This window comes from Phodopus roborovskii, unplaced genomic scaffold, assembly GCF_943737965.1.
Source record: "Phodopus roborovskii unplaced genomic scaffold, PHOROB, whole genome shotgun sequence".
In the NCBI taxonomy this organism is placed as follows: Eukaryota; Metazoa; Chordata; class Mammalia; order Rodentia; family Cricetidae; genus Phodopus; species Phodopus roborovskii.
In genome coordinates, this window is record NW_026126418.1 from 25,529,499 (window position 1) to 25,817,856 (window position 288,358).

At 38.3% G+C, this 288,358-nt stretch overlaps 2 protein-coding genes and 1 non-coding gene across 3 annotated transcripts; 1 reads left to right on the forward strand and 2 right to left on the reverse strand.

Annotated features, from left to right (window-relative positions):
* Positions 1 to 26,512: 26,512 nt before the first annotated feature.
* On the forward strand, positions 26,513 to 125,039 carry Cerkl (ceramide kinase like). The gene is given in 19 exon segments (XM_051183838.1): positions 26,513 to 26,848; positions 85,587 to 85,773; positions 92,048 to 92,179; positions 97,613 to 97,743; positions 99,806 to 99,882; positions 104,515 to 104,658; positions 114,390 to 114,463; positions 114,790 to 114,842; positions 115,194 to 115,282; positions 115,358 to 115,417; positions 116,129 to 116,154; positions 116,243 to 116,299; positions 116,302 to 116,356; positions 118,543 to 118,633; positions 124,225 to 124,266; positions 124,268 to 124,318; positions 124,320 to 124,404; positions 124,727 to 124,755; positions 124,971 to 125,039. Coding segments are annotated over 19 exon segments (1,788 nt in total).
* On the reverse strand, positions 110,111 to 110,213 carry LOC127222902 (U6 spliceosomal RNA). The gene has a single exon (XR_007834584.1). It is a non-coding gene; the product is annotated as a U6 spliceosomal RNA (small nuclear RNA).
* Positions 125,040 to 125,048: 9 nt separating the features above from the next.
* Itga4 (integrin subunit alpha 4) lies at positions 125,049 to 197,247 on the reverse strand. Its single transcript, XM_051184385.1, has 29 exons — positions 196,866 to 197,247; positions 196,414 to 196,535; positions 179,228 to 179,334; positions 179,005 to 179,134; positions 175,233 to 175,300; positions 173,880 to 174,009; positions 172,362 to 172,447; positions 171,626 to 171,688; positions 171,400 to 171,537; positions 167,978 to 168,089; positions 166,492 to 166,586; positions 165,256 to 165,346; positions 164,629 to 164,674; positions 163,933 to 164,087; positions 161,257 to 161,411; positions 153,021 to 153,170; positions 151,144 to 151,220; positions 140,266 to 140,416; positions 138,104 to 138,199; positions 137,395 to 137,474; positions 137,020 to 137,109; positions 134,885 to 134,975; positions 133,914 to 134,021; positions 132,290 to 132,415; positions 130,936 to 131,055; positions 128,142 to 128,240; positions 127,645 to 127,764; positions 127,096 to 127,219; positions 125,049 to 127,002 (listed from the first exon to the last, which is right to left on the reverse strand). Exons 1-28 carry the CDS (start codon positions 197,060 to 197,062, stop codon positions 127,130 to 127,132), a joined length of 3,093 nt encoding a protein of 1,030 aa, XP_051040342.1. The 5' UTR covers positions 197,063 to 197,247; the 3' UTR covers positions 125,049 to 127,002; positions 127,096 to 127,129.
* Between the last annotated feature and the right edge of the window lie 91,111 nt (positions 197,248 to 288,358).

The following is a 288,358-nucleotide window of genomic DNA, read 5'->3' on the forward strand; positions in this document are numbered from 1 at the left end:
TTTCTTCCCAAATGGTTTTAAAAGGGTAAAATTGTGCTGAGGAGGATCAACTTTTGGATCTGCTGAGTTAAAAATGTTAAGCACTGGTTGCAAAGTAAAAAGTTGAGATTGTTCTGTGCTTACTCTGTTATCTTGTTTAGGGAGTCTCCACTTCCTCAGACCTAGTTTCTGTTTCATTATTTGGAATACTGGGCTGCAGAGTAAGCTAGACAAACAGCTGTGCTTCTCCTTTACATTTCTTCACCTTTGGGGTAGATTTTTTTTTCCCTGTCTGTGTATTTGTTGATATTTGTTGAAATGGTTGTCAGAGGTTTCTTTTATTTTTAACATGGATTGACTTAGTTATTAGACAGAAAGACACAAACAAATACCTTAGTTTTATTTGTTTACGCATTTACATCATAAAAATACTTGCATATTTTCTTATGTTCTGTTACCTGTACATTTTCCTGAACTAAATAGCTGTCTTTTAAAACAGTACCATAATTTCAAAAATATGTATTTGATATTGTAGGGAAATTAATTAATTGAAAGATATCCAGAAAATGTGTCTTGGAATGACTTCAATAATTTTTCCACAGAAGTGTTTGTACATAAGAATATACTATTTTGGTTCTATTTAGGAAAGTACATTGCTTCCCAGGCTCCTTTGCATTCCTAGTAATTTGAATTTCAATTTCATAAATGCACACACATTCACTTCACAACTTAACTTCTGCCATCGGTAAGTCCACTTAAAAAATTGTTTGGCATTTCTCTTCCCATGAGAAATAACTGACAGCCTGGATTCCTAGGGAACAGCATTTTGGGAGTTGTACCCTAGTTCTACTGTGGTTTTCTGATTACTGTCATTAGAAACTCCATTGTTCCTTCTCTGATTTGGAGGCCTCATGGATGCCCACCTCTCTTCCCAACCATGTCTCCTTTAATCTCCTTCTCATTGGTGATTTAAGGGCTCCAGAAAGCTGACCTCATTTAGCAAGCTGCTCCAGAAAAATGTGAGTAGTGTAATAGACAGGAACAATTAGCCATAGTAATAACATTGCCAATGGGGCTGCATCAAGCTGTGACAGTAGCAGTAAGGGATATTTTAATGTAAAAAAAAAAAAGAGTGTAATTTAAAATACATCATTTACACATGTTCTCCATCAGCCTTCATCATACATAGAAATACATTTAAGTTAGTCCCAATCTTATCCCAAATACAGCTATCTCTTTCCAAGTGAATCAGAGCAGTTCTTTTGGAATCAAGCTGTTGCTTCCCTTAGCCTGGATTCTTCACCCATTCTGACTTTGACAGACATAATGTTGATATTTGAATACTTCCAGCCTCCCAGCATAGGAGAACATGAAGTGAACATTCAGGCCTGATCTGATCTATTAAGCAGCTCGATTTCACCTGTAATTAAAATTAGACATCCCCATGCAAACTAAAAACTGTTGCTATAGGGAACAGACAAACCGAGAATCATGTTTTTAGAATCTCAACATTTAAAACAGAAAGCAAAGAAAGCTAGACTGTAGGTTTCGTTGAAAGTAGAAATGAAAGACAAAGGTTCTGTTTCACTCTTTTTGTTTTTCATTTTGTGTTTATAATTTCACTCTAAGCATCGGGATTCTTTCAGTCAGTTGGGGAGTAACTCACATGCCACCATCTTTTATTCAAAGGCAGGCACAGATGTTCCTTCTGCAGGGGAGGTTTTAATTTATGAAAATGATATTGTTTATGCATGAATGAACTGCATGCACTCTGCATAACGCATAGCACTTCCATCTGATGGGAAAAATACCACCGAACCAGCACCAATGTCAGAAACATATTCTCCACATTTACTCACTTAAATGTTTAATGAATATTTGGAAGGCATTTTCAAATCATAAGGAATCTTTTAAATGATCTCCTTCATTTCTTTTATGAATTGTTAACCATATTTTAAAGACAGTTTTACAGTTTCTACATTTGCTTAATTTTTACATAGAGCTAATAAGAAAACAGTTTGCTCGGTGAAGACATATCAAAAAAGAAAGAGAATGGAAAGATTCTGATAGCTTTGTCCATATTCAGCAAAGCAACATTTCTTAGGTTTTTGCTGTGTGGTATTAGCTACATTACTTGAGTTCTGTGTTGCCTTTGAGCAATTGCTGTTCCTACCATTGAAAATGCTTTTATATTTTTAATGTTAAAGCACCTAAAGAAGTTGTTTCTAGAAGAAGCTAGCATTTGAAGTTGGCAGGTTATTTCATAGTTGAAGGTGAAATTTGGTTAAATAGTTTAGCTAGCATATAATTCCTATTGAATAGGACTACTCCATAGAACTTCAATATCATTTATGTCAATTGCAATTTTATGTAATATGTTGTATTATTTTTATTATTTTTAAACATTAAAATTGCATAAAACTTTTCATGGACGATCACATATTCAGGATAGCCTACTAATTTCTAGATTTATAATGTTACAGTAAAGTAGCATAATAATAAAATTTTAAGTAGTATAATTTATTGATAAAAATACCAGTATGTTTTCACCATTTGAATGTCTATATAAATCCCTACAAAACGGAAACATCTTCTGCAAGATGCCTAAATTCTGTAATTGCTAAAGTGATATATGGATCATTAGCTAACAGTTTGAACCAAGCTGTTTTATTTCTATAATTATACAAGAAATTTAAAGTGAAAATATCTATTAAACAATTAATAAAACCAGGCTTCAAAAGCAGAGTGATTTTGTCCTAATGGGAAATGGAAAATAGCAAAGCTGTTTTTGGAATTAGATTCTTGACTTCATTTTTAAATGCATCCATCACCTCTCATTTCATGAAGATTGTCTCAGTAAAAATTTCAGTTCAAGTAACCATGAAATAAAAGAGCCAATGTAACATCTTGTGAAACACCAGGACTGAGAACTCATGTAATCATTGCAAAGAGGCACTCTGGAGTCAGATGAACAGTGATTTGTATGGTGGCATAACCATTGGCTCCTGGCCAGGCATTATGTTCCAGAGGACACCATTGTCAGGAATCATTCAGCTAGAAATCTGCACTGTATGCTTTCAGAAGTTGAGATCATATGCCTTCCTATGTCAGGAAGAACTCTGTGCTAGCAATTGACTCATGCATTCTCTCCCATATATACTAACACTTAGTTCAATGGCTGATGGAATTAACAGTGTAGTCAAGATAGTAGCATTGACAAGACCACAGTCCCTGGAGAGTTCTGAATAAATTGCTAATTTAAACATGCCTTGAAATTCATAATATTGTATTCATGGCTGACAAAATCTTTAGATACATTACGTGTGGATTTGGCCACCTACATACTATTGTACTATTTACCCAGCTAATTTAGAGATTTTTTTTCAATGTAAAAAGATTGTGACAGTAACCATTTGTATAGAAACCCCCCCCAAGTTTGGAACAATCCAAAGGGATATATCCAATTAGAATAACATTGAGAAAAGAGAGTAAGTACAATTATCTATTGAGAAATTGCTGTCATTGACAGCAAAACTCAAAGCTAACCCTGATGTAGACTTCTTGCTTAATGACAGTACATCAGGAAGATGGCCACCCACATTAGGTTAGTGCTCAACGAATTTTGTTCATTTGTACCTGGTATCAGCAAGGTTGTCATGTGTCGTAAATTACAGATGGGCAATGATAGGAAACTCCCATGTCTAGTATTTGTTTTTGCAGCTTCCTTCTTTTAGGTTCTTATTCAAATATACTTCCTCAAACAGTCCTTTTTTGACATTCATCTAATGTAACCAACACCCAAAGTACTCAATTATATTATGCCTCCCTTTTTTGCTAGAGTTTTGCTCTACCCAGTATTATCTGTTGAGGCAATTCTAGACTACCTATCTCCTTTTACAAACAGTACGCTTTTCAAGAGGAACCCTGTATTTTTCCCTTGCTGCTGTTATCCTGGTGCTTAGAGACCAAGGGGAGCCTTAGTAAATATCAATTGTCTAAAAAAAAACGACTATATATCTGATGCTGAAACCTGTTGTCTGAATCACAGTGTTGTAAATCAATCTGTTGAAAATGGCATATACCACAAACGAGTCTCATTCCCATGACCATTAATTCTATAAAAGAGAACAATTGCAACTAATCTCCTATGATACTGTGTGACACTGAATTTCTTCTTCCCATTAAGAATCAGAATCCTGAGTTAACAGTCCTCTTTTCTTACTTATTGATTGATTCATTCATTTATTTTGACACATTTGGTTCAATATAATTGGACACTTGGACAGAAGAAAGATTAAACTACTATAGACTGTCTCCAGACCAGGATTTTCCTTTCACAAGTTAAATAAGAATTCTCTTGAATTCCTGATACCCCTTTCTCTCCTACTTATCATTCTTTTGGGCATTCCCATTATTCTATATTTAGGGTTGTATAAATTTATACCAAGCTATAATTTCTATCGTAAAATGGTCAGTTTATAAACTTAGCAAATTACTGCTCTTGATGCAGTGTTATCTCTCCAATGATGTCAGTTAAGGTTATAGTGACGTCAATGGATAGGTTTCATAGCATTTAAGGGAACTGTTAATTCCTTTCCACTGGTGTCCTTAACAATCATAGGGCTTGTCTGTTCATAGGAGAGAATTATAGAACTATAATCTCTGCAGGCATGGAGTGCATGACTAAGTAATTTTCACATTCAACAATAAAGAAGATAACAGATCAAAACAGAGTGAAGACAGAATGACTTGGTAACAGCTTCAAGATCATTGGTATCCTGTATGACTAAATATATGACAATAAATAATATTAATACCAATACATATAACTTATAATAAACTATTAATAGTGACATTTACAACATTTCTTTACTAAAGTCATTTCTTGGTAAAAATCTAGGTTACATCTATGCATATTTTTAATGCTAACATGAGAATTTTTGGTTAAAGGACATCTATTTCAATCCATATTGATTCTAAACTATTAATCAAAGAAAGCTTTACTTTCTAATTGACTAATACTACATTTATCTTTACATTTTTATTTGTCTGTCTGCCTATTTATTTACCTCCCTATCTATATTAGTATGAGGAAATGCCATCTTCCCATAGACAATTAGGACATAAGATGAAACTTGAGATGAAGTCACCTTGATTGGGCTGGGCCCCAGGTGCAATCACTAATGTCCTTGGCTAAAGGACAGGAAATACAAATACACAGCACACAGAAGTAACAGCAGGTGAAGATAAAGGCAGAGATCTGAGCAATGCTTTTATGATCTAGGGAACTGGGGACCTTGGACCACTGTTAACAGCTAGAAGATTCTACCTCTGAATCTCTAGGAAGTAAATAACACTACCAGCATCTTCTTTTAGAAGCTGGTAATCTGAACAATGATGCATTGCAATTGTTTAAGATCCTTGATTTGTGGTACTTTGTTATAGTAGCCGTATGAGGCTAAACTATACAGTAAATTCTGCTTCAAACTGGTATTAAATGTAAGTATAGAAAAGTTAAAAATTATCTTAGAAATGTCACAGTGAACTTACAGTCCCATGTATGTCACTATTAGAATATTTTAGTCAGTACCAAGTTTAATTCTTGAATGGGATGGTAAATAGTAGTTATTTAGTAATTACCTAGATTACATAAAAGTTGTAGGAAGTTTCCTTTATATGAGTAAACTTGAACAAATATTTTTATTTAATGGAAGGTGACTTAAAAAAATCCCTGTGCCAGATTTTATATGAAGAATCAAATATCAACTACTATCAAATCTTCATATGAAAATTTTTATTTGTGGGACAGCATGGATTTTACTAAATAAGGTCTCTTCAGAAATTTCACATTTACATAGTTTCACAAACACTCATCTTACACGCAATTTTATAGCTTTGTTTTTGTTTTTTTAATGCTTGTGATCCTAATGAATTTAAATGCCATCACTTTTCCAAGTTTCCTTTATGTTTCAGTGTTATTTGGGGTCTTTAGTCAGTTATTATCTTGGAGCTTGAAAGCTGAATGCTGAGAGAGCTGTGGAGAGCACTGCATTGGATATGTGGCTGTCCTTTTTGCTCTAAACATAAGTTAGGGAGCTGCTGTCCCTATCTCCACTGCTGCCTCCCCTCCAGCTCTCCCTCCTCTACGTGATATTCGCTTAGAAGTCTGGCTGTTCTATACGTCTGGAATTCATGTTTTGTTTTTGGTTTTTGTTTGGCTTATTTTTTGAGTAAGGGTCTCCCTATGTATCCCTGGATGGCTTAGAGCTTACTTGCTGTAAGAGGCACAGAGGTTTTTGTACTCACAGGTAATCACTAGGGGAAACAGGAATGTTAAACACACAGGTTGTCTTTTCAGATGGAGAGATGTGTATAGCCTGTTTTCTGCCCAGAAGGCTGGAAATGGAGATGGTTAATAACTTGGTGACCTTTGAGCTAGATATCTGTATGACCAAGACTACACCAGATCCTCTACCAGGCCCTTAAGGAATCACATGCAGTCAATCTATAGAGCCCATCTTTATGGAAGGTAGCATTTGTACCTTACAAAGAGCTTCAATGCACTCATGTCTCAAGCTTTATTGTGCACTCTTGATTAAGTGAATTAATTATTACCAGGAAACTCTTTTTCCAAATTGTGCTGTGCTTAAATGTGCCTAAAATAAACAGTCTGGTGTCAGACTCTCAAAGTTTGAACCAATACTGGCTACCGAATGATGTTGAACAGGCAGTCTTCTTGTCTCAAATGGGTTGTTATTCTCCTGGCCATACATGTTTTTTGCAGAGACCCCCAAAGCTTTGTAAACCAGGCTTTCCTGGAACCCATAGAGATCTACCTCTCTCTGCCTCCTGAATTCTAGGATTAAGTATGTATACTAACACATTTGTTTTTAGAGTTTGTAGTTCTTTACATCACAATTATATCTAGTTTCCTGCTTACCTATAACACTGAGTGTTGTTTTAAGCCAGTGGAGAAATTTAAAATCAAATCACATCCTAACTCTCCTCCTTCACCCTACTAATGGCTGAAGTTGTTAGATTTTAGGGGGTGAAATGTTGTACAGAAGACTTTACTGGGACTTCTGGTAAAGGGGAAAAAAACCAATGCCAACAGTTATACCAGGGCTTCAGGCAAGCCACATCTGTGCTCTGCCAGTGAACTATATCTTCCTTCCTTTTTATTCTGAGACAAACTTTTACTAAAAGTTGCTCTCACTGGCATTAATTTTATTCTGTAGCCTAGACAGCTCTCAGACTTGTGATTACCTCTACCTCCATAGTAACTGGAGGGTTACAAGGCCTATAAAACCATGCTTGGCTGAAAACCCTCCTTCTCTTTGATTATGATTGCTACATATCTATGCACATGTATGCACAAATTATGAATACAACTTGCTGAGCCCATATTGTTGTTTGTGTTTACATGATTCAGAGCTGATGTTTTTGTGTTGGATGATGACCAATTAGGAGGATTATGGGAGAGACAAATTCTCCCTCTGTCAATAGTTGCCTGTAGTTCTTTGTCTAATGGTGGGACCCTGATATTTCTCCCTATTTTTATGCATTTATCTGCCACTGGAAAAAAATCCACAACAGACTTAGAATTAAAAAGACAATGAGCTTTACATCCTATTTCATGACTCATTATTAAAAGCCCAGGATGAACTACTGAATGACGAAGGGCTATATGAAGAAAAACCAGAGGCCTGTCTTTACAAAATCCAGCAATCCCACTGGAAATTCAAGGCATATGATTCCATCATGGATATTTTGCAGCCAGGCAAATACCAGTGTATTCAATTAACAATCCATGGAGTAGAGCCACACAGCAGGGTTGAGCCAACTCACAGAATCACAAGAAATAATAAATTGTTATTGCTTTAAGTCAAAATGCTTGGAGGTTGTTATTGTTATCCAATAGTAGAAAATACACAACCTGGAGGAAGGAGATCTCCCAGAACTGGTGGTTGCCTCATTAGTTGTTACCTATTTCTGTGGTATTGAGATTTACCAACTTAACAAACCTAGACACATGTGGGAAGACAGAATCTCTCCGGAGGAATGTCCTCCATTAGATTGTCCTGAGAGCATGCCTGTGGGGGCATTTTCTTGATTGTTGATTGATGTGAGTCACCCCACCTCTTAGCAGGTGGTCCTGGGATATATTACCATGGGCAAGATGATCCAGTTGTTAAGTATAAGTTCTTGGTTCTCCATATTCTCTGCTTCAGCTCCTACCTCCAGGTTTCTGTCCTGAGTTCCTGCCTTGGCTTTCTTCAGTGGTGAACTGTGATCAGGAAATGTGAGCCAAATGTATGCTCTCCTCCTCAAGCTGCTCTTAGTCATGGTCTTTACCACAGGGAGAGAAAGAAACCAGGGACAATCTCCAATTTCTTTCTGTATCCTGGCAGCTCTTCTCTCCACCTGAAAACTGAAGACACATTTTCCAGTTTCTCAGAGCACAGCTCTATTGCCGGATATTAATTTGTAGTACTTTCTTCTCAGAGAGAATAGGGAATAAAAAAGAAAGGGGACTATCTCAAGGAAAACCTTCATTTCTCCTCTTCATTCCTTGTTCTTGGGTACTTTTGTGGAGAGCATTTGACACCAGCACCCTAGGAACCATCTGGAGCCTGCAGTGTGGAGTCCTAGCTGCTTTGTGGAGATAGCAAAGTAGAATAATTACAAAGTCTTTTCTCTCTTAATGACATCACATAGGATGAGGCAACACAGCAACATTCTGACTCTGGGCCACTTGATAAATATTATTTTTTACGTGAGAAATACAAACTTATCTTAAAATGTGTGTGCTTTCAGTTGTATAAGTTGTTGGCAGATATCCAAAAGGGTGAGAGCTCGTGAACTAAGATTGAAAGCCACCTTGTTTAGTATGAAATCTGCTGCCTCTGGGTAACAAGCCTAGAAGCAAGCAGCTATTTTCAACAGTGAGAGGGGACACTGGGTTTTTTCTTTTTTCATTTAGTATAGCAAATGAAGAGAGGTTTGCACCTGGTTATATCTAATTTAAGATTCTAAAGAGGGGCATTGTTAACAGTTGCTTGAGATTCTTCAAACTCTCTGCTCAGTGGAAACTGTAATTTATGAGTGTCAGAACCAAGCTTAGAGGGATTTTTCAAACACTTGAGAGAAGTGGAAACAGATCCAGCCCTTCTTCCCACTGTTGCTCGGTGTAACTGCCCACTGAGATGCTGGACATGTGTGAGATGCATCCTAGAATGTAGATGAGGGAATCATTTTCACCAGTGTCAATCTGAGGGCTGAGTGGGAGCCCGGCACATTTAGAAAATGTGATATTCTGACTTGATTGGATTCTAGGATTTGTTCTATTTTGTCTCTGTAATTGTGGTAGGGACATATGGCCCTCTACCTTGTAGGCAGCAGGAACCACAGTGTTAGGGACATTCTGACAAAATGTCCACTCAGCATGAGAAGGAAACATTCCCCATGGTACCTTGACAATGGGCCCATGCAGCATCAGGAGTAACTGAGAGGTGGACATGACCCAAACTGACCTCCAATGCATGTCGATGTGGAAAGAAATACTGACTTCTGTCATGGATCTTTCTATTATGCCTATTCATGAAGCATAGAGTGTTTAGTAAGATCAAAAATGGAAGTGGAACTTAAAATTTAAAGGTAATTTATTGGCATAGTCAACCTAATTATTAAGCATTTCTTATAGCAAAACATTATTGTTATTACATGTGTGCAATGTGTATATATCTGTATATGCATGTGGGCTTGTGTGCATGGGGTGCACATGTGTGGAGGTCAAAGGACAACTTCAGGAGTCAGTTATCACTTCCACCCTGTTGAGACAGAGTTTCTCTTCATTTTGCTGCTATACTACATATTGAAGTCTAGCTGGCCCACAAGCTTCTGGATAATTCTCCTATCACCACAGGATCACCACAGGAGTGCAGGATTACAGGTGTATGTCGTTGCACCTGACTTTTTATGTTTATTCTGGGGATCTGAACTCAGGTCACCAGAGTTGTGTACGCAGCCAACACATTTACACTCTAAACCATCTTTTCCATCCTGAAAACACTATTTTTAAGCACAAGAGACAGTTGCAAAAATAAACAAACTAGGTCACCGAGAGCTGAAGTAGCAAAATGGTAAAAGAATGTGGAGAAAGAAATAAAAATATTTGAAACATGAGCTCCAGCCAATGCCCTTGACTGCCTGCCAGAATGTGAAGGCAAGATCCTATTGCTGGAGACACTACATCTTTGAAGACACAAGATTTAAAGAAACAGAGCTGACATTGACCTGAAATCTCCCCTTTGAGTACTGGCTCTAATAGTATCAGAGTTGCTATGCAAGCTGCCAAGACAAAGAGAAGCAATTGGGTAGTCCTATCTAGCTATAAAGCCTAGGATCCACAACAATGTCTGGACCCGCAATATATCTATAAATGCGTAATAATGGCACTTTTATCCTGGGGATTAACCAACAAATGTCTGGGCCTGCTCAATAGGAGGAAATTCATGCCTATTGCTGTAAACCCAGCTAACTACACCTGCGTGGAGGGAGCCTACTATGGCCAGGCTCCTAAACAAGTATAAATTTTTCTGTTTTCTAAATACTTATCTTTATACTCACAGGTAAGTGCAGCTCTCACCCCTCATCAAAGACCCTTCTTTTTTATAACAGGCAGACACTATTACCAAGATACACAAGTAGTCAAAATGCAGAGACTAGTCAACTGGCTTGGGGGGGGGATACCCAACTGACACATTTGTAATACAACCCCTAAAACTAAGGCTCAGGGAAAACCTTGAAAAGAGGATGGAAAGATTGAAAGGTACAGAAACCCAGTATACACACTGCTAGATACTGTCTGATGTATGTGACGTGAAATATCAATAATCTACTTCTATAAACAACACCTGCATAACAACAGCAGTTGAAATGCCAAGGTGGAAAGGGGAAAGTCACATGATTCCATCCTTAATGAAGTGTTACTGGCGCTCAATGAAGACAAAGGAGGGAAATTGTTTTATTTCAAGGATGGACACCCACATAGGTTGTCAAATCCCAAGTGATCAGCATGCTCACATGATTAAAGTACACGTGTACATACACGTCACAACAATAACTAAAGAAGAGCTCACGAGTCTTGGAAGGAAAGGGAGGCACAGAATGAATGTAAGGGAGGGGTGAAGGGGAGAGTAATGTAGACATATTGCTCACACATGAAGTTCTCAAAAAACCTATTTTCAAAAGTTTGTAAGATAATAATCCTAGTAACTCCATCCATACTGTTCCCTGTTTAAATCTTACTTTTCTGTGATATATTCTCTGAATTCATATTATGAATAACAACAGCTCCCATGAGTGCTGTCAATCAATACTGTTATTTGTAACAAGAAGTGATTGCATTTGTAGATGAGACATGGGTTGACATTTCAATAAATTTACAAATATTCTTTTAAAAAACCCATTTTCAAAAAGTCAATTTCAGTTTTGCACAATAGAAAGCTAAATGAAGAAAATGCCATTGAGTAGGGAGTCAACCTTTGATGAGCCAGACAGATCTGTTCTTTTGAAAGGATGACATGAAGTCAACTGATGTCCCAGGCAAAGCTGTGCCAAGCCAGTGTATGTTACATGTACTGTTTGGTGCATAGGCTCATGTTGGTGTCTTACTGAGCCACAGATGAGTTTTAAAACAATCAACACTAAAATGAATGTGAATGAGTTCTCTAAGGAGATCCATTCTTCTAGAGGAACAAAAGGCAGTTATCCATCCTGATGCACAATTTCAAAATATAGTGAATCAATGGTGAATGCCATAGTGACACAATTTGTTGTACACTTTAGTTTTTTACCTTTTTCCATAAATATGGTTTGCCAGTTCATAATAGTTGTGCCCATGCAATTGTGTTTAGTAGAGCAGAGTATTTATGCTGGTGAATTATATATGTCATTACCATTTGCTATTTAAATAGCCTATGAAATTCTGGCTTCTTTTGTCTAAACTAATGCTCCTTTAACATACAGATAAACATTTAAATTTAAAAATACTTCAAGAATTACACCTCTAGTATTTTGATAATTTACTGTTTTAGACTTTAGGAATTTTGTTCACTGGGATATTAACTTTTGGTGTTTTGTTGTTTGGGATTATAACCCAAGCTGGATTCATACAATACTAATGCATTAAAAACTTGATTTCAAAAGCCTTTCAGGAAGTATCCTGAACATGTCTTTCTTTGCTATGCTTATACATTGGGTATTTGCATCTGGACCATTGACTAGCAAGAGTGCTAATCCAATAGTCATATGGTTGTTTAATATCCAGAAAAATTTGGCTATAGAAGTCTTAGAAGTCTAGCTAGAAGACCATGGAAATCTCTACAATATTATTAAAATATTTTCTGGGTAGCAGCAATGGCTTAGAGATTAAGCACTGATCTTACAGAGAACCTGAGCTTGTTTCCAAGCATCCACGTCAGTGGCTTCCAGTCACTAACAACTCCTGCTCCAGGGGATCTAACATCCTCTCCTGGACTCAAGTGGCACCTGCACTCACACATTCACAAACACACAAAACAAAAAAAACATTAATAACAATATTTCAAGGAGGCCCTTAAATATGTTCTGAAAACAAAATACCCAAGCTTATAGAAGAGGTGAGGCAAACTCCAGGGCCACAGGCCATAAGAACAGCCTGCATAAGTCTGGACTATGTCCCAAAGTGTCAGATGGAGACAGATGACACCATTGCCAACAGAGACACCACAATGGGGCATGGACAAGGAGCTCTTTTGGAGGGGACCAACAGCAATGGCTCTGAACTCCAGCCAGTGAACATTCAATCCTATGCCATTCTCTCAATCTCTCAAAATCTGTTAGTTTCAGAGTTGAAATTTTGCTGACAAAGATCTGAGTACTTTTGCCATCAAACTGACATCAACATAATTATTTGGGTAATAATTTTTTAAAGACTGGTCATTAGAAACAGGTCCTATGTTGCCCCGGAGATCTCATTCCTACCCACCTCCTCCAACTGCACCATCTGTGGTGGTGGTGGTGGTGTGTGTACACAGATGTGTATTTCTCTCTGTGTGTGTGTGTATATTTCTGTGTGTGTGTGTCTACATGTGTACACATATGTATGTGTCTCTGTGTGTTCATATGGACGTGTGTATGCACATGTATGCAAGCATGTGTGTGTCTGCCTGTTTGTGTGTATGCATATATGTGTGCACAGACATATATGTGTATGTCTGTGTGTTGCACATGTGTGCATATGTATATGCTTCTTCTTTTTTTTTCTTTTTTCTTTTTAATTTACATATCAATCCCAGTGCCCTCTCCCTCCCTCACTTCCTCCCTCTTTCCCTCTCTCCCACACACTCATGCCCCCCCCCTTCCCTCCCATGTTACTCTTTTTGTGACTGGGTTACCTCATTCAGGATGGTTTCTTCAAGTGCCATCCACTTGCCTGCGATTTTCAAGATTCCGTTGCTTTTTTTTCCCCATTGTATAAATGTGCCACATCTTCTTTATCCATTCTAGAGCTGAGGAGCATCTAGGATGCTTCCAGGTTCTTGCTATTACAAATAATGCTGCTATGAACACAGTTGAGCACATGTCTTTTGTTGCATGGTTGTGGATCATTTGGGTATATGTAGTAGGATATTCACTTTGTCTCCTTCTGTGGCACTGACCACGCCCATTGGGGGTGGAGCCATGGGCGGAAGTGACCTGTGGAAGGAGGTCGGAGGGGGCCAGGAAAGGCTCTCTCTTTCTGGGGTGACTCGGACAGGAGAGGATCGGGTTGAATTTCCTGGTGTTCATCTGTCTAGGTTGTAAGTTATTTCTCCCTAAATAAACATCTATTCGGCCTATTTGTTTATCCTGATCCTTATTTACCACAATATCTGGTGTCAGAAGCGGGATTTACCTGGGTTTTGCCCCCAGGCGGCAGAAGCCGCCCCCTCCCCCACCTTCCCCAATGGGCAGGGTTTAACTAGGTGGACTCACCACAGCTTTGGGACATTTGCCTCTTCCTTACTGCAAAGGAGATCTTTGCCCCTAAAGCAGACCTGAGAAGGCACTTACCGCTTAACATTTTTTGCCCATTTTGGGATAATAGTCATCGTCTTTGGGTTGGTTTTAGTTATTTGGGATTGGGTGATGCTTACACTCGGGTTTATCTTTTAGACGGGAATAGGGAATGGTTGGTAAAGGTATGGTTTAGATGGGATATAGGTAGATTAGCCTATTAGCCTATTTTCTTGAGAATTTGAGTAAGAATGAGATAGTATTTTACAGCTTACATTGTTGTGTATTCTTATGTGGTAAGCTATGTAAAATTAAGTTTATATTTTGTTATATTGTGTTAAATGTTTCCACTTATAATATTTTATGCACATTATTTTTTTTACCATATTCTATGTATGTATACTTTTCCTGTATTCAAGACATTTTGTATATTGATACAATTTGGGATATTTATCTTGCTGCCCTTTATAGTTCTACCTCTTGTCTTGACACTTATACTCTATCTCTATTTTAGGGATTTACATGTAGGTATATGTAAATAGTTATATTGTTTAAGTATTTGTTCCTGCTTTACTCAGGAAAGTTTTAATCAGTCTTTTTAGCTAAGTTCCCGAGTATTACAGATTATCTTCACTCACATTTCCTGTACCAATGAGATTAGTCAGATATAGATGCTTAATCTTCAATCACTTCATAGACATGCAGAACATGGCATTTAAATGTTTTAATATTAGTACTCCATTGACATGAGACACTGTTGCTCCTGACAGCACCGTGCACTTTCCCGAAAATATGTTGGACACTGTTGTTGCTCCTGCTGGAGTTCAATCTCGCCTCAGCTAATGGCCTGTTGGGCATAGAATTGCCCCCACCTTGACCACTGATTTGGACATGCAGTCCTATGTGCTTGCAGGAGACAAATATAGAAGACTGCTTGACCTTGCCAAGTCAGGGTAAGACAGCCATTCTATTTCCCTGCTGTTGTTGTGGTCTGTCAAGTTCTCTTGGCCTTAGCCAAATCTGGGTGTACCAACGTCACTGTGAGACCTAGGGTGACTGTTCAGGTGGCTTGCTGTTTCTGTCCTTGCTGCACCTTTTGGAAGTTGTCCATCCGCATTTCCTGTCTACTCTAGTATTGTTAATTTCCTTCTCAGGTCTTGATGGGGTTGAAGATTAAACTATCACAACTATTATTCTCTCTTCCTAGTTAGATATATTAGGTACTAGACTTACGTTTTCCAGCTTAGGACAACTCTATTGTAAACTCCATTATGCCCTCACCCTAGGACTAGATATGTAGGTCATTTTGTTCTCGATTTTCCTTTTCTTAGAGCACACTTGTTATTCACTGTTTTGTATATAGTTTTGTATTAAGCCTAAATCTTTTCTTTAGACTAAAAGGGGAATTGTAGTGGGATATTCACTTTGTCTCCTTCTGTGGCACTGACCACGCCCATTGGGGGGGTGGAGCCATGGACGGAAGTGACCTGTGGAAGGAGGTCTGAGGGGGCCAGCAAAGGCTCTCTCTTTCTGGCGTGACTCAGACAGGAGAGGATCGGGTTGAATTTCCTGGTGTTCATCTGTCTAGGTTGTAAGTTATTTCTCCCTAAATAAACATCTATTTGGCCTATTTGTTTATCCTGATCCTTATTTACCGCAATAGGTATATGCCTAAGAGGGTTTTTTTCTGGGTCCTGTGGTAGACTGATTCCCATTTCCCTGAGGAACCACCATACTGATCTCCAAAATCGCTGTACAAATTTGCACTCCCACCAGCAGTGAAGGAGAGTTCACCTTTCTCCACATCCTTTTCAGTTGTCATTGATGTTTCTAATCTTAGCCATTCTGGCAGGAGTAAGATGGTATCTCAAAGTTATTTTGATTTGCATTTCCCTGAAAGCTAAGGATGTTGAGCACTTTCTTAAGTGTCTTTCAGCCTTTTTTGTTTTCCTCTATTGATAGTTCTATCTTCAGTTCTGTACACCAGTTTTTAATAGGGTTACTTGGTGTTTTGTTGACTAGTTTCTTGAGTTCTTTATATATTTTGGAGATCAGTCCTCTGTCAGATGTAGGATTGGTGAAGATCTTTTCCCAGTCTAGGGGCTGCAGATTGGTCTTGTTAACTGTGCCCTTTGCCTTACAAAACTTCTACGTTTGAGGAGGTCTCATTTATTAATTGTTGAACTCAGTGTCTGTGCTACTGGAGTTATGTTCAGGAAGCTGTTTCCTGTACCAATTTGTTCAAAGGTACCTCCCACTTTGTCTTCTATGAGGTTCAGTGTGGCTGGATTTATGTTGAGGTCTTTGATCCATTTGGACTTGAGTTTTGTGCATGGTGATAGACATGGGTCTATCTGCAGTCTTCCACACACCATCATCCAGTTATGCCAGCACCATTTGTTGAAGATGCTTTCCTCCTTCTATTATATACTTTTAGCTGTTTTGTCAAAATATGGTGTTCATAGGTGTATGGGTTAATGTCTGGAGTTTCAGTTCGATGCCATTGGTCCACTTGTCTACTGTTGTGCCAATACCAGGCTGTTTTCAGGACTATAGCTCCATAGTAGAGCTTAAAGTCAGGGATGGTGATGCCTCCTGAAGTTCCTTTATTGCACAGGACTATTTTATCTATCCTGAGTCTTTTGTTTTTCCATAAAACGTTGATTATTATCCTTTCAAGGTCAGAAAAGAATTGTGCTGGGATTTTAGTGCGGATTGCATTGAATCTGGAGATTGCTTTTGGCAAAATTGCCACTTTTATTATGTTTATCCTACTTATCTAAGAGCATGGGAGATCTTTCCATTTTCTGGTATCTTTAATTTCTTTCTTTAAGGACACAAAGTTCTTGCTGTATAGTTCTTTCACTTGTTTGGTAAGAGTTATCCCAAGATACTTTATGTTGTTTGTGGCTATTGTAAAGGGTGATGTTTCTCTGATTTCTTTCTCATTCCCTTTGTCATCTGTATATAGTAGGGCTACTGATTGGGTTTTTTTTTTTTTTTTTAGTTTATGCTGTATCCTGCTAGTTTGATGAAGGTGTTTATCACCTGTAGGAGTTCTAAGGTAGAATTTTTTTGGGTCACTTATGTAAACTATCATATCATCTGTAAATAGTGAAAGGTTGACTTTTCCCTTTCCAATTTGTATCTCCTTGATCTCCTTTTGTTGTCTTATTGCTTTAGCTAGGACTTCAAGTACAATATTGAAGAGATATAGAGAGATGGCAGCATTGTCTTTTTCCTGATTTTAGAGGAATTGCCTTAAATTTCTCTCCATTCTGTTTGATATTGGCTGTTTTTTTTTGCTGTATTAATAAACTTTTATTAAGTTTAGGTATATTCCTGTTGTCCTTGATCTCTCTAAGACCTTTATCATGAAAGGGTATTGAATTTTGTTGACGGCGTTTTTCAGCATCTAGGGAGATGATCATGTGGTTTTTCTTTTTTTATATGCTGGATCATGTTGATAGATTTTGTATGTTAAACCATTCGTGCAACCCAGGGATGAAGCCTACTTGGTCATGTTGGATGATTTCTCTGATGTATTCTTGGATTTGGTTTTCCAGTGTTTTATTGAATATTTTTGCATCAATGTTCATGAGGGATATTAGTCTGTAGTTTCTTTCTTAATTGTGTCTTTGTGTACCTTGGGTACCAAGATGATTGTGGCCTTGTAAAAAGAGTCTGGTAATGGACCTTCTGTTTCTATTGTGTGGAACAATTTGAGGAGTAGTGGTATTAGCTCTTCTTTGAATTTCTGGCACAATTCCGTACTGAAACCATCTCACCCTGGGCTCTCTTTGGTTGGAAGGCTTTTGATGACTGCTTCTATTTCATTAGGGGTTATAGGTCTATTCAAGTTGTTTGTTCTTGACTTAATTTTGGTATGTGATAGTTACTCAGAAATATGTTCATTTTCTTTTTATTTTCACATTTGTGGAGTATGTTTTAAGTTTTAAGAGTATGACCTGAAAATTGTCTGGATTTCCTCAGTGTTCATTGTTATGTCTCCATTTTCATTTCTGATTTTGTTAATTTGCATGTTCTCTCCCTGCTTTTTGGTTAGTTTGGATAAGGGGCTGTCTATCTTGTTGATTTTATCAAAAAACCAACTCTTTGTTGCATTGATTTTTTGTATTATTTTCCTGGTTTCTACTTTGTTGATTTCAGCCCTCAAATTAATTATTTCCTGGTGTCCACTCCTCTGGGGTGAGTTTGCTTCTTTTTGTTCTAAGGCTTTCAGTTGTGCTGTTAATTCTCTATGTGACTATCCTCTGTTTTGTTCATATGGGCACTTAGTGCAATGAACTTCCCTTGTAGCACTGCTTTCAAGGTGTCCCATAAGTTTAGGTATTGTGTGTCCTCATTCTCATTGAATTTCAGGAAGTCTTTAATTTCTTTCTTTATTTCTTCTTTGACTTAGGTATTGTGCAATTGCACATTGTTCAGTTTCTATGAGTTTGTAGGGTTTCTGTGATTTGTGTTGTTGAATTCCAACTTTAAAGCATGGTGGTCTGATAAGATACAGGGTACTATTCCAATTTTTTTGTATTTGTTGATGTTTGTTATGTCACCTAGTATGTGGTTGATTTTAGAGAAGTTTCCCTGTGGAACAGAGAAGAAGGTATATTTTTTTGTGTTTGGATGGAATGTTCTATAGATGTATGTTAAACCCAATGAGACATAACTTTTTTTAGTTCTCTTACTTCTTTGTTAATTTCTGACTGGTGGTCCTGTCTAGAGGTCAGAGTGGGTGTTGAAGTCTCTCCCTATATGTGTGTGAGATCTTATGTGAGCTTTGTATTTTAGTAGTGTTTCTTTTACGAATGTGGGTGCCTTTGTATTTGGGGCATAGATGTTCAGAATTGAGACTTTGTGCTGATGGATTTCTCCTGTGATGAATAGAAAATGATGGTTTTCATCTCTTTTGATTGATTTTGGTTTGAAGTCTATCTTGTTAGATATTAGGATAGCCACACCTGCTTGCTTCTTGGGTAGACTTGATTGGAAGATCTTTTCCCAACCCTTTGCCCTGAGGTACTGTCCATCTTTGAAGCTTAGATATAATTTTTGTATGCAGCAGAAGGATGGATTCTGTGTTCGTATTCATTCTGTTAGCCTGCGTGTTTTTGTAGGTGAGTTAAGACCATTAATGTTGAGGGAAAGTAAGGACCATTGACTGTTAATGTTTGTTTTTTTAGATTTGTTGTTTGTGGTGGTATTGGGAATATATTTGTCCTGCTTTACCCTTGAGTTCTGGTGAAGTGGGATTATCTATTGCCTATGTCTTTGTAAGTGTAGTTGACTTCCTTGGGTTGGATTTTTCCTTCCAGAACATTCTGTAGGCCTGGATTTGTAGATATGTATTGTGATAATCTGGTTTTGTCACTAAATATCTTGTTTTCTCCATCTATAGTGATTGAGAGTTTTGCTGGGTATAGTAGCCTGGGCTGGCATCTGTGGACTCTTAGTACTTGTAGAACATCTACCTAGGACCTTCTGGCCTTGAGAGTTTCCATGGAGAAGTCAGGTATAATTTGGTAAGTCTGCCTTTATATGTTACCTGGCATTTTTCATTCACTCCTCATAATATTCTTTCTTTATTCTGTATGTTAGGTGTTTTGATTGTTATGTGTCAAGTGGTCTTTTTTCTTTGGTCTAGTCTATTTTGTGTTAGGTATACTTCTTGTACTTTCATGTGCATGTCCTTCTTCAGATTGGAAAAGTTTTCTTCAATGATTTTGTTGAATATATGTTTTCTGCACCTTTGAGCTGGGCTTCTTTGCCTTCTTCTATGCCTATTATTCTTAGGTTTGGCCTTTTCAGTGTCCCACATTTCCTACATGTTTTGTGTTAAGCATTTGTTGGATTTAAGATTTTCTCTGGTCGATGAATCTATTTCCTCTAGTTTGTCTTCCGTGTCTGAGATTCTCTCTTCCATCTTTTGTCTTCTGTTGGTTGAGCTTGTGTCTGTAGTTCCTGATCATTTTCCCTGCTTTTCTATTTCCAGCATTCTGTCAGTTTGTGTTTTCTTTATTGTCTCTATTTCAGTTTCCAAGTCTTGAACTCTTTCCTTTACCTTTTTGTTTTTTCTTGACTTTCTTTCTTTAAGAGATTTGTTCATTTCTTCCAATGTTTTCTTTTTTTTTCTTCCATTTCTTTAAGGGCTTTTCTCACATCATCTTTGAGGGCCTCTAACATTTTTATGAAGGTATATTTTAAGTTGTTCTCTTCTGCTTCATCTGCTTTGTGGTATTCAAGTCTAGTTGGTGTAGTGTCCCTAGATTCTGGTGCTGTTATGTTTGTCTTTCTATTGTTAGGGGTTTTCTTGTATTGCAGTCCTCCCATTGCTTCTTCTAGTAGGTGTAGGTGGGGTCTCTCTCTCTCTCTATGGTTCTTCCCTGGTGGGCTTACGTGGGTCAGAAGTTCGATGTCTGTAGCTCTGGGTTTTCTAAGCTCTCTAGGAGGTCTCTCCTCAGGCAGGGCCCAGTGATTGGGGTCAAAGATCAGTCTCTACCAGATGCCCTCCAGCAGGGACTTAGGATGGTCCCAAGGGGATAGTTGGATCTCTGGCCAGGGCCAGGATCTCTGGCAGAGGACAGGCAGTGGGGGTCAGAGATCAGGCAGGAGGAGATTCAAGGTGGTCCCACATGGATAGGAGGGTCTAGTATGCTCAGAGAAGCTCCAGGAACTTCTTGGAAGGTGGCAAGATTGTTGGATCCACCCTCTGTTCCAGTGCTTAAGTAGAACGGTAGGACAGTGGGCAGGGTATGGCACAGGGTTGGGAGGTGGGCAGGCTCTTTGTGTGTGTGGGGTATATCAGAGCACCAGGAGTACTCTAGATGGGGACAGGACAGGGAGGGTGGGGGAAGATTTACAGTCTATCCAGGGAGTTCCTAGTGAAGGGTGTGGAGGGGATTTAACCTGAACTGGTCCCAGACACACCTCTAATAGATGCTCGTTGGTGGGGGTCAAAGTTCCAGCAGGCAGGAACTCAGGATGGTCCCAAAAGGATAGGCAGATCTCTGGCCCGGGCCTAGAACCCCAGCAGAGGACTGGTGGTGGGAGATCAGGGAGGCAGGGATTCATCACATGTTTCCTCTTGAGACAAGTTGAAATCTTCTCAGAAGAAGGGATTCAAGTGAGGAATTGCTTCCATCGTTGGCAGTCTGTAGGGGCATTTTATTGACTGATGTGGGTAGGCCCAGCCCAATATGAGCAGTGCCATCTCTTGACTGCAGTCCTGGGGTGTATAGGAAGTGTAGCTGAATGTGAATATGGTCAGCAAGCCAGGAAGTAGCATCCCTTCATGACTTCAGTTCTTGCCTCCAGGTTTCTCCCTAGATTTTCCACCTACCTGACTTCCCTTCATGGTGGGTTCTAATATGTAAGTGGAAATACGCCCTTTCCTCTCCAAGTTGGTTTGGTCATAGTAGTGGCTTGAATGAGATGTTCCCAGTGAGCCTTGGCCATATGTTTCCCCTGATTAGAGCCTATCTGAGGAAGATTTGGAGGTATGGTCTTGCAGGAAGAAGTGTGTCACTGTGGGCAGGCTATGAGATTTGAAAAGACTGACTCACTTCAAGTTAGCTCTTTCTGCTTCCTGTGTGGTGTTTCAGACATGAGCTCTAAGCTCCCACAGGAACTGTAAGCCCCAAATAAATCCTTTTGTAAGCTTCCCTGGTCATGGTGTTTTATCATATCAGCAGACAGTAACTAATACAGCCATGATGTTTATCACAGTATTAGAAAGCAAATTGGGACATGTGTAAAAGGAGTTCTTAATTGATCAAGACAATAAAACAGTGGAGTCAGATACAGAGGGAAATGCTGAGAGGTCAAGAAAAGGAGCAAGCCACAGCACACCTTACTTCCTAAGAGTCTCACCAGAGAACAATTGCCTGTTTCTTCCTTCTTATGTCCTGTTTCTACCCAGCTACATCACTTCCTGTCTGTCTGTATAGACCTCCAGACCACTATGGTTAGCTAGTGGCAAGCTCCATTTTCTTACCCCCCAGACAGGCTTTATTTGTGCAAGAAATATATTACCACATATCCCTTTTTTGTCTAAAATGTTATAACTAATATGAGAAAAACTATGTATAATAAGTACAATAACTATATACAATATGTATATATGACAGTAATTACATTAACAATGTGTAGTCCATAAGCATATGACAAATTCCAAGAAAATATTCTATTACTTATTCTTTCTAGATGAATTCAAAGTCTTGTACCTAATTTATTTTTCTATTCTAATTTGCATATCAAATTATCTTATGTATTTTAAACCTATTATGCTTAATACAGCTATAGTGAGTTTCTTTACTGATTCTGGTAATCAGAGAAATGAAAACTATACTATTTAGTCTTCAACTCCTTCAGAGACCAAGAAGGAAATAATATTAACTGAGTAAACAAGAATTGCAAGCATATAAATTCCAAAATATGTGAGAAATGAGAGAAACAGCTGGCTGCCTGGACAGTCGCCCAAGATTGCTCTGCAACATTGGGTCATCCATCTTTGGCCTATAGGCCTAGCTTATATAACAGAAATTTCTGTGATCCAGGATAATATGAAGGACTGGATCACCTTGTCTTGGCAAGGTTTGTAGTTTTTAGTGTCCTGTTTGTCCAATTTGGACAGCATACTGTCAGCAGTTCAGGCAAGGCACTTTCTTGCCCAGTGGCTTAACTTTACCACAAAGAACTCAAATTCCATATGGAGTTTCTTCAATGCCCATCATCTTCTCTGACATAGATTGGTGCTGCCAGGAGCAGACATGTCTCATAGTTATAACAAAAGAACCTATGTTATTAAAACATGTTAAATGCCTTATTCTATAGATCTCTGAAATGTTTGAAGATGGTCTGTCTTCCTACTATATCATTTTGACCTTGAAAACATACTTAAAGAGACTACAAATTCGATTGTTGACTAATTACTAAACTACATTTCTTTACTACCCTATATTATTAATAATAATAATTTCAAGGATTAGAAATTTGTATTACATTGTTAAATGAGCTATATAGATACAATACCTTGAGTATTAGAAACATATGTACAGTATTGCAAAATTAATCTCAAATTTGTATCAATATACAACATTTGTATACAATATACAGAAGTCCAATCCAATGTAATCTACTTTTTAAAAGTAGATTCAATAATATACATTTTCATTTCATCATATTTATATTCTCCCTTTATTCTTTTCAGAGTAGACTCAGTAATTACCCTTTTTATATTATCATATCTGGATTCCTCTGTATTTTTTGAAAACAAAAACCTAAATATAATCAATCCCCTTTGTTCAACTTTCTTTCTGATCATAAGCAACAACACATGGATCATTTTTTCATGTTCTGTCCTTCATGGACCTTGAATAAGCCAAGTACCTTGTCTCCCAGGGACTCTCCTGTGCTGTTTATGGTACACTGCGCACTTTTAAGTGGACTGTTGCATAATTGTCTTCCCATTCTACTGTGCATACTTTCAACTAGTCAGTGACATTGCTGACTTCTTCAACATAGAATTTGGCCATCTATCCCTTTTAAGTACACACCCCCTGGGATTTTATCATCTGTGATTATAACGTTCAGGATCATGATTTTGGAGGATTATATACTCTCTGTCTTTTTTTATCATTAGGGGTTTCTTCACTCAGAATTATAACATTCAGGAGTATGTCTTTAGGTCTTATGATTTGTTGGAGCTTATATGTATCACATATGATGACACAATTTATTTTCAGGAACTAAGAGGATAAATTTGTGATACATTAGACTCATTGTTACAAATGATGAAGAAGTTCATTAACCCTTTCAGATACTTACTGAACAATTACTTTATACTATGCTAAATGTTTGGAACTCTGCCATCAAGTAACTCATTTCCTGCTGAAACAAAATGATATCTACTGAGTACTTCTTACACTGCAGTCCTGATACTAAGTGCTTCCTCACTGAGTGAGGAAGCTAGACAGCACATGAAGAAGCAAATATACAAGAGTATATAATAGATAACAATCATTTCTTTAAAGAAAAATAGAGGAGAGTATGGTTGATTAACAACAGCCTACAGCTATGTGAAGCTCAATTCCCAGAGCCTGTGGACACATTATTTTGTATAGCAAAAGTGACCTTGTGGATACAATTGAGCTAAGTATTATCTAGGCATTCTCATGGAATCACACATTTCCTTGTAAGAGGGAGTAGAGAAGGTTCAAAGTCAGAAAAAAAGGGGGATCCATGAATGGGAAAGGGAATATTATGAAACTGTTGTCTTGGAAGAAAGGGTGGAGCCCAGAAACACAGCATAACTATAAAAGCTGGAAGGGTCAAGGAATGAGTACTCACCAAGAAAAATGGGAGGTTTATTGACACCTTGACTTCTTTTTTGGTTTAGACAGAGCTTTGTGTATATCTTGAACTCATTATATGGTCAGAGAAAATCCTGACTTTTGACCTTCATTCCTCTACTTCTCTGGCTGGGGGCTGGGATTACAAGTTTGTTTCATCACACCCAATTTTCATGGTTCTTGTCTTTGTGTATGCAGGTGCACAGATGAGGGCAGACCAATGTGAGTGAGTCATGAGGATGGAATGCACAGGATTTGTAGTGAGTTGAATGGGGGACATGAGACAAAGGATTAAATGTAGTGTGTGGGATTCTGATGACATTCATTGATTTAAAACCTTCCAGGAAGAACATGTTTGTGATAGAAAACAGTGAGTTAGATACATCTCTGAGGTGTACTGGCTAGGTAAACAGGGATGAGATGTAGACAATTGGACCATAATATCTGAAGTTTAGAACAGTTCTGGAGTTGATAATATCACCTCTGGGACTCCAGCCAGTATAGACACATGGTGTGTGTGTGTGTGTGTGTGTGTGTGTGTGTGTGTGTGTGTGTGTGTGTGTATGAGAGAGAGAGATTCTAAGACCTAGGTCTGGAAGCACAGAAATCTTTAGAACTCTTGAAGAAGACATCTCATCAGAAAGAGTAGGAGCATGGACTGTATTATTTCCATCTTCAAGGCAAGTGAAAGCCAATGTTTGCAACTCCAGGCCTGATGGAAGCTTGATAAATGGCCACCTGCCCCTTTGTAAAAGTCCTAAGAAGTAGCCATTGCCTTGGCCTGTTTGCCTTGGCTATCAGAGAGCTTTTAAAATGCCAGGGAGCTTGAATCTGCCTGACAGCTGTGACTACAAGAAGTTAACTCTAGAACTGAACTCTTCCTGAGACAGACACAGCGCTTTCCCACCACTGCCTGCCTGCCAGAGGCTTGGCCACAGCTGGGGTCCTGCTTGGAGGAATAGCTCGGAGGAACAGCTCCCTGGCTGTTATCAGATCAAACCAGAGCTCTTCCTGATTGCCCAAGAAGGCTGAGTATTTGCTTTCTGTGCCTTGGACAGAAGTCCCTGCTTACCTGGCACACTGGAGACTTGTATTTGGAAAAGATTTGGCAACAACAAACAGTTGGAGCTTTGAGCCCAGAGAAACTCCACTGCAGCTCACTCTTCTGACCAGGAAAGAGTATGAATTAATTGGCTGCCTATGAGATGAATGGAATCCTTATGCAATAGTACAGGAGACCCTGATTTTAAATCCTCCTTCAACACCTGACTTCTCCTACCCTGTAACATCTTAAAAAGACCCTGTGAACCCTCCTTTAGCATCTAGACCGCTCTTGCTTTCTGATTGCCATTCTCAGTATTGGCTAAATACTAATCTTACGCAAAGAACTGTGTCTGAAATCTGGATGCCATCCCTTAAGACTGAAATTTAATCTTTTTTAAAATGTGGTAAGGACAACTGGATTAAACAACAACAACACCCCAAAGTAACTCTAATATGCAATACCAGCAGAAAACCTCCCCTACTATCAGGACAAAGCTAAAGGTGAACCTTGAAGCCTCACTGATGAACAACAGCTATGTTTTGCTGAATAAGCTCTGCATTTCTCTCTACAGCACTATCAGACCCAGGCATAGCCAAGGCAGAAGAGGAGGTTTTCTGGAGAAAGGTTCTAAATAGCTCCACCTCAACAGGGGTGTGCTTACCCTTAATATTAACTTTGTAAAGTGTACATTTGTCTAAGCAAACCAGGAGTTTGTGGATACTCCCTAGGCAGGGATACAGGCATCATCATAGTGTTAAAGCAGTTCCTTGGGGAATCTCAGAGGAGACACCTGAGAAGGTGGACAGTCTTCCACATTGAAACTCTTTTGTGTCTCGTGGCCAGCTACTTCAATCACCCAATACGAAGATTCTTAGAGATGTGGAGTTTTTTGTTTATTTTGCTTTTTGTTTATGTTTTGTTTGTTTGTTGATAGTCTTACTATGTAGCTCTGGCTGGCCTGTAACTCAGAAGTCCACCTGCCTCTGCCTCCTGAGTGCTGGGACTAAAGACCTACATATACTTTATTTAACAAGGGACCAGGTGATGCCTCCCAATCCAATTTTGGAAATACTTGCAGCCCATGAACTCCTATGGGGCAGCAAGTCCAGAAAGAGCATTGACAGACCAGAACAGGGTCTGGTCCAGCTGCCCCGCCATCCCACCCCGACTCCCTTCAGGCCCAAGGCACGGTTGCCCTGGCAGCACTGGACACGGCCAGGCCAAGTCTGTAGACACGCTTTCTTCCCAAAGGTCCTCACGAGGGTCCCCAGATTCTCCCAGCGAGCTGCCCGTCATGCTCAGGGGGAAACGTGGGAGCCTGGTGGGCGCCCTGGAGGAGGAGATGCCCTTCAGGTTCCTGCAGCCACCAGAGGTGGAGGCTGAGCGGGTTCTGCTTCAAGGACATCTTCAATATCAGGTGTGTGGCGGGGTGGGGGGAGCTGCGACATGGTGCTGGGCTAGCCTGCCCTGAGGTGGCAGAGCATCCAGCCCCAGCTCCTGGCGGGTGAGGGTGAGTGGCAGCCCTCCATCCCAAGCCCCAGAACCTTCTGTCTGGTTGTAACTGCAAACAAGGAAGTTTCAGTTCACCTTCCAACTGGAACAAGTTTTGAAACCCGATTTTTAATGAATTTCTAAAGAATATTACATCACAGATCTGTGTTTTACTTAAGCTTACCATCTAGTGACTTAAAGTTTTTGATTAGAGAATATGATGCTGCAATTTTCAGTAGAAATATTTCCAGTTGTCTTCAGCTAGAAGAAACTCAGAGAAGAATGGAAGGCAGATTACAGCCTATTTTAACTAGCTAAGTGTTTATAGAGTTAAAAACAGCTGATCCCTCCCGCCCCTGGAGAAAATTTCTTGTGCCACGGTTTGTCACAGAATGGAAAAGTCAATGTTTGAAAGTGTTTTGTCCAAAATTCTAACAAAATGAAACCATGAAGTAAGGAACCAGCATTAGTTGGGAGTGTGAATTCTGCTGAGCGACATATGCAGTGATGTTCACTTAAGCAAAGCTACTTTGGGATTTAAGTAAAATGTTTTCACGTATTTTGAAAACCCAAGATGAAGTATTTTTCCTAAACCTTTGGCTAGGCACTGGGATGTGGAATCTTTTTGTTAGTTTGTAAATCAGCCAGAGTTAGGAGGGAATACAAATGTTTATAATTAGAATTTGGATTAGCCCAGGGAACCAATTTAACCTGCAAGCTGATAGGATACAGACTGTGCAGTGAGACCCCTTGTAGGTCGGTGCTGCAGTGCAAAGGCAAATCATGATGTGAGCAAAGAAATGCAGTAGCGAGTGGTGATTTAGGAAAAATAGGTTTAATTAGCACTGCCGGTAATAGAATTTGAAAAGCTCTCTTGACAGTTTTATTACTCCGAAGTTCGCAAGTGCTGAAATTCTGATAATTTTGCCCTAAGACCCTTTGGTTTTCTTTCCCTTCATTTGAACACACTAGTTGTCTTTGCAATTAACACCTTGTGTTTAAAACACCTTGAGCTTCTAATACTGGACCTTCAGAAGCCTAGTACTTTTATTTGCCGAGCTGCTTAAGAAGCAATTTACTAAATCTATTGCGGTGAAATGTGATGAGAAATGAGTGAAGGGGCTCCAGAGCAGAGGAGTGACTGTACCTGAGCCACCACCCAGAATGTGGTGTTGGGATGTGTGATAGGGGAGGCCATGGCTATTGTTGCTTGGCAAGTATGTGGTGTCCCAAGGCAGACCTGGGTGATGAGGTTTCTGGACATAATTGCATTGTGTATATGAGCTGTAATCAGAGCATTCAATTTTTAAACTTGTGGTATCTTACCAGTTTCATTGATGAAAAATATACTATGTGATCTTCCCCAAACTGTCCATCTTGAGCATGATGAGCGAAGTCACTAATGTAGTTTTTGAAGGCCATCACTGCTGGAGTTATGACTGATGGTCTTTTGGACAGGGTGAGTATGACCATAATGATTGTAGTCCCCTTACTGGGTTGAAGGTGAACTTGCAGTGACAGTTGTGTTATCCTTCTCTGTAGAGGTGAGGCTTATGAGGGTCTACTGATTGAGGTGAGAGCCTTAGACACACCTGCATACAGTTTTGACCTGTTTTCTTTAAATGAAGATATGTATTTAGTTTAGTTATTTAGGTCTTTTGAAGAAAGATATTAACACTGTAAGCAGTTATTCCCTTTGGGCTAAAAGCTTTGGTACTTAGTGCTCAGATGTGTTGCTGAATGTTCTGAAGATGGAACCCAAGGACTAGTGTCTTTGCCTGATCCTAAAGACATGACTCCAAAAGCTGAGACTGTTACCAGCCACTCATTTATCAAATGTGAAGTAAATAATATTTTGTGAGATGATCTAATGAGTCACTGGATGTGGGCCTCATTGTAAAGAATATCAGTGTGTTCAAAAGAAAGCAATCTGCTCTTGATGGAGAAGTTACCATAATGGATCAATTAGGTGTTTAAGTCCCTACTTCCCAAATAACAGGGGTGGTGAACTTAATGGCATTTCATAAGGACTTGCAATATTGTCAGCATTCAATATGTTAAGTGGGGGCCTGGAGTATAGTTCAATGGTAGAGCTGATTGCTAATTGCCTGGGGTACCAAATTCAGTTTCTATAACCTTCTGGAGAGAGGGGAATCCTTCCTTGTGTCTATTAGCCTTGGTGTCTCTTGGCATTCCTTGGCTTGTGGTTCCATACCCCATGTCTTCATATGAACTTGCATTGTCTCCATGTGTTCCCTCCCCATTTTTATAAGGTCAGAGCCACCCTAAATCTAGGACAATCTCTTAGTTAAACTACAATGGCAGACTATTTCCCAATACTGTTTTAATTGAGGTTCCAACAGGATCTGAACTTTGAAGAGACAGTTCATCTCACTAAATTTGTGATGGGAGTTGGAAAGACATTCTAGGCTGAAGAAATGAATTAAGAGCAGAAAATAAAAGGCTGTTGTCTGGGGATAGTAACTGGTAAGAGGCAGTCAAAATTGTAATAAAAGAGTCCCAAATGAAACAGAAGTATGAAGACAAAATATTCAGGTTCAATTTAGTAGAAAATATAAAGTTCCCTCATGTTGTTCTTTAATTTTAAATTGGTTCACAGCATCTCTCTCCCAAATCCTTTCACTGATGATGAGTTCTCCCATCCCCCCCCCCGCCCCGAATCTGCCCACTTTTGAAGTCTCTTCTGTGTTAATGTCTTTGGTTTTTATTCCACTCACGTGTGCCTACCCCTGGCTGTATGTCTCTCAAGGCCATCTTTCAAGTCTATCTCTTTGAGCTCAGGAGGGATTCTGTCTCCTCATTTGTAGACATTAGCCTTCTTTTTCTCTGCTCTTACTTAAGCATAATAAAGTTCTCAGGACTTGTCCTTCCTGACAGCCCATGGACTGGATCCTCAAAGATTTCCTCTCTGTTTCCCTGCCTCCTTCTCACTTTGTCTAATGAGCTTCTAGATAAACAGTGTCACACACCTCCTCCTCTGAGCCACCTCTGACTAATCCCTGAATTCTGCTCTCTTCCTCTTGCTAAAAGTGTTCAGGAAAAGGTTAGAGGTAATTTCTTCAGTCTCACATGGGACTTCATTCTACATACTTGTAAAATTTGATGCTCCCAAGGAGTCTGCTCTGTTGTGACCCTACACATGCTTTCCAGGCAGTGTAGCCTATGAATCTTTCACTTTCTAGTATATACACCCTATATGTACTAACTGCCCCTGTAATGAGTGGTTCTTTGTCCTGGATGGTCCCGCTGCCCTTCAGCCGTAAATGAACACACAAACACTATATTAATTATAAAACTGTTGGCCAGTGACTTGGGCTTCTTATTGGCTAGCTCTGTCTTAATTATTAACCCATTTCTATTAATCTATGTATTTCCACGTAGTCTTGGCTTACTGCAAAATGTCTGGTGCATCCTCTCTTCCTGGGTGCTACATGATGTCTCTGTATGCCTATATTTCCCCAGAATTCTGCTCATCTCCTAGCTCTGCCTATACTTCCTGCCTGGCCAATCAGCCAATCAGTGTTTTATTTATCACCAATAAAAGAAACATATATACAGAAGAACTTCCTCCATCATGCTCCCATAGTCACTTTGTAGATCTCTTTGATATTTAATCAACTGCTATTATTTTGCAGAGCTTCTATATTGGGATAAGGACCACTTAGTTTCAGACATCCACTGGAACATATTTCTGATGGATAATGGGGGATTACTACATTTCTGAAGGTCAGACAAGATGTGAGTCCAAAAATAACAATTGGTACTAGTAATAAAGCAGTGGGGGGTACAATGTTTAGGCCCAAGGGGCAAAGTGAGGGAGCAGGCCTAAGTTTAGAAACCATGTGGATAAAGCCACTATGCAGAATCTATGGCCTTTGCTTTAACCTGACTCATTTCTTCCACCAACCCTAAGGGAAGAAGAGTAAGATTCAATTATGTTGGTTTCCTGTCTGTGTCCAAGGCCAACAGTCCTTAGGCAGAAGTTAGGAGAACACTTGCTGTCATCCACATGTTGTGGCTTCCTGGGCACAGTGCAAGTAAAGAATGATGGTGTCCACGCTGGAGAAAGGAAAACAGTCAGAATATCTGTCTGGTTTACTCTCAGCATCCTGGCAAGCAACAGACACACCAACAACATTTACTGAGTGAACATATTTGTTTGTGACTGATTGCTGGCCTCATGACCTTCATTTTTATCTAGTGTCTTGTACCATGATAAGTATTGCTAAGTATCTACAAGAGGATTATCAACATTCTCCACTTTAAGAATCTTGAAACTCTTAGCCAGGCTCTTAGCACATGACTTTAATCCCAATACTTGGAAGCTGAGGGGCTTGGATGTCTGAATTTAATGTCAGCTTGGGCTACATAGTGAGTTCCAGGATAGCCAGGGTAACTCAGAGAAATCCTGTATCAAAATATAAAAATAAAAGAACCATAAATCTTTATAAAAATGTTCTGAAGTGCATCTCTAATATATAGCAATAAATGGAGTTTCTCTGTGTCCCAGTAGCTACTCCCAAATAACCAGACTAAGTCTTATTATTAATTACAAATGCTTGACCTATAGCTCAGGCTTATTACTAACTTGCACTAACTTGCTCTTACTTCTTAAATAAGTCCATTTTTATTAAACTATATTTGCCATATGGCATTACCTCTCTCATCTAGCACCTCCCGTTTCCTCTGTGTCTCTCTGGCAACTGCTTTGACTCCATCCTTCTTCCCAACATTCTCTCTGCTGCCCAAATCCTGCCTAGCTTTTGGCCAATTAGCTTTTTATTAACATTGAGAACAGCACATTTTCACAGTGTACTGAAGGATTATTCCACAGCATATAGTTCATAAAAGTAAAAGTTTCTTGATCAGAGTGGTAGGTTTGTCTTCTTGGCTTCCACTTTGTCTAATGGGATCAAGTTTGTTTCTTTGAAAATTCCCTGAGTAGGGAATGGGCACACGCACTATCTAACACACTGATATAGCTTGAACTCTCTGGGTCTCCATGATCTACACCTGCCTGACACTGTGTATTTATTTCTCCCTGGGTTCCTCAAATTTCGCCTCCTTGTGATAGGCAAGATGACAATAATGGAGCCCCATAGATTGAGTTTTTCATACGACTTCTGCTCCCAAGACTTAGCTCCTCTACTCTTCTGTCAATGCTTCCATGTTTACACTCATTAAAACTAATGAAGATTCATTATAGTTTCTTCCCATTCCCATTAGGCATTTGGGCTTCACATACTGAAACATGAATAACCATTTTATTCTCCTTAGAGAATAAAATCTTTGTTCTCATTAGAGAATAATAAAATCCTTATTGCACATCTTCAACTTTATATTGTTTCTATTGTTTCCCGATTTCTAATATGAGAATTTTTTTTTTTGGTTGTTGTTGTTTTTGTTTTGTGTCTTTTGTGTTTGTTTGTTTTTGGTTTTTGCTGTGGGTGTCTAGCAGGGAGTTTCTGTTTGCTCAACTTCAGGACCAGGACCCTGGCACTGTCATAAACTATATGAACCATAAGGCATTATTCAGTTCAGAAAATGATTTTTTATTGCTGCAATTGTCCTTAATGATCTTCTGATTAGAACTGTAAATTGTTACTGCCTTACTTGTGGATCTTAGATGGGTATATTCATGCTGATACAAGGTAGTTGACAAGTAGTTGATTGTGACCTAAAAGGGGGCAATATCCTAAAAAAAGAGTGGAATCAGGAGATTTCTGAGACAATATCTATATTTTAGTCACATAAATCTAAGACCTGGTCTCTACCAAGACAACATAGGTCAAGTACAGGGCCCAACATAACATGTTGTTAGTACTTGGTATAAGGTGCCAAGATTCACAGAGAAGGTCAGAAAGATGTGAGCAGTTCAATTGACACTTGCCTGCATATATTTTAACTTTTGCTGAATTTGTTATTTGGCAATTTCATATATGTATAAGATACCTACTAACTAATGTAATCTCATAACTTCTCAAGTCTTTCTCATTACTGTCAACATTCCCTCCTACCCATAATTCAAACATTAAATGTTTGTGGCCCATGGAATTTTCCCAGGATCATTTGTGTGATTATGAGTTTGGCTCTCTCCACCAAAGCTTGATGGGCTCCTCAGTGGCTACACAACTGAAGATGTGATTTTTGCTCCTTCAGAATCCATCAGTACACAGTAGCTCATTATAGAGGGATAGGGCCCTATGGGTAGCTCCTGGATCCATAATGGACTGTTGACTGCCTAGTTTTTTGTTTTGTTTTGTTTTTTTTGTTGTTTGTTTTGATCTAGTGCAAATATCCACAACTTTGAAATTAATGTTTTATACTATGACTGTTAGCCTATGCTATTACTAGCTCAAATGTTTCCATAGTTAATATTTTCAACAGTAATGTTTGCCTATTGCATTGTCTGTCTCAGCCAATGACATACTTCGGTGACCTTGGCCTTGTCAAGTGGAGATCTTTAATTTAGAGTGTTAGATTGGGATAGAAGGTGCAAGACTTTGTACATCCCAAGTACAATGGAGTTTTATTGTCTTGTGTGGTCAGATGTGTCTCTACCTCATAAAACAAACGTGACCGATAAAGAAAGCAAGGAATGGGGTGTTGGGCTAGAGTGCAAGTTCGGTTGTATTTCATTTACAAAGGATGTAATTAGGGACCTCTGTGGCATGTATCAATAGCTCCATTGCTTCTCATGAAGGCAACATGTCTCCTCTGATCCTTCTCATTGCTCTGAAATGAGGGCAGTGTGAAAAGAAAGCATGACATACACCTGTGCAGATATATGAACTTCTAAAATGAAAATTTCATAAAGCAGATTTCACCATTGGCCTGTGAAGGTCACTTACATTTTCATTATAAAAGGTGATTTGTAATGAAATCACAACAAATTCATAATTTACTAAAAATCAACACATTGGAGTTTGAGAATGCATTATTAGAGCCCCTGCATTTCTAGCATCTATGTCCATATATGGTATAGAACATATTTCAGGCATGGGCAAATGCTCTTAAACTCTGGGGTCTGCAAGTGTGTAAGTGACTTAGAGAAATCTGCTAACCCAGCTGAGTGATAATTTACTCACCCACAAAATGAGGGATTTGCATTATAAGGAAGTCTTTAACGATCAGCAGTTCTGATCACTTGTGAAGCTGTAATCTAAAGACTAGAAACCAGGGCATTTTTGTCCAACGAAATAAATCTGAGTAAGTTTTGAATGGCCAGTGGGTTTAGGCTTTTGGTGTGTGTGGAGAAGTTTCTGTATTATGGCAGAAACATAGTACCTGAGTGAATTTCTCATTAGAAGAACCATTTGGGAAACAGGATACTCTTAACCTTCCCCAACACAGGGCATGATGAGAAATGGGCAGGGGCTTCTCCACAGGCCTTGTCTGCTTGTTAGCTGATGCCTCATGATAGACATAGGGACATCACATCACGTCCTAATTTTGTTCCATAATCATGTGGTCTCCCTCAAACTTCCAAGCAGACTCTGTAGTTGTATTAACATGAAAATATTATGTTTCAAACATTTTTATATAAAATGAGAGTTTCAACTTTTAATTATGACTCCCAACTCTATTTTTACACATTCACTGCCTCTGGCACAATCTAAAGTTGTTTTCTTAAAAAAAAAAAATCATTACCACCAAAGCTTTGAGCTTAGCTGAATTAGATCAGTGACCAGTAAAATCCAAGGAAACCAGTCTGCATTACAGAGTCTTGAAAGGATCTCTTGTTACAAGCCAAAGTGATTTTCTCCATCTATAAGTTGATACAAACACATTTATTTACTTACTGGAAATTTAGCAACAAGAAAGGTAATGTAGAAAATGTGAAAATGAGAAAAAGAAATGATTATTTTGAAGACAATGGGAGTTGGTGATTACTTGAGATTTAGCTGAGCAGGGCCTATTCTAAGTATTAATCTGCCTAAGCTGTTTGGGAACAGATGTAAGCGAAACAGATACCCAGAGCTCTGCTGTGTACATCCAAACTGAGACATCTGTCAGAGGGCCGTGTGGTCACAATAATGGAAGCAGGGGCTAACCCCCAAAATGACCTATTCCTCATGTGAATTAGAGAAGCAGTAATTAGGAAGACATGATGCTTTGAGTCGTCACTGCACATTAACAAGAAAATGCCTCAGTGTGGTATGTTTGAAAGCTTTCAAACTTGAAGGCATTTTTAAAAGATAGATATGAAGATCCAACTTTATGCAGTAACTGTATTCTACCTGTCAATAAAGTTTTAAAAAATGCTATTTGCCATGTAAATATTCCCTAAGATTTTGGTTTTTATTATGATAATTGATCTTCATCATAATACAACAAATAACAATATCAACATAGAACAAATATAGAGTGATTTCTCCCTTGTAGGTTTGCGAGTTAGAGCTTGTGGGTTGCTACACTGAGCTGGCTAATACAGGCCCCACCCTCTGCCAGGAGCCATTTGAGCAACAGAGACATGGCTGGTATGTCAAAAGAACAAAATTGGAAGATGGAATTTTAATTTATTTAAGACTAATATATGCAAGAGGCTAGTAGCAACTTCATTGGATAATGCTGTAGAAATGTTCGTTTTTGAGCTAGGGAAATGGCTCAGGAGAGAAATCTTCTGAGGCCCTGGGTTCAAGCCCCACTACTGCTGACAACAAAGGAAAAAGAAAAAAAATTCTTCATTCTTGTATACAGGAAAGTACAGTTTTCAAAATGTTTATCCCAGCGCAGAATAGAGGCAGTCATGCAATTTGAGGGGCCTGTTAACAAGAAATGCAGTTGAGTGCTATGCTGGGTAGGGTGGCACTCAGGAGGCCAAGGCAGGGAAGCTCAAGCACCAGACTAAAATTAGAAGCAAAAACAAACAAAATTAACATTCCTGATCCTGGAAATGCTGAAGTAGCAGCTACTTTAAAAAATTTTGTGTATACACGATGGCTTTTGTTACTTGTGAATGAACTGGCTAGTGATAGTTAAGTGTGTAAAACACATTGTACTATTCACTAAGTCATTGCATCTGTTGTTTGAACTGAAATTTGACGGCTGTCAAGTTGCTACTGAATTGAGATGGTCATTATCCTATTTGACCACTGACCTTGTGAAATTCAGTGTTTGTTCCAAAAGATGAAGAGCCTGTGTGGTACCATCCAAAGACAACACTTTCAAACTTAACTCATTTTGTTCTCCTTTCACACCCCCTTCTCTTCACTCCTGTGGGCCCTTTGGAAATGGGACTGGTACAAAATTGCTCCCAGGGAGAGGGGACATATCTTTCATTGTCCCCTCAGGGACATACAATGAGAGTCAACGAGGGGCTGGGAATGACGAAGGTCAAGAGATTAGAGATACGATCCATATGGCACTGTCCTGAGCTTGAGGTCCTACAGAGGACTGCAGAAGTATACAGATAACAAAGACAGACTCAAAGAACATAGGCAACTGTTGGATTCAGGAGACAGTTGCCTACACTGGGACATTTTTTTACGCATTGCAATTTGACAGAGTAGGTTATAATTCTTAAAGAGGACCAGGAATATAGCAGATATAATTCCTTTAAGTTGTGAGGTCTTACTGTTCAACTGTGCTTGTTACTGCACCAAATATGATTTATTTGTGTCTAGTTGATAACACTTCAGATTACATCGATTATTCAACAGACTATTGCCAAGTTTTAAACACAGCCCCCTCAAAAGCATTTTACATGACTGAATCCCTGGTACAGTTTTAGAATTGTGGGGCTGACACTAGAGTGTTTTGTGCTGAGGGAGTGAGTTATACCTCTTTGTTCATACATACCAAAGAAAAGGAACTCTTGGTAGTTATGATTCTTTCTATAATCCTGTGATTCCCAAAGTTACTGTGTGCAAAAAGAAGATGGGGGAAGAAACGAAGGAGAGGGAATTGCTGGAAACTGGACCTCATGCTAAAGTTTGACATATAAATAAGACTTTAGGGATTCTCAGTGTAAGAAATGACTAAATCTAGAACTAGGCAGGCAAGTATGAAGACAGACAGACAGACAGACACACACACACACGGAATAAATCTTTTTACAGCTTTTTAATTTTACATAATTGGTATAGTGCTATGGACTTACAGTAAGCGCAGAGTAAGTCTAAACTAGCATACCAGCTGGCATCAGGGGATTCCTGTGAATGCTCCAAGATTTTGCATTAGAAACAATATTGTGCAAACTTCTACTACTGCTACACAATGTCATGCTTGGCTGAAAATAGTCAACATACATCAATAGGTATCTGTACCACTAGGTTCTTCTGTGTTAAGTGTTTTATGTTGCTTAACTTTTGCAATAAGACTTTGCAGTCTAAATAGGAACTTTATCCCTAGCACTCTTGGCAATAGATGACTTGCTCCAAGCCTTATTAGTAATGAACTTGATTGGATCCAAAGATTAGCAATATGACCCTCATGCCTGCAATTTCTATTATGCTACCTATTCAGGGATCTAGAACCCTCAGGAGTTGTTGGATCCATATCCCACATAGTGATAGTGAAGACTCAGGGCCCCAATTGCAATCATAAAACCTTTAAGACAAGGTCATATGCCTTCTTTTGACATTTAAGGCAGTTAGTAAGAGAGTTTGCTGTACTTCTCTGTCCATTTGTAATTTCTGAGTAAATGAAAAAAATAAGAATTTTAATATGTTATTTAGCTTTAGTTTGAATAATTTTAATTATATGTATACATGAATGTTTGAATGTATGTTTGTACATGTTAATGAAGGGTCTCTGGAGGTGAGAGGTGTGATATTCCATTGTGTTTATAACACTCACTGCTTCGTTTGGGGTGATATGACTATGCCCAAAGTAGTACCACAGAAGTTCCCAGCCTTCTGTATTGAAGTAGATCCTACACTTCTTAGGCTGGGTGGTTCTTTATGTTACAGAACTGAGCCAGCAGTTAAATACTTTTCAACCAATAGATATGAAGCACCACACTAAAACCTTTGGTAAACGGATTTTTGTTTATATTCTAAACGTAGTGTTGTTGTTGGCTTCAAGAATAATACCATAATATCTATCCTTGGCATTATTCTTGACTAAATAAAGCCATGTTGGGGGGGTCCCTATTAAAACTGAGACACTGCTATGTGGTCTATTCTGCCTTTATAAAAGTTAAAGTAAGGTTGTTGAAATGCCAACTCTGAAAATTCAAAACTTGCATTGCTTTCAACTCACACAAATATCACACCCTGGAAGTGACCTTGTATTATGTTTCTAACTTCATCAGAACCCTGGCCATTACCTCTACTAGTATGCTCTTTTGTCTGCATACACTATTGCAACATAATGCGTTGTGCATTTGATACGGATATTACCACATTGACATAAGGAGCTGCTATTATTTTAGACACCAACTGATTCCACGATAGTGTCAGATTTCTTTAGCATATGCTTATGTTTTTGTACAGATGACCCTAAGTAACATCTGCTAGTTTTGTGGTGGTATCTGCTGTTTCCTTTTTAAGTTTTTCAGTTTTTCAATCACATTTAAATGCAAATAGATAATGTTCCACTATTAGTCTCATTTTATGCTTTATATATTAAGAAATTGAATCAGCATTGTTATCTCATACTTAGGAGAGAAATAGACACTACCTACACATGGTGTTTTAAAAGCCCTTTTCGTGACTGCTTTTTCAACTGTGTCATTGATTGGCCTTTGAAAATAAAAGACGGTCTTTTAATGCATCTTTTAGGATTCCAAATTTTAAACCCCAGATTACCGAACACTTGATACTGTTCTGTAAACCTGACAACACATGTTTAATAGTGACTTGGCTTTGGTTAGCTCATATCTTGTTGAATTGCTAGTGTTTTTTTTAGTGTCCTGGTGATTATGCAAAGTCCGACAAAAGAAATGGAAGTGAAAAGGCTAGAAATTGTTGAATTCTGTCTTAGCAGGCACTGGGGGAGCTTATAGATAACACCGGTAATATAGGTCATTGGCTGTGTGACAGCCTAAGGGCCTCTCTCCTTCAGTCTCCTGGCACCAGCCTTGATGGAGAACAGCAGAAATTAAGAACTTACATTGGCATTTCCTTTCCTGTTTTCCTTTTGTTCTCATTTTACTTTATATTCTCTCTCTTTTTTAAAACACGACATATTACTTTCTTTAATAAAGTTGTTAATCTTTTTGCGGCATTTAAGTGAACCTAGAATATCAAACCCCAAACTGCCTCTAAATAGTAGTGTGTGCCCTTGTTTTTTGCTACAAAATGAATAGACTTTCCTTCTTATTTTATTAGAAGCCATTATTAGTTAACTATGTCACCTACACACTTACCACTAACCCCGAACCTGATACAGCAAACACACATAGCGGTTTCCTTCCTGTTCACAGCATGTGTTGACATGACTGGAACAGTGCCCTCTCATTTCTGCTTATTTCTTTTCTGTGTCAGCCATTGGCCTTCTTCACACTCAGGGTATCAGCAGTGCCATCGTTTACATCTCCACGTTCATTCGTTCACTAGGTAGCCCTGGCTGCCCCTTGGGTGGCTTACATCATTAGAATAACCTTCTGTTCTGCGGCTTGCTACCACTTGGCTGACATCACATTTGTTCTGTCTCTTGTGGCTCAGCCTTGGCTGCTATGGCGTCTGTGTGGCTTCTCATCAAAAACTCATTTTTTTTATTGGGCAGGGGGTGGTTGGACTAGGATCCCTGCAAGAGTTAGTTTCGGTGATAAGACCCAAGTGAAGCTGAGTGCCTAAGTAGCTTTTCATCTAGCCCTGAAATGGGAGAGCCACGGACTGGAGTGTCCCTTGAGAAATAGGGATCTGCTTCAGCCTTCTGTGCCCAACACTCAACCACTTAAGTGGGCTAGGCGGATGAATCCAGAGGGAATATCATTTTCCAAAATTGTGGTTTAGTTTGTCTCCGTGTACAACTGAAGCAAACAGAGTGAGAGACATTCCCCGCTCCCTACGTCATATCTACTTCTCTGAATCGTCTCCTTCACACAAGGCATTTGAGGAGTGAGGAGACCTGGGGACACAATCTGAAAAAGGTTTTCCAGGTGTTGTGTGTAACTAGAGTTGTATTTGCTGTGTAAAATACTACTTAGCTACTTTCAGTGAGTTCTTATTTCCTGCACTTTGGTTAGCTTTTAGCACGGTGAATTTTGTCTGTGCTGTCCATAAGGATGAGGATGGTAGAAAGAAACATATTTCCATTAAGATTGTGTCGTGCCTTGTAGCTACCTTGAGCAGGTGGGCCTGTAATTATTTATTTGATGCTCTTTTAAAAAGCCAATAATACCATGGGAAATAGAAGAATAGCAAAATTAATTTGTTTAAGCATTATTTAGGAAGTCTTGTTTACATGTTCACTAGAGAAACATCAGGTTTCTTCCCTTAAAGGACAAGGCTTTGTTTTGTTTTTAATAAGACACACTCTTCATAATTAAAACAAAATCCTAGTGTTAAGGGATTACTGCTTTAAATAATTGGATTTCTTCTTTTTGTCTCCCTGATCCCTACATATAAGGGGAAAATCTAGTTGTGCCTTAGGATAATAAATATTTCCAAATTAAAGGGTCCTTTAAAGTGCTGAATTTTAATAATACTTTTTAAAGTTTATGGATGATGATATAGGACTAAGTGAGGTCAGAAACTATTTTAAATTTAAAAGCCGAAGACATAAAACTTAGTTAAGAGCAGTGGAGCTGCGGAAACACTTTTTAAATGGCAAAGCACTTATTTAATACTAAATCATCCAAATATATAAAATGTATTCACATGGTTTTATTTAATCCTTTCACCACAACCCTATATTTATTACCTTACTAATATCACAACCCTATATTTATTACCTTACTAATATTTTACATTTTACATATCATATGTCTTACGAGAGTCCTTTATGTCAGACTATGGTTAAAGTTTGAAACTGGAAAGGCTTAGAAAGCTATAGGGAAAATCATAATGTAAATGTCTGACCATGTTGCTTTTAGGGAAGAGTTGCAGAATAAACTCCAGCCTTCTTTATTTTTTGTACATGATGGAGTCTTTCTATGAGATCTGGAATTTGTTTGCATGTGTGCCTTTGAAGGTGGATGCCCTGAAAGTGGGGGGTCATACTTTGCATGAAGCAGAGTGCCTTCTTCATACCTTTCCTTTAGCCCTCAAATCAGGAAAGGATTAAATTTGTGTGTAAAGAAGTATGAGTTAAGAGGGCTGATGTCCCATACTTCTAGGAGGTCACTTTGGGGCTAGGATACCACTCTGCAGATTCGTTTAGAGGCTCAGTGTAGGAGCTCTTGGGTTGGGAAGCTCAGAAGCTCTTCTTCTAGTAGAAGACTAAAAAACAAAACAAAAAAACAATGGAAAAAATCTAGGGCAAGAATATCAAGGACTCAAGTGATTTCAACTTGACCCATTTGGACAGCTCTTTGAGTCCTATCATAAATGTTACTTTCATTTCTTAAACAAGTTCTTAGTGAATTTAGTCTGTGTGTCACTGGACTGTATTGCAGCCCGTGCTATCTTGATGAATTGCTACCTAAATAATTCAGTGGCCTCTCAATATAATTTGAACACTAGAATCAGTAATAAACTAAGATTACTGAAAGTATGTCTTCTTTGGCATTAGCTGCTATTCAGCACTCACACTGGGAGGTAGTGGAAACTAGAGCAAAAGAAAGGATATGATTGAGTTGTGTGGCTGCTCTATTTCAGTATCATGACAAAACAATGGATCACCCAGTGAAGACAATTTAGCAATGTTATAGAATAAGAAATTAATGTGGGAGAAGGTAAGGAAGCAGGGGATGGGGTACTGATCAGGTAGAGCTAACTTAACAAAGGAGCACAGATAGTGTGGCTTACTCACACTTCTAGGCCCAAAAGCCCCAAGGGCCCCAGGGTGGGTTTCTGGTGCAGTGCCTCTCACAGGCTTGGGGACAGCTGCCTTTTCACTATGTCTTTGCATGGCCTTTCCCCTATGTCTGGAGAGAGTGAGAGGGGAGAGAATACATAAGATTGAGAAATCTTGTCTGTGTTGTTCTAAGGACACTCCTTATCCGCTGAGACTCCTTTCAGATTAGCTAATAACTTCACTGCTCCCTCTTCAGATACAGTCCCACTGGGTGGTGGGTGGGAGTTGTGTGAATTCTGGGTCATACAGCCCATAATGGATAAGTCTACTACAAATTAATTAAATCTTATCCAATTCTGCACATAATTTTTACTCCTGTGAGGTGAGGCTTATCTTTTGATTTTAATACAATGGCTAGTGTTCCTTGCTTTAAAAGTACACAAAACAAACAAACAGACAATCAAGAAATAAGCATTGTGAGGGCACCCAAATGAAATAAAATATACTGAAATAATTTGGAAAAGGAGGTTTGATGTTTGTCATTTTAAGCAGTTTTTCTCAGCTCAGACTCCGAGAAACTTGATCTTTCTGGTGAGTCTAAATACAGGTTGAACATAAATCTTTTGGTTGCGCAGACTAGAGGAATGGGAGGGGGAAAGTTGCAGAGTGCTTTTAACAAATGTTGTCATGACTTTACTTGTTCTTGCAAAAGATTAGCAAATTGTGAACTTCAAACTACAATTTGTTTTTAGTAGGATTGGTAATATCAAAACAGCTTACTCTATGATCCCCTGTCATTCATTAGTTGTTTATTTTGAATTTTGGTACCAAAATTAATATTCCCATTTCTCTAAGTCTTAGACATAGGTCTTATGGTTAAATAATTATTTTGAAAGTTGTGAAATTCATGGGCAACCAGATTCTAAACCTAATTCTACATGGGGCTACCAGACTCTATACCTAAATCACTAACCAGCAATGGGGCGAGGGGAGTGACCTAGGTAGAAATTCTGCTTCATTCAGGTGTTAGCAAGCCACATGGGAGCTCAGTGAGAAATCTGACCTACATTTGCAAAGGCAGTGCTGTGCTGTTACCTGAATCCATTGTGTTCAGAGGGTGAAATACTAGAAAAGAGGCTGCCAGTGTTTGTTTTTTTCTAGCTATATTTGATCAGAAGTGATTTCTTATGTCAGATGGCTGGCTTTGGAAGACACCCAAGTGCAAGTTTCCCTTAGATCCCTATATGAAATAATAGGAAAGATGATTCAGAACAAGTCATGATACTAAAAAACAATATGATAGCCATGTCAAAATAGTCTAAATATAGAGATTCAGAGTGCTTAATTATATTTGAAAGTAGTGAAAAGTAACTGTGGCATTTGCTCAAATCTTCTTTTAAATAACTGCTCTGAGTATTAAGTCATTTGCTCCTTTAGCCATTTCCCTTTTAGCACAGACTTAAAACCTCACCCTTATCTTGGCTCTGTGAGGCTCTGGAAATACAAAGCAACAGATGTTATATGCGGAGTAATTATATGTATCCTGGAAACATATCTTTATGAAGCAGGATTTGTTCTTAGGAAAACAAAAATTTGGCAAACAAAGGGCACTACCTTGCTGGTGTCAGCAATAACTACTCAGGCTAGATTATAATAATCCTGTGTAAGCGGTAACTGCACACTACCTGTTTTAGGGAAACAATAAGAGTTCTAAAATACACTAACTTGAGTACACAGCAGCTCAGTAATTCCCACAAAAGGCAGAGAAGAGGCCTCGTAGTTAAGTTTTGTGTTGGGAAAGTCATTTTGACAGCTATTGTTAAGATGTTTCCAGGACACCAAAATCTGAGAGGTTGATGAGGAGGTTTTGGGAACAGTCTATGTGGGTGCTGTCTTTGTATTTTGTTAGTTTTAGGGTGCCCACTGCAAAAGAAGTCTGTTACACTATTGAACTCATCTCTGATCTTTTAGCACCTCAGTAACCCTATACTTGAGTTAGCTTTCAATTATTTGTTCATATAACCAACATTCAATACTGTTGTCTGTAGCATTTGATCCTTTCCTTCTGATTCCTACAGTACACCCTCTTTTTCCTCTCCCATTGAATACAACACAGCTAAGTCAGTGTCACAGAAGAATTGTGTAGATATCATTTTGCAAACTACTATGTGAACCTTCTCTTGGAAGCTGCAAAGTTTCAAAGAGACTAACCAACATTTCAGAAGTTAATTGTATTGGTTTTAGAATCTAAGGCTTAAATATCCGCGTTAGTCCATGGTCATGCTCTGTATATCCCTTTAGCATCAAGATAACCTTAATGAGGAATTGTCTATATTCTTTCTCAGAAATGGTTTTGAAAATAAATGAAACCTCCAGTACAGACATTATTTATACCACAAGGCTATCCTGACATACTTGCACCATGGGTCTTATTTTGTGAATTTTAGATGATCATCCTATATTTTGTTGTTGATAATCATCTTACAGATGGGCCATTACCTGGTTTCAAAAACTTAGCAACCAAGCCTCCCCTGTTGCTGTGGCATAGTTTTCACATGTCTGAGAAGCCATGGTGATGGATACGGTGAATGACACATTTTATGGTTGACATGCTACCTTGTTTAGTGACTCAGTGCTCTGAGCAGTGATTTATGCTGGGGCCTAGTACGACAATGTGGGAATGCCTTCTTCCTTAGCACAGTGTGTATTTTCATAACAAAATCCAGAATTGAGGGGGAAATCCCAAGACCATGAAAGCAGGTAACTGTAAGTAAATTCCAGCTGTGCCACAGGATCATTGGTGTCTGCCCAAAAATTAGCCACCCATCTTGGTTTGGAATAGATGAAGAGCTTCCCAGTGAAACCTTTTAAAATGATTGAATTTAAATCTGTCTTGGTTAAATTTGCTTAGTATGTGTGTATGTATGTATGTATTTAGTAAACTTAACAACAAGCTAAAGTCATTTGAGAAAAGGGAACCTCAATTGGTATGATTTCTTTAAATCTAGATTGGAAAATTCATTGCATTATTCACGCATAAACTCCTTCATCATTTATATAAGCTAGCTGTTATGTAAGTAACAAGTTATGCAAAACACTTAAGAATAGTATGGACTAATAGTATGTCTTTGTAATTTTGAATAGACTTCTCAGACTTAACCTGTTCTGCAACAAAAACTCCACTTCTCCTATAACCTGCAGAGGAGCATTTTTGTGAATTTTGCTACTTCCATAAGCAAGGATTTCATTCTTATAGTTATCTAATCTAAAACCAATTAGAGAATACCCAACTCTAGTACTTTCCTTTTCACTCCACACAACTTTCAGACACTGTGAAGTTTTGTGTCATTGTCATTGCTCATCTTTCTCTAGCCATATTCTTACTGGTGTATTTTCTATGAAGCCACTAGGTGTTACTTTAAAATTGTGCACCAGATTGCATAATTCTTCTGCTCACCAAGGGTAAAATCTCAAGCCCTTAGTATTGTCCACGTACTCCTAGGTCATGTGCCAGCTTCTGACTTTTCAATTGAATGTTATATCTCCTTACCCCTTTCTCACTACGTCTGCTGTATCTTGACTCTTCAAAAATACCCATACTCCCGATGGAGGAATACTCCCTTAACCTAGAGGCAGGAGGGAGGGACTAGTCCCTACTAAAAATGACTTGACAGATTTAGATGACCCCTCCTGGAAGGCATCACCTTACATGTGGAGTGGGGGGGGGGGATGGGATAGGAGGGGGAGTCAGGGAGCATGGGAGGGAGGGAGAGGGAACTGGGATCGATATGTAAAATAAGAAAAATAAATAAATATAAAAAATATACCTGCTCTGTCAAGGAACCCATGAACCTAGCTGTGAAGTAAATTTCAAATACTTGCCATCATGGCATCTAATATAACTGGCCCATGATAGCATCTTATAATAAAGTATTAGTATTTTCAAATGAAACATTAACATTACCCAGTCAAGGCTGAGGAGAAAGATCCAGCCTGTAAAGTGTTTGCAAAATTGAGGATTTCTGCAGTTCTTGTTTCAAGCATCTCTCAATATTTGGTTCATGATGTGTACTTTTTCTCCTAACTCAGTAATTTAAAGTTAGTTTTGAAACAGTAAACTCTAGACCTGAGGACAGAGGCTCAGTCTGTAAAACGCAGGTTGCACAAGTGTGAGGACGTGAATTTTATGCCCAGGACCTATGTAAAAATTATGGGCAAGATGACACATGCTTGTGATCCATGCAATGGGGAAGTAGAGATGAGAGAATCTCTAGAGCCTGGCCCACCAGCCTATCTTACATGGCAAGCATAAGGTTCCAGGGAGAGACTGTATCTCAACAAGGTGGACAGCTCCTGAGGAATGACACCCAAGGTTGTCCTTTGGCCAACACACACATATAAGCATGTACACACACACGCGCACGCACACACACACACACACACACACAAGCACACACTCAACCATATACACACATACATAAGTATCTGTGTTCATACACAAACATGTTCACATTCAATATACATGTATAAACACTAACACAAATCACTTTTCACTTAAATATGATGTTTTGTTGAAGATGGTGTCAGCAGTTTAAAGATAGCTCACCATTATTGCAAACAAGTACTGTTGATTGGTGGTAGTTAAGCAAGTACTTTTTAATAGTAGGAATATCAGAAATACTTAATGGGTTTTATGTTGGTGAATGACTCATGCATTATATCTTCTAGTGCCTTGTAATGTAACCAGTTGAACTCTCTTATTGATCTGTTATTGATTTTACATGTGACTGTAAATCACATCTGAGAGTAATTTAATCCTCACTTGACATTTAACATTCATTTGTATCCCCTACATAAAAAACCTTACTTTCCAAAGATAATAAGTCATCACATGGAAATTTGTCTTATTTCCACTGACAATTCACAGGAGAGATTTAGACATAAACAGCAATCACAATAAAAATCACTCTTCTTTCTCCAGCCAGAAAATTTTTATGTTCTTGTAGAAATTACACTTTTTTCTCTTTTGTCTAGATTCAGGACCATAGTTGGATTTGAACTGCTAATTTGTTTTGAGGACACGTAATAAATTGTTTGTCTTTTATAGTCAGGTGACTTCAGTACTAGCACAGTACTTTTTTCAGAACAACTTAAGCATCCTAATAGGTGGGAGAGTGAAAATCTTATAGTTTTGCTGTATTTTCAAGGATGACTCCTGATCTAATGGCTCTCTTCAAACAGAAGTTCTCCTTTCTTTGCCTGTCTCTCAACGACTAGATAGAGAAGATGCAATTCAATCTACCTGTCTGTCTGTCTGTCTGTTTGTCTATCTATCTATCTATCTATCTATCTATCTATCTATCTATCACCTATCTATCATCAATTTATTTATTTTTGCAATTTTATATCATTATTTCACATTATGGGAGAACATTTTGTTTGAGGTAGATATAAGCAAACATGAGTGTAGTGATTGCAAAAGAAAATAAAACCAAACACTAAGTGGGAAGTTGACTTGCCGATTTTAATGGGAGGTCAATATTTTGAAGCCATTATTTCTGATTGCAATAGCTTATATTTAGCAGAGTTCTTGCTAGTGAAATGAAAGCTGCTTTAGCCACACAGGCACAGGTGGGCATCTTGGTAGCAAGCCCCATGCGGTGTGACACATGGCACAACCCCACATGGGGGAAAGAGCATGCAGCTTGAGCTAGGAGTCATTTTATAGCTACTTTACTCTAGATTTGTGGTTTTCTTTTTTCTTTTCCATAGAAAAGCCATTATCTAAGACAGTTAAATGATATAGCACTTAAAAACTTTAGTGTTTATTAGTATTTGTTTAAAGTAGTCAAGACTTGAGTCTTAGAACCTATTTAGAAAATAGAGCTCCCCCACCTGCCCCTTGCTATCTATATAAATGATATTTTTGACTCTGTCCTTTATAATGTTGGCACCCTGTGCATATTAGATGTAATCAGGGCTGAAAGGAAACTTGAATCCATCTGGAAGCAATAAACTTTTCTAAAAGACTGCACAGTGTTATTTAATCCTGTGACTTCTCACTGTGAGTGAAATTAAGGTTTGATGCAGTTGTGTCACATCGTATTGATATCAAATTTATCTTTCTAAAAAAACTGACAGTAGTATTACAGCCCAGAGGAGAAGATGGCTTGCTGAAACCCTATAAGCCATTTTATGTTCCTCACTTGCTACATAGCCCAGCTAAACATCTACAATATGTGATCTTGAGTACTTGTTTTATTTAAAAAATTTCACATTATCAAGCAGTACTTTCTTGTATCTATAGTGTTATTTTCTTGTGCCGTGTAATAAAAATCATATAAAAGACTTGTAGAAAAAATATTTTAATGTCATTTTTAATGGGTAACACATTGTATATACATGTAGGATTTAGTTAAAAACATCAAACTTATTTTTATCAATAGACTTATTAAATTCTTTAAGTACTTTCAAAGAAAAATCTGACCTCTACTTTTGTCCTGAAATTATTTCTTAAAATGTGATTTTATTTCAAATGTAAAAATAGGGGTAATATGTTTCGTGTAGGTAAGACCCTAGATTATGCCAATTTACTAGCTTAACATATGAAGTTTATTTTAAAGATTTACTAACATATATATTTACCTTATTAAATCATATTTTTTAAAAAAATTTCCTAGATTGAAACCAATTGAAATAGAAAATAATTGAGTTGGTAATTTGACTACATTTGACATATAATTTTTGTGGTTATTTTTCTTCTTTAATGACTGAATCACATTACATTTACTTGACTTTTTTAATGTCAAAAATAAATCAAAACTCAAATACATTTGAAATTGATAAGCTTTTAATTGTAGAAATGAAATAAAAGATATCATGCAAATGCATAACATATCAAAAATAAACATGAACTTTGTCTTGAATATTAAGTTGGATTAAGAAATAACATGATAAGCTATAATCCAATTACTTCTCCCTTGCCATTGTTTCCATAAATCTTAGGCTTGCAAATACTAATCAGATAGTAAATATATATTTATAAATATATTATATGATCGAGGATTATGTGAATTTAATGTTTTCTTTGGGTATTCAATGTATGTGGCTTCTAGAAAACACTTATATCTCTTTATCCTTCCTGTCTTCCACAATCTTAGCTATACAATGTCTCACAGTTTTGCCTCAACATTAGTAAGAGTGGCTCCTAAGAGCAGGTCTCAGAAGCCTGCTTATGCCTCTTTTCTAGCCTTTAGCTCATGGTTAGGACTTCAGCATCTTGCTCTTAGTTGTTTTTAATCCAGTGATGAGCACCATCATTTTGGTTCTAAGTCCTGTCCTCTAGGAAAAAAATAAAACAAATAAAAACTCTCTCTCTCTGACAGTGGGTCTGCTGCCTTTCAATAACAACTCAAATCTGCTTGGGAGGAGACAAGTTGGCTGGAAGTGAATATCTATCTATTCTCATAATTTCATAGGCTTAAATGAGAGTATTAAGGGTGAAACTACATTAAAGGGTTGATAAATCAATTCTCTCAGTGCTTTGAACTAGCAGGACTCTTTGGATAGTGTAAAAGGCTATATGATATCCTCACTGTGAGTTCTGTAAGAGCAAGGGACAACTCACTTGCACTGGTATCACATTGGTTGACAGCAATGCTATAGTTGAAAGTGAAGACAGTATGACTAGCATTGGGGTCTTCCATAAAGAGGGAGGGTGAATTGTCTTGGACCATGGAATGGAAGTGTCTTGGCTAAGTTCCAAGCCCATGTTCAGACCTCCTTCTTCAGAACCCCTTAGAATTTAAAGGTAAAATGTCCACATGGACACATGTGTTTCAACACTTGGTTACCAGGTGTTGACTCTGTTTGGAAGGCTATGAAACTTTTAGGAGGTGAGGTCTAATTGGAGGAAATGGGTCACAGGAGGGCAGTGGGGTTGTAGGATTTATGGTATAGCCCAGCTGGCTTCTGTCCAGATGATCTCTTTACTTCCTGACTGTTGATCTGAAGTAGCCAAAGTGTGGCATAACCCAATGTCTTCCTATCACAATGGCACAAACCCAAGGAACTCTATCCTCAGATGGCTGTCCATCATGTCCAAGTACAAAAATATTAACACTTTTGTATAGAAGAGAAATATCTGTAATATCCTAATGTCCAAATACATGAAACAAAAGAATTAAAATTTTTGTGCTTGCCTTAAACTATTACATTCTAAATTAGCTGTAACTATGACATAAATTTTAAATCATTTGATTAATGTGGAAAACAAGTACAGAATATTAGTGGAATGCTACCAGTAACTTCTGGTGTGTGACTATTGAGTAGTTCTGGATTGTAGAATTCAGAAGGACTCATCACTGAAGGATAGTCCTTGGAATAATGGCCTAATGGGCTTTGAGAGTTGGTTAATGTTTGAAGAGACTAGAGTCAAGAAGGCCTTCTTTTTGCCAAAAAAAAAAAAATGAAGATGCAAAGGTTCAGAGTTGGACATGTGCATAGTGTGATTAGGAGTTGCTGGATTGCTGTGACTATATTTAAAATCAGCATTTATTAGGAGACTGACCTATTTTTTGAAGCACCGAGTAAAGTACAAGGATACAGAAAGCATAGATGAGGATAGGCATGAACATATTAGCAGCATGAGATTTCTTGAGGATCACAGAGAGTCTGTATGACACGCATCTGGTGCAATATCAGTCAACAGAATGTACACCATGATAAACATATATGAACTGATAAGGCCAAAGACTTAGATTGGTTTTGAGATTAGAGTGAAACCATAAATTTCATATCGTCTGTGAGTCTCATTTGTAGAGCCTTCCACCCTTGAATTTATCAGTGTTTCTCTTAAGGATAGAGATGGAAGTGACATAGGAAAGAATACAAACAGACAGGAAGAAAATTAGGTAGGTAATAAATGGTTCCAGCAGAAGTGGCAAGTGTGCCCTTCATGAAGGAATGACAAAGCCTGACCATGTTGAATAAAGTCATGGTATGAATCTGAAATAACTTGAAATGTTGTTATAGTTCATCATATTCTATATATAAAAGAAACCTGTATAATCCAAAAATAACAACAAAAAATGTAGTCATTTGGTATCAAGTAACAAAAGGTAAAAGCATGTTCTTTAGGTTGTGTCTTCTTAATATATATCAAAGGTTATCAATCTGTGATTTGGGACAAAGGTAAATTACTGAAAAACACCAAGAGCTGGTATTTATGTGAGTGAAACCCACTGATTTTTGTTATAAATTAAAGACATTTTAAAATATTAGTTAAAGCCCTGGGGCTATAGCTCAGCAAGCAGTGCAGTGTTTTCCTTACATATAGATTATTAGTCAAAGTGAAAATTCTTGTCTGTAGTCTTGCCAAAAGCAGCTATCTAGCCACTATTGGTTTTGTACCATAAGTATACATGTCAACCTGGGAGACAATAGAGAACTACCATCTTTAATAGGATAGAAATTCTCTTGCATCTGTGCATCCTGTAAATGTAAGCACCTCAAAATGTCTCTTAAGAGTTTGAACCGTTGAGGATGTAAAGGCACTTTTGCGTCAAGTTCACAGTAAACTAATGAAAAGTCAAGAAAATTTAAATACTCTGTGTTGCAGAGATTCAAAGAAAACTGATCTCTCAGAACTCGCCAAGGTATCTGGAACATAAATGCACTCTATATCAAGAAATAGCTTTTGCATAGGAGGTTGTGTTGGATTGGAGTCATAGCATATTTTTTTTTTTTACCAATACTATATTTTCTAATGCCAATTTTGTGATAACTAAATGTAGATTGTCTTTTTAATTATTTCATTTCTTACACTGTGAGCATTGTTCTTAATAAAGAATTGGCATTTTAATCTGTTTTTTAAAACCCAACTAACAGGATAATATTTAAATTTTCTTGACTTTTCCTTTGCTCATTGTGAACTTGGTGCAAAAATGCCTTTGTAGCCTGGAATGTTTGAAATCCTAAGAAACATATTTGAGGTGCTTACACTTTACAGAAACAAATAAATGGAGGAAATCCATAAGTAGGAAAGTTGTCATTAATATTAAATTTGATGTAGTAAAAATGTGAGATTGGTAATGGGTTGGAAATTTCTGTTTTTCTTCCAAAATAAGATGAAATTTTCCTAATTGTTTTGCTAGACAAAAATGCTGGCTCTCTGTATCTCCATTTTGCTATTCGTGTGGGGTTAGGAGTTTGACTATCTCTACTAACAAAGCTTTGCCACATTCTCCGGGAGAGCAATGCATTGAGATGGGTTTCCAGTCAACTACAGGATCGACCCTATTTGTCTAAACCCTAGTTTAACCTGATTATTAACAATTACGTTGTGTTTTCTTCTTACAATTAGAGTGTATTCAAATTTATTGGTCCCTTGCTTCACAGATTTATCTCAGTATGTGGTGCATTCAAACAGAATTTTGTATTTTTAATTAGGGGATTAGATAAGTAATTCTGAAGAGCCAAAAAAAAAAAAAAAAACCCTGTTAGGCGTCACATTGCCTAACCATCTAATACACTGTGTGTGTGTCCAGGGTGTTGTGTGGGAGCCATCTATCCAGGAGGCTGGTTCTTTTAGACAGTTTTTTAAAAAGTGGACATGTGCGGGAACTGTGAGCACAATTAGCACCGGGCAGATAAACCCAGCTTTAATCCTGTTTACGGTCCGCATCAGGCAGATGTGCCAAGATTGATGCAGACAAGCCCTGGGCTTACAGTAATATTTTTAAAAGTGCCACTCACTGTCCTATTTTTGTCAAACCTTTGCTCAATATCCTTAAGTATTATTGGCTTTGCTCCCCTTATTCGCCACTGTAACCCACTTTGAGCAGGTCCTGCTTTGCTCTCATGGTGACAGAGTAACCTGCCAGGAAAGGTTATCTTTATTCCTGTAATTAAATTGGCTCCCCCTCCCCCAAGAAGATACAATAGGAAGTGGGTACTGAATTAAATAAATAGCATGCTATCCAATAGACGCATACTTAAATCCCTTGCAGGAACAGATGGTCCCAGTATCTCTGTAAGTAATGTGAGAGGACAGTTAGTGTTCTGAAGCGACTAGCACCAACCAATACGATCCTAACGAGCCAATAGATTTCAAATAATAAGCCACATGCCACCAAGCAGAGCTGTACTTGGTCTGTGAGATGCTAACATTAGTAGCCTGGAAGTAGTGCCTCTGTAGATCATTTCTGTGTTTGTATCTCCTGATGTCAAATATGAATTATAAATAAAGTTTGATTCCAGAGTTTTCCCCAACAAAGGTACCACTCATCCTGAAGAAGAAAGTAAAGCTGTATCTAAAACACAGACCAAGAAATCAGTGTTGCTGCTGCTGCTTTGAACTCTTCTTTGCAGTCTGGTTGTGTTGAGTTGTTCATGGAAATATGGCTTTCACATTTAATTATGAAAACATTTGCTTTTCTCATGTCAGAAACTGATACTGTCCCAGGAGTGGTCAGGGTGAATCAGCCCAGCCCCTCAGGAGAAAGAGATCCAAGCAGAGTTTTAAGATCCAACGCTTTTGTTCAGCACTTACAATAGCTTCCTTATTTTCAAAAGCCTTGTACTGAATCATTTGCAGAATAAAAGGAATCCAAGGCATTCTTAAAATAATCCTTACAGTGATGCAGACAGGTAGTCAATCTATAGAATCGCAACGTCTTTTTACAACACAGCTTGTTTTCTTTTGTTCTCTTTACTCACGTATGTTATAAATATTTGTATAACCCAAGAGTGTCCCTGAGTGGAGATTGAGGAGAGATAATGACCTAAGATTTTCAGTTTATCCTGTCAGATAATCTCCAGAACCTTTAGCCTTTCCTGAGGCTAGCCCGAGGGCTTTCCATGGGGAATTTAGGGAGACCTTCATTAACCTCAAATCTAGGAGGCTGGTGTTTCATTACCCAGAGCCAGCAGAGGTATTGCTAATAGCTTACAAACTTCAACAAATAAAAAGGTACAGCTAAGCACCATACACTTTGATGATAAAACATTAGGCCAAAGTCTTAAGATAAAAGCATTTCAAGTGCACAGAATTCTAATATGCTCTTTTGGAATCCTTTCTATTTTGAATGCAAAAGTTTAATCTAAGAATGCTTGGGTGAGCTATCCTTTACTTCAGGTGTGTTTATTTTTTATTCTTTCATAATAAATTCTGAAAAACAAGCATGGTATGTACTCCCTCATATATGGATATTAGACATAGAGCAAAGGATTATGAGCCTACAATCCACACCTCCAGAGAAACTAGCTAACAAGGAGGACCCTAAGAGAGACAGGACATGGGGAAAGGGACAACAGCTCCTGAGCAAACTGGGAGCATGGGGGAAGAGGCTGGAGTTAGGAGAAAGAGAAGGGGAGAAGTAAAGGGGGAAGAAGACATGAGGGAGAAGGAAGATTAGGTCAGGGGAAAAATAGAGGAGAGCAAGAAAAGAGATACCTTAATAGAGGGTGTCATTATAGGTTCAAAGAGAAATGTAGCACCAGGGAAAAGTCCAGAGATATAAAGATGGCCACAACTAAGAATCTAAGCAAAAGTGGAGAAGCTACCTTAAATGCTCTTTGTTGATAATGAGATTGATGACTATCTTAAATGCCATCCTAGAACATTTATCCAGTAGCTGATGGAAGTGGAAGCAGACACCCACAGCTAAGCACTGAGCCATACTCCTGGAATACAGTTGTTGAGAGAGACTGGAGATGCTAGAGAAACCCACAGAAACAGATGACCTGATCTAGTGAGAGTACCACAGACCCCAGTCATAAACTGAGGAACGAGCATTAGACTGAACCAAGCCCTCTGAACGTGGGTGTCAGTTAGAAAGCCTGTGCAGTCTATGGGGCTTCTGACAGTGGAACCAGTACTTATCCCTAATGCACAAATGGACCTTGGGAGCCCATTCCTTATGGAGAGATACACTCTCAACTCAGATTTAGGAGGATGGCCTAGGCCCTCCCCCAAATGATGTGACAGACTTTAATGATCCCCCATGGAAGATCTCACCCTCCCTGGGAAATGGGTAGGAGGGTGGGATGAGGGTTGGTAGGGGTCATGGGAGGATGGGAGGGAAAAAAGAAAAAAAAAAGATCTTATCTCTCTTAAATGGTGGCTGATATTATGTATTTTCTGTGGCTATTTCCTGGGTTCTTTCTGAGTTTTATGTAAGTGGGATCAATACCTTGCACCCCCCCCAGGTAAACACACACAGACATACAACTGTAATTTTCTTTTATCACAAGCATTCATTCTTCTTAATGTCAATGTCTTTGTGGATGGGGACACACCAATGACACTTGTTCAATCAAGAGTTACAGAAGGCAGCCATGTTTTCACCTATCATCCTCCAATTGAAGGACACAGCTGTGTCTTCAGATAGCTTCTTTATTATGAGTATTGCTGCAATTAACATTTGGAAATCTTTTGATACATACTCCTGACATCTTCCCCAGCAGCCACCATTTGTGCATCCTCTCCAGCACTGAGACTGCTTCTCTGTAGCTATACCATCACCCATCTTTATTTTTGATCCCATGCCAATATAAAAGGCAGAGTGGTGTCTTTTAAATTTGCATTTCTTTGATTACTAATTAGGTTGAACTTTTTCATGTGTTTGTTGGTCGATTTGCATTCCTCCTTTTGTGGAATGCCTGCTTGAGTCTTCTGTGTACTTTTCCATGAAAGTCTTGCAAACAACTCTCTTTGGCCTTTGCTTTCTTTTTGACTTTTCCTTATGAATCTTTAGGACTTTTAAAATGATTAAATAGTTTTAGGCCAGGTAGCTTGATCTCTCTGCCTGACTGTCTTGGTATACTTGACAGTTCTCAAACTTAAGGTTATATGCATTTCTAATTTAGAAATATTGCTGTAAATTATGAGATAGGTCTTTGTCTCTTCAAATGATTAATAAGTTCTCAAACAATTCTCTTGCACTCATTTCCACTAAGTTTAGATCCCATCATTGTCATGTACACAAACATGTTTCTCTGGGTCCACATGTTTCTGTTTCTAGAACTGAAATTATTGCAATTTTGTAAATTATACCTGCTAGGGCAGGCAATTGTCTTCATTCTTTGTAGAACCCTTTTTCAGCTAATGCAGTTAGTAACTTCTTGCAAATCATTTGAATTGTTCCCTGCTTATCCAAATATAAAAATTGCTATTGAGATTTTGGTTGAAGTTGTATGACAAGTATTCTTTTTTTTTTTTAACTTCAGCAAGATTATGTTTATTAACCAAGGCTACATATTATGTGGCATTTAAGCCAACAGCATGAAATAAGGTCTTTTTAACATATATATATATATATATCCCTACAGTAAGAATACCTACAAAGTTAAAATGAATCTGCTCATTAATCTTATTAGCTGCAGGTTGATATCTCTTTACTATGATCTAGCCTGTTCTTTATTATGCTACTTTGCTCTCTCCCTTTCCCTAATTAGACTGTCAGAAAGTAAACTTTATTCTTTTTTCTTTAAATTAGAAACAATCTTATTTTATATATCAATCCCAGTTCCCTTTCCCTCCCATTTTCCCATGCTCCCCCACCAACCCCCCTCCCATCCCTCTTCTGCTTTATAGAAAGGATGAGGCCTTCTATGGAGGATCATCAAAGTCTGTCCTCTATGTGTCTAGGCTGAGAGAGCATCCCTGTAAGGGGAATGGGCTCCCAATGTCTATTTGTACACTAGGTATAAATGCTGTTCCATTACCAGGGGCCCCATAGACTGCCCAGGCCGCCTAACTGACACCCACGTGCAGTGCAGAGGGCCTGGTTCTGTTCTATGCTGGTTTCCAACTTTATATGCACAGCTTGGATAAATATTCTTGAAGTGAGTTTGTAGACATGCAAGATATGAAAGCTTGGAACTTAATGATCTCCATTTACTTAGGTTTTCTTTTAGTAAATCTTGAATGGTTTTCCTCCTTCATTCAGCATCAATTGTTGCTAAGTTCAAACTATAATATGCTAATTTTTCCTATTATGTCCTCTTGGATATAAATGTATTCGTCTCTATTTTTTTCAGTAGGCCTAATAATGAAGTTGATTCTTTGGAATCTTACTAATGCATTGTGCTGTAGCCTATAGCTAAAGTTTGAGTTCTCCTTCTCCCTTCATCACCTAGTCTGTCTTTTCTCTTACTTCCTAAGCAGTTAGCCAGAAGGTCGGGATAATCGTGAGTAGCAAAGGTGATAATAGGTATTTCCTTTAAAATAGCTTTGTTTTAATTTCCCAAACAGTACATGCAGATACATATTAGCCTGCAGAAATGAAAGTTATGCAAGGTCATTTGATTTTTTTTTTTTTTTTTTTAGTGTTAAAATCCATCCTGAGACTAGTAGTTTGAAAAGTGTGTACTAGAGAAAAGTCCACCTAAGTGAGGAAGGTTATTTGATGAGTAGTATAGAAAAGTGTGAATGACTCACTTGTAAGGCACTTGGGTCAAACAGGTTCACTCTATTGATCAGTTTGTGTGGTGACTGTCATAATACGGTGGTCTTACTTTCTATGATACATAATGTCTGAATGCTCAGAGAAAAGGCCAGGGAAGTGATACTGTGAGTGTGTTGATTCTTAAGTTGTTGAAAGATTAGAGCACTAGATTGCAGCCAGTCCTGAAACCTGAGCCATCTAAGAGTGACAGGTTTGAAAAATGGCCTTTGGGTTTGCCTGTTCCTCCTGCTACCTAATCATGGAGAAAGGAATTTTCTTCTCCTTCTTCTACTTCATCTTTTCCTCCTCCTTCTCCTTTTCCTCTGCCTTCTCCTTTTCCTCCTCCTCCCACACCTCCTCTTTCTCTCTCTCTCTCTCTCTCTCTCTCTCTCTCTCTCTCTCTAGAGCTTACATGTGTTCAGTGGGCAGTCACACTATACGTCTTTTGTTGGTTAGGAGAGGATGCAACAGTCCACGAGGAAGCTTGAAAGGAAGTTTTGGTGATTAAAGCTGAATATTAAACCCTTATACCCTTCACAGGAAAGTTTCTTCCCAGGCTTTAAGAACTCCTGACACCAGTATAAGAGATCTTTTCTCTGCTTTTTACTGTTTCAGCACACCTGCCCTTCCTATGTGTTAGCACTCCTCATGTTTCCTCTTATCCTGGATTGTGCATGCACACATACATATATGCTTCTTTGTATGGCATTATGTGGGTTTGGCTGATGGAGATGCTGGATGTTTTAATGCCCCATGAATGCCCTCACATGCTTTAAATTACTTGGAACAGTGTGATTCCCCTGAAGTTTGCTTTTTAGCCTTGTTAGGAGAACCACGGGAGCCTTCAGCCAGCCACTGATGAGACACCCTTTTAAATGCTGTCTTCCATGCTCCACGGGTATCCCTGTTCTGCCTCTTTGTCTGGTAAGGACACCTGAGTGATTTCTGAGGCTTGTGAACTTAGTCTTTCTGTTTCTTTCTAGTTCTTTCTCACCTGCCCTTCCACAAAGTGCCAAGCACTTCTTGGCTCAAGGCAGAGTTCTGTGCTTCTGTAGTTCTCTACAGCTTTCTCCAGTGCACTGAGGTCCCCATGAACTGTCATTGGCTTGGCCTTCATGGAGCACTGATTCCAGTTCAACCAAGGGTGTGACCACGGGCCCCACAACAGTCCCACCTGTCCTGTAGCCTGGAAATCCTGCCAGACATTGTGGCTTACTGAGTCTACTCCAAGGGACATCCTGTGTGCTTTCTAGTTGTTTCAAGCTAGCCTCTGCTATTCTTTACAGTCAAACATAGTTTAATTTCAAAGTATAAATCACTTCTACTGTAAGTACTCCTTTACCACAATTATTTTCAGAGGTAAACATAGAAGTTCCATGTCATGATTTTTAAAATATCTATAAAATGTGTACTTTTAATTTTTAAAAAATATTTATTACTTTTATGTGTAGGAATGTTGTACCTACATATATATGTATAGGAACTGAAAGTATGTCTGATGCCCATAGAAACTAGAACAGGGTATGGGAGATCCTGGAACTGGAGTTAAGGAGTTATGAATCCTCTATAAGAACATCAAAGGCTGTTTAATTCTTAGACATGTTTCCAACACCATGTATTTTTAAATAAAATTTAAAGCTAGCATAAAAAGTCATATGTGATTATATATATATATATATAATCACATTTTCTTTTCATTCATTGCCCCAACTATCATTTCTGTTTTCATACCATATGCACATTTATGACTTTAGAGGTAATAAGTATTTCCTTTACTTTAGCAAACCATCATAGACTCATATCCATGAGAAAAGTCAGTGTTTTTTGCTTTTTCAGTATTAAGAATCACTGTCCTGACTTGTTACAAAATGCAGCTTTGTCTATGGTTATTTGTATATCTGTTCATATATTTTCTTTTTTTAAAATTCTAAAGGTCACAAGCCTTGTTGACAGGAACTCTGTGCAACACACTTCAGTTTTTCATTATCCTTGGGGAACTGACCTAACTTTTCATTTCTCCAATCTCGAACTAATGTAGGGACAGAGGTTAAGAAAACACACACACACACACACACACACACACACACACACACAAAACTTATCCCCCATTCTGTGAGGGACTTTATGGCCAATCTCTTAGAATACACCTTGTATCCTAGTTCCTCTGGTGGTGTGAATTATAGGCTGGTGATCCTTTGCTCTAGGTCTAAAATCCATATATGAGCGAGTATATACCATGTTCCTCTTTTTTTGTGATGGGGTTTCCTCATTCAGGATGGTTTCTTCAAGTGCCATCCACTTGCCTGCGATTTTCAAGATTCCATTATTTTTTTTCTGCTGAGTAGTATTCCATTGTGTAGATGTTCCACATCTTCTTTGTCCATTCTTCAATTGAGGGGCATCTAAGTTGCTTCCATGTTCTTGCTGTTACAAATTGTGCTGCTACGAACATAGCTGAACAGATGTCTTTGTTGCATGGATGTGGATCATTTGGGTATATGCCTAAGAGTGGATTGCTGGGTCGTGTGGTAGATTGATTACCATTTTCCTGAGGAACCGCCATACTGATCTCCAAAATGGCTGTACAAGTTTGCACTCCCACCAGCAGAGGAGGAGTTTTCCCCTTTCCACACAACCTCTCCAGCATAAGTTGTCATTGGTGTTTCTAATTTTAGCCATTCTGGCAGGAGTAAGATAGTATCTCAAAGTTGTTTTTATTTGCATTTCCCTGAAAGCTAAGGATGTTGAACACTTTCTTAAGTGTCTTTCAGCCTTTTTGATTTTCTCTATTGAGAATTCTCTCTCCATTCACTGCCCCCCACTTCCCATGTGATCTGGGGGATTTGTCCCTTCCCCCTTCTGTGAGGAACCTTATATGAATCTCTTAGAATACAGCTAGTATCCAAGTATCCTAGTTCCTCTGGTGGTGTGAATTATAGGCTGGTGAGAGAAGTAGGAGAAAGAGAAGGGGAGAAGAAAGCATGTGCCACTAGGAAGATTGAGTTAGGGGTAGGAATAGAAGACAGAAGAGAGAGTGAGAGTGAGAGTGAGTGTGTGTGTGTGTGTGTGTGTGTGTGTGTGTGTGTGTGTGTGAGAGAGAGAGAGAGAGAGAGAGAGAGAGAGAGAGAGAGATCAACAAGTAATTTATCCACCATCATGGAGCCCTCTGTTGGAAACAAAAGCAAACACCCATAATTAGACACTGAGTCGAACTAGAATCCAGATGCAGATGGAGAGGACAAGACCAGGTTGCAGAAACATATAGAGACAGCTGACCTGAACAAGGAGGAGCTAACGGGCCCCCAGACTGATAGCTGGGAATCCAGCATGGGACTGACTCAGACACCCTGCATATGGGTCTCATCTAGAAGGACTGAGCAGTCTAAGGGACCTCAGACAGTGGAACCAAGATGTATTCCTGGTGCACAAAAGGACCTTGAGGACATATACCCCCATGGAGGGATACTCCCTTAACCTAGAGAAAGGAGAGAAGTCCTAGTCCCTACTTCAAAAGATATGACCCCACTTGGATGGCTTTGCCCTACATGTGGAATTGGGGTGGGGGAATGGGAGGGGAGGGCAGTCAGGGTGCATGTGAGGGAAAGAGGGTAAGAGGGAGGGACGGAGGGAGAGAGGGAGAGAGAGGGAGAGGGAACTGGGATCTACATGTAAAATAAAAAATAAAATAAAAAAGAATAAACTATTTCATTGAAAAAAAAAAGTGCCCAGAATACGACTCAGTGTTTAGGTATGGGTGTTTGGTTCTGTTTCCAACATGTAATAGATGAGGGTTTCATGATGGTGGGTAAGTTAGTTGAAAAATGGCTAAGGATGTGGAGTACTTTCTTAAGTGTGTTTCAGTCATTTTGGATTCCTCTATTGAGAATTCTCTATTCAGTTCTGTACCCCACTTTTCAATAGGGTTATTTGGCATTTTGATGACTGATTTCTTGAATTCTTCATATATTTTGGAGATCAGCCCTCTGTCAGATGTAGGATTGGTGAATATCTTTTCCCAGTCTGTAGGGTGCCATTTGCTATTGTTAACTATGTCTTTTGCCTTACAGAGGCTTCTCAGTTTGAGGTCACATTTACTAATTGTTGAACTCAGTGTCTATGCTATGTGAGTAATGTTCAGGAAGCAGTCTCCTGTACCAATATGTTCAAAGGTACATCCCACTTTATCTTCTGGATTTAAGTTGAGGTCTTTGATTCATTTGGACTTGAGTTTTGTGCATGGCAATAGACATGGGTCTATCTGCATGGGTCTATCTTCTACAAACCATCATCCAGTTGTGCCAGCACCATTTGTTGAAGATGCTTGCCTCCTCCTATTGTACACTTTTAGCTGTTTTGTCAAAAATCAGGTGTTTATAGGTGTGTGGGTTGATATCAGGATTTTGTATTAAATTCTATTGGCCTATACCTGTCTATTTTTGTGCCAATACCAGGCTGCTTTCAGGACTATACCTCTATAGTAGAGCTTGAAAATGGGGATGGTGATGCCTCCTGAAGTTCCTTTATTGTTCAGGGATGTTTTGGCTATCCACAGTCTTCTGGTTTTTTTTTTTCATATAATGTTGATTATTATCCTATCAAGGTCAGTGAAGAATTGTGCTGGGATTTTGATGGGGATTGGATTGAACCTGTAGATGTTTTTATAAGATTGGCATTTTTCACTAGGTTTATCCTACCTATCCAAGAGCATGGGGGATTTCCATTTTATGGTATCTTCTTTATTTTTTTTTTCTTTAAAGACACAAAGTTATTGCTGTATAGGTCTTTCACTTGTTTGGTAAGGGTTACCCCAAGATACTTTATGTTGTTTGTGGCTATTGTAAAGGGTGATGTTTCTCTGAATTCATTCTTGGGCCCTTTGTCTGTATATAGTAGGACTGGTTTTTTTTTTTTTTTTTTTTTGAGTTTATCTTTTATCCTGCTAGTTTACTGAAGGGGTTTTTCAGCTGTAGGAGTTCCCTGGTAGATTTTTTTTTTTCTTTTTGGGTTGCTTATGTAAACTATCATATCATCTGCAAATAGTAACAGTTTGAGTTCTTCCTTTCCAATTTGTATCCACTTGATCTCCTTTTGTTGTTCAATAATGTTGTACATTATTGAAGAGATATGGAGAGAAAGGGCAGCCTTCTCTTGTTCCTGATTTTAGAGGAATTGCCTTAAGCTTCTCTTCATTCAGTTTGATGTTGGCTGTTGGTTTACTGTATATTGCTTTTATTATGTTTAGGTTTGTTTCTGTTATCCCTGATCTCTCCAAGACCTTTATCATGAAAGGGTGTTGAATTTTGTCGAAGGCTTTTTCCGCATCTACGGAGATAATCATATGGTTTTTCTTTTTCTGTTTGTTTATATGGTGGATCATGTTGATAGATTACGAATGTTAAACCATCCCTGCAACCCAAGGATGAAGCCTAATTTGTCATGGTGGATGATTTCTCTGATGTGTTCTTGCATTCAATTTGCCAGTATTTAACTGAGTATTTTTTCATCAATGTTCGTGAAGGATATTGGCCTGTAGTTCTCTTTCTTTGTTGTGTCTTTGTGTTGCTTGGGTACCAATGTGATTGTGGCCTTGTAAAAAGAGTTTGGTAATGGACCTTCTGCTTCTATTGTGTGGAACAATTTGAGGAGTATTGGTATTAGCTCTTCTTTGAATTTCTGGTACAATTCTGCACTGAAGCCATCTGGCCCTGGGTTTTGTTGTTGTTGTTTATTTGTTTGTTTGTTTGTTTTTTGTTTGGGAGACTTTTGATGACTCTTTCTATTTAATTAGAGGTTATAAGCCTATTTTAGTTGTTTATTTGTTCTTTTTTTTTTTTTTTTTGAGGAATGTGAAAGACTTTGGAATTTTTATTTATTTATTTATTTATTTTTATTTTATATAACCATGTCCATTTAAATGAAAACAAACATTTATAGACAATATTTGGGAATTTGGGCGTCGTTCTTTCCAAACTACTTCCTGCTGGGAAGGGGCGCTGTCATAGGGGATTCAAAGAAGATGCAGAAATCCTAGTTGTAGTCTGTAAGGCTGCTTTGTCCAGCTGTTTGAATGTAAAATCACCTGGTACTCTGTTTCAAGCAGTCTGGCTTGAACAAACCACATTAGTCTGGAAGGAATCCACAGCTTTTCATTTTCTGTGGAAACAAAAATAGAAATCTGTTTCCCCAGTAACTTGTCCTTGAACGTAAATTTTGGAGTCAAAGCATTTTTTTTTAATTTAATTTATTATTTTACATGTCGAACCCAATTCCCTCTCCCTCCCTACCTCTCTCTCTTCCTACCCCCATCCCTCCTTCCCTCCCTTTTACACTCTCTGCCCTCTCACATGCACTCTAACCACCCTCCCATCCCCCCACCCCAATTCCATATGTAGGGGAATGCCATCCAATTAGGGTCATGTAGATCTGACAGGTCATGTTAAGTAGGGACTAGGGCTTCTCTCCATGTAGATCTGACAGGTCATGTTAAGTAGGGACTAGGGCTTCTCTCCTGTTTCTAGATTAAGGCAGTTATTCCTCCATGGATGATTTGTTCTCAAGGTCCTTTTGTGCACCAGGGATACATCCAGGCTCCATTGTCTGAGGTCCCTTAGACTGCTCAGTCCTTCTGGGTGAGACCCATATTCAGGGGGGCCTGATTCAGTCCCACACTGGGTTCCCAGTTATCAGTCTGGTGGCCTGTTAGCTCCTCCTTGTTAGGGTGAGATGTCTGTATGTGTTTCTGCCACCTGGTCTTGTCCTCTCCATCTGCATCTGGGTTCTACTTCGATTCAGTGTTTATGTATGGGTGTTTGCTCCTGTTTCCAACAGTCATTAGTTGAGGGCTCCCTGGATAAGTTAGTTGCTGATCTCACTCTCCAGGAAGGGCATTTATGGTAGCCTTTCCACGGAAGCTCAAATTGTTATTTGTCAGCAGTCTTGTAGTTCTCTAGACCTTTCTTTGTGTTCAATTTTATCTTCAAACCAATATTGGCTCCTTCTTTCTCTCTCTCTCTCTCTCTCCCTCTCTCTCTCTCTCTCTCTCTTTCTCTTTCTCTGTCTGTCTCTCTCTCGCTCTGTCTTTCTGTCTCTCTTTCCTGTCTTCTATTCCTAACCGGGCCCAATCTTCCTGGTCGCACTTGTTTTCCTCTCCTCCTCCTCGTTTTCTCCTACTTCTCTCTCCATTCGATGCTCCCCCCCCACTTCCTCTGTGCTCTGGGGGACTTGTCCCTTCCTGGTTCTGTAAGGGACTTTATATGAATCTCTTAGAATACATCTTGTATCCTAGTTGCTCTGGTGGTGTGAATTATAGGCTGGTGATCCTTTGCTCTAGGTTTAAAATCCATATATGAGTGAGTACATACTGTGGTCCTCTTTTTGTGACTGGGTTATCTCATTCAGGATAGTTTCTTCAAGTGCCATCCACTTGCCTGCGAATTTCAAGATACCATTATTTTTTCTGCAGAGTGGTATTTCATTGTGTAGATGCGCCACATCTTCTTTGTCCATTTGTCAGTTGAGGGGCATCTAGGTTGCTTCCAGGTTCTTGCTATTACAAAGAGTGCTACTATGAACATAGTTGAACAGATGTCTTTGTTGCATGGATGTAAATCATTTGGGTATATGCCTAAGAGGGGAATTGCTGGGTCCTGTGGTAAACTAATTCCCATTTTCCTGAGGGACCGCCATACTGATCTCCAAAATGGCTGTATGAGTTTGCACTCCCACCAGCAGTGGAGGAGTGTTCCCATTTCTCCACAGCCTCTGAAGGTATTTATCAACTGTAGGAGTTCCCTGGTAGAGTTTATTGGGTCGCTTACGTAAACTATCATATCATCTGCAAATAGAGACAGTTTGACTTCTTCCTTTCCAATTTGGATCCCCTTGATCTCCTTTTGTTGTCTTATAGCATTAGCTAGAACTTCTAGTACAATATTGAAGAGATATGGAGAGAAAGGGCAGCCTTCTCTTGTTCCTGATTTTAGAGGAATTGGCTTAAGTTTCTCTCCATTCAGTTTGATGTTGGCAGTTGGTTTGCTGTATATTGTTCTTATTATGTTTAGGTATGTCCCTGTTATCCCTGACCTCTCCAAGACCTTTATCATGAAAGGGTGTTGAATTTTGTCAAAGGCCTTTTCAACATCTGGTGAGATGATCATGTGGTTTTTCTTTTTCGGTTTGTTTATATGGTGGATCACATTGATAGAGTTTTGTATGTTAAAGCATCCCTGCATTCCAGGGATGATGCGTACTTGGTCATGGTGGATGATTTCTCTGATGTATTCTTGAATTTGGTTTGCCAGTATTTTATTGAGTACTTTTGCATCGATGTTCATCAGGGATATTGGTCTGTAGTTTTCTTTGTTAGTTGTGTCTTTGTGAGCCTTGGGTACCAAGGTTATTGTGGCCTCATAAAAAGAGTTTGGCAATGAACCTTCTGTTTCTATCTTGTGGAACAGTTTGAGGAGTAGTGGTATTAGTTCTTCCTTGAATGTCTGGTAGAATTCTGCACTGAATCCATCTGGCCCTGGACTTTTATTTGGTTGGAAGGCTTTTGATGACTGCTTCTATTTCATTGTGGGTTATAGGTCTATTTAAGTTGTTTGTCTGTTCTTGATTTAATTTTGGTAAGTGATAGTTATTCAGAAATTTGTCCATTTCCTTTGAATTTTCAATTTTTGTGGAATACAGATTTTCAAAGTATGACCTGAAAATTGTCTGGATTTCCTCTCTGTTGTTATGTTCCCCTTTTTGTTTCTGATTTTGTTAATTTGCATGTTTTCTCTGTGCTTTTTCATTAATTTGGATAAAGGTTTGTGTATCTTGTTGATTTTCTCAAAAAACCAACTCTTCGTTGCATTGATTTTTTTGTATTGTTTTCCTGGTTTCTATTTTGTTGATTTCAGCCCTCAAGTTGATTATTTCCTGGCATCTACTCCTGCGGGGTGAGTTCGCTTCTCTCTGTTCTAAGGCTTTCAGTTGCGCTGTTAATTCTCTTATGTGACTATCCTCTGTTTTCTTCATATGGGCACTTAGTGCAATGAACTTCCCTCGTAGCATTGCTTTCAATGTGTCCCATAAGTTCGGGTATGTTGTGTCATCATTCTCGTTGAGTATTAGAAAGTCTTTAATTTCTTTATTTCTTCTTTGAGCCAGGTGTGGTGCAATTGTACATTGTTCAGTTTCCATGAGTTTGCAGGTTTTCTGCTATTTGTGTTGTTGTTGAATTCCAATTTTAAAGCATGGTGGTCTGATAAGATACAGGAGACTACTTCTATTCTCTTGTATCTGTTGAGGTTTGTTATGCCACCTAGTATGTGGTCGATTTTAGAGAAGGTTCCATGTGGAGCAGAGAAGGTATATTCTTTTGTCTTTGGATGGAATATTCTATAGATGTCTGTTAACCCCTGTTGAGACATAACTTCTGTTAGTTCTTTTGTTTCTTTGTTGAGTTTCTGATTTGTGGTCCTGTCTATTGTTGAGTGTGGTGTATTAAAGTCTCCCACTATAAGTGTGTGAGGTATTATATGAGCTTTGAGTTTTAGTAGTGTTTCTTTCACGAATGTGGGTGCCTTTGTATTAGGGGCATAGATGTTCAGAACTGAGACTTTGTGTTGATGGATTTCTCCTGCGATGAATACAAAATGACTGTCTTCATCTCTTTTGATTAATTTTGTAGCTGTGGGTGGTCCAAGCTTTACAGGACGTCTCTCTGCAGACAGGGATCTAGGGATGGAGTCAGGGCTGAGGATCCAGGAGAAGATGCCACTAGCCAATGGCTGGCAGAAGAGGACTCAGGCTGAGCTGAAACTTGGGAAGTTTCTGCAGGATAGTCTGATCTCACTGGAAACTGGGACTCACCAGCTGAGGCCTCTTTCTTTAGCAGAGGCCCTGCTTTGGGGATGAAGGATCTTGCTGGTAGGAACTCAAAATGGACCTGCAGAGATAGGAGGATCTCTGGGAGGGGCCCACCTGGGCCTCCAGCAGAGGACTGGAGGTGGGGTCAGAGACCAAGCAAGTAGAAATTACAGGTGGTCCTGCGTGGATAGGCAGGTCTCCTTTGTTCAGAGTTGGGAGAAGTCTCTGAAGTAGGATGGACTGTTGGCTCCACCTTCTGTCCCAGTGCTCAACCAGAGCAGGAGGACAGTGGGCAGGGTAGAGCACAGGGTGGGGGGGGCCAGGCTCGTGGTGGCGATGGGTGGGGGTGTATCAGAGCTCTGAGGGTGCTCTCGCTGGGGACAGGACACAGGAGCAGCAGGGTCAGGGCTTTTTTGTTCATTTTTATGAAGTGATTTTTAAAGTCATTTTCTTTTGCTTCATCTGCTTTGTTGTGTTCAGGTCTAGTTGGTGTAGAGTCCCTAGATTCTGGTGGTGTCATGCTTCTCTTTCTATTGTTAGGTGTTTTGTTGTATTGCTGTCTTCCCATCACTTCTTCCAATGGGTGCAGGTAGGGTCTCTCTATATATATGCTATTCCCCCAGTGGGCTTAAGTGGGGGGTCAGGAGTTCTGTAGCTCTGTGTGGTACAAACTCTCTAGGAGGTCTCTCCCCAGGCTGGGGCCCAGCAATGGGGGTGATATATCAGGCAGGCATGGAGTTAGGGTGGTCCTGTGTGGATAGGCTGGTCTCAAGCTGATGCCCAGCGATGGAGCTATAATTTCTTTCTTATTTTACATATCGATCCCAGTTCCCCCTCCCTCACTTCCATGCCACTCTCCAACCTCTCCTCTCGCCCCCCTTTACTCCACAGGGAGGGTGATGTCTTCCAGGAGAGATCATTAAAATATGTCAAGTCATTTGGAGTAGGGTAAAGTTAAGGAGGATATTTATTTTATTATATGTACAGGTACTTTGTCTGCTTGTGTATCCGTACTTCATATGCATGGAGTACCCATAGAAGCCACAAGAGGCATTGGATTCCCCCAGAACTGGAGTTACAGAAAGTTGTGAGTTTCCTTGTGGTTGCTGGAACCAAACCTAGGTTATCTTGACCACTGAGCCATCCCTCCAGCTCCCTAATAAGTTTTAAAATAATTTAATTGTGTTTTAATTTTTTAAAATTTTATTTATATATGTGTGTGCTTTGTGGTATGTATGTGTGGATGTATATACCTTATTGCATACATGGATGTCAGAGGACAACTCTGGAGTTTGTTGTATCTTCCCACCTTCATGTGGATACAGGGAATTGAACTCTGGTGGTCAGGTTTTTAGGGCAAGTACCTCTTCCTGCTGACATCTTCCTAGCCCTGTGAGTTAATTTTAGAAGTATCTTCATTGTCCTAACTCACATTTCTCTTGAGCTTGTTTTAGAACTAACTTGCCTCCTATCCTCACATTGCTAACAAAGTATATTTATGTGTTGGACATTTGAAAGTAAGTTATTTTTAAAGGTAATCTATAATTTGCTATGTGTTGTACTCATTGAGAGTTCTTTAGCTTGGGATAGATTTTTCTGAAGATTAATGTCTGAGTATTTTCATGAGGATATGTCAAGTACTGGACTGTGTGTTTGGAATTTTGAAGTGACATTTTTACATTCTGGATGCTAAAAGTCTTAAACATCATGCACTTCAAATGCATAGAACTTTCCAAATTAAAATGTCTCATTTGGAGATTAGAGATTATTACCCCCACTGACCTATTTTAAATATTTTATCATGTTGGGCAGTGCAGAAGTAGTCAGAGTAGTTGTTGCAGTTTGGGGTTGGATGACAGTGAGGGATACTAGACAGAAAGCATGTCATGGCGACATCAGGAGCTTCCAGCCCCAGCAGCATTGATGCAGAATATCATATGAACACACACTGTCCTGTGGTGGATAGCTGCTAAGCATTTGCTCATAACTGATGAGCTGAGGTGATTACTTTGAGCCCAGGAGAGTCTGTTTCTTAGCAGCTTCTTTGGGATCTTTAGAGGACCTGACTTTCAAGAGGATGGGAGCATACAAAGGACTGTGTTTGGTTCATCTCTCTATAAACAAACAAACAAAGGAATTCATTTTAATGTGTTAATTTTTTCAAAGCCATAATTTTAAAGTTCTTCCAAAAGATTTCAATTAAATTTATTAACATGAGTAGGAATTCAAAAGGCCTGGATAGTCAATAAATTAAGAGCATGTCATTTACTCTTCCTTGTGCTGAAAGTCTGAGAAATCTCCCACAGGGCTTATGAAGAGCTGGCTGGGTCGAATTCAATATATCTCACCCATAAAGTCAACATCAAGTAAGAAGAGGATGTCTGAGCAAACCTCATTTTGGTAAAAGCAATTTTATAAGAATAGAGAGACTTGTCAAAATCCAAACAAAATACCTTGAAAACACTGTCCAAATATTTAGTGTAATGAATGATGTTTTAGCTTGATCTAGGGTTAAAAATCTACTCAAATTACAGAGATGAATAAACTACCCATCTTTGCCAAACATCCTCTGGGGAGCTCACTTTTAACTTTTGATTTAGATAAGAGTGGGAAATCAGGAGATATATAAGGCCATTTTCTCTAGCTTGCTTCCGGAGTACAGAACTACTTTGCTCATTGAAAGTAAATAGACTGAATTCTAAAACCAACCAATGCAGACCATTAATGGTTGAAAGCCTCTGATGACAATGAAAGAACCTAAGGAGGATGGAAGCATCCACTCCATCTCTGCATCCAGGGACCCAGAGTGTCCTGTAGGGGTCGGTCAGCTTCTTGTCCCATCAGAAGCAGTCTGGATCATCTCCAGATCTCTGCCAGTTATATCACATAGGATTTTCCCTTTCCAGCTTACAATCTAATAGTTCCTCCCCCCCCTTTTTTCAGATCTATATAACTGAAGAATTCATTAAACTGTTTGTCTTCTGAGAATGAAATACAGTTGGCTCCAATCCTCTTCCACAAGTGGTGGAAGCCCATGTTCTTTCCAGGCAGAGGGCTAAGGTCTGTTACCCAACTCCTTGTGATCTTTCATTGGAGTTAGGTCTCTTTGCCTTACACCCACCATTCCTGCCTCTGTCATAGTGCTTACATTTTGGCAGAGAATGATTGTTCTTTCCTTACATTCCTGCCCAGTGTTCCCCATCTAAAGAGGGTTTTAGTTCTTTTGTTTTTGTTTTTTGTCTGTGAAAAGTTTGGGAGGTGACAGAAATTTTGCATATCAAAAATGTCTGTAGCTTTCAGGTAAGTATTAGACAGTATTCGACTATCATATTTTAATTCCAAGGACAAAGTCCTTACTTCTAACTGGGCCTGCTAGTAAAAACAAGTCTTTTTTAAAAATGGCATTGAATTCAAAATTATTTAGAGTTTTCTCTTGATTGAGCAAGTAGAATTTTTCCTTTATTGGCAGCACTTACACCTCCCTCCTTGTATTCTTCCAAGGAATAAAACACGGAGACATTCAAAGCTCAAGTGGGTGGTCCTCTAGTCTTAATTAATCTAACAATTACAGTTTTATATAGTTCTGCCCTTGTGTTATTTATAAATATGAACAATTATACTTGGAATCAGTGCAAGGAATAAGATGTGATAATTTTTACAGGAAAATTGGCAGTAGTTGGAGGAAGAAAGCAATATCAAATACTTGAGATTTGAAAACTAATTAACTTTGACTAAATAATTACAGGTTTGTAAATATAAAAGAGCACCTTTTCTTTTTATCTCAAAGTCAATTAATTTCACTCTTGACCTTATTTTCTGAGCCTAGTCAAGCACAGACTCTTTTAACTTTATTTTATTTGTGTTTTTGAGACAATGTCTACATATCTCAAGCTAACCTTGAACTCATGTCTTCCCTTCAGAGCCTCGCCATTGCTAAGATTTCAGGTGTGTACCCAGCTTCATTTTCAACTTCAGTCATAGAAAAGAGGTCATAATTTTATAACCAGTAGGCAATATGATTCATTCATGCAATACACATTATGTACCAGATTCTGTGCTATGTGTTGCAAACAGAAGATAAACAATACAAAACAAAACAAAAACAAATAAACAAAAAAGGAAGAATGTGAGGATGGAGAGATGGCTTAGTGGTTAAGAGCGTATACTATTTTTGAAGAAAACCTGAGTTCATTTCCCAGTAGCCATGCCAGCAGGCTCACAACTGCCTGCAACTACAGCTTTATCCGGCTTCTGCTGACATCTGCACTCAAATGCACAAACTGTTCCTGCATCATACCCCAACTGAAATCCCCACAGGTACACATAGTAAAGTAATAAAGACAATTAAAAATGGATACTTACTCCTCAAATTTTTCTTACCCTGTAGACTGATAAGACAATATGTTATTTTAAAAGTAGATCAAATGTTCCATGGAGACACAAAACAAACAGGCAAACCATAGTCATTGATACAGGAATTAAAAGTTTCTTTTTTTAAAGTAATTGTCGCAACTATGTCAAAAGTTGTCTAACATAGTGTTTTCTTCATAAGTGTACCTGTGATACTAAGATAAACATGCACAGCTTTGAGCATAGTAGGTTTATACACTAGATTTGTCCATTTTTATCCTATTGGAACACAATTCTACTTTTGCAGATTTGAGTTTCCTAGTAACAGTGATTTTAAAGCACCATTGGACCCTGATCCAAACTTTTCCTTAGAGATGATAATCTAGATTTGAATGAATATCCTTGGGCCTTCTAGTGTGCACCGTAGACAGTCCCACAGGCAATATTTTGGACCTTCCTAATTGACCAAGACCTATAGAACCAAGAATAAGACATTTTAAAAATGAAAAATCTCTAAAATTGTCTGCCAGGTAACTTGGAAAATGAATAGGTACAGTGGAATTAGGACTGTGATTAGCTCCAAGGGAAGATGTCCTGATTTGGGGACATTAGGGATGCATTACAAGATCCTTTTTTCTCTGGAGAGGATGAAGACCCAAGCATTTTGAGAGCAATATGTGAAAAAGTAAAGATAAACAGCCATTATAAGAATAGAGGCATGATTAGAAAGTGGTAGTATACAGCTGAAAAACAATTAAAGATTAAATATAAAACCACAATGGAATTTATGTAATAAAATATAAATGAAAAACCTTAGAAGAAAAATTCAGAAGGAAGGAACAAGTGGTAGAAGTCTTATAGAACATGCCTGTTGAATTTTGCTGATATATCTAGAGCTTGTTAATATATTTCCAAATCATTTAAACAAGTAATGGTATTTTTAGTACACATTGGGGAGATTTAGTTCTGATATCACTTCTGTTCAATTTCATATCTAAATGCTAATTTCACAAGGCAGTAAAATATAAACAAGCCATATTTATTGTATTTGTTTTGTTCCTGCAGTATAACCTGAAATACTATTGCAATAGCCGAAATAAGCTTTTGGATACAGAGAACAAAGAAAATAGAAATGGGGTTTAAATATCTGGTTTTATTCCTAAAAAGAGTAATTTCCCTTTGTTTGCTATTACCTCATATCTGTGTCCACAAGGTTGATCTTCTTAGGGTATTCTCTTTGCAAAAAATAAAAATAAAATAAAATAGAAAAACAAATAAACACTGTTTCTTAAAACTGTTTTGTTTAATGCTGATATCTTGTGTAATCAAATCATACACACACACACACACACACACACACACACACACACACTTGATTAAATTAACCAGGAAGAAATGTCTTAGCTGGAGAATAGATAATATAAAGGTTTATTTTGGTATGATGAGTAATGATGTATCTAGAAGAAAACATGAGAAGTTGATATCATAATGATTACTTTAAAGTTTACAGTTACATTCTTGTGTGTGTGTGTGTGTGTGTGTGTGTGTCTGTGTGCCTGTGTGTGTGCACAGACTCACAGATACATGTGCCATGGTGAGTGTGTGAAGGTCAGAGAACAAATCAGAAGACTACTCAGTACTCTTGTTCCAATGTGCAGGTCCCGAGGATAGAATTCAGGACCCTCATAACAATCACTTTTAAACAGTTATCTGTTTAAAAAAAATTCTAGTGATAGATATTTAGTTGTGCATAGTATAGTTGGCAATACTTCATCTGTTTAGGGACAAGGTTTTTAATGTGTAAAGGTGTCAAATTTGAAGTACAGGTGTTTTCTGAGGTGCCAGGTAAAGAAACAAAAGACTAACTAATGATTAACTAGAGAGTAAAATCTTATGTCGTTTTTAAATGTTTTTGCCATAAGTGTACATAGTAAACACATGTAGAAGCTGAGTTATAGCTACTTTCTTGTTTCTACCTTAACATCAAAGCCTAATTCATTCCATGTGAGGCACTCCATCCAGTAAAGATCATATGATTCTCACCTCTTGCAGTAGCTTAAAGCCAGGCCTTTGGAGTGTCTCCATACTATTTCTGGCCACACCCTCACCCCACCCTGTTTCCCTGTGCATGTTCTACATCAGCTGTTCACACTTCAGCTAACTGCTATGTTTTTTTGTTTAGTGATCCTGAGTACACCTTTCGTCAAACCTATCATCCAAAACAAAAACACTTGATAATCTCCAGTGTGTCATCATTACGATGGCAGCCTATTAGCACAGAGCAGCCTCCCATGGCAGCTTGCTCAGGCACACAGAAGTTTCAGAGTCAGAATAGCCAAATGTGTATGGGCGGCAACCCTGCCCCGAGACTGTTTGCATGATAGTAGTACTATTCTTAGCACTGGCATAGTAATTTACTAAAATTATTCATTGCAACTATATTTAAGTTTTTACTCTTTCAAGAATTTTATGAAAAGTATTTCTTACAAATGAACTTGCAAATAGAAAAACCTATGTTTATCAAATATTGAAAATGAGTTTTAAAATAAAAACTTTGGTTATGTTTATTTCTTTTGAATTTTCTATTGTTTACTGAACCAGGCATTGAGAACAGTGAAATTCATCTCTATTAAATTCTAAGCAACTACCAATAGCACTTAACTCTTCAGAAAGTATTGTCTTATCAAAAGAAAAGCCCACTCAACACTCCAATTTTGTCTTAACTGTAGCTGAGATTCTAAATAGAAAGCGCAGCAGTCATGTAGTTTTTGCTAATGAGGCAAGGGAAGAGTTTCAGTTTATCTTAAACATACATGTTAGTTTCACATTTTGATTCAGTAGTGTGAAAATTCAGTAAGAATTAGTCTGTAAACACAGCAAACAATATCATTAAAACTTCAAGAACTTCACGAGGTAGAACAAGGTCAAGCTGAGAACATGGAATAGAGACTTCTTAGTTAAATTGATGTGTTGCTGGGAGCAAGAACCATGGGTATTGGCAACTTCAAACATTTCTGTTTCATTAGTGCACATATGCAAACCCCTTCACACCACACCAAAGATGCCTTTGCAGACAGATAGAATATAGAACATGTACACCCTTTTTTTCTATGTTCTTAAAGGCTTACTAACATGGATTCTTCAATCATGTGGGGTTATTGCTTGTTTCTTAAGTCTTTCCCACTGTTCTTGTTTCAAATGATAGAGGCAGACAGACCATACTGAGGGACTCCTTCTAGTTCTTTCTAGCTCCTCCCTCACAGCCACTGCTCTTTCAGCTGACAGGAAGGTAGAATTAGTTCTTTAGAGACAGTTGGTTCTATTTATACTTGAGATGAAAGATCTCGGCAGTCTTCCCGAGGCTTCTTAACACCCTCTGTGGCATTTTTATCCTAAGGGAGGGATGTGTTTTTGTATGTAATTGATTATAATTATATTGAAGAAAATAATTGCTGTATTATACAAGAAAATTATATTCTTGCTTCACTCATTGACAGAGTATCTTGAGAATAGAAGCTGGAGAGCATATTCATTTTAGAGAATATCAATGTCAAATTGTTCTGCAAAGAAGAAGCCTTGGTGACAGTATCTTTTGTATAATTCAACTTCTTCTTGGAGAAACAATTTAGGTAGTCTTTGTCAGGTTTTGCCATGTGATTAGATTCAGAGTGGTAGATGAATATCCTCTAAATGTTTCCAGTAAAATGTTGAATTAAGTTTTCATGCTGTTAAATGAATTAGTTAACACCACTTCTTAAGTGAATATCAGAGAGTCATTATTTTAAAACTCAGACTAATGATAATGGCTGACATTTATTAAGCAGTTACTATATGCCACATACTTTGTAGGCAACTCTTCTGAATTATCTCATTAAATCCTCATAATAGCATTAAGAACTATAAATATACTCCCATAGAAATATAGGAGCACAATTACTTATGAGTTTTCTTGTGAGGCTTGAGGAATTGAAACAATGCATGACAATGCACAGTAGAATTGAATTAATTATAATGGTTATCACTTCTTAGTTTGTACACAAGAAAAGTAAAATGGTTTTAAAATAGTTTTAAAGGCCAAAAATCCTATTTTTAATGTGTGTGTATTGAATATGGATGACAGAAGACTAAGTGTGTCATCAACAGGAACACTGTCTACACTGTCTATCTCCTTTGAAGCAGGGTCTCTCATTGGCTTTGAGTTCACCAATTTGCCTAGACTGACTGGCCAATGTATTCTAGGCCTCCAATTGTCTTTGCCTGCCCAAGGATAGGTTTATGGGTCACCACACCTGACATTTTTACATGGATAGATGGATAGTAGAGCTCGAACTCACATCCTCATACTTTCAAGGCAACGCCTCACATACTGAGCCATTTCTCGAGAGTGTTAAACTGGGATTCCCCTTCAAAAAAAGGAGTCATTTACCCCAGTTTGCCACTAGATCAAATCTACATCCCAGGAGGTTGATCTTCTTAGGGTGCCCTCTCTGAGAACAAGATCACTCTTGTTTCACACATAACTGCAAAGACCTCACTTTTACCTGGCTATGCTAGTAAGACAGGTTTTTCTGAAAAACTGGCATTGACTTGTTTTGAATGGTATCTTTTCTTCCCAGCACATCTTTCCTCCTAAGACTGTGCCCCACATGTTTGCCCTCCCTTCTGATTAAGCTACAGTAGTACTTCAATGTATCCCAGTTACTGCACAGTTAGTGTTTTACCCTCAACCCAATAGATGCCTGGCACTTGTCAGAAGCATCGGTGGTGTCATCTTCATTGAAGATACTCAATATCTAGTGTTTTGTTCCAAACACTATGATTGAGAACTGTGGAATCATAAAACAGACAGAATTTGGCATCAGCAGTAATTTTATACTTCCGTTCCCAACAGTGAAGTAACTTTGTCATTATGAATCAGTGTTGAGAGTCCTCAAATGTCTTGGGGTGAAATGCACAGGTGCTATGGAACATGTAACAGTGATTTCTTTATGTTGACCTAGAGGAATTAGAAAAGCACACATAAACACACTGGTTTGTGACAAATTATTAGGTTCCTACCTTTAGCAGAGCTTCCCAAACCTGGTTCCAATGCCTTAGGTCTAGAAGTATGAGAGATTCAGCATTGAATTAACACTTGGATGAGGCTAAAATGTGCTGCCAGTTTTCTATGGACAATAAATGAAATAAAAAAGTAACACAGTGACAAGCCTACAATATGTACAAACAGAAATCAATACTATCTCATATCAGGCAACAAGTTGTTATTGCTCACTGGCATTCATTAGGGTACCATTGATGCTAACATAATTGTGTGATGTTTATATAGCTATTACATGAACCTTCAGGAATTTTGTTATAGTCTTTTGTGAATGGATCTGTTGCTATTTGAGGCAGATAGCAGCACCGTGCAATTAGTTCTGAAATTAGGCAGTTATCAACATTAGGGGGAAAAAACACCTAGACAAAAATTAAAAAGCATCAATTTCAGTTCATTTAAAAAAAAACTCTCTCAAGTGGAAAATTACATGTCCTGAAAGCATTCATTGTCTATTGTTATTAGTTACATACACTGGTTTCTTCCTCCCAAAGAGAAGGGACGAGCAAAGCTTGCTTGTATTGTTGCCCGGCCCTTCGCATGTCTGCTGCAGGCTGCTTCTCCTCTCACCCAGTTTCTCAGACCACTTACCTTCATGTAAAGCATCAACAGAGAGGAGTGAGAGCAGAGAGAAGAGCGGAGGAGGAGAGCGAAGGAGGTAAGAGGGAGAGGTGGAGAGAGGAAGAGAAGGGAGAGGGATGGGGAGAAAGGCAGAGAAGGAAAGGGACCAGCCAACATGCATTGGGATGTGACCGCCCCACAATGAAAGATTCCCTGGACTGGGAATAAGACTGGGCAAGTAAGCTCTCTTGTACAAATTGTTTGGAAATGATACAATAGCTTTGGGGTCTAAAGGTAAGTTTGGCCCACCTCTGAGGCTGGCCCCTCTGTTTTAACCCACTTCTCAAAATTTCAGTATACTTGCTCACTGGTGGGTATCATGAGACATTTTGCTGCTTTGGTTTGGCTGTGGGATGTTTCCTAGTTACCCATATAATAAAGCTTGGTGCCATTTGGAAGTGGAAATGTTAAGAGGTGGGGCCCAGTGGGAAGTTTCAGGTCACTGGGTGAATGTCTCAATGGAATTATGGAGCCATGGTCTGTCTTTTTGTGCTTTCCTTTTGTACTTGGCCCTGAGTTAAATGAAATTCCTATGCTAGGTGCCTTCCCCATGATACACTACAGAAGGAAGCATGGGATGATATGGCTGTGGACCTCAACTTTCAAAGTGTGAGTTAAAATAAACTCTGGGCAAGTTGATTCCATCAAGCATGTGTAACAGTAACAGGAAGCTGAGTAATTGAATGACTTTGTGGTTGCCTTTCTTGTCACAGTCCCTGGAAACAAATTGCTCAGCATTTGTAGTTTCTTTGAGTGGAAATTGATATTGACAAATAAAAATCTTAGCTGTACTCATTGTCCACAGACTGTCTCATATTCTAGGTTCTTGGCAGTTAATAGTTACCAGAAGTCATAGGTTTATTTTGTTCTCCAATTCCCATATAGCTGGTTCTATAGGGACTTTCCTTGTTCCTCCCCTTTCCATATTCCATCTTTTTCTCCCTTAGTCAGATCTGTTACGGAAGCACATTGACCCATTTCCTCATCCCTGTGACTAGTGCCACAGTAGCAGTGATGACATGGAAAACAGACCTTCTGAGATGCTGTCACCATTTGAGGATAGTTTTTTCTCTGGCCACATCCTCTAAAGATGTACTTCAGAAATAATGACTGGGTTTCTCCCCCCCCCCCCCACATAATGACTGAAATGCAATTGATTTTATTTCTATTTATATGCAATTTTATGTTTTCACCATATAGTTCTAATATGTGGGACAAATAAAAGTAAAAACAAAACCCCCACCTCTTCCCATGTTCTTCTTACCTTTTGCCTTTTGGTTCCTGTTTCATTTTTATTATTTTTTAACTTCAAAATTAGTAATTATATGTATGTTTATCAAATAACATGTGTATTTATTTCTTGTTTTATCATGCAAAAAAGTAAAACACAGTCTAAACTCTTTATTATTTTGCTTTTTCACCTAAAACCTACATTAGAAATTATTACATACTATCTTAGAAATGTCCTGTCTATTTATCTGAACATTCTTTATGCATGTAATGCTTTTTCAGTTTTCAATGATTAGATCAGTTTATTCTTTGATTTTTAAAAGTTTTTTTTCTCGAAGAAGTAGAACTTGTTGTTGTTGGATGCCACAGTGGTATCACTGGCTTCCTATTTATGCTCTGCAGTTCCACGTGCTGAGGGTTGGGTTTGCAAGTATTATTTTATTTATTAACTTGACCTACTCTAATCCTTCTCTATGTCATTCATTTCTGCATTTGTTTTTATTTTCCTTCTCATACTTTTGTTATTTGTTTGTTGTTTGGTTTCTAAATTTTGGACATAGCACTTCATTTTTACTCTTATTTTTATTGATACAGAGTTTAAAGATCCTGGTTTCCTACTGCTGTACAAATTCCAAAAATGAAATATTTTACTATAATCTTTAAGGGATTCCCGTTTTTATTTACATTTCCCCTCTTAACTAGACACTGCTTAATAAAAATTCAAATTCTCACTTCCTGCTTTTGTGTATATTTCAGCTCCTATTAAATGACTATGGACTTTGTGAATATTCTAAGTTCTGTTTCTGTCTCTCATTATGTCTTTAATGTCTTTTATTGGCTATTCAATGTTATTCAAAGTTGCTTGAACGTGTTACGGTGTTAATTTTGTTCAGCTGGTAACCAAACCAGGGCCTTGAGCCTCTAGGTTGCTTCCTCCTGATAACTAAGCAAGCATTAGATCACTAAGCTCCCATTGTTGCTTGGATTTCTCTGATGGCTAAGGATGTGGAACAGTTTTGCTTTTCCTTTTCCCCTCATTTAACTCCCATGACTCTGCACAACTCCTTGCAAAGCCACCCCCCTTCCCTACCCCTCTATTTTGTGTTCTGTTTGCTTGTCTGTTTTAGAAGAGATTATTTCACAGCAGAATCCCCAGTCCTCTAGTTATTAAAATATTTCTGGGGCCTCTTTCATGGTGCTTTCAGGCCACAGCTGAGAGGGTTTGTGCTGTAAATATGTGAATTAGGCACAGGCATCCCAAAATCAATGTAAAACAAAGCTATGTATCCACTGTTTGTGTTTTCTTCTTTTTTACAGTTGTATATTCAGTTTATTTATTGATAGGAATATTTGCCTTTTAGTATTTGAAGTTTGGAGGTCACCCATAGTGTGGGTATTAATTCCCATCTGATGTGTGGTTGACAAAGACTTTCCCATTCTGTATACTGTCTCTTCACTTGGGCATTTGTTGCATTGCTGGTTAGAGACCCAGTTACAGTGCTCACAAATAATCCAGAGAGGGTATTTTAGTAAAACTTTACAACTTGATTAAATCATTAAACTAGAAACATTCATGAAATTATTATCTGTTATTTTATAATTTCCTACTTTGGTGGGTAATTAATTGTCTCATTATGCCATTAAATTAGATTCTTGAGATGTTAATTGTATTTAAATGCTAATTGTTCCAACTGATCCAATGGTTGGTAAAAAGTAGCTTGGTCTATTGGATGACCAGCTCCTGTCTGTCTCTCCTCTCTGACTTGTTCGCCCTGGATCTGACTGGTGTTGGATCCCTTATTACCTAAATCCTGAATTACTGAGGTGATCAGCAGGCGATCCTTCTGTTAATTGCTTCATGTTAGCAGTTAGAAAAAGGTTTGTTTACACTGGCAAACTACATGTGAATTTATTTTTACTTTAAGTCAAACTGTGGCATTAGAATTGTTTATATCTCTGAGAGTAAAGATCAGTACACATATGCTTTTGTTTGACAATACAGGGAAATCAATGCATTTTAGTATAAATCGCCTAAGATAGAATGTCACCACCTCTGAGCTCTGCTAGGAACTAGCCAGATCTTCCGTGAAATGCTTTTACCACTCTGTTACTCATTAACAGGGAACAGTTTACTATCAGAAGCTCTTAAGCAGTACAGCAGCAAGGAGTTTGTTTCTCTTGTTTGGACTTTATCTTTCCAACAACTTGGTTTCTTTCCTGTGTGGAATAGTTGTGAATATCTACAAGACGGTGGCAGGATTCTGGGCTCTTAACTTTGTTGAGCACCAGGCCCTTTCCATTGCACAGAACTCAAAACAGCACAGATGTGAGTCTGGGGGTGGCGTCCCTGCAGCTCTCAGGAGCCTTTGTTTGGAGAACACCCTGATTAACCCCCACCCTTCATGGTTCATTGACTCACTGATAGATCAAGTTTAAACTAGTACATATTAGCACATTTGTTACTAACAGAGGAGCAGTTGGCCATTCTGTTTTACACTGCTGGTTCATTGCAAACTGGCGTGCTAAAAAGGTCTCTACTCCGGAGTATGAATTGAGAGATTACCAAGGGACTGAGAATCTAGCCAGCTGCATATTAATGTTGACTCGTGCTTCTGTTTAAATCTTGGATTATCTACTGGAAAGATGATTATACAATTGTACAGTTATGAATAAGTGATCACTGACACTGTGAAATTCATTTTTTTCTAAGTGTGGGGATTTAAATGTCTTGGTATAGTTTCATATTAATTAGTCTGTCCCTGGATGAAATCCTTACTCTGTTCTCTGGTGTTGCAGTGTCTTAAAATGTTATCATTGGATTCTTGTGGCTGCCAATCTTCCATACATCCTCACAATGTTTCTATATCCCCATATTCTGTGAAAATGTTTCTGTTCAGTCCAGAAGGCATGCCTGTTTTCTCAACAAAAAATAAACTAGGTCCCTTTCTGTCCTGTGAGTCATTCCTTTTCTTAAAACTTGACCATGCCTTACCTGCCTCACTCTAGTCAAGTTTCAGCATCTCTGAATGCTTTCATATAGTTATAGTTATCATCATGAAAAATAGGCTGGTGGAATCATCTGGCAACATTAAGTGATGAATTTTGCCTTGGCTTCATTGCTTATCACTGTCACCCTCTTGGCCACCTGCTTCTCAGCATTGTGAGATGATGAAGGCTGAATGCCCAGTGGAGCTGAGGGACATCACACTGAGTCTAAGACAAGGACTAAAGTGTGGAGGCTACTTTATGACTGAGGGTAGCATTGCCCTGCAACTCTACTGCCCACCATATATTAGAATTGATGATCTGTTTCTGGAAAGTTCTGATCAAAAGGACCAGTATTTATTTCCCATGCTGCTGTTAATTTAGAAAATAACTTGCTAACTCTAAAACACTTTCTACTAACTTCAACTTTATAGATACAGAGGAGTAGTGTGAGATATAGGTTGCCTTAACCTGACAGTAAAGAAGTCGTTACCTTTCCAATGTTTAATACAACTTGCAATAAATTTGGATGTCTGTTACAAAACCTATTTTTTGATAAATCTTTGGTTTTCCATCAGATATTTATCTTAGCCTTTTCATTTTATTTTTGGAATTAACATAAGCGCATTATGCTTTTATCTGTTTATATCACAGCAACTTGGAAATTATTCTATGTTAGAGTTAGTCATTATTAATTTCTTTAATTGGGTTTTTGCAGTGCAATTGAAATGTCAGTTTTATAATTGTTCTCTTTTAATTTCTGAATATGAATATATATATATATATATATATATATATATATATGTTACATCTTCTGTGTGACAGATACCTTTTCTAGGTCTATTAAACACAGCAGAAAGCAAGACCCAAAGCTTTTTACTCTAGGGGATTCTGTCCTACTAACACAAGATGAATCATAAAGATCAAATAAATATATTTTCAGTCTCCCAAATGATGGTGTGTGCTACCAGGAAATGGAAAAGAAGTATTTGTCATTGTAAATTTCTTGCAGTAATGGACTATGCCTGGGACTGTAAAGTAAACAAACCTTCTCCTCCCTATGTTGCTTTGGAGTTAGACTATTTTATAACATCAACAGAAATAAAAGTAGAACATCACCTGTATTTCCATCACCTTGATTTTTATAGTTCTTCATGCTTTCCTATGTTTGAGGTAAATGTTGTATCAATGTGTTATAAAGCAAATTGTAGACATTATAATATTTCTACCCAAATACTTTGAAGTGAACCTCTAAAACCAAATATTTCACAAATACTCAGATATTGTTATCCACCAAGATTGTTTATTATCTCTGGTCCATATCAAAAAGTTCCTGTTTTTAATAATGTATTTTTAGTTCATTTCTATTAAGAATCTTTCACTTAATTAAATATATGTAAATGATATTCCTTTTCTTTCCACAGCTGTTGTGTTTATTGAAATAAGAGCCCAGCTCATTGGTGCTGTAGACACTTCAGTGGATATAAGGGTTACAAGGGTAGCTTGTCTAAACACAGATTGCTGGCCTCCAGAAATTCTGGTGCACTATCTCTAGAGTGGTTCTTCCTTCTTTCCTTCCTTCCTTCTTTTCTTTTTTCTTTTTCTTTTTTTGTTTTTGCTTATTTGTTTGTTTTTTGATGTTTTGACACAGGGTGTCTCAGTGTAACAGTCCTGGCTGTCTTGGAACTCATTTGTAGACCAGGATGGCATCAAACTCACACAGATCTGCCTGCCTCTGCCTCCCAAGTGCCTGGGATTAACCACCTGGCTAGTGTGCTTCATTTTAATGATTATACTACCCATTGGCTTCTTCAGAGTACCATCTAGCCTATTCTTTTGTCCTCTGAATACAAAATGTGGAGTATATGAAACTGGGTTTTCAGTCGAAAACTTAATAGGATTTATTTTGGAGATTTCATATAAAATTGCCCTTGATCGTAGTCAAAAGGTTGAGAGGCTGATTCAGATAAAACTGTAAATGGCATGATGTGCTTCATGTTATCTTCATGTTATGACAGGTGACATGTGGAGATATCTGCCCCATTACTGGTGAAGCAAAACTGATATTTTAGTTAAACATGTAATGACCATATCATTCTGTTGTATCATTCTTTTCTGTTTCCATTTAAAACAAGTAGATTCTGAGTAGTTCTTAGTGTTTGCAAGAGAATCTCTCAATAAATATTACATGATATAAAGGGGAAATATACAGAAATAGCTGAACCAAGGTCTTGAAAACTCATGAGCTCTAAATTGACAGTTGTGGCACTTCAATGTGCCTGAACTAGGCCCTCTGCATGTGGGAGACAGTTGTGTAGCTTAGTCTATCGTAGAGGCCCCTGTCAGAAGGACTAGGATCTATCCCTGGTGTATGAACTAGCTTGCTGGAACCAATTCCCTATGGTAGGATGCCATGCTCAGCCTGAAGGCACAGGGAGGGACTTGGTCCTGCCTCAACTTAACATGCCAGGCTTTGTTAACTCCCCATGGGTAGTCATATCATTTGGGGGGAGAAGTGTATGGGGGATTGGCTGTGAGGAGGTGAGAAGAGGAGCAGAACAGATAACTCAGGTTGGAAAGTAAAATAAAATTTAAATAAATAGATAGATAGATAATCCAAAATATATTCCACATGATGCTTTTCAGATACCCCAGTCATCTAATTAATTAGGGTTAACCTAGAGATTTCAGTTCCACCTTTCTATCTGAAGTAGTGTTATCCTTCTATGGAGAGGACATTGCCTCTGCTACTTGGGGTATTTTGCTTCTTAGAAACACAGGCCCAATTTACAATGCAGAGTAAATGCTTAATTTGAAGCTACCAGTTTTCAAAGCAAGGCGAACGTGCCTCCGACCTGAGCAAGTGAAGATGAGTGAGATTAGACAGTTCTCCATTATACAGCAAAGAAAGAGCTACCAGGGATTTACAACCTAAATCATAATTTGTCTTAAAAAGAAAGCAGGGAACTTAGAAAGGAAGATTATTGATGGGCACATCTCAAACAGCTACTACTTGCTGTCAAGAAGTGATGGCTGGAGTGCATGGATGGCAGTTAAGAGATTGATTGGCCTACTGTCAGGGACTTGGAAAAAGACTTGACAGTAAGGATGAAGCAGAAAGCAGACTTCCACAGCAAAGTAAAGAATATGTCTTTTCTATGGAAACATCTAGCAAAGAGAATTCATTCTGTGGAGAAAACAGCATGCCACATACCATAGATGTGAATCTCTGTCATTGCAGAAGAGCATACATGATAGATGTGGGAACCAAGTGGTATTGTTACAAACATGAGAGAAGCACAGGGTTAACAACCAGCACTACTTACCCATCACCATAACTAATTGGACCCCATCATCCTTAACTGGGTATGTAGTGGCTCTGAGTCCTGTATGTGGTGCCTTATCCCAGAGGAACTAGCCAATCACCTGGTGGCATGTTGATTATGTTGATTACATTGCACCTCACTCTTGTGTAAGGTTAGTGTTTTACTCCTGGGACATTATCTGGATATAGGTCTGCATTCCCATCTGCTATGTTCCTAACACCACTCTCTGTGGATCCCTGAAGATTTAGTTCAACACACTTGAATCTTCAATACAAGGGGATCGATGATTGTTGATCTCAAAAGAAGTGTGGTGATTGGCTAATGATGGAATTCAATAGCTTTACCTGTGCCTATTGCTCCACACTGTATTCTAGAAAGAAAAAACAAGTTTGTTCTATCAGCAGAATTTGGAGTTCCAACCCAAACTGTCTGTGTGTTCTGTGGACCAAGGAGGAGAAGCCAAAGCAGAATCTCTCACATTCACACCCAGGGATGTCTGCTTACTGCCTTGGTATGCCTTGGACCCTGTGAATTCATAAGCTTTGTCTTAATTATACTTTCCCATGGGTATATGAGAGTTGTTTAAGCCAATCCGACATTTCGAACAAGCAGGCCCACCTTACTGAATCAGTTGTCAACATATTTACCAGTATGTGAATTCAGAAATGAGTTGCTGCACTCGAAAGGATATTTCTGATTACCAGAGGAAATAATGTTGCCAAGTAAAAGAGGCAAAACTCTGATTTTAGTTATAGTATGTTCAGGAAGTAAATATCAGCATGACAATTCGAGGCTGAAAGGGGAAACATGGGATCAGCCTTGGTTCTGAAAGCTAAAAATGAGCCTAGATGGTTATGTTAGCATCATAATATGTGTCCAATTCAGAAGCCTCTGCGGGAAAACCCTAAGGTGTTCCTCTTAGATTCTAGAGTTGACAGGGCTGTCTTTTTTACAGTATGGCTAGACAGGACCTACACAGTGAGACTAACTGATGCACAGCGGATCTTGAGCAAGCAGATTTCTCAAACAGTTGGAAAGAGGAAGTGTAAGACGATCATTATTGCTGATGAAAGTAATTGTTAACCTAGAAAAGTTAAGGGTTACAGGGAAAAACCTATGATAGAAAGTGGGAGAATTAAAAACAGGTTATGTGCAGAAATCAATAGTTTTGATTTCTGTAGCCAATATAAAGTGAGTAGATGAACGGGGGAAAAGCTATATTGACAGCAACAACAGAAAAGATGAAATAGTACAGCTGTTTAACATTTATCTGAAAACAGCAAGGTACTGAGGGATAAAGAAGGATGAATTATTTGGAAATATGTGTTTTGTATAAAAGAAATTGAACATCATAAAATCTCTAAGGTAATTTTATTTTAATGTAACTCTAGAAGATACCAGAAGTATTTATGGTTTTAATGATTGTGTGTGGGGGGGTACAGCTTAAGCAAGCACTTAGCATATGCGAGGCCCCAGGCTCAATTCCTAGCATCCCAAACACTAACAACAACATCCCCAACGTGATACTGACACGTGGGTGAATGAACAATCTCAGACACATAACTCAATAGATTCAAGCACTTTCATCACTTGTGTGCATCTAGAGCAGCACTGAACTCGGTGGCATGGGGCGCAGCTTGTGGCTCAGGGACGAGCTAGTGCTTCATGTGCATGAGGCCCTGAGTTTAAACCCCAGCTCAGAACAGTGAAAATGCCCAAAATGAATAACTGAAACTAAACAGAATCTGTCATCAGTTACTAAGTGACTGGTGGATTGCCAACTGTTAAAAAAAATAAAGTAAAATTCCCATTTCATTTTATTTACTGAAATAAATTTCAGATGAGATTTTTAAAAATATGAAAGTGAGGCCACAAAGGTATTAAAAGAAAAGTGGAGGGTTTTAAAGTCTCAAAGGACTTTTAAATATGACATAAGATTCAGTAACCTTAGAATAAATGCTAGAGAAACTCATCGGTAAGTACATAAAACTGAGAAATTTCAGCATGAAGAAAATGCCATAAGTAAAAATCCAAGATAAAAGGACACTGTGCAATATATTTTTCTCACTCATATAACAAGCAACAATAATTTTCCGACCAAGAAAACACCCAGAAGACACTTACAGAAATTGACATGAAATACCAGCTCATAGAAAAATGGAAGTAGCCCTTATATACTGGCAGTTTTCAAATCTCTATCCTAAGACAATGCTACATTAAAGCTAGAATGGAATAGACCTCTTAATTACAAGTCCTTTGTCAAAGTGTTGAAGGATCCAACCCAGGTCATCAGATGAGGCAGGTGCTTTAACCAATGAGTCATTCCATTAACTCCAAAATTCTCTTTAAAATCAACACACTAAAAGGAAGCAAGACATGTCATGACTTAGAGTACATATACTGAATGCTTGTGTGTGTACATGTATTTCTGGAAGGATTTCTTATCAGTGTTTGCCTCTCAGGAGGGAAGTTGGGTGTCCTGGAACTGGCAGATTAAGGAGATTTTGAACTCTGTCCCTTGCTCATGATCTCATTGGCTACTAAAGGTCTCAAATACACATTTCCACTGAGGTCTCCTGGGCAAGGAAAAGGACAGCCCTAAGGCTTCACAGGGATCTAGCTTCAGGTTTGGACAGTGTGGTCAGCTGAGCAGGCTGTGGAGGTCTGTAGCCTTAGTCAATATTGCTCCACTGCTAGCTTTGTCTGTGTCTGAGGAGAAAGGTTCAGAACCCTACTGCTTAGGACCAGACCTCCCACACTCCTTAGCAGTCAGAACTGTAAACAGTGCTGTCTCTACCCCAGGACCACAAGAGATTCCTTATTACTGACACCATCCTCTGAGGTTCTTCAAGACTAACCCAGCCCTGTTCCTTGCTTTCCTCAACTGCAGACTCCTACCTCCATTCTGTTCTCTGGGATGAATGGCCCACCATTAGCAGAGTCTGCATTTCCACTGCCCACACATGGATATTTGGATTCATTCTTGCCTTAGGCATGACCCGGCTCTCCCGAGGGCCTACAGCTCCCCCTGCAGTCCTTTTATGGGGTGACGGCCTCTCTGAACCACTCATCCCAGGAGGTGATGTAAGGATCCTGTTTCCACCTCTCTCCCTCCACCCCTAAAAGCACTAAGCCGGGACACCAATCCATTAGCAAAACTTGTTTCAAGGAGTAATTCTTCTCTCTCTCTCTCTCTCTCTCTCTCTCTCTCTCTCTCTCTCTCTCTCTCTCTCTCTCTCTCTCTCTCTCTCCCCTTTCCTCCCTCTCCCTCCCTCTTAAAAACTAAAGCGATTGGCAGTTACTCTGTTGTACTATGCAGGGAGTAATTTGATGTTCTCATACATGTTCCCTTAGTCTCAATGTCCATTCCTTCAAAGCTCTTGAGTGTTTTAGTTCATTCACACGCTCCCATAATAATTTTCCATAATTTCTGTCATTTTGGAAAGGGTCTCACCATACAGCTCTGGCTGACCCAGACCTCTTTATGGAGTTGGCGTGGATCCTGAACTCACAATGATCCTTTTGCCCTTGCCTCTTGGGTGTTGGGATTACAGATATGAGCAACAATACTGAGTACATGTTTATATTCATAATTCACCATGTACACATTCATAATGTACCCCAGAGCCCATTAGCATCACATGGAGCTTGTTTAAGTTCTTGGCTTTTCATTCCTACCACCCACAGCGCTCTCACTACTGATTTCAAGCCCCCCTCCCTGCAGCCTGTGTCCATTATTCTTCTTAACTCACCTGTGCTTTCCTCCTAAAGTCCATCAACCTCCTGAGGTGATGGTAACCATGCCACCAGTTCTTATACAGATGTGTCTCTCTATTTCCCCCATATCTACCCACCATTGACTTCTCAGGACACTTTTATTTCAGGGGCTGTATCTAACGGATACAACTTCTGATCAGTTCCACTTTAAAAATATGAGTAAAATCCAATTTTTGTTTCTACATCTGTTGCACCCACTACAGTCCAAAAACAATTGTCTTCCACTCAGAATGTTAACCAGCTGTACTGACTTTGTTTTCCTGTAGTCCTACTATGTTCAACTTCTATGTAGAGACCAGAGTGAGCCTTGGAAAACCAAATCAAAGGTTATATCACTGCTTTGCTCAAAATTCACCATGCATCTCTTTCTAAGCAAAAAAAAAAAAAAAAAAAAAAAAAAAAAAAAAAAAATTCTGGAAATGTCTGTAATGCCCTGGGAGACTTAACTGTCCCCATCCAGCCACCCTCACCTCTGCCTTCTCTCCTGCTCTGCTGCCAGTTTTGTTTTTAGATCAGATGCTTTTTAACCTACTCTGATCCCTTTGTTTGTGTCCTGCAATTAGGAAGTTGCCTTTGTAAGGACAGGGGCTTCATTAAATGGAGCCTCAGATCCCCTGCTTCTACTTGATACACAATAGGTATGGAGGTGTTTGTGAAGAAATTAGGATCATAGGAAAATGGACAAACTGAGTCACATTTTGCAAGACCAATTGTGTGGGTACTGTCTGTTTACACAAGCAAAGAGGACCTTTAGGCCAATGTCCCACTTAACAAAGATGGAGCAAGGCATTGCTTCTGACTGATGTGCCTGAAGTTTAAAGCCAGCTCCTGGCTCTGTCATGATTCAATGAGAGAAAACCAGGAGCTTGCCTGCTTGGTACCTGTGTTAAGAGATGGCAACAGTATTCCCATTGGATCCAGGGTCTTTCAGGGCACTCAGCTGCAGTTGCTTCAGGGTTTTGTAAAGGAATAGAGTTTAAGAATATGTAAATAGCCTTCCCTAATTGTCACCAGATGATTCTGGCACTGGTTACTTCTTGCCTGAATCATTTTTTTTCCCTAATGTCCAAAAATAAGAGTTTTCTAACTTTGGAATGCGTCATATGTCTATTATTATTCTAAAACAAAATCTCCTTTTTCATCATTTGCTTAGTGTCCATGTAGCTTGTAGCTTGTCAACTTGAATATTAAAAAAAACAAAAAACAAAAAACCAGTACCGTGTAATGTATTACTGACAAGTCTCCCATTTTAAACTGGGCTGTGGTTGGTTAGTGGAAGTCCCAAGATGTTCCATCAGAGACGTTTGTATAAATGGCACAAGAACTAGGTAACAGATAACCCTGGGGTAAATTTGACACAGAGAGGCCAAAGGGATAGATTCTGAGGATGACAAAGAGAGGCTCCTGGGAGTATGTGGAGTTTGGAGCCAGCCTTGAAAAACAAATGGTAGAATTTTGAATTTTCTTTTTTAAAGCATGTTTGAAACAGAAACAAAACCATCTGAGTGAAGAAGGCCCAGGTTTGACATCTGATGCAATGGAACGCACTGAATTGTCATAAGGGAATTGAAACAGCCTTTGTTGTATTAACACAGCTCCGCGTGTTCAGTTAGGCTGGTGTCATGTAGAACCTCATGGGCAGATAGTTAATGAATCGCAGAGTAATAGGGGAAGAAAGTCTATGTGGAGGGGAAATGCCTTACTCAAATACTCCTTTCTTCAAGAGGGCTTTCCCAGACACCTAAGAAGCAACACTACCCCATAGCTCACCAACTCCCACCCCTTACACTCCTCCCACCCCACCCCCTACATTCCACCCACACACACCCCACTCCCACCACAAATGCCTCTGCTGAGAGTTGAGGCCTGTGGTTCTCAACCTGGGGGTGGGGGGGGGGCTTGATTCCTTGATCCCATTCATGGGAACCACTTAAGGCCATCCAGTATATCAAATGTTTACATTAGAATTTGTAACAGTAGCAAAATTACAGTTATAAAGGAGCAGTGGACTAACGTTATGGTTGGAGGTCAGTCTAACATGAAGGACTGTATTAAAGGGTCTCAGCCCTAGAGAGGTTGAGGACCACTGGTCCTGCTGCATCTTCTCTGACCCATTTTTCCAGGATTACAAAGGCTCAATGATTCATTCTTGAACGTTGCCTGTGAGAGGAGAGGAACTGGCTTAGGATGGGATTTGAAGTCACTAAAGGCCATTTTGAGGGGTCCAAGCAGTGTCCACAGCAGAAAGATGCCAGGGCGACTTTGAAACAATGGAGCATTGATGGGAGCTGCTATACCTGAGCTATGCATACCTGCGCGGGGAGGGGGAGGCACCCAGAGCACAGGTGCCTGAACCCTGTACCAGAGGCATGCTGGTGAGAGATGCAAAAGGCCTGGCAGCTAGCTACTACTCTCTAGGATTCTCGGTGCTCACTCAAATACAAGACCTGGGAAGAGTGAGGCGTGCGGCACGGATGGGTCTCATGTGTAAGCAGGAGGCTTCTTATCAAAACAGAGATCACAAAGGTTCCACGGCTTCAGCATGGCTTGGTCCATTCCTCATCTCAAGCTCTCCCCTTCACATCTTCAAACTATGTGCTGGGCAAAGATGTTTGTTAAGTCAAATAACATAAGCGAATCATGAAGTATAGAGTTTGATATAAATGGGTATTTTCTTTCATTTGTCTTCAGCGATGGTTTTATTAGAAACGAATGCTAACTGCTTTTGTAACGTTGAAACTCTCTCTTCTGAGAGCAGCTTACCACGAAAGAAATGGTTGTCAGCTTTCTTTTGGCTCCTGCCCCTTCCTAACAGCAGACAATTGGCTCTGCACCTGCTCCAAGTGGCTTCACAGTGCCGAGCCTCTTGCCCAGAAAATTGCAGTATCAAATCTCAGTCCCAACTGTGAGGCAGCCCGCCACTGTCACCATCACCGCTGGCCTCTGAGAGGGGATGCCTTCCCAGTCCCCATGAGAAAAGCACTTTCTCCCCCCCCCCCCCCCCCCCGCCACCTTCTGGGATTTGAACTCTGACCTCAAGCCTCCTTTCAACCACCAGCATGCACTGCACTGGTTGTTAATAGTGACTCACCCCTGCCTGCTCAGTCTGTCCCTAGAGTCATTGGGTAGAGCAGATGTCAGAAGACTTGAGGTCATTAGGTGCCCCGTTCCAGGATAAGTATATATCTAAGGAAAAGAAAATACACATTTTTGTTTGTCACAGTCCACAGCCTGTCTCCATAAAGACATGCCTCATCTGTGAGTGGATCAGTGCTCATCAGTATTGCTTCCATGTCCATGAGTTGCTATTATTTATACCCTCCTTTCTGAATAACATGAATAACATGCTTGTTATAATGCATGACTTATTTGAAGAGGGAAAGCATCGTGTTTCGCCTCTAGGAAAGCAGATGGTTAAAAACAAAAAACAAAACAAAACAACAACAACAACAACAACAAAAAAAAAAAGCCACACTCAAGCAAGGACCTAAGATACAAATAGCAAATGCTATTTAGATACATGTATGATGTTCTGATGGACAATCAAACCTTACTCATTTTCATTTTAGGTTTCCCAAGCAGGCCAAAGGCTCTAAAGATCCTCCTCAACACCCAGAGTCACAGAAAGGAGTCTGTCCAAATCTATTATGAGAAAGTGCAACCTGTGCTGAAGCTTGCAGGGATAAAGACTGATGTGACAAGTGAGTTCTTTTCTCTGTGTAACTTTACCGCTCTACATAGAGCCCACACAGCCTTACTTCCTGAGCACGAACAGCTGCTCAGAACAGTAAAGCATTCTTTCTGTGTCCCATCGCCAGCTCCAGAAGCATCGTTCATTTAGCTTTTTTTTTTTTAAATCATGCTATTTTGTATTTAAATATCAATATTTTAGACCTCTTTCACGGTAACAATCATTAGGTGTTATTTGAAAGCAAACTATGGTTTTTGATACTTCAAGAAGATGCTTGCTGTACTCACATTTCTGCCTGATATTATTCTGTGGCCCTTCCCTTGGGTTGTTTTGTTCTGACCCTGACCCCTGCTGGTTAGGTCAAAACTAAACACAAAGCTGCTGCTTTTGGTTAATTTAGGAGAAACTGGGAGCTTGGTTCCATTGTCAAAAGTAAGAATTTGCTTAGCATCTAGATAAGAAAATCAGAAATTTGCTAATCCCCAAATTACTAAGAAAAATGTTGGTAAAATCTTTTTGGACATTCAATGTTTGGAAACCAAATTCTCCTGATTTATTAACACTTACTGTGCGCATCTACTAGGAAGGGTAGACACAGCCTAAAGCCAGAACTTCACTGGTTTTCTTTCTATATGGCTTTACCAGAGCAGAGGGCATCTGATGCACACTGTAGTGGTTGGAGTTTCTTATGTAATTAAGCTACTCAGGAGACAAGTCCGCAGTACAGTTGAGTCTCCTAGTCATAATGACATGTTTCTGGAGGAGGGACCTGGCTTTGCTCAGCTGTGATAGATAGCTATGGGTCTCAGAGTGTGAATAAGGCCTTTGAAATTCAGTGAGTGTCTTGAAGCACTCAGGTAGATTGAAGTTCCTTCCCAAAGATGTTTTGTGGGAAGATTAGTTATCCCAAAGACATCTGCCACCATGAAGGTTAAAGAGTCCAACAATGGGGACCTATGCCTGTAATCGTAGCACCTGGGAGACTGAGAAGGAAGACTATAGGGCTGAGGTTAGCCTTGGCTACATAGCAAAGCCCTGTCTTACTAAAAATAAATGAATAACAAGATAACAACAAAAGGCAAATAAACACCTCAAATGAATTTCTGACTTAAATGAAGTTCCAGTGGAAAAGTTAGCTTGTATAGGCTATAACTTTTGGCTTACAGGTGAGTCACAAGGGAAATATACAATCTAGATTTGTGCCTATTGTCTATGGGATAGTTCCTAAGATGGGAAAGATCCGAGGTCCATGCTGGGATGAGCCAAGTAAAATTAGATGAATATCAAGCTCATGGATGGCTGTTGCATTTTCCACATGTAAACGCTACTCAGGAGTTTGCTTGGGCATTACTATGTATTAGCCAGTTTCTGAATCTCTCCCTGGAACCTGGGCACTGTATCTAGTATTTGGGAGACCGAGGCAAATACACCACTTGTGCTCAAGCTTTCAAGGTCAGCCTAATAAGCAAACAAATAATCTCTGTGGCATCTTTGTTCTATGCAAGATCCTCTATGCTTGAGGAGTCAAGCAGATACTTAAAACTAAATAAATAAATACCTTCATAATTTTTATTTCATATTGGATCCAGTTTATCACATCTTCATAAAACATTTGACCATTAAATTGTAGCCTTTCTTATTCTTACCTAGTGGGATGGAGAAAGGCATGTTTATACAAGAAAGGGAGACCCTAGCATGTACCAAACTTTCTTTTGGTTTGATTATCTGTGTCCAATATAGGACAGCTATTTCCTTTCCTGTAACTGAGGGTAGATTCCCTCTTCTTGAAGGCTGAAGCAAGACAGCTGAAATGAATATGAACTTTTTTAAGAAAGAAGGGCTAGTGGCTTTGGGAAGGTCCCCAGCCTCCACCCCCAGAGATATTTCCCATACAAGCTTGAGTCTAGACATGGCTGAATCTTATGCTACACTCTGCAATTTGCAGATCACATCTTGATTTACAGTTAGTGACTTTTAAAAAGTCATAATTTTGTAATATGGTTTGGCAGAGATGAGTCCACCAGCTCAATCAAGATTAGGGGAGGAAGAGGAAAATGAGAAGAGGAGGAGGAAGAGAAAAAGGAAGTGGAGGATTTTCTTCTGTGTATCAGCAATATTTTATATCAAAATGTTCCTATTTGTGTCAAAGACTGAAGAAACTTATGGCTATGGGAAGTGTTTCAGCTTTTCCGTCTACTTGGCTTAGAGTGTCATACAGAGATGGCCCTTAGTTTATGAGTGTCATTTTCATAAAATTGTGTAACAAGATTCAATTTGTCTCTTAGTGGAAAGAAAATATATGAAGAATATTTCAAAGAAGCACACATCTACTGTGTGCTCATTGTTTCAACATGACTCCTTTGCACTGGAGAGACCAAGCGGAATAGGAATTGCTTGAATTCTATATGATAGTTTATTAGGGGAAGCCATGCTGTTTAGTATTTGGCACATTTTGAATATTTTACCTTACACATTTATTTTAAACATAAATCTATGTACTAACAAGTTTATACTTCTTTCACTTCAATTTGTGCTGAAATCCTAGCCACTTCTGAATATAGAGCAGCGCTTTTTGAAACGTTTGAATTAAAACAGTAGCCCAACATGCTGCTACTCACAACGTTGTAGGATTTTCTCCAATAACAATATCAACAAGGCTTCTGGAAATGCTGAGAGGAAATAGGCATTTACTATAGTAATATATTGGTCCAGTGGTCCAAGAAGAGAGTGAATGATACGTCCAGGCTGACATAAGACATTTGTCCCCTCTCTGGCTCTCAAAATCAAGAAGATATTAGAGTTTGTACCTTTAAAAGTGCCTTTAATTCCTACTCAGGAGGAAGAAAGTGGGTCTCTCTGAGTTCAAGGCTACCCTGGTCTACAGAGTGAGTTCCAGGAAAGCCAGGGCTCCACAAAGAAACCCTGTCTTGAAAACTAAAGAACAACAACAAAAAGATGCTAGAGTTTTGAGAGATCATTGGGTGAACTATGAACTCATAGAACAATAAAGTGGAAAGTCAGAGAAGTCAAAAAAAAATCTGAGAAAATAATTTCAGTACCAGTCAGTGCCATTCTCCTGGGTAGAGCTGTGTTGCTGCACATGGAGAGGAGTTGAGAGTATAGATAGCATGCTGTAATACAGGGTAGGAGTTTGGCTCTCCTTGTGGTATCAAGGAGCCTTAGCTTGGGATCATATGCTAGAGGCAGAGTGTTGTCTTACTGAAGAACATTGATGCCCTTGAGTGCAGTCTCACTGCCTTTGTGAACATAAGCAAAGGTACTTCCTCTATGCATTCTCATTTATCTGCTGATCCCAGCCCAAGGCCACACAGCTTGCTGATCAGTAGCACTGTATCACAAATACACTTGTCCTCTTGGCTCAATGGTTTGTGCTAGTTATACACTGCACAGTACAGAGGTCATAAGAGCTGGCAGTTACTTCCCTACAATTGTTACCTATTGTAGTTAATGTTGTTCATTGTAATAATACAAAATTAAATGCATTCTACCTGGTGTGTGGAGTCACCATACTCTGAGTCCTTCCTTCTGTGGATTCACAATAGGCACTTTGATCTTCAATCACCCTTCCCTTTGACAAAGGTGCTAGACATTCTCATGGTCATTATCATAGGGGTTTAAAGAGGCTTCTCTGAATTTGGCAATGGTCACTGCCAGGTCAGGGTCTCTGGGAATGTTTATGCACCAGATAATCCTGCCTCCTTTTGTGGGGGAGCATTTTTCAGAAAGTGGATCTCTTGTGGAATCTTCTTTCTTTCTATGTGGTCATTCTCTTGGCTTTGTGTTCTTTCTCTTTTCCTCTATGTGGCTCTACTTTTGTAGCTTTCTCTTTCCTTATTTCACCAGGCAGAAAACTAGGCCGTCTGGAAAAGTTCAGTCACAAAAATTTGTTTATGGGGTAGGGACACAAATTATGAAAGGTGTAGAAGCTGAGCATCCTGGTCTGGTTTTGCTTTGAGCTTGCTGTAGGAGAGGAGGAAAAAGGTATTTCAGTATCTTATCCCATCATAAAGTGTTAAGTACCAGACGAAGACATGTTTCTTTGTGTCTAAATCATACTGCATCTGTATGCTTTTTCAAATTCATCATGGACATTCTGTATTAATCTCAGGAAATAATTTGCCCTAGACATAGTACCCTGGGGTAGTAACATTTATGCTGAAGTGAAGGAATCCTGAGACAAAGAGTGGTGAAATATAGATTCTAAATCTAATAAAGAAAGGACATGGAGTGCTGACTTCATAGGAAAAGGAAAGTAGATGGAAAGGTAGTATCACAGTAAAAAAAAAAAAAAAAAAAAAGATTAAGAATCCCTTTCCATTATCCTATTTGGTGGGTTAATCGTGGCTCTGTTTGATTCTAGAGCCCATAAGAGCCTGTCTGGTTACTTATTTTTGTTATTTTTGATTCTTTCTATTTTGCATAGTCATCTAACTCACAGTTAATCCTTTTCCTTGCTTTCTTTTTCTTTATTATCACCTTTTGCTATTTTATAGCATAGGTTCTTTTAGGTTCTTTTGTCACTAGAATATGTAGTGTCTCCGAAGTCCATTTATTTTATTCATCCTGTTAAAACATTTTACACCTGTGCATTTCCTAGTCAGTTTTCTCTCATTTGTTTCCTACATTTTTTTGTTTCAGACAAAAAAGTGATTAATTTTGTAACTTATTCAATATCCCTTAAGATTCCTGTACGTAGATATATTACATCAGTATATAATCAAATGTCTTTTGAAATGTTATAGAGAAAATTAGAATATTTTAACACTCACTTAAATAAAAATCATTTAGCCAAAACTTAATTTTAAAGTGAATTTCATAATGTATTTGAATTTATTTTTCAAAAGTAAGCTATGCTATAAAACCCAGCCTTATTTACAGCCTATGTGATTCTTAATAACAACCTTAAAGATCTTGACTATATGTGTACAGTAACACTTCTAACATTGTGTTTTAAGATTGTGCATGACTATATGTACATGGCTATACCTGAATTATCAGCACACATCTTTTGTGATAATATACCCTTGCAACTTTATTAATATTGATATTTTGAATTTTCTTATATCCTTCCTCTGATGGGAATTTAACAGGGATTTTGTTCTGGTGAATAAGGTTGGGGTGAATTACAATGTAACAGCACTAGATACAGAATGATTCTCTCAGACACCAAGGCTAATAATTTTTAACAATATCCAAAAACATCATAGGAAAAGTTTGAACCATGCTGGCACGAGGGACGGACAGGCATGAAAGATTAATGTAATCTTGCATATAATGATGCACATTCTTACACACACAAAAAAAAAAAATCCATCTGCAGTGTCATGTCAGTCAGCAGAAATCTTTGATGGGTGGATACAGCTGGGCTGCCTCTTCTGGCAGGGATGCCCCAGAAAATGCTAAATGTGCTTGTGATACTCAGTGCCATCTGCAGTGTGCCCACTCATCCTGTCTCTACTGGCATTTTCAGTGCTGTATGGGCTATTAGTGACTGTGGCAACAGAGATGTGCTGTGACAGACTCGTTTCCTCTGAGGACCTGGGCTGTGGTCCTGTATGTCAGCCTCCTCCGGGGTTTGGGTTTCTCATCATTGGGTTGGCATTACTTTGTATTTTCACATCCAGCTCCTTTTTTTTTTTTTTTTTTTTTTTTTGAGTCTAGCATCTCCAGATACATGTTCTTCTGGTATGTAAATCTTACACTAACCTTTCAACTAATTTATTCATGTAAGGTTGCCAAAGTGATTTAACATTGACTGTTCAACGCCAGAAAATATGCTGTATTTTCAAAATACTCCCGTTCTCAACCTTCTGATCAAAAGGAAATGTGTCTTATTTAGGGAAAACTAAAAAGACATGCACCAAGATAAACTCACTAAATACTATTTGCTGGATATCCCTAAATGACTTACATAGTTGCACCAAATATACAGTCTTCTTTTACTTAAAACTATGAAAAAATGAATGTTTGATCCTCTTTCCTACGAGTCAAATATTCAAGAATAAATGCTGTTTTATGACCTGACCTTATGTTTTGAACATAATAGTTTGCTGAACCAAGCTTAAAAAGCATAGATTGCTAATAATTTTAAAGTTTTATAATGAATCGGGCTCTGTTTGTTCATATCCATATACTAATAGTTAATTCTAATATATCATGGCTACCCAAATCTAAGAATCTGCCATAGGGAATCACAAAAAGAAATTAAATTATAAGTATCCAAGAACCACAGTGTACTACCCTATACTTAACATGCATATATTTGTACTTAAAATACCTAGTGTTTGGCTTTTACCATGTCAATATAAAGATGGACATTGATAAAAGCTATTATATTCATCATGCAACATAGCAATGCTGTTGTCTTTTGCAAATTTACTGGTAGCTTAATAGTTATCCAACAGTATTTTGCTGTGATTGATTGCGGTGGACATTTTGTTACAGCAAATCTATTTTCTGAATGAATGAAAGATGTCGGCTTTAATTATCTCATAACTTATTGACTAAGTAGATATAGTATTGTTTTAGAGGTTTAGCATCTTATTATGAATGGATTGACACAAAGTTCTATATTGCCTTTTAAGGCAAGACTGTATGATTTTAGTTTTATCACCAGGCATGAAAACGAAGTCCTTATTCTAACTTCCATGCTAACTCTCATGGCTGGACACTTAAAACTGGAACATGGTTACTTTCTTGAGCCCTGTATGATCCTCTACTTTATTTTCAAGTTTTAGTACAGACTCTTCTTGGTCTTGTGGGACTATCAATTCTCAGCCAAAGGAAAACACTGCACCAGATACCCTGGGAAGCAACATGATATGTTTGGTTTGAAAGGGACCTGTGTGCTTAGACAGGACATCATTCCTATACCAGGGCTAAGTAAAGAACAGGTGTGCACCATAGCATCTATTCGTTGATCTCTTCTTCTTCATCATCTTCACAGGCCTCTTCCCATCTTTGACCATGGCATCCTAGTATTTCTGATGCTTGAACCCCAGGCCATGCTCTTGCCTGCAAACCAGTGCATGAATGCCTTGAGGTTGAACATGGTCAAGAACTGTTATAAGATGTTCTTGAATAGCACATTTGGATGCATGGTATTGTTGCCTGAACGTAGAGGATATCTTCAGATCCAAGGCAGGATGTCACATACAGTCACTTTGATGTTTTTGATGTTGTGGGAAATCCACTTGATAAAGTAATTGCTGTTCTTGTTTTGGATGGTCAGTATCTGCTTGTCCACCTCCTTCATGGATATGGGGTCCTGGAAGTAAATGACCATGGTCAGATAGTGGCCCTGGCATGGTTCTCAGATGGTCATATTCTTAGCATTATACATATGCTTCATGACTTGTGTGAGCACTGTCAGGGTCACTGTACTACTGACTGCCCAAGGCTGTGATGGGTGTGGAGCTTGGCATGAAGAAATGTAGGCACAATGGGAAGAGCACAATGTTCACTGCCAGCTTGCACCAGTTTGGTGTCAAGTTGGCCAGGGAAATGCAGCAAAGTGATACCACTCATGTGCCAGACACCAGGTGGTTGAGGTCCCGGTAGGTAGGCGTAGTCAGCTTGAGCATACAGAAGCAGATGTCTTAGACATTCATAATAGACATTGGAAACTTGTTTTGCAATGCATTGCTGGGCTGTGCTAAAATTGCTCACTGGCATTTGAACATTAGCAGCAAGGCAAATGAGATACAGAAATGATTTGCAGATGTAAGGGATTAATGTATATGATGAAAACATTACTTTGGGGAAGGGGAAAGATGTTTATGCAAGACTTGCTACCTGATAACTTTAAAAGATGGTATGTATATGATTGCAACATGCTGATGGGGAGGAAACAAGAAAAGACCAGTGAACCACTGAGGTCAGGAAAGGCAGTTAATCTTCATTTTCCCCAAAATCAAGAGAAAGTTTTAACACTTCCAAAGAAATATTATGACACATGAAGGGTAGTGTTACTATCAAAGGGAGCACTGAATTGTAGTTTAAAATAAGTAGTGCCTAGTGAGGCATAAGATTTAGAAGGTAAAACATGATTAAACAAAAGGGGCTGTAAAGGGGGAATAAATCTAGATGGCTACACTCTATAAGCATTGATTATCAAGGTAGGTAATTCCTTTGTAATTTCTTACCTGGAAGTGGACGGAAGGATAAATAGGCTACATTTGAAGCAATTTTTGGAAAGTATACATTAAAAAAAATATGACTGGGAAATTCATGCCAATGTGCGACTTAGTGTGGTCCAAAGTCCCAAGATACAAGTGTAAGACCATGGCCTCATTTTAAGCCTTTGCTTTGGATCTTGGTTATATAAAAGTTGTGATGACAGATGTGGATATGAAACCTGAACTTACTCACTAGTGGCATGAGATGTTCTGCTGGATGTGATATCTGTCATTGTCTTCTCTTGGTAACTATACCATTATGGAGATTTAGAAGGCCTTTACAGTAGGAAAAGGATTGTTCAAATGCAGAGTTTTCCCTTTACCCAAACATACTGATTTTTAATTTATTTCCCATGTAGAAATTATTTTGCACTGTGGTGTTAAAAGATACATAGAGCCTTTAGTTACTACACATTCTTAAACCAATTGTCCTGTTATGTGAACTAAGTATGTCCATTAATTTATTTTAATCCCATGGCATACTGATTTACTTTGGGTGTATAATAATTTTAAATTTCTATTAGAAGTCATTTATGTTCCAAATACTTTAAGTAGGTCATTTATTTTGATGGGTTCAGCTTTCCTAATAGAAGCTGGTGTGGTTGGAGTAATCATCTTAATTAAAAGGTAATTCTAATTCCCATTACTTAAATATATATGAACTATTGTAGAAACATGATTTCAGTAAATGCTTCAAGAGATCAAGTCTTTAACAAAAAATGTTCAGACAGGAAATGTCCCTCATTGAACCTGTATGAAGAATGACCATGGGTCTCTGAATCTGCTCCCATCAGTGCAGGGTGAAACCTCTCTGATAATGATTATGCTAGGCTCCAGTCTACGAGGATAGTAGATTATCATTAGGACTCATTTCATTGGCTTCTTTTTGTTTTTGCTGGTCATGTTTGGTTCTATCCTAGGTCTCTGGTCTATCCAGACTCTGTTCCTAGCCTTCCAGGCAGTGTCAGGCAAGGCCTCCCTCTCATGGTATGGGTCTCAAGTTGGTCCAGTCATTGATTGACCACTCCCACAAGTTCGGTGCCACTTTCTCTCCCAACACATCTTGAGACTCACAGACATACATTAGGTAGAGCTCTGGGAAGCCTGCAGGAGAGAGGAAGGATTGTAGGCACCAGAGGGACTAAGACACCATAAGAAAACAGCCCATAGGATTAACTAAACAGGGCTTGTGGGGGTTTGCAGAGACTGAACTAGGTCCTCTGCATTTTTGTTATGGTTGTGTAATTTGATGTTCTTGTGGGACTACTAACATCGGGAGCAGGGGCTGTCTCTGACTCTTTTGCAGGCTTTTGGGACCCTATTCCTCCTATTGGGGTTCCTCATCTAGCCTTAATATGAGGGGATGTGCATATTCTTTATTGTAACTTGTTATGCTCCATTTGGTTGAAATCCTTGGGAGGCCTGCCTTTTTCTGAAGGGAAAGGAAGAGGAGTGGCTCTAGGGGAGAGGAGGAAACAGAGGAAGGACTAAGAGGAGAGGAGGAATAGGAAACTGAGGTCAGGATGTAATATATGAGAGAAGAATAATAAAAAAGAAAGAATGATTGTGGGAATTTTTTTTTAAAGTTTATATAAAAGATTTAAGTATGGGATGTGATCCAATATGCCATTTCATTTTGATGAGTGGTGGGATCTCTGTTTCACAGCACTGGAGCTGTTGATTGGAAATGGTTAGTAAATTATTATGGCTTCTAGACAGGAGGGTTAGAAGCTGCAATCCAAAAAAAAAAAAAAAAACCCACAACCAAAAAATAAATAAATAAAATAAAAAAAATAATAAAAGCTTCAGTATAGCTTAGTCAGCACAGAGAAACAGTTTGGTAGATGATGTTTAAGAAATACCATTTCCTAAGATTTTAGAGTTTTTAAAAACGAGTTCCATATGCTTCCGTGAAGACACATTGTGACATATTTCGAAAGCCAAGAGAAACAGCAGATCAACACTCCATGACAGCTGGTGTCCCACTCCAGTGTGTTCTAGCAAACACTGTGGGATCCATGGCTAAAACTTGGGGAATGTTAGGCTACATATCACCCCTACTTCTGTGGTCTGAAAAAAAGTTAAGTAAGGGTGAAGAAGAGAGCGGTGACAGCTGTGCCGATGAAGCTGTGGCAGTTGCCTCCACTATAAGAGGAACACTGTTAAACCAACCTGTAGTATTTATGATATTGTTAGTACTACAGTAATCCTTGCTTATTCCTTTGTGTGTGTTTTGTATTTTCTTGATTGTACAGCATTATCCTCTTGTTCATAATACCATTAGATATATAAACTATAATGTAGATGTTGGTTGGCTAACTTTGACATTTTCTCAGATTGACTGTGGTATTTGTAATATGTATAGTTTTTTTTTTTTTTAAGCCAAACTCCGAGTCAGAAAACAATCTGACATTCAACATTTTAAAGATAATGTGGGTTGTGATAGAAGATATACAATCTGTCCCTTAAAAACCTTTGTTATTAATCATTTAGAAAAGGAAATAAATGTGCGCCCTGATTCTACTTTTCTAGAAAGAATGATTCTACTGAGGCCAATGGCAAAGTTAACTCACTCTGAGAACAGCAAGACTGGTCAGATGCAAAGGGGTCATTCAAGTAACTCTTCAGCATGTAGCAACTTACTGCGAAAGGATGAATTTCTTCTTTCCCTCTAATATCTCATTCCATGATGTTTTTATATTAAACACATTCATTGGGTTTATGTCATATACCTCTATGTAATCTTATCAGTTTGATTAGCTATTTTTCCTCTCTACTGTGACAAAATACCTGGACTTTTTAAAAATTTAGCTTCAGGAGGGAAGGGTTTGATTTGGCTCACAGTTTGAAGATGGTACGATCTTCACGGTGGGAAGACATGGCAGTTGTGTGTGATCTGTGGGTCATATTGTTTCCATAGTTACAAGCTGAAAGGAATGGATACTGATGCTCAGCCCACTTCGTCCTATTGTATTCAGTCTGGGAGGAGTCTATAGGATGGTGCTGTCTATAGTACAAGTCTTCCCTCTGCAGTTAAACCTTTCTAGAAATATACTCTTAGACTTAACCAGAAGTATGCATCCATGGCAATCGTAAGTACAGTCAGGTTGACAGTAAAGATTAACAGTCTAGTAGTTGTTGACACAAAGTGGTATATTCCTTTCTAATTCATTCATTTTCAAGTTCCTTTGGTATATTCATATACCTCAATGTTTCCCTTCACATTCTTTGGATTTCATATTGAATGGTAGTATAGATACTTACTAGTAGGTGGCCACAGAAAACTACTAAAGCTTTAACAGCTTTAGCTTCCTGATCTGTAAATTGAAGCTCTCAATATCTGTTGTCTGCAGCTATTGCTTAAATAATTCCCAAAGGGTGCTGAGAACAGTGCCCAATATGTATGCTGTCATATTCATTAACTTCTCTTCACTAGCAGTACTTATTTACTGTTACTCTATTGTTATAGTTATCATTTAGATTTGTTTCAAAAGATTTTCCTAACTTCTTTATTATGACAAAATTTCACAACTGATTTATTTACTTATCTGGCAGAATACTCATAGAAAGGCTATCTCTAACTCCAGCAATGACTTAGCAAACCTATGATGCTGTTATTTGTAGTTACGTGTTGCCATCCTATGTATGCAAGAGTCAAAGGTCTTTCCATCTAAATTATATTTTTGTGTGAGGGTGAAGAGTTTATAAGGCCCCTTTAGATCACACACAACATGCACATAGTCATGGATAAGGATTTTAACAAAGTTCATAAAGCACTGGGAAAGCTCATGGAAAGTTGTGAAACCAAACAGATAAAAGTTCAAAAACTTGGAGTGACAAGCTTTTGGATGTTAGCAAGCAAATTCTGGTTAGATGTGAATTTGAATGTTCACTGCTTAGTACCTTGTAATTCAACTGATTTTTGTCTCGTCTCTAGAGAAGTATGTAGGGTCTGGTTTTATGAAGTATTTGCTCCTGTGTAGTGCTGTGTCTTCTGAGCCATTGTCCCTTACTAAAGGCTTGAAGTTATTTTGACTGATCACATCTACTGCACAGTCACATACACTATGTGAGTAAGGTTAGGAAAATGTTTTAAACTCTAGACTTCATGAATGTGAACTAATTCTGCTTTATTCTGTGTTTCCAGTGTTGTCTGTGTTGGTGGAGATGGATCTGCCAGTGAAGCAGTCCATGCTCTGCTGCTCAGAGCTCAGAACACTGCTGGGGTAGAGATGGACTTCCTCCTGACTCCTGTCAGGGCACAGCTTCCCCTTGGGCTAACACCAGCAGGCAAGGAGTAGCTTCAGATTCATTAAACTGCTTCTTGTCATAGTTTGCTTTTTATCACTATGACAAAACACCATAACCAAAACCAAGCTGGGGAGAAAAGGGCTTGTTTATCTTATAGTTTACAGTCCAAGGCTTAGGGAAGCCAAGGCAAGAACTGAACCAGAGGCATGGAAGGGTGCTGTTTTTTTTTTAGCTTGTTCCACGTGACTTTCTCAGCTACATTTACAACTGGGTACCATCTTTCCAGTGTTAGCACCAACCACAGTGGGCTGCACACTCCAATTCATTCATTAATAAAGAAAATACCTCATATCCGAAAGACTTGCCTACAGGCCAATCTGATGTGGAGGCATTTTCTCAATCAAGATCCCTTATTTCAAGGCAATACTAGCTTGTGTCATGTTGATGAAAACAAACCTATACAACATTCTCTTCTGTAATTCCATTTCCTATATCCTAATAAGACTCCAATGCACAGACTTTGGTTCTGAAAAAGCCTCACTCATCGTCCACCATTTCCACAGGGAAATGTTAAACTTGGGGCAAGACATTTAATCTTTTGGAGCCTCATCTCCTTCAAGGTCTTCAGGTTCCTCATCTTTCCCCAAACATATCCCTAGTGCCTAAGCACAGGGAGTATGCAGTAACATTTAAATTGTGTGAATATATATACAGAACACCTAAAATATAGGCTCTACCATAATAAAAGCAAAGGCAAATCCTAGGAATTTGAGGAATAGAAAGGGGGCCTTAGATGGGAGATGATAGCATAAAGGTAGGCCAGTTGATGGACACTCTGCATACATGCCACAGAAATGGGTCTGAGATTGAGCTGAGAAGCAGTAGAAGGTTATGGGATGTTTCAGATCAGGGAAACCATCCAATAAGCCCTAGTCCAAGAGCATTCATTTTGATGCAGGGCACAGAATTATGTGTGCAGAAAGCAGGGGTCCAAGCAAGGGAAACAGCAAGACTATGTATGGTTCAGAAAAGAATACGTTATTTTGTATTTAATCCACACATTCTATTGAGCAATAATAGAGGAATTGGTTATTTTTTTTTTTTCATTTTAAAACGTTAGAGTTTCTGTCATTGTGCTAAAACACCATGATCAAAAGCAACCTGGGGAGGAAGTCTATTTCGGCTTACAGCTTGTAGTCTAGTATGAAGGGAAGTCAGGGCAGGATCTTGAGGCAGGAACCTGGAGGCAAAAAATGAAACAGAGACCATGGAAGAATGCTGCACACCAGCTTGTTCTTCATGGCTTGTTCAGGCTGCTTTGTTACAGCATCTAGACCACCTGTCCAGTGGTGACACTACACACAGTGACCTGGACCCTCTCATATCAATCAAAAAAAATTCCTACAGCCCAGTCTGGTTGGGCACTTTCTCAATTGATATTCCCTCTCTCCGAATGGCTCTGAATTATGTCAAGTTGATATAAAACTAACCAATAAAAATAACTTTATATAATTTGTTAAGAAAAAACAGGAAAATATATTTTTCTTATGAAAATAAAAAGTGTGTCTTTAAACATTTTTAATGTTCTATTTAATAACCATATCCATGCCACACATTTAGAATTGCTATTACAGAGGCAGTTCTATGTATGTGTTTAACGTGTGAGAGGGATTAGCTTTAGGGTTTTATTATTGTAAAGCACATTTTTGATTTTGCAAATATATACATTTTCAGTATATATCTGTAGGAAAATCATTAAAAAAAAACCAAAAAACCAGAACAGATCCAAATGTAAAATATAAAGTCTTTTCAAAGCCAATAATTTAAATGGGGAGAGAGATTAGACTATATCCTGACAATTTAAGGCACTTACAAAAACCAATAATGGCCTCAAAGAAGATAATAAAACAGCCTTGACTGAAAGAGGTGGGGGGGAGAAAGATGCAATTTGGACCATTGTTTCGTACCATTTTATTTTTGACCCTTCAGTGTCATTTCAGTAGCTCTGCCTGTAGCTGGTAGAAGCTTCCTGGCAGTTTATGTGCCCAGGCTGCTATTCTTCTCATTAGCACTTGGATCTCTGAGGTCATTCACTAACCACCATAGCTCAGAAATGGAAAGGGCATTTTCTAAGAAGTGTGCATTTGACACGAAGGGAGCTTGTTATAAAAATTGGTCATTATGCTTATGCCTATAATATGTAACCAATTTTTACAAATGCATAATGTTGAGGCATTGATGATTTTTCCTCTTAATTTCAAAGCATATTTATAATTTGAAAATATCCTGTTATTCAGTGGCTATTTCCAGGAATGGCGTTGCCATCTTTTGTTGTTGTTGTTGTTGTTGTGAAGGTACAGCAGGCTGCCAAACTCTGGTAGTTGGAAAGGAGTTGCAGCTTGCTAATTCTGTCTAATAGGAAGGGAAAGTCATGTGTGGGTTGTTTAATACTGGGATGCTATGCCTAGTCAGGTCTTTTGATGAAGAATGGGAACAAGAGCTAGGCAGGAAGTTTTCAAGCTGCCCAAGAGGAGACAGAGTCTGCCTTTGAAGCCATTTGCCTCCTGGAGAGAGACACCCAGAGGGGGAGTGTTTAGTAAATTACTCCACCGAGCCAACAGACTAAGCTGCTGAATTATCCTCAGACGCAAATGTATCAGCCTGTATTTGAACTGCTGGCCATTAGGAATTGTGTTTGTTGCTATGGGAACTGGTGCTAAGGAACTACACAGATAGAGTGATTAGAAGGGAATAGTGGGATAGTGAGAAAAGTCTGAGAGGATATAAAAATAAAAAAGCAATCCAGTTGTTTTAAAACAAGACTTAATCCACACACTGATGGCTCTGAATCATATATTCCTGTAGAGTTTGCATAAGTAAATTTCATGCTTTCCAATTAATTTGGGGAGAATAAAATATTGCCGAGGGACTGTTAATTTCTATGATATTTAAGGCAAAGAGCCGATGTGTAGGTGCTGCTTTCATGAGAATTTTAGATATGCTTGACTAGGAAGTCATTACATCACATTTATCTGCTTGGATGTAGGAGACATTAACAGCCTTATGAATATTCATGCTGTCTGGTTAATTAAGTTAATTGTTCTGCAGAAGTGCTTGCACTTCCAAGGACAATTTTTTCATTTATTTTTTCATTTATTTATTCATTTATTTATTGGTTCTGTGGGTGCTGCCTAGTATTTATCAGGCAGGGTTTCACTTTCTCTTTCCTGAACTGCTGCCCCACCCCCCCCCAACACCTCACCCAGCTCTTTGTTTTTAGCACATTTCAGAAGGTGTGGGGGAGGGGCTGGTGGGCAAAGTTACTGGTAGTGTTCAGAAAAATAAATCCTCCTGTTAATTAAAATGTTTAACTTCTGCTATTTATGTGAGCAGTGTAGTGTTCTTTATTGTGGACATCTTTTCGAATTGTGTACAATTTCCTGGAGGGGAAAAAGTACTCTCAGTAACTTTATGTTGTCAAATGCACTTTTTCATGAACTTCTCTGTTTTTATCAGAGTGCTAAAGAAACTCACAATCAAAGATTAAGGTAATGCATTAATGAGTAGATGAAGAATAATTTCTGACGTTTGGCCATGCTTCCTGTGACAACTAAATTGTGTTGGAGGACAGTGGCACAACTTGACAGGTCATGAAGCAAAGTGACTTCTAGCATTTCATCCAGATATTGCTTGAGTATTCATCGCACTTCAAGTTCATGGGGGAATCTTCACTTTCTTGAGTCATAATGTGTGTCCTTAACTATTGTGCGTAGCAGAATTACACTATGTATCTTAAAGCCTTTCTGGAAGAATGCTTGTACAGTCTTCCTCAACACCAGGAATGGAGGAAATGATGGAGGGAATGCTGCAGTTGATAATACTAAAGACCCCTCCCCACCACCAAGTATGTGTCCTCTCCAAAGCCTTTAATGTAAATCGGATGCAGTAAGAAATGATTTGTTTTTCTTTGGAACATTCCAGATTGTTCATGAATCATGTGAACAACACCCAGAGAGTAAGCTCCAAAAGTTCATGGAGAGTTCTAGTCAAAGGTCCCCAGAATGAAGGTTTCTAGACTACATGTTTACAGACCAAGAGTATAAAACTCACGCTGAGCATTTGTTAAGACACTTAATCTGGGTCTGCTGTGTGTGCTGACACATACATATTCAATTCATATCACAAGTTGGAGGTGAACCCTAGGAACCAGGTGATGTTGCTACTGTTTATTCATAGACTACACCTCTTTAAAATTCACCTGGGCATCTTAAAAACTGCAGAGTGATTAATTATATCTAAATTTGTCCCTGAGAAATGTTTTTTTTTTAAGTAAATTTATTTCTATCATAGTTGACTTGTGGCTTTTCCTCACTTATTTCTAAATTGACTAAAAGCTGCCCATGGTTACATGTACACCATGTTTTGGAATATATAGACATTATAAAATAACTAAATTGAACTAATTACCATATTCACTCTCCAACATATTTATAATTTTCTTATGTATGAGAAAATGAATTCTACTCTTAGCAGTTTTCAAGTATGTTACACATTAATTGTAGTTACCATATTTTACAAATTGAATTCTCTATATTCTCTTTAACATGGATTTGCCTTGATACTTCCCATTTCTCCACCACTGTTACCTACTCCCTTATTCTATGAGTTCAGTTTTTTAAATTTTTTTTCTTTTTTTTCTAGACACCACATATAAATGCAATTTTTGCAGTGTTTGTTTCTCCATATCTTGTCTTATTTTACTTGACGTAATACCCACAAACTTGTTCACACTGTCAAAAAAGCACCAGGTTATCTTCTTTTATAAGGTTGCATTCTATTATAAATACATACCACATCTTTCTTTATGCATTCATATATTGGGCATGTTGTGCCCAAATTCTGAACCCCCAAATCAACAAAACACCCAATCAGTTGCAAAAACAAAGTCTTTAATCAACAAGTTAACTGTGTTAACTCGGTCCTCCATCTGTCTGACACAACAGATGAAGCAAGAAAGACCAGAGGGACCATGGGGCAGGGAATATATTGGGGTAGAGCAGACGCAGTGACCAGGGGTCTACTAGTTGCATAGCCAGTCTCAGTATTGGTGCACTTCTAGGCTTGGGTGGTCTGTCCTGCGTTGATTGGTCAACTGCAGCTGCAGGAATGTTGCTATTCCTGGAGGCTATGCTGCATTTCACTGTTACTATAAAGCACTTCCAGAGCCCACCAGTTAATTTTTGATTGGTTCCTTGCCACATGGAAGATCTCTGGCTTACTAGTGACTAGGACAAGGTTAGGCAAGGTCAGGGGCAGACTTTGAAGACTCCCCATGGAATCTGCTCCCTAAGGAGCAAAAAGGGGATGGGATGGGGGTTTGTTGGGACCCAGGGAAGGACAGGAGGGTGTGGAAACTGGGATTGACATGTAAAACAAGCTTGTTTCAAATTTAAATTAAAAAGTTAAAAAAAAAACTAAACCAAAGGGGGGGGGAGATTATGGGATATATCAGTAATTCGCATGGCATCATTGTTCAAGGGTCAAGCTATTCAACTCTATATCATTCCAACTTTAGTATATGTTACCAAAAGACACATTATTGGGGTTTAAATTTTGATTTCTATGACTAGTGATGGTCAGTATTTATTGATGTGCTCAATGGCTGTTTGTATGTCTTTTTTTAGTGAAATTACTAGTCATAATATTTACTCATTTTCTTTTAAATCAAATGATCTGTCAAGTTAAAAGAGACCTTTGAGTTCATTGCATGTAGTCAGTGTACTGTATAATCACATTTTGGTTAAAGACAGGCTTTATATATAGTAATGGTTCTATACATTCATAATGAAGCTGAAGAGTTTTTGTCACTTAGTAAACATATAGTGAGATTAGGACACTTCAGAAGAAGCAAAAGAATTCCCGAGAAAACTCAGAGCTTTGGAGAAATTTTTGAAAACATAGACCACCCCCTCAACAGCAAATAGTTTGTACAACAGGCAGGAATCTTTGTGGTATATTTTATGTGGATAAGTAAATCTACGATGACATAAAACAAACATCCACCAATGGCTTCCCCATGTGTTTTCATATTCTGTTGGTCATCTCCAGTTCCTTTGAGATCTTCTTGAAACGTGCAGACGTTTTTTAGTGAGGCATAATCCTATGTGTACATGTTTGCTTTGGCACCTATGCTTTTGGGATTTGAACACATCATGGAGCTCTTCCCCTCTGCCACTGGAGGTCTGACAGTGTCTAATCCATCGTCAGTTGGGTTTGTGTACAAGTTATGTGAAAGTCTAATTTAATTCTCTTGCGTGTGGACATCCAGTCTCCAGTTTTAGTGACTATAACTTCATTTTGTTGTTTTGTTTTTGTATATTTGTGGAATATCAGTTCACCATTAAGTGCTGGAGTTTTCCATTTGAGGTCTTGGTATTCTATTCTGTTGATGTATATACCAGTTTTTAATATTAGCAGCATGTTGTTTCAATGTTTTTTAGTGGATTTTGAAGTTAGGGTACTTTCTGCCTCCATCAGGTCATTCTTCTCTGACTTGGAGTCTTGTCCTTCCTTCCTTCCTTCCTTCCTTTCTTTTTTCTTTCTTTCTTTCTTTCTTTCTTTCTTTCTTTCTTTCTTTCTTTCTTCCTTTCTCTCTTTCTTCCTTTCTTTTAAAGAGTATTTTTTGTTTCTATTAGAAACTATGTAAATTTTCATAGAGATTGCTTTGGATCCATTGGTAGGGTCTTTTTAGGATAGTGTGGATATGTTAGCAGGGATAATTCTCCTGGTTTGTGAACGCAAGATAGCTATGCATTTATTTTTGACATTTTCAGTCTCCCATTGATGTTTATAGTTTTAAGCTTATAAAACCATTATTTTTTTCAGGGAAATTTTCTAAGTATCTTTGGTATTATTTGTAAATGGCTTTGTTGTCATGATTTGTTTATGACAGCTTGCTGTAAGTAAATAAGAACACTACATGTATATATTAATTCTGTATCCTGCAATTTTATTGAAATCTTTGGGGTTTTCAAAATGATCCTGAAATTTCACCAGTGACAATTTAACACTTTTCCAATTTCTTTATCTAGTCTCTTGACTAACTGCTCTAACCAAAAGTCTTAGGATGGTTGAAGAGAATGGGTGAGGTTGATATCTGTGTGCTGTTCCTTCCCAATAAGTACTGTTTAGTAAACAATCAGGTTGCCATATTTAAAGTAATTAGAGTCAGAACATAGCGTGTTTCTGGTGATTCAGTCAGAATGACTTCAGCAGTTAGTAAAGCTAATTGGTGGTGAGCTTTGGTGGTGTTGCATTGTTATAGCTAGAGTTTTGGTTTAATTATCATTAGTAATTATCATTATTAATTAATTTATCATTAGTAATTAAAGTGTGCTTATTGTTTAATGCTTACTTATTTCAATGGCATCTTAGTTGACAGTAGTAGTGTCTGAGTGTTTGAGCTTCTGCAGCTGAACACCAAAGGAAAGTTGCAGGCAATACAACTGAAGAATTTGCTCATAGTCACAGAAATGCTCCTGTCTAACCAAACACAGGGAACGAGCCTTTGCCTTGGTGACTGGTATACAACAAACACATTCTTTCACAGCTCCTACCAAAAGCTGACTCCTACCTGCTGCCCAAGTCATTCTCTTCCCTTTGAAATCAGGCCTGTATGATTTTGGTCACATATAAACATCACAAGGCCTTCACTAGGGATATTTACCTTTCAGTGAGAAGATGGAGGAATCCTAGAGTATTTTGAATTATCCCAATGATTGTGTAAGTGGGAATATATATTTGTATACACAATTTTAGGTGGCAATAACCAAGTTAAATATTTTCTTCACATAGGACAGTTTTTCTCTCAGATATAGGAAGGAAATCCATTTGAAGTGAGAGTTTACCTCTAAAATTTACAGAATGTATTTTGAACATGCCTTTCAGAGTTTAAAGTGATAATATATTTTTCATTATTGACTGAATTTTTCTTATTATATATCTATGCATTTGTCTTTACCCAGTACAGATATTCTTCTACTATTAGTGCCAATTGTTGTATAGAAGCTAAAGTCTTATTCACTAAAGTTTAATGGAGTAATCTTCTAAATAGTTGTGGTTTTGAGGGAATAATATAAGTATCATGATCAAAATAGCTATTAGTCAATAAACTTTTCTCAGATTTCTGGTACCAGAGAGGGTACCAGAGGGTACATATGTTAGGAAACATTGTACAACTGCGCTGATACATCCAATACAATTTTGTAATATGTGTGGTATTTTCTAGCTTTAACTTTCTTTTCATTTATTCTTTGCGTCTTTCACATCTTATCTCTACATCATGTCTCCAAATCTTACCTATTTCTCTTCCCTCTTAAATTAATAAAATTTAAGAGGAGAAAGCAGGGGATGGTGTAGAACTTCCATTTTGTCATGGAAGTTGCAATGTGACACAGTGAGTCACACAGGACCAATACCCCCACCCCATGTTCCAGAAGATAACAGGCAGGGATGGATGTTGGGATGGGCTAACATATAACCCTGGTTCTAGGCCTAGGTAGTTACAGGGTTGGTTAGCTTGCCAGTTCTCCCATTTTCACTAGGGTGAACTCTTCTACATTGCTCTGCTGGTTTACCCCTTGCAGTGATGAGCAAGTGACAGGGCCATTTCTCCTGCTTGCATTTCCTCAGGGTCAGTTCTCACACACTTATATCTTTAGGGCCAGCTCTGCTGTGTTGCCCAGGTAAGGTGTGGGGGGGGGGCGCTTTCCAAGTGGTGCAGGAACAGCTCTGTTGCTCTTATGACCTCAGGGCCAGCTCTTACCTGCCTCAGGCATTGATAGAAAGGATTGGGGGGTGGGAGCATCTTTAATCCACCTATGCTGCCACAAGACAGATGAGTAATGGGGACAGCTCTCGCATGTTCATCACTTTGGGGTTGGTTTACCTCCATCTCCTCCAACAGGGTTGATTCTATTATGCTGACCAGGCGAGATGCAGGGCCTGCTCTCCTAAGTGTTGCAGCTGGTGGGGAGTAGGGGAAGCCCTCCTGCTCCTACAACTTCAGGCCCAGCTCCCCTACCTGCCTCAGGCATTGATGGTCCAGGAGGAGGCATCTCTCCCCAACCCATGCCACCATATGACAGATGAAGGGTAGGGTTAGGTCTCCTTCGCTCAGTCCTTGAGGTTGGCTCACCTGTGCCCTCATCAACAGGGTCAGCTCCACTGTGCTGCCCAGACAAGGTTCAGGGCCCACTTTCCCCTGTGTTGCATCTGGTAAAGGGGTCAGCTCGTCTTCCAGCTGGAGACAGTATAGGCAAGATGTGAGGGCATCTTTCCCTCATCCCTACTGCCATACTGCTTTGAGTTACTGGCTATGTCCATACCAGGCCCTTGGGGCTGGCTCACCCACAACCATGTCTACAGGGTCAACTCTACTGTGGTGTTTATGCGAGTCAGAGACCTATTCTCCCAAGTGCTGCAATGGGTGAGGAGTTGAATCAGGTAGTCCACCTGCTGCAAGTGTCCAGGGGTGAGGGGAGGAGTTTTCTGACTTTTAATGAAGGTTGACAGTTCTGCAAACATTTGACATGTATATGTGCTGTGGATGGAAAGTTGTATTGCTAGTGTTTTTTATCAACTCTTCTGTCATAAACTTCTACTAATTTTTATCTGAACATTACGTGATGGTGGGCTATGTGTAATGTGAGCATGCATTCATTTGAAACCACACTCTACTGACAATATGTAATTTTCACCTTGTTTTGGCAATACAACAAATGTATTGGCACATTCTCTTTGTGGAATTCTTCACGTTGTGACTGCAACTATGCACATTATAATGGGTAAGAATTCTTAGAGGGGTCCAGGTGGAATAAGGAAGTATTTATTCATATAAGTAACCATTGTATTTCTGTCAGTCTTATCTGGGAATAGTAAGTTTGCCATCTCTAAGCATAGGAATGTTTGACTAAAGCTCAAAGACAAGCCATCTTGTAGCTAAATTGCCTTTCATTTCAACTACTTCCTTTGAAAAAAGCAATAAATGAAGTTTCACTATAATTTTAATGGAACATTATCAAAATGATGTTCAAAATCACAATTTTAAAACACAATAGAAAAAGTCCATGCATACCGTTTGCAATCTGCTCTATTGTTTGATTGCACCAAGACTTCAAGATTGAGATCATATTCTCACAAGAGGAAAATGACCAGGGTGCACCTGTAGGCCATAAATTATTCCATGTGAGAACATTCAAGTTCAGATAAATGCAATGCAAAGCTGATATTAACTGTGTTTTCTTGGTACATCTACTTCTGCATCACATGATTAATCTCATTTGATGTGAAATAGATAAAGATTTACTACTTTGAGCTTCTTTGTTCATCACCTGTAAAAGTTAACAGTGGCATTTACAGTTGTTGTAGTAAAGATAGGTGAAGAGAAAGCAAGGTTAGTGGCTGTATTATATGGTTCCTGACAATGTTCCACAAGTAAATAAACACTTTTCTGATGTCTGCTGTTTCAGCCACTCACTGATGTACTGAATACACCATGTCTGGCTTTGGTGAAAGCCTTTGTCCCTGACAGAGAAATACCAATGGATGTCCCTAGTCAGCAGAGAGACTTTGCTGTCTGTAGTCGAAGCATTGGCCAAACTTCAGTAATTGTCTTTTTTTGAGCCAGAGATTCTGTATCCCAACATCAACGACTATTAATTATGAATTTTATTATTTAGGCCAGAGGATTGCAAAATATCATTTCTACCAGCTGGGTGCTCTCAGGATGAACAAGAAAGGTAAATAAAGGCTCTGTGTAATGTTGATATCTTTATTCATTTTTATCTTTAATAAAATATGTACATGCGATTTGCCTGAATCTATGTACCATATACATGTCTCATGCCCACAGAGGCATGATGAGGGCATCAGATCCCCTGAAACTGGAGTTACAGATAACTGTAGGAACTGAATGTGGGTTCTCTACAAGAGCAGTCCATGTTCTTAACCAGTGCATCACTTTATTTTTCTCTAAAGAACAAGCTACATTGACATAAGCAGTTAATTAGATTTGTTCTTCTTGGCTATTTTCTCAAATACTAATGAAGAGTATAGAATCATACACTTCTACATCTTCTAGTAAACATGGAGTTTAACCTTCTGTCTTTAGAAGCAACCATCCTTCCAGATTGATAGTCAGATAGCCAGTCATCCACTTATCTACCCATTTAACTCTTACTTGACTATCTGCCATGATCTAGACTTTGGATAAAAAACAAATGCCTCAAACACACAGTTTTGGTCCTTATGAAAATTTTTGGAGTACATGGAATTTAAATATTAAAGCAACATTGAGGAAGAATTTCATTGTCCCTTATAATACATTTATACTTTAAGTGATACTCTATTAAGGAATATTTTTTTTCTTGCAATTATGGATTCTCTATTTGCCTCATGTCTAGTAGATGATAACCTTGCATATGTATGAATTATTTTTCTATTACTTCTAGAAAAGCAAAGCAATCTCCAGAATCTGGTCAGTCAGAAAAAAAAATGTGCTAGGAGCCCTACACAGTAGTAATAACTGGGAAGAGAAAGTAATCAGCCACTTCCATTTTCTTTAGAACGTGGTGGTCAACAGCAAACCATCAAAGGGCAGTTCTTGAACATCAGTATCATGACAATCCCTGTCTGTGTTTACTGGCACCCAGGGGCTTCATACCTGACACCAAGCAAGCATTTTGAGGACTGGTAATGCTTACATTTTATAAATAATTTTCTAAGCTAGGAACATCTTAAGCACATATTCTTTGATAAAAGTACAGAGACTAAATGTCAGTGAATGGAGTGTTCAGCTACCAATGGGATATCCATATCATCATCCTGGCTCCCACCAGAACTCAAGGACCATTATGGAAGAGGAATGGAAAGATTGTAAGAGCCAGAGGTCAGAGGGAGATGATAGTGAAATAGTGTCTTATGGACATACTGTACAGATGCATCCGTCAACTCAACAGTAGCTGTGGCTGCCTGAACAAAATCTGCATAAGGTCTATCCAGTCAGCATTCTAGCATAGTACAGGGGGTGGTTCGTGAACCCCAACCCCTTGCTGATGAACTATTAACTGTTGATGGCTTCTGAGAGGGAGAGTCAGTGTTCTTTAGGGATGTGGCTATGGGTAGGTTGATCAAGCTTCAGTGGATGGCCCTGTATTCATGAGTTGAGCAATACAAATTAGACTCAGTGTATTATTGGGGGATGAAAGATAACACGAAGTTGGGAAAAGTGAGAATGTAGGAAGTGGATCTGGAAGACATTAAGAGGTGGGGGTTAATATTATCAAAATATATTATGTGCACTTCTCAAAGAATCGATAAAGTATTACTTTTTGAAAGAATGAGAATTATGGGTAAAAATGTAGTTTATATTTGAACAATATTAAATCTTCCTAAAGGATTTGTTCACATGATAGATTATAAATTATGATAGATTGTAGAAATCTACCATAAAATCACTGGCATTTTACTAACCCTCTGACTAAGGTATTCCTTGGGTCTCATAGACATAACTTAAATGTTGATGTTTTTGTGGATGTTTCTGCTCTCTAATTTTAATATAAGCATATGAGAACTGGAGACGGCTCAGCAGTTACAAGCATGTGCTTCTCTGGAAGGGGATCTGGGTTAGGTTTATGCTTTCAATCAGAGAAACTATGGTACGTAGAAATCTCTTGGCAGAGAAGCAATGTATATCCTCACAGAATTGCAGGTGCTAATTGTTTTGCACATTCTTTTAAGCAACTGTCCATTTTTAATCTTAAAGTAGTTCCTTTCCAAATACAAAATGTAGAACAAAGGGGAAGGGATAGTATTTATAAAATCACACAACTAAGAAAAATGAAATGTAAAGACAATGCCATGAACATTCTGATGCTGTTTAATTTCAGAAGGAAGAGACAGCACGGTGGATAGTAGGAGTATTGCACCCTACTTAACCCAGCAGATAAGAGCTTTGCTGCTAGTAATACTCTTGGTTGCCACTGTGTACCTTCCATTGGGAATGGTTCATCCTTACATAGAATGACTAAACAATGAGGTGACCTCTATGGTTCCTCACAGGCCTATCTGAGCCTCTGTAGATTTAAGGGCTCCTTTCAATGTCATTGTTATTCTTGAGACAACTTTGTGTTTGCATTGAAATCAAGCATGAAATTATTTGCATCTGTTTTTGCAAAATGCCTTCTAAAGCTAATGCATTTGTGTGTGTATGGGGGGGGCTATGTTGGCACTAGATAACACCTTTAGGTTTCTAGTCTTTCTTATTGGATCAAAGTGTTATATAAGATTAAAATGTTCTGTTGTTTAGTTGAACATATGTGATAGCTATTGTCTACTCCATCTCCTCTACCCAGGGCATTTTGATTTATTTTTGTCTTCTATGTCACATAGACCTTATGCCCATAAATAAACATTTTAACCACAGTTTGGATTTTAGAAAAACATCTAGCTGTGGGTTACCCCAGACAATTTACCAATGTACACTATGCCACAATACACTTTTTAAAAAGCATACATAGTTTCATGTTTAGAGTCCTTAAATACTTGTGGTGGATTTAAATTAATTCTTGATGTGATTAAGGTGTGTGAAGGTTTGATTTTTGAAGAGCCCTGAAGTCACATTGTGCTGAGAAGAAACCCCAGGGATTAATAAAACTAATTTGAAATGCTCCCTCACTTCAACAAGAGTGCAGCAAAATGTGGTTTAAAAATTTTAGGCCAGTTCAACATGGTGATTTTTTTGATATAGGTCTGTATTCTCTAGTGAGCATTATACTTGTTAGCCAAAATGATGTGAGGTGGTTTCAGACAGTCTGTTGATAAAATTCTTGATTCTCAAATGCAGATGTTTAATTTCAGGTTGAATAAATGGAAGCATGGCTCTCGTAGTTGTTCTGAACACCACTTGACAAGAATTTGTAAAGCATCTGAAAAGGTACTCCAGCATAAAGAATCAGGCACAGTCAATTCTTGTCACTTCTTTCCAAGACTACTAATCATGGAGAAAAATATGCTTCAGAAATTGACATCAAGTCTTGCCTCATGAAAAGCCTGTATTTTCTTCTGCCTACATTAATCTTTTTCCCCTCACCCTTTCATTCAAAACTTGAAATGTGTGTGCCAGCATTAACATACATTTGCTTCTTTTGACATATGGGCTATGCTTTTTTTCCTTGTACAAAGAAGAACCAAAATTCTAGTATTACATTGAAAAGTGGAGGAAGTTAGGGGTACAATTACACATGCACAAGCTGTTCTTTAGAGTGAAAAGTAGTGAAATCTGAGAGTTTCATCTTCTTGGTTTTACAACAGCAGATTCTAAATGTATGATGATTAGATTTTCCTGACATTTGTTTACAACCTGCCTCATATTCATGTATAGCAATAGATTTGAAAATATGTGATTACTCATTTTATAGATGTTATTTAAAACATATGTAGAGATATTTCTACTTAAGTGGTTAGACAAAAAATGGTTAGACAAAAAGAGAAATAGTACCTATGATGAGCTATATTCTTGTGCTCATGCTATGCCACAGCTGTTAGTCTTGAGGTACACAGGTGCGACTGTAAAACCCTGTGGTTTGACACATTCTTAAGGTAAACGGTACTTGGATATAGTTAGGAGAGGACAAATGGGAGGAGGAGGGCAGTAAATCCAGTTAACCATCAGAGGCTGACTGTTGATCACACACTCTAGCCAATTGGGAGGGAGAGAGGGATGGAGAGGGTGGTCAGAGAGAGAAAGAGAGACAGAGATATAGAGATAGAGGGAGAGGAAGGAAGGAAGGGAAGGAGGGAGGGAGAGAGAGACAGAGAGAGAGACGGAGAGAGAGAGGGAGAGAGAGACTGTGTGTCTGCATCTGCCTGTGGAAGCCACAGGAGGGAGTTAGATTTTCTTGAGCAGGAGTCAGAGGTGGTTGTGAGCTGTTTGACATATGTAGTGGGAACAAACTTTGAGACTCTGGAAGGGCAGCAAGCACTCTTAACAGCTGAATCGTCTCTCCAGCCCCCCACCCCCAGTTCAATTTCACACTACAATGAAGAATTATATTTATAATCATATGTAATTCACATAATTATTCTATAAATTATAAACAAATGTGGAAATATGAATAGTATGTATTACATTTTTTAAAAAAACTTTAGTATGTAAGAAAGACTACATATATGCTAGTTACAGTAGCTAGTTACATATATGAGTCACCAGTAGTGTTGGTATGTTTGAAGGAAACAAATTCCAAATTATTTTAGCATTTCATTCTCTTAGCCACATTTTCATGGCTGGAATGTTAATATTTGTGAACAACTGTAGAGCAGATTGACCATCACCCCCAATCTTTACAGTGACCCGCCCCCCTCTCAGGAAAACGGTAGGGGAAACTACCCCTCAGGTTTCTTTCAACTGCACCCTCTTTCTGGCTCTTCTCTCTCCCCACATTTCTTGCTCTCTCTGGCCACCTTCAGCAGGTGATTTTAAAACTTTTATTGAACTCTACCATCTGAGGGTCCCATCTCCCATTATTTCAATTGCTTGCTGTCTGAGCACTCACTCTTGCAAGAGTCTAAGCATGTCTTCATATCTACAGTACCACTATGCTTGCCTTGTGTTGTAAACATCCCCTCAGGCCTCCCAGTCCAGCAGACCCATGGGTGACCTTGACTTTCCCCCTTCTGCTCTCTCTCCACATACTGCAGTTTCTCTGAAACTCCCTCCCCATTTCCTCACAACATTACCCCAACTGCTTCTGTTGATTCTCATTTTTATTTTCTCCCTCTTCTTAATTCAAACCTTACTTCTTTTCATTTGTAATGGCCTCTTATGCATCTTTAGTTCCTTTGTCTTGTCTTTGGTAATTCCTCCTTGAGGAGTTTTCCTAAAATAGCTGATCTCTCCTCTGCTTACCTCTTCACCAAGGGCAGAGTCCCACTTCTTCAATGTGGACTAAATTGGTCTTGATAAACCATTTTCTCACACTTCAGTGCTAAGACTTGAGGAAGGTATCTATTAGAGGGTTTACTTTCTCATGAGGCTACTGTCTCTTTGGAGCATGGTTCTCTAACTGTATTTTCATTTGGCTGTCCATTGGGGCACATGAACCCCTGGTATTTTTCAATTAATTCAAATTCCCATGTGGGAATTTGGGATGTCCTTCTGTATTCTGTGAATATGTGTTATTTTTATTGGTTGATAAATAAAGCTGATTTGGCCAATGACAAAGCAGAATATAGCTAGGTGGGAAATCTAAATAGAAATAGAAAGAAAGCAAGAAAGAAAGCTAAGACAGAGAGATGTCATGTAGCTCCAGAAGGGGTAAGATGCCACAACATTACCAGTAAGCCACAGCCACGGGGTGATACACAGATTATTTTTTAAAAATTGGTTAATTAATTATTCTTATTTTACATATGGATCCTAGTTCCCTCTCCCTCCCTCCCTCTCTCCCACCTTTTCATGCCCCCACCCCGACTACCCTCCTGTCACATCCCTTGCCCCACTCCACAGGGAGGGTGATGCCTTCCAAGAAGGGTCAACAAAATCTGTCAGGTCATTTGGAGTAGGGCCTAGGCCCTCTCTCCTGCCTCTAGGTTAAGGGAGTATCCCTCCATGGGAATGTGCTCCTAAAGTCATTTTGTGCACCAGGGATACATCTTGGTTCCATTGTCAGAGGTCCCTTAGACTACCCAGGCCTTCTAACTGAGACCCATGTTCAGGGGGTCTGAGTTGGTCCAATGCTGGATTCCCAGCTCTCAGTCTGGGGGCCCATTTTTTCCTCCTTGTTCAGGTCAGCTGTCTCTGGGGGTTTCTGTAACCTGGTCTTGTCCTCCCTCTCTGCATCTGGATTCCAGTTCAGCTCAGTGTTTAGTTGTGGGTGTTTGCTTGTTTCCATCAGCTACTAGATGAGGGCTCTATGATGGTGGCTAAGTTAGTCATCAATCTCATTATCAGGGAAGGGCATTTATGGTAGCCTTTCCACTGTTGCTGAAATTGTTAGTTGGGGTCAGTCTTGTAGGTCTCTGGACATTTCTATAGTCAGTTTTCTCTTCAAACCTACAATGGCTCCCTCTTTTATTGCCTCTCTTTCTCTTCTCTCTTTTATTTCTCCCCTGACTCAATCTTCCTAGTCCCACGTGTTTCCTTTCCTCCTCTTCTCTTTCTCCTAACCCCCTCTTCACTCACTGCTCTCCCACTCCCAATATGCTCAGCAGATCTTGTTCTTTTCTCCTTCTATGAGGGACCATGTATGAATATCTTAGGTTCCTCCTTGTGTCCTAGTTTCTCTTGTGGTGTGAATTATAGGCTGGTGATCCTTTGCTCTATGTCTAAAATCCATATATGAGTGAGTACATACCATGTTTCTCTTTTTGTGAATGAGTTTCTTCATCAGGATGGTATTTTCAAGTTCCATTTATTTGCCTGTGAATTTCAAAATTCCATTGTTTTTTTCCAGAGTAGTATCCATCATGTAAATGTGCCACATCTTCTTTATCCATTCTTCAGTTGAGGGGCATCTAAGTTGCTTCCAGGTTCTTGCTATTACAAATGCTGATATGAACATAGTTGAACAGATGTCTTTGTTGCATGGATGTGGATCGTTTGGGTATATGCCTAAGAGTGGGATTGCCGGGCCCCGTGGTAGACTGATTCCCAAAATATGGGTTAATTTATAAGAGAGAGCTAGCCAATAATAAGTCTAAGCCATTGGCCAAACAATTACATTTAATGTTAGGCTGAGTGATTATTTCATAAGCGGCTGCCAAGACCAATGAGCAGAAGGGAAACCCTTGATGAGGACCTGTGAGACAGAGGAAAGCATTCAAATACACCTACCACTCACAGGGATGCAAGTAATGTTGGATTAGACTCTGCCACATAGATCTGTGTTTAATGTAATTGTGTCTTTACAAACCTTATCTTCAAAAACAGTTGTATTCTGAAAAACATTCAAGATTAGGAATTCAGTATATGAATTTTTGGCTGCAGGGCACAATTTATGTTGAATTATTTTTGTAATTGAGTTCTTCAAAGTAATTAACATAGCCAAATAGTCTTATTGGGAATACAATTACTAATCATTAGTACAGATTTTAGAACAGTGGCTTGGGAATTATCCCTTAATAAACATGTTCGCCTCTTCCCCTTCTGCATATAAACCTTGATGAAGCAGAAAGTTCTGTAAGTTGTTTAAAAGAAATTAGAGGGAAAGTATTTTCCCTGCAACCCTTAGTTTACATACACACACACACACACACACACACACACACACACACACACACACACAAAATTTCAGGAGATATTACAGCTTAAACTATACAATAAACTGAGTTACACACTGGAATCAATTCTCGCCTCAGCTCCAATCAACTCTTACAGGCTGACTCTTAGTAGACTATTTGAATCATGACTGCATTAGATCTCCTGAATTCAGTATAAAGCTTTCAGTGACTTCCTCATACTTGCAGAGGTTATGTGTAATTACTCTTTTTATGGTCTATGCATATCCACGAGTTACTATGAACTGGCTATTATAGGCTAAATTATGTCTATCCCCCACCATAGATATTCAAGTTCTAAGCCCATCATTGTTGTACCTCACCCTATTTGGAAGAAGGTGCTGATGAGGGATGTCCTTCTGTATATATGTTTCTGTTATTGGTTAATGAATAAAACACTGTTTGGCCAGTAGCAGCAATAAGATAGGCAGACTTAGGAGATGAGGAGGATGCTGGGGAGAGAGGCAGGGAGGCACTGGAGAGATGCTATGTAGTTGCCAAAGATGTAACAGGTACAGACATTCTCTGGTAACTCAAGACCACATGGATATTCATAGATTAATAGAAATGGGTTAATACTTAATACAGAACTAGTAAATAAGAAGCCCTACCCATTGACCAGCAGTTTAATAATTAATATAGTGTCTGGGACTCAAGGGAGGCAAGACCTGGAGGGACAGAAACCTCCAGTTGCAAGGTGCCATACAGATATAAATGAGGATTCAGTTTCCCCAACCCTTGATAATTTTCTTTGGCAAAGATGCAAAAGCACAATTTGAACATTCCCTTCCTGGTGGTATGTTGTAGAATGGTTAATATAAACTATCTTTTAACTTATGTCCATTTGTTAAAATGGCAGGAGGACACCTGGGAAATCGTATTCGATTGCCTTTTCCCTTTTTCTTATGTACTTTCTATAAGTTTAGATTTAGTATCTTCTGAATTGAATTCCCATTATGAAGCTTATGTTGGAATTTGTTTCACATTAGCTAAACAAGGCAATAATGAAGTCAGGGAGATCAATGGGAAAGTCTATCTTTAACTCAAAATTACAGCATCATTATTTCTAGAAATTCTTCATGAGTATGAACTGTCCATTACTCAGTAGAGCTGATCGAGCCTGAAAAGCTTCCAGTTTTTTTTTTTTTCCAGAAAACCTGGGGTTATTTGGTCAGAGCTTCAAAATGATAAAAAATTTCAGTATGTTGGTGACACTTACATGTAATAGGAGGCACAAGGAAGCATCACTATTATGTGTGTTTGTTCTATTTAGTTCAATGTTCCCTTTGTGGAGACTTGTACCATTGAAGAAGTAAAAAATTAACCCAAAGAATGATAGGAATGAATACAACCAGCCGGAGGAGGGTCAGAAACCATGCAACTGTCCCAGAAAACGCTTTTCCTTGGAATGCAGATGGAGACTTAATGGAAGCTGCATCTAGGTGCACACTAGGTAAGACCATCTATCCTACCACTCTCTGTGTAGAACAACAGATATAACACCAATAATAAATTATAGGGATTCTTTTTCTTAGCTGCCCAAAGAGAAGGCATACACACCTTTTGGTAATACAAATATGGGTATTTGTGCTGGCATTGTAAATCATTATTTTGTGTAAACTATACCGATAATGTATTTACAATTAATATTGTTGCTCTTAGAGTGTAGTCTTAAACATTTTGAAAATAATATAGTACCACAGTCTCTATACCACTCCCCCAAAATTGGGCTGTAATACTGTTATACTGTGTTGGATGCTGTGTTTTTGATCAAGTTCTCTTTTTATTCAAGCTAGCATATAAAGTAATTGGGGGCTTTTGTCAAGCTCTACAAAGTATTTCTCACTGTGTACATGTTTATAAGAGTGAGGGATGAATATGAACAGCTTTCTAGCTTTTGATCCTGCTATGAATGTATGCATGTTGGTTGTCAGTCAGTGCTTTATGTACCATGGGAGGCAGGTGAAAAATAACAATGACAGGTAAACGAAATAATCAATTCTATATTGTTCTTTACAGATTGACCCAAGAATGATCAGGCTTTATGGAAGAAGTTTGGAAGAAATGAATAATTCCAAAGTAGCATGAAATTACATATAAAAGATATATGTAAAGAAGAAATTTATTATGAAGGAATCTGTTATGCTGCATATACAAATAGAAAATGCATTTTTGAATGAAAATGTCTATTTAAAAAGTCTATTTTAATGCAATTAATGTAAATTTCAAATTCCATAAGGAGCTAGCAATATTACCATGAATATACACTTAATTAAAAAAAATCTTTCCACTTAAGCTATTGTCCCCCAGATCAACCCCATAATGGCATTTTTTTTAAAGTAGCAAGTAGTAAGATCTTTAAGCTTATTATACAGGTAAACTTCTAAATTTACATTAAGTTTTATTTAAAATATATATATAAAATATCTTTCTAACTGGGCTAAAATGTGGCCCAGGAGGTAGCTGTGTTCCTTTGTACCTGAAAGGCAAGGGTTGGGCAGTCACAGCACTCAGTTTTCAGTGTAATGATCCAAATTTAAATTTCCTCAGAGACCATACCGTAAAACGATAGGCCAAAACCAAAATTGGCTTTTATTATTAATACTGACACCTTCATGAGATAACTACTTGAATTTTTTTATGAGAAACCATAAATATATACCTTTTATACAAAAGAAATCCTTTAAAAATACAAACATGTAACTAAATATATCTTTGTGTGTGCACACGCATGTGTGTGTGAGTGTGAGCACAGAGTTGATGTTTTGTACTCAAGTTTCATTCCTCAAACTCCTCCCAAACCCCAGCACACCCATGTTCTCCAGCCACAGACCACTGGCTTGTGATCTGTCAACTGTGTTGAATAGGAAATCTGAGGAAGGGCCAGCTGGCAGAAAGGATCTCTAGTGAAGCAATCATTCTTCTTAACAGTGAAGGCTGCCTCTTTTAGCCAACACATGTTCAAAATCTGGCCATAGCTCTCTTACACATAATAGATCTAGATGAAAATTTATATTTATCAAACACATGTATGAAATAAATAGTGCAAAAAATGATTATGTAAAACCCAAGTAGAAAGTAGTTCACTTTAAAATAAAACCTTATATAATACCAAATTTACATATGTTGTGGGAATTTTGATGTCACATTATGTCACTGCATACAAGCTTCATCAGTGACTTGCAGTTCAGTCTATGAATGTGCTTATCCATATCTAAAACAATGTTTTTATACAGGCCTGGTTTATATGCATTTAAGCAAAATAAGGAAAACAACAACATCCTAGCAGATATGCATGTTTGTTTCATTTGAAACAGTAAATTTTTTTATGAAATACTAGCTCCCTAATCTTTCTTTGAAGTTTTAAATCACCAGTGAGCTACAGTTTATATTATAACATCATGAATCAGCTAATGTGGAATATTTATAATCTGCTATGAGGATAAAATTCTTAAGGATTGGTTTTATGAATAAAATTTTGAAAAAAAAAATCCCAGATGCTCTTGATAAAATAAGTAGATGGGTAATCGCATCTTTTAGAAAACTATTTGTACATACAAGGGAGAGTCCAAAGCTGGCTATTGATTCAGAAGCCACACTTGTCCAGAAGTACCCTGTTCTGCACTGATATTGTTCACCAGGCATTTAAGATCCATATCTGCCGGATAAAGGGCTATAGGGGCACAGCCCAGTGATGATGGGCCGCCAGTGACAATCTTCAAACCCACTGTTTAAAATCATTTAATCCATTAGAAAATCTGGAGACAGCTCTTTGAAAGAGTCTAAATGGCTTCAAAGATCATCCTCATATTTTGAAAATGTCTCATAAGTATTTGAAACCAACAAGTGCCCATTCTGTGTCATATATTCCAATAACACAAGCACATACAGTCAATATCTCCTCAGAAGACTGTTCCTTTTTAAGTCTGTCTGGCAAAATCTGGAGTTTCTTTCAAGTTGTCTTCGGGAGTTCACTTCTCTTGAGTAAGTCAATAGCTTTAGTGTTTTTCTCTAACCATCCATTTTGTATTTTCTTTCTTGAAGATTTTCCCTGCATTAAGACATAGTATGTTACAAGATCACACGTACATGGACAAAGAGAAATTATCAGGGGTCTTATGAACAGGGTCTTTTCTTAACCTACCTGAGTCTTTGTTCAGTTCTCTCAATTTAAGTCTTTAGTCATCATTGCTGTTGACATAACTCCAGCTGTCTCTCTTATTTTCTTCTTGTAGAATAGATTTGTATTGTCTTTTAAAGAACCCAGCCTGAAAACAGATTAGATAACATGTGTATAATTCTGAACCCATACTATTTACATCATATATATCTAATTAGTGTAGAATACTTTTAAAACTTTGCCCCAGGTTACACTTGCTGTGAAGACGGTTGTAAAGTTGATAGTCAGTGTGGGGCATGGAGAGTTAACACTGGACTTGTGAGTGACATATACATACTCCACCACATACTGATATTCAATTCAGTATTATATGCATTTTCCAAATGGATTCTTGAAATTAGAATAAATCTAAGGTAAGTTTAAACATTCCTCTCATGACTAAAATGAGAAAAGTAAATAGTGAACCAAATTGGCTTTGAGACATTAAAGGCATTCTGAGTACTTTAACTATTAGTAATTATTAAAGGTGTGTTGTTAATAAAACACAAGATATTAGTAACTGTTAAGAATTACCTTCCACATAACACATGAAATTAATAAAAGTACAATAAGTCCAAGTAGCAAGCTGCTGGTTATAATCACGATGGTGAAATGTCGTTTGGGTCTTTGATGATGGAGCCCTTCCAAGATAACCTGCACAAGTAGAACAAACACAAGTTCAGAAACAGCAGTGCTGATGTTTCCTTTAATAGCCTTTCAGGCACCTACAGAGGCCAGAACTCCCCATCCCATCCTGTCCTGATCCTAGTTTCAGTCCTCAGAAGCAGCAAGGGGAACTTGTCTATCTATGGCCCTTCCTCCCATCGTCTCCATCCTCACGGCTAGCAAGCTGCTCTCTGTGTACTTCCTATCGGTTATGGAAGGTGGATAAAGGTTGAAAGTCCTCTATAACATGGTCACGAACTGAGTCCAGGCTTGGATCCCCAAAAGGTACTTGTTATACTTGTTATAAATATCCTCCTACTATTTCCCAGACAGTTTTCATATGGCGTCTAAAATGGTGATCTTACGTGGACAACGTTCTCATCCTTGTTTAGTTCAATAACTTTTGGATGTGGCTCTGGAAAAGCTGTTGCTCTTATTTCAAACTTCAGCGATGAAGTCTCATCCTTTTTTGAAAAGAAATAATCAACAGAGTTTGGTTTGTGGTTTATTTCCTGAAGACAATGAAAAATGCCTCCTTTTCTATCTAGAATGTCTATAACTTATTGAACTATAATTGCTTCCTTTGGGCTCTGAAGTATGGCCATCTATTTCACAGAACCCCTTTTTATTAAATGGGGCTATGTTGCAAATCACTTGATTTTTAATATTTTTGTCAGGTTATAATATGCAATATTATTAGTGACCAATATAATCTTCTCAGAAATATTAAATTTTACCCACAAGCAAGACTTCTTAACCTGGTGAACATTCACTCAGGTTTGCCTTTTACTTGCTTATGAATGAAATATGTACATCCTTACTATCTCAGTGACAACATGTTGCTTTTGCTTTAATAATAATAAAATTCAAGTACATGATCATCTGCTGGTGAATTCTGAACTTTAGTATTTCAATTAGAGAGTTTGTGACAGAATCCATAAAGCCTGTGGATCTGTGAATGGGCTTTAGAGATTTTGTTAATATTTATTTATTTATTATTTTTACATATTGATCCCAGTTCCCTCTCCCTCCCTCCCATGCCCCCCAAATCCCCTCCCATCACACCCTCATACCCCCCCCCCACTGCACAGGGAGGGTGTTGCCTTCCAGGAGGGATCATCAAAATCTGTCAAGTCATTTGGAGTAGGGTCTAGACCCTCCCTCCTGTCTCTAGGCTAAGGGGGTAACCCTCCATGGGGAATGTGCTCCCAAAGTCCTTTTGTGTACCAGGGATACATCCTGGTTTCACTGTCAGAAGTCCCTTAGTCTGCCCAGAACTTTTAACTGAGACTTATGTTCAAAGGGTTTGAGACAGTATAATGCTGGTTTCCCAGCTATCAGTCTGGGAGTCCATGAGCTCCCACTTGTTCAGATCAGCTATCTCTGTGGGTTTCTGTAGCCTGTCTGCTTCTGTTTCCATCAGCTACTAGATGAGGGCTCTATGATGACATATGAATTAGTTATAAATCTCATTATTAGGGAAGGGCATATAAGGTAGCAGATTCTATGAATATTTAAAAAATAGATGCACTTGTACATTTATAGGAGTGAGGAAGACCATAGTATTTAGGTATAATTTAAAAAATAACTAATGCCATTTATTTGCTTTTATGCACATATGGAAGTAGATGACGACTTGTTGGGGTTGGTTTTCCTACCATGTGGTTTCTGGTCATCAAACTCAGACCATCATGCTATATAGAAGAGCTTCAACAACTGAGGAATTTTAGCAAGCTTCTTTTCTTTTTTGGAAACAGGATCTCACGTAGCCCAGGTTGGCTTCCAGCTTACCATGTTAGCTGAGAATTACCTTGAATTTCTAATATAGTCCTGGGATTACAGGTGTGAAGTACCACACACTCAGTTTGTGCCAGTGCTGGGGATTGAGCCCAGTGCTTGTGCATGTTAGGCAAGCACTCTCCCATTTGGTCCTAGTCTCTAGATTCTTAAAGAGGTCTATTGCCCAAGAATGCTAAAATCTACTGGGTAAAAGTTATTTGATATAATTGCAAACTTCACCTAGACCTACAGCATTCTTTCAACAAGAGAACTGATCTTCTAGAGAGGGTATATAGTGTCTAGGGACACCATTGACTGTAAGGACGTGAACAGTGGCAGGAACTGACTGGTGTGTAGAGCTGCTGTGTGTATGGCAGCCTGACAACAATGGATTTTCTGTCCACCATGTCAGTAGTGCCCCGTTGAGAAACTTGGGGCATATGAGAAGCAGCTATCAAGGCTGAACGGCTTGCTGCTGGTCATGTGACTTTACAGCATGTCTGAAGCTAAGATGAATGACATCTCTCCTTTTACTGTCTGATGAAAATTCCTTTGACCACTATGTGGTAATTTCAAAAAGTGTTACTGAATGTATAATAGATCCATTTCTTTGGCTATTATGGACAGAGACAACTAAAAATATGGGAATAAAATTCATCTCAGCTCCATTGGCTGGCCTTAATCTACACTGGCCACTGCCACTATCTACACTGGCCAGATGAGGAAACTGAAAAAAAATACTTCAGGTTTTCTCCTGTCGCCTGAGGCTCCTCATAAAACATATGCTCTTTTAAAGGGCCAAAATGCATTTAATCCCTTTTTAACTTGAAGTTTTAAACTTTGTTATTGTCAAAATGTATTTTTGTTACTGAATTTTGCTGTAACTGGGTTTTTTTTTTTTTTTTCTTTTTTGAAACTGAGTCTCATTATGTAGCTGATGATAATCTCAAGCTTGTGATTTTCATGGCCTCCGTCTCTGGAGTGCTGGTGTTGCAGGCATGAGCTACCACACCCACGTTTAGTTCATATGTTTTGATGTGTTAGTCTGCTTTTCTTTTAAATCATTTTAATTTTACTTCTTGGTTTATAGTTTTTAAACATTATATTTTAAAGGATGATTTAAAGGTTATGTGAACTGAAAGGGTCAAGTTCCTCTGTTTCCGTGGGGTTCATAGAGGGTGGCATGCTTTCTAAACTAAATCTAATGATTCCACAGTTTATCTGTCCCTTAATGTAATGAAAATGAGATTTGGGATTTATTCCCAAAATGTATTCTGCTCTCTATAGTTTGTAAAATGTTTCCATACTATCCTGTCTATGTAAAAATGACCAAGTTTATAGATCTACATCACAAAGTTATCCATTTGATTTTAGACTCACCATTTCCAAGATGGATGGCCGGCCTTCCAGCTGGATGTGAACACTGGCTTCTTTCCCACTTTCCATTTTCCCAAAATTGCATAAGAAATTTAAACAGTGTAGATCAGCTTTCATGCAATACTTGAAGAGAATGTAAAAACACCGCATTAAAATTTTCTACATTTAAAAAATTGACAGCTGGAGAAGATGGCTCAGTGGCTAGAATGCTTGCCATGTTAGTATGAGAATAAATGAGAGTTTGAGTCCCCCACACCTGTACAAAACTGGGGGGGGACTGCCTGTACCTGTAATACCACTGTTTCTACTGCAAGGTGAAGTCTGAGACTAGAGAAGTTTAAGGGGCAGCTACCCTCAAACAAGGTAGAAGTTGAGGGCCAACTCCTGTGGTTGCTTTCTGAACACTATGAATACACTGCAGCACACCTGTATTCTCTCAAAAAATTCTTAAAACTATGAATTTTACATTTGGAAACATTCTTTACATAGATTAATAAACTCCTTAGTGTGGCAGCATGAAGGCTTGGCAGCAGGTAAAATTACTTGCTGCTGAACCTGAAGATCTGGGTTCAAACCTCCAGAACTGGTAGAAGAGAACTGTCTTCTGCAAGTTGTCCTCTGACAATGCTTTCGTTTTTCTCTCCTTCCTCTCCTCCCATCCCCCACTATTTCCCACTCAGCACCCACTCCACTTCTCAGCAAGGGTAAGGCCTCCAGTGCTAGCAAATCAAATTAAGGCAGGACCAATGTACACACTCACACAAGTGAATATGATAAAGTAATTTTTAAATATCCTTAATGGCATTCATCAAATTGTCCTTTTAATAAACATCATTTTCCCTTCATAGCATTTAAAACTCATCTTGCTTTAAATAAAACAAGCATTTTTGTTTTGTAAATTAAAGCAAAGTATTCAAAGTGTAACATGTGTTTCTATCATTCTTAGTAACTGAACCTTCTGGGACAAGATGAAAAGAAAGATTTGAAATTAAGAGTCTCCCTAAGTTAAACACTCTGTGTGTTTTTGCACAACTTCTCTACTTTCTCTTATAAAGTCACCGGAATGGGAAGAATGAGAATCTCCTGCTATAAATATGGCTTCCCAGGTGACATGGTGTCAGGAGGGTTCTGGGGTAATGTCTGGATAGCACATGGGGGACATTTGTTAGGTAATGAAACCCTACAACATACACTTAGTCCTGGGCCCATCTCAGAACTACATGTTCCTTACTAGTGGGAATATCACCAGAGATTGTATCCCTTGCAACCTGGCAGCTCAAGACCCCAGTGAATTTGGTTTCAAATGTTTTAGTTCTTTGTTGGAAGGCAGAAATACCTATCTGAAGAAGAAACTTACCAAGAGTCTCTTGTCAGTTTTTGATAGGAATGTAACTATATCTGTCAAGGTCCCTGCTACGCCTTTTTGTTGTCTCGATGTACACTCTCTTCCATAACGTCTAAAATGGCATTCTCCAGCAGTAGCCTAAAGACAGAAAACAATAAATAAACACATACATACATACATACATACATACATCATCTGTTTGGAAAGAGCTGACACAAACATAACTTTAAAAGTTCCAATTCATTATTTTTACTACAATACATTAAGCATCTCTGAAATTGTGAAAGTATTTTTGACAGTATTATTTGGGAAAGAGTAACTCTCTGGCAAATCCACAAACAAAACCCCAGCCAAATTATAGCAGGTCCTGGATTGACAACAAGGTCCAACTTCACTGAAATGCAAAGAGGAATAGTAGTTGAGCATTAGTCTGATTTGGTTTCACAGAACAAAATATGTTATAATTATACATGCTAGCATCTAAATCTGAAACTCAAGTAAATTTTCAAATGAAGATTCTAATCTCCCTTATATAGGCTTTTCAGGTGATTGCTGTTTTGTGATACTCAAAGGTAAAAAGAAAGCTTACCAACAGCTGTTGAGCTTACATGGAACTAAGCTAGGTCCTCCTTATTTGGGAGACAGTTGTGATGCTTGGACTATATGAGGAGACACTGGCAGTAGGACCAGGATCTATCCCTGGTACATGAGCTAGCTTGTTGTAGCCTATTCCCTATGGTGGGATGCCAACCTCAGCCTTAAAGCAGGATGTAGGGGCTTGGTCCTGCCTCAAATTAATGTGTCAAGTTTTGTTGACACCACGTGGGATCCCTTACCTATTAGGAGGAATGGATGGGGGGTGGGCTGGGAAGGAAGCGAGGGGGACAGGAAGAGGGGTAGGAAGGAGAACTGTGATTGGAATGTAAAATGATAGATATTCAATATAAATAAATATATAAATGAAACAAAAAGAAATCTCATGAACCAATGCAAAAACATTGGCATAAGAACTGATTCAAATGTTTCGTGAAAGAGGGGTTGCCTTCCTGTTCTTGCCATAGTGGCTTCAAGCTTTGTGGAACATTCTACTAACTTTACCACTGCCTATAGTTCCTTTAGGTCTTGTTATTTGCTTTTGTTCCTTCACTGGCAATAGGTCTTAACTGTGAATGTTCTTACATTTCCTTCTCCTAGAGCATACTTGATAGTTTCTGTCTTTGTGTATAGTTTTGTATCAAGCCTAAATCTTTTCTTTAAACTAAAAGGGGAATTGTAGTGAGATATCCACCCTGCCCACACCTGTTATAAATATATGAATAAAATATAATAACCCATATTTATAACCTTGTCCCATGTATCTTAATCTATACATGTATAATATCCCAAAGAAAGTGATGTAAAACAATAAAGATAAGAAGAACCAAGTTTTCTGCTTGTGTATGGTGCCACCTCTGAGCTACTGTTCTGAAGAAATGTATTACATTCAGGGTCCTTTTAGTGAATGCTTACGGAATTCACAGCCTCGAGTGGGACCGAAGTGACTAGGAGTCTCCATCTTCGCAACAGTCCTTGGGCTAAAGGGTTGGTATTTAAGACACACTCAAATGTATGTCAGACAAAGGGAACATCTTTTTACCTGGACATCTAAAACGTTGAACAACTTATCAGTTTGAGGGAGAAAAGAATTGGGTACCATTATTTCCACACTAACATTTGGAGCCATGCTAATGCCAGTGTTTATAACCTGAAAAAGAAAGAACAGGATTTAAAGTATATTTCATAATTATAAATGCAGAATTACTAGCCAAAGTAGAGGGTGTATAGTTGGCAAATATAAAACAAAGCAGGCAGGATATCCATAGTCAGAATTTTTCCAGTGTAATCAGTTCAAACAGCCCCTCTAACATACGCTTGCTTTTCATTTTTCACCAGCCTAGTAACCTTGGCCCAGTAAGAATGCACTGGCACTTTCACAGTGTAATCCAAGATTTGCATTCTGTACACTATTATACTACTCAAACAATAGTTGGACAGTGCTTTTGACTAAAACAAATATTTTCATAAATGTTACCTCTTAACATCTGTGACCAGCTAAAATTTCTGCTCAACAGTTACATTTTTAAAAATGAGTTTTATATTCGTATGTTAATACTTCTATATGATAGTATTTTCTGAACTAGAAAAGCAAATGTCACTCAATACTTATGAAGCTTCTCCTAATCCTGAAGTCTGGACAGCAGACCAACAATGTTGATCCTGGAGAAAGGTAAGGTAAATGCTTCTACAGCTATAGATTTCTTGATTTACCCCCAACCGTGTTTCCCCCTTGGCTCAATGCCTTGAATGCATTTTTCAGAAGGGTCAGGAGATCCCCAGCGCTACCTGTCCCAGGCATTCACATATCTTAGAAAGAAGATTTGAGACAAGAGAAAAGAGAAAAGCAACAGAAGCTTGGGAGGGCAGGGCTTGAGTCAGCACATGAGTGCTGCCAAGAGCCAGTCACTGAGGGTGAGGGACACTGTGGGCACAGGAATCCCCATGGTGCAGGGCATAAGACCAACCCTTTCTTCCCTCTCATCTGTCACAAACATCACCAGCCTCACGTACATGGAATGTGAAGTTCAGCCTCTCTGCCATGCATGTTTCCGGCTGGTTTTCTTCACTTGATCCATACACAAATGAAGTTGGGTTCACAAACCTGCCGGGAACAAGGTCGGGCTGAACATACTGTCTTTTTGATGAGGGCATACAGTCTGTCTTTAGAAGTAGAATATAGCACATTTAAAAGGCAACGCAGAATCCTCTTGGTTTCTTGGTTGGACAAAAGCTCTAATAACTGATCAAAAATGGAAGGCCATGTGCTCTGACCTGAGGGTCCATGCCTATTCTAACACAATATATATATTATATATATTTGTCTTTCACACACCTGCTGGCTTGTTGCTGTTTGCACTTTTTCAGCCCGAAAATGATTCATGCAAATTGGACAAGCCTGAGCTGAAGCCTCAACTTTCCCTCAGGCATGTGTGGGGGCTGGGATGTGGTAGCTCCATCTACCCTGTTTATTATTTCTTGATGGCTGCTGCTGCTGAACCTCAAAATTCTGGGAACAAGCCAAACACCGACTTGCATGACAAAGTTTTTGCAAGGACACTAGTTTTTTGATTTTTTAATCCTGTAATTAGGCAAATGTATGCTGAGCAACAAACACCGGGGCGGCGCTTCTCTGGGGAAGTCCCTACTCCAGGAGTCACTCATATTCAGAAACCCAGGAGGCAGGAAAGGTATTAGAAATCAGCCAAGGACACACACTTGTGCAGTTTAATACTTGTTATCTCTGGCCCAAATACTAACATGAGAACAGTAGAAATGGAGAAGTGGCGTGTACACTCAATGTTAGGAGACACCAATCAGCTTTGCCGAGAAGGACCATTCTCTCCTTCCTTCATACAACTGATACTCAATTAGGTCAGTGACAGAAAGCGATATTTTATGCAGTTGGATGCCTTCTTCACACATGGTTAAAATGATGGAGGGATGCATTATATTTAGAGCAATAAATAAAATTCATTTGCCCATTTTATTCTGTTAAGTCATATCTTCTAGTGTTTTAAAAAAGTATGTATCATCTAGCATGAAATGGGAAGTGTTACCATGTATCCCCATCCCTAACTAAAAACCTGTGGACAGATAAGGATTTCTGGGGAAGGAGAGTCGGTATTCTATTATGTGTGTGGCTCCACGTAGGTTGACCCACACTTCTGTGGATGGCCCCACACTCAGGAATACATGGACAGCATGAATTAGAGTTTGTTGATTCTTTTTTTAATGACATGAATTTTGGGTCTTTCAGGGAGGTAAAGTGGATTTAGGTGGAGTTAGAGGGAGGAGTTGACAGATGACTACGATCAAAATACATTGCGTGAAATATCTGTAGTGTAGTGATTATCGGGCACACAGGCACTTGTGTGTAAAGCTAACATCCAGGAGGCAGAGCTAGGATGATCACCAACACCTCTAGGGTATCCTTCTCATCTACACAAGTTGCAGGCCACACTGGACCACATAGACATAAACTCTATCTCCAAAACAACAAAAATGTTTAAGACAGACCAATAGCTTGAGGTCCTGCCAGTGGAGGCATGAAAGGTTTTGTTACCCCATCTTTCTGTAGGCACGCATTTTGAATCAGAGAAAGATCCTCTCACAAATTACAAAACCCACAAGGAAACAATAAAGCTGGCCCCGGGATTCTGACTGAGGTGTACTCTCGGGGTTCAAGAATAGAACATGAGCCTACTCTGTCATGTCATAGTCATTTGCCAGACAGGCAGATGTGGGCTCTGAAGGATGGCAGCTTGGCTAAGTGCACAAACAGTCCTTTGCTTCTCCCCTACTATAGCTACCGAGTACCCTGAGTACCATGCCCTAAGCTGCACACTACCTAACTCGGTGCCTCTTGATTTCAAACTGAAGGATGACCATAGGCCTGCTGAAAGCTTGCTGGGGTTCTTCCAGAACAAAATCTCTAGCAGCTGGCCATGAGTTTGATGTAGCATCAGGGCTGATTACAGAGTGGATTAAAATAATGAATCACCAATCAAGCAACTATACTCAGAGGCAATCACAGAGACACAGCATCTTTTCCACTCACATGTGTTCAAACACACTTCTTTCATTAACAGAAGCAAAAAGTAGTGGTGAAAATCCTCTCTCATTTGGAGGCCTCTGCCTCTACTTACCCGTGAACAGTCAGCGTGACTTCAAACCTTAGAGGTATCTCTAAAGTCACTTCGTTGTCCTTCACTTTGTCCATTTCTCCTTCATTTTCACTGTAGAAACAGAGAACCATATATGAGAACCCCGCATCAGAAATCACGGACTGCATACGGTGCAGACTTAAGGGAGGGCCGTTTAGTAGCATTGGGGGAAGTAGCAATAAAAAGAGATGTGGCAGCAAGACATTTTAGGGCAGGGTTGGGTGGAAGCTGCTTTCATTATTTACACTGTTGCCATTTACGACAAGTGTCAGAACACAGCTTTATGAATCTGTTAAAGCCATCTCTAGAATGTGGCATGTCCTTTGTGATGGTTATTTCTTGAGCACTGAACCATACCAGGAGGCCTGCACGATGATGCTGAGGTCCTCATCTGCCCTGCTGAGCGAGCTCACGTCCAGGAGAAAGCTAACATCTATCTGGAAAGCAGAGGGGGAAATACCCACTTTTTAATCTAAAATAAATTTTTATACATTAAACTTTCATTTTCCTTAATAGATTTTTTGTTTCTCAAGAAAAACAGAGTGGCAGAAGCTCCACCCTTCACTCAGTAGCAGGACACAGAAACTGTTGGGTTCAAAGCATAAGTATTTCCATGCATCACTTTCAGGAACAAAGCCTTCTCTGAATGTAAAGACTGGCAGGCCCAGACGGACACCATTAGGAACGCTTTAACAACTTGGTTGAGGACTCTTGCCAAAAACACCTTTTTTGTATAGCAGAGGTAACATGCCTGGCAGACAGGGCCACCTGGGGTGGGGGTGTTGGAAAAGAGTGAACAGGCAAAATGCATTCTGATTGACACATTTACTTGCCTGTCTTGACATAAACAGGTTCCCTGCTCACCCCCTACTCACTGCCCCTCCCCCACCCCAAACAATGAACATTGCCAAGAATATAAACACAAGGCTCAAAGACATCAGGGCACTTTAATCTCATTTAGCTCCAGAACTAAATTCAAAATTGCATTTTTTTTTTTTAATGTGGCATAAAGGTAGAAGAGCACATTCCTATTAGCAAATGAAAACCACAAATGCTAAATGCTTACTCTTGAGAGACGATCCACATATATGTAACCAAGGCTGCAGGCAAGTTTCACTATGCCAGAGCTTTCTGTCACTTCACAATTTATTTGTTTCTCTTCCTAAAGAAAAAATAATCATAATTGGTCAGAGAAAAGAGAAATAGACATTTATAACATACGTTTAGGGATGGTTTTTAAAAATATTTTCTTAGGAAGCAATTTTCTGCTTAGCTTGGGAATAATATGTAGAATTATAATAGATGATATAAATGTGTATACGTAAGCAATAGGTATCTACTAACACCCGTGTGAATTCTCCATAAACAGCTCCTGGGTGTGAGCGCTCATGTGTCTCACTTTATCTAAGAGGAAATTCTTTGAAACATTAGGGAATGAGAAATTCATAAGGTTCATACTTCCTTCTGTCTAGTACATATGAAATGTGTTTAAATTATTCAATTGTAATGTGGCAATACTAGGAGATATATATCAAAGTATAAGCTCTGAGGACCTAGAATGTCTCCCCCTCCTTTTGAAGTAGCTTCCAGTGATTTAGAGAAAGGCGTAAATACCTACTTTTTTTTTTTTTAACCCAATTGGGCATTGTATTTATTTATTTATACCTTTATTATTATTATTATTACTTAAATTTGAAACAAGGTTGTTTTACATGTCAATCCCAGTTCCCTCACCCTCCTCTCCTCCCCTGTCCCTTACCAAATCCCAGCCCAGGGAGGGTGAGGCCTTCCACGGGGAGTCTTTAAAATCTGTCATATCATTTGGAGCAGGGCCTAGGCCCTCCCCAATGTGTCTAGGCTGAGAAAGTATCCCTCTATGTGGGATGGGCCCCCAAAGTCCATTTGTATACTAGGAATAAATACTGATCCACAACTAGAGGCCCCATAGACTGCCCAGTCGTCCTAACTAACACCCACATTCAGGGGGTCTAGGTCAGTCCTATGCTGGTTTCTCAGCAATCAGACTGGGGTCCATGAGCTCCCCCTTATTCAGGTCAGCTGATTCTGTGGGTTTCTCCAGCCTGGTCTTAACCCTTTTGTTCATTACTCCTCCCTCTCAGTAACTGGATTCTAGGAGTTCAGCTAATGTTTAGCTGTGGATATCTGCTTCTACTTCCATCAGCTACCAGATGAAGGCTCTAGAATGTCATATAAGATAGTTGTCAATCTCATTATTGTGGAAGGGTATTAAAGGTAGCCTCTCTACTATTACTTAGATTGTTAGTTGTGGTCATCCTTGTAGATCTCTGGGCATTTCTCTAGTGCCAGATTTCTCCTTAAATCTATAATGGCTCCCTCAATTATGGCCTCTCTTTTCTTGTTCTCCTATGTTCTTTCCTTGTCTCAATCTTCCTGTTTCCTCATGCCCATCTCTCCCCTCATCTTCTCCCCTTCTCTTTCTCCTAACTCCTTTTCCCTTCTCCCATGCTCCCAATTTGCTCAGAAGATCTTGTCCCTTTCCCCTTCTCTGGGAGACCATGTATGTCTCTCTTTGGGTCCTCCTAGATTCCTAGCTTTTCTGGTGGTGGGAATTGCAGGCTGGTAATCCTTTGTTCTTTGTCTAAAATCCCTATATGAGTGAGTACATGATTGAGGTAACCCAGTCACAAATAGCTACTTTTAAAGGGTGAAAACTCCCTGGGGTTGACTGTCTAGAGGATAGGGAGATCTCAAGGCAAATGCACAGGAGGCTTTTCTCTTTGCAATTCAGCCTTACTAATACTTCACTGATGAACTAAAGCGGCAATAATTGGAATGGTATAATAACGTAAGATCTGTTTGTACTCCAGGTCCCGGCTTGCAAAGAGGATTTCAGGGCTGAGGAAGGCTGGCAGTTGAGAAGTACCAGATGAAGGCTGAGAACCTCCACCTAAAATGTAGAGCATCAATTCTGGGTTTCTTAGCACGGAGGATGCTCCAAGATGAGCACTGTCAGCATCTTAAAAACATGTGACAGGGATGTAGAGGTACCCAAGGAGTCCTTTCAGAGCTAGGGCACAAAGAACGTCTCAAAATTACCAACCGGGAGACTCAGTAATGTCAAAGCTTTAAGATGACGACTTCAGTTGTTTACACTAAACCAGTGGAGTAAATTCAGAACTTAATGTTTGGTTTAATTGTTTTAAACATGAATCAGTTTGTTCTACTATCATGGTTTCTAGCACTTACCAGGTCTAAGATCTTAATGAAATAAAGGCCTGTGGGGAGTTGGATGTTCAGGTTTGTTTCATAAGCATCATCTCCAGCATTGAACACGGTCACATTTAGCATGATGGTCTTCATGCTTCCAACAGCAAGGTAAGTTTTATTTTCAAATGGCCTAGAAATTAAGTAATTGTAGTAAAAATAAATCTTCCTCCATATATAAATTCATGAATATAAACTATTAACTTACAAAAACTACCATGAATGATCTAATATAGGCAGATTTAAAAAAAAAAAGAAAAAAACTTCCATTTCTCATTTCAAATATATTCAATCAACCAGCTGCTCCCTAAGAAAAGTTTGATATTACCTGTTTGATTTTTAATTACTATAAAATGGTCTTTTGTTTTAATGCCCTTTTGCCTAACCAACATTTCCTCATTATTTTATAAATTTTATAATCTTTGAAAAGACATTGGACTAGCTTCTATCTAAGGTAAAGATTAGAAGAGGGGGAACTGAGGAAAAGGGAATGTAAAAGCATAAGGGGATTTGGGCAGAAGTACAGCATAGTACTTCTCTGGCCTGTGCATGGGTGGTACAGGGATCCTTTGAAGGAGACTATACTTCTGAAGCAGTTGCCTCTGACTAAGCTAAATCACAGAAATTATTCAATATCCTGTGACCTGAAAAACAAAGGTCACTGGAGGTCTAGACATGTGGGTACAGACCTTAGAAAAGCCACCAGCCTTTTAGGGATACGGTTTCAGTTAGCTGGGCCAGATCTTGGCAATCAATCTATATTAATGATAAAATTACTATTTGAAGAAGATCTGGATCAAGTGCATTCTATGAAATCCCTAAAATGTTTCAAATATGCAGAACTTCAAGCAGAACGGAGATGTTCAGAGCTGTGGAGCTAGAATAGTCTAAGCTCTTGAGCCAATGATTCATTTCTGCAGAGCACAATGCCCACCCTTTCTAGGCAGAAAAATAAAAATATAAAATCCTTACAGATCGCAGTTACAGTATGTCATGATTTTCTAAATTTTCTCCCAGAGCCATCAAGTAATTCCAAAGTTAGGAAAACTGGATTAATTAATTCAAACTGGAGAAGGCTGTATGCCAAAGCAACCAGGTGGAGACAGTTTAACAACAAGAGGCATAAAGGAATACTTATGAACACATTTCAGATTTCTGATTTAAAGTTAAGACTTGGAGATGGATGAATCACCTAGTAAGACTGATAGTCCCATGTACTAAGTCAGCCACCATTGCTATCTCACAAAACATGTTCTTAAAATGCATTTACCCACCTCACAGGAAAGATAAGGGACACATTTCCAAAATAACTCTAAATACCCATTAGAAATACTTGGAAATGGGAATGGAAATGGGAATAACCAGCTCTTGAAGAGGAGGCAAGGACCTACTTTTGGCAGGGGCAGGGAAGGCATTACTGTTCTTTGCTTTTCTATTCATCTGATATTCAGGTTTGCTACTCTTCAAGATCTTTTTGAAATAGTCTGACCATTTTGGAGTTGCTGTTGATTATACCTCTGTTTCACATTCATTCTCTCCTGTCTATCAAGCCAAATACAGAGCACTGCCACTGACTCTGAGAGAGAAAAGCACTGCCACTTCTCAGTATGACACTGCAGCCCTCGAGGGCCTTCACCTTCCCTTCCACTGCACGAGGCATCCCTTTGTCTTAGCTGCATCTTTGTACAGACAACAGAACAAACATAGATGCTTTACGACTTCCTCCACGCTCCCTCCACCTTGATAATTTCCTCTCCCTTGTGCACCGTGCACCAGCTTAGCTTGTACTTGCTCACGAGGGTCAGCTTAAACAGCAGCTAACACCCAGGAGACAAGCAGAAGCATGTTTTACAATGTCAAGTCAGTTTCCTCTCACCACAAGTCTAAATTTTCATTAAGCTGGATCATGGTTATCTGAATTTGCTGAGCCTAGAAATATAGTCACTGTGTTAAAAATGAGTTTCAGGTGAAAAGGACTAAAGTTACATTCAAGAGACAAATAAAAAGCAAAACAAACAAACAACAAAGAATATTGGATGTTATTCAATTTTAAAGTCTTATGAAATCTTCAATATATAGTCTGTGAAACTGTGGTTTGAGGGCATGCTTGTCTGTTCTAAAATGATACAAGCATTTCAAATGTCTCCCTAAGAAACTTAATGTCCAACACTATGAAGTCATGTGATCTCTACTCTAGAGACATCTAAATATGTTCGTAGTGATACAGCTCCTGAAATGACCAAGCTAATGACACAATATAACTCAGGCAAAATCAATACTGGAAGAGGAAAATTACTTTCCAAAATTGTTAAGTATTCTGATCGTCAGATAAGCAAAGTTGTAGGTTAGAACCCTTCCCCAACACTTAAAACCCTGATAGCATATTTCTAAGAAACTGGACCACTCACTACTTAAAAACTGTACCCTTTTTATTCTGATACTTCCCCATATCAAAGCTGTTTGTGTAGCAAGAAGCAAACATCTTAAGGCACATCTCATTATCTGTGAAAAAATGAATACATGTGTGAAGCTGGTACCTAAACCAAGAAAAGATGCTACACACATGGAAAATACACTGGGGGCCTTCTTCCCAGTTGTACTACTCTACTTTTGCCCAGTCTTACATTTCATTTATATGGTATTAGATAACTGTGATTTTTGAATGTAGTTTCTTTTGTTCAAAGCTTCATAAATAAAATTAACTTAATCAGTGTTTTTAAGTGTCAACGATCCTCTCTAGGATCTTATTTTTCCTCCAATGATCAGCAGGGTGTCAGCAGTTTTCACTGAAAAGCAATAATAGTCCCGTGTTGAATACATACTTGTAGTTTTGCTGTGTATTCTCTCTTCCCACTCTATTCCCCTCCCCTCCCTGTATTTCTTTTTATCTGAGAGAACATTTTTTAATGTAAGATTAATTTCTTTAAAACCTCTGAATCTTAGTTTGGGGAACTAAAATAAGTTACACTAACAAAATAAATTTATATAATAAGATATACTGTAAGAAACTATTTTTACCTAGAAAAATAGAGCTATACTAAATGATGGCCACATACAAAGGCAAGCAGGTTAATAGAGCAGGCATCTCGAAACTCCTGCCTAAAGGTAAACGTTATTCTCTTATTTTCATAAATAAAATTTTATTGAATCCAGCCATTCTTACTTTGGCACTATGATAGCACAGATAAGCAACTGAGACTTAGTGCACTGTCCCAAGAAATTTGAAATAATTCCTTTTCTCTTTATAGAAAAGAATGGACTGGTCCTTGCTATAGAGCTTTATTGACAGATGAAAATAGCTTCAAATCAAACAAGCAATGTTATGTAACTCAACTTAACTAAAACTCCATTATTTTTGTTATTTATTTTGTATTGTAATGTGTGTGTGTGTGTGTGTGTGTGTGTGTGTGTGTGTGTGAGTGAGTGTGTATGTAATAAAGTCATGAGATATGTAGTCCAGGCTGGCCTTGAACTTATGATCCTACCCCATGTTCCTGAGTGCTATGACTGCATGTCTGCATCAACATGCCTGGATCCATTCTGAGTTTCTGAGTTCAGCAGAGGCTTCCTTTATTTCAGCCGGCAGAGGCTATTGGCTTTCCCCTCAGAATCCTTGTAGAAGTAGAGAAAGTAATCCACGCCCCAGGGGGTTGCCTGTAGCACCCGTATGAAAGAAGAGTAAGAAATACAGGACACCCCATGTGAACCACTTTTACTTTTTGAGCCTTGGATTTGAGAAACAGCACAAAGAACATGTAATAAGTAATAGTAGTTATTCTAGCCTTGGCTATCATTTCATCCTGGAGAAATTTGACTGAGTGCTCATGGGCGATCCCAGTACTCAGGAGGTGGTGCAGTTTGCCCATATTGTGAGCCTGTGGGCTTAGCCAGCGTGCATCTTCTTGGCAGTGCATGTTAAATGGTGAGAAGAGAGTCATGCTGCCTTCCCCCAACTGTTCTATAGTCTTGTTACAACCAGAGAGACTTTCAAGGTTCTCTAAAAGTAAACTTCAGCTTGACATTAAAGTTTAATTAAGACTTGTACAAGAGCTGCTTAGAAATAGATGTTCATAAAATATTCTGGCTTGGAACCAAAGCATTAGTCACTGAACACCTTTGGGAGAGAAGCTGGCACTTAGACAAGCAACAGAAGGTGGAAGCATGGCACGCGCAGGCAGCTTCGGAGACAGCAGCCGATCAAAGCAGCGCCGGGCTCACGTGGTCAGCAAGACTCCCGGCTTACTTTCCATTTTAAGCTATTTTGCACAGTTAACCACAATTCTAACTCTGCCCCTTTTTAATGTACACCTCACCACAGATTTTGGATTTTGATTCTTTAACGAGATGTCACTGGAAAGGCACCAGCCGGCATTGTACATGGCATGATGTAGAGCCAGCTGCACATCTGGACAGGCAGCACAACTGAACCAGAGGCTTCCCCGGGAATCGCAGTTCATTCTTCATTAAAGCGTGCATAATGCAGGCTTGAAATTTACAAAGCTGCCTAGAGTCCACATAACCGACAAAAACCCAGGTACCGTGCACACACTCAATCATAACTTAATAAATAAAAAAGGAAACCAGGAAGCTGTTACACCAGGCTCTACATTGTCTCTCAGTGAGCATGACTGGATTTTACAAGATGTTCTCAAAACCTTACTATTGTCAATGCATTCTTAAATCCTAAAATCAATTTGGTCTCTATAGCTTAAAAAAAAAAGAAGGGAAGAGGGGAAGAAGAAACAAAGAAGAAAAGAAAAGAAAAGAAAAGAAAAAAAAAGATGCCAGAGCAAAATACAAAATAAATGGCCCTCATACTTTAACTTTTAAAGATATGCAGCAGATTTATTTGAGAAAAGAGTAGCCTCCCCAACAAGGGGCCTCCAGTCAAAAGTCAAATTTTATTCTCTTTTCTTTCTCTTTATTATTATTGCAGGGAAAATAAAACACTGAGGGATTCTTGCTAGCTGGGATAGACCAATCATCCAACTTCACTGACTAAAAACCAACTTGCTAAGTTCAAGGGCAGAACTGAAACTAGCTTGGATTGGAACTTGGATAGCGAGTGAGTGGACTTTTGTGTAGAAGCATGGAATTCATTCTTCCCAATATTTGTGAAGTCAGTGAGGCTTTTCGTTTGAAAGGGTAATTCCATTCAATTATCCCTTTGAGGAGTCAAAAGCAGTGTCAGGTATCATTTACTACTTACTGTCTACTCACCAGTGAGTCCCCCACTTCCTGCTAACAGAACCCCAAATTATTCACGCAGTAGGTCACACTCCCTTGATATTACAAAAGATGAGTTTCTAGTTCAGTTTTTGGGGGTAAAGTCTGATATCTAATATGATCATAAGGATTCCATTATTCCTGCACCATGACAGATTTGGGAAAGTCCATTCACATCAACTTAGGGTAGACATAGAAGGGCTATCTTTTCTTAAAAGTCTCCAAAAGACAAAAGCAAAACAAATGAACAACACTCTTGTTCTTGGACCCTTTTTCTTGATGGGAATGTTAGGGTTAAAATATTATAATGGTAAAAAAAAAGCCCAAAACCCAAGAAAAACAAAAATCTATGCCCAGGCTTCCTAGCTGCATAAGACCTGCAACTGACATCTCCTTGTAGACATTATTCCAAATAGATTTCTGTAAGTCAGGATTTGTCAGATACTTTGTTACATTAAGTTAAATGTACTCCTAATTATTATCAAAATGAACAGGTTGTTTACATTCTGACCTATATGAAAGGTCTGACTGTAAACTCCTTCTTGATAGCTAATACCAGTTATTGTGGTTGTTTTAATATCATGTTTACTCACTGTTATTTTACTATGGTAACCTCTCTGGCTGGTTTATTGTCCCAGGAATTTGGACACATAAGGAGGAGGCTTCAGGAGGGAACGTGAATCAGCACTGTTTATCATATCCTTAGCAGTTTATTATTGCAGACATCAGAAATTCGTGTTCTTTAGTGAGTAAATGCATTTACATAAACAGGCTTCTAGATCTGGGACACATAATACCATTAGTGCCAGCAGAGTTACAGCCAGAAGAAAGCATACAACATATGGCCCCAATTTGCAGACTGTTACTGAGAAAGGAGAGAAGACACCTACATGGAGAGATGCTTTATTTTTGTCTGACACAGAATAACTTACTCAAAACACAGTTAGTCAAAAGCTTTCAGTGTGGCTTTCAAAACTTAATTAGAAGAGTTCTCATTTGCACAGTCCTCAAATGAGTTATCATTAACTTCATAAAAATAGTTTGTAACTTTCCAAATTGATGCAAAATGACTGGTGTCTACTTCTTCACAGAGAAATTCATACCGTTCCAAAAACAGCAACACCTTTTGTTGAACTCCCAAATGGACCAGGCTTTGAACTAAACATGTGTATTGCACACATTTAAAAATTTAAAGCATCCTATAGAGAGGGCACAATTTCTACTATTTTATAGCAAAGAAAGAGCAGGCTAATAAGCTACTATTAAAAGGCTACCCTGCTGTTAAAACAGTGATGTAAAAGTTGAACCTATTTACATCAACTATCCATGTGAAAGTTTTTATCACTACATTGCTCCCCTGGATTCAGTGTGATAAAGACTTGTAGAAAATAATGGAGCAAAAAGGGTTAAGTGAGGTAGGAATGAGAAGACAGGGTGGAGAAAGGGATAACCTTAAAAACCTTTGGAAAAGCTAAATGCAAACCCACTACTGTAGAATGTTCCTAAAATGCATACAAATATATGGGAAGAGTTATCCTATAATGAGGAGAAAATTTCTCTTGCAGACATATCTAGGCTAGAAAATAAAGGCATAAGAATAGAAGTAGGTTATTGCTTCTGGAGTTGTTGGTCATTGGGGTCCCCTAGACCCTAAAATATTACAGGTATTACCATTACTCTGGTCACCATCTAGAACTTGATAGTATGAATCTATTGTTAAAGAGGCATAGAACATGGAGAAATCAAGCTAGTACTGACCTAGAAGCCTTGTCCCTATTGGCTAGCTTTCACAGTGACAGGGGTGCTATGTATGTTATGTGTGATGTTCAGAAGAAAAGCAATCACCAGTCTTACCCATCTGTGAGCCCTAAATGCTACATAATGGCCACCCTGGCAAACACATGCCCACAGATGCAATAGTGGCACAGGTATTATAGGTGTAACCAACCTTTTATCTGACTGGATTTATGGTTCACTTCATAATATGGAACTTAAGCCTGGCACTGGGGTCAAGAACCCAAGGCTCAGGTATATCATAGGACCTAGGGAAGAACCTATTACTATTATTCTTCTAAATGAACTTATTTAACAAATTCTCGAAAGACAAATCCTTATACCCATAGATGAGAACATCTGATCAGAGAAGCTTCTTTTGTAGTAGATGGTGATGAGCACAGAAACTCACAATATATAGAGAATAAGGAAGGTATGGCAGACTGCTCAGACCTAAATGAGATATCTATATCACACTATCTTATCCCAAGTCTCAGAAATCATTTCAGAAGAGGGAAAACAGTAAGAATTTAAGAAGCAGAGGCAGTGGAGAACTACAGATAAATAGTGTTTGCTGGGTATCACTGATATGAGAGGGAGACTCGGCTTTATTCAGTAATGTGGCCCATGAGGAGAATACAATCATGAGGACAGGTTACATGGAAGTGTGGAGAAAGGCAATATAGTGTTCACCATGTCATAGGCCTAGGTGTATAGAAGGGTCTAGGGGTAAGGAGCTGAAAACAGAAACAACTATCCCTTGGAAATGCTAAGGTTTAAATGCAGATTCATCATATGGATGAATAGGAGAAGTGAAAAGATGATGGTAGGAAAATATATGTCATGATCAAACAACTGTAAGCATTCTTCCATTGACGACAAAGAGACATAGGGTAGTGGTGAGAAACAGGACTGGGGAGTTTAAATTTTAAGTCTAAAATGAGTTACTGAATCCTTATCATTTACCAATCAATTAAGGACTCCTGTACCTCCAGTGTAGGTGTTAGATAGGTTACACAGATAGATCATACTAATAACACTGCCTGGGAAAACAGAAGACTAGATGACTTTGAAAGGCCACTGGGTTCCTGGTTTGTGAAACAGTGAAGACAGACAAGAGAGGAAAGGGAAGAGGAGAAGGGGAGGAGAGGTAGAGGGACAGGGAAGAGGGGAGGAGAGGGAGACAGAAAGATAGACAATAGACAGTATTATTAAGCAGCAGTACTTTAAATCTTAATAATTGATAGAATATTGCTGTGGAACAATCTTTGTACATTGGAAATATGCATTACTCTCATTGGTTAATAAAGAACTGACTGGCCTATAACTGCACAGGAAGAAATTGAGCAGGAGAGCCAGACTAGAAGGACACTGGGAAGAAGGGCAGTGACAGAAGCCACCAGCCAGATGCAGAGCGAGAAGGATGGGAAGTACATATGAGGTAAACGAGCCTTGGGCAGCACATATATTAATAGAAATGTGTTAATTTAAGTTATAGGGTCTAGCTAAAAAACGAACCTAAACTGCCAGCACTTGGCTTAATTAAGTCTCTGTGTGATTATTTGAGGAGCAGCTGGTGGGACAGAATGGTCCACAAACAGGATCTCAAGGATAAAAAATAAATAGAAAAAGGGTTGAAATCAAGGTTTCTCATTCAGGCAATTAAGTAACAGCTACACCATTCCTGATTAATAACTAGCTAGAATCAATCTATGGGATTGATGCTTGCCAGACTATGGGATGTGATACTGAAAGATGCTCATTTAGGCACAGGCAGTGTGGGAAGGCCAGGAAAAGTCATAGTTATAAGTGAAGTTACCCAGGAAAAGTATGGTCATGTCTGAATGGAATGGCCGTGAATGGGAATCACAGATGATGTGAACACAATTGAGGGGAGGCTAGAAGATGAAACACAACAGAATCTCATCAAGGAGGTGAAAGGCAAAGAGCTTCATCAGATGAAGTAAAGGGCTGCCAGGTGCACCGGGTTAAATTCAAGAAGGAACAGAAAAGCATCTTTTGGGATTTAACCCCAAGGTTACCCTCTTTGATATATCATTTCTTGACCTCTGACGCACATATGTTATGCCTTTCCATGATTAAATAAATCACACCCAAGAAACATATAAAATCCAGGCACATACTTTAAATCCCAACAGGCAAATGCCTGTGAGTACAAGGCCAGTTATACATGATGAACTCCAGGACTACTAGAGCTACATAGTAAGACCCTGCCTCCAAAAACAAAAACAAAACAAAACAAAAAAAAAAAAAAAAAAACAAAGAAACAAAACCAAAGAGGAAGGAAGGAAGGAAGGAAGAAAGGAAGGAAGAAGAAATATGTTTTTTTTTAAACTATCATGTGTCCAGTATTGCCTTAATCACCAGTCCTGCCATTTGATTACTACTGCCCTGAGACTTTCATCTTAACATTTGCCACTGACACTTTCCCTCTGCATTTCAGATGCAAACTCCATTACCCTTCCCATCATTATGATATTTTATCTTGATGTGGGACTTTAATATTAAGGGTACTTTTTTTTAATCCTTCACTGGTTATTCCATCAGGGCTTAGTTCCTATTGTCTTTAAGCTCTTTAAATCAAAGTACCCCCAATGTTTGGTATGCGATTGTTTGTTAGGTAAAACTCACATTTCTTCTCCCTAATGTGTAGAGGGAATTTTAAATGTGATGTTGAGAGTGATTTTCAAGTAGGGAGCTATGTACCAAAGCCTTATGTTCTTGGTCAAGGTCCCTATCTTTGTTGTAAAACAACATGACCATAATCCATTTCAATTTCATCATCCAGAGGAGAACCTGGAAGCAAGTACTGGTAGAGAAGATATGGAGTTTCAGCCCGTGTTCTTATAGACACAGGGCCATCAGCCCAGGGATAACACTGTTCACAGTGAGCTAAGCCCTCCGACATCAATCAGTCAGCCAAGAAAAAGCACCACAGACTTGCCTCCAGGCCAGTCTGATGGAGGCATTTTCTCAACCGGCATTCACTTTTCCCAAATGACTCTTCCTTGTGTTAAGTTGACATAAAATGAGTTAGTACATCCACCAAACAGAACTTGTTCCAAGTAGCTCTGGCTTCCTTTATGTCCCACGTCCTGAACAACTTCTCACCCCCTGCCCTGTTACAGCTGCACCCTTGTCCTACTTTCATTTCCCCTGGTCCACAGATATGCAAAACAATTTGAATATAGGGACTCGCTACATGATAAAAAAATTACACTAGTTTATTCTCCATTATAAAGTAACACTAGACATCCTTTTTTACCCTGTTCTTTCTATATGCCAGATGCTATTCTAAGTATATTGTATCCTCTTGTTACTCTATCATTCTATGAATTTAAAACAAGTTAGTTTATTCTTTGCAAATTTGTCAAAATATATTATTTTGCATATCAGTTTGAGTTGCATAGCACATTTTTCTAGCTAGAAAATATAGTAACCATTGTGTAATAAAGTTATTTTTTCCAGTAACTCATTACCAGGCACTTAATCAATGTTGAAATATAACTATAACTATGAAAATGATATCCAAAGGTGCAATTAAATCCTGAAGTATCTCCTAAGTTACAAGAAAGAATTTAAAGCATACTTCGTAGAACCTTGGAGCTACTCACTTGCTGTCATTCTTTTAAAAATGGTAATGCTCATATATATATATATATATATATATATGTTATGAATGCTATAGGCATCTTTTAGTACCTCACAACAAATCATTGTCATTTTGTAGATTTTTATACGATGCCAACACTCATGGGTTAGTTCTTCTCTCACTGGAACCCACATGCATTTGCTCTTCATGCACTTTTGATGACAAACAGAGTAAACTATACTACTTACTTCAAAAATCCAATTTTAGCAGCAACTTGCAGATCAGCAGAACAATTTTCATAGGCACAAAACCTTGCAAAGTTTATCTGGAAATAAAACATTGCAATCTTTATTTCAATTTCTATGTATTTAAAGAACAAGGCACCTGTGCTTGACAAAAATAAAAGTCACACATCAAATTATAACTTATGCCTTGTGCCCAAGGTTCAATCTGAGAACTAGTTAGGAGGTCTAAATACATAGTTTCAGGGCTAAAGAAATTCAGTCCCCCTAGTAGATTCCAGGCCCAAATTTGTCAAGTTAAATAAACTTTGAGATATTATATTAAAGACACTATGCAGATACTTGGAATGTAAGCTGAAAAAATATTTAATGTGCTTTCCCCCACTTTCTCCTGTTAAATTCTGATCAAATTTATTACACAGAAGTATAACATCTACCTTATTTTAACACAGGATGGGTAGTGAATTATATCTAAGAATGCAGCTATATATAGAAATTGGAAGGCACAACTTCATGGAAACATTGAACAAAACTAAATGGTGGCATGTCATGAAGTTTTTTCAATTTTTTAAGATCTAATCATTTGAAAGGATACATGCTCACTACAGGGTATGTATATACGACTCAGGAAGACCTGAGGGATACACTCTGTAAAAGCAAAGAAAGGAAATAATTCAAGACAACAGGAGTAAGTGAAGAAGCTGGGGTATGCAAATAAAAGGGGAAATCTAGAAAGTCAAAGAAGGAACAATGCGCACAAAATGGAAAGTGAATAGTCCCATGACATGGCAGAACACAGACAGCCCGCACCTGGGGAAGCTGAAGTGTAAATGCTCCCCCAAGTGATTAAGTCAGTATGATTTTCATTCTGCTGTTCATAATTGAAGAGCACATGGTTCTAACAGGCAGATTACACATTGCTAACATTTTCTCCTGTGTGTTTACAGTATTGGTATTTAAATTATTAAAAATATTGGAAAATAGTTGGTATTGAAAACTGAAGTTCAATAGAAGAATTTTTAAAATTTCCAACTGACTCACATAACTATTTTCATGTAAGACTATGGAAATTTGCTCTTAAGTTGTATTCATTTGATAGAGTATTCTAGACTAGATAATAGTGAGTTTCTAGCTGCCATCAGTGCATGCTTTAATGAGAGCTTTTGAGTGTGTTCCAATGCATCCTGTCAACTACATGTACACTGTTAGACAGTTAAGGTATTGACACTAGGACTTCCGGGAATGACTATATTATCAGCGAAACTGAAATGCTTGAAAACAATTTATAATAAAATAGCAGGTCAGAATGCAGGGTTTGTCTTAAAATGCAGTTTTTTTTAGTTGTAGCTGAAAACATACAGTGCAATTTTAAAAAGAGAATTTGTGCCACATAATTAACATGTTTATAAATGACAAAACTTCAGCAGTTTAATTGAGCAATCTAGAGTGGATCCATGGGCAGGGATATAATGAGATAAAGTGAGAAATAAAGAAGAGAGAAGATCAACGAGTTCATGAAATGCCACTGAATAACTAACTGACAATATAACCGATGTCCAACATGGTTGCAGTAATTCATTTCTTCAAGGAGAAAAATAAGCTTACATATGTTTTACATAAATATTTATACACAGGGAGGAACTCTTGTGGATAAATGAAAGTTCAAACATTTTCAGTTGAATATCTCAAAAGGACTATTAAATACACACACACACACACACACACACACACACACACACCATAGACAGAGAGAGAGACAGATAAACAGATAGAGAGACCAAAAGAGACCAAGAGAGAGATATTTTAAATCTATTTTCATTAACAATCCACAAAAATTTCTAGTCCAGGTTACATAATGTTTTAAATACAAGAAAGACTCATACCGTTCTTCTAATCACATCTTTTTCTTTCTTCTGCTGGAGGATTGGCTGAAGTGGTGGGAATTCATCTGTGTTTCTTTTGGTGATCACATGATGCCCAAGGTGGTAAATGGCCTCAACCTGAACAGGAGTGAGGATGTCTCGCACATCTTTCTAAGGAAATAGAAAACCATATGTACAAATTAAAAAACAAGCATGAGGAAAAAAGATGCAGAAAACTCCATCCTTCTAGAAGTCCAGACACAAACACAAAATCCATGCTTTAGTGTAATTGCTTCAAAAAGCTTGGAATCTGTGTCCTTTTTGCACTACAGCAATATCTCTGTTGCTTGTGACAACACAAAGAGTATAAAGTGGAAAACTATTACTGATAATATTTTCAAAAGTCTGCATTTCAGCACGTCCCTTCTGTGCTAGTCTCTACAATTGTTGTAGCTTGGTATTGCAATATAAACATTTTCCTTTACACACTCAGTCAATAATTTCAAAGTTCTCCTCAACACTTTTATTGCATGTAATATTACCCTATATGCTTATAGAGAAATAAGATTTCTTTAAAGCTCTTAGAAGACTTTGTATTCATTTTTAAATAAAAATGACTTCATATTTATTGTGAAATTTTCTGTTTTGCTATTTATCATAATGACCTTTCCCCCTTATATTATCTAACATCATGGCTGGCAATATAGGAAAAAAAATGTTAGCTTCATACTTCTAAGTTTATTGAATTTTCTTATTGTGATAGTTTTATTGTTTTCTGTGTTATTATGATTCACAAAAAGAGTTCATAGATTTATTTACCAATCACACAGCAGCAGTAACCAATAAAAAATCCACTCAGCTTTCATGTACACTGACTTCCTGGTTTCTACATAGCTCCTCTGTGTCTATTCTTATTGCTATGTGGTGAAAATACTTCTGAATAATTAAGTTAACATTCATTTTACTATGTTGTCAATGACGCAGCTCAAGTGTTTATTTCAATACATTATTACTTCCTATATTTTAATCTTTATTTATGCAGGCATAGATTAGTTTTATCTCTTTTGGGAATATTTTTCATGGCTTAGAATGATTTTAGTGTGTTTGCAATTTATTATTTACTAATACCTTCATTAAAATTATAACATCTTATTTAAAATTAATTCCTGACATATGTACAAATTGAAATAATCTAATCAAGTGGAAATAACCTGAAAGCATTCAGGATTCAATAAAATTAGCATTACAATAGATCCAAAAGTTATTCTGGAATCAAAAACACATGTATGGGAGGGAGGTAAGATGATACAAATCATAGTGTTTCTTGTTCAAGAGTCACTAGAAAAAAAGGAAGATATGAAACACATGGGCAGGTAGATATCCTTTTTTTCCATGTCTAGAGAGGGTAATGTGATTTTAATAACAAAGCAACACATGAGCATTTATAACAGAAGTCAACATTACATGGTAAAAGACACGTATATACGCATGTTAAGCACAACAAAAGCTAAAATTGAAAATGATCTCAGAATTTGAGAGGGCTTGTTTGGATTAACAAGTACAGTTGACAAATACCGGGATCATGTGGAAAATCCATGTGTACACTTCATTTTTCTCGGCAAGAATTGTTACTATATCCAGAAAAAAATTTGAAGAACAGGGCACAGACTTTGGTTTCTGTCATACATGAACCATTTAAATGTCAAGCTCAGACTGACTCAACACACGAGTTCCATTTTAATAAATGTACTCAGCAAATTCTTCCTCAGCTATTGAAGAAACTCACTTACTTTCACCCAAGAGAGACAGATTTTTTTTTTTTTTTACTCTGTTACTCTGCCACCTCCTCAAGTGGCTCCAAGGATATAGTGGGTATAGTGGGTATAGTGAGGGAATGAAGAACACACAGACACACAGCACACATACAGAAATGCTGGGATCAGGTGGGTTATGTGTGCTGATGGAGTGGTGCCAACCATATAATAACTGGAAACCTGAGTGCACTTATTATATACAGCACAGAGGTAGCTACTCTCGATAACAGGTCTTTATAAGCCATCAGTTTCAGTCTATGAGTATCGGTGAGGAGGAGGAAGCTGCTATTGTTAATTTTAATACACATAGGTCAATTGTTCATAAATAACTTACACTTGCACACACCGTCAACATTCTCATTTGGACCAGAGGAAGGCGTTGCCAGTACCAAGACTGGCTCACATGAAGAAGGCTTTGTCATTTCCATGGGTCTAAGGTATTGGGTCCTTGGCATGGTTGTTCCCCTGTCAATAATGTGTTCACTCAATACTTTATCTGCTTTTTACACATTCCTTCACAGCTTCCTTGTCTTCCCACATTAACCTCTACTAAAATCTTGTGTCTGAATTCCTGATTCTCCTACTGAGTAGTATTAGTGATCCAGGTTTTATTTATCCATGCTCATTTCTCTATTGGAACATGGCTTAAAAGTCATTTTCCAAAAGCAAATTAAAAGACTTGCTTTTAATGAGCTAGCAGTCAACAGTACTTAATGGGTATGATAAAACCTACTTTTCAATATTATTGCTATGTTATTCACATGATAAAATCAATTTAATAAATTTCTAAAAGTGGCCCATACTACATGAAAGGTTGCATTTATTCAATGTCTTTTTCAAAATTATAAAGAGAAAAGATACAATTGTTTCATCTTTTATTCACACTTTGAATTCTCATATATTATACTTAAAAATATATGGTCTAAAGGTAGAAAATTTGTGTTCAAATCTTGGGTCTATTAGAATCTGAGGAAGAACTCCTGTTTGTACACCTGGAAAAGGTATACAAAACCCTGGCCACAGCTTTCATGATGAAGCTTCGATTTAAAATATGTCTTAGCTGATAGACAATCATGAGATCTTCAAGCTAACTAAAACAGGAATTAGATGTAAGATGTGAAAGCTGAATTTTGGTAGATATGTCTTCTGACATTAAAATGTCTCTGTTAAATGTCCTTCATAATGGAAATAAGTTGCTACCACTCTATCAGTACAAGGGATCCAGGGCATTTTTCTACACGTGTACAGTAACAAAGGGAGGGTCTTTATCTTGAAAAGACCTCAGCTTCATTATGGGGTCATTTATGTCATGCCTTAGATCTATGGGCTTTTAGAGGATCATGGGGAAAATATCCTAAGAATCAATCTGGCCCACTATGACTTGTGATGGGAGAAGAGTAACTTTACACTTCAGTATGCCACCCATCCCTTAGATATTCATAAAAGCTTCTTAAAAATCCAAAGTGCAGAATCCACCTGGCTGTTAGCCCTCCTTTGAAGGAGCTGGTCTCTCTTTGGAGTGAAGACTTTGCTTTACTTTGTTAAAGAAACTTCTACTTAAAGTGTCTTTGCTCTCAACTGATTTATTTATTTCAAGAAGACAAAAACCTGGAGACCCTAAAACAGATCCATTACTATCTGTATAACCTTGGCCAGGTTATTTACTTTGTTAATGCTTTGCTATGTTATCTGAAAATGAGAATGGCAATGTCTGCATACTGTCGGGATAGTCAGATAGCATAAAATATGAAAAACACCTTGATGTTACAATGTTGCATGTATATTACTTCAAATGTAGCTATATAACTCAGCCAATCAAATACTGAAATTTAGTTTAATACATGCTGAGAAACATCTGGAAGCATAAGAATGTGGAACTATTGTCATTCAGAGAAGATAAAACAGAAAATGGTGTTGTAGCAACTATCAGATTTATAGTATTCAATGGCACCTGAAAGAGCTGGAGCCTGAACTAAGTGTTCAGGATACCTGATTACTTTTTATTCTTTTATCTCCAGATGTTCTTTATTAAATTACTTGGTAAATGATCTTCTCAACAGGAAACCTTGACCATATCGGAATGCTGCAAATCAAAACCCAAATCCCAAGTTATCTACTTGTGCAAATGGAACAGCTTGAAGCCCTGAGTATCACAATAGCGACCTTGATTAAATTATTCCCTGGGCATAGGAACTAGACAGCCACTGAATATCTATCCACATGTCCACTGTTTTAATTCTTCTCAGCAAGCTTGCTTTGACCAAATCACATGTTATCTAATTCATACTAATTTTCCATGAGGTCTTCTCTACATCTGGTGTACATTACTTTCATTATCCTAATTAGCTATTAATTATGCTTTGTCAAAATATATGAAATGTGCATGTGCTTTTGTAAGAAAACCACACTTTTTAAACTTTATCTGTCCCACCTAAAGACAGAAGCTAAACAAAATATTTAAAATGTCTTAGAGTGACAGAGTAATTATTTAGGAGGGTAAGTATTGGGAAATTTGCTTAAATGTTTATATTTGAACTATTATATTAAAAATAATGAAAATTCAAAGCCATATTTCATAAAATAGTACCCACAAGGTTGCAAATTAGCTCATGCCTAAAATTAGTCTGTATTCTTCCTCTTTCTTAGAACTCTGTATGTCTGACCAACTTGAGAACTAAACTATAGGTCTATATCATCTTAATGCACTTACCTACAAGTGGAAGTTTTTAAATGGAGCTGGTCAAAATTTGAAGTTAAATTTTATGTCAAGACAAACATTTGAAGATATTTACTCATGGGCCAATTGTGCAAATGAATAGGCAAAATAAGTTAAGTCAGTACCTCTATCAGTGTGTCAACCATGAATCCACATAAATGTGTGAGAATAATTATTCTAACATATTCATACATGATTGCAGGGGAAGGAAGGTCATATTATTAGCAATGAAGATGCCTATGAAGATGCTTTTTTTTTAAAAATGCCTTTATTGAGAAGTAAACCACATGCAATGCAAATAATCCTATTAAACTGTAAAAATCTATGACTTTGGTACATTCAGACTGATACAGCCACTGTAACACACACACACACACACACACACACACACACACACACACACACACGAGAGAGAGAGAGAGAGAGAGAGAGAGAGAGAGAGAGAGAGAGAGAGAGAGAGAGAGACCATTTTCGTTAGGTCCCAAGAAAACCTTTCCTTAATCATCTCCCTGTGGTTTTGTTACTCTCATCCCTCGGCTACCACACAAGTCTATTTTAGAAAGATTCTAAATGAATACAATACTGAACTGTCAGATATCTGGGCACTAGCTTTTGGAGAAAAGACACTCACCCCTCCCCAAGACTCCATTTTCTTCTTAAAGAATTCTTTTAGATTGGCTTGTCTGAGAGTCTTCTTTTCAGTTTGTCTCCTCTAAAGGTGAATCTTAGCAGTCTTCATTGTTTATTCTGAGGAGGGAGTGACCTAGTGAATCTGGTCCATTTCAGGGACTTCCTGAGGCTATTTGAGATGTTGAATTTCTGTCTTAAGGAACTTTGCTGCAGGACAGAGTGTTTCAGTCTCAGAGGAAAAGTTTTACACCTGTACACAAATATATTCTTTTATGTTTGAGTCGTGTTTTTTTTAATAGTTTCCACAAAGTGTCAGAAAAAACAGTGTGAATCACCGTTACAGAGATTTCAGTTGATGATCACTTGACTCTATTGCTCCTGGGCCCCAATGGGATGAGGCAGAACATCATAATGGAAACCATGTTTTGAAGTAAACTGGCTCAGTTCATCCTTGACGCAGGAAAAAAGCAGAAATCTATTGATTGCCTGAAAGGGGCTTATGCCAATTGAACTACCTAGAAAGAACACTCTTGCCCCTCTCCAATTATGGATTAGTATACACAAATTATTAACTAATATTAATTTAAGAAGGTAAATGTATTTTTATCTCAGCAAATTCACAACTGAATAATAGAAGGTTCCAAGCAAAAGTTGTTTCTTTTAACAATATTTTGTCTGAATTGATAGAAATGATGTACCTAGCTGCTTGGGATAACCACTCTATAGTTACCTTAATGAATCTCTTTTTTAAGTGTCTGATATAGTAAATGGCATAGACTCTGTCTTCAAACACCTCTTGACCCATCTGTTACCACTGCCTCTGATGGAAACATCACTCTGACCCTAGTGTAATCAGTAGCATTTTCTGTGTCAATGCTTATAAGCTATCATCCACCAACACCCTCTTCACAGCAGCTAGAGTGCTTTAGTACTGAAGTCATATACACTCAACTCAAAACTCTACATTAGATCTCCATCTCACTCAGAGAAACCCACAGATCCCATCAGCTCTATCTTGCAAGTACTCTCCTACCCGTACTATTCAATTTTTAGCCAATCTCACCTTTCCATTGTTCCTTAAAAAATACCTGCCATGCTCTTACCCTGAAACATTTCACTTAGCTCCCAGAACCTTCTGCGATTATACCCGAGACTCTCAAAAATATGGGTTCCTGAGCCAGCAGCACAAGTACCATCCAGGAACTTGACTGAATGCCAAATCTTTATGTCTTCTGCAGGTCTATGAAGTCCATGTCTCTAGCCCCAGTTTAGCACAGAGTATTTTAAAACATCCTATAGTTGTTACTGTTACACACTGCCAGATCACTGCCCATCTTTGTCTCTATTTTATCAGGAAGAGAGATGGAACAGGGATTTGGGGTTGATATTCTGTGCTTTCAAATATGAAGCTTAATAAAGCTAATGTTTACAATTGGTGTGGGCAACCAGACAGGCAAGAAAAGCAAACTGCAACTCTTGTACCCCCTTCAAAGTAACAGGAGCAGCTCCTTGGCAGAACCCAAAGTTGTGGTTCCTATTTGGTGGTTCCCATATCTTCTCTGGGCTTGCTGTAAATTAAGGTTGAAGTCCTTATGGAATTTGTATTTATGAATAATATTTATGAATTAAGAAGCCTCCTTCACTTAAAAAATTCAAAGAAAAAATGCATTGGAGCAAACAATGACTTTTTAAAGCCCTACATATTCCACATCCCAACCTATCACTAGCTACTATAGTTGAATGCTCACTGTAGGATAGGGCTTGGGATGCAATTAAGTGCTGGACAATCTGCCTAGCTTACTACCATTGCTCTCCAGCCTTGCAATAATAACAATAATAACAAAGATAAATAATAGACCATTTACAATAGGGCTCAAATCAACAGTGTACCCCATTATCATGAAAGCAATGATAACTCTGTGAGGATACATACAACAGAGCATGGAAACCTCTGCTAAAGTATAATTCTACTCCAAATGTGCTCTGAAGAAAATGTACAATTTGGACGATCCCTTATTTATAGGAACAATGCCAGAGAACAGGACAAAATAAACCAGCTAAATTTGCTGCTATTTTTACAACTTAAACACAACCTGTTTCCTTGAGAACATCTAATGCTGGTCCTCATGTTGCCCTGAAAATGGCCTCAGCCATTCTCTCTGTAATTGACTAATATAAGTCAAAACACATCTGTGAAGGAAGAAAATAAAGAACCTCCCAAATCCCCACTACATAACTGATGGCTACATTAATATCATTCCTTGCATTTGGCTCTGAATCACTTTAGTCTAATACAATAAACCCTGTGGAGGGCTATGGGGGAATGTCTTGGGGATTCATGCTCTGCATGCAGCACAGTGTACCAATCTTGATGCTTGTTTGCCTTTTCCTGGAATAAGTATCTATGGGAAAATTAAGTTATAAGCTGGGGCTATGATTTCAAATCCCAGAAAGGGCTCCTAGGAACAGTTTGGCTTTCTTGTGACAATAGATTTTCTGATGAAGTACATGGTTCCCTAATGAAAAATAGACCTGGCACAGCTTCATATGCTAAAATTTAACCAGTGTGAGGATTGTGATGCTCCTTTTGGGAATGAGTGTTTTAATAAGAGAAACATGAAATTCACTGAGCTTTGGCAGGATGTCTCCCAAACCATTATGAGAGCTGTCATCCTGGTCCACAGTGAGTCCCACCATGCCACAACTGTACTAGCACCCCAACAGAGTTGGAGGAGAAACAAAGAATCCAAATGCGTCCATGCTGGGGTCATGAAAAACAAACTAAAATCTGCACTACCCAGTGTCCAAACACACTATAGAGAAGATTTTCAGGAAAATGACTCAGGTGTGTTTACAAGCAAGTGGACAAAGGAGGACAGGGAAATAGCAACTGTAGGAAAGGTAAGGCAAGTCTCTACATGCAAGGACACAGGCAAATGAGATCAGACCAAGAAAAAGATAAACCAGGAAGAAGAGTTTACATCTGATGTTTTAACAGGGACAGAAAGCTAACAGCTCATAAGCACACATTATACAGTAAATAGCTGTTGCATGGACAATATGGATGCCTATGTTTCATAATAACTAGTTTTCTTACCCGCATGAATGCTTGGTGTGTCCTACATTTCTCTCTACTACTTGAAACTCTTATGCTTCCTGTGATTGCATCTGAAGTTCCATTAGAGAAGAAGTAGAATCTTGATGGAGTCTCTGCCTTCCTGTGCACATCCAAGCTCATGTTGTAAAACAAAACTGCAGAAGCAGAGCAAGGACCATAATTAGCATGCATGCTCAAGGCTCTGAGATGTTAACAGTTATGTGTCATAATGGAAACATATCAAGTCCTCTCATTAGATTATTTTTAAACAGTTCAACTGCAGCATAAAAAAATAAATAAAATGTACTTTCAAAAGTGTTTTAATAAAATAAGAAAGTATTAAATTTTTTTCAAGTTTTTATTATTAATGTCTTTACTTACTTGGTTAAGCCTTCCACATGTAAGAATGTGAAAGGCACACTATCAAAACCATTACTAATAATACATCTTTGGAGTCACTTTTGTCTCCACAGCATCTGGTGATAGAAGTACTGATGGGCTCTGAGCTCCAAAATTACTCAGGATGAATCTAGATTGTGTGGTTACAAGCCTAGCTTTAAATACAGTAAAGTTCACTTATTTCTGAGTTGCATATACAGGCTTGATATTTTTAATTTTCCTATGTAAAATGAAAATACAGGTCATTAGCCCCAACTTTATAAAATTGTTTACTAAGAAAAAATTACCTTCCTTTCAGTCCAATCACAATTATTCATCCTCCATGACTTTACTGTTCATAGTTTGACCCTCTAGAGTTAATCTGTGCAAAAGCAAAAATACATAAACTTTCTCTCAACTATCCTAGTGTTTTGAAGGGTTGATTTAAAAACTAACATAGTAAATATTCATCTGAAAAATAAAATCCTCAGATCAGAAAAAATAATAGGGGATTTAAAAAGCCAGAAAATCATCGAGGCCAATTATAGCAAGGAAGTAAGCCCCATTTCCTGAATCTAAATGGGTTCTTTACAAAGTGAGTGAAACATAGCACTCCACTGAGTTGCCCTCAGTGCATAGGAGGAGTGATGTGTAAGGGAAATTCTAAAGAATTTATATAAAACTTGCAGTATTCATTTATACTTTAAGAGCAACTTACATTTTTCAAGGTATTTACCCACTCATTTCAAGGTAGCATAAGCATAAAACCTGCATTAGTCTTACATTTATTTTCAAATAAATCTTTCAACCATCATTTAATTTAGAAAATAAAGCTTAAATAAATTGACTTCAAAATTTCAATAACTATAATTTAATAACCTAGAGAGTAAGAGAGAGCAGCACGTGAAGTGGCAATCTATGAATTCATCACCTGAGTCCAAAGGAAAAGGAAAGAGGGAAATAAAAACCTATTTCCATCCAGAGGCAGAACACACTGGCTTCCTCAAACAACCCCACTATGTGGATTATTATTTACAAGGAGTCATTTGATGACAGTTGTAAATCATGTTTTATAAGAACATTGTGACTATGAGATTCATATGTTTGTTTTCAGACACTTAGAAAAAAATATCCAGTGCAATGGAGTTGGAAGAACAAGGAATCAGCCACATTCATTCTTGTGTATCTTTCAGATAATCCATCAGCTTGCCTATGCTAATATGTAATTCACTCTGGGCTCACACTCCCCAGGTGCCAATAACCAGATGAGGGTTTGCCCATCTTATTACTGCAGTCCTGGCCAGGGCTTTCCAAGAGCATTATTAAAAATGAGTTCCGTAAAGTTCAGACGCTGGCTTCACTCTGCCCATTACACACTGAACTTGGTTAGCCTAGAACCTCTATTATACCTAGAAAGTTTGGCTCAATAAGTATCCGACAGCCTCTATGATGTTCGTATAACATCAGCCTGTAAGGTTATTTCACAAGTTACTAATATTCAAATTATGATGGTTCCAGGTATATGTATGACTTACTGTGGACTACTTTTATTAGTAGATCTTCCAACATTGTGCGTGGATTAAAGAGTTTGGATTAACTACCCTCTTGGATGATCCACATCAGAGCTACATTCTCTATGGCAGACAATTAAGTGTTCCCGATGTATAGAAAATGAGCACAGTTATCAGAGTTGATGGTGGCAGCACATGATATACACTAAATTATATCAGAATCCAGATCTGGTCTCCAGATAAGATTCTTTATCCAAAGAGGACATATATTTTAAAGAACAACCCTGTGCCTCTTACTCCTTCCTACCCACACTGGCTCCAGGTTTTATGAGCTCAGTAGGGCTTCAGGTGTGATTCAGAGGCATAGCACTTGCATAGCATCCCCAAAGCCCTCACTCCACTACTTGTAAGAAAAGCAGTAACAGCAATAGAGCACATTTTGAAAGGAGCCCTGTCAAGATGAGGAGCTGTGGTGTGCTCTTTTGAGTCTGAAGATTTTCCATGTTAAGTACAGAAGGCTCAATTTAAAGTAGTGTAGCAAGTGATACCCTGGCACTGCCTTTTGACATAAGTGCTAAGATTTCTCTGTGCTGCACATACTGGCTAGAACAACTTGAGAACCAAAAACGAAAACGACGGACAAGAAGTGCAAAGCAAACTATTACTCTATTCTTCTCTAAAGAAGTGCCAGATGGTCATGACAACAAGCAATGGGGGCTGACAATTTGCTGTCAAATTAAAGAATGGTACACATTCTTTAATGTGTTGGTTCTTTGGGCATACTTACTGATGTAGCCTGGGACTTCTTTGCCCTTATATGAGAAACAGAGTCTTAGATCCATGCACACTGAGGGAAGTCCATTTTCAGTGCAGTCAAATTTTGTTCTATTTACTGACTCAGGATGGCTTAAAGATGCTTCAACAATCACTACAGGCCTTGTCCTAAGAATACAATGAAATTATTAATATAAATTATAGAATTATTTTACCCTAAGACAGTAATTAACATTCTCAACAACCAAGCAATACCATTAAAATGTTTACGTGGTAGTATATACATGCTTGCTTATATTTTGTGTACAGATCAAGAGTTTCTATTTAAATATTTTTCTAGTGGTCTGTTTAATTATATCTAGGCAAAGTGAGAAAAATACCCCAAAGTTTAATAATAAAATGATAATAAGCCAGGCGGTGGTAGCACACGCCTTTAATCCCAATACTTGGGAAGCAGAAGCAGGTGGATCTCTGTGAGTTCGAGACCAGCCTGGTCTACAAGAGCTAGATCCAGGACAGGCTACAAAACAATACAGAGAAACCCTGTCTCAAAAAAAAAAAAAAAAAAAAAAAAAAAAAAAAAACAGAAAGAAAGACATTGAGGATATATAAAGGAACGTCAACATGGACATTGCTTTTGAAACCTGTCCACCACTATCTCCCATTAGGCCTGATTGTCAGTAAAAAGTGATACACATATCCACCTCACCTTAGCAACACTGCAGAATCAGACCGAAAAGCACCAACCGCTACATCTGAAGGAAAAAAAAAAAAAGAAAAGAAAAACAGCATAGATTAATGATCACCATTAGTTAAACAGAATTACCTTGCATTCACAAATACTGTGTATCACCTTGTGACTGTATCAAAACACCATTTACAAAAATTTAATTGGAAAAGACAAGCTTAGATCCTTAGATCTATTCCCCAATTGTCTGAGTCTATTTATTCAGAGACAGCAGTAATCCTTTTGCAAGAAAGCAAAGCAATTGCATGCTAGAGACGTGTGACATCACTGCCAAACAAAATATGATTCTTTGAGTTGGAAAGACTTGTCCAGAAGGCTCCTTTCATATCTTTTAAAACAGACTTCTCTGTTTGATTTCTTGGGTACTTCTTTCTTTCTCAAGAACAAGGGCTCTAACATTAAGTCACTAACAGTGTAAAACTAATGAATTGCTTGATCATTACAGTCCCAGCTTCAAACCTTAAAAATTTAGAAACATATTGCATTTCAAGTGACCTGAAGTCCTATACATTGATTTTCCATGTCCACAATGAAGCAGAACCCACAAAAGAGCTTTTGTGGTCTGGAAATTGGACAGTCTCTACTCACCGACATATCCATTGTTGTCTGCATCAATTTGTCCTGAGATAGATTGTCCAAACATCCTTAGTGATTTGCTGATTTGAAGTCCTTCGATTCTCTGAAAAAAAGGGGGTGGGGGAGGAGGGAAGAATTTTTATAGCATATAGTTATTGAATATTTACTGTTTCCAAGATGCCAGCTTAGTTAAATAATGGACTGTCTGAGGCTTGCCCTAGCATAGTAACTATCAATATGTATTCTAGATAAACCAAACTCTTTGAGAGAGGCAAAATTTCAAACATTGAAATAGAGCTTAAATATATTTTGTTATTAGAAATTTATGTTGTGAAAAGACAACATTTTGCAGTATAGTTTTTAGTTTGTCCAAAACAATTCTTATTCTCCGTCTTTGAATTTTTTCAGGTTCTACATTTGGTTCCTTAATCAACCTAAGTAAATAAATAAATAAATAAACAAACAAACAAACAAACACATTATTTGGAAAACAAAATTCCTATTATTGAGCAGGTCCTTCTGTTCAGATTTATGAATAAAGCCTACTGATTTGGACAGATTGTTTCTTAGCCTTTAAGAGCATCCATGGCATCAGTCTGTTTCATCTATTTAAATTCATGTCCAGACACTGAATTAGAAATACATGGTTGCTGATCACAGTGAGAAAACTCAGTATTTTTTACGTGACACATACGCAATGTCTCTATTAAATGTAGAAAGCTATTTGCCCACATAGCTAGTGAAGCTTTGAAAACTCGTTTCTTCTTAGAACTTGAATGTAGGTCCTTTTATACATGAAAATGCTCTGAGCTTTGAAATTATAAAAATAGAATGAGAGTTTTATCATAAAACTGTATTAAGATGTTATCAGTTTAACTACTGTACACTGAAACAAGCATGGTTTGGCTCTGTAGAGCATGAAGCTTTAGTTGCAAGGAAGTACTGTTGATGTCCAAACAAGCATGCTTGGAAAAACATGTCCATCACCTTAAGAAAACATGTGACATCACACACAGAGACATGAGAATAGGCTAAAGACAAGAATAAAAATAGACTAGAACTCAATGGAAATAAATGGTTTAGAGAACATTGTTATATATAATGTGGGTAAATAGGATCATTTACCCATATTATACAGAGATACAAAATGTTAAATATTTGAAAGAGAAAAGCAATCTACTTTACCAGTTGAGTGACGAGGGTACATTAATCACCAATGCCTCTTTGTAAGACCAAATACTATCTTACCTGTGAGTAGGTGGATGAGATCCCATCTACTCGGCCATTGTAAATGTAGATAGCACCTCGCAAATCATCTTCTTGTGGAGCACCAATAGCAATATCTGTTGGATTTAAACAGGAGAAAAATTAGGAATTTTGATACCAAGAATGAACTTTGAAAACTAGCCTTCATGATCCTAAAGGCATGTGACATAATATAAAAACTCCCTCTTCCAAAGAAACTCAACCATTCTTCCAGACAGGACAACAACAATAACAAAAACCCACTAGCATCATAATGTTCAGGATTATGCATATTTGTCTGTGCATGGAAAAGAAGAGAGTGGATGGTTCTGAAGGGCACTCTTTCAGAATGATGAAGTTTGCAAGGGCTCTAGACCTCTGGATGCCCACCTTAGCTCTGCTGCTGTGCCCTGTTATTCTATGAACCCCCAGGGTTTAATTCATGTATCTTGATTTCTTCACTCAAAGAATGAGATCACAACAAGATGCAAGTCAAGTATGAAAGGGTACATCAACTACATAGAACAGCATCTGGCATGTTATAATCATAAGAGCCTTAGTTTTGAGCTTATAGACTTTTCTACTCCTTTGAAATGACTTCTGAACCAGTTCTTCTCCTGGTGGTATATATTAGATACACACACACACACACACACACACACACACACACACACACACACACCTTGAGAAAATGCATTGTTTTGAAAAATAATGACAGAATGAGTTTATTCTGATTCATTTTGGTTTATGAGAAGAAAAAAATGATGATCTCATGTGAAAAAAATAAAACCCAAGAGAAACAGACATGCTCACTGATCTTATTGAATAAGTTATGTAAATACACATAATACTAAGGAGAAAAATACCATTCCATAGCTGTAAGACTACTTTATTGTTATGCCACATGATTCTATGTATGTACATATGTATGTACATATATACACACTGCCCTGATCTTCACTGCTGCCCCTCAACAATGCTGTCTGTGATGCTTTCTGGGACCCTTCCAAATCCTATAGCAAAGCAGAGTCCAGACAGGGTGTTCCTGGCATAGCAGAAGTCATCAGAATGTACTCCAGATTTGAAACCAGACTCAGTTTTTGTTTGGTCAGTTTCTGGGCTGTACTGGTAGTTAAATGTCATGGTCCAATGATATATAGCCCTTAAAATTTCCTTTCTAAAATCAGCATCCTTTTCAAAAATAGAAAAATAATGGATATCACAGTTTGATAGACATCACTTTTTAGAATTGTGCAAAAAAAATGCTACTTATAATGAATGGTATCCTTAGAATTAAAATCTTTGAATATCATTCTGTAACTAATTATAACTTACAGTTATAACTGAAGAATACTATAAAGCTAGACAGCAGACCATTCTGGCCCCATTTCTAACAGAAAGGCAAACAGCACAAAACTACAATAATACTCTCTTCCTTGAACTATTTGAAATTTTGACATCAAGTACAAAGTTAGAGAATTTTAATTACCTTCAAAGCCATCATTATCAATGTCACCAAGATTTGCAATGGATTCCCCAAATCTTGCAGCATATTTATCACTTCCGATAAGCACTGTTTCCATTTCATTCATTTCAGCTCCCTAGGTAGAAATGGAAGAAAGGTGTCATTATAAAACTCCCTGACAACTTTACACATGATTTACCGCTATAATTGGATATGGATTTTTTTCTAATGCGTCAAACCACAGATTGAGCTCTAGTACACACATCTCTGTTCAATTCAATAAATATTTATTAAGTCAACACATATAATAGCATGATTAGAGCTCAGAGGACATAGGAAGTTGTCTAACTCATGATCCCTAGCTTTGAAAATCCAATAAATCATTTTGATAATTCAATTTAACAAATATTTATTGAGCTCTTGCTAAGGACAATGCACTGTTCAGAGAAAGCAGGTGAAGAGGGTCAAGGAGGAGTCTATATAAAACACTTTCCTCCAGGAACCATAGCTACAAGGAGGGCTTAACACAAGCACGTACATGACTTACAAGTACAAATTGCTTCACACAAATGAGAAGAAAGAAAAATAATTCAACTGAAGCAAGGAAGGAATTCCAATAATTCCAATAAGGAGAAGAAAGGAAAGATGACCCATGGGAGACTTCATAATGTGTCATACAAGGTGGCTACTGCAAGGAAGGTGTGGTTTTGATATACAGAAAAAGTGATCAGCAAAACACTTTACATGTATGAATGGTATACATAATGAACAAGACAATAAAGGCCAAATTACTGTCTTACAGTATATAACAATTTGATTAAAAGGTAAATTTGTTCTTTCTGAAGTGAACAATAGAAAGCCTTGGGAGGTCTCTGAATAAAGAGTGGCATTAAATGAGTTAGCCATTGGAATCTCTGAAGTTGAAGGTGAGTTGTTACATGTATGTATATTATATGTAAGGTAAGGTAATGATGCTGTGATAATGAGCACTGATCATTTCAATCTCGTGTTTTAAAAACAAATCCCACATGCTAATCATAGATCTCCTCTTCTCTGCATCTAGTCTTCCTCCCACAAACACACATTCTATGCTTTGCCAAGTGTCCTTCACTTTTTCTTGCATAATCAGAAAATTCTATTGTTTTCCTCTCTCAAATACTACTTCCTTGAAATATTTTTGGCCCAAAGTAAATTATGCCTACTTTTCATATACTTATTACCTGCCATTTGCCAAATTGTATTCCAGTGACTCTTCCATGATTGACATCTCACCCAATCCATAAGATTTGGGGGTCACAACTATTTTCAGCTTCTTTTCATACTATGTTCCATTCTAGATTCTCACTAAGGGTCACTTTTTTTCCTAAGTGAATTATACAGTTACTAATATTAACATGGCACGGGATAAAATCTGAAGACCAAGGGATAAAATGGAGTGGCTCCTTAGGAAATGACTAAAAGGAAGGGAGGCGGGCTTCAGAGAAGACAAGTGATGTGTAACCTCAAGACTATGCTTTTTTAGAAGAGTTTCAAGAGAAATAATGTGGTGATTGCTCTTGTCCAAGTATTCTACATCCATTCAGAATGGCAACCAAGCACTCACTGGGGACCACTGAGAGCTATGTAGTACATTAGTTTGAAACCCAAGTCATTTAAGTAATCTTCTTTCTTTTAGTTCATTGAAAATAATTCTGGAGTGACTGCCTGTCTAGGACTTCTATGAGCCATGAAAACAAAGCAGGGGTAGCTAGTACAGCCAATAGCAAACTTGGTAAAGAAAATATTATGCTTCTTAGTGTTTAGTTCCATTTCAGAGAGTTTAGAAATAGGTTAGATGTGAAGAAAGCAATATAAATCTACACTACAGGATTTAAAAAAAAATGGAAACTGATTACAAAACTGATCCCAGCATCCAGCAGCAGTGCTTCTGGGTAAGTAGGAGGGAAGGGGGAGGACAGCTCAGTGAGCAGGCTCTTCCTATGCTCTCTGAGCATTTCTTTAATCTGTTTTCATAGTGGGATGATCTAAGATTTCAGTGGGGGTGGGGATATTCCTTTACCTTCTGAGTGGTTTTTACTGTCAAACAATTTTTTAAATTTCCTTGTTAAGAAAAAAGACTTACCAGATATTTGTCACAAGGGAAAAATAAGGGAGACTTTCTGAATAAGGATCTGGTAAACACAAGGAAGGCCGTTGTGAACAGGGGAGTATGAAAGATGTGGTGCAACACTGTTCATGTGCCATTAATGCCATCTGAGAGATCACTGTTCTGACAATAATATGTCTCTCTAAAACACATTTTAGTTTAAAGGAAGTCTAGGAAAGTTCTGCATGTGTAACTCTAGTCTAGATTTAGAATGTGGAGATGTTTACATCTTTGTAAGACTGGAAGCCTTGTTTGCATTGTATAGAGCTTAGCTTGATGTTTGAAATGAGAACTTTTCAAATTCTCTGAAAATTTGAGTAAGCAAGCCTCAAGCACACTGTGCTAAATCTCCACTGAACAATGCTGAGTCCTGAGAAATGAAGCCTGATCTCATTTTCAAACCAAAGGAACAAAGAATATGCTAAGTATCCAATCTTTGCTTGATTTAATGTCAAGAAGTAAGGCTGTTTAGAGAAGGCCAGAACCCTATAGACTGAATCAAGGCACCCATTTCCACTACAAATACTGCTCATGACTTAAAGCTGAACAATAGTCGGTATTAGCTAATTGAACAATGTATCTACTTCAGAATAAATTACACCAAGCTCATAATATTTTTCAGAATATAATCCAAATGAACTGTTCAATAATATTTTATCAATGCAGCTTATTTCTGTAAAGTAAATTTCTATAAATAAACTAAAAATATCAAATGCTTCATCTATTCCTAATAACAAACATTTCATAATCTACTAGTTATATAAGGACCATAATTATTGAGGTATATAAAATCTATTTTGAAATATCTACACAAACCATTCTTCCAAATTATATTTGTGCCAAAATTAAACTGAAGAAAATTTCAGTTATTAGAGTGAACCCACACAAGCGGTGTACAGATTTGTGTAATAAGTCTCATATTTCTGGAATAGCTACCCACTGTCGTGCTCTGTTCCATTTTCGGAGCATTAGTACAGCAGTAGAAGTGTCTCTTTGGTCAATCAGATAAGCTAAAGACCACAGTTTTGACCTGGCAAGATTGCTCAGTGAATAAGAGTGCTTCTTGTACAAGTCTCTTGACCTGAGCTGGATCCCAGAAACATATGCACCATAGCATGCATAGGAGTGCATGCACATGGATCATGCATTTGTACACACACACACACACACACACACACATACACACACACACACACACATTTCAGAAAGAGTCTATAGTCTCAGAACTCTGAAATAGGAGCAGTTTCAGTCTGAATTGTAATTCATAATTGACTTCCTGTTTGGGGAATAGCAGACATACCAAGCCAGAGTTGATGTACACGTATACTCTCCCTTCCTCTCTGATAGTGCTCTGCATGGGAGCCCCAACAAGGAGATCTGAGAAGCCGTCTGCGTTGAGGTCCACCGCACATATAGAAGCTCCAAAGTATGAGCCAAGCTGTTCCAAACAAAGCACATGCGCAATAAGAACAGGCAGGCTTATCCACAGAAGCCCTCAGCGACCCCAAAGGCAGGGACATATTTACCTTTTTACCTTTCATTTCATGAATGATGCTCAGTTCCCTTTCTTCAATGCTGAATATAAATGCCTGTGATTTGGGAAGAATTCAGAAATATCTACTTGCTTACAAAATTTAACAATATATTTTTTTAATTAAAACATCAATTTGTATAACATGTAATTAATTGGACAAACACAAAAATATTAAATATTTAATAAAATTGTTACTGCTACAAAATTTAAGAGTGATAGGAAAAAAGATCATATTTAGAAGCCTGATCTGATTTGCAGCACTGTCCTCTGATGAACTAACTTTGGGACCCACAGAGAAGGCATAGAAAAAGGTTTACCAAAATATGGAGTTCTATTGTTCACATGGCAATACAGAAAAATACTGAACTAGAATTTTCTATTCTATTCTTTTTGGTCTTAACATGCAGTGTTTCCTGTCTCAACTTTCTTTTACTAAATAATGCCCAGAACACACATTCTCTGGACATCTACAGCTATTTATACTTTATAAGCAATTTACTCATATCAAAGCCCTATTTCAGGTATAGGATTCCCATTAAAGTTGTCCAACTCCATTTCTTTGAGATCTATAAATGCATTTTACATAAATACAACTGATACAATACATGGTTCATCATTTTAATCTTAAAATGGTTACAGTTTCCCTTTAATATCTGACTCCCTCACATAATCAACTCAAGACTTTGTGAAGAAATTAAGAGAGAGAGAAAAAAAACTTTGGGTCCTACTTTTCCTATCTGTTCATGTTGAGGGGCTCCTCCAACAACTTCAGTTGTGTGTGGACTTCGAAAATGACCAGCTCCAACTGAGTAGCCTTCAAAAAAGGAGAGAAATACATAGGACTCTTCATTCAGAACAGGCATGTGCTTTTCTAATTCTTTGCATAGAAGTAAACAAAACTGAACCCAAACTGATTGCTTTTATTAACTTAAAATGGTCATTAAAAGCAATTTTAACATATGTATTATTTAAAGTGATACAAGTTTGTATTTCCAAGCTCTCAATATTGAAAGTATGACCTTGGCACTTAGACAGTTATTCCCCTGGCAATATGATGAGCAACTGGATTCCAGTAGTATAGGTGAACCATCTGACCGTACACAAAACTCTGAAGCTGGCGAATGACAATCGTTACAGATTTCATTTTTCTGTTGTATGGAGTTTACATAAAAATACTTCAAGATATTCTTTAATAAGAGATAAGGAAATGTCATATAGGTTCTATTGAAATGATAATAAAAAATAGTACTTGCTTTATTAGTGTACTTTCTGAGCACATACTGTTAACATTTAAAGTACATGTGCTTTTTAGGAAATTATAGAACATGTGCATTTTTTTGTAAAGGGAAACAATGGCATGAAATTTGTTTTTGGTATACATATGAGTGATAAGGTATGATACTCTTTTCTTCTTTTGTTTTTTGTTTTTGTTGTTTGTTTGTTTGTTTGTTTTGGTTTTTTTGTTTTTGAGACAGGGTTTCTGTGTGTTGTTTTGGAGCCTGTCCTGGAATTTGCTCTGTAGACCAGTCTGGCCTCGAATTCACTGAGATCTACTTGCCTCTGCCTCATGAGTGTTGGGATTAAAGGCATGCACCACCAATGCCCAGCAAGGTATGATACTCTTGGCTTGTGAAATAACAACAGTGAGGAGAGGGGAGAAAAGACAATAAAAATAATTAAACTCTGAGAAACAATCCAAGATAATCTTTACAAACTAAAATAAATTTCTATAAGGAAAAGGTAAAAGGAAAAACTTTAGACTATACCTCAAAATGCTCTCCTTTATGTAGAATGATATTTTAAGACCCATTGGTTTTCATTTGATAATTTAAGAATTATGCCTGTGTATTCATAGACATGTGTTGAAATGGGCCAACTGATACAGAGTTAGTTTAAAAACTTCCTAAGGGCCCAGTAGTGGTGACACACATCTTTAACTCCAGCACTCAGGAGGCAAAGGCAGGCAGACCTCTGAGAGTTTCAGTCCAACCATCATGGGACTCTATCTTAGAAAAAAGTGGAGGAGAGGAGGAGCTTTCCACAGTAAGCATTCAATGGCTCTTATATAAAAACAGTGGTGATGACTGTTGTCACCTATGTTCATGTAAGATTCAGAGTTAATGAAAACATACTTGACTCTATGATTAATTGATGTACATAATTGTTACTGATCAATGGGATGTTTAGAACAGCACATATAATTCCTAAGGCACAGATAATTTGAGTTTGTAAAATTTTTACAGTACCTAAGTAACTTCCAAATTTTACTTGATTTTGTCTGTCTACAAATGCCTTGTACTTGTTTGTAGTTATATTGTAGACAAAGATGGAACCAGTCCAGTAATATGATCCTGGGGCCCCCATCACAATTAAATCCTGTAAAAGAAAACTCATCATCATTTGAAAGTTAAATTTCACCACCCCAAACCTCTTGAAAATACACAACATTCTAGGCAATTCATCAGGAAAGACATATCTTGCAGCTCTTAAATGGGAACATATTATTAATTTAAAGTCAGATGTTAAAAAGTCAGAATCACTAAAAGCAGAATTTTAGAGAAGAAATGCTGGAATTCTCTCCACATTTATAAGTGGATTTCAAATACCAAAGATAGGGCCATTAGACAATAGAGCAAGCTTTGGGACAAGGCCAATGTGGGTCAGCAAAGACAATTGTCTGTATGTAATTCATTAGGGTTCATTACCAGGATAATCATGTGCTACCAGAGAGTAAATGGGGGCTTAATTTATTTCAATTTGCAAAAAGCACTGAATAGTGTCCCTAACAATTTCAACTCAGATAATCAAAAGGCTAGTGAAATTTAAGGCATTAAATTTAAGGAGGGAGAGAGAGTGAGCAGGCCCTTCTCTCTACTGTATAACAACTCATAGCTATCAACCATAATTAAAATTTAGTCTATTCTCTAAGTAATTCTGAACTTTAAATATAGTTACTTCCATAGACTAAAAAAAGAATTGTTATAAGCATTTGTAAAATATGTTAACATGTATAAGACCAGTTAACCAAAACAATACTGTCTTATTTCCACAGAGTTAGGAAATATTCATGAAATCATAATGGGTTTTTGAGAGAACCTGGTACATTTATTATTCTTTTTATTAATTAACCTGAGGGCTAGATATAGTTGAGACCTCACATATAACAATCTAGAGTTTTGGGTAGTTTTTGAGATTATACTGATTTTCAACGGTACTTTTTAACTTGTTAACCCTCCACTACTATCATAACTTTAATGAAATACAGGCTCATGTATTTCCTTTATACTCAATTAGTGATTAAAAACAACATATTTGGGTGGGTAAATATTTTCAGTTCCTAAGTTAACAAAATAAATAACTAGCTACTTTAGGTGTCCATTAAATTCCTAATGGAGGTGACGATCTTTAGTGTAGTCACTTAGAAATTAAGTTTCCAAAATTAGATATGGAACATTAAATGGAATAAATAGGGTGATAAGAGTATACAGATTAAGAGATATTACTCAAATGTTACTCAGTTTTGAATCCCAAATCTAGAGAACCCCTGGAATTAGGCTTCTACATATGCACAGTACTTGGAGCTAATATCGGGCTGTTACCTGTGTGTAAAAACTAGATATTCCAGCTTGACATGATGCAAAATGTTCTCCAAATTTTCTCACAAAATCTAAGATAAAATATACAATATTGATTTAGACAAATTGGGAATACATACTTATTTTTCTTTTTGAGACACAGTTTGCCTGTTCAGCTAAGGCTGGCCTTGATCCCAAAATCATTCTGACTCAGCCTTCTAATTTTTCAGGAATAATCTCACGATAATGATATCATCCTTTATATACTTTATTTTTCTCATAGATCTTCACAAACATGACTCTTAAGATCTATGCTTTGCACATCATTTTTCAAAATGGTAATAATGAACATAGTTTAACATCATCCAACTCCTCTGTATGAATCTTCAAATTGTCATCCTGCATCACAATTAGAGACATTTCTCCCCCTGCTTCCTCATCATAGGAATTATTTGCAACACGTACTAAAATTGTTTTTAAAAATTCAATTAGTGAAGTAATATTCTGACTTTGTTTTCATAGGTCCCTGAGCTATCTGGAGGTGCACAACAGTATGTTCTGTGAACACACACATGGTAGAATGACTACACACCCATGCAGCTCAATACACCTATCTCTTTATGGTGACATTTTGTCTGTATATGGAAAAAAAAACCCAAAAAACAAAACAAAACAAAACAAACAAACAAACAAAAAAAAACAAAGGTAATCTGTCCTCTTGGCAAACTCCCACAACAAGCTGTATCATTAAATATAACCTCCATGCCACGCATTACATTGCTAGACTCATTCATCTACGAAGCTGGAACTCAATGTCATGTAATCCACACTCCTCATCCCACTCGACCTCCCACATCCCCAACCACTTTGCCATTTAGTTTCTCAGTATTGGAAGTGTTTTTACATTTCACATATAAGTGTTATTTATTATGTGCTGTTTTCTGTGCCTTGCTTATAATGTCCTTCATATCCTCCCATGGTGTCCCAAATGGCAGGGCTTACTAAGGTTGGGTGGCATCCTATTGTACATATACACACATATCTCCACCACCCATGAGTCGTTTACTCTCAGACTTCTTAAGGAACTGCTGAGTTGTGTGGGACTTCTATTTTCCTATCTTAAGGAACTTCCATAGTCTTTCATAATGTTGCACTAATTTGCACTCCCGCTGTCTTTGCTAACACTTAACTTTTCATCTTTTTGGTAAATAGCCATTTAATTTAACAGATAAGAAGTGATCTTGCTGGATTTAATTTACATTCTCTGATGATTAGCAACACCAATCACCCTTCATATACAGACCAGCCATTTTTCTGCTTTCATTCGAAAGAAAATATCTTGGTTTTACTGATTTTTAACTAGGTTATTGGTTTTGTGGTTATCTCTTTGGTGAGATTCATATATGTTTTAGGAATGAACTTCACATCTGAGGCTGTTTGCAAGTGCCCCGTCCCCTCTCCATCGTATCTTTATCTCTCTGCTCTGCTGATGGCCTCCTTGGCCATGCAGAAGTTTTGCTGCTGGCTATAGTGCCATTTGTCTCATTCCTTTTGTGGCTTGAGATTTTGTTGTGACCCCCAAGGAACCAGTGGCAAGACCAATTTCAAGAAGCTTCCTTTCTCTGTCACTCTGCAGAGGTTCCATTGCTATAGGAGGCTTCACACTTAAGTGGCCTTTCATTTCGAGCTCACTTTCATGTGATCAGAGTCCAATTTCACTCTTTTTGCAGGTGGATATTCAATTTCCTTACATTAGTTCATTGAGGAGATTATCCCTTCTTTATGGACCCATGTAGGCTTGTAAGGTCTCTTACTGCAAAGCCGTGTGAATTGATGCTTTTGGGGTTTACTGAGGACACAGCCCTCCTTCTCCTGACGCTTTCATTCATAAGCCTCCATGAAAAGAAAAATCATAACTATTTCTTCCTTTTGACAAATTACTATACTGATGTATAAGCATTCCCTGCCATAATCTCTCACTCCTTTAGAATTTTCCTTGTGCCTTTGTTTTTACAAATTTTGATGTGTTTATGTTTATATAATCTTGACTTTTAAAATTATATAACTAGATATATATTAGCAAAAATAACTCCTGCCTATGAAAGGGGATCATAAATATATAGAAATTCTGACCAAATTTGATTTCAATTGAGAACTTAATATTCATTATTTATCTTCTTTCATTCAAAGGTAAAATACAAATATTTGTTATATGGACTTCTCCATAACATCAGAATCCAGACATGAAAGATCCTAAAATTATCAGAATTAGCAAGTTTTAATGTATCCAAAGTTTTGACAGTTATTTAAAATTACATTTGGATAATAAGGGAGATGGGAAAAGTATTTTTTGTCATGATAAAGAATAGACATTCATTCATATTTTTGGTATTCTAAAGAAATTTTTAGAGTTATTATCAGAGATACAGTATTAAATGCTACTGGCATTTGTCCCTAACTCTGTGTTTATACCTAGTTCTATATATAAAACACCAACAGCAACAGATTTCCATTGAGACAGTTTTCTAACTTTAGATCAGTGGTTCTCAATCTTCCTACTGCTGTGACCCCTGAATATAATTCTTCATGCTGTGGTGACCACCAACCATAAAAGTATTTTCATTGCTACTTCATAACTGTCATTTTGCTATTGTTATAAATCATGATGTAAATACCTGACATACAGATGATCTCAGGTGACCCTTTTGAAAAGAGGTTATTTGAATCCCAAAGGGGTCACAACTTGCTGCTTTAGACACTAATCTTCAAGAAATACATATGAGCTGGGGAAAAGGGAAGTAGGGAGGCTTTGCTTATACTAATGTCTTGAACCCTTTTAAACTGTTTAGAACCCTTTTGAACTGTTTAGAAGCTACTAAAGAACAAAAAAATGCAGTCACTTTCTTTCTAATAAGAATTTTCTATGTAATTTCATAATTTTAGGGATCCTACGTTTCCTGGTCAGTAGACATGTTCATAAAGATTTGAAAGTAAATTTAGTGTAAAAGTGGATAATTATCAACTAGCTTCCCCAGTTATTCAAACGAACCTGAAAGGTTGTTTTCAAAAGCATAGATTGCTTATATGTAGGGCAGTAAACATAGGAAGGATGTTTTATGTTAAACAATGGTCATATCAAAGATCTTCCTCTGTGATCAGGCAAAGATGAAAATGCAAAGAAACACTAACTGAAAGCCATTGTTTGCTTTAAAGAACCACCCTGCCTCCATTTCAGCCTCAACTCCATCTTATAGCAAAGATGAATCAATCAGGCTCATTCCTGTTTATGATTAAACTGCTGTTTCTCAAGGATTGGGCTATGACAACCTATAACCTTAACTACAAATGGTTCTGTACTGCCTGTTCCAGGAAATGGCAATTGTGTCTTCATTTCAAAAAGTTATTTATAGTGATCTTGCAACCCTACATCTGTTTCAAAGGGGCTGTTATGGGCTATCTTTTATGACCACCTTAAAATCTCATCTTTGTTTCAGGAGGTCATCAGGTCTAATTTGTTTGTTCTTCTCCTGTAACCCTGCCTATTTTGACTGCCAAATCTCCCATTTGGAAACCCTTTACTCCTGAGCTATACAAGCTTTGTCTTCTTCACATCTAATGCTGACCTCAGAATCCTACCTTAGAGAGAGGCAGCCCATGTACACAAGTATAAAAAGCTTGATTTAATTGCTTGTTTTAATTAATTTGGCAATGATGATTTTGGTCAGTGGTCTTTCTCCTCCCATTTGGGGATTTACAGAGTGTCTCTATCTAGCTGCATCATGTCACACTTACTTACCTTGGTAACATGGGGCCATCCTTTTACTCAGTTCTGTTCGCAAATCAGAAGGCATCCCATAGCAAACACCAGTGGGTAGCTTATTTTCATTCCTCATATAAAATATATTTTTCCACCTGTGCCCACAAGTCTGGGTAAAACATAAGTAAAGCAAATATGTGAAAGTCATGCCCAGAATGCCTGATTCCAGGATCTTGATCAGTGGACCCACTTCAATACCTACCACGATAGATCCATTTTCACCTGGCTGTCTGGAGAGTGTTACCCCCAACCACTGGTTATCTCTCTCTTCCAAGCATGTCTTTCCACAAGGCTCTCCACTGGGGCTACCTGCAGCATTTGCAAATATGTTTATCATCAGTTTTGTTGAAAATAATGCTATTCTAAAAGAATAGGGTAGTTAAAACCAGGCCCTTATTTCCAGGGTTTCTCTTCAGCCAGTTTTGTCTCATATCCAAGGTACAATTTAGTGGAAAAGTGAGTTTCTCTCTGCCAACATAGTTATTCTTCATGCATGCTGAGTGTTCTTTGTTGAATGGCTTCTGAGAGATGAAGATGTCATGAAGATGTGGCCTCCGTGATACAGGAGGTAGCTAACTAACCTGAGCAAGACAAGGAAGGTCCATTTGATCTAGAGTCAGAGGCTAATCTTTGGGAAAGAATTTTTGCTTTTACCTCACCAATTTATCAACATAAGCAACACCACCAGAGTATTTTCAAAAATGTCCTCAGCAATAAAGTAGAGTTTATTGGAGTTGGACGGTGATGACTGAGCATATAGCAAGTGGAATATATAAGTAGTACACTAATAACTCATAGCATTTGAAACAAAATGCCCTGTGTGTTAGACTTAGTGGGATGACTGGAGTTTTCAACAAAGATAAAAGGTCTTTAAAAAACAAAGTGGTATCAGTGATAAACAAAAAAACATCAATAGGCACACTTTGGCAAATGCATAAATTGTAAAAAGGCTAACATAAAGGAAATATTCAGGTAGTACATAGTCCTGCTACCCTTTGCTGTTGAGCTGGAGTCCTAGTAAAAATTGTGTTAAAGTGATTTCAAATCATTGATTGGAGGAAGATTAAGATAGGTGTCATGGATTCTTTTTGCTATCTTAACTTCTTACCCTCTTTAGTCAACACTTGAATATTCTGTGCTCAGTTCCAACAGCAGATCAATACATTAGCAGCAATTAGATGAGGTAAATATACAGGAAGCTGGATTCCTTTACTTTAAACATTGGTCACCAAGTATTTAAATAGTTATGGCAAATTTTCTCACAGTGGTCTCTGTATCATTAGGTACTTGCTTACCCCTTCAACCTTGACTTTATGTACAGTTTTCTTAGGACCCTCACAATGCCTATATTGATAAAGATGATATATTTCAAATGAAATCATTTGTATTGGTTTTCCTGAGTCATAACATTTTTCATAAGATGTACAGGAAGAGAGGGAGGAGTGATGAGCAAAGGGGTCAAGAAACCCATAGAGACAACTGACCTGAACAAGGGGGAGCTCATGGACCCCCAGACTGAAAGCTGAGAAACCAGCATTGGACCTATTCAGACCCCCTGAACATGGGTCTCAGTTAGAAGGCCTGGGCAGTCTGTAGGACCTCTGACAGTGGAATCAGGATGTACCCCTGGTGTACGGAAGGACTTTGGGAGCACATTCCCCATGGAGGGATACTCCCTTAGCCTAGAAACAGGAGGGAGGGCCTGGACCCTACTTCAAATGACTTGACAAATTTTGATGATCTCTCCTGGAAGGCCTCATCCTCCCTGTGGAGTGGGTGGGGAATGGGGTATGAGGGGGGATGGGTGTAACGTGTATGGTTTTTCTGCCTGCCGCCGCGCCAGCCCCAAATAATACACAGACACTCTGTATTTGATACAATACTGTTGGCCTGGTTACTTGTTTCTTATCGGCTAACTCTGCCTTTAATTATTAACCCATTTCTGCTGCTCTATGTATTTTCACATGGCCTTCTCTTACCGGGGAGGCAGCTGGCGTCCAGCTCTCCATCTTGACTCCTCCTTACTACTTCCTATTTCCTCCTTGTCTCCTAGTCCCTCCTATCTTCCTTTCCTATTGGCCAACAGTGCTTTATATTAACCAGTATGAGAAACATATATACATAATGGCATCTCCCATCAGATGGGAGTATGGGAGGGAGAGGGAACTTGGATCCACATGTAAAATAACAAAAATAATAAATAAAAAACAAAAACAAAGAAACAGAAAAGAAGTATAGGAAGCTATTTGGAACTATCATGGAAATAGCTAATCCTTCAACACAACTAAGCTGAAGGAAGTTTCCCAAACTCTCTTCTGGTGTCCTATTCTGTGGGTCTAGCCAGGCCTATCTATTGGAAGGGTCACTTCAGGTCAGGTCAGGAGCATGGTTAGAATAGAACATGGATAATGAGTTGGCTTTGTTTCCTGGCAAACAATGATGCTTCCACTACTGATAGAGTATTCCAGGAGAGAGAGACTGAGAAATGAAGGCAAGTAAACCCAGAGAAAGAACTAAGTAATGGGAGAGAAACCTAGTATAAGCCCAAACCCTGATCAAGAATCGCCAGATGGACATGGAGTTTTCTGTGTGAAACTTATGAAAGACAGCTTGGGTGGAAGTAGGAGAGAGGAGAAGGAGGAAGGAAAAGAAAATCAAGGAATTAAAGGTGTTTTTATTGTGTGTCAATCAAAAGGGCAAACATTCTAACACAGGGAACTACTAGAGCAACATGATACCAAACCAATACAGGAGAAATAAGAAGAGAGACCAAAAGAAAATTCAATTTTCATTGTGATGTAGTTTTCATTTTGACTTGTCTCTAACATTGCCAACATTTAAAGATGAGTGTAAAAACAGATCATCAAAGGTAGATGCAGCCTGCCTGCAGCTGAAGCTCTGTTACCATAAGAATTGAGGATATATCACCTCTGAAAACATCACACCATTTCTAGAATTATAGTTAATTCACCTCCAGTTTAGCTGTCTTTGTTAGAGATAGGAGCACATGAGCCTATAAATGACACCTTCACTGTTCCTATGTGGACAGGAAAAATGTTTTTTTCAAGATTATAGTTGATATTTGCAAACAAATGTTCTCTCCTAGAGATAGAAACCCAAGTTAAAAACAACAAAAACAGTGCTTTGGAATCACAAAAATTATATCATGCAAATTCCTAGTTGAAAATGGCTCAGAAGTTATGTGCAAGAATAGCATACTGCATGTAATTATGTGTTTCTTAGCTAAGTTCTGTTTCCTATGTTTCTAAATGAACATTGGAGACACCTTTGCCAAGTTAAGCTGTTATCTGTTCCATCCAAGCTGCTTCCTGCTCAGTAGTGTTAGCCCTGCAGATGACGGTTACTGCTGCTGTTGCCTTGCCTCCCTGCTCACTGTGCCCCTTTCTTATCATCCAACCCCCTTCTTCCCATTCCTGGGGCTTTCTGAGCCCTCTAGAAGGACTTCTATGTGACCTGACTTGTTTAGGATGACTTCTGAGAGTTTTACTTTTACTTCCAGTGTGGCTCACAACACGCTCTTCCTCTACTCTTAATTCTATGTTAAAGGCAATGATTCTTAGAAGTGGAACAAAGAGCCCTCCAGAAGCCACAAGAAGAGATGTTTACACGACATTAAATGTGGTCAAACTTTCCCAGGATTCTAGTGGTGAGACTAAGTTGCTTTTGAACAGAATAAACACATAGTGAGTGGGCATGGGGACAATGTGGGGGATGGGGTTAAGTAACAGTGGACATAGTCTTTCCCATGTGCTACATGGTTCCAAACAACAGATACTTTCTCATATATAGATAAGAGTTCTAATTTATGGTAATTAAAATGTATGATATATAAACAGTATAAATATAAAATTTTCTACTCTATAGATAGGACTGTCGACCTTAGCAATCAAGGACTTTTACTGGCATAGGATATGATCACTGAGAAGAAATTAAGTTGTCCATTAGGCAGTAGGAAGGAGGGACTCCTTTTTGACTGGGATTAGGTACATATATTTGTTTACAACTTCTCTGCTTCCAAGGTTTAGCACTGATTTTATTTATCTTGGCCAAGCCAAGATCTTGTTGGTCATCATTCCATCCCAACATAAAACCCAGAAATATGTGCTGAAAATGGAATCTGTAAATGGAAAAAAAATCTTCTATTGTGTTGCATGCCTTGAGTTCAAAGTGTGTGTCAAAAGTATGTCTATGATACATACAGGAATGAAAATGAAATTATAAGGAATCATTTTACATGCATACACTCATATACAAATATACACCTACACACCCCCCACACATGCATGTTGTGACATTTCTTCTTTTTACTTCTTGACACTGCTTCCTATAGAGATAACCTTCAACTGCAACCACAATACAGAGGGACTTTCAGCACTGGTTGGTTACTAGACGGAATCAGTCCCAGGAGTAGTCTGCAAGTCACCATCCAGCTCTGAACTTCCTCTATTTCTGCAACATTTTCACATTCTTTTTGGGAGTGCCAGAAAAATTACAGCAGAAAAGACAAGATCTCTGCATTTTAAGCTTTCCTCAAGCCCCTAAGACAGTGGTTTTCAACCTCTGGGTTGTGACCCTTGAAGCATCTAATGACCCTTTGACGGGGGTCACACAAGAGATCAGATATTTACATCATGATTCATAACAGTAACAAGGTTAAAGTTATGAAGCAGCTGTGAAAATCATTTTATGGTCGGGGGTCACCATAACATGAAGAACTGTATTAAATTATCACAGCATTAGGAAGGTTGAGAACCACTGCTCTGAGATTGTTCCTTCAACCCCTATGCTTCTGAATCTACCTCTCTATGGAAAGGCGTGGAACAGAAATATCTGTCCTAGTAGGCTTCAGCTATGTAATAAAGTAGACAATGAAATACTAAGTGTATTTTCTTCATAAAGAAATCTGGTATTCATTTGGGCAGAGGTGATGTTTATGAAGACTGTCACAAGAAAGCCAATTTCATAAATGCCCCTGACAAGACCATAAGCAAATCCATATTTTATTTTACCCAATGTCATGCAGCAATGATTTATAATCCAGTTTTCATGTCAGCTTGTATACATCACTAAGCTAAATTTTTAGCAAACCAAATCAACCCCATGATTGAAAAAGTACTTTACATAGTTGAATACAAAGGTGGTGAGAGTAAATTAGCATGTGATGTTTTTCCACTCTTTTGCACTAGAATGGCTAATTCTTAGCACAGTTGAATGCATTTCTCCAGTACAAACTAAGGGAGAAAAATCCATATTAAAGCCATTTCCCTTACTCTAAGAATTAAGCTCATTCTTACATTTTTTTTTTTAAAATTGGGGAAGGAAATATATAAAGTATTTAAAGCTATTGATTTCTATCAGTATATACAAGCATATGTAGACAAAAATTAGTAATTCTAATGAACAAAAATGATATTGTAAATACAAAGCTACCTGGATATTCTCCTTACTCCCACCCCTTCACCTGATTTCCATTTTGCTATTCACCTCGTTGGTATTACTACCAATACTTCAAAAATTGAGCAGGGACAATGGAGGACTAGAGATTTGACTCAAGGAGTAGAATCTGGCTGTGTTTTGACAGTAGCATTCTTATAGCATAGAATACTGCTCCCTACATGGCAAGCAGGCACTTGATGCATATTTGTGGATGGAGAATCTTGAAATATATTACATGACCATAATAATTCCTTAGTAGAGATGGCAAAGGACTGTTATGTTTCACCAAACAGAGATGGAAGAAAGTATGTTTGTTTCTATGTTCCCTTCTTCTCCTCCACAATATTATTTCCTTAAGTTTAACACAGGGTGTGAATGAAATTGCACTTGAGTTTGAAAATCTTTCCAAATGACTGGGAGTAGAGTTACTTAAGATGGGAAGTCATTTGGGACTTGTGGGCTCCTGCAGGGACTCTGGGAAGAAATGAGACATGTGATGTGCTTGGATAAGAATGGGCATAGAACATATATGAACATTAGATGACATCATCTAATTGAGGATATCATCATCAATGTAACCTTGAGTATTTGGTTAATCACTAATCAGTGTACAGGTCCAGCATAATTCTCTTGCACAAAATAGAAATAGCCCACCACTTTATGGGAAGGCTCATCATGAACACTATTTTATTCTCACAGTAAGGCCAGAACACCACATTATTAATCCCTTTATTCATGAGAAACTGAGTTCTGCGAATGCGTAAAATCCCATGTGTACAGGTGTGTGCACATGGGTGAATACATATGTGTAGTCAGAGATTAATCCAGGAGTCTTCCATTGCTCTCTACTGTATTTTTTTGAGGTAGAGTCACTCACAAAACCTAGAGCTCATCTATTGAAAGAGACTGGCTGGCCAGTGAGATCCTGGGATACAACTATCTCCACCTCTCCAGTGCTGAGCTTAGAGGCTTGTTACAGTGACTGGATTTTACATGGATGCTGGGAATTGAACATAGGTCCTCATGCTTACACAGAAAACACTTCCTCATCTGAAGCATCTCCCCAGCCCCCAACCTTGAGTCTTAGAGTAGTCAAGAACTTGCCCAAATTTATGAAGCCAGTAAATTAAAAGACTACAATAATAACAAAAAACCTTTAATCTTTATGTTGCTTCCCATGATTCTAAAACATTGATGATAGAACTCTACAAACATGCATATGTGTTAATTAGCTGAATTCAATTTCACATCCTAAATCTGTTTTTCCTTCTGAGAATGTGTGAAATATAGCAATTCTGCCCAGAATGTAAATATTTTTTTTCTTTTTGAGACAGGGTCTCACTGTAGCTCAAATTGGCCTGAAACTTAACACATAACTCAACTTTGTATTGTTCATGAAGAGTCAATGTGTTGACCCCTGTTCTGCCCTGCCCTTTCCCTCCATGTTAGTCACCTTCAGCATTGGGGCATTTTCACTGAAGAAATAAGGACCCAATGGGAAGGTCAGTCTCCAGGCCCCCTTTTCTAGACCTTTGAGGGATTGAATGAAGCGTTTTGCAGTGGGGAAGACTGGGACTTTTTGTGGAATGGTATGTCTGGTTTTTCTACCCACGTCACTGTGGCTTCCCCAGCAGATATTTGGTGGGGGCACTCATAGCAAAGAGTGAGTAAGTGCATCTGCTTTTTCAAAACTTATGGCACATGACACAGTTTCAGTTTTCAAAAATTAGCAAATCCCCTACTTTAAATTACTTTTGCCTTTTAAATTTGAAGTTCTATTCTATTACACAATAAGCGTCATACATTTAAGACTGGCTCATCCTCTTCTTTATTTTTTCAGTCAGTCATAGAAAGTGAACAACTGTTCTTTTGTCTTATGTTCTACAGAGACATTAGCTTCACAAAATAATCTGTTAACATTTAATTATCTACACAAATTCAGAATATTAGAAAAAAATCAATTAGAAGTAAAGTGACAGGCTAAACTAACAGCTTACAAAACCTACCAGTACAATCAGATGTGGATTACAGAAACTTAGGTCTGTGTATATACAATTGCCTAGCACCTAGTAGGTGTTCAATAAATAGCAAATGCTTCCATTCCCCCAAGGAACCTGTCTTCTGCTGATTTTAATTTAGACACCAGAGGGCGCTCACAGTGCTGTGAGATTTGAGAAGCAACCTCCAGCTCTAACTCAAATGGACCTTTCATTTAATTTGTCTTATCAAACCATAGTTACTAATAAGCCCATTATATTATACAATTTATGATTAAAACATGCAATTTCTCACACATCTAATTAAATATGGTGATGATTCTTCTAAAAGACAGCAGGGATGTTTAGGAACTCAATAGCAATAGGAATGATTTGGAGTTATGAAAACTGTAATGCCAGCATTGTAAAGGTGGCACAGAAGATGAAAATTGTCAAAAGTCCAGGACATTTCCTTCTGCGAATCTAGAGACAAGCAAAAATTAAAATATCAAAGTAAATGTCGAAATGAGATACTACTCTCAAAATATTTTCCTTTAGTTAAAAAGAGATCTTTAAATGTGATCTGAGGATGGCTAGCAACATCTGATCAAGGCTAGTGGGCATGATCTACATGCCCTTCTATGAAAAAGAGTCTGTGTAATCCACAGACCTGGCAAAGCTGGACACTTTAGTTCTCCATATCTTCTCTATTCTATTCTATTATTCTATTCTGTTCTATTCTATTCATTCTATTCTATTCTATTCTATTCTATTCTATTCTATTCTATTCTATTCTATTCTATCCTGTTCTCTAGTCTACTCTGAAAGTTTCCCATCACAGTGACTCTCCTGATAGAGCAATAGCCAATAGCACCGTGTTGTAGGGTTGAAGCTCTCTAAATGTGAGTAGGTCCTTCCTGAATCATTCCGAGGCCTCAGAACTATGAAAACAAAATACCAAAAAACAAATAACAAAAAAAAAAAAAAAAACAAGGTCTCTGTGGAGCCCTGATTCTAGCTTCACCGTCTCTACTGGACTTGTAGTCAAAAGTTTCTTAGAATCCTCCAGGAAACCCACACAACTCCTTGTGATAGCTGTAAGAGAAAGATGTACTCCAACAGGTATGTTTGGTGAGAGTAACCTAAGGTAGAGGAGTCACTCTATTGCGACTATTTCTTTCTGTGCACCAACTGCGTTTTAATAGCTGTAAACCCATATATTAACTAATGTTTTCAAAACATTCTTGAAGTAGACATCATTGTGAATGTAATCATCAAATGCAGAGAAGCTTTAACAAGGAGAGATGGCTTGTTCAAGGTCACACAGCCAAGTGCTGTTGGGGAGTGGGGGAACAGGGATAAAGGTCAATACAAGCAGTAAGCTTGTCAATGTTAGCCTTTCAAATGCTGGCATTATTAACTAACCGATTCTGTACTAATTCTATTTTAAAAATAATTTATTACTAAAATTAAGTAACATCTGTTTCTGACATTAGAAAATCCTACTTTCATAGTTCTCCGGTAGTTTTTTGGATTTAAAGATTCACTTGAAAAACTTAAATGAATATAGTTTTGAATAATTTAAAATATTTCTAAATTTATTTCTGTGTATGGGGCATTGCCTATGTGAGGCTCAGAGAACATATGTTAGCAGTAATTCCTAGCCTTCTACCTTGCTGAGACAGGATCTTCCTTTTTCTCCATGCCGTGTACTCCAGGCTAGCTGACCCAGGATCATCCAGCTGATTCTCCTGTTCCCATCTCTTGTTAGCAAGCCCTTTTACCCACTCATGCAAGATAATACAAAATTCTAAACAGGAAAACCTGTTTGCCCTTCAACTAAAAGTGGTCTGTGTTGAAATGCTAGGTTGCTTTTTTTTCAGTATGTAAAATAGGTGAGGACCAGGGAATTATATATGGCAAGACAGCGGGATTTAAAAGAAAATCAGTGAGGAGCTTTCCGATTTTCCTTGTCAGTGAAGACTCACTCCAGGATGAGGAGTTACCGACACCAAGTGTAATTTCTCTGCAAGGAGTTGAAAAGGCTACAATAAAACACTGCAGAAACCGTAACTGGCACACAAAAGTGATCAAATGTAATGCCCAGTAGAAAATATTCATAGGAAAACAGAGCCTGAGCCCAGAGTAAAGTCATGCTAGAAGAGTTCCACAGGGCTGTAAACTGGCACAGTGTGTACAGATCAGGTGTGAATTGAGCCTTTAATGACTGAGACATCCTTTCAGGCTAAGGAGTAATTTGAAAAGAATACACACGGTTTGTATCATAGAAGTAGACATCCTTCCAAACAAAGGGGGCCTGAAAATGTTCTTATTATTTCTGAACATATTCATTGTGAATTCCAGTGTTTCAAAACTGAAAAAGAATTCTCGCAACTTAAAAAAGTGTAGGTATAAACTAAGGACAACGAAACAAACATGGAATTACTAAGCCTGATCCAGCCACTTACAAGCCCATTGCCATGTTCTATTTCCCCACATTGAGCTATTCTTGAAACTTTCTGTTCCTTAAGATAGTCACTTCCATACTACCAACCTCCTAGGATAGGTAATGATGTTTCCTTGGGAGAAGCCACCAAGCCTTCAGGGTGCAGGCTGATGCAGCCCCATTCAAGGAGTGCTGAAATTGGCAACAAATCCTGTAAAATATCACTAACTCTGAAAAAATGTATCTATTAATTTTAGTTATATTGAGTTCCTGATGTGTGGTCATCAAAACCAGTGAAAACTGGCTTACTCCTCAGTACTACACAGTCTAGAACGCCTACCAGATGGTCCTGATGTCTGTCTATTGTTTTGCTGTTTTTCTTTCTTCCTTCCTTCCCTCCTTCCTTTCTTTCCTCTCTCTCCTTCTCTCTCTCATTTTTTTTTTTTTTTTGGTTTTTCAAGATAGGATTGTTCTATATAACTTTGGAGTTTGTCCTAGTACTTGCTCTGTAAACCAGGCTGGCCTCAAAGTCACTGCCTCCCAAGTGCTGGGATTAAAGGTATGTGCTACCACTGCCCAGCCCATATTTGTCTGTCATCACTAATGATTCACTCACCTGTCTCTCTCATTGTCTAGACTGAATTCACTGTGCCTTTCAATCACATCTCATTCAGCTTTATTACTTGGATATGGCATGCTAAGGGCTATAGGGTTATAGGAAACATTGCCTTTTGCTCTCATTCTTCATGTGTCAAGTCTTTACAATCTTCACCACTTAAACTAGTCTTCCCAAGGTTATTGGTGACTCTATTCTCTCTAATCCAGTGAAGATACCTATGTTCTTATCTTTTGTGATGTCTAGGGTCCTTTAACCCTCCCAGCCACAAGCCATTTCTCAAAACCCTGCCACCCCCTGCCTTCTACAATGCCAAATGCACCCGATTGTCTTGCTGCCTTTTATCTTAGCTCTGTCTTTGTTGAGGCCTCTCCTTTCTTCTACAATGGCTCTCAACCATGGATGAACATTAAAATCATATTTGGACCTCTGGAAACTCCTGCTTCCTTTTTTGGACAGACTCCTAGAGACAATTAATTTGAGACAGGACCACTAGAACAGGTAGGTATTCTTAAAGCTCCATGGATGGTTTAAGTTGAATATGAGTAGTACTATTCTAGACCCTTCCTTAGCTGTAGGAATCTCAGTGTCTACCCTCGGTCTTCTGATATGCATACCCTATAGTTTGCTGGTTAAGCTCATTCACCCCTATGGCATTAACTGTCTCTTTCATGACAATCATTCTTGACTCTGACTTGCTGATACAATCTCCTTTCTGATCCTCAGGCATATAAATCTAATTCATAGATAGCTACTTTTGTGTCATATGAACCTCACAACTATGAAATACACTGTCTTCCTAGAAAACCTTCTGTTCAACCCTTTTGGAGTACCCTTCACTAATATCCATCCAATTCTCCAAAATTAAAACCTTTGGTGGCATCTTTGATAATTTCCTTTTTATAGTGTTTTACTCATTCAAAAAGAACCAAGTATTTCACATTTCTGAATCCATCTTCTAAACATCTGTAGAACTCTGGTTTTCTCCATCACACCTGCCTCTGTACTAGCTAGGGACTTACCATCATTATCCTCTACTATAGGAAAAAATGCCATATTTCTCTTAGTCTTGATACATTGACTCCAAAGTACTCATCACACCACACTAGAATACCAAGTGTCAAACACTCAATCTGAACATATCACTTCCCAGTTTTAAACACCACAGGATAGACTCAAAGTCGTAAACTCTTCCAGAAATAATCTGTCATTCATATCACTCTATGTGGTTTTCAGTTCTTCAGAGGTGCTATGCTTTCAAAGACCTCCACATCCAATGCTTGTTCTGTCTGGCGTTTCTTCTTCTTCTTCTTCTTGTTCTTCTTCTTCTTCTTCTTCTTCTTCTTCTTCTTCTTCTTCTTCTTCTTCTTCTTCTTCTTCCTCCTCCTCCTCCTCCTCCTCCTCCTCCTCCTCCTTCCTCCTCCTTCCTCCTCCTTCCTTCTCCTCCTCCTTCCTCCTCCTCCTTCCTCCTCCTCCTTCCTCCTCCTCCTTCCTCCTCCTTCCTCCTTCCTCCTTCTCCTTCTCCTTCTCCTTCTTCTTCTTCTTTGAGAATCTCATACCTGTATGCAATGAAATATAACCAGGTACCTCCCTTTCCCAAACAACTCCTTCTCCTTGTATCATTATTTCCACCCCCCTCTTGCTCTTCTTCCTACTTCCCTTCTTCTTGTCTCTAATAATCTACTAAGTCTAATTAACTGCCCCTATGTACAAGGCTGTGGAGACATCCACTGTAGCATGGGAACCTACCAGTGGCCACACCCTCAATGGCAAATTATTTTTATAATCTCTTCTTTACCCTAGAGGAGACTTACTCTATCCCTTCTTGGGTCTCAATTCCTCACTAATTTGTTCTTATCATTAGCTCTTCCCATCCAGTTTCCTACAATAATGAACATACAGGTGGGAAAACTGTTGTACAAAGGATGTGTTGTTTTTGTGTACTTATGTCTGGTCCTTGCATATCCCTCAGCTTATGACTAAATGAATACATGAGTGATATGTGCAATCAACTAATAATACCTGACTCGAGGTCTCTTGCCAAGGAAAAGTATCTTAGCCACTAGAAATATTAATCACATAAGCATATTTTTTTCAAAAGTGGATTTAAGAAATCACCTTTCCAATTAGAAGGACATCTCACCTTTTGGGAGATCAAGTATGGGAGATTAGGAAACTTCTCATATTGTAGAATATTAATCATGTGTGTTTGTGTGTGTGTGTGTGTCTGTCTGTCTGTCTGTCTGTTTGTCCATCTGTATATCTCTCTGTGTATATCTGTTGGTGAGTACGTACACAAGAGACCAAATACATTGGATGCCCCTGAATGAATCTGGCATTCACAGGTGATTGTAAGCTGCCTGATGTGGATGCTAGAAGTGAACTTGCCAGAGTGAAACACACCTTCAACAACTAAGCCATTTGGCCAACCCCAGCTTCTACCTTTTAATCTCAGCTTATTAATGACATCTTATGATTTTCTGTGTTCAGAATAGCCTATATTCAAGGACAATTTTCCAAAATGACAAATCCGTATTAATCTTAGCTTTGTAAGCTATAATTTCAGGCTTGTTGCAAACAACAACAACAAAACATTGCCCAGAATATATATGAAGTTTTAACAGTTAAGTGTTTGTAATTTAGTATTACTAACTCCTGTCAGCCGGTAGAAATGATGCATTGCTTAGGAACTTGACCCGTTCCCAAGTAGGTTATGAAATATCAAAACAGGAGATTTCCTAAGACATCATTATTTCCAGAAATATATTCAAAACCAGTAATGGTGACCAAGTTGCTATGTGCCCTTGGTCTTCCAGCAAGAGAAAGAGAAGCCCAGACAGGAAGCTTAACAGCCCAGCAGCCAGAGCTCTGCATCTGCAGAGGAAGTGAGGGCCCTACCCATCTAGGCACAGACGCAGGAGTGCTCCCACCCAAGGGAAGTTTTCGGGGCAAGTGTGTGTGTGTGGGGGGGGCACTAATGTTATCTGATAGAAATGTAATGTGTGTTCACACGATATTTTTAACTGAAGGGCTGCCGTATTATAAAGGTAAAAAGGATGTTAAATCAATTGAGTTATTAAGCTATCAATACTACCTTAAGAAATTTCTTTCATGAGGTAATCATAACTTAGTTTTATCCTGTTTCTAGATATCTATTAGGTAAATTACTTAATAAAATTTCTCTCTGTGCACATTTCCTGTCCTCAAAAGCCACATGTGACCAGTGACTACTTCATTGAGCTGCATAACTGTGTACGTTTAGATTCTATTACCAGGTAAGTCTCTCTCTCTCTCTCTCTCTTTCTCTCTCTCTCTCTCTCTCTCTCTCTCTCTCTCTCTCACACACACACACACACACACACACACACGGTGGGATACCCAAATAAATGTAACAATCATTTATGCATTGTTACTGTGTTCTGCTCTGTTGACTATGTGTGTTATAAACATGGATCATGCTTAAATGTATTAACTGAGTCGCTATTTTTCATCACCCTGACTCGGGAACTACCAAATTCATCAAACAACCCCCAGTAAGGATGCAGAGTGGCTGACAGAAAAGAGAACAGACATGTGGAAATCACCATGACCCACGTAGACACTGTCTCCACAAGTGGATGTAGACCTAGGTCCTCCTGAAGTGAGACCACTTTTTTGTTCATGGAAGGAAGTAGCAAGGGAGTGAAAAACAACAGACACCTCTGAGGCAGGCAGGGTGCCAGAAGAGGCTGAGAACACAGGAAGAAAACACCCTGAGTACTATATAAGCAACTCCATTAGTGTTACCTCAGCAGCCAACTTGGTCTGTGGAAGGGGCACTGCCAACATCTCCCCTGAGCATGCTAGATAAATGAGTATGCCTGCTTGACTCTGATTACAGCTATAGTGGATACAGCATGGAATGCAGTAACTCAGCATACCCATTACAGACTACTCTAGGGTGGGAGAGGAGGACAGGAGACTATCTGTCAGCCATTAGTCTCACACACTACAGAGACTTTGAAACAACTCATGATGGATTTAACCAAACAGCTGATAGACACCATTTTACAAGACTGCACACTATTAGAATCATGACAAAAAGTAAAGTTAGTCCAGAGGCAAGAGGTTACTTACTGAGATGTCCAAAATAGCTCTATCTTATAGCTTTTTTTGATGGGCCAATAACTTTTTCATTTTTCTTCATTGTAATTTGTTATATTACTTTGTTTATATAATTAACATTTTATTTTTAATTCATTAATTGACCCTGATTACTTATTTTGGTAACATTTGATTGCAGATGTCACATATATTTTAAGTGTTTTAAATATTTGATATGTATCAGTTATTAAGTATTTTGCAGAGGCAGGTTTTGAGACAGGGTCTCACTATGTAGCTCTGGCTTGGACCTGAACTTACAGAGATATATCTGCCCCTGCCGCCTGAGTGTTAGGATTAAAGGCATGTGCCACCATGTCTGGCTAGGCTAAGTATTTTTACATTTTATAATATAATCACTCACATTCTAGGTAGGATAATTACAACTATTTATATAATTATAAATGTGGTGATTTATAATATAACCATATAATATAGTTAAATACAAATAAAAATATTTTAAAAATTATAAATAGTTCAGTCATATAGAAGAGAGAGAGAGAGAGAGAGAGAGAGAGAGAGAGAGAGAGAGAGAGAGAGTGTGTGTGTAGGTAGCTTTCTCCTTCCTCTCAAAATGTATTCCTAAGTAATGGTGGACAGTCTACAAACCTTACAGTCTTAAAATGTTTCTGCTACTTAATTGATGAATTTTTAAACTTGCTTTCTGGACATCAGCATCGGTATTTTACCTTCTAGCTTTAAATTACTTTTGAATTTGTTCTTAACAACAACAACAACAAACAAATTTTTTTTTTCTGTAGAAAATGAGAATGTATTGTTCAGAATGTTCCCTGAGAAGTAATTTCATCCAATTCCCTTACAAAAGTATTTTGTTACAATACCTGATACTGTAACCAATCAAATGACTAGGACCTTATAATCAATTTTGTCTCTTCCATCTCAGTATTTTTGTTGTTGAGTCAATTCTTGAAGGTACAAAATACCTCTTTGGCTTAGCATTGCTAACTGTTACCCACCAATCAAGCTGATAACTGTCAAACTTGTACTTTCCTTTATTCATCTATCCCCAAACTCGTAATGTTCCTTATGTATCTATGGTGCCTGAATGTCTCTGATGAGTTCTGCACTTTGCACTGCAGTGAATTTATGTTTCCCTTTAATTGACAGCTGCCATCATCTAAAAGCTTATATATCAGGATGACATGATCTTTCCAGTTAAATACAAGCATCCCAAAATAGATTCAGTGCCCTCCAGGCAGGATGTAGCTACCAGTAGCTATAATGTCATGGATCTAGAAAGAATGCCAGGACCGGAGAGCCTGTGAAGCCTCAGTCAAATGAAGGCTTCATTCATTGCACAGCACACTCAGGCAATAAAAATACTTTGCAAAAACCATTCCAAATACACAGCTCTGTGAATCTTGTATGCATCCCTGTCTGTTACTTGAAATAGGGGGTGCCTAATGATATTCTGAGGCCCATCTCTCCTTTAGGAAGAATTAAGTTTCATAGTAGCTTTTTCTTCCTGAATAAAATTCGTTTTGTTGCTTCTCTGCCTCTCCCCTCCATCCTCCTCCTCCCCTTGTGTCTTCCCATTCCCACCCTTTGTACTTTTGTGTCAGTTGCAGGCAAGTCCAATGCATCGATAACCTCTGCATTTTTATGGGTACAAAAAAAAAAAAAAAAAGAAAGAAACAGAACAGAACAAGAAAGCAAACAACGACACAAGGGTGACTATAAAAATTTAAAGATAAAATAAGGTAATCTCAAATGGTGTACTTACAGACAAGTACAAAAAGCCTATTCATATAATTCATCATCATAGATGATATAACATCTCTATAGACAGCACACCATTTAGTTTTATCTTCACTTGAAGATGTACAAGTAAAGTGTAAGGCTAAGCCTCGCCTTGGTAAGTAATTTTCAAGGAGGAACCCACAGCTCTCTGTGTGGAGTCCTACTGTGCTAAGCAGAAACAATACAGTCATAACCTAGGGTTGCTTTGAAGGGAAAACATTGAGCAATATACACAACAGTACTTAACAACACTGGGAGCAAGATAGATCTAAATTAATATTAGTTCCCCTTTCTTTTCCCATGTGTCTCTGCGCAGCAAATTGGCTTTTGACTTTGAAACATGAAACTTGTCCCCTCCCCCACCAGCACACATTTCTCAAGTTGCTGTAAACCTAAATAAAGACATAAGAAATGGGGGCTGAAGACAGGCCTGCTTAACAGGAGAATCTGAGAGAAAAATTAACAATTATCTGCTAGACCTCCTATATTAACTATTTTAACAGTAGGCATGCCAGTTTTTTCCCCTCCTGTTCTTTCATGGTATATATTCTATGGGAAAATGGTATCACTTTCTTTTTTAAAAGGAAGAGAAAGAAAATCCCTTGGGCTAAATGACAGGATCAATCGAAGTTTTCATTCCTGATGTGTCCTTTATTCTAGATCAAAGTCGACAAGTCAGAGATCAACTACAATTCTTAAAAATCCTTCTCTGGGTTGGGTCCTCTGGTTTTGAAATAGGTTTCACACATGGTGGAGGTTAAGAGCTTGCTGGCCAGAAGGCATCCTAAGAAATTTTCCCTGAAAGAGCTCTGGTAGATACTGGGATCAACAGCTGCAAGCAAATATCACCAGAAGCAAACTGCCATGAGGTTAAAATGAAAGGCATGCACTTTAAACTAGAAACTGGCATCGTGAAGTCTTCCAGGATTTGCCCAACAATAGGCTCATAGGGAGAAAAAGTTCATTATCTCCTTGTTCAGGACCCAACTCACCCAGCTGGAGCTGTTCGCAGGTCTGGTCTGGATTCTCTCCGATCCTGCATCTATAAATCGCCCCAGGATTGACCACTGAAGTATTGGAGAGCCAGCTGGCAGTGGGCGCCCCCGCGATGAGCCTAAAGCGAGAACCATGCAAGTTCGTTCAGATGTGAGGCAGTCTGCCCACCCACCCTGTCCCGATTGCCACAGCTATGCTGTGGGCAGCTAGGGAAGTGGCGCCCACGTCTTTTGCCCTTCACCATCACCCCAGACTCAGGACTCCAGGACCAGGTACTAGGAGCGCCCTGAGGCCATCCTAAGATAAGTTAGTTCCAAGGCCCTCCAGTGAGCCAACTGGCTGAAACCAGGCTTTCCTCTGCCCTCCCAGGAGAGCGGAAAGTTTGACTCAACAAGGAATCCCAGAGGCGGAGGCGCTGCCACTTGCCTCTTGGGGAGGGCGCACTCACCAGCGCTTTTCCCCGTGGCTGTGCAGCACCACCGAATAGCCAAACAGAGTGCCGGAGGGGCCCTGGTACAGCAGCGCGCTCTCTGGGTCCAGGTTGTAGGGGTACCCCGTAGGCACCCCCAGGTACAACAACAGCATCACCGCTTCCCAGAGGGCGAGCCCTCGGGGCCCGGGTCTGCGCCTCGGCTCCGCAGCCATGCACTCTTGGTGGGGAACATTCAACACCAAACGACCGCTGACCAGAGTTGCACAGGATGCGACGGTTGGCCAAGGCGAAGAGCGCCCCAAGAGATGAAGTGCAGCAGCGTGTCCGGTACTGGCGGGCGACAGGGGCGGAGAGAGGGGCGCCAGAGGAGGGACATTGGTGGCCACAGGCGGAGCAATCGTGGTGGCCAGGGATGCCTCAGGCCCTGGCCCACGCCCCGTTTTTGTGGCCTGGGGGCTGGGTGCTCCTGTGATCTGGGTGGGGTCCTGGGTGTGGTGCAGTGGCTCACAGCCTAGTCTCCCTCTCCTCAACCCGATCCCTGCCCCCAACCCACCGCAGCTGTAGGGGGCGCTAGGGGACCTAGGTTGCAGGGACTCATCCTGGCCAGGTTCTGGCAGCCTACAGAGCATGGAGATGGTTCTGGGGCTTAGCAAGAGTGGCCCTGAGAGGAGCACAAAGGGGGCAGGGCTTTCCCTTCTGAAAGTTGACTGGGCCTTGATGTCTAGCCTTGAGGCATTTCATGCAGTGGCTGGCCTCCATGGCCATTCCCCATTCCCCATGACCAACAGTGGTCCCCCAAATTTGGGGACCAGGACTGTGGAGATGTGGAGACACCTCCGGAAATTCCTTTGCCAGTTAAGTGCCACATAACAGAGAGAAATTACACAGTTTGCAACTAACTAAAAACTGTCCCCTTCACACACCCAGGGGTGCCTAAGGATCATTTTGGTGACAACGGCATTATGGCTAGTTTCTTCAAAGCTCCAAGGCCTGTACCCTACTGTGCTATAAGGGCTTCCTTCCTCTCCACACTTCCTCTTAAGTAGTGTATGCATGAGCAAGTCAGGCAATAGCCTGACCCCAAACCCAGGCTGGCTAAGGAAATTCTGTGACTTGCCTCACTAAGCAAACTCCTCCTCCTGTTCACTTCTTCATAACCTGTCCCTCATGTACACAGAGTCGTTCAGTTGCCCCAGGACACACCTGTCACCAGAAATGTAGACACAGCATAAACCAAGGTCATAGTAAGCCTCCAAAGAGCCACAGGCACCGAAGGAGTGGTTAAACTCTGGTCTGGGCTGATAGCTGCAGAGTGTGGCTAATGAGCAGAACCCTACTCCTACCATTATGATTATAATTTGCTACTTTTCCAGAGGTATTACAAAACATGCTGACAAACCATCTTCCTTCCCTAAACTCTGAAAACAGCCCCCTTGCTAAAAATACCTCCCAGTAGGACATAGAAACAATGTTTATCCCTTTTCCTAAGGTCCCAATGACAAATCAGGCATGGTTTTGAAGTTTTACTCAGAACAACTTTTTTAGATTGGATGCCTATTGCTGTGACAAAACACCATGATCAAAAGCAACCTGGGAAGGACAGGATTTATTTAGCTTACATATTCTGAATCATAGTCCGTGACAGGAAACCAAAACAGGAACTCAAACTGGGCAGGAACCAGGAGGCAGGAGCTGATGCAGAGACCATGGTTACTGACTTGCTCCTCATAGCCTACTCAGACTGCTTTTCTACAGCATCCAAGAATACCAGCCTGGGGTCCACCGTGGGCTGGACTCTCCCATATCAAGCAGTAACTGAAAAGATAAATGCCTCCCCCCCCCAAGGCTTGATTGCCTGTAGCCCAATCTTATGGAGGCAGTTTCTCAATTGAGATTCTTTTCTCTCACAAGACTCCAGCTTGTTTCAAGTTGACCTAAAACTACCTAGCACAGGAACCAGTAAGATTTTTTTACACAGCTTAAGTGAGGGTTACTCACTGCTGTATGGGACCTCTGCTCCAACAGGCCACACCTGGCAAACCTTAAGCTAGCAAAAATGAGGGATTCCCTCTAGGTATAGATGAGACCCATCCCAGTGGAGCCCTATTCCAGTCTCCTCAGGCTCATATCATCCAGGCCAAACTTTCATAGACCCAGTAGGGAATGGGTGAGAGCCTGTGACCCACCCCACTCTTCCAAGCTGTGTTTGTGTTTAAAGAGTCAACAAATCCCTCCCACCCCCACCCCAGTGCCAAAATCATTTGCTGGCTCTTTTTCTTCTAAGACAAATGCTGAAGAGTCCCCAGGCTTAACTAAGGGGCTTTTACCCACCCACCCTACCCCCTTTCTTCTCAGGGGAATGATCCATGTTCTTTCAAAAACACCTAATATCACAAGTCTTCAGTTCATGTCTCCAGCCTGGACCTTCCTAAGCTCCAGGCTTGTACAAAGTGCTGTCTGTTTGACAACTCAGCCCTTAGTGTGGCTCTCCAGTGATCTCACCCTTACAGAACTGTTCCTCTAGCTAATCTTTAGGGGTGAAAAAGCCAGTTCGCCCAGAAAATTGGAAAGGAATCCTCAGTTCTTTACCATCCCTAACATGAAATCCATTAATAACCAAATCCTGTGAATTTGATGAATAAAATCACTGTCTTCCTCATCTTTCTTCAGTTCTTCTCCTCCCTCATCTTCTCCTCTCCTTCTCCTTCTCCTCCTCTTTCCCCTCATCCTCCTCTTGCTTGGGGGGGCAGAGTGGATGCGGACTCAGTGACCATTCTCCCAAAGCATGAAGTTACCTTTTATATATTTGATACCTTTTCTGTATAACTGCTAACATTTTCCCACGATGGCATATTCTTACCTGGGATGTTATTTAATAATCTTCTACTTGGTCTTCTTCTAAAATCCCCCGAGTCATCAGCTTTTTAAATTTTTCCATATTTTTATTTATTTTACATACCAACAGCATTTGGTTCCTTCCCTCCTACTTCTATAGAGAATTTCTTCCCTTCCAATGTAAAGCCTTCTCTTTTGTCCTCTTGTAGATAATCCTGTGCATTTTCTATAGGAATCCCGCATTTCATTTCCCTTGTGTATTTGCTAGAATGAGAACATATTAGAGCTGTGTAGGAAATCAGATTCAGATGCTTTGGGCAATTAGTAGGTACTCAATGGGTATTTTTGAATGTCCCTTTTATGAGCAAAAGGATAGGGGTGCACACTGTGTAAAAAACAGATCCTAATCTCCAATACTTATAACTGAGAAAGAATATGTATGTTTTAGGTAACAATATAATGTGTTCAAGCATGACTGTCATACAAGATGGTGAGAGAAGAGGCAGTAACCACATACAAGTACTGCAGACCTAAAAGTCAGTTCTGAGCCCTACACATAAGGCAGGGGAAATGAAAGGATACATGAAGTGCAATGGGGGAGGATACTGCCATGATTTAAGTGGAGCTGAGATAATGGTGACACCATGGAAAATAAACCCAATAGCAGAGAAGAGGGCAAGCAGAGCAGGTTAGGGAAAGAAGTGTACTTGGATGATGCTGGCTGGGTTCCACAGTTAAGTCTAAGGTATTGTTGGAACATTCAGCAAGATATGTCTGGCAAGTGGTTGTTTAAACTGCTTCTTATTTTATTTTTATATTACTATGTACAATAAAATTGTATGCATGAAGGAAAAATTTTACCTTTTCTCTGTCTTCCTTTAATCTACCCTTTGAATGTGTGCCTCTACATAATGAATTGTGTGTCCAAGCATTGGATCAAGGGCCACTCTCATGGATTCATACTGTGGGACGTTTTTTCCCAACAAGAAACAACAAGTGCTGTTTTATCCTCACAGCACTGTTAGGCACTGTTATTTCTGTGCATATTTCCTGTTTATTTATGCAGTTGTTTGACAAATGTATTGAGCACTTGCTGTGTGTTACTGAGAGATAGCGATATGAAATGATAAAGGACATATGGCCCCCATTTTGTGTAGTGGTGAATTTTAATTGGGCAACCGCAAAATAAATAATAAATGTTTTCCATTTTCAACTTTACATTTTTGGGTGCACTGATATATATGTAAGTACATTGTTTCTTCTTCACCACACCATCCATCTGATACTTCTGTAGTTTCTCCCATAAGTCAACCCAAAACCCATTAAGTTCTTGCCTGGAATTCAACACCCTTTGTGGGGTTTTCAAACTAACTTTCTATGCACCTCAAACACCGCCATTTCCCCACTCTTACAATATTGCTTTGGTTTGGTAGACACTAAGTAATGACCCCAAACAAGGAACTGTTGGATGCCAGGCAAGGAGGTGCAGACAAGTCACTCAGTAGTGGGAGAGGTTTCTTCTGGGTGATATGCTCAGGGCAACTTGTCTATAGTTGATGGACAATTTTAACAAATCTCATTTTTTACCACCGTTTTTCAGTTTTTTCAAAATTTAAACTCCAGAAACTGCTTGATACTTGATAACTTCTTAAACCAAGTCTATTTCATGCTTGAGTTCAGACACAGAAACAATCCCTTCTCTTGTTACAGTGTATAAAGGACCTTGTGTAAGGCCATTCTTGTCTCAGAGCACATGGTTATTATGTGACAGTGCTTTATCCCATAAGTAATCTGACCTGGAAGATTGGATTTATGCACTGGAATGATTTGACAACTGGTTCAAACAAGATGCCAACAGTTCACAAGACACAGCTCACAGCATCACCTTCTCCTGCTAACAGAAGGGAGAGACCATGCAGAAGTGCTTTCTGTAACCCTGCCTTTATCTTAGGCTTCTGTAGATATGACCCCTACTGAAAACAGAGTTTGTAGGGGTTTTAGAAAAGGGACCACTACAAAGTCTTAGGAGAATTGCTTACAGATACAATGATATCATATGAGAATTTATTTACATACCCAAAAGACTTAGAAAACACAAAAGAAATTAAAGACATGGCCAAACATTTGAGTGCCTAGAAAAGCAACACATATAAGCTCGAAATAAGACAAGAATTTCAGAGCTTCCACCACAACAGCTATGTATACAGCCCCATATATGACATAGTAGTGTTGTCAGAAAGCTTTTAGTTAAAGCCTAAATCAACTTCCTTTCCTCTTTCATTTTCTTTATTTTTGCCAGACTAAACTGGAGGAATACACAGATCAGTCCTTGCAGTCAAGATGAAAGGAGGGAGGACCAGGGACCAAAGTATCATCAGAAGATACAAGAGAGCAAGAATGTAAACAGGAACAGAGGCCTTTGCTTTCTAGAGACAGTATTGGGAATCATTAACCTGCTAGTTCCCTGAGATGCTTTGAAGACAGCAGAAAATGTCTTTGGGAAAATGATTACAGTTTATATTCCTAAAATATAGTGAACAATACTAGTGACATCTGCCCCCTTTCGTGATCTGCATAAAAATCTACAGTTTTATGAGCAAAATAGGGCTCCGGGAAGCCTGAAGTCTTGAAAATGGAACTGCACATATGTTTTTGGAGTTTGCTTGTTGAAATACAAAAGAAAGGTGATATCTATGTCTCTGTAAACAGAGGGAAATTTTTATGCTTTCAAAGTTTGCAACACTTAACTTCTGGCTTAGCTGACTTCAGAATAAATTTATAAATTAAGGAAGCCGGAGAAGCTATGGGAATCCTAGCTCTTCAGTCTTTTCTTATTTCTGCAGATATCAAAAGCCACTCTGCCTAGTGCTTGTCATGCTTGTAAGTGTGTAGCAATTGGACATGAGGCTGAAGGAATGGAATCAGAAAGAATGTTCTTCTAGATCCAAGTAAGTCGTATTTTATATAGTTAAAGGTTTTATTAAAAAATAATTCAAAGACTCACTGAGCTATCCAGATTCAAGTATACATATCAAAACAATAAAACTATTTGGAGTTTTTCAGAAAGACTTTCATTTTGCTCATTCTTGAGACATAATAACAGGTACTGATGATAATATTTATGGGTGGGGTTGAGTAACACTGATTCAAATCTTCATGAATTAGGATATAATGGCTGCCATTTAACGATTCAACTGCATTGAAGAATTCTTTAAGGCCAATGGATATGGACAAGCAGCAGAGCCATGGACTTTGCAGTAGACAAAGCAAGGAATGTTGGGAATGGTGTGAATCTGATATCATTATTTCCTACAACTTTCATGTCTACAAGCCTCACACTGTGTTAAATAGATGAAGTAGAATTAGCTATACCGCTCCTGAATTCCAGTTTAGTTTACAGCTAAAAGCAATAGCTCCAGGAGCGGGTGAAGCATGCTTCCATAAAGTCAAATGAAATGTAATTGCCTCTGCTGAAGTGAGTCTTTTTCATGGGGTCCATGCTGTTATAAATGGTGAGAATTTCTGTAACTTTGAGACCCATCATCTATTTATAATCTAACAGCCTAAAGGCAGGGGTGGGATTAGATTTTTCAATCTCACAGCAGACTCTCCTTCCAAACTAGGCTATCCTCAGCACCAGGCTATTCTTAAGCCTAGAGAACTATGTTTAGTGCAAATTTCTTCCAGATTTCAAAAAGTCATTTGGTAATCTTTGGCAGTTGGAATTTCTAAATGGGTTTTAACTTAAAGTGAGGGAATTCCTTCTGTTTTCAGGAGAGCAGTCAGCAAAGGGAGACATGGGGGTTTAAATAGGCTGAGGACATTGCTTGAAGTTGACATGATAGTCTGTCTTGTAAACAACAGCATCAAAAGGTCTTCTTATGAGAATTAACAATAACAGAAACATTTGTTTGAGGTTAAGCCTGGTTTTTCATTCTGTATTTGTAACTCTGATGTCTTTAACAGATACTATCTAGACCCTTTCTCTTGGAGCCATCCTGATACTTGCCAGCTCTGGAATCCTTAGGCCTATGGTCTTTCTCATTCACACTCCCACATCACAACTAGAATAACTCTGACATCAACCCATGAGCCTAGAGATGAGCAATAGAGAATCTATGAGGGGAAAATGAATTTATCCTGATAAATACATTTTAAACCTTGGCAAGAAAACTGAAGATAGGGTGTATACCTTTTTGAATTTATTCCATATTTACATGTCCATCTTTATTTCTGTGAATTCTTGGTGATATCTACCTTACCCAGGCACTATATTTGTTAGGATCAAGACACTTACAGAGTGTATATATGGGATTGAAACAAAATGAAACAAAACACATGCCATTTCTTTGAAGTGAAAATTACACCTAAGAATAAAGTGTGAAGAAAAACATCTTCCAAGGGAAGGAACCTATCTGGAATCTTCATTTCAATGTTAATAAATATGAGCAGATGTTCTTGTATCTTCTGAACATTGATTGCTTGTTCTATGTAATTCAGACTGGTGTCAGACTCCCCATGTAGTACAAATAGATTTGACCTCTGATCCTCCTGTCTCTACCTCCTGAATAGTGTTGGGCTTACAAGGTACTAGGGTGAGTAGTGCTTAGCTCATAAACACTACCATGTAGAGCACCAGATAAACGTTAGGTCACAAAGCTCGTTAAAAAATAATTTATATGCATGAAGTGGACTGTGCAGTGGTCAGAAAAGCCACAGAAGGAAGCAGAAGATAGATTTAAAAAAATGAAATATTTCAAGTTAAGAAGGATGGATTTTTATTGCAACCTAAAAACAATATCTTGTGCAGTAGAATAGTATGTTTATGAAGATTAGCATGGTAGCATTTAGAGTGTCTAGTTAAATAACTGATGTACTAATGCAGGAAAAAGATAACTACATGGGTGTTAGAGAGCTAGAGAGAAAAGGGAGGGTGAGGGCAAGAGAGCGACTTGGTGTTCACAGATCTGGGTGGCTCTTTATTGTGATAAGGTAGAGCTGCACACACACACACACACACACACACACACACACACACACACAGTATGGGATTCAGGAGAGACAGCTGTGCTGATGGTATTGTTTTAATAGCATTATTAATCTGGCGATGGATGCTGAAGTACAAATTTAAGGAGACCAGGAGAGAATTATGGAAAGACTCTTTGGGAATAACAAAGTTTTAGATCTGACAGAGGAGAAAACAACCCATAATTAGGTACAAAGGCGATCATCAGATTCAACCAGGGACATGTCTCTACAAATTAAGAGTAGAGGGTAGTAAGAAGTGGTTTACAAATGGAACATGAATGACAAGCAAAGTACCTATGGAGTTAGTGATGTGAAATTCTTAGAAGATATGTAGTTTGTAAAACTTAGAAGGTGCAAGGAAGATGAGAATGATGGGATTGTGGGTGACCCCATCCTACTCTGTTCATGAAGAAGCCTGGGTGAACAACCTCAAAAATAGATATTTTTTCATTTTTTAAGAGCACAACTCAAAATCTGTCTCTAGAAAGAAATGATCAAAAAAAAAAATTCTCCTCCCCTTGAAGGTGGGTTTTCTTACTCCTCCTTTTCTGTAGCAGGAAAGCCAGACTTTGCCTCACTTCTTCTATTTTTTTTTTAATTTCAATTTTTTATTTTTATTTTTTATTATTTTTTCTTATTGTACATATTGATGCCAGTTCCCTCTCCCTCTCTCCCATCTCCCCCACCACCCTCCCATGCCATTCTCCCCCCACACCCCCCCCCACACACACACATACTCCACAGGGAAGGTGACGCCTTCCAAGAGGGGTCAACAAAATCTGTCAGGTCATTTGGAGTAGAGACTAGGCCCTCCCTGCTGCCTATAGGATAAGGGAGTATCCCTCCATGGGGAATATGCTCCCAAAGTCCTTTCATGCACCAGGGATGCATCCTGGTTCCACTGTCAGAGGTCCCTTAGACTGCCCATGCCTTCTAACTGAGACCCATGTTCAGGGGGACTGAGTTGGTCCAATGCTAGTTTCCCGGCTATCAGTCTGGGGGCCCATTAGCTCCTCCTTGTTCAGGTCAGTTGTCTCTGTGGGTTTTTGTAGCCTGGTCTTGTCCCAATTTTTTTTTTTTTTTATCACTCCTCCCTCTCTGTATCTGGATTCCAGGAGTTCAGCTCAGTGATCAGCTGTGGGTGTCTGCTTCTGTCCAACTCTATTGCTTGTCTTCTCCTATTAATAGTATAAACTCAGCCCTGTTTCAAATACCAGTTCTGCTGGCTATGTATTTTTTTCTGTTAGTTTTTAAATAGTTCTTTGTATTATTTTTTCATTTGCATGTATGGGTATGTGTCTGTGTGAGTACACTGTGCAAGTGCATGACCTCAGAGTCCAGAAGAAGGTGGGTGTCGTGTGTTCTGAGCTACAGTGATAGTCTACTGTGATCTGTGAGTTCCGGGTGCTGAAAAACAAACTTGGATACTATGGAAGAACAGAAAGTTGGAATCGTCCTTGTGTGTCTCTGAACATTTTCCCAGTCCCAGGTTTCTCAGTATACCTATAATGGCTCCTCATTTCCTGCTCTCCTCTATTTTTTTCCTCAACTCAGTCTTCCTTATCCTTCATGTTCTCATCCTCCTCCACTTCTCCCCTTCTCTTTCTCCTACCTCCCTCCTCCCATGCTTCCAATTTGCTCAGGCCGCTGGGTAGGTTTAAGGCAATTCTCTTTCCTCATCTTAAGTTGACAGCTGGTTGTGATTAGCTTCACTGTACATTTACTCCCTTCTTGCTACATTTACTCCCTTCACATTTAGGCACACCAATTCTTTAAAAGAGTCCATAAGCACATCAGTCTTAGTGCTTGAAAACCTCAATGGAGAATGGAGTTGTAAGGGATTATTGGGAAAGATTGAGAAACAACTGTCTATAACGGTCTATGAGTCAGGGGAAGAAAAAGGCTCAGGCTCAGGAGAGAAAGAATTGGGGCAGCCAAGGATGTGGTTGTTCTCAGACAGAACATATATAATCTTTGTATCCAATGCCAGTCATCCTGGTGTCATCTTCATGGCACAGGGCTAGCCCGAGAAATCAGCATAGAGTTATACTGCTGCCCTTTAGATAAGCAGGCAGAGGTCAGACTATGATACAAATGGAAGATCTTCAGGTTTTAAGTGAGCTCCCATAATGGACCAATCCAGTGAGATAGTTGAAGGCAGGTTGTTTTACATGTATTGGAGGAATTTTTAAAAACTCACTCGGGAGTCTAGGGATCAAATATGTCTAGCAGAGTGGGGAATCTTGTTCTTGTGAACTCTATGACTGAAGACTGGTGGCAGGAAAAGGGAAAATGAAACTCTGGAGACCATCTCTTGAGGTGGCACTTATCAAAATGTAAGGTGTGCGTGGCTCAATGGAGACCTTGCTACAATGCAAGGAAGTCTGTGCTGGGTCCTCAGAATCTTCCTGGTTCTGATGTGATGTCACAGCAGCTAAAGCAGCTAACTACAGATAATATTCTGAATTAAACATTCTCAAGACAATATTCCTAGTTGAGTTTCATTGTGAATTCAGCCAGTGGGGTATAACACCTATTGTCAGAGTGCTGGAAGAAAGAAAGAAAGAAAGAAAGAAAGAAAGAAAGAAAGAAAGGAAGGAAGGAAGGAAGGAAGGAAGGAAGGAAAGTAATGAATCTCAACTGAGATGCTTAGAATAAATTGTTCTCTTTGCCAACATCTTAAAACTGAGAAATTGAATTAGGTTATTAATGAAATCTATTTGACATTTAGTTATAAGCTATATTAATCTTTTTATGGTGAGATAAAATTTCACAGCTTCCTATCTGTTATTACCAGAATCAATGAATTGTGTTAAAATCCTTTTTTCTGGACATAGTCACAATACAGTGTCTTGGATAGTTTCACATTTTTAAAGTCAATTAAATGCTTACCACAAATTAAACTACCTTTAATGAAGGGTTTTACTCCTTTCCTCCCCCTCCCTTTCTCCCTCCCTCCTTTCTTCCCTTTTTCTCTCCTTCCCTCTATTTCATTCTTTTAAGAAGGAGAAGGAGGTGCATGAGAGTTTCCATAGAAACTCAAGTTTATAATGAGCTTAATTAATAATAAAAGAGGGCATCTGTGAAGAAATTTTCTACCTGCGTCTTTACTGGAACTTGAATTTTAAAAACTCTTCTAATTCTTGATGATAAATAAAACTTCTGAGTATCAGATCTTAACATCAAACATTTACTTTAGTAGATTTTCCCAAGTAGTTGATCTTTTTTCATCTCAGGCTTTACCACCTATGTCTTTAGATGTTTGCAGCCTGCTGTGGGCTTTCTAAGCTTATCACTGATGTGCCATGATTTTCAAGAGTGTTATTTGATGCTATAAATCAAATTGCTTTTGAGGCAGACCAGATTTCATAGGGGAAAAGGCAATTTCATGGTGTCTGGAGGTTTATTCCTAAGCAGAACATTTTTACCATAGGACTTCCTGTCACAGTAGTGACACTCAGGCCTTGCTAGAACTATCTAGGACAACTTTCAAGACTTAACAGGTATACTAACTGTCCTCTGCTTCAATATAATGACATTCCTTTGTCATTAACCTATTACTATTGGTCCTAGTAGACAAATGTAACTCCACAACACATGCCTAAGCCCCACATAATGACAGAAAAGAGGAGTGCCTACTTGGATCACGAATAAGCTTCCTCTCCAGGAACTTTCCCAGAGAAGTGCTGATCCCCCCCCCCTCCACCTGTGACATGACTGACTTCAATAGCTCATATTGTTCTCTTGAGTGGATACTTTTGTTATGGATTCATGATTCTCTCACAGGTTTTTCCCCCCCTGTGTTACCATGCCTCTGAGTTTCTGAGTTCTTTCTCTGACAGTTATAAGAATCTGGAAACCCAGAAGAAGTCTTCATCTCCCTGGAAGCTCCCTGCTCCCTTCAGCCATGCTTTCCTCTACGATTCCCCTTATGGTATTCTGGAAACTAGCTCTGTGACCCAGATTATTTCCCAGATGGGAGTCCTGTTGTTTCACAAGCCAGGACAATGTAAGAACTGAGGTTCCCTGTCTATGAAAATATACACATTAACATTTGAAAAGTAAACCACCACAGAGATGCTTAGACATGCCTGTCTACCACAAACACACTAGACAGACACCTTCTTCTAGTTTACCATTTTCATCTAGTTTTGGTTGAGGGTGAAGGGGAATAGAATGCCTTCCCTTTTATCATCAGTGAATCAAGATACTTTGCAGATATATCCCAGCTGGCTTTCTTAGAAGTCTTTTGGGACAACCAGGACATGCTGAGCAGTATTGGATACCAGGCAGGTGAAGAGATAGCAATAGGAATGGGATATAAGAGTACAGTTGTGCCAACCTTGACTTTCATATGTCAGATGATGTCAGAGTATTTTTGGTAAAGACTGAACTGGGGCAGGTAGCTTCCAGAAAGATGGCTAACAATACCTGGAAGATACTTTCCAGAAGGAATCATTTTCACTGCTCTTGTACTGGTTCAGGTAACCACTTTTTCTCATTTCAGAAGAAGCTTTGTACTGATGCCTTCCTTCTTGTCTCCTTTGTCAGTCCTCTGCACAGCTGTTAGGATGCATGATTAAAAGCATGGTTTCCCTGCACAAACCCTTCAATGCTTTGCCCTGTTATTTAACTACTTTATACCCCCTTGGTTACAGCCAAAATGTTCTGTGCATTTTCACAAATTCATCTCCTGTTTTGTTTCATTCAGTCCTCGATTCTTGTTTCTATACCTCTCTCTCTCTCTCTCTCTCTCTCTCTCTCTCTCTCTCTCTCTCTCTTTCTCCCTCTCCCCACGAATGTGGTTTGCTTTGGTGTTCAAGTAGAATTTCCTGTAACATACTTTTTGCTTTATTTTGTGCCACTTCTCCTTATCTATCAAAGCATGAACTGACCTTGTCTTAAGAGTGTTGAGCAATTACAACAGAGTCTTACATTGTGGACTTGAAGATATTTGTAGAAGGACTGAATAAGTGCTACAAAGTTATAGATTAAAGAAGAAGATGATGTTGTACTTGCAACAAACATTAGTAGAAAAGCATGTGAAGACTATTCTAAAACCCTGAGTAGCAAAGACTCCACTGAGATTTTTTTTTTCTCATCTAAACCTGAGAATGAGGCTGAGCTTACTGTGAACAAAACAAAACAAAATGGGCTTACAAAGCTTCATTTCAAAGTTCTGTGTCTTAGGTTCTGTACAGTACTGACCTCCATTTTTGCCTTTTCCCACACCTGTAGTGTTTACTTAGAATATTAACCCATAAACGTTGATGTAAGAGGCCTTTCTGCATCTATACAAATAAGGAATGCCCTACAAAACCTTAGGATCAGGAAGCTGGGTCTAAAATTATACTACATACTGAGATGGGCAGACACTGAATTATAAGTAGTGGTGCCTCCCAACTACTGCATTTTGTATTCTAGTATTACATTCCTCCAAAAATATTCCTTAGAAAACATATTCTAAGAAATTAAAATTCAAGTCTAGATTATTCATTAATTTACCAGACAATTTGTCTGGGTTGTGCATTGTTTTGTATATAAAGAACCCAAAGTAATTTTCCTTATGTGCATTTGAGTGCAGATGATATTGTCAGATCTTAACACTTAGTTTGATTTCTCTTCTGTTTTCAAGGCTTACTAATCCATCATACCTTGTCTCTTGCTCTATATATCAAAATGAGGGGGCAAGATCTACAGTAAAAGTTAGATTAGAAACCTGGAACTAATTAAAGACAACTACTTTTTAACTGAAAGCCTTCAAATTAATACATAAGCTTACTTTTCAAAAGGTTTTGTAGTTGTTCCGAGAACCTGGTGTTAGATGTTGGAGTAAAATCTGCAATATGAAGACTACTTTATAGGGCTGGAGAAATAGCACTTGCTTTGCAAGCACAAGGGCCCAAGTTCAATCACAAGTAAAAAGCCAGAGAGCTGAGGAAGCAGAGATGAAGAGTTCCCTGTGCTCATTTGGCCAGCCAGCACACTTGCTGACTTTCAACCCAGTGATAGACCCCCCCTATTAAAAAATAAATAAAAAGAGTTGAATGACATCTAAGGAATGACAATTGAGGTTATTCTCTGGCTTCTATGTAAACCTACACAAGTGGGCAGGTACACACACACACACACACACACACACACACACACACACACACACACATACATGCTTTTTACTCAATCCCCACACCCTGAACACATTACTTTCCTTTCTGGACAGGAGTCATTTTTCCAGGCTCTCTTCCACAGGCTCCCCTTGCTTTACCTCCCCCTGGGGAACCCATTTGAGCATCTACTCTGCTCCATTTTCTTCTCCTCCTGGCTTTCTTGACATCCCCCTCAGTTTTCCAGTGCTCCTGACATTGCTTCTCTTAACAGCTCTTATTTTCCCCAAAGGTTGAGTCTCAACCAGGAGGAGCTCACAGAACCCTGGGGAACTGACTAGAACATTCTACAAGGCTAGCCTTTTCTCTTGTGCATGCAAATGATCTCCCCTGCAAATTATCAGGCTGGGCCCCAGCGCAGACTCCCTTTTTAAAACAGAAAGGCATCTGGGCTCTTCAAACAGCCTCTTTGCCACCCCACTAGTAAACGTATGGAATTATTTCAAATTTAATTGTTATTCTAAACAGCCATGAACTAAATAAATAATTAGCAATTGCTACCCATTCTTTATAATTGAGTTTATGTTAACTAAGGAGGGTGACTTACCAAAGACCTCAGGCATTTGAATTCAGCCTTAGACTATCTGATTAGGTAGTTTTCATGAGAACAGAAATGATGTGTCTGTTCCGGCATTGTTCTCCAGCCTTCTCCTTCTCTGTAACCCACATCATGGTGCTTTTCCAGAATTGAAAACTATTCTTAAGTGAGATATGAAATATCTTAATAGGTCATGGTCAACTTCTAAAGAAACAGGGTGCATGGAGTAGAATTTATTAGTGTGTTTGTTATAATTCCAGCAGTATTGTTTTTACAAAGTTTTAGTTACAGTTCCGTATAAGTGTGTGTGTGTGTGTGTGTGTGTGTGTGTGTGTGTGTGTGTGTGTGCTGAGTTGAAATTCAACATGCATTGCTAGTCAAAGTAGATTTGAGAAGCATTTCTTCAGTCTCTCACCTCTTCGTGGAAACTTGGTGACACCTCTTCATGGATACCACCTACTACTTCAGTGTCATGGAGTCCCTTAACTCAACCTTTGCAAAACTTCAATGTCTGGAATAGTGAGCTGCACAGGTTTACACAGTCACAGCCAGGAACATCTTTTTGCAAAGTTATTGATTTCCTCCTGATCCTGTAAAAATAAATTCCCCAAGTTGCAATGTTTCCACATACAACATAAGAATAATGCCATGGAAAAGAAGAGAGATTGTCCCATAACAACATAAGAATAATGCCATGGAAAAGAAGAGAGATTGTCCCATAATATGACTCTGTGCTCAATAACCACATCGTAGCAAGTGGGTTAAACAAATGGCTTGCAGATTCTTATTCAGAGGCCAATCTAGGCTGTTACTTCTCACAGTCCTTACAGATCCTTTCTGGGAATGCGTCAAAGCACACTTTCACAGTCTAGAGGAAGTTGCTTCACTGTGTTAGAAGCACACACTCAGTTTGTCTGGAGCCTGTCTGTAGATTATACAGATAATTTGGAAGGGGAAAACAGGACAGGAATAAAATGTTCATTCTAAATTTTAAAATAATTTCATTTGGCAGTGTAAAATAATTTACACACTGCATTTGGATTCTTGGTACTGAAGTATAGTACAGTTTAGTGTTGCTAATACCCCAGTGGCAGAGCCTGAGAGCTACATGCATTATTTAATTGTCTTACAGATATTAAAATCTATAAAACATTCAACACACTCAAAAACATAAATCAACAGAAGAGAGATGCTCCTGACTGATTGCTGCAGTTCAAAACCCTGACATAATAGTTCATCTTGTGAATAATCTTATCCAGACCCTGAACTAATGACCATTGCTCATGATACATTACAGAGAAAAGCTAAATGCACACATGGTCAGACAATGAACAGAGGAAGACATTTGTATTTCTCTGAAAAAAAAAAAAAAAAAGAAGTTTAACTTTTCAAGCCTCACATACTCTTCTTCTCAGAAATCAGTTCTCTGAGAGTAATCTATGATCTCATTATTTTATTCAAAGTTACCAACCTTAATAAAGCGAGATGAACTGCTCACATTGTAATGGTAAGACTTGGTTTTGATTTTTCTTTGTGTGAGGCCAGGCTCTTAGGGCTTGGAGGAAGAGCACATTGCTATGTTGTTGAAAAGATGGTGAAATAACTTTAACTTTTCCCTGTGTGACAGGGGAAACATTGTTCAGATGACTTGCTGTTTACAGGTATTCACTCAAAGATCACTGCAAAACAAACTGGTTCATACTAAGACATTTAGTGTCTGTAAGCATGGGAAGTATTTGGAAATACAGCAAAATATACCAAAATGGCCAAGGAAAAATTGAGTGTATTTTTCAAGCTTCTCTAGTATGAGATCATTCAAAATGGGTTCAAAATGGGCCTAAGAAGCAGCTTGTCTTTGCATGAGGAGTGGGGCTGGGTTGGGGAGAAAGGGAAATTGACAATGAATGGCATAGGCTTAGCTCTGAGGGAGAACTGTTTAAGGCATTAGGAAGTTGACAGGCAAGCAAAAGTAGCCCTGCTTTTCTCAGTGACTCTTTGGTAGGAAATCATGTATTCTCTTCATTTAATGACGGGACTCTCTGGACAGCAACCCTGGGTCCTTCTGGGTTATAGAGTGGAAACTTCTAGTTTTTATACAACAGTTTCCTTCAAATAAATTTGGATCATGTGTAGTTTTTAGTGCTTTGCCACGTGCTTTCCTTACAATGAATGCACCAAGGAGGTTTTAGTGCCTGTAGATTATTAAATTGGTGATTATTATTAATGTGGATATGTGGGAGGGATTGACAAAAGTTGATTTTGATTTTGTTTTTGATTTGTTGGTTTTCATGTACCCACCACACACACAAATTCTCTGTTTGTCCTTGAACTCCAAAAGCTACTTGCTTTGTGTTTTCTTATTATCTGTATGCTGTGAACAGTGATATATATCCTGAGCCAAAAAGTTAGGTGTACATTGCAACTTTGTAGAAAAAACTTTATAGTCTCGAAAATAAATACACACAGAGTCACTTTCACCTTCTTGAATATAATCCTCAATGATTTGACACTAGACTGAGTCCCAGTTGTTCACAGGCTGAAGAAACTCCAGTGCTCAACCCAAGGAAGAATTTGGCAAACAAACATTGCCCATGCAGAGAGGAGACTGAGGATATGATGTGTTCCCCTTTCCCCATGCCCTCTCCAGTTCTGCATATTAATTACACACTTCCTTGATGAAAGCCATTTTGAATGGCACCAGAGAATCTCAATGTAGTTTTAATATGGATTTCCCCAATGACTAAGGATGGTGGACACACAGGACAACAACAACAATAAAACATTGTTATTTAAGTAATTTATTAAACATTTATACCTCTGCAAAAATCTCTTCAACTTCTCAGCCCAGCTTGTGACTAGATAATTTGTTTAGTGTTTTTTTTTTAATTCTTTGCATATTCCAGATATTAACCCTTTGTCAAGTATCTAGCCCCTCAGGAAGATCTCACATTTTATGAGATCTTGTGTTACTGCTGATGTTATTTTCTGATCATGGACTCCTAAGCAGAAGGCACTCATCCCTGTGTTGTGTAGTATCTTCTTACTTTCCCTTCTGTCGGTTTCAGAGTTCTGAGTCTTATGCAAGGTCTTTGATCTGCTTGGAGTTGGGTTTTGTGTGTAATATGGAGAAGTAAGAATCTAGTTTTGTTCTTCATTATATGAATTGTCCCAGTACTGTTTGTCAAAGAGGCCACCCCTCCCCATGAGTATTTGACACTTTTGTTGAAGTGATGTAGCTGCATTGGTTTATGTCTGGGTCTTCTTTTCTGCTCCACTGATTTACATGCCTGTTTTGGGATGAAATGAGTGATGGTGATACTTTCAATATTGTATCTTCCACTCAGTGTTGGTTCAGCTATCTGGTTTCTTTTGTGCTTCTTGGTGAGTGCATTTAAGATTGTTTTCTTTATTTCTGTGAAAAATGGTAATGGTGTTTTGATGGAGGAATGTGTTGTATCTAAGAATACTTTTGATGACACAGCCGAAGATACATGTGATATGGTGATATTCCTGAAAAACTCAATTCTTCACTTTCCCTCTTCCCTTACCCACATGGTCAGTGCATTGTAACACTGCTGAGAAGACTGCTCACGGGATTCACTGACCACTCAAGGTCAGAGGTAGCTCTGTGTCTTTCATAGACCTACACAGTTTCCTTAGCTCCAAGGCCACCAGTCCTTGACTAAGAACCCATCTCCAAAGCAGGGTTGACAGGGGAGGGGAGTCAAGAATAACTGGGACAAATATCCACACCGTGTTCTTAGGAAGACAGTGTCATCTTAACTGAAAACACAAACTCACACATTAGTAGGGCAGTACCATGTTGAATAGCCATTCTCTGTGTCTTGTGTGCCCTATGTTTGCACAACACTTCTTTCTTAACTCTGAAAGAAATCTTGTGATATAGATGGGGCACATCCTAAGAGGTTCAGTTTTATAAGGGGGAATGCTGAGATATGTGAAGTTCCCAAGTTCAAGATTAATGAGCACCACGTGGCCTTCTAAATCTGCATACAGCACTGGTAGACAGAAAATATGCTCTAGTTACTTTTTACTTTTATGCTATCACTTTTGCACTCAGATCCCCCTATTATTTCTGAGTCACACATGTTTAATATAACAATGAATTTAACAGTTTAATATTATCTAAATGACTGAAAATGATTTTTATTAATGACTATTAACATTAGAAAATAATCAGAATCCATTACTTGCAAGTGACCTATTTTTCCCATGCAGAAAACTCATTTAAATTGTCATTTGCAGGAAAATCTGCCACAGCCATCTCCCAAGTAACCAAAGTCATTAGTTCCTAGATGTGAAAAAACAAATACTTGAAAAGCCAGTGAATTATATTTTATATAACTTGACTAATAATGAAAATGGCTTACATAAACAATTTATCAAAGAAGATTCTCACTGCATACCAAACTATGAGAAAATGTTGTCAAATATGGTGTCTGCCAGTGGTGATAGCAAGATCCTGTAAGATAAAAAGCAAAACTCACTGCTGAACTAACATATAAAAGTCAATTATGGTATGGAACAAAACCTAAACCCATGTACCCCCATATCTAGTAAATTTCATACAGCTATTGCTTTGAAGGTTTTTGAAACCAGGGCTCCACAAGATCTCACTGAAATATACTAATATCCCATGCCATTTTTAAAAGTAGAGGCAGATATGCCATGTACTAATGGAGCTTGTATTTTTCAGAATAGTATTTGCAACATGTTTGCAATTGAGCATCAAATGGATTGATGGTATTTGGCATAATTTTCCCTGTAGAGATCCTGGCAGGGATAATGTCTTGAAAGGTCTTCAAAAGTCTCGGTGCAGGATATAGATAGCAGAAAATCACTTATTTATCCTCTGGAGGGCCATTGTCTCTGGAATTTCTTTCATGTGACAAGACCCTGGCTTATCCAGATTCTCTTTGCAAGACACTGTTGCGACATACTCGTGACATCTCTGTCTCCCTTTGACTGTTATTGCAGTGAGGTAAACACATCTCTGATTACCTCTTCCTAAATTCTAAATCTACAGGGAACTCCACAGTTGGTATTTCCCACCAGGATGGTCAAATCTGACTTTTAATTATCTCCATGCTTTAAACTTCACTCATTTTACAAGTGTAAAACAATTATTTTATGTTATATGATGTGTTATGTGACAATTGTGATTCTTCTTAATATTTCCATCACTTCAAAAATATTCTTTGGTTTAAAATGAAAAAATATGTAATTCCCCTTTAAGAATTCAATGTAACATATGATTATAAAACTACTAGTGTGGAGCTATTATTTAATCTGTAGAGTTTATAGTTAGAGTAATATGCAGACAGCTGGGTTCTTACTGAGTTGACAACCTATTGGGACAGAAGGTAGTACTCTCAATTTAATTTTAAACCATGGAGATGATTAGAGTTTGGACTGAGTTATTTTTATATTGTATCAGACTGTCTGAAGCAAAACAAGATTTTTGCTATGACAAGAAAATTCAAGCTATCAAAGTAATTGTCCAAGCAGACCTTTGATTATGCTGAGATGTTAGGCTGTTCCTTTTTCTGAGCACTGAGGACTTCTATTCGGATCAATACCCAAGCTTGAAAGAGTAAGACCAGCTGATGCAACAGAGAAAGCTATGGCAGCCAATCTAGCAGCACCGGCCCTGGAAATGCTGCCAATTAGTTCAAGCAACTTCCTCCAACCAGACCATGATATCATGGAGACCCCCCCCCCAAAAAAAAACTTATTTCTTTCTTTTTATTTATTTATTTATTTATTTTTCTGTTTGACCTTGCAGTGATTCTCCTGCCTCAGCTTTTCAGTGCTAGGATTATAGGTATGTATGGGCCACCACATTGAGCTCATGCTTGCATTTGCACATGAAAATGTTTCCTTCCTGTCTTAGTTTTCCAGGATTTCCATAACAAAGTATTCAGAACTGGTGCGTAACACAACTGGAATTTATTTTTCCATTGCTCTCTGAAGGAGGAATTCTGAAATTAAGGTGTGTGCCTGGCCGTGGTCCCTCTTGGTCTCTGAATAAAACCCTTTACCTCTTAGCTTCTGGAAGCGACAGCTGGAACTCAGTTTTCAGCAGTTGTGTCGTTCCATTCCCTGCCTTTGTCGTCATAGAATATCACATCCACGTTGGCCCATTACTTTTCCTAACCTGACTAAGTATGCAAAGACACTTTTCTCAAGTGCAGACACACTGAGTGTAGAAAATGGGAGTAAGCTACCCAGTAGGGAGATGGCCACTCACCCACAATGAACCTCTTTACGAATCATTAATCCATTCACATTCCTATGATGAAGGTCTAGAAACCTTCTTGAATCTCAGAGTCCCTCAGATTTTCTGTTTAAGATGAAATTGGCTTTTACAAAATCAGGTTTTGTGATGACAGTGTGGTGCAGTGGCAAAGCAGTTGCCTTCCATTTTCAAGGATGTTGTGTGTGTTTCATCTCAAGTACAGCTAAAGAAAAATAAGAACTAAAAGGAAAACTAATTTCTAACACATGACTACTTTGTGGAATATATTTAATATATGCTCATTTGTGCTCTGGTTTTAACACATATGCAAGTGTTTGATGTATCTCTTCCTCCTTCAATTATGCTTTATAACTTAGTAGCTTCATTCTGCCTTTGAAGTTGATACACAGTTTCTATGGAAACAAGCACCACAGATTTGGCTAGATGAGGTGTATATGCCCCATGGACTCAGTTTTATCATCCCACATGGTGTAATTTTCTTCATTAGCCTTCCTAGGAATTATTGACCAAGATTTGCATAGCAGCCTAATAGTGGTGTTATGAACTTGGCAGGTGTCTAAAGTGTATCTCTATTTTGTTGTAACAGGATGTTCAGTGGCCTCTTCCTGTTTGGGTTTCAGCTACACGTGTAAATGGGGACCAATTGACTTCAGCATTTGTTACCCTTAGTTCTCTATAGGATTCTCTTTTACAAAGTTCAAGAAGATCATGAGAGAAAAGTGTTGCAGGAAGATTCTCTAGGGACAGATGTTATAGAATAATGGTTCTCAACCTACCTACTGTTGTGACCACTTAAAACAGTTCCTCATTTTATGGTGACCCCCACCATAAAATTATTTTTATCATACTCCATAACTGTAAATTTGCTATTATTATGAATTGTAATGTAAATATGTATTATGCAGGATCTGATATGTGGCTCTGTGGGGGCTGAGACTCACAGGTTGAGAACTACTATCACAGAGGGATTGGAAGGTTCATCTTTGCTGTTCCAGGTAAAATGTGAGGGGCTTCAGGGAAGATATATAGGATTCCCTATGTGACTCCAGATCTCTTGAGCATGGGCTCAAGATGCTGAGGCAAGTGGCTGGCTGAAATGACTCGTGGTGACAGAAAAGTAACTTGACCTTCTAAGGATGGATGGAGAACACAGGGAAATTGTGTGGGTTCTAGATAAGAAAGCTACTGTGTGTGTTGGGGAGCAGGAAGGGCTCTGGAGAAGGTCCTCCTATATGTGCCTAGATATGCAAGGGCTAACAGACAAAACACAGGGAGCCAGCTAGAGACACTGAGACATACAGATTTTTTTTTTTTTTTTTTTTTTTTTTTTTTTTGTGGTAAGGACACTCAGGGGTGCCTCCAGGAAATGCTCACAAAGAAAATAGTTCCTTCAACTTGAAATGACATTGACCTTCTGGCAGGCAGTCCCACATGGCAGCTTCAAAATACTGAGAAGAGAACATATAAGAACTTTCTTACATGTAAATGTCTTTATTGTACATTTTATTTATAATAGGCATTCTTGTGTCAGGTCATGATTAAATTCTTATCATGAGGGCAGAGTCTGGGCAAGTCATGATGCTGTGTCATGGGTGTCATGTACATGAACACAAACCATCAACTCTTAAACAAGAGGCACATTTTGTTGTGTATTTAAAGCAACTGGTCAATTAATAAATGCATATTCAATGGTGCCAACCCTGGGCAGGAGGTCCAGAGTTGTATAAGACGCAGGTTGAGCAATCCATGAGCAAGCCAATAGGAAGTATTCTCCTGTGGTCTGTACTTCACTTCCCATCTGCGTTCCTGCCTTGATTTCCCTTCCTGGTAAAATATATTTAACATATTGTAGAACTATAAGCAGAAACAAACCCTTTCCTCTCTAGGTAACTTTTGGTCATGGTGTATATCATTACAGCAATAGAAACTGTAACTAAGAAACCAGGAATCTCAATATGCATTTCAAAATTCAGGGATGATCAGGCAAAAGTGTGGCTTTCTCTATTGTGAAATAAAGCTCTGGAGTTCACTGACCAAAAGCAAAGGAAAATCAGTGGGATTTGGATTTGTCTGGCTTGCTCTTCATTGAGCTATCTCATCAGAAAGAGGTCATATGCACCAGATGTAGCTTATGCCTCTGTCTGCCCAACACTAGCATCAGTCTTTCCTAGGAACCATCATTTTTGCACCAGCTCACACAAAGAATCAGGTCATTGAGCGCTGTTCTCAGAGCCAGAGCCAGAGCCAGGCTAAGAGTTATTGCTTCTTGAGAAGCCATGATGGCATTTCTGTCCTGTCCTCCATCCCATCCTTTAGAAGAGCATTTGTACCAAGGTGCTATGACTTCACTATAGCCTTTCAACTTCTTTATAATTTTTCCTTTAAATAAATTCCTCTTTCCTACTTCCCTATTCTAGTAAACGACGGCAGTGTTTCTCTTAGTTACTAGGGACCATGACCACAGTCAGTTTCCCATTTCCCCTTCTAGTGCACCTTTACAACCCACACTCTGCTTTGTTGTATTTCCCCAACACCTTCCATTCCCTGGACTTCCTTTACAGTCTTACAAAATTCCACTCATTGCCCATGTTAGTTATTTTTCCAACCTCAAGTTCTTTTCTCTTTCCATTTGCCTCACACACAGAAGCAAACTGCTCTCTCTAAAACAACTTCTGCCCATCACTCTGTTGTTTATGAACATGTTGTGGCTCACCACTACCCCCAGAATAAACATAAAACTCCAGGCAGCATTATGATGTGAGCCGTATATGATGCAGGCTGTCTCCCTGAGCCTCGCCCATTATGTACTTTACTCCGACTCTGTAAAGTGCCTTCCTATTCTCAAAGGTGATTTCAATTACTCATTTGAAAATGCTTGCAACATGCTAGATGTCAGGAACACAACAATGAAAATGAAAAATACCATCCTTGAGCACACAACACTTAAGAGCCCAGAAAGGCTTATAAACAAGCATTTTTATGGTAAGAAATGAAAACCAAAATAGGACAGGAATACGATGGAGCCTTAGATTATGAAAGGAAACTCCCCCAAAGGAAATGACATTCATACCGAGACCTGAAGGCAAAATGATGCAAAGTGGAGGGTAAGGACTGTATAAGAGCCAGTGGGTGATAGTGAGCTTGTCTGCTCTATGTAATTAAAATAATGGTTCTTCTGTGTGGAATGGAGTATGTGAATTCCTAATAAAGGACAGGGCAGAACCTGTGAGTCAGGATGAGAAATTTTGATTTTGGAGAGGTGGCAAGAGGCTAGCCTAAGTTAAAGTGGTGAAAAAATCCTGATGGAAACTTAAACCTTTTGTAATCCTCTTTAAACAAACAAACAAAACAAGGCAAAATTAACAAAACAATTTGAATGGAAGCATCCTTCATCGAAAATGATGACCCTCCCAGAAGCCTAAGGTTATTGAATGAAAATCCTAGTACCAGGTGTGCAATGCCGCTAAGAGTTGTTGGTTAGATAGGCCCAGAGGCTCCTAAACAGTACAGATTATTGACCACTAATGACCTTGCTTGTCCAGGAGAATCAGATGGGTAGACCCTAGGTATTGTTGGATACACTGTGTCCTCAGGTTTTAGGACATTAAGAAATCAAGATAGATATGAGCCTGAAGTTTCCCTCTTGGCACCTAACCTCCACAGTGCCTGGAGGTGCTATGAAAACTGCCAAGGAAGAAGGGTCATCAGTGGATCTACTCATCTGTAAACCTCAAAGAGTGCAAGAATGATCTCTGTCTGGCAAGATATGTACATTGATGCAGTCATGGAATGTTTATCATGGGAGTAAGCAACTTTATTCTGATTGGATTGGAGGCTTGTTTCACAGGAAAGAACTTAGGCCCTGTAATGTCAAGGTACCTGGTCAAGAATCTGTGGCTTGGAAGTCAAAGACCCAGGGAAGACCTAACACACTGTTTTGCTAAATGGATTCAGTATCAAGCGTCCTTCCAAGTGATTATATTTATACACATAGATTAGCACTGCCCTTAGCTTCATCAAAGAAACTTGCTTTTGCAGTGAGTAAGTCAGTGCAGAAATCCACAACTGGTTGGTTAAAGCACAGAAAATAAGTGACTAGGGAATGCTTGGCTCTGAACAAAACGTCTATATCACTTTTCCAATGCGTAGGAAACATATTGGAAGAGAGAAACAAAAGTATAAAGCCATGAACTCACTGCAGCTATACTTACCTTCACCAGACCTGAATGAGACATTGCTGGTTAATATGGCTAAATAAAAAAAATGAGTCAAAACCATGTGATTCAGATTTGTGTTTGAAGATGACATTGTATTTGGGATGTACCTCAGTTTATGTGTCCTACTAGGTTTTAATTATAGGCCCAACACTGTTTCAAGGATGGAGGAAGAGCCCATGAAAACTCCATTTCTTACTTTGAGACTGTGGGCAATAAATGGGTACAGAGTTAGGATTGTCATTTTCTTTAGTGGTATAGTCATTGATAAGCTGCCCATGTTCCAGTAACTAACCTCTTAATCACACTTTTGCAAGCAATTATGATTAAACTCGGGTTTTTATAAGAGGTAGGAGGGGCCTTAATAGAACAAGGGAGAGTTTTAGCAGGAGATAGAAGGGAATGAGAAAGGGTAACAGGGGTGGTACAATGACCAAACTTGACTGTATGCATGATCATTCATGTCTCTCATGTGACTCCTTTCTGTTGTGTGGTAGTAGCACAACTAAATTATAGTTTCACAATGCTGTGAAACTGATGACAAAGATGTAAAGGTCATTAGACATGAGGATTGTAACAGGGGTGGTCACCAATGTTCATTAGGTGTCTTCTGTGCAAAATCTGCAGCTGTTTTCCAGTGCACATGATTTATAATTAAAACCTAGTATTAACCAGAAATGTCTTTTCAAAATGGGAAAACAGGTGGGGTTTCTTAAACTGGCCAGGCTGCCCACTTTGTTTTCTAATTGTACATCACAGAAGAAAGGCTTGGATTGAAGTTTTAGTTTCTCACAGCTACACGAAATTGGTTCTTTCTGTGTGCAATCCAGTATTTGACAATTGCTAAATATTTTCTTTACCCAGTGCACCCACTATCTTTGCTTGGATCTTTGAGGAGTTGGCATGCACTCATAATATTTAACTAGGACAATGAGTGATTTAAAAATAGAAGATGCATTAAAAAATAGAAAAGGCACAAATTACTCCCTTGGAAGCACATAAGCTTTGACAGAGAGAGCAATAGAAGTGGTTGTTATGTAAAGAGCTTTAGCATAATTTTAAAAACTTTCATTTTTATTACCTTTAAATGCATTTAGCACTTTGGTAGGATATTCTCAGAATCCATCGTGTCTCATGCTTATGGGTTTTGATTCTTTCTAATATAAATACAATCGCTTATCAAACAAATATTATTCATTAGCCTATTAAAATTATATAGGCACATTCTATTAACATATAGGTGCTGTGAGTATGTGTATTGATATAGGTATGGATATTTGTGGGAAAGCTATGATGGATTCTATTAGTCTGGATGCATTTTCTTGCTCAGTTCATCTGTGAATAGTGAGAGACCCGGGTGGTAGTAACTTTACACATTTCAGACTAGGTTTCTAACTAGAAATACAGCTGTAGTGAAACTGCTGGCAGAGATATTTAAATGAATTAACAAGAACTTGGCCTTTTTAATTGAACTTGGCTGTACTGGTACTTGTTTTGTAGACTAGGCTGGCCTAGAACTCATAGATTTGCCTATGTCTGCCTCTTGAGTGCTGGGACTGGACATGTGTGCCACCACACTCTTCTGTTGCATTTTCTAAAGCACAGATTTCGGGGCCAGAGTTCAGAAGATCTATAAAATAGACTAGGAAATGGTGTTTGAAATAAGTTGTCCCAAACAATAGTGAAAAGTGGTCTTCGATCTCAACTTAATAGTCCAGTGGATTGTTTTTAAACGTGTTTTTCATGTGACATTTTTTCTCTTACAAAGATCCAATGGCTGCCTCCTGAATTTGGAAAGGACTGCCCACATGTGTGAAAAAGCTCCCAGCTTCTCCTTGACCTCCTGTGACCGACAGTTGCCTCATTTTAGGCTGTAGCCATCCTTCTTCCTTACACCCACTGACCTTCCAGCTAACTTGGGGCCTTTGCTCTGGTAGTTCCCCTGCGTAGACTCTCATCCTTTGTACTTTCTCACACCTCCTCAGTAGGTTTTTCTAGTCACCCTTCTTCTCTTCCTGGCATTCTCTATTAAATGCTTTACACAATTGCTTACTAAAAGATTCTTCTTTGACCATATCTAGCTTTGATATCAGAGCAATGTTGACATTATAAAAATGAGTTCAGAAGCATTCTCCTCTCTTTGATATTTTGGAAGAAAAGGATATGTATTTATCCTCTAACTGTTAGGAGGAATTCATCAGCGAAGTAATTTACTCTTTTTTTTTTTTTTTAATTGAGAATAGGTTCTTCTCTTACAGAATACATCCCAACCACAGTTCTCCCTCCCTCCATTCCCCTTTCTCCAAATACCTCCCCTCTACCCCAGATCCAATTCTTCTTTGTTTCCCTTCAGAAAAGAACCTACAAGAGACAACAACCAAACATGACAAGACAAGATACAATATGAGTGGGTAAAAGCCCTCATAGTGAGGCTGTACAAGGTAACAACCCAATAAGAAGAGAAGAGTCCCAAGAGATGATAAAGGAGTCAGATAAATACCCACTCCCACTATTAGGATTCCCACAAAAACACCAAGCTAACAGTCATAACACATACACAAACAACCTTGTATAGATCCATGCAAGCCTTGTCCTTGCCAGTTCAGTTTCTGTGAGCCTATATAAATTTTGCTTCGTTGTTGATTCAGTGTTCCTTTCCTAGTGTTCTCCATGCTTTCTGGCTTCTACAATCTGTCCTTCCGTACATGGGCTGGTTCCTGGATCTCTAAGAGGGACTTGATTGAGACCCCATAATGTCTAGACATAGGTCTCTGCATCTATTTCTATCTCCTAGGGGAGGAAGTCTCCCTGATGATGACTGGACAAGGTACTGATCTATGAGTATAGCAGAATACTATTTTATTGATTTTTGTTGCTGTTAATTGTGTTTGGTTCTATCCTAGATCTCTTGGCTATCCAGTCTCTAGTTTCTGGTCCTCCAGAAACTGGGTTCCTTCTTTGAGCCTCGAGTTAAACTGGACCTTGTTTGGCCACTCCCACAAGTTCTGTGTCACCATTTCACCAGCACATTTAGCAAGCAGGACAGATTGTAGGTCATGGGTTTTGTGGCTGGGTTGATGTCCAGGTTCGCACATCAAGCAGGCAGGACAGATTATAGGTCGTGGGTTTTGTGGCTCGATTGGTGTCCAGGTTCCTCTTTCTGTATCCTGCAGAGTACCTGCCCACATGAAAGAGACTAGAACATGAGGGGGAGAAGGCTCCATGCAGACACCAGCTCAACCGCTCTACATTTAATGAGCTGTGTGGATACTGTCTTGGCAGTGGGGCCTACTGTCAGTTTTCAGATGGTGACCCTCTGTCCTTGCTTCATCCAGGATTGTTTAGGAATCTCCATGGGGCGCCCCCTAGGACAACAATTCAACTGAATGAAACCCAGTGCCACCACTGGAAGCCTTGCCTGACTATGAAAGATGGCCAGTTCAAACCCATATCCTCCATTACTAGGAGACCTCACTAGGGTCACCCTCATAGATTTCAGGAAGTTTCTACAGCACTAAGTTTCCAGACTGTCCTCCAAATGCTATTTCTCCTCTCTCCCTTCTGCCATCTATCTATCTATCTATCTATCTATCTATCTATCTATCTATCTATCTATCTCTGATCCCGTCTGTTCTAATCCCTACCTGCCCCAAGTCTACCTTAAAAAAAAATCTATTCTATTTTCCCTTCTCAGGGATATCCATGTATCCTCCCTAGAGTCCTGTTTATCTAGCTTCTCTGGGTCTGTGGATTGTAGCTTGATTATCATTTATTTAAGAGCCAATACCCACTTATAAATGAATACATACCATATTGGTCTTTCTTGGTCTGGGTTACCTCAATTTTTTTTTCTAGTTGCATCCATTTGCCTAAAAATTTCATGATATAATTTTTAAACAACTGAGTAATAATTTTCTTTCTAGTTTAATTTTCTTTCTAGCTATAGCTCTATTTATATTTTCCACTCCTTCATAACACTGTATTTGTAGGAGCAACACATTTCTCTTAGGAGTCTAATTGCTTCTAATAGATTCTGAATGGCCTTTTTGATATCCATGGTGTTGATTGTGATAGTTTTCATTATTGATTTTACGTATCGCTATCTTTCTGTTCTTAACTTGATATTTTCAAGATTAATGTTATTTATGATTATCTTTCAAAATCAACTCTTCTATTGTTATTTTGTTTTTCATTTATGTTCTAATATGTGAACTTAACTCATTCTTCTTGGAGGTAGGAAGTTTAACTTTTTTTTTCTTTCATCATTAAAATACTTAAGCATGCATGTACTGTATAATAATTAAATCAGAGTTTTCTTTGTTTTAAAATTCAGGCCTTACCTTTATGTTAGCTTCCCTGTTGGTCCTGGTCCTCCTGTACCTTCTTACTGTTGTGTGTGTTGTTTCCATGTTTATCTAGTTTCCCTTTTGCTTCTAGTTATGGCCTACTAGTTATATTGTCTAGCTTCAATGTATATGTGGTTTGGTTTTGTTTTTGCTATGTCTAGTTTTATTCTACTGTTAGTCGAAAAAGTATTTAATAAGATTTCAGCCTTCCTAAATTTGTTAAGCCATGATCTGTTCTGAAGAGGAATGTTCAATGTATAAATGAGAAGAGTATGGATTCTGCTGCTTTTAGACAGAATGCTCTATGTATGTCTCCTAGGACATTGGGTATATAATGTCAATCAAGTCCACTATTTAACTGCTGATTTTTCTACCCAGATGCTCTATACATGAAAATGGGGTCTTGAAATCTTCCACTACATTATTATACTGATTTATACCTCTTAAGTTTTGTCAGTGCCTACTTTATAAATTTACGTGTTTTTGTTTGTTTGTTTGGTACCTACATAGTTAAAATTCTGATGTTTTCTTGTGAATTAACTTTTTCTCACAATATACTGTTTCTCTTTGTCTATTGTGATGATTTCTGACATGAAGCCTATCTTGTTTGAATCATGTATAGCCATATCTGCTATCTTGGCTAGCATTGGCATAAACTATCTTTTTATATACCTTTAACTTCAGTCTATATGTGTTTCAAGTATAAAGCAATTCTCTTATACACAACATACAAATGTATTTTTTTCCCTTTTTTCAAAATACATTCAGTTACTATATATTTTTTGATCAGGGCATTTATTTATATTTGAAGTAACTATTGATAGGGAATAACCTAGCACAATAATTGTTAGTTACTTTCTCTAAGTATTTCCCCATCTTTTCCCTGTTGAAATCTGGTCTAAACTATTGTTGAAACTACCAATATTCTAGAAATACTCTAGCTTCATTTTGAGAAAGTGGCATATAATTCATGTAATATAAGTTGAAATATATTTATATATAATTTACATTTATATACTTGAATATAAATTGAAACTAATTCTGTGTATATGTACTCAGTAAATGCTTACATTAAGTTCACTACAAGTGGAATTATTTTTGTTAGCATTTAACATTTTACTTTTTCTTTAAAATATCACAACATTTGGATAATATTCTGTAATGTTATGATATTATAAACTCTTATTTTCAAGTATCCTGTTTTCTAAACTTATGTATTTGATATCTGTGGAATAATACATTGTAAACTAGTTTGAAAAATAAGAAGAAAGTAGTTGAAATTAAAAACATTTGGTCTAGGGATAGGCATGATATTAGAGCTTTAGTCGCAGCACTTAGTGGAAGAGACAAGTGGATCCTTATACGTTGAGGGGAATTTTATGATTTCCTGCTCTTTATTTCAATCAACAAATCAATAGCTATTAATTATTCATACAGAACCATACTAATGATATTCCAAGGTCTTTACTTTCACGTGTCAAATTTATTTCCTAATCATAAGTGACAGGCAATATGAAAGTAAGGACATGAACAAACAGGAGATATTCAAAATTGGTGATGCAATCACTGGATGAATTCTGCTGCTGTGTGACCACATCCACTGCCTCTTCCAACTCTAGGAATCCAGAAATCCAGAAAATTCTCAAGTTCACCCTTGTCCACAGTGGCCCTTATTGACAGAATTTTAAAGATTGTTCAATCTCTCTCCCATGACCATTATCTGTTCCAAAAGGAATATTTGTGTGTTCTCAGTTCTAACCAATGACCCCTACACTCACACCTTCTTTATCAGTGTGTTTGTGAGGAGAAAATTCACAACATGCTGTCAGTTCTCTCTGAAACAGTAATTTCTAATTTCCAGTATTTGATTTGGCTCTGCTTTACTGTCTAGACTGCAGTTTGATGTTCAACTAAGAGTTGGAAAACAAGTTGGCTTACCCTTTTTAAGTGTCCTGAAGGTGGTCTGACACCTCATTCTGCAATGTGGAAGCCTCTTCTGCCTACCGTGTTTTTTTAATTCATTGAAAAAATCTTGAGTAATGATTGTGAATTTAAGATCTTATAATCACACAGACAGTTAAAATGGGATGCAATGACAGCATCTCTAAATGGAGCCTTTGAAGCCTGTCTTCTGAAAGGTTCTGTGAAAATCAGAGAGGAGACCGCCCCCAAAGAGGAAAAAGCTAGTGAGATCTTAAGGTAGAAAAGTAAAGTAACAAACACAGAACAGAAAGAAGGCCACTGTAAGCAGTGTGTAGATAAGGATGTGAGGTTATCCAAGAGAATAAAGCAAGCAGAAGCCCTGGATGCCTCAGAAAACCAGGTGAATATGTCTTAAAACTTACAGATTGGAATATGGAAGGGAAGAAAGAGAAGAATCAAGACCCGAGGACTCCAATATCAACAGCATCCATGCTAGTCATTGTAAGAGGAAGGAAAAAGTAGCAAAGAAGTATGTGGCCATTTTTAGGAAGCAGAGGATTACAAACAGTCCTTTGTGTTGTAAAATGACTTCAACTGTATAATGGTGACTTAAATAGTATGGGGAGCTCAGATGAGGGCTGTGAGTATCTGAGGAGGAGGCACTCTCTCAGCAGGCTGCTCTCCTTGACACAGGAAATGTCTGCAAAGAGATGCAAGTGTTCATCTATATTTGGTAAAATGAGTCATGAGCAAGGCTCTGAAGGCATGTCATCAAAAGGAAGGAACTAAGTTTGATTTGCCAAAGAAATAGAAATTTGGTGAATAAAGAGGAAGTCATAAGATTTCATGAGTTCAAGAAGGAATCTTCTTTCTCTGTTTATTTAGATTGTGGCCAAACAAAGGTCTGTGGCTCTAGAACTACTTAAAGGAAGTGAGAGAGGAGGTGGGACACAGGAATATAGATATTAAATATGCTGTGGACACTGGTGATAAAGGACACGGGGTCTGAAGGCAAGTTTCCTTGGCAAAACCTGGTTGCCAATGAGGGCTGTGTAACAATCAAGTCACAAACCCCTCTGTGCTCCCGTGTCTTACCTTGAGTGTAGCTGATGATGCCCTGTACTGCCTAGCTTGGATGAGAATTCAGTGAGTGCACACATAAAGACTACATAAAATGTGGGCCACACTGGGTATGTAACAAAATAAATACAGTTGTTAAAGACCTTTGGGATCTTCTTAGAGTTCATCTGTTGGAAGTACAGCCCAAGCAATCTTTTCTTTGACAATGTAATGTGCACCAGTATAGAGAGAGCACCAGCATCTTAGAGATGAGTTTCAGTCAGAAGATACATAATAGTATCATAAGATACAGGAATTATCAAGTGGAAGGTACAGTAAATCAAGGAACTGGTAGGTGGTTAGTGAGCAGGATAGGAGAGACAGGCTAAAAGAAGAGACAAAAGAGCAGCTTCAAATACACAGCTGCCAGAAACTAAGGCAGTGAGGATACTGAATAAATACACAACAGGGTAGGTGGGCAGGAAGAGGAAAGAAAGGAACAAATCCAATTCTTCTGAGAACTGGGAGGAAATAAGCAGTTTGAGCTTCAGATGCAAACTTGGGAAGAAAAGAGAAACAATATGTTGAACCGCTCTGACCACTCCCATCAAAAAGATGAAATTTGTCATTGCAACACCTAGTGAAGGAGAAGCCAAACTATGAGAAAGTTGATTTTATGTTTTTCTCAAGGAACTAATTGGGCTCAAAGAGTTAAAGTGGGGACAGTCTTATCACTGACAGGATTTTCTGGTATTCATCCTAAAACCTGAGGCACAGGCCAAACATGGGACTCAAGGCATAAGGATATGATGGGAAGCTGCAATGGCAAGAAAACATGTCCAGTAATGTCTGCTACATCTGTGTGCACTCAGGACTAAACTGACTCCAGAGCAAAATCATGGCGGATCATCTTTCACAGCTGCTTTACCACAGAAAGCACCTGCATCTGGTGAGAGCACAGGGCTTACACCCATGCTGATGCTGGTGAGAGTGCAGGGCTCACACCCACGCCAATGGGGAGGTTGTGGTGGTCAGGGCAGGATGCTGAGAGCTGACTCAGCATGGGATGCATTAAAAGCCTGAATGTTTTGCTTCTGAATTGGAAGCCTTTTAAAGACTTGCGAGTCACTAAACAGAGATTATGGAAATATGTTGTCATAGACATGTCTGGGCCATCCATCTCTTCCTATTTCTGCTGTGGCATGAATTAGGAGCATTGTTTAACTTACTTAAAATTGTTACATAGAGGTGATTTAATTAATACAGTACATTCAACAGATTTGGACTAATACATTATAATGTATTTAAAATTGCTAGTGTCTATAACAGTAAAATTTCAATATATACCTATAATATGTAACAATCAAGATGATAGAAAAGTTCATTACCCCAAGTATTTATTTATTTTTAATGCTGGGGGCATGGAAATCCTTCTCTAGCAGCTATTTGTAACCATGCAATTAATTGTTGCCAGTCATAGTTTCAATATTGTGCTGTGGAACATGAGATGCCAACCCTCCAATTCAGCTGCTCACCTGACTCTACTAACCACCCTCTCTCTGCCCTTCCCCCATACCTTTTCTACACTCTGATAGCCACTGTTCTATTTCTGAAAGATCACCTTTTTGGTCTCTGCATAAGTGAGGATGCACAGCTTAACAGAGAACACAGGAGCCTATGAGAAGAAGGCAGAGGAAGCTTGGCCACTGCTAAAATCTTCTCAATCTTGCTCTTTGTTTATGATCCAGAAGTTGATCCTATTTCTAGGTCTCTGGAGGTACTTGGAGCAACACTGGATTTCTGAGTGGAGATGAACCAAGAGAGAAGCATTCACTAAGTGGCAGTGGAGAGAGAGAGCCAGCTGGGTGTGTTCAGGGAGGCAACATTCTCATCGAAGACAGGGAACCTTTAATCAGGTGGGAGGACAAAGAAAAACCAAGATCAGAGCAGAGAGATTTGTCATCAAGAATGGAAGGCAGAAGATTGGGATGGGCAGGGCTATGAGAGGATTGCCTGATACACAGGGAAATTTCAGAAATTGGCTACAGCCCCAGTGAAGAAAACATGACAAGGGCAAAGAATGGATAGGGATCAAACTCCTAAAAAAATTAGACCTCATGGACTCCAGGAGAGGGCCAGCAAGAATGCACAAGTAGCAAGGCAAAGAAAAGGCACAGTTCAAACAACAAAAAAATCCCAACAAGAAACTGCCTGGTTCTCTCTTCTAAGTTCCTGTGTTCTTGGAGCAAACTTCTATGCTTAATCATTCAGTGACTCTGAATCAATGATTTCTCAATCCCAAATTTACAAACTGCTTCTCAAATGCAACACTTTCAAATCTACATTTGTTTGTTTGTTTTTAAACTTCCATAAATTTATGTGAAAAGTGTTATCTCTGTGACTAGGAAAATGTGGTACTCTGAAAATAAGAACACATATTGTCTACCCTGAATGCTATTGTTGCTACCACTTAGAAAGTATTCTTTAAAAGCCAAGGCTAACTTGTCAAAACAGCATAGTTGCTAAAGTTTTGTTGTATTTTAAAGAGAAAGATAGTCAAGTGTAAAGATGACTGGGCAAATGCCACACATAATAAATGGATGCACAGATGTTTTCTTTAAGCAAACCAAACTCCCAGTTCATTTATAGGGGATATTGCTGGTTTCTCCAGAAGTTATAAAATCTGAACTCATTTACTGAAATGGGGAATCTGTAGAGAAGATATCTTTTTCTATGATAATATTTTTATTTAAATTTGAAACAAGACTGTTTTACATGTCAATCCCAATTCCCTCACCCTCCCTTCCTTCCTTGTCCCCCCAAATAGCATCCCATCCCTTTACTGCTCCCCAGCACAGGGTGAGGCCTTCCATGGGGAATATTCAGAGTCTGTCATATCATTTGGAGCAGGACTTAAACCCTCCCACATGTGTCTAGGCTGAAGAATACTGCCTCTATGTGGAATGGGTTCCCAAAGTCCATTTCTATACTAGGGATAAATATTGATCCATTACTAGAGGCCCCATAGACTGCCTAGTCCTCCTAACTAATACCCATATTTAGGGGTTCTAGGTCAGTCCTACCTATACTGGTTTCCCAGCTATCACACTGGAGTCTATGAGCTTCCCCTTGTTCAGGTCAGCTGTTTCTCTTGGTTTCTACAGGCTGGTCTTGACCCCTTTGCTCATCACTCCTCCCTTTCTGCATCTGGATTCCAGGAGTTCAGCTCAGTGTTTAGTTGTGGGTGTCTGATTCTGCTTCCATCATCTACTGGATGAAGGCTCTAGGATGGCTTATAAGGTAGTCATCAATCTCATTATCGGGGAAGGGTATTTAAGGTAGCCCCTCCACTATTGCTTAGATTGTTAGTTGGGGTCATCCTTGTGGATCTCTGGACATTTCTCTAGTGCCAGACTTCTCTTTAAACCTATAATGGTTCCCTCTATTATGGTACTTCTATTATGATATCTCTTGCTCTCTTCTAGTCTTTCCCTGAAAAGGAGGCAGAAAAATGATGTAGTTACTGAAATTTGATTAAAAAAAAGGGGGGGGGGACTTCAGAAACAAGTCCATCCAAGCAAGATTTTGGACTTCCAGGTTTACTTAAAAATAAAGCTTGAAAATTAGATATATGCTAAATGTATGTAAGTGTTTTGTCAGGGATTGAAGATGTTTCATGAGCCTGACTACCTTGCTGAGTGGGATCTCTTTCTCTTCAGCCTGTGTTCACCTTGATTTCATACTCAGCCACAGTCTATCAAAGGCAATTCATGACTAAGCAGAGGCCATCCAAACACTGTATTACAGATCTGACTGGAGGCCTGAAAGAGAATCAGTGTACACTGAAGCTCATTAAACAGCTGTGTCCTTATCAGTGACACAAGTCTCTTGCTGGCTGATGCAATTCATCTTCTAACTTTTCTTTCTTTTAGAAAAATTCAAAGATTTCTTTCTTTATTGTTTTTTCAGTGTTCTGTTGCTGTGAAGAGATACTATGACCAAGGCAACTCTTATAAAAGATAACTTTAAATTTGGGGCTTCTTTACAGTGTTAGAGGTTTAGTCCATTATCATCATGGTAGGGAGCATGGTGGCAGGCAGGCAGGGTGCTAGGCAAGTAGTTGAGAGCTATATACTGATCCAGGCTTAGAGAAAGAAAATCTCTGCTTAGTATGCCCTTTGGGACCTCAAAGCCCACTCCTAGTACCATCCTTCCTCCAATAAGGCCATTCCTCTTAATCCTTTTCATATAGCGTCACTTCCTGATGGCTAAGCATTCAAATTATAAGCCCATGGGGGTCATTTTTATTCAAATCAGTCACATACTCTCCTGTTTAGATCTTTGCCATCCAGAAAACAAGAAGCCATTCCTCTTAGAACAATATATATTGAGAGGTATACATAACATGTAACTCTACTTTTCTTTCTCTAATTTGAATGGGGACAGATACTTTTTAGATGATGGTTGGCATTAAAATAGTCATGCCAGGTAAGGATAGTGGGTCCAAGGGCAAGTAAGCAGACAAGGCCTTTTGAGAAAGGAGGGAGTGAAGAAAGAATAATAACAGAAAAAAACATGACACTTAGGAAATTAAAACAAAAAATAAAAAAACCTCTCCTGACCTTGACTTTCAGATCCACTTTTAACTTCAGTTCCATGAATACCTGTTTCATGGTCTTTAATAGCCTTATAAAATACATTAAAGCTAGCTTCAATGAGTTCCTGATCCTGAAGACACATTATAATTCTAATCTAGCTGTAAAAATAAGCGAAAGATAAAAGTTGCATAAATCATCTTCATATGCCTAAGTCATAAGTCACATAATAAGAACAGGCTAACATTCTCCCCATACAAAATTTCATGGACAAGAGGCTATCCATACTGTTTTAAATTGAAAAAAATGTATATTAATGGAAGTTAAGTTTCCCAATAAAAAGAAACAGATTTACCATGATGGCATTGGCATGGCACATCCATGTTCTGCTTGTGGGTCTCTATACTGTCCCTCAGTTTCTAAAAACATAATGGTAAAGAAAACAAATTTAACCATGTAATATCTTTATTAACTCTAATATGAATTCAGAAGAAAATCAAGATTTCGTTTTCTTCTCAAGTGAAGTAAATAAACAATAATTAAATCTGACAAGTGTATGATGAATTTACAGATTCCCAACCCTGAAAATGGCCACAGGTTGCGGGGTGAATTGTGGGTGACAGACACTCTGTGGTCTGCACATATTCTGATCACCACAGTCTTTTCACCTTTAGCCAAGAATGACCCCAGTAAATACAGCACTCTCAGGAAGGTATAATAATGGCTCGTGACCAGAGTGGGAAAAGAATAGATAAAGTCACCAGCCCAGGACCAAATAAGCAGTAGGTTTCAGACCACTGCGTTTTATGATGAACAGGGGCTGGTTGGTAATAAAGTCCAATGGTCATGACATCATTTCCCCCAACCATACTTAAACACCAGGGTTATGCATACTGAGTATTTTTTATGAATTCTGATACCAGAAGGCATTTCTAGATGTCCCGGGTGCAAAAGTTCTAAGACATAACTATTAGAGACAGCTCAATTGAATGAATGGGAAAGCGAATAGTACTTATCACTTTTGACATTCCAGGGAACAGTTAAATATGCTTTATGGCCTTCCATTATGAGAGTGGACAGCAGAATACTAATATGTAATAAGGTGAGTTTAGTTTTATGTCCTGGGAACAATTTACTTTAGCCTTATGGTTCAAGTCTTTAGACTGTTCCTGTTTTAAGTAATTGCAAATGATAGCTGGCAATTGTCAGTAAAAAGCCCAGCTGCCAATGGCCTGTGCTGTATGCTCTCATCCCCCAATAACTGCCCAGTACTGTTACAGTAAACTTCCAGGGACTTCAGTAAAAGTGAGAGTGCCACGTGAAATAAATATTTCTTTACTTATACTGAGCTTAGCAGAATCTGTTTCAAGCAAGATTAACTGAGACTACTTTATAACTGGTGGCACAGGGAACAGTGGTAAGGTTTAAGTGGCTCTTAGGGAAGACAAGACATTTTGTGCTTCAACAGTACTGTTTTTATTTAGGAATTAGCACATTACAATAACTGTATAGAGCAGAAAGAATCCAAGAATTCTTGGATACTACTCAAGATCTTTTAACAAAAATACAGATTGTTAGGTCGTAAGGGTAGTCATGGCTCCAGGGGTCCCTACTGCTAGTATGCATGTTTCTGTTGGGTGCTGTTTACATTAAATTTGACCAACTTGTAGCCCATCAACATTGTGCAATTGGATTTAAAGAGTGAGACTCCCAAGACTATGTCAAGAGACTTCCTTCTTGAGATCTTGACAATCTGTTCTGGGGACTCCAATGACTGTACCATGAAAACTTGTCCAGCAGAGAGGGCAATGTCATGAGGAACTAAGCCTCCTGTCAACTAGACTAGTAGCAATGCCTCTCCCCCAAGTCATTTTGTATCCATCCAGGTGAGAGAGCTGGTAACCACATAACTGCAGGCACGCAAGGTACCCTGAGTCACAAGCACTCATTATATTGCATGAAGCTCTTGTAAAATTCTACACATCATAGAGGTAGGATAGAATAGTATATTTTTATTCATATTTTAACCTGCTAAAGTAGACTATTTTACCATATAGGAGTTGATATCAAATAGATAATAGCATGATGGCTGGGACTGGAAATGTGGACAGAGAATCCAGTTTATCCTTCTCTGGCTTTTTCTCCTCTTCTTTTCTGAAACCTGTCTTATAAGGCACTTAAATGGACACAATTGAGCACTCTTTGACTCTGTTTTCTTACTGAAGCTGGAATACTTCCTATCTGATAGTGTCAATGTCACTAATTCTGTCTGATGGTGGAAGGGTTGACAACTTCTGATGAACTCGAAAGGAGATCTAGAGCACCCTTTGAACAGCTCAGTCTGGACATGAGAGACATGAGATCTGAAGTTAAAGTGTACACATCCAAGAGGCTTTTTCTTCCTCTTTATCTTGTATTTAATCTAAGACATGAATGAATTCAAATTCCCAATAACAGACAAGTCAATAAAGCACAGTATAGCATATAGCAGCATAATGGAATACTATGCAGCCATAGAAGTCTTAGGTTGGAAAATCTAATTACATCTTTAGTGTGTGTGTGTGTGCACATTTGCATGTGGAAGTCAGAGGACAACTTGAGGGAGTTATGATATAAATAGGTCCCCCAGTGTCACATTCGGGCCATCAGGCTTGGTGAGTAGACCCCTTTCCACTGAGCCATCTCATCAGTTCTGTAAGTCTAACATCTGAAGAATGTGCTGCAATTAAATGGAAGTGTAGCCATTTCTTTGATGAGCTAACTCCACATTCCTTTTCTGTCAGGAAGTAGAACTGCCCAATCATGTGCTGGCTTCTACATTCAAATCTTGAGGACCATATATATGTGTGTATGTGTATGTGTGTGTGTGTGTGTGTGTGTGTGTGTGTGTGTGAGTGTGTATCTATATGTGTGTGTGTGTAAATGTGTATGCATATATATATATATATACATATATGTGTGTGTGTGTATATAGTAGTTTATAATCTCCCTATCATCCTGTTTCGTTTTCCCCCATCCCACTCACTGGTTACCTTTTTCTTCTTACCATTGGTGGCTCTAACTGGAGTAAGGTGATGACTCACAGACATTTGCATTTCTATTTCTTTCCCTCAGGACTACTGATGGTGGGCACTTTTGTATATAATCTCTTGGGTTTTTTTGTACTTTTTTTTTAAACTATTAGGTCATTTACTCACTTTGAATCACAAGTGCATTTTTGCTATCATGTTATTTAATTGCCTCACATGCTTTATAATATTAATCCCTCTCTAGATATTTTTCCCAAATCTGTATCCCTTTATCCAGCTGATTGTTTTCTTGGCTTTGGGGTTTTTTTTTTCAGTCTCCTGCAACCCCAATGTCAGCTTTTTCCAAAAATCTGTTTTCTTGTTAGTCAACTTTCTCCCTTGTGAGCAGAAACATGTTTCTCAAGCAGCTTCATGACAGCACCTACTGTGCTTCTTGCCTGAACTCAGCAGATTTCTTGGGAGATTTCTTTGTTGCTTCCTGAATCTCAGGAAGGAAAGAGCATGTAAGAAGAGCACAGTAAATGGGTGAGCAGAATCTACAGTTTACTGACATAGGTTCACTCACTTTCTACTTTTATTTCCCACTCCTTCATCATCAATGGAAATTTCTTATTAGGTTTTTATGTGTGAGCCCTGAGAGTGGAGCTTCTGCTTTTCCAGAACTTCCATAATTACCCCAGTCCTGGTTGGCCCAGATCAATGCTAAAATTACATATCCAGAGATCTAACTACAGACCATACCACAGTGCTTTTTAATTTTCCCCGGAATTCCTTTCAAATAACTAAGGAGGTAATCATCACAGCCCTATTAATTTCCCTCCTTGCTGGGGGACTTTGCAAGCACTCCATTCTCAACAGAACAGGGACTTCTTTACTGCATTAACTACAAGGCTGCTTGAATTCCTGGGGAAAAGGAAAGCAACTTGTACCTCCTCACTCTCATCACAAGACACCAGCAATTAATGGGATGTTCTTCCCCACTGAACATTTTTGCAATGGCATGAATGTTGCAGATACCTAATTTTGTGGGTGCCTTGTTGATTCTTAGTTGTTAAACATACACATTTATGGCTAGAGCATCACCAGGGAATCTTCAGGCCAGCAGGCAGTCACTTTACTTCTAAGGAAGGGGTTTGAACTAAACCACACAGGCCTCTTTAGCTCTCTTAGCACCTGTAACAGCATTGGCCCTTAGAAAGTCATGTGATTCCTCAGGCTTTTATTATTCTGAACATACCTATGGTTCTGAATTCCCTCTTTCTGCCCACTTTGCTCATTGTCTTTGGCAGTGTCTATTTCTTTACTTTGTGTTTTCTTTGCAGTCCCCATCTTTTCCATTTATACCTTGAAATAACTATTTGGAAAAAAAATGTTGTGTGATTAAGATTAGCTACTTCATGAAGAGAATTATGCCTTCCTCATATACATAGAATATGTAGAAAACACACACGCACACACACACACACACACACACACACACACACACACACACACACACACACACACACACAGGTCTATAAAGGTCTTTAGAGACAGCAGATGACCAGATATCCTATTTGTGTACTATTTTCTTCTGGAATGCTCTGTCAGTTCCTTGAGCTTGGGGTTGTTGTTGTTATTTTATTGCTGTAGATCTCTCCCATAACATGTAATCGCAAGAAAACACCCATCCCTGAGCCCCATTGCCATCCACAGTGCCAGCATCAATGTTGGGCTAAAATAATAATTGCCTAATATGCTAAATTAATTGTGTCAGAGTCTCAAGAAAAGCTGCTTCTGAGGAAATCATGCCTGCCTCAAAGACATTGAGACTGTTTAAAAACACAAGTAGTTTTGAAAGAACTTGATATGCTCATATTAACTTGTCTCTAACATGATGCAAAGCAGAAAAATCAGGAAGAAAAAGTTCCTAGACAGGAGTGTCTATCAGACTTCTAAATAGTTCCAGCTGTGTGGCATGCCAGATGACTGGATAAACACACTTAGCAAAAATTGGACTGGAGAATTCTTCTGGGTATAATGTGTTTCTCATTTGTGGTCAGAGACAAGGTCAAAGTTGTAGTGTTCTTGTCCTAATGACCATGCCTTCTTCCCTTATTAAAAACGCTTTATTAATTGGGGTTCTATAAATACAAACTCAAGGTATAGGTATATAAAATTGAGTTTTAATAGGAGCTCTTTCTGAAAAAAATACTAAAAGAAAGGAAGGGGATATAAATGCAGCTTTTAAGAATTAAAATTCATGACTTGAGGGCTGGTTCTACTTTGTAATTTGGTTTAAATGGAAGAATTGACTCTTTAATTGCAGCAATTTGAATTATACTTCTATATTTAACTAGTATTTGGAAAATATGGCCTTTTCATTAACTAAAACGTTTTCCAAGGCCCTGTGAGGAATACAAATTCAAAGGACTAAAAGGATTTATAAAATCTCAGTTATTGCGTCCCTCTCCCATAAACATAAGCATCCAAAGTGTGGGGTCTAGCGAGGGTTTGGCATTTGCCATACAATCATTAAGAAACTGAGTTTAGATCTAAGCACGCATGTAACAATCCAGGTTTCCTATCAATGCCTGTAACCCCAACTCTAGAAGACATGGATACAGGATCACTGGAGCTAGCTGCCATCCAGTGTAGCCCAGGAAATGTAAATCCCAAGCTCTGTGAGAGAGAACTTTATCAAAGGAATGGATATAGAGAAGTAAAAGAGGGCACTCAATGCCCTCTGTGGGCTTCACATCTGCTGTAGATTCCTAGAACCCACATATATGTGTGTGCACACAAGTGCACACACACACACACACACGCACACACACACCCCTAAATAAATAAATCTTTAAAGATTTAAATTATGATTCACTGGATAGAAACTATGTATAAGTGAAGTTTTTTTCTTTCCACATAAATTATTCTGAAATAATTTATAAAAATGTTGTATAAAGGTGTTGCTTTAGTGATCAGTATTTCATAAGGTGAGACTATAAATCATGTTATGATGTTATTTGTAGCACAGTGACACTAGTCAATGACTTCATTTTTGAGATTAAAGCTTTAGCTTATAATTGTTACAAACAGGAGTTTAGGAATGTGATATAATCTTCAAGTAGTTACTTAGCTATTTGACCACTTTAAATTGATCAATAAAACTCTTGCAAAATAAGACATAGGAAGATAATATATGACTAGAGAAAATTAGTAGTTTAATTTACATGTAATATTTTCAATGTGGAAGATAATTCTGTGTTTCAAAATATAAATTCCACTTACCATAAAGCTTAGAGCTTTTTTAAATTTTAAAGATTATTCATACTTAACAAAATGAGTAATGCAACAAAGGAAAGAAAGAAAAGTCTCAAATGAAATTATGAAGATAAATGTGATAATCAATAGAGTATTTGGGGCTGGGGAGATGGCTCAGTTTATAAAGTAGTTGTCAAGCAGGCAACTAAGGAATGCTGGGAGCAGGAGAAGTCATCTTTCCTTGATAAGAGCTGATAATTATTATCCAATACCAAGTGGACAGCCCTGAAATCATACATCATATGATAAATGTAATGTATGGAGTGAGCATGTTGTATTTATATACTTAGGAATATGTGTGTATGTATTTATGTACATGTTCATATATTTAGGAATTCATATATTTAGAAATTCATAAATTTTAAAAGTGCAGATGTGATGGCACATGCCTGCAATCCCAGTACTCCTATCCTGAGCTGAAAGGCAGAGAGAGAATAATTAATATTAAACTTCTAGTGCCCTTTTCCTTTTCAAACTATACATTTTATATTTCTTTCTGCCCAATTTGCTTTTTTTTTTTATTGTAGATCTCCATAAGAATGATTATTAAAACCCATATAACAGTCAATATTGGCTGTCACGAAATGTTCTCTGACAAGGGAATTAGTCTATTACTTTTTAATTTATCCTCAGGAAATTTCTTAGGGCAAGGAGAGAAAGCAGCCACATTCTTTGCCAAAATATCACAAGACAGGTCTTCTATGCCAACTGTTAATATTAATCCTCTCAGAAGCCTTGTGAGCAAGGCCTCCATAGTCCATGTGGCTCTCGGCACTACTGTATTCCTCCTCCTGGGGAGCCTCATTAAGCACTGGTTACAAACTTCACTGTATTCCAGAGTTCCAAAGACTCTCATATCCCTCTAAAAAAATCAACAACAAAACACCCCAGCATAGTCAGGTCTGTCACAACAATAGCTCCTCCCTGATAACAATAATAATTTCTGTATTCATTACTTTTCTATTGCTATTATAAAACACCATAATTAAGGCAACACATTTAGAAGGAGGATCTTATTTGAGGCCTATGATTCCAGAGAGATAAGAATGTAAGGAGTACGGATTTTTCTCCTGCTACTGGTCTTGTCCTGCTGCCACGCCAGCCCCAAATAATACACAGAGACTCTGTATTTGATATAATGCTGTTGGCCCATTATTTGTTTCTTATAGGCTAGCTCTGTCTTAAGTATTAACCCATTTCTATGTATTTCCACGTGGTCTCCTTACCGGGGAGTGAGGCAGGCGTCTGGTCTCCCCGGTCTCTTCATGCTGACTCCTCCTTACTACTTCCTATTTCCTCCTTATCTCCTAGTCCCTCCTATCTTCCTTTCCTATTGGCCAACAGTGCTTTATTTATTAACCAGTATGAGAAACATATACAGGATGACATCTCCCATCATAAGAGTCCATGACTATTATGGGAGGAAAGCAGTCATGGTGACTGGAGATGGAAGCTAAAAGCTGAGGGCTCATATCTTGAACATCAAACAGGAGATCAAGTGTACTGGAAATGATAGATGGATTTTGAAACCTTAAAGCGCACCCCCAGTTCATACTTCCTCTAGCAAGGCCACCTCCTAAACCTACCAAAACAATGTCATCTTGAGGATCAAGTATTCAGATGCCCAAGAATATGAGAAATATTTCATTCAAACCTTCACACATGCACTGCTTTGTTATTTTATTTTTTTAATATTTTATATTTAATTATGTTGTTTAATCACTGCTTTATAAATATTCTGGCAACATTATTGCAAAAATACTTTTAACCTTACCATAGATTATGTAGAGATAAGATACTAATTAAGTAAATGGCTAAGAAACCCATGATGATGACTCATGTCCCATAAAGAGAAGAAAATGGAAGCTCAGAGAGTACTATTACCGAAAGATCCAAAGCTGGAAAGCAAGAGAGTTGGACTTGAAATAAGATTTCCTAAATCCCAGTCTATGTTGTTCTTTCCCCAGCTGCATTCCATTGCGTGGCTGTGACACAATTGCTGGATGGGCAAAGGAATCAGTGACTACTTATAGCCTTCAGCATAGGGTGGGATGCTCAGACACTATTGTTTCTAGGTTCTTTTTAATTAACAAGACAGTTGTAAATGTAGACCAGGGATGTGCCTTGTGCTATATAGATGGCATCCAAAGCTGCTTAAGTAATTGAGTGGTTATGGCAATCTTCCTAAATCATTGCAAATTATTAGCCAGCATGTGGTACAGTTGGAACCAAAAGGGCTCAGGTGTAATAAATGACTGTCCTTTGAGAGAGTCATTTCTTCATAATAGGCCAGTGATTCATTAGGGAAATGTGAGACGCTCCAACTGTAGTAATTAAGCATACTGAAATATGTTGTAGACATAGAACAACTTGATTCTTGTATGAATTACAACTGGAAGTAAAGTTTCCTAGGGAACCACCAAAAAAGTGCAAAATATCAGAATTGTTCTTCTATGCTTCATCTATGTTTTTATGAAAGTGGCAGTTGTTTTTGCAGGATGCATTTCAAATTTTCATTTTAAATATATTTGTTTAATTTTTTCTTGTTTGTACTAAATATTTTTAAATTAAGAAGCCTAAAAAAAACTCAAAAGAATACCAAACAGATAGAGTATTATTAAAGTTCTAGAAAAATATGTCGTAAATAAAATGACAGAATTCCAGAAACATTAAAATTTAAAACTAAATGTGAGATTAAGAATAATTCTGTAATTATCATATTAAAGAATCAAAGATGAGGATATCTTGGATATAAGTCCACTTTTCTGTAGATCTACTCTGAAGCCTCGTGAATGTATCATCCAACATGTGCCTTCATTTCTCTTGCTTTGCTTAAACACACATGCATTGTGTCAGTGTTCTTCCCATGTTTAATCATAATACTCAAAGATGGCCTTCATTTTTAATGCATATCAATACACTTAAAATGCTCCTGAGTAACCACTAAAAATTTAATACACTCAAAATTTGAATTGTATATATTTTTTTACTGTCATTTCATAGTTTTCACTATTGGTGAGTGAATTACATTCTAAATGATATTTAGTAACATTTATTGGACATGAATCAACAGTACAATTTCAATGAATTTCAAAATGGATAATTTCCACTTCCAAAAGTAGGGGTAGACAATTTTCTGTCTTATATGTCCAAATTAAGAAAACACTAACCTTAAAATCCAGGGTCATGATTAAATATTCAATTGGCGTAAACAAGTATGTATTTTTGCATAGATTTGATTACTCTGACTTGCTCTAGAATCAGTTGCATTGGAGTCCCATATTCCTCCACCTCCCTCTCCTCTACCTCCTCCTCCCCATTTCTCTTCTTTTTTCCTTTGTTTGTTTGAAACAGGGTCTCACTACACAGCCCTGATTGGCTGAGCTCACACTTGGTAGATCAGGCCAGCCTTGAACTCAAAGATATCCACCCGTCTCTGCCTCCTGGGTGCTCAGATTAAAAGGCCTGTACCAGCACGTCTAGCCTATTTCTCCACTCCATAAATAATATCTCATCCAGGATATGCCTATAAGAAGATATAGGAAGCTATTTAAACTTTTCTGGATTTCAAAGATGCCAGGAAAAGGGCATGAACCAAGTGCATCTCTGTATACAGCCTGTCCTTAGTGCACTGGGCCAGGAAAAGGTAAGATTACTCTTTTTATTGAAATATAATTTTTTTTTTACAGAAAAGCACTTTGGAGTTGATTATGACAAAACTTTTGGAAAGATTTTTAAAACTAAAAAAAAAAAAGTTGAGAACTTCATATAAAGTAATTACAGGTAAATTGGAATACCAAGTTTTGTAGTTTTGTACACATACAGAATGAAAAACATGTCAAGGATTGCTGAACTTATGAATGAGGGAACCAATGTGAAATTGTATCAAAAATGACTTAACTTTCTATTTATAGGAATGGACAAAATAAATTCTGAATAAAACTTCTGGATAAGATTCAAAAGAAAATACAATTTTATGTCAGTTAAACCACAACAGTTTTGCATTATTTTTCTTCCAAGAAGAATACACTTCCACCATTAAAAATTAAAAAATATACAAATTAATATGAAACACCAAAGTCTGATCCTTAATCTGTAACTAGTAATCTAATAATGACAAGTTCTTGAATTAATCTGTAACTAATAATGACAAGTTCTTGAATGATCCTGTCCATAATACTCTTGTTACTTTTGATTTGAACTCAAGTTTTGGAAAATTGTACATAATGCTCATAGATAGATGGAGTGATGACAAGGTATGTCTGACAGCGTATTCACAGTTTATGTTCATCATACGAAGTAGCCCAACAATTCATTGATTCTATTACGTAATGACCACTAAACTTTTAATTTGTCCTTCATTAAAAATCACTCAAAGGCAAACCCAGTGAAGGCATCTTACTTTTGAGTGGAAGGCAAGTTCTGGATCATGAAGGATCTTACTTTTCTTATTCAATTTTGAGGGTTTCAGTGTACCTAGAATCTATAGTGCATCCATGATTCTGGGAGCTGTGCTAGGCTTGTAGAAATCTTCATCATGGTTAAGGATGTGGGTGCTCCTCAAGGCACAGTGAATACACGGAGGTTCTCAAGGCAGGAGTGACACTATCAGCCTGGCTTGCAGGATGTCTTAGTTCTTTCTACACACAACAATTTGCCTTTCTTTCTTTCTTTTTTTTTTTTTATTTTATATAACCAAGTCCATTTAAATGAAAATAAACATTTATAAACAATATTTGGGAATTTGGGCGTTGTTCTTTCCAAACTACTTCCTGCTGGTAAGAGGCGCTGTCAACAATTTGCCTTTCTAAAACGTATTTTCTCCTAACTGACCTGGAGACCTAATCACATGATTTTAATGGTACAAAATGTCGTCATGCCAAGGAAAGAGTATGTGATGGGGTTAGCTTCTGCTGTCTAATAGGGTGATATGGGTGAAACAAAGTTAAAGACAAAATATGACATAATTTCTTACCATTATCTGTAACGATGAGAATTAGAATAGGAGGTATGTGAAAAGTTTGCAAAAATATTTATTAGCATACAATTCACATCTAATGAAATTCTCCCTGATGAAGTATAACATTTAGTTATCTATTTTTCACAAGACTATGCATCCATTTTATCTATTTCTAGAGTATTTTCATCAACCACAAAAGAAACCCTAAGCCTATTAGCAGCAATTTCCCATTTCTTTTCAAGGCTTTGATGATTAACAATTAATTTTCTACATTCACAGGCTTTATAAATAAAATAAATATTTCATATAAATGGAATAGTATGGTATACATATTTTTATGTTTGGTTTCTCTCTTAGTGTTCAAATTCTACCTGAATGAGCACTTCATTGATTTCTGTTATATTCTATAATGGGAGATCACATTTTGTATATGCATTTATCAGATGGTAGACACTTAGATTCTTTCCACTATTTGACAAGTGTTTTTAATTTCTTTGGAATGGACTGCTTGGCCAAATGGTAATTCTATGTTTAATATACCAGCCAAACTGTTTCCTACAATGGCTGAATCATTTGCATTCTCACTAGCTACATATGAGATTTTTCGTACCTTTACAACTTTGCTATCACTTACTAGTTACCAACTCTTCTTTTACTACCATGGTATGAAATGGTATGGCATATGCCATGAACTGCACAAGTGGGTTTTGGAAACCTTATTGAAAGTAAAATAGGTGTTGAAAGATAGACGTGAGTAGCATAAAGCTGGGATCAGGTACACTGAGTGCTAGTATGGAGACACACTAGAGTACTCTGTCAGTTATTACTTACACTCAGAGTGCTTATTATACACATGGAAAACAAAGAGTTGGTTAGCTGATCTTAGCAGGGGATTTGTGCAGGGCTCTGCATGATAATGAAGTCTCCTTGAGCAAGAAAACTGTGGTTAGAGCCTTGTACACTGCTATTCTCCTGCTAAAGGTCAGCTGTTACACAAACATCCTGCTTCAGCAAACACCCTGGTCTCAGATGTGGGGGAGGTGGTGCCATCCTCTTAGCCTTGAGCCTTCTTGGACAGGACTTCGCTCACATCTAGAATGCACCAGCCACTCAGGACTGTATTCTTTCCCTACAAATATAGTACTGACTTGTTTTTCTCTGAAAGCCCATGGCATTATCTTCTAATGTGCTTGTTAGCTATGTTACCTTCTTCCCTTTTAGTATGCTATTTTAAAAATCATCTTGCATTCTAGACATAGACTCTTAGATAGATAGGTAATCTGAAATTTTTTTCTTAGATTCTGTTTTGTCTGTTTATTTCTCTGATATTTCACTATTATTGAAATCTATTTGTTCTTCCATTATGGGTTTTTGCTGTCTGTCTTATATATATTTATATGTATATATATATATATATGAAAATATTGTTTAATCCAAGATCATAGAAATATATATTTGTGTTTGAATCTAAGACTCTTATAATAATTAGTTTTTATACTTAGGTATACAATTCAAGTTAGTTTTAAATATACTATGAAGAAGTCCAATACTTACATTTTTTTATAATTGCACATGCAGTTGCCCTACCATCTTGTACCTACACCTGTGGCAGTTTATTGCTACAGTCTAACACATCCTGTGGAGGTTGCCCCTCTGTGTCACTACTCTCAACTAGGAGGAAAATATTATCCTAGGTTTGGCAATTTAACTTGATGGGGGCAAAGAGGGAATGAGGAAAAGGACAGGCACTAAAGAAAGGGCAAACAGAAAAGCTGGGCTCAGGTGCGTTATTTGTACTCTGATGGAGTAGCACCAACTACCAAAGCAACCTGAATCTCAACGCATTTGTTATGTAAGCCATGGTAGGTTAGCTAGGAGGTTTCTGTGGATGGCACTCTCAAGCTGTAAAGACCAGGATAAAGAAGGTAGCTATTGCTAGTTTTATATACACTGATCAGTCATTCTTAAACTCTACTTGGAAAAAAGAAAGGCTGTGCCTTTCCAAGCCTGACCCAAAGGAAAGCCTTTGCCAATTTCCGAGGTGTCTAAGGCCTTGCTCCATACCCATGTCAACAATGTGCATTCATTCAAGGCTCTCGCACATGACAGGGGCAAAAGCAGATTTCCATCCTGACCAAATGATTGGGTTTCTGACTTCCTACCCAAAGATGTTTTGTTGTTCTTATAGCAACACAACAAAAAGTTCTTTGTACCTGTTGAAACTTCACAGACACCAGAGTAGTCATCGAATTCCAATCAAAGGACTATTAGAAAAGAAAGGAACAAAGTTATATGTGGTTCCTAGTTTTGGCCTCATTGCTGATCTAGGGTGGTTCCAAGTGCAAATCAGAACACTCCCCCCTTAATGCCTGATTCATATAGTAATTAGTTAAATTTTATACAAGTTGATATAGCTATAAAACAGCATATTAACCCTTATCATTTAAACTAATTTGGGTATTTCCAAAGCCACAAATTTAAAAAGAAATTATCCTCCTTATAGAAGTGGAAGTGTAGTGCAGAAGATGTTGGATGCCCTAGAGATGGAGTTGCCTGGTGAGTCACTGGATGTGGATGCTAGGAATCAAGCTCCAGTCCTCTGGCAGAGAAACAAGTGCTCTTATCCACTGAGCCATCTGGCCAACCTGAAATTATTTCCTCTTAATAAAGAAGATATTCCAAATGTCTTGCCTGACACTGAGGACAGAATGAGTTCTCCAACTGTGATTACCATGGCACAGGGCTTTAGGAAGACCCTCTAGCCATACTGTGTTGTATTCACTGATGGTATCTGCTAGGATTAAGATTCTCAGGGCAGCCACATTTTGCTGATTGTGCTTTCACCAGAGTTTTATTTTTTCCTTTGAAGACTGAGCAAATATTCACCTAATGCTGACCAGGAAATATTTCTGATTTCACTACAGGGCTAAGTTTTTAAGAGCTACTAACAGCATTCAGTACTTTAACTGAAATATTATAAAAAATAAAGATTTTCTAAAAAAACACTTAAAATAAAAATGAATAGAAATACATTTTGCTTTCAAGCCTTTATGAAAAAATTTATCTCCAAGGGAATATGGAATTTTGAATACTCCAATTTCAATGAAAATGAACTATATAATAAACTCTAGAGTTTAATAAGAAGCTAAACTGTAGCAATGTTTAAAGACAATAGAATGAAACCATTGTGTGAAGTAATCTATTAAGTTTAATATAATATTAACTTCAATGTTCTTTATACTACACAAGATATCCACAAATTCACTTTATCTTCTCCCTTGAAAAAGAGAAAATTGTTCGAAGTAATATGTTAATTTAAATGCATTTTGTCTTATATCTGATTAATCTTGCATAGTCAAAAAGGGAAACATTTGGGATTGCTTTCTATGCTAAATTGATAATAACTTTAAGGAAATCATTGCTATTACTTGAATATGAATTTTAATTTTCTGCTTGAAAAAGACATTAAAACACATCTTGAGCAATCTAATGACATAGGAAACCAAATTAGACCACAACACTATATTTCCATGGGAAATGTTAGTGAAAAAAAATAAACTAGAATGTTTACTTTAGAGGAAGTATTTAGAAGTGATAGTGCTTCTTTCTTTATTTATAGAACTTCTAGTCATTCCTGTATATAAATCTGATGTGTTCTATCAATTTGGTACAATGCAAAAAACTATTGTGAATGTATAGTTATTTTTCTGAGCTTTTGAAAAAAAATCCATAAGTAAGTGGAAAAGCATTACTATCAGTTAAAGTATTAAGATTCTTAAATGAAAATTTCTGTAGAAAAGTATTTCTCTACACAACTGCTCTAAATTTCAAGCTAAGCAGGAAGAGGAATGTTCCCTCACCAATCCCAAATCAGTAGAATTTTGGCCATGGGACACCAGAGTGGCAGTTCTGAGTCCAGTGCACAACTGCTTGTGGAACTCACAAAAAGGCCAGATGTTGCTACTAGAAGGTTCCAAGGCTTGGCATCTGGAGACTTGGCATGCCTATGTGCTAGCTATGGGTCTTGTTTCTATTCCCAAAACAGAAAATGAAAGATAAGTTCATAGCAGTGATTCCAAATGGTTTGAAAGAGATTGAAGAATGACAAGTAATTCAGAGTAACATTAGATTATTGGTGACCTATTAGGTATCCATATTGGGGGTGGGGGAGACAATAAGAGTTTCAAGGCTTGGAATGATAACTTTGTATTCTCCAAAAGCATGTCCCAAAATAACTGCCCCAATCAAATGACTTCCACATGATAGGGAGTACTCTTCCCTCAGTGACTAACAGAGGGGAGGCACTAACTTCCTGGCCTCAATTTTACACTTTTAAAGAACTTTGAACTATATTTGTCTCATTCCTGGAAATTCGGACTTGAAATGTGGAATTCATAACAGGGCCTTGGGAATATGAACACAGACTGCTCCCTGCATCTAATTCTGTAAATGTTTTGTTTTTCTTGGGACTATAAGTTGTAGATTTAGAGCAGGTGCTGAAAAGTAGCACAGTTGTAATCAAAACCTTGACACTGTCACTTAAACATCAGTGATGTCATTTAGGAATATTTTCAAAGAAATAAGTCACATATCAAGCCAGATTGGTTTGTAAGAATTAAATGTTTATGTTGACCTAAAATGCTAACAACTGAGGGTGCTACAGTTGTCCTTAGTATTGAAATAATTTTAAATATTTAATGAAACAGATAATGCTCATGATATTTAAAAGAGGAAAGTTGTTATAATCAATAGGGTCTCAAATTGAGAAAAATAGGTAAGTATCAACACTATAAAAGTTATAACAGTAATTTCTTTGTCTAGGTAGTAGATTGGTATAATTTTTATCATATTCTACATTCCATAGCATTTTTGAATCACATTTTGAATCATTCATTCATTTCATATAATGTTTTCTAAAATGTTTTACAAACAGAATTAAAACAAAGTGCTTTATCATGACATCACAAGAGCTTGGAAATTTGAAGACAAAGTACAACTTCTGCAAATAAGGAGACACTAAGAATCCTCTAATGACTCTCAAGATCGTCACTCAAATCTCAGCAGTTTTGTTTTATGTTTAACAAAGATAGCAATACATTCAAAGAGGGGGTATAATAGGAAATAATTTGTGGGAAATCTATTTTTAAGGCAAATGCCATCTTAGGAATATTTTTCACAGTAATGCACAGAGAATCGATTTCAATGTGGGCAATAATTTAATAATGGAAATGATCTCCCATTGTGAGACTGGCAAATCCCACACATCCTTAGCTATAAGTTACATCAGTTGGGTTTTCCTTCTCCTATAATTAGCATTGAAAATTGGTCATTTTATCTTTATTGTACTTTTTATGGTTATAGATTTTCAGTATTGTTTATTGTATGTTTGTGTTTTATTGGTCTTCATTGACTCTTTATAATATTTGTCTCTTTATCAATATATTAGACTACATGTATTTCCAAAAACACCTGAGATTTCAATTCTTTAAGCATGTAATGCTGATGTCTCCCTGTGTTCATATGAATTTCATGGTTAGATATACATATAAAACATCTGAAATGTCTTTCAGCAGCTGGATTAGAACACTTACTTAGGGTTTAATTGTTAAAAGCCAGATTTTTTAAAAAATTCCCAACCAAATTTACTATCAACTATGATGAGTGCATTCTTAGAAGCATCCCTAAGAAGTGAGGAGAAAGGAGCATATTAAATTCTATCCTTTTTTTATTTTTTTTCCTGAGAATGTGTGAGCTCAGCTGGAACCCAGGTCCACAGCCTAGCCCTGGGCAGAAGCAGCGAATTCAGCCATGACTACAGCACAGGCTGATCATTCTCCTGATGAAATTACACTGATCTAATTTGCACGCTGTGAAGACATTTGGCACTGGCTGGATCAGAGCCTTGACATCTTCATTGGAACTAAAAGTACACTAAGAACTGACATTACATTTTATATTCTCTTCTGCCAGACTGCAGCATTTCATCCTCTTTAAAGGCATTATTTCAAGAACATTTAATTTGGCTTTGGTGTGCCTGCAATTTCACTGGGTAGAATGCACTATGCCAGCAAAGCTCAGCTGTAATAAAGTTTGGCACCAACAGCCCACTATATACCTGCACCACCCTGTGCAATTTAATTGGCATTCAGCGAGTTGATAAATGGATTGGCTTAATGAGACAATATACTTGACATATGCAGGACTCTCCTGAGGAATAGGATTCATTTTTTTTTTCACTTTACACATCAACATGTTACAGATACCAACACAGTCACCCCAAGCAGTTGTGTGGTCGCCAATGGATGCCTTCCTCTGGCTGACCAATAACACAAACTTCGTGAAGGACACTTCCATACTCCCTCAGCAACAGCCAGAGCATGGTTTTAAAAACCTCACCGTCTTTTGTATTTTTCCAGATACAAGAGATGAGATAACCTTCATGCTTCATTTACATGCATCTGTATTTTCCTAGAAGCCTCAAATCACTTGTGTTCTAAACGGGATTCCTTTTACCTGCTGATAAATGACAACAACTATAGAATCTAAAGAATTCTAGGTTTAAGAACTGGCATACAACATTGATCAAAGAAGTAAGTGCCATTCTATCTTCAGAAATGTTGGTTTCAACAATGAATTAATTAAAACAACAAAGAGACATAATTTTTCACTACTCAGATTAGCAAAGATTAAAAAGATACAGAATGCTGAGTGTTGGCAAAGGATGGAGGGAACTAGGGCTGCACACTCTGCTGGCGGGGACCCTAAATTAATACAAGTTTTCTGGAAGGCAATTGGCAGTATGTATCAAAAGCCTTAAAATGGGCACATCCTTCCACTAGGCACTCTGGCTTCTGAAAATATTTCCTATGGATATAATGATGCACCAAATATAGACAGTCCATGCTGACCATATCATTGGTTGTAGCAGGAAAATAATTCAAACAATTAAATGTCTAACACAAATAATGCCTAAAAAATACCAAATGTATAAATTCTAGAATACCATATAGCAATTAAAATAATAGTGTAGAATATCTGTAACAAAAAAATGATATCAGTTCCTTTTATGTTGGAAAATTATAGAACATTGGGTTCATCTTTAATTATTTTTGTGAGAAAATTACACACAGAAATCCAAAGGACAAATATTAAAATTGAATTAACATTAATTTAGGGCTTAGCACTAATTTAAATATTAAACTTAATATAAGAATAGTTTGCCTATAACATTGATCTTTTTTCCTTCCTTCGTCTTTTTTTTTTTTTTTTCTTATTTGGACTTTTAATTGAAGTTGTTAAAGAATTTTATTAAGTTACATTTTCAAATACTAAAGGCATTTCTTTCTGTCCACATTGTAATTTCTGGAAATTCTTTACTACTTCGAAAGTCAAGTCATGTCTTGCAATTCAATTCTTTGAATGGTTCTAAGCCATTTAAATGCATTGAACAGCTGTCTAGAAAGCAAATACAATTTAGACATGAGAAGTTTCTTTCTACTTCCAGCGTCCTGGGATTTGTTAGTAATATTTTAATAGCAGAAAGCTTTTTTTTATATTTTCTAATGCCTCATGGGAACTTCTGAACCCTACAGGAGCCCTGGTTCAAGTTTGGTCACAATAATCATCACAGGTAGATGTTGAGGAGAGAAGGAAAGTGCTTTAGAAGAGAGCCCAGGCTGAGAATGCCAAACTGCCTCATAATGACCTAGAAGGGGATGCTCTCCACCCAGGCAGGATGCTGTGCCAGGTGATTCTCTGCCAGGGCAGCTGCTGTTCGCTGCCGCTCTCGCTGCTTCAATGCACAATGTGCCTTGACATTCCTGCCTCTGGCACCGGGTCCGTAGTGCCTAGGGGTGGGGAGAACTCCCATCAGCCACCGCTCTGCCTTTCTACTGGGTGCCAGTCTGATGCTCTCCTTTCGGCTCCAAGGGAAACTCTACCACACAAATAAGCCCAAGGAAATGAAAAAATGAAACGGTGTGTGACAGTTTCTAATTACTGCATAAAAACAACATATGGAAACTTCATTGTCCATTTCATTCCTCAATGTGTACCATCAAGGCAGATCGCTTTTATTCCAACATTCTCTCGAGCATTTGGACCCGATTTACTTCAAACAGGGAACTTTGTCTTGTAAATTTTATTGGGAAAATGGCATTTCTTTTCAAATATAATTTGGCCACCTTGATCATTGAGAGTCTCCCCCCCCCCATAATCCTGCTATGCATAGTTTCCTACTTGTATTTTCATTATATTCTAGTCATCTAATTGTAATCCCTAGAGCTGTTCACAGCCTAGATTGAAACTGTCCATTCTTCAGAAATTTAAGTCAACTATCACTAAGTGTATCCTACAATGTTTCAGTGGGTCCTTAATCACTTATGAGAGGAGGCAGGAGAATTTAGGCAGCCTGTGGAGTCTGCTCTCCTCAAAGTTTTCTCCAGGCATATGAATAAGAGAAAATAAAAGTTAAGTACATTGCTTTATTAACCTGAAAGACAACAGCAGGATAAGAAAGCAAGTTAATTCAAGCAATGGCTGCCTTAAAGGTAGGGAAACAGGGAGTATGCTTTGCCTTGGCCCTATCTGTGTGATGAGAACCAGCCCTTTGTTGTTTTCATCCTGTGCTTTTAAATGGGATCAAGGCGATTCCCATTCTAACCCACCTTTACTCTTTCCTACTCCCTCACACTACATGGAATGATCTAACCATCCTTTGTTTTCCCTATGGGATAAAGCACTGTTTTGCAAAGGGTGATGAGATTGTGAATGCTAACCTTGGAGTAAAGTTTAAAAGTGTAGGCAACAACACAGAAACAAGACATCCATCAAACACCCATTTGCTAAAAGCAAAACCTTCCAGTTTCTCCTCTCTTCCCCGCTGGCCACAGAAGCGGTTAGTTAATGAATCAGAAAAAAGCTGGTTACCAGATGTCCCGGCTTATTAACACGCACATCGCATTCTGTAATGGCATTCACCAAGCAAGCTGTGTGGAACCTAGACATGGCAGAGGCAAAATTCTCTCAGATGGGCTCCAAAGTGTGTGTGTGTGTGTGTGTGTGTGTGTGTGTGTGTGTGTGTGTGTGTTCAATTTTAAGAATGTGGGCTTCACTGGTCCATTCAATCCTCCGTGGACATATTCTACAGTATAGGAAGGGCGTATAGATCTTGACTTGGCTAGAGACTCTCTCCAAGGTCACCCTTCCTTGAATCTGAGCAGAATGGCTGTCTCTGGCCCTTAAATGTTGAAAAGGAAGACTGCATATAAACTTAGGGACAATGCAAAGGAGAAGCCAATCTGGTTTGACTGGTTTTCACCACAGCTAATTTTAAAGCCACCCAATGTTCAACTCTGCAGTCTAATTTTATGTTAATATCCTGAAAGTTGTCAAATCTTGGCAAAACCTATGCATAAATTACATAGAAAGTGGCTCACAGGAGGGGGAAAGTAATGATTGTCATGGTTAGCCAAACCCATTAATAGTCTGACAAGCAATAACCTAGGAGTTCTGGTCAATGGCGGCAGACATCTGGGAAACTTTTACAATTAATATCTTTTCTTTTTCTGCTTTTTTTTGGGGGGGGTGTGGTTAGAATGGTTTCTTCTGTAAAAAAACCAAAAACAAACAAACAAACAAACAAAAACAGCACTCAATTCACTGATCTTTATCAGCCTGCCAGGGCTGGGCTTGTCCTCTTTCATGGTTGACCACTATCCTGGTTTTCATAAAGCCACTGTTTTGTTTTTTTTTTTTTTTTTTTTAAAGGAATGTCACATTTGGGTTGATGGGGATTTATAGTCTTCTGAATATGGCATGTGGCTGCCCAAACAATGAAAAAAAATCAGATGTCTTCATTCTAACTCAGTTCTGTGTTGCAGTCCCCTCTTAGCTTGGAAGTTATGGAGCATAAAGCCTTGTTTCAGGGTACACCCTCAGTCTTTAGGTGGGTTTCTTGCCCTGCCTCTCCCTACCTCTGCCATGCCAGTCTAGTGCCTCTACTCATCCTCTCCTCCCCCTCCTTTATCCTTTTCTCCTCATCTTCCTCTTCTTTTTTCTGGATAAGGAATTCATGATAAAGTAAAATGAATCAATCTGATTAATCAGTTCCTGTGCCCCTATGGTTAAAATATTTTGAGTCTCACTGCTACGTGTATGTTTACATACAGCAGACACACATGCATAATCTCTTATTCATTTTCCCTGGAAATACTGCTAGTGGAATCAGCCAACTTTCCAGCTATACCTAGAATAATTACTGTAGGGTATTTCCCTACAGTTGTTATAGCTAATTTAACAAACACAGAGGCAGATATGAGTGGATACTCAAAAATTATTCCCTAAAGTAGATGATGGGTGGGTGGATAGATAAATAGCAGCAGGACACATTCCTAATTTGTCAATACTATTATAGCCTCATTATGAGTGCTTTTTTTTTTTTCTGCTGTAAATCATTGCCTGCTAAGGTTTCACACAGGATATTCACAGGATACTTGGTGATATTCAGTTGGCCAGTGGCTAGAAGCAGAGGGAACAGGAAAAGGTAGAGGGCCGGAGAGATAAGCAGAGCTGTGATAAGAAGTGGCCCTGGAGTCAGGTTGGTGATTGAAGGCAAAATACCTCCTGCTGGTAATGGAACAAGTGGAAAACTTTAAGCATAGAAATGCTGTAGGTATTGTTTTAGATGGTTATTTGTGTGTGTGTGGTGGGGGAATCAAGAGGTGAGAGGAGAATCATGACAGAAAAGCCAGAGGAAGATCTTTCAGGACTGGAGACAATAAGACAAAAAGCAATAGACTTAAAGCAGAGCTGTCCAAATTTGATGACAGACCATGAGCATCAAACAAATGTGATTCGACATGACTTCTAGCTTGGTCTGAACCTTGAAGGCTTTAATGAAGACAACAAATGTACAAATGGCAATGGGACTGTAAGGCCCGATGATCAACAGCAGTTATGTTTTCCAGAAACTGGTTCTTGGGAAACAATGGAGCCCTACATCAAACTATTTCCAACTGACAATAATAAACTCACAACTTGAATCAGACAAATGATTGATACTAAATGACGAAAAGTGCCTTATCGTGAAAGAATCATCATGAAGGCATTTAGCTAAATTGTACAAATAATGAATTATTCTAGTGAACATAAGTAAAAAGAATTGTGGTGTTTCCTAACTGAAACCTGACTGAAGTGTTCAACCTGATTGTACTCTTCTGCCTTCCCCAAGTAGTACAGTAATGGACACTGAAAGAAAATGATATTCCTGAACTAAGAACACCCCTACACAGTCACAGTCATCAACTCTTGTGGATGACACCCCAGCCTTGCTCAAACAAATCAAGGAAGAAAGTGCTGGCACAGGATCACTTGCCTGAAAAGCAAATTTGTTGTCATCTTGGGACATGTCATTTTTAGAAACAATGACCCATTTGGCAGCCCCACACATGTTCCCCTCCCTGAGAGCTTTCTCACATTCCATGCCTTACTTTATTTAGGTTTGAGATTTTTGTGGATATAAATCTTTAACAAAGCTAGTCTGGAATCCTAATTCCATTTGGTGTTATTCATTCTATTCACACTGTCTCCCGTCCCCTTATGTCTTCTGTTACTAACCCTTGAATCCCTGCCTTGGAGTCCTTGTCTGGGCACCTCATATCAAATGGCAGCAGTGTAGAATGCCTAATTATTTCACTGTTGAACTTGAACAGCTGTCCTCGATGGTCTATTTAACAGAGCTACCGCTCAGGCTGTTGAAAACAGCCTTTGTTGCATAAAGGATGTGATTTTCACATTAGAAAACATTTCCTTTTAGCCCAGGCAGCATCTGAAGGGTCCTGAGTTAGATTTTTCCAAAATACTAGGTTGTATCTTTGCATTTTCTATTCAACATTTTAATATTTGAAAGAATAATTACCCAAGAACCTGGAACTTGTTCTTCTTGTCCCCAAGAATTTAGTAGCATAGATTTTTGCTTCATTTTGAGACTTTATATAATTCTAAGCGTACAGTCAGATTTTTCTAGAATATATGAATTATTTGAACCACGATATATGGTGCTATAGAATATCTAGGCTGTATCATCTAGGACAGGTTGAAAGGAAATCTGCAGGGTTAAATGTTTGTCCTTTGAGAAGGAAGTACAGACTGAGTCTCAGTGGCAGGAAGAGGGAGCGGAGCATAGAAGAGGTTACCCGAGAACAGCTGTTTGTGAGAGGGTGTCGGGAGGGCAGTGATGCCTCTGGAAGCAAAGGGGCCCTGTGTCCAGTGGAGTGCCTTGACTTCTGAATTCCAGGTTTCCTGCATCTCTTCCTTCTTAGGGATTTTCTTCACTGGTACCTGTTCTCTACTTGAATTTCCCTGGTAACATGACTTCAGTTGAACAGTGGTGACTCATTTCTTCTTCATTTTGGAATCTTTACAACCAGTAGTCAAAAGGAGTCCTGTATGATTTTTGAATCCATAGCCTAGAGAGCTTGCTTTATTTTGCATTTCATTCACACTTACCATTTTATTTCTAACTTGACCGAAAGTAAATGTTGGCTTTCACAGTATTACTAGTTGACATAACTGGACACTGTTATTCTTGCTATTTTGCCTCCCTTTCACAACACATCTCATTTATTAATACACAATCTTTAAATTCTTGCCTTGAGATCATTAGAAATGACAAACCTGAGCAAAATTAATCAATTATTCCCTCCAGATATATTTTATAGATTTACACAGTTCAACTATAATGATAAAGACTTCAAAGTGATTCTGAATGATTTGCATGTGGGTGTTGTTTCTTCTAGATCCCAAACATCTTTTAGGAAAATTCTACAATTAATTTCCTAATTTCAGGAATATATTTAAATAAAATGAAACAATACTTGCTTAGGTTTCTTTACATATGAAGAATTAAACTTAATTTTTTGCATTTGTAAATACTTAGAAAACAAATATCATAGGAGGTTATTTTATAGCATCCAATTAATATGTATTGTTAGGTCTGTGGATACCTGAATAGCTGGCAACTGAATTATATGCATAAAAACATCCTTTTGAAAATTCACTTCATTTAAAATAAAATGCATGGAGAGTTTACTGCAAGAGAACGGGTAGCACTTTTTTTCTTTAAGATGAATGAGCCAATTTATAACTTCTCAAGGGTCAACAAGGGTCAACTTTGCCAGGCCAAATGTTCTGAGAAGTCTAGAGAAAAATCCCATTATGGGATGGCTTGTAGGCACAAAGGGGCTGTTGATTTACAAAGCACACAATCTCCTGTTTCTCTTTACATTATGAAAAATCCTCTGTAATTGTTTTATTCTGAAATAATTAAACCAGTGAAAGTGTTTGGCACATAGTGGAAGTGAAAGGCTTACACGTGGACCCAGGATCAGCACTTGAGAAGTTCAAGGTTATTTATCTGTGCTTGACTGCAACTCCTTACCCTCCCTTTGGGTGTGAGGAAAGGCTAGAAGCTGCCGAAGCCTTTTCCTTTTCTACGTCTTCCTCAGAAACAAAATTCTATTGAGAATAAACAAGCCAACCACCAAGAGATTGCACTTTCCCTTTGTCCTTTGCAGTCAGGTCTGATAAAATAAGTTCTGGCCTGTGGAGTGAAATAGACTTCTGCCTAGCCTATTTGAAGTCAGCCACATTTAACTTTTGGATTTTTCTTCCTGAGGTTTGGGCTGCAGATGTGACCAATGAAGCTCTGGCTGCCATCTGGAATTATGAAATAACCTGCAGATGGAACACAAGCCAACAGAGGAGAAGAGCTGTATGAGGGGCTAATAATCATGTTGCTGTCCTTCCTTCCTGCACTGCTCAACTCCAGAGCCTCCTCTTTCCTGCAGTCACTATCTTTATGGCTTTTCTCCTCTATGAACATGATACAAAGTGCTTACAGGGAAACTTCTATTTCAGGTTTGCTGTTACTGGGAAGAACAGCATGACTGTCAGCATGTTTCTTTGCAAACTATATGACTAGTTCGCCTTGGCCAGCTTGATCGCATGTGGCAAGACAAAATATTACCTTGGAACAACAATTTTGTGAGCTACCATTCAAGTTATTTTTATACATTCTTAAGTTTAATTATACTACCTGCAGTATACTGTAAGGTGTGTGTGAGAAAGAGAGAGATGGAGACAGACAGACAGACAGACAGAGAGAGAGAGAGAGAGAGAGAGAGAGAGAGAGAGAGAGAGAGAGAGAGAGCATGTATGCTATTATTACAGCCATTGGTGTATGGATAAGAAAAGTGAACCAGTTAAGAAGCATAAGTGGAAGAAATAGAAACTGAACTCTATAGTCACTAGCCTATGCTACCTCTGAATGAAAGATCTAAACATTTCCTCTCATTGGAATAGTAGATTTTCATATTTCTTTTTTAAAAACCACTGATACTCTTATTTAAGATGGAACCTCCATAAACAAGATTGTGTTTGTAATGATGCCTTGTCTAGTTTGAACAGATTTAGCCAGAGAACCCTGGGAAACTAAATGATTCCTCAGATTCAATCAATACTCCAGTCTTCCTGACCACCAGTGAGGAGACAAGATGGGACAGATGAAAAGTGTTCAACAAGCATAAAATGTCATGCCACTGTGTGAAGCCAGCCAACTGTGAGCATTGCTGTCCAGGACCCCTCTTAGGGGTCTTACCCAGTAAGACCCTGAGAGTATGTACTGAGGTGATAAAGAAGCAATTTATAAATTTGTGCAAAACCCCTGCAAGACAGTGTTTGCATTTTTTTGTTTTGCTTTACAATTATAAAATGCAAGAAGGAGCTCTCTTACGATCTTAAGTAAAATAATAATTCTCTGGAAATTAATAGTTTCTCCTCTATGCTTCCTTTCTTTTCTTGTTGCTGTTATCTAGCTTGCATTGAACAACATCAATCTACACATATTGTAACAGATCATTTGATTGGATATATCCTGTGTTTCAGTTAGTATTGTAATCTAAGGACAGAAAAAGCATTCTGCCAAACACTGGAAGCTTATAACATCACATGCAGATTTTTTTACTCTTACTCCCTCTTTGTCATGGGTCGCCAAGGGGGGTGGACTTAGGGGCTCACCTAAAACTGATGAAAAATCTTCTCTTCTGCACACGACTACCCTGTGGTAGTGACTGCACTGACAGACTTCATTTCCAGTGATCTTTCTTTAGGGCAAGTAAGATATGTGTTCCTGATGAATATCAATGAATAGAACAATGTGCCTCCAACATAGAAGCATGGCAAAAATGAATATTATAACAACAAATGTAATAATAATCTATATCTGTACCTACCTTATTTTTTTTTAAGCAGGTCAAATATCTAGGTAACTCAAGCCACGTGTGTCCTCTCACTTTTGAACCTGCTTCCTTGATTTCATCTTCCTGGGAGTTCTCCTGTTCCTTTCTACAATGGGACTAGTGTGCTGTCTCAGAATAGATGATACATCTTCTGCGTGTGAGATGATCTGCACATTTGGTGTGTGTGTGTGTGTGTGTGTGTGTGTGTGTGTGTGTGTATGTATGCTTGTGCATGCCCGTGTGTATGCACCTGCATGCCTCTGTGTGTGTATGACGTGTATGCCTGTACATACCTGTGTGTGTGTGTGTGTGTGTGTGTGTGTGTGTGTGTGTGTCCCACAAATTGTGGGTTGAGGTCAGAGGACTGCCTTTGGTATCAGTCCTGCCTTCCGCTCTGCTTGTGTCAGCATTTGTTATTACTGCCAACACCAAGCTACCTGGCTTGTGAGCTTGGAGGGATCTCAGACCCATGAGCTTTCACAGAGGTCCTAGGGATTCCAACTTTGTTTGCCACAATTGCCAAGCAAGAGCTTTACTCATTGAGCCTTTTCTGTGGCCATGTGCATCTTCTGGGCAGCCTTATTTGACTCTCTAGCCTGTTCTTATCCCAGGTGCTTCCATAGCTGACCAGTTCACATATTTCCAGCATTATAAATGTCCCTCCCTCTCACCCTTCCCTCTCCTTCCTCTCTCTCTTCCCCCATCCCCTTACTTCCCATCCCCCTTTATTTTTCACTTCTTCATATAAGGTAAGTTCACTGAAAGCACAGAACCTTACACATAGTAATTAGCAAATTAATATTATTAAATGAATGCTGTTTGGAGCTTGATACAATTGATTATATAAGCATTAGAAGGAGCTATGAGGAAGGATTCTTTGCTATTTGGAATGTCTAACAATTTAAGGATGCTGTTGGCTGAAAAGCCACATGACATCTGATGGCCATGTTATGAGGCATTCTCAAGGAAGGAAGGTTGTGGGAAAGGAATTTGGGAAGTGTGATAGGTTACTTACCGATGGCTGAAAATTGCTTCCTATATACAAACAAGTGCTTCTGAAGCTAAATATGATTACTAGGCCTACATATTAATAAATTATAATTGTTACTTTTAATAGGAGTAATTATAATTATTCTTTCTCTCATTTGTTTATTGCTTGCTTATCTCTATTAGTATAATGACTAAATAAAATACATATACTTATTTTGACCAGTATTCATTAAAAATACCTGTGTTTAAGCATGCATTTACACATCTTGGAGTAGAACTAGAAAACAGTATGAGCAGGGCATCCCTGCATATAATTAGCACATCTGAAAGATCAATATAGCCAAAGAGAGATCAAAGAACAAAGGAAGAGATACACTGGAACCAATCTTAGCAGGGAGCTAGAACAAAACCTGCAGGATGGACCAGAGAGCTCGTGCCACCAACAGTGTCTTCAGCCCTTCTTCACTGGCTAGCATGAGCTTCTGTATGTTCCTTCCACATGAGAGCCTTTTAAAGAGCTCTAACTCTCCATCTCCACCCTGGGCTGGGAATGGAACAATGGAGTTTCTGAAACATTCCCAGAAGTGTCTAGTGTTCAACGGGAGATATAAACTATTAATTTAAATAGCTGGGCAATGATTATTGGCCAACATTTTTAAAGGTGAGCTCATATCTTTACAGCACTCAGGGATCGACCTCATTTGGCCTGAGTTGTTTTATGTCAAAACCCAGAGAGAATGTTTTTGATCTATGAAGCTTTCATCTACCTACTAGAACACAGCTGAGGAGACCTCTTCCAAGGAATAACAATTCGGAGCAACCCCTCTACCTTTTTCTCTCCCTTCTGTCCCTCTTTCTCCCTCTCCCTCTCCCTAATGGGTCCTGTAACTTTTAGACATGTGCTCTGCCACTGAGCTATGTGCCCAACCCTGGCAATGAGATTTGAGAAGTTGAAGTGGGCACAGCAAGGAAATCATGTGGACAGTAGTGCAGGTCGGACCATGCTGGGGGATATTGCAGTCACTACTTCAAGGCTGACCACAAAAAGGATAGCATCAAGACCCTGAGAGCATGCATATGCTTTAAGAGGATTTAGGGAACATAAACACTGAACAATGAATGGCAAAGTCTGCCTTTAGTGGCAACATTAGAAAAGCATGGTCTTCAAGAGGGTCTCCTTCATTCATTCTCTTTCCAATATACTATTTTGTATAAAACATATGGGGGGCAGCATTTACCCTCAATTCTTATCTTTGCTCAACAATTTGCTTCTCTCAACAATCCTCTGTGTGCCATTTCACCACAGTGCTTTGCTTTCCAATGACTTAAAATGCTCAGGTGCCTGATAGAAGTACTCATTCCATAATCTCTTTTACATAGGCACTTGCAAGGATCACAGGTAAGTAACACTGATACTTAAATCATCACCGGCAATACAATTACTACACAATTGCAGCTTAAAAGAAATTACTCTTTTCACACTTTGAAGTATTGTGCATAGAGGCACACAGGCAGCTAGCTTCTCTGAAAACATATAATGCCACGGATGACCAAGGCCTGTGGCTGATATCTGCTCTCAATGTCAGGATCATTAGTGCTGTCCCAGGCCAACTTTCAAGATAACACCATGTGAAGGTTTCTTTGCCTGCCCTCATTACCCCCCCCACACACACACACACTTGAGGGCCATGGTTATGGCTAGGTTGGTAAATGGTGTAAACTTCTAAATGGAAACAAGGTTGAATTCTCAGAATCTCTGTAAAGTTCAAACAAGTTGTCAATCTCTACTTCCTACCTCTTAAGATCAGTACTACAAATAAACGCCTATCTTTACACAGGAGTCTCTTGGACCTTCTCTTTATTCAATGTGGCATTTTATTTGCATTTCTTTTCCTGTATCATTTTTCAAGTTGTGGTTATTTGCACTCATTAGGAGACTTGCTTTATAGAGTGTTGTGTGCTTTTATATCACCTCAGAGTTCTCTGGTGCTATGTAGCAGATTCCTCTGAGATTAGAAGAAGCTTCCATTCAAGAAAAGCTTGTTGAATCACAAGATGATACAGGACATGCCTAAGTAGTAAGATCAATAAGACACAGGGTGTTTACAGGATATAACAACAGGATGTTCTAAGTGTAGGGGAGGCATTTCATTCTGCAGGTAAATTCATGGGATTAGGAAGTAGACAAGTCAATAGCTTCAGGAAGTCACTGAAACAGAGCAAATGTGATAGACTCCTCCCTCTCTAAATGCACCAACTGCTATGCTGCTTGGAGGAAGCAGAGAGCAACTAAACTGCCTGGAAAGACATTCTCCAATATGGTAAGCTATATACATGCTGTTTTATGTTACTGTAAGCAACTCCTTGCTCATATTCCTGTAATAATCCCAAATAAAAGTAAATGGTTCACCAAGCTGGACCTGGGTAGTCTTGTCATAGATTCCCTATCTGGTGTGAATAGATGTTTGCTCACATCCTCCTAGGAACAGTGTCACACAACATCTATTAATGGCAGCAAAAAGTGAATTTTGTGGGAGCTTGCAGGATTTGAGAAGTAAATGATGGTCTAGCTTTTGAACAAGCAGGTATTTTATACCACAAAAGGATGAAGCTTTTAAATGCTCTAAGAAATACTCTGTCAGAGGAGAGTTTAGTTGCTTGAACTTGAGGGAAAGCCTAACAAAATCCAGAGGAAGGAATGGAAAGGAAGTACCTAGCACATTTGCCCTAGCAGAACTGCACACCACAAGGAAGACACTATTTCCTTAGGAAACTGAGTTCTGTTAAGAGAACACAGATGCTCAGTGGTCAAAAGCTAATAATGTCTACCTCTACACTTTTACTGTTGTGGGATAGATGATAGATGGTCAAAACTAGGTGTCTGTTGGCAGGACTTTACCACTAAAGAAAAGTTTTCCAAAATAAAATTTCACTTTACAAAGTTGACATATTTATCTAAATGCAAACAAAACTACAAAACTACAGGAACTTGAGTTCCTGGAGTAGACTTTTCTGTTTTAGTACCATGAGCGTTGTTGTTTTTTCCTGCACATGATTTTGTAGGTAGCATGGGAAGGAAGCATCCGTGGGTACTTCTCACTTGCCTACTCTGCTGGTTTGGCTACTGCCACTTTGCACTGTCATCCATTGCTATTTACTTATTTCACTAGGAAATAATTTTGAAGGCTGATATGATGGGCAGAGAAGGCAAGCTTTGAAAGACTATCTAACCACAGAACATAGGTTTGGTGAGTTGTGGAATAGTTCCTACATGAACTTTGTTTTCAAACTGAGTTGTGACCACAAATGGAACTAATATTCGGTAGAGAAGACTTGACAAAAATCACAGGATCTTAATGGTCACCATAACCACACTGTTTTGAGGACATTCAGTTCATTAAATCACCTGACCATAACCTACCTTCAAAACATAAGTGGTAGTCAATTAAGACACTCTGTGCAACCAATGTACTGCAGAGAAATTTGCCACCACTCATTCATTGGTTCCTAGCCATCTTTTGGTATGCTCTTTTCATCTATCTAAAGCTGGATCTCAAACTCCTGGTGATGTTCCTCCACAAGTATTTGTCCCCCATTCTGTCCCCTCCCTCAAGTCATGGTGATCTTCCTCTCAGTTTCTACAACTCCATCATAGGCTATTTTGTGAGTTTATCCATACTGCTTCATCCTTCTCTAGTGCTCTTTATTTTCATATCCCCTGGTGATCTCCCTCCCATTTATAAAGGCATTTTATCTCTGGAACCCTTTTCCAAGATATTTTTTTCTGAATTCTTCAAACGAAGTAAGTCACTCTACCATCTCTAGACTCCTCTAGAGCACATAACCTTTCTGTCTTTCATAATTTTCATTGAATTTTAGTGTTCCATGTCTCCGATCCACATAGAGGTGGTAGTAGTAGTAGTAGTAGTAGTAGTAGTAGTAGTAGTAGTGTGTATGTGTGTGTGTGTTACATGCTCTGGGTGTGGGGGCTCATGTGCCTATGGATACGCATGTGGAGGCCAGAGCACTCTTAGTCTGTCTTTTTTTTAACCCTTGGCCTTATTTCCTAGAGGTAGAATCTCCAAGTGAAGCTGAAGTGGCCATTTTGGCTAGACTGTCTGGCCAGTGAGCTCTCAGAATATGCCTGTTTTTGCTTTGGGGGGATCGTAGGCACACAACCACAACCAGCTTCTTAGAAGAATGCTGAGGATTCACACTTGCACACTATCTCCCCAGTCCTTTACCTTCTTATTATCCACACCAACTTGTCCACAGTTACATCTTTTGTGGATGACTGAAAATTATTCCTGATTGAAAAGTGATGAAGGTTTTGTAGGTATCCTGCCATAAATTTGTGAAAGAAGTCTCGACATAGGATAATCTGTTCGTTTTAATAAAAAGTTTATGATTTAGGACTCACATGTATAAAATATGACCCTTTTTCACTAGAAATATTAAATTGAAGTTCATCTTACTTTAGCCTAATTTGTATATTGGTCTTTACAAATGCAAATTGATATCTTAGTTATCTAGGGAAGCTTAAAGTAATCAAAACTCCTGTGTTCTAAACATCCATATTTATTATTTAAATTACATATAATTCTGTTTATTTTAACAATGTTTTTCTGAATATGGGTTTGAATTTCATTGACTACATGTCCATTTCAACCCCAACTCATCATATAGTATTCACAAGAGTGTTTTGTTTAAAAATGCACAAAGGTATCTTATTAAATAATGTCACAAACATGAAGTTCATTATTATGCAAATGCCATCCTTGGAACAGATTTGTTAATTGCAACTCATTTGCATAATTAATGAACTCCCAAATGAATTATGCCTTTGCAGATTTGTGTGGCATTGTTTTAAAATAAATTATAAAATACGTGTCAAAGGAAGAGTGCTTTCTGGGTTCCCATAGCATTGTTTGAAATTTAATTACCAAATGCTTGTCAAATTAAAATGAGTTTGTAGTTTTTACAATGTTATTTTAAAATTAATCAAAAAATAAAATGTCACTGCATTAAAGTAAACAACTTGTTATTTTCTCTAAAAGAACACTGAAAACAGTTTTTTAACTTCAATTACATCGTTTAGTATAGTGAGTGCACTGTTTTATTCATTTCATCCCTACACTGTGACTTCGAAGAGTTGACAGTTGTTAGCATGTTAATGTTTTGGTAAATTGAGATTTAATTTAATTTTATTGTGTGGCTTACTTTATATGGCAGATGATTAATGTGTTGCCTGTGAGCTCAGTATGGATTTGTTCATGATAAATTGTAGTTCCAGAAAACATTCAAGGTCACTTAAATCTGAGGTATAAACAGTATTCCTAAGATTTATTTAATTGGCATTTTGACTGCGATCAGTTAAAATGATTGAAAGCACATGGCTTGGATCTCACTCATTCTTCCCAATACAGTGGGAAGATTCCTTTCTTTGATGAAGAAAAGGCTTTTGGGTCCTCATTATGCATTCTTCATTCCACAGAAACCTCTATTCTTGCAGAGGATGCAACCTCTTCTCTAATCTTGAAGCCCACAGAGGGGCTTTACCGAGCAGGAATTCAGGATGGAGGCTACCTAAAAAATGATTCAGCTAAAATAACTTGGAAATGATAGACTTAGGAAAGAAAAAATATAATCATCATCATCATCATATCCTGTCTAGTAATGGAGAATATCAAAGAACAAGCTACCCACTCACTGCCAAAAGGTTTGTTGCTGTTTCTCTTGCATTTACTCTGCTCATTTCTTCCTCTTATACTCTAGTCTAAACAAAATCAATTGTCTGTGGTTAATACTGCATTTTCTCAGTTCTTGACCATGGAATGTAAAGCCCAGGGGAAAGGCTTGGTTTGACATAGCTATAACTATGCAAATTGAAACAAACTAGACATAAATCTTAAGTAAAACGATAAACTATTTTGTCTCTGTTTTTTTATCCTGTTTATAGTTGCCTTTTCAGGCCTATGTGAGGTATTCCTTGCTGCCCTTTCTGGAAACTGATAAGCCTAGCAGGCCTTTTTGAAGAGGCAATATGTTTTCTCCTGCATGCCTGGTGTGTGAATAAGAACCCAAGTGTTTCATGCAGATACATAGATTTGACCTACTGCCATTTCCTGTTTTATTCTGACATAGATATAACTCAGAGGCTTAGAACACATGAGTAGTTGCTTTTGTCTAAGCTTTGGTATTACATAGACATACCATTTTGTTAAAATGCCTTCAGAAACGGCAAAGTGACACACTTCTTTCTAGTTTAACACCATTGACTTATAAGTAGAGAAAAATACAACATTGTACATGGTAGAACTCTCTGAACTAAACATTTTAATGGAGCAGTAGGTACACGCTGAAAGTTTTGTTGAGCTACAGCTTGCTGTTAGAGGATAGCCACTAACTGAGCAGTTCAGATGCAGCTTGTGTTCTTTAAAAAACTACAGTCTGCACAGCAGTCACCAACTTGTGTTCTTTGGGAAAAGTTGAGAATTAATGAACAAAATCATGGTTTCTGTTGATTCAATGTAAACTTTTTGACATTTCAGAAAGGTGTCTAATCTTTTCTTGACATAATCATCATGGCCACTTTCACTTTAAGCTCTATTTATTTCTGTATTTTATTATGAAAGTTCCAGAAACTTTCATATGTGTGTAGCATAGCTAGCATGTAAAATACATCAGTGTCTATATTTCCCTCATTTAAAACAATAAAATCAAGGAGTTGTGCTGGTCCCTTACCACCACCACCCCAAACCGGCTCCAATATGGGTTCTTGTCTCTTTTTCTAGTTTAATATTAAAATATTTGAACGATATAAATTGTACATGTTCAAGATACAGAAGCTGGCTTAATGTATATATCATATCAAATTGATTAATATACCAATTACCTCCATAGTTAATTTGTGGACACCAGGAGGAAGGGTAAGCCACTTAAAATTTGTTTCAATAACAAGTTTCAAGTAAATAGTATAGTATTATCATCTAAAACTATAACAGATCAAAGATATCTGATATACACATACACAATGGAATATTATTCAGCCATATAAAGAAGGAAACTTTGCCTTTAGTGATAATGTGGATGAATTTGGAAGACATTATTCAATGTGAGATAAGCTAGGCACACAAAGACAAACCTCATATGTTCTCACATGTAGCAACTAAAAGGCCAGCTCATGAACGGGGGTGGAGGGGTATAGATCCATGGCAGCCAGTGATTGAACAGTGGAGGAGATATGAGGGTGTTGGTTAAAAGGTATAAACTTTCTGTTACAGAATGAGAATGTTCTGGGGTCTACTTTACAGTCATGATGTTCTAAATGAGTTCCAGGGTTAATTTATACAGAATATACTGTGCACTGACTTTGAGGGGGAACCTTCACAGTTTCTTGTAAATTATTTTGGAAGCCATTTCAGTCCCTTTAGAGAGGGATCCTACATTAATTTTAAATTTTGAGGATTTTCTAACATTGTTTTTCTAGGAAAGACCTGAAACCATAAATGTCTAAATCTAATTTATCCTTTATTTCCACAGAGAATTAGGCTTTATGTAACCAAATCTCTTCTCAAATAACAATTTCTCATCATCATTCTCTTGACTTATGTTGTGTTTATCCAAGTTTACTTCTTTCTCCTTACACATTTAGGCATTAGATATAATATATGACAAACTGTTAAGTTGAATGCACATTTTAAGCTCCAAGTTAGAAAAGCTTCCATTTCTCCTAAAAACCAGTTCTCAGAGGTATTTTTATATTATCATTTGACATAAAATAACTTTATTAAGAAATAGGTTTTTAAAAATGAAATAAATATTATAATAGAAAAATCTCTCATTTTGAGTCTTTATACAATATTAAATATTTTAAGTAACCAGAAACTGTTTATTTTTGGTAAAGGGAATTTCTTAATTTTTAAATATTAAATAGTCAAAAATCAAATTTCATTTTTATTTTTTCCAACTAGAAATGTAATTTGTCCAGATAAAAGGAAATGTAAGAAGCATCTATGGCTTTGACAATAAAGCATTATTATTTTCTTATTTGTGTGAACACATAGGACCTGTCTTTCTGAACATTAACTTGTAACTGAAAGATTCACAGACTTACTGAATATTCATGTATATAATTTCAGATATTTCCTCCCTAGAGTTCAAGTTGAAGCACATTGTTGATTTATGTCCACCATGACATGATGTGACACTCCTTATAGCTATTTTTAATTAGAAATAAAATATTAATACATTCAAGTTTGTATATAGAATGTATCTGGAGGAGGGGGGAACTCAGAAAGTATGTGGTGACAGGTTGTTAATTAATTTCTTTTAAAGAGAAGTCACTTTAACTTGAGGGGCAGGAAGGTCTGTCTCTAATTCTCTCTGTGATCTAGAAGAAGGAATTCACAGTGGCTATCTACCACTCATTGGAAAAACCAAAACCTTTTATTTCCCTTGTTAGTCCAAAATGGATAGAGTACTTCTATTTTCCCAAGGTGAGGAAAGTAAAACTGAGTTGGGATAGTGGTGGCTCACACATTTAATCCCAGTACTCAGGAGGCAGGAGCGGGCAGATTTCTGAGTTCTTGTCCACCTTGGTCTGCAAGGAGAAGAAGCCCAGGACAGCCAGAGCTACACAGAGAAACTCTTTGTCCAGAAAAACAACTAGATAGATAGATAGATAGATAGATAGATAGATAGATAGATAGATAGATAGATAGATAGATAGATAATGAATGAATGAATGAAGCATGAAACTGAGCTTGAGTCATTCCCCAAGATGATGAGTTTCTGTCATTGTTGTGCCATTCTATACTGAGTTTCAGGAAGGGGACACTGAGGTTTCCCTCATGTGACATGTTGGACCTATGGCAAACAATTTCAGATTCCTTTCTGAATGGAAGTCCAATTCTTAGACCTTAAGTAGCTTCCAGATTTCCTTGGTGTAGCTACCTGCAGCCTGAAATTGAAGAGTCAAGTCCACACCAGTGTCATTTTACAAGAGAGTATTTAGAACCCATCTTGGCAATACTGTTAACTGTGGCTTCAATAACTTCTTTAATTAGACTGTGAATGTTGTAACTCCAGCCATCATTTAGGTAGTGATGGTTCATATATTGCAAGTCTTCAAAGCTTTAGATTCTTCAGTTTAGTCTTACAGTAACATGGTGAGGAAATGAGGAATGCAGACACCAAATCATTTCTCCTTGAGACACCAACAACCCAAGCTGATCCAAATTCTATACTATGTTTAAATCATTCTTGAAGACTGGTTAAATGATTCAAGAGCTAAAGGAGCCTGTCTCAAGCCTGATAATTAGAATTCAATACCCAGGAATAACCTGGTAGGAGGAAAGAACTAACCTGTAAGTTGTATTGACATGCATACTCCCCCTGCTCCACTCTTACATGTACATACACAAATAATAACAATTAATAAATGTACCTATGGGAAGTTAAATCCTTCTGGACTGATGATATCAAGCTTTGTAAAACTGTGATCAGAACAAAAAATGTCCATTGCTAAGCACTGGCAGACATTTCACAATCTTGCCCTTTATAAGTCTTGAAAAGTAAAGGAACAGTTCAACTGAAGCTCAAGCAAATTATGGAACCCTTATTCTAATTCAGGATGGAGTATAGACACTCAGACTATTTAGATGAATAATAAAGGCCATTAATGAGCTGACAACTTGTAGGGGAGACAGACAATTGAGATAGGCAATTATGTTCTGAAGAAGGAAGTTCAGTGATGGTAGTTTATGGTAAAAGGGTGTCCTAGCAGATCTTGGAGGTGGGGGGAATAAAAGGGGTTGAAGATGTTCAGAAAATACATCACAGAGTATTAGTATTGAAATTTTCTCTGATTGACACATGGAAGTCATCTGATCACCGTGACCACTTGGCCTCTGATAAAATGTGAATAGCAGAAAGGTGATGTGCCCCACATTTTACTTTATGGAATTATTTTTTAATATTTATTTTTATTTTTATGTATGTATCTGTGAAAATGTATGCCACACATGTTCAGGTGTCCACTGGGGCCACAGGAGGCTGTTATCTCCCTGGAGTTCTGGATACAGGTGGTTATGATCTGCCTGGTGTGAGTAAGGATACCACTCAAGTCTTCTGCAGGAAACAGCTCTTTACATTTGAGCCATTTCATCTCTGCCATACCCATTGTACCAAATTTAAGGAAGCATCAGAGTCTCAGAAATCTCAGGACCTTGGGCATATCCATTAGGAAACAATACAGATACATTTTATCTTTGTAGCTGTACTTTAGTCATAGTACTCTGCTGGTTATTAAAAAATATATATCCATACCAAGTTTGTAAAAAGCAGTACTATATTAGTATATGCTTTCCAAAGCCCTTTAAAATCATCTTGTAAGATTTCAGCAATAATAGAGTGACATATCCACACCAAACTAATACACAGGAGTGTGAGAAAGAAATCTGTAGGGAAGATGGGTGTAAAAGGAATCTAAAATAAGATGGGAGAGGATAGTAATCAGTGTGCAAATATGGAATTTCCAAAGAACAAATTTAATGAAGACACTGAAATCACTGTCATAATACATCAGGATCTAATAGAGATATGCCTTTCATACTCAGAATTTCACAAGAGGGATATGTTATCAATTGTCCCTTAGTTCTTTCTTCTTTTTTAAATTCAATATTCTATTTAATTCTAAAATCATACATAACTGCTTTATTATTGGCCCAACTGATATTTCTCTATCAATAACATTTTCACTCATTTTTAAAATTGTTTTTCTTTCTCATACCCAGATCTTTCTTGCTTTTTAAATATATATTAATTTTTTTTTATTTTTATTTTGCATACCGATCCCAGTTCTGTCTCCGTCCCTCCCTTCTTCCCTCCCTCCCTCTTTACCTTAGTTCTTTCTTTACCTTGTAACAAAACAATGAAGACTAAAATCTGTTTCTAGTCTGGGTACATTTTCTCAGAGAGGAATCATGGTCTTCCCACAGGTTTTCTTTGTGAACTCCAACTATATCCCTAAAGGAGAGAAAGAATGGTGGGTCCATTCATATTCTATACGCAGTAAACAATGGCTCTAGTCCTCCTTAGCATGAGGCCAGGAGAAAAAACAGAGCAAATGTTAGGCCACAATGCCTCAGTGGTTAAGTACAGCACCACCTGGATGAGGCAAACCTAGGAAGGTGTTGGAGGACATTGCTGGCTGATCAGAGGTCTCAGCCTCCCCATAGCCTAGCAACTTATCTCACTCAGTAAGCTGAGCAACATGGAGCTCTCTCCCTCCAGCAGAACTTCCTGACTCTACCTGCCCTTATCTAGAGAATGTCCTTGGGCCTGGAGGACCAACCTTATCTAAAAGCCTTCTCTAAAACCAGATGCCTGCTTCATCTTTATCTTGACCCTTGGCACAGATTCCTTCTAAGGGAACTTGCTCTAGGAGCTCTGCTTTGTGACCCCCCTGTCATATACTAAGAGCCTTGTGATAGGAGCAGACCACTTAATGCAAATTAGTGTTTGTCCACAGACTCCCCAATCCTATATATTTCTTTTTTTTTTTTGTATTATTTTTTTTATTTTACATGTCGATCCCAGTTCCCTCTCTCTCCCTCCCTCCCTCCCTCTTACCCTCTCTCCCCCTTCACGTGCACCCTGACCACCCACCCCTACCATCCCCCCACCCCAATTCCACATGTAGGGGAATGCCATCCAGGTGGGGTCATGTAAATCTGTCAAGTCATTTGAAGTAGGGACTAGGGCTTCTCTCCTGTCTCTAGGTTAAGGTAGTTATCCCTCCATGGGGGATGTGTCCTCAAGGACCTTTTGTGTACCAGGAATACATCCTGGTTCCACTGTCTGAGGTCCCTTAGACTGCTCAGTCCTTCTAGCTGAGACCTATATTCAGGGATGCCTGAGTCAGTCCCATGCTGTATTTCCAGATATCAGTCTGGGGGACCTGTTAGCTCCTCCTAGTTCAGGTCAGCTGTCTCTATGTGTTTCTGCCGCCTGGTCTTGTCCTCTCCCTCTGCATCTGGATTCTAGTTCAACTCAGTGTTTAGTTATGGATGTTTGCTTCTGTTTCCAACAGGTACTAGATGAGGGCTCCATGATGGTGGATAAGTTAGTTGTTGATCTCACTTTATATTTCTTATACTCTGGAATAAAGTTGAGCTGATTTACTGAAATCTGTCACCCTGAGGGTTGTCTCCGTTTGTGCTCATGGGCCTTTAATGAAGCTTTTTGTCACCCCTTCTGCCTCTTTCCCCTCTTGACCTGGTGGCCAATGAGCTAAGAAAGAAAAAGCCCCCCACACACACATAGGAAAGTGACAAACTAAGGATGCCAAAAAATGAATCAGAGTTAGCTAAATGAAGATGGAAATTATGCAGAAAGGTGAAAATTACAGGAAAGTACATAGTGAATTGCCTGCAAGGAGGGCAAATCCATGATGTAACTGTGGTGTGGTTAGACCTAGAACTTCCAACCAAGAGACAGGAGAGATAGTCAGCCATAACACTGAGACTTGGGCACCTGCCTGTCTCATAATATGAAGGAGATACTCTCTTACATTCATATAAAATAACTTGATTATGGCTGCATTGTAAGTGGCAGAGCTCTGACATCAAGGGTTCTATCCTACAGCCCAAACCATTTATCAATTGCTGCTGCTGTCTTTGAAAAGTATAATGAGAATTTTTTTATTTTATATAGTTTTTTATTTAAATTAGAAACAATCTTGTTTTACATATCAATCCCAGTTCCTGCACCCTCCCATCCTTGCCTGTTCCCTTCACCAACCCCCATCTCATCCCCTTCCTGCTCCCCAGGGAGCATACTTCCATGGGGAGTCTTCAAAGTCTGTTATATCATTTGGAGCAGGACTTAGACCCTCCCACATGTGTCCAGGCTGAGGGAATATTCCTCTATGTGGAATGGGCTCCCAAAGTCCATTCCTATACTAGGAATAAATACTGATCCACTACCAGAGGCCCTATAGACTGCCCAGTCCTCCCAACTAACACCCATGTTCAGGGAATCTGGGTCAGTCCTATGCTGGTTCCCAGCTATCAGCCTGGGGTCCATGAGCTCCCCCTTGTTAGGTCAGCAGTTTCTTTGGGTTTCTCCAGCCTGGTCTTGACCCCTTTGCTCATCACTCCTCCTTCTCTGCAACAGGATTCCAGGAGTTTGGCTTAGTGTTTAGCTGTGGATGTCTGTTTCTGCTTCTATCAGCTACTAGATGAAGGCTCTAGGATGGCATAGTCATCAATCTCATTATCAGGGAAGGGCATTTAAGGTAGCCTCTCCACTATTGCTTAGATTGGTAGTTGGGGTCATCCTTGTAGATCTCTGAACTTTTCCCTAGTGCCAGATTTCTCTTCAAACCTATAATGGCTCCCTCTATTATGGCATCTCTTTTCTTGCTGTCCTCTAGTCTTTCCCTGACTCAATCTTCCTGCTCTGTCATGCCTACCTCTCCCCTCCTCTTCTCCCTAATTCCCTCTCTTCCCTACCCCCATGCTTCCAATTGCTTGGGAGATCTTGTCCCTTTCCCCTTCTCCAGCGGACCATGTATGTCTCTCTGAGGGCCATTCTTGTTTCCTAGCCTTTCTGGTGGTGTGGGTTGTAGGCTTTGCTCTGTGTCTAAAAGTCACGTATGATGCCATATATGAGTGAGTACATATTGTGTTTGTCTTTTTGTGACTAAGTTACCTCTTTTTATATTATCCTAAAGGTCAGCAATCTCAAAATATATCAGGGAAATGGGAAAATGGGGGAGAATCCCAGTAATCCAAACTTCCAAGGCCATGAAAAGAGGATTATGGGAAGTTCCAGTTCTCCTCTGTGGGGTCAACTTTAAAAGGTTAAGAATGTTCTCACAATAGTGAAACTGGTCATAACAGATTTTCTCTACAAGAGGGTCTGTAGCTGCTATACCGAGTGTTATGAGGCTGACATTGTCCTTGTGAGAAAATAGTAATTGTTTTCTATTTGACACTGTGCCCAAACTTTGCTAGCCTCTAAATAATTCTCTCTTACTGAACTTGTCTACAGAAGTTCACATTTGTCCCCAGTGCCAGAGCAGGGTAGGAGTGAGTCAAGACTGAGCAGGAACTTAGGGTTCTGGGAGTTAATCTTGTCTCTTGGGTTGCCTCTACTTTCTTTTGGGATCCTACTGTCTATAACAGCACTAGGAAGGGCAAGAAGAGAAATAGTGATGGGAGTGCAGGACTTCTCACTCCCTTCTGTGCATTCATTCTTCCCTTCAAAGTCATGTGTTAGCCACCTGCTTGATTCTGGTTAAGTCAAAGCCAAGTTTTCTGCACATCATTAGTAAAGCAGTGGCAGGGTTAAACACAGAGCATGTCATTGTATGAGTTATTATAGTAACCAGATAAAGTGTTTTAATAGAATGTGACTAGAAGACCGTGCTGGTATAGCATCCTGTTCCCCCAAACAGAAGGAAACAAAGGAAATTTTCTAAAAATGTAACCAAAGTGGTCAGAATGCATGATGAAATTCTCTTTTCTCAAGGAAAGTTTGATGCTGAAAACCTTATAGCAGAGGCAGTGCCTGTTCTCATAATCTATAACACGTACAATATTTTGTTATAAAGGTGACAAGATACTCCTGGAAATTTCCCTTTTGTAATCTTTTAATAACATATAGTCCTTACCCCACCCCCAAAAGAATAAAGGGAAATCTCATTGGAAATCTTATACACCTGCATGGCTAGTCAATTATTCACAAGGCATCATGATCTAGTATATATTTCCCCAACCTAATTCTGTTAGACAGACAATTTGTCATGCTAGCGAAGGATGCATGGGAAACGAATGCAGCAGTGAAGACATCCTCTGAACACACACACATTTTTTCTCACTATGAGCTATTTTAAAAAATCAGATGTGCACACAGAGAAACCCTGTCTCAGAAAAAAGAAATCAGATGTGCAAACACATCATCCTCCATCTGTCATCAATGCCCCCAATGAAAATATTGCTGAGATATTTGTGGTTCTGAATAGAGACACTGAAATTGAGAGATGCTAGTACCCTGTGTAAATAACCTATCACAAAGCTATATGAAAATGACTGTTAGACTAGCCATAAAAATGTGATAGAATGACCCTTGATCATTTGTTCACTGACTCCAATTCTAGGAGTCCTTGAGGTAGATCTCATCACAAAAATTGTTTCTAAGTAAGTGAGAATGTAGGGAGATGGTGAATATATAGTCTTGGAAATAACTGTAGAACTATATAAAACATTTGCAGGGCTACATAAATCTTCCACACTGTATGTAACTCCTAGCAGCCACTGGACCCCCCCCCCCCCACACACACACACACTGGACTCTTTAATGTTCATGGTTTTGCCTTTTTTCAACAATCCTATTTAATTGGAGACATATTCTTATGTGCACACAGAGAAACCCTGTCTCAGAAAAAAAAAATGGTGGGATTGTAAACTTGGGCTCATTTCACCTAGCAGTGATTGTCATTTTAGAATCTTCCTTGTCTTTGCAACATCTGATAGCTCATTTCTTTTAAGTCTTGAATAATATTTCATTGTTAGCATGTACCAGTTTAACCATTAAATTACTAAAGGACATCACAGACATTTGCAAATTGTTATTTATTGTTATTTGTTTTGTTGGTTGTTTAATTAATTCCCCCCCACAATATCTTACTATGTAGCCCATGCTGGCCTCAGACTTACTGTATAGCCCAGACTACCATAAATTTAAGATATTTAGACTTCAGCATTCTAGGTGCTGGGATCATGAGCATATGTCTTCTCCAAATTTTGAACTTATGAAAGATAGTGCTATTTGCATTTATATGAATATTTTTGTGATAACATAACTTTTCAGTTCCCTTGAGCAATATCATGTGGTTTGACTGCTATGTCATATGATTTCTAAGAGCAAAAACTGATCAATGAGATCAATCAGCAGGCAAAGGTTTTTGCCATCATGCCTAGAGACCTTAATTCAATGCCCAGAGCCTGCATGGGGGAAGGGCAGAAACAACTCCTACAAGTTGCCCTCCTACCATCATGTATGCACTGTAGCACATGTAGACATACAAACTATATATGTGTATATTGTACTCTGTCTGTATAAAAGCTTTTCATACAGTATATTTTGCTTATATTTCCCCTCCCTGACATTCTTCTCCATCCCTATTTGCCCAACTTGGTGTTATTTCTCTCTCAGAAAAATAATGAAAGAAAAAGCTGTTTTCAACTTGGCTGTAGCTTTTATATCAGCAGAGACTGGCCATTTGTATCTGCTCAGTATACTACCTAGCATTGCTTGTCAGTCTAGATTTGGGCCATACTAATGCGTGCATGGTTACACACATCTTGTTTTCACAAAACCCAGAACTAATGTTTCACCCTCATTCAGCCTCAATAAGTGTAGCTGCCCTTGCACATCACACTGAGTTAGTTACTGCTCCTGGAAATATATTTGCTGAAAAGTAGAGTATAGGACTAATATTCTTGTCAGCTGATATTAGCCTCTTATATGTGGCACTCTGGTCAGGGACCAGAATCCAGGGACATGAATTCCAAGTACCTCTGGTCATAAAAGAAATATGGGGTTAAGGCTGTTTCTGAAAAGCAATTAGCTTCTCTAGGAAATGTTTAGAGGAAACATAAATTGAAGTTCTCCACTTTTGCTACATAGAACGCAAAAAGTGGAATCCTATCTTGGAGGCAACCATAAGACCATAGATTTTTCTAGACAGAAATAAATGCACTGTGTCTTTGCACTGTGGGAAAATAAATTAAATGAGCAAATGATGGCCTCTTTCCGAAGAAGGAAGGAACTCCTGCTTTAGAACACTCTGTGACATGTAAATCATGATACATGACATAAACACAGCACATTTCAGACTATAAAGACTTGACTATCATTTAGAGAGGGCTGGAGATGTTCATGTATTTAGCTTACCAGCGACCAGTAGGAAATGTTCAAAGCTGATAGACTGATTACAATGGTTCTTTAAAAGTTAAAAGATTCATAGATGATGCAATTGTGAGCAGATAATAACAGTCACTTGTTCAGCAAACACTTGTTCAACCAAAAGTGTTGATTGCAACTGAAACAACAGAACAGTAATACATGTTTGAGTTTTTGTAATTGGCTTACAAAGAAATAAATTTCTGTATGGGATTCTTATACCCAGTTTATTCTCCTCACCCTTCTTCACTGAAGTACACCCATTCACTTACCAGACTTGGAATGTAGGGACAAGGTCATTTGGAGGGGGTTATGAGACCCCTAGCTTGATGTTTAAATTGAATTTTTAAAATGAAAAATCCATATTACATTATTAATAGGGTAAAGTACATTTGTTTTACTTATTTTGTTGTTGGTAGTAAAATAAGAACATACATGTCAAAATTCACAGAAGACTCCATTTACAATTTCTGATTTTCCTAAGTCTTTTCTGTTTTCTAAGCTGTACTTTATTTGAAAATACTACTAAAGACAATTTTCAAAACTTTAAAAGCATTCACGTGGTCACAAAAATAAGATTTATTCTAACAATTGCATTTCTAACATTTAAATTTTCTAATTGTGAAATGAAAAATAAGCAGCATTAACCATAGGAATGAACATTAAAGGCATTGAGAGTAAAACTCACTAAAGTGCAGAAAAATATGATTGCTCTTAACATTGCTTTTCCCATAAACATTTGCATGTGTCTTAGTTGTGGTTTCTAGTGCTGTGATGAAACTCCATGACCAAGTGCTTCTTGGAGATTAAAGAATGTTTCAGTCTACACTTCTACATCACAGACCATCATCTAAGGAAGTCAGGACAAGAACTCAAAGTAGGAACTAAAACTGAAGTCATGAAGGGATGCTGCTTACTGGCTTTCTCCTCACAGTTTGCTCAGCCTGCTTTCTTAGGAAACTCTGGACCATCTGGCCCAGGGATGGGACCACCCACATAAATCATTAGTCAAAACAATATCCTATAGACTTGCAAAAGGCAGACTGATGGAGGCTCATTTAAGATGCCATATTTCCATATATGTCTAGGTTTGCATCATGCTGACAAAAAATAGAGTGGCCGAACATATTGCTAAGCCCAAGAAATTGGCCACATATGATGGTCTATTAAGGAAATATCTGCAATGGAGGTCTGGTTATATTTTCCCAAATTATTATGGCATAAAATTATAACTAAGTTTTATTTACAACAAGGTGGTATAAACACATTGGCAGGTCTGTTACCTCAAGGCAGAACATTGAAAGACCATTATGCCTCTTTAGGAAGAATTTCATGTCTCTGTTCCTACAGATGATCTGTGACTATGCTGGCCAAAGGGTGATAGATTCTGATCCGTCTGTTATTGTATCTGAGAGCTCCAGGTATACTGTTTTCCACCCAACTATATATATCTCATCTGGCAGTTGAAGATGTTTCCTGTGAATTCTTTCATGTATGTCTTATCCTTGGAAATGTTAGTCATTTAAGCCGATGACTTGCAAAGAAAAACGAAAAGAAAGAAAGAAAGGATGGAAGAAAGAAAGGAAAAGAAAGAAAGGAAGGAAGGAAGGAACAAGAGTATAAGAATTGTAAAATAAGCATACAGAAACAGATCAGAGGCTCCATCTGAAGATTCTGATGGGGTAACAATGGAGGTCACTCAGATGCTTGCTTTTTAAAACATGCATATGAGGTAATCATAATAGTATTTTAAAACACTATTTTGACAATCAAGAAAACTTTGAACAATATTCTTCCAAACAACTCCATCAAGCATCAACCCACGCTTCCCACAACTTCCTTTGGTTCTTGAAACAAATTAAGATTTTCCCAATCTTTTTATTTTTTTTTTAACTTATTCTACATTTTGATTCCAGTTCCCTCTCCCTCCCTCTCTCACTCACTCCCATGCCCCCCTCCCCACCACTCTCCCATCCCACCCACCCCCACTTCACAGGGAGGGTGATGGCTTCCAGGAGGGGTCAACAAAATCTGTCAAGTCATTTGGAGTAGAGACTAAGCCCTCCCTCCTGTCTCTAGGTTAAGGGAGTATCCCTCCATGGGGAATGTGCTCCCAAAATTCCTTTGTGGACCAGGGATACATTCTGGTTCCACTGTGAGAGGTCCCTTAGACTGCTCAGGCCTTCTAACAGAGACCCATGTTCAGGGGGTCTGAGTTGTTTCAATGCTGGTTTCCCAGCTATCAGTCTGGGGGCTCATTTGCTCCTCCTTGTTCAGGTCAGCTGTCTTGTGGGTTTCTGTAGCCTGGTCTTGTCCTTCCACTCTGCATCTGAATTCCAGTTCAGCTCAGTGTTTAGCTATGGGTGTCTGCTTCTGTTTCCATCAGCTACTAGATGAGAGCTCTCAATCTCATTATCAGGGAAGGGCATTTATGGTAGCCTTTCCACTGTTGTTCAAATTGTTAGTTGGGGTCAGTCTTGTAAGTCTCTGAATATTTCTTTAGAATCAGTTTTCTCTTCAAACCTGTAATGGCTCCCTCTTTTATGATCTCTCTCTCTCTCTCTCTCTCTCTCTCTCTCTCTCTCTCTCTCTCTCTCTCTCACTCTTCTATTCCTCCCTTGACTAGATTTTCCCAATCTTAAGACCTCTCTATATACAGTTCATTTCCCAGAAATAGTTTTCTTGTATGTTTTGAACCAAATTCAACTTCTACATTTGAAACCCTAATTATCCCAGGGGAGTTTCCTATCTCCGTTGACAGATTACTGACAGATTAGCAACCCCTAGAACACTTCACAGCTCCATACCCTTATTCTACCTCCCTCCGAACTGGAAATTCGAAGAAAGACACCAAGCTTATCTCATCCATCATCTTTGATACTTTCCATTGTACTAGGCAAGGCGGCCAGGCAGAATTATTGCATGAGTGAGCAAAGGAAGGAATATTAACACACAAATCTCCTGCTGAGAGGCAATGCTGCCCATAGTTTCATATAAATATCTCTTTTAAAGTTGTGTTTTAGAATTGGAGTTGATGGGGGAAGAAGAAGGAGGTAAGTTCCAATGGAAATGTAGATGATTCACTCTTCACTTTACAATAGAACATAAACTGGGATAAAGTATCATGTTGAATGTTGAGTTGAGTCTCACATGTTTTTTCCTTTCAGCACTCTTCCTTTGGTCTGCATATCATTCATAATGGATATTTCTTTTTATGAGTTGAAGTTTGTATTGGTTTGAGTGGATAAATACAAACTGGGTCAGGGATATTTTGTGGAAATTGTCTCTGAAATAGATAAGGAAGACAAAGAAATGGGGGTGATGGTCAATCTTCATCATCAACTAGTCTATATTTAGGGTGAACTAGGAGATACTCTCCTAGTTGTATCTGAAAAATGTTTCTAGAAAGGTTCGACTAAGGTAAGAAAACCTATACTAAACACAGATGGTACTAACCCATGGGCTTGATTCTGGGACAGAATGAGAGGAATGCAGGAGCATGCTAGCTAAGCATTCATCTCTCTCTGCTCCCTGTGGACACACTATGACCAGGTGACTGAGGCTAATACCATCATGCCTTTCTTATCATAATTGACTTTATCCTCAAATATGAGTCACAAATTCTTTTTCTTTTTAATAGATTTCTGTCAGATATTGTCTCGTCAGTGAGAAAAATCAAACAATGGGTGAGCCCCTTTAATATAGCAAGTCATAAGTCTGTTCATTTGATAAACCTATTATTACATGTGTAAGTGTACAGGCTACTAGAATAGTCAAGGATAACAAAAAGTGGTTGAGAAACATTACTTTTAATGGCTTATATATTTATATTTATGAAACATCTCATGAACACTGAACAACTCTCTATTAAATTCTAGACACCTGAGATTAAAATAAAGAGTGATATAAGCAGTGTGCCCTCAAGCTGTTTTCAGTTCATTTGGCAACTTTGCAACAATGCTTCTTGTTCCTCTGAGACATGTGACAGAGAGCATTTTGATCATCTTAGCACACTGAATTAAAATGGGGCAATGCCATTGGAAATAAACTAATCTTAGTTGGTCTTGCCTGGCTCAACTGAGAATTGCTGCATATGTCCTAGGCATACTGCTTGGAGCCTGAAGTGAGGTTGGACCTACAAATTCGTGGAAATGGTTGAGTCACAAGAATAAGTCTAAACACAGAAATGCTGCTTCTTCAAGTCTCTGGACCACATTGCCCTAAGCCATTTATACACCTACATCCAAAACCAAAGACAAAGGAAATCTTTCATGTCACAAGCAAACTGGGAAGTGCTTAGCTAAATAAATGGACATGAGGAGGGGAGAAAGAATGAGAGCCATCAGCTTAATCTACTGCATTTGCACAAACTAAGAAGCAATCAATCAGGATCCAATAATAAACAGGTGCAAGAAATAAAATATATTTCACTATACTTGAATGTGTGTTCAGTACAACTCTTGTGAATTATGTTTATAAAAATAGCAGAGACCACTATGTTTTCTTAAACTGTCCTTGTTGGTCAAATTTAAAATCTATATAGGGATTAAGAGCTTTCTAGAAACTCCTTGAATCTAAGTTAGCTCAGCATTAGAAAAACAAAGGGCACCATGTGTTTTAATAGCATTAGATAACAGCTCTGGAAGAAAGGGGCCTTGGTGCTATTTTAAAACCACACGGCATTAGAATACCACAAGGAGAATACTGTGAATTGCATCTCCATTCTTTATTACAATGCCCTGTGCAATTAGTAGGATTTCTATCAGAATAAATAGTAATTTGGAATTCATCCAAATTAAAAGCTCAAATGAAAAAGGAACATTAGAGATGAGTAGAATGTTAAAAGAGTTAAACTTCTCTAGGGCAGATATGTCTGTGTAAGTTGGTGCAATTTAAACAAAATCAACAGAACCCGTGTGGAGTAAAGTTGAATAAATAGACAGGAAGCTGGCAGCAGGAGGAATCCAAACAGTCCTCTAGCAAGATGGGCAATTCATGTCTAGTTTTCTGAAAACTTAAAAAATTCAAATTATATTCTACATGTATCATCATGAAATCTGTATTGGTATCTTAAATAAAAGATCAAACACATAAAGATAGGACATTAAGTATTCCATGACAGTATCTGAAAAAAAGTGAACGCTATAGAATAGAAAGAGTAGCTTCCTTCTATAACATTGTAATTCTGGGAATATGCTCTTCTATAGGGAGGTTGGAAAGACCCTCTAATATCAACCACCATAGATGTTCATTCCCAGTAATGGATTTATGTATATGCTTGTGTATGTTTGTATGTATGCATTTTTCTAATTAAAAATAATACATAGTGTTTAAAAGCATTTGAGTGGGGATAATATTTATGTGTATGGGTGCTTTTCTTGAATACACGTCTGTGACCATGTGCATGTCTGGTGTCCACGGAGGCCAGAATAGGGTGCTATGCCTGGAGTTAAAAGTGGTTGGACACTATGGGTGACCTGGGAATCAGATCTGATTCCTTTGGAGGATTGAATGGTTTCAACCAGACTTGATAGCAAGCAGTCGATTCAGTTGACCACCTTGCCATCTCTCCAGACTTACAAATGAAATTTGTTTTTTTTTAAAAAAGAGGTTTTCAAATAAATGTCTTTACATTATTTTAAAAAATATCTACCTTATCAATTTCTTATCAAAATAAAATTTTAAAAAAATCTGTTTGTTATGGACACTTCAGAAGGATAAAAATGATGTGACAGCTGCCAGATTGCTGGTCTTAGCCAAGATAGATTTAAAAATTTGCCATGGACAATTCATTCACAGATTATCAGGTCCTCTTTTACTATCCAGTAGGATTCCTTAATTGAATCATACATTGACAAAACTGAATTTGTAGTATATTGCTCTCTTGTTCAGTACTAGTGGGGGGAAAAAAGAAAGCCACCCCTTTTTCTATACACTGCAAGATGGAATGTCTTCTCAGAAATCTGAACAGGTTACTTACTTTCTGGCAAAACCATCAGCAAAGATTTCCAACTGGAAATGTAATTTTGCATGATAACAGGTTGGAGTCATGAATCACTTGGTAACTCATTAGAGTGACTAGCATCAAAGAATCCCATAGGAATTGAGGGAAAGGGTAGTTAAGCAATTAATGAAGTTATTTAAAATCCTGATATGGTTGAGCCTGCTTTGAAGACTGCTAGGGATTAATATTTATTTAATAGATTGTCAGTTGCATCCCCCCCCCAAAAAAATGCGCCAGAAGTCACCCTGGTTGAAATATAAAATGGTAGCATATAAATATGAGGCATATTTTAAGAAAGTACATGACACTACTATAGTCTGTACCATAATATCATAATACAAAATCCATCATTCTCAAGTTGAATCAACGTTGTTGTTATTTTCAATTAGAAAACTGGCTCTGAATGCAGTCATTCTCTGACTTGATTGTATTTGTAGCTTTTGACATGTATTAAGAGGGGACATGTCATAGTAAAAGTACTGTCTGATGGGGTATAAGGTGTTAAAATTGATATGAAATTGAAAAATAGGAGGATAGCATGGTATAGGGTGTTGCTCTCATCTGTCACCATCAGGCTGTTTTAGCTCCTTTCCCAGAGTCTACCTGCTCACCTGTGTCAGATTTAGAATCTACTTCTCAAATGTCTGGTGTTCAATGCTATGTATTCATTTTAATTGACTGACAAAAGGATTCTACCAAAGACATTTCAGTATTTTCCTTAAATGTATTAAGATGTATTTTCATATGTTATAAACTTTACATTGATGTGTTTTAAAGAATAACATTATTTGTACGTTTTATCCTGAAGGATTGCAATCTTGAAGCATTTTGTGATATTTAAGCCTGTATTACTTGGATTTATAGCTGTCATTGTACCCTAAAATACTCAGAAGTCTCAAAACTCCCTAATTTGAATTTTTCTTCCTGACATGGAAAAGAAGTGGCTTTAAGGGACAATGTATGAGGCAAGCTTTAGAGGGAAAAACTAGATCACGATTGTTATTTATTTAGCATAAAAGAACACACATAAATCAAACTGTCATACACACCTAAATATATGACTTCCTTATTATACAATAATGTTGCAGCAGGTTGGAATTGTGGGGAGGAGAGGTCATCTCTTCCATGGTGTAGCCATTGATGCTTCCCTTGCTCCATTAGATAACCTCCCATCCATGTTAGGCAAAAGCAAAACAAAACAAAAACCCTCAAAATAAAGCCAGTAGGTCACACACAAAAAGATGAAATGAGAGTACTTGTTCAGAAAGTGTGTTTCAATGAGAAAGGGAGTATGAGAGGAAGATGGGGAATGAAAATTACTAAACTTCATTATGTAAATGTACAACTCTGTCCAGCAATTCAAAGTAAAATTAAAAACAAAATGGAGTTGGTCCTGAAAACCTGGATCAAATGAAAACATAAAGGAAGAATGTGGGGGTTGAATATTCTACTTCCAGAAAGTCCCTGTTCTCTAAGAAGTCCCTTGACGCCCTCCAGGAATGCACATCTTGTCTAGCCATTACCAGAAAATAGTTGTTACTGAAGACAGATCACCATTTCCCTTACATTTCTACCAGTCCAAAGATCCCTTATTTCTGCACAAAACACACACACACACACACACACACGTTGAGATCATCATCATCACCATCATCCTTTTTTCATTATCTTCAAATTATAATTTTAAGTTCAGTAGTCCTGCTGCCACTGTGGTTAGGGCTTGAGTGGCAGGGTGACATATCTCACCAAAGGCATGTAAGTGGCTGATAAGGGTATTGGGGGTTGAAACAGTTCATCGCTGGTAAGCTTCCTCAGACACACACATCATGAATAATACCAGGATCTCAAAGTGCCTGTTAACTGTCCTGTGAAATGTGATATAACCAAAAACAAGTGAGAACAACAAGGTGAAGAAACAAGAGTCTTGGAATACCACTTGTACAGAAGGAAACATTTTACATTACATCAGTTTATAGCTTGACACAAATACCAACAGAATTTTACCTCTTTAATAAATGAGAAAAATCTGTTAGACACTCATGTTTCTCACATACAACATTAGAAATACCTTGAAAAAATTGGTGTATGCTATTTATTTCCTTTTATTCACTACCTCCTACCTAACCTCTCATTTAAAAAAAGAACCAGCCAAAAACATAGTGCTATCCACCTTGAAAGAGGTTATCTTGTGCCCGAGTTTAAGTCACTGTGCAAAAGAATAATCCAATGATTGCATTCTAGAAATGTCTCAGTAGAATTCTTGTCAAGAAATGTCTGCTGGGAGCCTGCCTCTTCTCAAGGAAGAGCATTTCAAAATCTCATAGGTGGGTATGTTCTTCTCCTCCATGGTTGTTCCTCCCCTGCTCCTTTCAATAGTGGCCAGAGTTATCTGACTTGTCTACAGTGTGACTTGGTATGCTTTAACCATTCTTTCCCAATCAGGTGTTCCCCTGACATTATAACATGCCTGTTTCCACAAGAAGCATCATTTAAACTTGAAATTTCTCTTTGCTGGCACTCTCTAATCAATGTCTACCCTGCTCTAGACTTCTATTTTCCCAAAAGAATCACTGAAGTCTTATCCTTGCTCCCAGCCATCTCTGTGTGTTCCTAATAAATGTTTTTGAAAAGGCCTCTCAATCGTGGTGTTTGACACACTGAGACTGACACAGTTCTGTGTTGGACTCACCATGTCTTCTTCATGGCAAACAGGAAAAAAATGCTTCTTAGACACTACATAGGAACAAAGTATCTGGATTCTAGCACATGGGAATGTGAGAGCCTGTAAGTCTCTGCCATTGCTTACTTTCCCTTTCTGGATGATCTTGGAAACAACATCTTCAGATGAAGGCAGCATCACATGAGGAACCTGGATCCCCAGTCATTAAATAGAAGAGAGATATAACTTCCTTGGCGGTGGAGTTTTCATTCTCATACTAAGTCAATGATCTTTTAGGGTTTGTCCATGTAGTAGCATGCATGAACACTTAAAAATGTCTGATTCATTTCCAGAAAACACCCTGGGCCAGACCTTAGGTTAAGTTCTTTATATAGAAATTTCATATATCCCATTTACTCTTTATAATAACCCAGGAAGAGAAACTGAGACTCCAAAATAGTTAATAATTTACACTGGTTCACACATCCCACACCATCGATGGTACAATCACCAAAACCCATACTCTTTCCTCTTTACCTAATTTTTCCATCTCTTTTGCAAAGTTTTCTTCCTGCATATGTTTCAAAAGTATGTTCTGTAATCTGATAAGGTCAAGATAGCTGCATGCTATACCTTTATTTAGTTGTGACTGCTTTTAGAAACCAGGTTGTCTGAGAGTGATTGCAAGCACCAAGGAAGCACTAACAGGTTAGAAGGACTGTATTTTGTCAAGTTCATGAAGGTGCCAACCACCATGGGAAAGGAAGGCTAGTGAATGGACCAGTGCTATGCCCGTAGGTAGTTTTACAATATAGAAACTTCTGAATCTAGAGCAGGTCTGCCAAGCAATAATAAAGTTCTGTTAAAAGACACTGCATGCCAATAAACCTGGAGGTGCCCTGAAAACCTACAGTGTTCAACCAAGTGTGAAGAAGGAATATCTAATTTTCCCTAAATAAATTCTGGTAGAATGACATCATTAAACCACAGAGACAGCAAATAGTAGGACTTCCCTATCCTGACTTCCAGTTCATCCCAGGAAGCAGCCATTAGAAGCTAACTGGGCTCTCCCGTGAGCCCCTGCATCCTCAGTGGTCATGTGATCCAAGTGGGAGGATAAGCATTAGTAAGAAACAAAGGACACATGGAAGGCTGCCCACAGTCCTGGCAGGTCCAGCTTCTGGGGCAAATACAGGCTTTGTGTTCAAAGACTCGGATTAAATAATCTGACTTGGCTTACTTACTAATATCTGTTGGTAGCTGCACACTTTGGGCAGGCAGAAGATTTTCTGTGTTACTTGGCATAAAGATGTG

Bases quoted from the DNA above. Each gene is read 5' to 3' on its own strand.
- Itga4 (XM_051184385.1), bottom strand. From the start codon at position 197,062: ATGGCTGCGGAGCCGAGGCGCAGACCCGGGCCCCGAGGGCTCGCCCTC. The intron at 140,417-151,143 runs GTAAGTAGTATA...CTTAATTTCTAG, and splicing joins GCTAAAATTGGATTTTTGAA to GCCATTTGAAAATAAAACTT. The intron at 128,241-130,935 runs GTGAGTCTAAAA...TTTTCAAAAAAG, and splicing joins GGCCATCCATCTTGGAAATG to GATGAGACTTCATCGCTGAA.